The 275,333-nt window shown below is 54.5% G+C and overlaps 9 protein-coding genes and 1 long non-coding RNA gene across 16 annotated transcripts in view; 7 read left to right on the top strand and 3 right to left on the bottom strand.

Moving 5' to 3' along the window:
* Positions 1–798, bottom strand: part of KAT7 (lysine acetyltransferase 7) — an 11,892-nt gene extending 11,094 nt beyond the window's left edge. For both annotated transcript variants that reach the window (XR_014185893.1, XM_082070913.1), the window contains exon 1: positions 1–798. This exon is cut by the window's left edge and continues 273 nt beyond it. The gene's annotated coding sequence lies outside the window, so the exon portion shown is untranslated.
* A 2,252-nt stretch (positions 799–3,050) lies between these two features.
* On the top strand, positions 3,051–10,142 carry FAM117A (family with sequence similarity 117 member A). Its single transcript, XM_082070915.1, has 8 exons — positions 3,051–3,199; positions 5,342–5,508; positions 7,201–7,290; positions 7,436–7,549; positions 7,769–7,903; positions 8,266–8,458; positions 8,568–8,688; positions 9,267–10,142. The coding sequence occupies exons 1-8, from the start codon at positions 3,121–3,123 to the stop codon at positions 9,595–9,597; spliced, it is 1,230 nt and encodes a 409-aa protein (XP_081927041.1). The 5' UTR covers positions 3,051–3,120; the 3' UTR covers positions 9,598–10,142.
* Positions 10,143–10,465: 323 nt separating this feature from the next.
* Positions 10,466–14,623, top strand: EFCAB3 (EF-hand calcium binding domain 3). Of its 3 annotated transcripts, none has more exons than XM_082070876.1 (7): positions 10,466–11,754; positions 11,935–12,008; positions 12,476–12,619; positions 12,761–12,847; positions 12,936–13,099; positions 13,387–13,509; positions 14,212–14,623. In XM_082070876.1, the coding sequence occupies exons 1-7, from the start codon at positions 11,708–11,710 to the stop codon at positions 14,479–14,481; spliced, it is 909 nt and encodes a 302-aa protein (XP_081927002.1). In that variant the 5' UTR covers positions 10,466–11,707; the 3' UTR covers positions 14,482–14,623. The 3 variants fall into 3 exon arrangements, with proteins under 3 accessions (XP_081927002.1, XP_081927001.1, XP_081927000.1); XM_082070875.1 differs by having other exon boundaries at positions 10,466–10,877; positions 11,655–12,008; positions 14,212–14,620; XM_082070874.1 differs by having other exon boundaries at positions 10,466–12,008; positions 14,212–14,620.
* METTL2A (methyltransferase 2A, tRNA N3-cytidine) lies at positions 14,607–24,822 on the top strand. Its single transcript, XM_082070873.1, has 9 exons — positions 14,607–14,754; positions 16,348–16,439; positions 18,588–18,949; positions 19,686–19,735; positions 20,212–20,272; positions 21,414–21,553; positions 22,374–22,480; positions 22,694–22,759; positions 24,335–24,822. Exons 1-9 carry the CDS (start codon positions 14,666–14,668, stop codon positions 24,484–24,486), a joined length of 1,119 nt encoding a protein of 372 aa, XP_081926999.1. The 5' UTR covers positions 14,607–14,665; the 3' UTR covers positions 24,487–24,822.
* A 2,356-nt stretch (positions 24,823–27,178) lies between these two features.
* TLK2 (tousled like kinase 2) lies at positions 27,179–59,202 on the top strand. Of its 2 annotated transcripts, none has more exons than XM_082071215.1 (22): positions 27,179–27,840; positions 29,739–29,824; positions 36,108–36,179; positions 38,667–38,736; positions 40,071–40,114; positions 40,813–40,908; positions 42,596–42,763; positions 43,329–43,424; positions 44,233–44,325; positions 44,820–44,930; positions 46,347–46,483; positions 47,722–47,874; positions 49,067–49,133; positions 50,876–50,973; positions 51,314–51,395; positions 51,777–51,868; positions 52,502–52,591; positions 53,077–53,246; positions 54,697–54,835; positions 55,891–56,002; positions 56,263–56,370; positions 56,730–59,202. In XM_082071215.1, exons 2-22 carry the CDS (start codon positions 29,744–29,746, stop codon positions 56,901–56,903), a joined length of 2,253 nt encoding a protein of 750 aa, XP_081927341.1. In that variant the 5' UTR covers positions 27,179–27,840; positions 29,739–29,743; the 3' UTR covers positions 56,904–59,202. The 2 variants fall into 2 exon arrangements, with proteins under 2 accessions (XP_081927341.1, XP_081927340.1); XM_082071214.1 differs by having other exon boundaries at positions 29,736–29,824.
* Positions 59,203–66,782: 7,580 nt separating this feature from the next.
* On the top strand, positions 66,783–90,519 carry MRC2 (mannose receptor C-type 2). The gene is made up of 30 exons (XM_082070737.1): positions 66,783–66,947; positions 74,602–75,000; positions 75,502–75,675; positions 75,972–76,136; positions 76,272–76,385; positions 77,083–77,226; positions 77,757–77,945; positions 78,990–79,144; positions 79,578–79,685; positions 81,116–81,231; positions 81,553–81,701; positions 81,821–82,038; positions 82,883–83,025; positions 83,395–83,497; positions 83,597–83,735; positions 84,198–84,233; positions 84,544–84,704; positions 85,297–85,364; positions 85,587–85,687; positions 85,780–85,925; positions 86,190–86,304; positions 86,389–86,552; positions 87,131–87,239; positions 87,538–87,776; positions 87,861–88,029; positions 88,222–88,371; positions 88,620–88,739; positions 89,174–89,353; positions 89,632–89,658; positions 90,285–90,519. Exons 1-30 carry the CDS (start codon positions 66,845–66,847, stop codon positions 90,503–90,505), a joined length of 4,425 nt encoding a protein of 1,474 aa, XP_081926863.1. The 5' UTR covers positions 66,783–66,844; the 3' UTR covers positions 90,506–90,519.
* Positions 90,520–95,300: 4,781 nt separating this feature from the next.
* Positions 95,301–102,075, bottom strand: LOC309449239. 2 transcript variants are annotated; one of them, XR_014185920.1, is made up of 4 exons: positions 101,796–102,075; positions 97,957–98,105; positions 96,690–96,749; positions 95,301–95,446 (listed from the first exon to the last, which is right to left on the bottom strand). It is a non-coding gene; the product is annotated as an uncharacterized lncRNA (long non-coding RNA). The 2 variants fall into 2 exon arrangements; XR_014185921.1 differs by lacking the exon at positions 101,796–102,075 and adding an exon at positions 100,631–100,996.
* Positions 102,076–125,720: 23,645 nt separating this feature from the next.
* TANC2 (tetratricopeptide repeat, ankyrin repeat and coiled-coil containing 2) lies at positions 125,721–246,249 on the top strand. 2 transcript variants are annotated; one of them, XM_082070866.1, is made up of 29 exons: positions 125,721–125,845; positions 139,387–139,449; positions 144,182–144,280; positions 161,299–161,370; positions 164,221–164,400; positions 175,409–175,519; positions 187,438–187,586; positions 192,371–192,533; positions 198,239–198,502; positions 199,566–199,691; positions 202,849–203,130; positions 204,706–204,839; positions 209,887–210,118; positions 210,737–210,903; positions 212,729–213,336; positions 218,821–218,929; positions 220,571–220,693; positions 221,344–221,580; positions 222,251–222,436; positions 223,245–223,338; positions 227,547–227,680; positions 228,445–228,568; positions 232,481–232,656; positions 233,286–233,418; positions 233,962–233,991; positions 234,878–234,969; positions 236,372–236,518; positions 237,964–238,064; positions 239,321–246,249. In XM_082070866.1, exons 3-29 carry the CDS (start codon positions 144,214–144,216, stop codon positions 241,260–241,262), a joined length of 6,183 nt encoding a protein of 2,060 aa, XP_081926992.1. In that variant the 5' UTR covers positions 125,721–125,845; positions 139,387–139,449; positions 144,182–144,213; the 3' UTR covers positions 241,263–246,249. The 2 variants fall into 2 exon arrangements, with proteins under 2 accessions (XP_081926992.1, XP_081926993.1); XM_082070867.1 differs by lacking the exon at positions 233,962–233,991.
* A 527-nt stretch (positions 246,250–246,776) lies between these two features.
* CYB561 (cytochrome b561) lies at positions 246,777–248,833 on the bottom strand. Its single transcript, XM_082071118.1, has 5 exons — positions 248,605–248,833; positions 248,315–248,413; positions 248,118–248,221; positions 247,889–248,046; positions 246,777–247,412 (listed from the first exon to the last, which is right to left on the bottom strand). Exons 1-5 carry the CDS (start codon positions 248,804–248,806, stop codon positions 247,214–247,216), a joined length of 762 nt encoding a protein of 253 aa, XP_081927244.1. The 5' UTR covers positions 248,807–248,833; the 3' UTR covers positions 246,777–247,213.
* An 8,590-nt stretch (positions 248,834–257,423) lies between these two features.
* Positions 257,424–274,518, top strand: ACE (angiotensin I converting enzyme). Its single transcript, XM_082071021.1, has 25 exons — positions 257,424–257,698; positions 260,944–261,111; positions 262,375–262,462; positions 262,838–262,981; positions 263,219–263,410; positions 263,568–263,665; positions 263,865–264,037; positions 264,317–264,540; positions 266,000–266,144; positions 266,444–266,542; positions 266,773–266,895; positions 267,377–267,588; positions 268,112–268,248; positions 268,541–268,699; positions 269,102–269,189; positions 269,393–269,536; positions 269,766–269,957; positions 270,279–270,376; positions 270,645–270,817; positions 271,262–271,485; positions 271,686–271,830; positions 272,026–272,124; positions 272,537–272,659; positions 273,219–273,406; positions 273,687–274,518. Exons 1-25 carry the CDS (start codon positions 257,489–257,491, stop codon positions 273,872–273,874), a joined length of 3,834 nt encoding a protein of 1,277 aa, XP_081927147.1. The 5' UTR covers positions 257,424–257,488; the 3' UTR covers positions 273,875–274,518.
* Positions 274,519–275,333: the final 815 nt, after the last annotated feature.

The following is a 275,333-nucleotide window of genomic DNA, read 5'->3' as shown; positions in this document are numbered from 1 at the left end:
TCTTGGAGTCGGGCTGGGATCCCGGCGGCGCCGCCGACGGTGAAGCTGCCGGCGGCCATCTTGGGTCCGGGCGTGAAGTCGGCGGGTTCCCGGGGAGCGGAGCGGGTGTTGTCTCCAGGGCGCCATGTTGGGTTCGGGCAGCCTCGGCCCTCCCGCCGCGGCCATTTTGGGGCCGGGCAGCGGCGGGTGGCGGGGCGGTCTGCGGAAGCGCTGTCGCCCTCCGCCGCTCGCTCCGCTCGGGGGTCGGTTCTCCCGAGCCCGGCGGTCGCCGGGTGTCGCAGCCGCCGGAGCTGTTGGGCTGTCAGGTGCGATGTGTCCCTAGAGTCAGGGCGGTAACGCCGTGAGCAGCCGGGTCCTGCGTTACGTAACGACCTGCGGAAAAAATGCCCGTGTTTGATGAAACACGTTTTCCTTCCAAATGCAGTTATCTCTAGGGACTGTGCAATTCCCAGGGCCCCGTTCCCAGCCCTCGCGCTGTTTGCACTGCCAGCATGACCAGGCTGGAGCAGCTTGGCTGCCCTGCTGGGTGATCTGTTCATCAACTGCAGTTTTATTTATCTTGCTGCTCTTTGGAGCTTTTCATCTCAAAACACTGGAGTGCAGAAACTGCCCAGCAGCGAAGCGCAGCCGTCGCTGGGATCGAGTGGGAGGCAGACAGGCAGGCATTCCACCGCGCAGCCCAGAGCCAGAGGAATTCTGCTCAAGGACAATGAGGAAAGCTTAGCTTGTGTGCTGAGTGACCCTTTGATCTTCCGTTCATGTGCAGCTTATCAGGACTAAATCTAAGCTCTGTCTCCCTCCTACCCATAGCAAACAGCCAGAAACATAATCTCATTTAGGACTCGAGCGCTGGACCAGAACGATGGGGCTGCAGTGGCAACTGTTCCGCCTTACGTGTGTCCTGTGCGCCTGTCACCTGCTCGGGTGACGCTGACACGAAGCCGCGAGCGCTGGGCGCTGGGCTGGTCTCGGGGGGCCCGGCCGGTCGCACTCCGGCGTTCTCCTGCCTCGGGGTGCGGAGGAACCGGCTGCGTGTTCCCGGCCGGGCCAGAGCCCGCGGGTGCGCCCGGGGGCCGCGCGGCGTTTGCTGGTCGCGAAGGGCCGAGCGGCTCCGCGGGGCAGATGCTCCGGCACCGGGCAGGGCGACGAGCTGCATCCAGAGCTGCAGCCTCGGGCAGCTCTAAACGATGGTGCTGCTGCTGCTGCTGTGCAGAACATCTTTAGGAACCTTCATTTCAGGGAGAGGACTGTGCTGCAGAGGCTGCAGTGCGGCCTGCAGGAATGCGGGAGCTTTGGTTTTCTATCGCTTCACTCTGCAGTGTGTGCACACGGACCGGACTGGCTGATAATGAGCGGCTGATGGGAGCTGGAGTGGCTGGAGCCAGTTTGATGGGTGACAGCTGGTGCTCTCTTGCCTCTTCCTACATTAGAAAGCAAAATGTGGTGATTTAAACCTTGAGAAAAGTATGTGGTGTGGTGCTTAGCCTAGTTACGCTGAACCACTCCATTTCTGTTTCAGTATCCCGGGCTGTATTTACAGCATGAGATGGGGTGAGAACGACCAGCAGCGCAGCTGTGTGGCCTCCGTGCTCAAACAGCAGCACCGAGGAGTGAATGCAGTTAGTTTGTTCCAGCTGTGGCTATTGGGTTCGAATCGCAGCGCCCTAAAATGGCAGCGTGGCAGAGAAACTGAAAGGTGAATTTGAATTTCTAGGTGAGGACGACTGACCCCATAAGGTTCCTAGAAAAGCTGAGCTATCAGTCTGAAAAAAAAGATTACGGTCAAGACTCCTTTATTTGGCATTTAAAGCTGTTTTTCATAGCAGTTTCGTGTTCTTTTGAACACCTGTACTGTGGTAGTTCCCTCTCCATTTTTCTTACACGTCCTGCTTCTTTGCCAATAGCTACTGAGCACCTCGGGACAGAAATACCGTCAGAAGCGTCTCCGACTCGCAGGACGCCGGGTGGCTGCTGCTGTTCTGGAACGTTCCCTGCGATCGTTGTGCGTGTGCGGCGGCGGCTCCGCTTATCAGCGGCCTCGCAGCGCCGGTGCGTGAGGAGATCGGGACGCGGGGCGCGCCGGGGGCTCCGCGTTCGCCGAGCTGTCACGGGCAGGGCCGGGGCTGCGTCCCCGGGCCCCGGCGGCACGTCCTGTCCCTGCGGCCGCTGCGGCCCCAGCGCTGCTCCCCCCGCGGGTTCTCCGCTTCCCCATCTGCTGCCCGATAAGCGCTCACACGAGCAGCTGCCCCGCGATACGGCGCGACGGCAGCGCTGCGGGACCGCGATAGCCAGGAACAGCTGTGCTGCTGCACCGGGGCCGCCGCCGCCGCTCCGGGGCGCTGGCACCCGGCCCGCGGCCGCGCCACCTCCCGCCTTCCCTCCCTTATCGGCTCCGGCCGCGGCTCCGGCGCTGCGGGGCCGGGCGGGTCAGCGCACCCTCCGCGGGGCCGGCGCACGGGGAGCCTGCGTGCGGGGACAGCGAGAGCGCGGCCGGCGCCAGCGAGCGCGCTCTGGGCCAGAACGAGGAACGGGCTGCGGGTGGCGATCGGGTTCAAACGGGAGGCGTGGCCTGAGGTGCGGCCGGCGGAGGGCGGGGACGGGCCCTCCCGGCTCGGCGCCGCTCTGCGGCCTGCGGGGCCGGTGCTGCCGGGCCCGGGCCCCTCGCAGCCGCCGCCATCGCGGCCGGAGGCGGGACACAAACACTGCCGGGCCGCTCTGATTCGTCTGTGCGCGGAAGGGGCGTGGCCTCAGGAGAGGCTTGCGATTGGTCCTCCCGCAGGGGGGTGGATTTTACATCTCTGTCTCTTGTTGCGATTGGTTGCGCCACCGCTGCGGAGAGGGAGAGAGGGCGGGGCTTGAGTCTCTTCCCTCTTTGATTGGCTCTGGCGGGAGGGATGATGCCTATTACGGGTGAGAAGTTTTCTTATTGGCTACCGTTGTAGCACGTGCGGGGAAGGAGCTTGTAGAGCGTCCTGATTGGATGCGGTTAAGGAGGGCGGGTCGTTTGGCCGCGGACAGCCAATGACCGTAGGGCTCCTCTCGCCGGCCCCGACCCCGGAGCGCTGATAAGCGGCGCTGGCGGCGCCGGGCGGTCAGTGCGGCGGGCGGTGCGGGCCGGGGATGGCGCGGGGGCCGCAGCCGCTGCGCGCCACCGTCCCGTTCCAGCTGCAGCAGCGCCGCGGAGACGGGGGCCGGGCAGGTAACGGGAGGAGCCGGGCACCGCCGGTGTGCGGCCTCGGGGGACCCTGCGTGTCCTCCGCACCGGGGGCGGTGCTGGGGCCCCGAACCGGCACCGTGAGCCGCTCCGCCGGTTCCAGCGGCACCTCCCGGGGCCGAACCGCGCTCAGCGGGGCGTGCGCCTCTGCGCCCCGGGCCCGGGAGGCTTCTCGCTGCTGCTGCGGGGGTGGAAGTGGAAGAGAACGAGACCCGGGGCAGCGGGGGGAGCGGCCGGGCGGCCCCGCTGCGCCCGGCGTGCGGTGCTGTCGGAAACCGCGCGTTCTCTGCTCCGTGCGGCTCCTCTGGCTCGGTAAACAGGCGACAACTTGAGCCGCACTCATGGCCGTTTGTCCCTAACTGCGCTGCTGAGATTTCTTCAGGAATGCTTTTTTCAGTATAACTTTTTTGGGACCCAATTCTAGTGTTTGGCTTTTCTCGATATACATGTTGCTTCTGGCTGCGTGCGGCGCTGCTTTTGGCCGCTGGGTTCTTGCTTGGCTCTTCGTTATCTCCTGAAGTACCGAAATAGCAATGAAACGCTTTCTGGGTCGGATGCGAGATCGATCGATCGGTTTTGTGCCAGCCAGGGCGGTTCGTGCGGCGGGTCCCTCGGTGTCCGTGCAGCCCCCGCTGCTCCCGCCGCCGAACCGCCCTGCGGAGGGTGAGCCCGTCCGAGCGATAATTAACAATTAACGGCCCCTCCTGGGGCCCCGCGCTCCCTGCTCGGGCGGGGCTGGTGTTGAGCAGAGGAGCTATTGAAAGGCTTTTTGTTCAGTTTCCACTTGAAACAAGCTAAGGAAATGAATTCTGCTGGGCTCAGCTCTCTCCTCCCCGGGCTGCGCTGGAGCGGGTGCAGCCGCTCCCAATGGGGCGGTTCCTCGGCGGGTTCAGCTGTCAGCGATGGAGCAGCTGGGGAGCCGGCTGCCTGAGCTGCGGTTGCTCCCCGGTTGTGCTGCAGCTCCGAGCACACGAACCAGAGCTGCTGCTCCTCGTTTCTTCTGGCTCTGCCTCGCTCTGCAGGACCTTCAGTGTTTTCTCTTGATCACCATAATTTCCTCTGCAGTTTTGGAGGAGTCTGAATTTCCAGCCTGGCTCGGGCTGTTCCCTGTGTGTGTGGGAGCTGCAGTTAAATGGGCAGTTTAACCCGAACCTGGAGTGCTGGCGATCAGAATCCAGCTCTTGTGCTGGTCCCCCGTGGGTGCTCAGCCACTGCTCCCTCCGCTCTGCGCGGCCGCCCTGGCTGCGGGTCTGTGTGCGGCGATGGGGGCTGATCTGCAGCCGCTCTGGTCACGGAGGATCCGCTGAGCCCGGGGCAGCTGCCGCAGCCCAGCCCTGGCACTGAAATATCCTCAAAGTGCAGTGAGTTCTGCTTGTGCAAAGCCGGGTGTTGAAATCCCGTGTGGACGCGGCTCCGGCGCTACCCCCGCAGGTCAAGGTGATGATGATGCTGAAGTTCTTCAGATTGCTTTATCATTTGAAAAACAAACTTTGAAAGAATTAAGGTAGAGGTGAAGAGTTCAGCTGCTCCTCAGCTGGTGTTGGGCTGCGGGCCGGAGCCTGTTGGAGGGAGCTGCCGTTTGGCCGCGTCCAGGAAAACCAGCTCGAGCCGCCCGTGCCAGCTGCGCGACCCCCTCCGCGGTGTCCGCAGGTGCTGCGTCCCGGGCGCTCTCCGGGTCCTGCGGAGCTCCGAGGCTCCGGGTCGCCGTGCTGGGCTCGGGTGTCTGCGGGAGTGGTGGGTGCCGGGCTGTGCAGTGTGAGCAGCGGCTGGGACCGCAGGCTCTGCCTCCCCGCGGCTGCAGCGATTGCAGCGCTCCGGGGGTTGCGTTTCTGGGTTGGTGTTTCAGAGAGCTGTGAAATCCCATCCTGAGTTCCCCCTCGGTTACGGATCTCTAAGGGCAGGTGGCTGGTGGTTTTGGGAGGTGTGGGGCACCTCCCTGGCACAGGCCTGAGGACGAGGGGCTCGGTGGCCGGAGCTCCTGCTGTTTCAGTGCTGGTTCAGTGTGGTTAATGCACCACCTGCGGTGCCCGTTTTGGGGAGGGAGGCGGGAATGTCGTACCCAAAGCACTGGAGAAGAGCCGGGGTTCTTGGCTTTGGAAATCTAATTTTCTTTCTCTTCCCGTGCAGCCAGCGTCCCGTGTGCCGCGGCCGCGGAGCGGAGCCGGCGAGCGCCGCAGCCCCGCGTGCGCCGCACGCCCTCGCTGGACACCGTGCTGGGCTCCTACCTGCTGGGACAGTGGCCGCGGGACCCCGAGGGAGCGGCCGCCTCGCGCGTGAGCCACAAAGCCACCCAGGTACCGACCCGCGAGCGGGACGGGGCGGGGGGACGGCGGAGCGTCCCGCCCGCCCGGCTGCGGCTGCCTGCGGCACGTCCCGCCCGGCTGCGGCTGCCGGCAGCTTTTCTCCCCCTTTTGCTTCCCAGCTTCAAGTGATTCCGCTTTGGTGCAGGGTCGGAGTTTCCCTGGCCCCGTCTGGTGGCCTCTGCCTTTCTGCTCCACTGTTGGCTCTGTGCTGCTTCTTTTCCCGGGGCGGGAAAACGGCCTCTGGAGCTGCGCAGCCGGAGCTCGGGGCGTTATCTCGCTCTGCAAAGGGGTTTTTTCTGTCCTTTTTCTGAGGAAGTGGTTTTGCCACAGTTGGTACAAAAGGTCCTGTAACTTCCTTCTGCCTCGACAGGCTGCCCGGAGAGCAGGGGCGCGCGCGTGCTCTTCACCTTCGGGCCGTCCTATTGCAAAGAGCCTCTGTGCTCCACCTCAGGCCGCGGTTTCGGTGAGCAGCGGTGCAGAGCCCCCGCCGGTCCCCAGCAGCCCAGGCCCTGTCTGGGGCTCCATCACGTTCCCACAGCTGCAGTTCAGTTCCCACAGCCCTGCACGGGCCCAACGTGGGACGGGCTGCGGGTCCCCGGGACCTTCGCCCCCCTCAGCCCCTTGTGTGCGACCTGCTGGGATAGAGTGACACGATGTTTTGGGGTGACGGCCAAATAACGACGTTTGAGCTGTTTGGGAGAGAGGGTCTGGGGCAGCACAGGAGCTCGGCTGTGCCGGGGCCGCGGCGCTGGGCTGCGCCGGGGTGAGCGGCAGCTCGGGGCTCAGCGGGAATCGGGGCGAACCGGGCGCTGTGAACGGGCAGAGCAGCCGCTGTGCTGCCCGTGGGTACCGCGGGATGGACACCCGGACACACGGACACCCGGACACACGGACACCCGGACAGGCGGCTGTGGCTGCGGGGAGTGCGGCTCATGGGGTGAGGGGTTTCACCGGGGCTGCGAGGGCAGGAGAGGGTGGATCCCTGTCTGGAGATCCCCTGCACCCGGGCAGCAGGGACCCCTGGGTCACTCGCTCCTGTGCCTTACGGAGACTTTAAAGCCCGTTTGTGGTGCTGGAGCGAGTCAAGGGCGCCGAGCTCAGGGAAGGAAGTTCCCACCCTTCGATCAGAGCAGCAGCGCGTTCCGATTCCCAGCGATGCCGGAGCGTCGCGCTGCTGGGGCAGCGGCCGTGGGAGGCGGCACCGGGGCCGCTTTTCTGGCGGAGTCGGCTGGGACACGGGCGGCCGCGCCGCGGCAGCCGCGCTGGGTTTGGTGCTGATGGGGGTTTCCTCTCGGTGACGCTGCTCCGAGCAGCCGGTCCCCGCGCCCGGCGGCGCCGTCGCGGCCGCGGTTGATTCTCCGGAGCTGTGGCTCAGCGCGCTTTGCCCTGCCAGGTGGTTGTGGTTGAACCACAGACCCTGGGCAGGTCTCTCACCGTGCTGGTCTGTGAGGTCCAGTTTCCTGACGGGCGTGAATCTGGCCAAAATGGCTTTGTTTGGGCAAATGTAAATAGGTGGCTGTCTCGTAACGCGTGTCACTGGGCGTCGTGTTAACGGGGGGACGCGGGAACAGGCCGGAACGGGCAGCGAATGGGCAGCGGTCGATCACGTATCCTTGGGGCTCTGCCAGAGTCTCCAGGCGGTAAATGTTTGATTATCCTCAGCCGTGTTTCTCGTCACTTCAGACTCCGGTGTCCTGGCACAACGCGGCAGCGGGGAAAGCCGGCGCTCACCAGCGCTCCGCGTCCTGGGGCAGCGCCGATCGCCGCCGGGAGGTAACGCGGCCCGGGGGGGGAACGCGGCCCGGGCGGGAGCTCCTGCGCGCCCGGGGGGTGGGGGGCGGGACCCGGGTTGGGGGGTGGGGGTGAGGACGCAGGTGGGGGGGCTCGGCCGGCCCTGTAGCTGCGGCTCGTGTGACAGATCGTCAGGCTGAAGCAGCAGCTCCAGCGGACGAAGCTGAATGGCAGAAGCGGCAAAGAGAAGGAGAGGAGCTCCCCGCTGCTGGGCGACCACGCTGTCCGCGCGTCGCTCCGGGTGCGTGCACGTCCTGCTGTCCGTGTGTCCTCGGGGCGCAGGGCGAGCTCCTCTGGGTCCCCCCGTTCTCAACCTCTGCCCCATGTCCCTGTGCGCAGCGACTTCACTCGACTCCGGGAGGCTCTGCAAGGCCTGGGCTGAGCCCGGAGAGCTGCGGGACAGGGCATGACGGCCGGGTGCACATGGATATAACGAGTTATTGGTCCTGGGTCATTGCAGGACTCTCCTTCGGGCTTCCTTTGTCCATCTCCCGTTGTGAGGCTCAGCCCCTGCCTGCACCGGAGCCTGGAGGGGCTGAACCAGGAGCTGGAGGAGGCGTTTGTGAAGGAACAGGGGGATGAAGAGCTCCTGCGGGTAAGTGAGGGTCACAACGTTGTCCCAAATCCCCTGGGGGTCCTGGAGATCTGCTCCTCTGAAGCCTGGATCTGTCTCTTGGCCGTGGGAATGGTCTCTGCGTTGAGTTTTTCGTTTGTTCTGGGCATGTAAATGTCTAAATTGGGTCAAGTGGCCACTGAGTTCCCTCCCTGGAACGTGCTGTGCTGTGGGAGCTCAGCCGGCCGTGCTGCGGGACGGGGACGCGGTGACACTGACCTGTCCCGGCTGTGTCCGTGGGCTCCTCGCGGGGCGGGCGGGGGCACGGCCGCACACCGCTGCTGTCGCACACGGCCCCTGCGGACGGGGCTTTTTGCTCCACTCAGACTTTGCTTCCTCCCCAGATTTTGGATGTTCCAGACGGACACCGGGCGCCTGCACCTGCCCAGGGCGGCTCTGGAGCCGCGTCCCTGGCGCTGGATCCCGGCAGCGGCAGCAGCCTGTCCCTGTCCCCATCCCCCTCTGCGCCGCTGCGCCCGGCGGCTGCGGAACCCTCCCCTGCGGCGGACGAGGGGCCGCGGGCCCCCAAGGACAAAGGTAAACGCTGCAGGCGGGGGGCGAAGGGGCCGGTGCTGCAAACCCCGCGGGGCGGCGGCTGTTGGATTCTTTTAAAACTTTCTCAATGTGTCGTTTCTCTCCCCGCCAGACGAGGGCGGCTCTTCACCAGTCCCGGCCTTTGCTGCTTCTCCCCGGCCCAACCACAGCTACGTGTTCAAACGGGAACCCCCCGAGGGATGCGAGAGGGTTCGGGCCTTCGAAGAAGCTTTGTAAGTAAAGGAGCCGTTGGCAGCAGAGAACTCGTGTGAGGTTGGTCCTGGGTGGGGGCAGCTGAGCTGCTGGTGCCACAGGAGTCCCCACTGTCCCCAGGATCAGAGTCCACCCGTCCCCCACCGCAGCACTGCCCCATGTCCTGAGAACCTCATGTCCGTCTGTCCAGCCCTCCAGGGATGGTGACTCCAGCACTGCCCTGGGCAGCCTGTTCAATGCCCCACAGCCCTTTGGGGAAGAAATTGTTCCCACATCCAACCTCAACCTCCCCTGGCGCAACTTGAGGCCGTTTCCTCTGCTCCTGGCGCTTGTTCCCGGGGAGCAGAGCCCGACCCCCCTGGCTCCAAGCTCCTTTCAGGCAGTTCAGAGATCAGAAGGTCTCCCCTCAGCTCCTGTTCTCCAGCTGAGCCCCCCAGGTCCCTCAGCCGCTCCATCACACTTGTGCTCCTGTGGATCCATGTTGTTTCAAGACAAACCAGCCTCCCGTGCCGCTCTGTCTGGTCGCGGGGCTGTCGGGGTGTTTTCCCCGCGGTGCCCGGGAGCGTCAGCTCCTCACGGTGTCCCCGTGTCCCCGCAGCTCCCCCAGCCCTGAGCAGCCGTTCCAGCCGTCCTGCCCGGACAAGAACAAAGTGCACTTCAACCCCACGGGCTCTGCCTTCTGCCCCGTCAGCCTGGAGCAGCCGCTCTTCCCCAGCGTTGGGCTCCTCCTCTGCAGGGGGCTCCGGCCCCCCAGCGCGGGCTCCTTCCCATCCTGCCCGGCCCCAGCGCCCAGCCCCTTCCTCGGTGCGTGGGAGGACGCAGCGGCCGACGGCTCCAGCGAGGCGTCCGCATCTCCCGCCCTGAGTTACGGACCCTGGAAGCGCGGGCAGCGCGAGGAGAGCGGCTTCCACAGCTCCCTCGTGGTGTGAAGCCGCTGGGAACGCGGGCGGCAGCGCCGGCTCCTCTGCCGGCCCGGGGAGCCTTAGTGCCGCGGAGGTGGGATGTGGCGGCCCTGGACTGACACTGAGGGTGATGAAGCTGAAGCACAAGGTGCCGCGGGCTCCTCGCTGTGGGACGGGCTCGTTTCTCCGCGCCTCCCCCGTTGGAAGCTCTTTCCTGTGTGGTTGTTGGGTGCACTCATGCTGGGAAGGAGGCTGAGCGGGGGGTTTGGGGGCCCGCGCTGCCCTCGCGGGCTGGGGGGCCGGGGCCGCGCTGTGTCTGCGCTGCAGCGGCTCCCGGTCCTGCAGGAGCTGGGGGGGCCAGGCTGGTGCAGGTTGTGCTGCGGGAGCTCCGGGGGGTTCGGGGCTCCAGCCCCTCATTCTGTGAGCGGGACCGGGGGCTCCGGCACCGCACGCAATGGGGAAGCGGGTTCGACTTCGCGCTGCTGTGGAGGCTCTGGCGCGTGGAGAAGCCGATTCTGTTGTATCTGATGTAGAAACTCTATTTTTTTCCAAAGACGCTATTTTTGCAGCCATTCGGAGTTTGTGTTTTGTGTCTCGGCGCCGAGCGGGAGCGCGGGAGGGGCCGCGCGGGCTGTGCGGGGAGGAGGCGCGGGGAGCCGGGGGCAGCTCCGCGGGCTCCGGGAGGAGCCGGGTTGCGGTGCGCGGTCCGGGGGGTCGCGGCCGCTCCGCACCCGGGTGCGGGTGCTCGGCTTCCTGCTCCGCACCGCCGTGCGGGTGCTCGGCTTCCTGCCCTGCCCGTGGCGCGGCCGCGTGTCCGCGGTTCTTCAGCTGGCTGCGCTCGCCGCATCCCGCCCTGCCCGGGGAGGGATTTCATTGCAGTATCGAGTTTCCCGTCTCGTTTCGAGGCCGGTGTGTGTAGGAGCCGCCTCCTCTCGCTCTGCGCCCCCTCCCGGCGGTGCCCGGGCTCGTCCCCTCCCTGCGTGCAGCACAGATCAGTTTCACAATGTGCTGAAAAGATTTTAAATCCTTTGGAGGATGAAGCTGGAGAAAGGCAGAAGCTGTTACTAAACTGCTCCTGTTTGTATATAACCAATCTCCCTCCGTGTCCGGGCTGTAGGAGGCAGTAGCACCTTGCTGGCGTGTTTGGGATGGTGCTTAGAACACCCCTGTTCAGAAGGAAATCAATGCTCAGAGGGGCTTTTTTATTTTCATAGAGGACAAAGCCAATGTCAGCAGTGAGGGCTCCATCCCGGCCACCCCTCAGATCCATTCAAACCCAGAGAAGCTGAAAGAGGCAAAAGTAAATGGTGAGTGAATCACAGAAAACCCGGTGAGAAGGAGCCTCTGGAGGCCTCCAAAGCAGCCTCTAGATCGGCTTGGTCGAGGGTTTGTCCAGCCAAGTCTTGGGCACCTCCCTGGGGACCTGGACGTCTGGACGTGGCCCGAAGCGCCTTGCCCGTGTCCCACGGGCGCTGGGACAGCAGGAACAGAGCCTGGGTCTTCAGCCGCCCCGCACCACGGAACCCTCGTGCTGGGTCGCAGTGCCGCATCACAGTGGTGTGACCTCGTGTCCACCAGCCAGACCAGGCTCTGGATTAGCAGATGGAGGCGAGTACGTGTAAGGGAGAGCTCGGCTCGGTGTTAATTATCCCCTGGGACTAGTCAGGCTTTGGCTACCATGAGCCACTGTGTTCAAAGGGCAGAGAAAGGAAAGCCAGTGTGTCCACGAAGTGTCACCTCTGTGGGTGGCAGTTTGTCTCAGATCCACTGAGGAGGGCAGAGGAAGTGGAGTAAATGACCCTCCACACTCACTGCAGGTGGGACAGGCGATCAGGGGCTCGAGTGGCAGGAAAGGATTTGAATGAGCCCCAGGGAAGATGCGGGAGCAGAGGACGCTGGAGGGTGCAGGATTTCCATTGCTGCCCAAGAACAGGGGGAGGCAGCGAGTTAATGCTGCCGCAGCACAAAATGGGGACAAGTGTCACTGCAGGGTCCTTCCAGCTCTCCTGGTGATGGCAGCAGCTGCGAGTCCTGCCTGGAAGGGAGCGTGTGAGACTTCCACTTATTTTTCTTTCCACATCCAGAAGTTGCTCCTTCTCCTGGCTGTGCTCCCAAAACCAGCGAGACACCAAAGCCGATGCCAAGGAAGAGGGTGACAACCCCCCCACCAAAGGAGGCAGCCAGGTGGGCGCGGGGGGGAACGCGGGGGCGTGGCGCTGCTGCTGCCCCGGCCTGTCTCCCTGCGGCCGGGAGGACGAGGTCCGGGAGCAGGAGCTGCAGTGCGGCTGGTCTGTCCGTGAGAGCCTCTCCGCTGTCTGTCTGTCTGTCTGTTCATCTCTGTTCGTGCCTCTGTGTGTGTGGCAGGGACACTCCACCCGCCCCTCAGCAGAGAACGGAGTGCGAAGCAGCACAGAATATGCCAAGGGAACAAGAGGAAGGTAACGTCACCTTGTCGTGGGATTCTCCCCCAGAAGGCGTGTTGCCGGCGTGGCCAGGAGTGGTTTCACATTTAGGCTGGCCCTGCAGCATCCCACGGTCCTCTGAGACATAACCAGGAGTGCATGAAGGAAGGGACAATCCTGTCCTAAAGATTTGGGGAACCAGTGATTGAAGGAAGCATCAACACTCTCTTTGACAGCGATAACCGAAGCTCCTGAGCGCAGAGCTAGAACTAAACCAACCACCTCACATTAAACATGGGCTCATCCCTCTCTGCCCCGATTCCCAGCTCCCCTGCACTGTGTAGCTGCTTGGAGGTCAATGTTTTGCTGCACAGTGAGGAACAACCTGCCCAAATCCCAGCCCCAAATCCCTCGTGGTTATAACTCATTGTTTCCAACTGAACATAACACAGGTAACGCCTCCCTCTGTCCTGTTTAACCCACTGTCCTGCCCCTGCCTGCAGCATTCGACGGTGCTTTCGACTTATTCTCTGAAGACATGAATGACAATATCAGCCTTTACAGCACGGAGACCATCGCTGTGCGGCCGGAGATTAGATCAGGCAGCCCAGAGACGTATGACGAGCTGGGGTGGCCAGACACCGACGGTGAGTGCTCCGGAGGCTCGTTCCAAGCTGATGTCTGGGTGCGCAAAGCGATCTTCCTCACGTGCCTTCCCCAAGGCGAGCACCAAGCTCCACAGCCGAGTTACACGTGAGAAGCTTTAACAGCGTTTCTGCTCCCCTCAGATTTTGGCAGCAGGACGGACGGCGGCTGCTGCTGCGGCTGCTGCTGCGGGGGCACGAGGAATTCAGGACTTAGCTCGTCCTTCCCTGGTGAGGAGGCAAACCGAGCGACGGGAGCAGCTGGCTGGCGGTTGCACAGCTGGTGACTCCAGTTCCTATTTCCCTTGGCCCTGTGCAGGCAGCCCTCGTGCCCAGACACCCGTCTTCCCTATGGGTTCTAAAAAACAGGCGACACCACCGGCAAAGCCAAAAAAAGGCTTGCAGAATGTGGTGAGGCAGAGGGATGAGCCAACCGCTTCGTTTGAGAGCCACTGCTGCTGCGGGACAACCTGGGTGCAGGAGGTGAGCGGGACAAGTGACGCTTCAGCCGTGGAACAGGAATGAAGGAGTTTTTTAAGAGGGTGGTGAGAGCCTGGCCCAGGTTGGCCAGAGAGGGGGTGGATGAACCATCCCTGAGACATCCCAGGCCAGGCTGGACGGGCTCTGAGCACCCTGAGCTGGTGACGATGTCCCTGTCATGGCAAGGGGGGCACTGGGGGGCTGGGAAGGTCCCTTCCTACCCATTCTATGATTCTATGATCGAAGGAGGTGTGGGAACAAGCCTAAAAACTGATCCTCTGTTTAATCAGGCACCTGCTCCCAAGCCTCCCATTCACTGCAAAAAGCAGGGGAGCTCCGCTGGTGTCAGCACTGTGGGCTCAAGCACATCACGCCACCTGGCAGCAGAGAGCCCGGGCAGGGCGCGGGAGCAAGTGAGTGTGAAACACGGGGGCACGTGTCACACTTTGTTGTGTGGGGACGGCAATTAGAGCAGAACTAAGTGTGGCTGGTCACTGGGGTCACCCATACATTAACTGTCTCACGAATGCTTTAACTAGACACAGGTGCTAAAGAGCAATTTGGTTATAAGTACAAGGAAAAATTAAACTAGAGGTATAATAATAGCCTAGTTGTTTATTACTGTTAATCATCAGCATGAATTGGTTATAACCAGCCGGGGAACTGCGGGAGAGAGTCCAGCGCAGGGCAACAAAGATGCTGGAGGGAGTGGAGCATCTCCCGTGTGAGGAAAGGCTGAGGGAGCTGGGGCTCTGGAGCTGGAGAAGAGGAGACTGAGGGGGGACTCATTCATGTTCACAGATATCTAAAGGGTGAGTGTCAGGAGGATGGAGCCAGGCTCTTCTGGTGACAACCAGTGACAGGACAAGGGGCAATGGGTGCAAACTGGAACACAGGAGGTTCCACTGAAATTTGAGAAGAAACTTGTTGGGGGTGAGGGTGGCAGAGCCTGGCCCAGGCTGCCCAGGGGCTGTGGAGTCTCCTTCTCTGCAGACATTCCAACCCCTGGACACCTTCCTGTGTCACCTCAGCTGGGTGTTCCTGCTCCGGGGGGACTGCACTGGGTGAGCTCTCCGGGTCCCTCACCCCTGCCGCTCGGGGCTCTGTCTCCCCAGGCCCTGCAGGCGGCTCTGCGGCGCAGACACGGCCTGGCCCAGGGCCAGCGCCTGGCCCTGCTGCAGCTCTGGCAGCGGCTCGGCGGGCAGCCCGGCAGCGAGGGCTTCCACCGCACCTTCTGCACCTACTCGTGGTCGTGGAACGCCGGCCGGGAGCTGGTGACGGTCGCTGACCTGCGCAGGCTGGACCGGGAGCTGCGCCAGGGGCGGCGGCCTGCAGGGAGCGAGCGGGGATGGACGGCAGGATGGACAGCGCCCTCACGCTGCTGAATGAGACGCGAAATAAAAGCGAGGAAAAGCGTTTTTATCGCGTGCTGCCCGCTTCCCGCCGTACACCGCCACCCCCGTGAGGGAGCGGCTTCCCGCCACCGCCCCCACGTGGCCGCCCAGCCCCGCCCTCTCCCGGGTCGCAGCGTTAGGTAGCGCTTCCGCTTCCGGCGGCGCTCGGCCCAACATGGCGGCGCCCAGGGAGGCTCCGGAGCGGCGGCTCTTCGGGAGGCGCTTCCTCACCGACCCCGCCCGCCTCTTCCAGCACAACGCCTGGTGAGGGCGGCCGCCGCCCCCCGGTGTCCCCTCCGCGTCCCCTCCGCGTCCCCGGCCCTTTGCTGCCCACCGCGGAGCGGCCCCGGGAGCCGGCCGAGGCGCTGCTGGCCTGCGGTGCCTCTCCAGGCCCGGCCGCGGGGGTCGGGCTGGGGTGACCGAAGCTTTGCGGGGGCTCGTCCTCTCCGCCCTGGCCTGGCGGTGGTTTGGGGCTTCTCGGGGGCCCGGCTGCAGACACCGGGGCGCGGCGGGGCGGGGGCAGGCGGTGCCTGGAGGGCTCGGAGCGGGGGTCCCTGCCCGGCTCGGGGGGCTCCTGCCTGGCTTGGGGTGCTCATCGGGGGTCCTGAGCCTTCCTTGGCGAAGTCTGGAGGGGGTGAATGAGTCTTATGGGCTTCCTCAGGTTCCCTCAATCTTTCCGAGAAATGTGTTGCTTTGCTTTGTAGCTTCATGGCTATAGTTAATAAAGTTAAATGGTTTGCTCTCCGGAATCTATAAGCTCTATCTGTGCACGTTAGTGACTAATGTAGACGCTGGGCAAAGACGGTTTCCCCCGTGATCTGCCACGGGGCGGCACGGTGCCAGGCGTTGGCTTGGGGCCGCAGGGCTTTGCTTGGAGAAGGCTGTTGTTTTAAGATACGTTAAGCCCTCAGGTTTGCTGGGAACTGAAGGCATTTTGCGTTTTTCAAGTAAAGATGTCCCTTGTGGTCTCCGGCTGGCAGACCCTTTTAAGAGTTGGGTAGGTTTAATTTGTAATAAAGTAACATGTGCATGTAGCAGCTTGTGGTTCATTTTGGGACTGTATCAAAGGCGTGTTCTGAAGTGCATCCTCAGTAGCGCTTCCCTGCAGAAACTCCTAGTAATCTAGTTTTTCACACAAATGTCAAGTCTTTGTTTTGTGAGTTAATATCAAAAGACTGATTCCTCCTGAGGCCAAAATAGTGCTTCTTGATCCTTGTAGTCTGCTTTTCATTCACTTGTTTTAATGAAAAAAGGTCAAGTGAGTCACTTTAATGACTACACACTGTGTATGCACATTTGAGTTATTAATAGGGTCTTAATGCATTAAAGCTTCCTGGGTATTTTTGTCATAATTAAATTGAATATTAAAATAACACTTTACCTCCCAAATAACCCTAATGCTTTTTTTTGTTTGAACTTGAGAAAGAAAATGTGGTTTTCTAAGACAGCTAAATCAAATGGCCGGGTCAAAGCAAGCAAGCGCCTGCCTGTCCGTCACCCGAGAGGGAACAAGTGCTTTTCGCTGTGTGAGAACAGCGGTTCCTCTGCAAGGAGCCGTTTTTACCGAGTTCCCTCACAGTTTTTAGAAAAATGATTTATTTCCTCTCCGCTTGGCTGAGCGTCAAGTAGGGAAAGGATTAGGGGGCAGGTTTGGTGTCTCTTGGGCTCCCAGTTACATCTTTTGTACAAGTGCAATTCGTTCAGAATCAGGAGCCGTAGGTGCTGGCGGCTGGTGTCCCGCTGCGCAGCTGGAGGTGGTGCCGAGCTCCACAGCCGCTGGGTTGGAACTGTTCTCTTCTCTCCCTGTCTTTGCTCTGCCGTTGTCAGCTGAGTAGTTCTTCTTGTTTTTTACAACAGGGATAACGTGGAGTGGTCAGAAGAGCAGGAAGCCAGTGCCAGGAGTAAAGTTCAAGAGAACAGCTCACAGCTCTTGCCACAAGATAAACAAGGTACTTTTGGATACTGTTGTAATGTTGGGTCTTAAATTGTTCATACAACAGTGGAACAGTCTGGTGAAAGCTGTATACACATGTTCGTTTATTCCTCCCTTCCCCCGTCTCCCAAATCATTCAAAGTATGTTACCTAGTGATTGATAATGAAAAACGGCGCAAGAGCAAGCTTTCTGTTCTTAATTTGCCTCCCTGTGACTTTCCCACAGTCTAGAGACTCATCCTCCAGGAACAGAAATGGTCTTGGCTGGGAGGAGTCACCTTGGGTTGAGCTTCTTTGTTCTTGTTGTGTTTCTTTAAAAACTCGTTAGTGTTCCTTGTCAATGAACTTCTTTCAGTGTAGAGCAACAGCCTCATTTAATCTTATTTTCTCTGCCTGTTTTTGCTCTCTAAAGCTTCAGTTCTAACAGGCAATCTTTTGTTGCTTGCATGCTGCGGAGCTGTCCCTAATTCAAGCTCAGTTTTAAGAGGGTCTAATGAAGTCGTGTCCATATCTGTCTCTGTAGTTAACAAACAGCATGATAATGATTAAATCAGAAGCGAAGAAAAATTGTTCTATCTTAATTGAAGTGTTTATTATCAGAGCGGCAGGATAGGGATCCTGAAGCTTTTATTTCCTCAAACTTGGCTTAAAGGATATTTATCCATCCAAAATACAAAGTTTACCTGAATCAAGCTAAAGCTGCACGGCTCTATGGTCAGTAAGACAGTGGAAGCTGTTCTGAGTTGGTTAGTAACGTGTCTTCACTCCACACCTGTTAGAGATTATCCAGTCCCTCAAATGATGCCGAACTGGCTTCCCGCTCCTTGGTGTGATAAGAAACTCGTTTGATGATGATCTTGTACCAAGCCGAGCTCTAGGATGCATCTGTGCCTTTTGTTAATTTGAACAAATTAAACGGAGTGTGTCGTCTTTAAGGAGATTCCGATCGCTATTGGAGCTATTGAGAACTGCCCATATAGCTTCCAGTTGTGTTCACAATAGCAAATTTAATTATACCAAAGAGCATCCCTCCTAATTTCTTGGATTCCCAGAAGTATCCAGCAGTTTCTATTGTGGTACCCATTGTGTGGAGTTCATTTTAAAATCTGGTTAACATTAAAGGATGCTGCCTGTCATGCTTTGAGAACCTATATACAGCTAGGAAATTGTGGAGCAATTTACTGTTGGAGCAGTTTGTCAGGTCTCCGTGATGGATTTCCCAGACCGAACAATGGGGAGCGGGCACACTTGGACGGCGCTGTTCAGGGGAAGCTGTGGAGACAATGGGGTGGCTGAGCGGGGGAAGGCAGCCCAGCCAAATGTGCCTGAAGGGTCTGGTATTTTGAGAATGGGGACTGTCCAAGCAGGAGAACAAAGGCAGGGTATTGGTCATTATGGCTGCATTCTTCTCGGGATTTCTCGGGGCTGTCAGAATTTGTTCTGAAGGAGTTTTTTGGGTATGTCGAAGATGTGTCTGCTGGCTGGGAACAGAGAAGGATGTGGAGGAGTTTAGGGGGTTGCCTCTGAGGCTCCATAATCAGCCATTCGGGGGCTCCTTGGCGCGCTCTCTTTCGGTATTTACTCTTGCTTGCCCCTCTGCGGTGTGACGGGGGGTGCGGGCTTGGCTGCGGGGGTGTCCCCGCACAGACAGACAGGACGGTCAGGAGCGCCTGTCGCAAAAGTCTCTGGAGGAGTCTGGCTCAGGTGCCCGTGTCCGCCTGAGCTAATACCGCTAAACGGGATCGCAAAGCAAGTATTTAGTGGACTTTGTGGAATAAGTTGTGTAGGAAGTCAGACTGAAAAATAAATATGGTCATTTTTTGCTTTGAATCTGTTTCTTGCATGATCTTTTTCAGCCAGCGCTTGATTTCTTCCATTTCAAAGAGGCCTTTTCTGTTCCCAGCTTCCTTTAGATCCCGCCAGGAGACAGACAGCTCCCTCTTCTATCTCTTTTCCCCTTTTTAGCCCTAACACAGTGAGTGTGAGGAGGCAGGCTGAGTATTTGTGTGGCACAGCATAATGTAATACAGGTGATTTTCAATCAGTAACCTTACTTGTTAAAGCAAATTGCTGAATAGGTGTCTGCAGGGATCCCCGACCCTCTGAACTGATGAAACCCTGAGACCTCATTTGAGTGCTGGTGTCATTTTTCTTGTGTTTGCAGAGGACTATGAGGTGAACGCAAAGAAGTACTGGGATGACTTTTATAAGATCCACGAAAATGGCTTCTTCAAGGACAGGCACTGGCTGTTCACCGAATTCCCTGAGCTGGCTCCTAACAGGAACCCGAGTCAAAATGGGGATTGTGTGCGTGAATTTAGTAACCAAGAAGAATCCAACCACGAAGGGCTGGGAAGCTGTGAAAATGGACATTGTTCGTTGGAAACCAGGGCAGAGAATCAGCTAAACCTGACCAAAAGCACACCTAAGGTCTGCGCAGAGGAGCCGGCTGCGCAGGACCATGATGAGCTGAATCACAGCGACGGAGGTTACCCAGGGTCGTCTGCGGCTTATCGAATATTAGAGGTAATAGTTGTAGGACAGAGTCACACGTCACACAGTCCCTTGCATCAGTGTTAGGGTGACTGGGACACAAAACATAGAATTGGAAACAGCACATTATTGCCTTAAATCAGTAAAATTCAAAGAGCAGCTTAACACTGGGTGAAATCTGTTGGGATTCTCTTGGTTCAGACTGTGAATTGGCAGAGCACATGGGCCATGAGAAGTTTCCGAGTTTAAAATACCAACCGTTACAATCAGATGTTGAGATAAACATTTAAAACTCATCTTTTGAAGAAGCTGATTCTTTCACTTGTCGGCATAAAGATTTCCCTTGTAAATTATGCTTCGCGTGTTTGCACTGACTCTTGTTTGCCTTGGGAGATGTGAAACAAACAATGAAACCAAGAATCTAAAGATGCCGTTTGGTGTGTTCCTGGTGGCCGTGTAATAGTGGAGAATCTCAGATCAATACGGGGTTCGTCCCCACAACACTCTGTAGGACTTTTAAACATTGGGCTCCTGCCCGCTGGTGACAGCCTCTGCCGTTTCCCACAAGCGCCTATCTGCAGCCCTGCTCCTCGGAGCTGAGCATGTTCACATCTTGCAGCGAGATTTGCAAACGGTCGCTGCTGTACTCCCTCGTTACTTGTGAGTTGCTCTTTGTTCCATGGTTGTAGGGAGATGATTTGAAATTAGCTGCGTGGGACATGCTGAAGAAATGATTTTCACTGCGCGTACTTCTGCTTTCTTTGCCCAGGTTGGCTGTGGTGCTGGAAATACAGTCTTCCCAATTTTACAAACCAATAAGTAAGTACTTCTCAGCGGGTTTTTACCTGCACGATACACCAGCCTCTGAAAGATGTTTGGAAGAGTGTTGCCTGTGTTCTTAGTTGAGACAATCTCAGAGAAAGGCCGGATGCAAACGGTACATTTGCCATCCGCAAGTTCACATGATTGTGTTTCGAGCTTGGAAATGTTTGGTCTCAGAACACAACCACCATAATGTGAGTTTACATGTCTCGTTCTGAAAGCGTTTTCTTCCGGGTCTTAGCACCGCTCCTTTTCCAGAAGGAAAAGTAAACAGGCAGCTCCATATGAGAATAACCGAGGGATAAAGGAGCAACATGTTGCACCGGCTTTTGCACAGCACGTTGCTGATAGATACAGACTGAAGCCCAGGATTTCTGGCTCCCAGTTCTGTGCTCTGTGTGTTTGAAGCCGCTTCTGTAATTCTGATGAGGCACCTTTATATAAATGATGATAGTTTCTTTTATTTATTTCAGTGACCCGGGACTTTTTGTCTATTGCTGTGATTTTTCTACAACAGCCGTGGATCTCGTCCAGGTAAACTCACTGGTGATTCCAAAGATAGAAGCACATGGTGCCAATTGCACATTGACACAAAACTGTCACAGCTGCCACCAGCTGTCTAGCAGTGCTGGCGGCTTTCTGGATTTAGCCAGCCCTGATGCTGACCCCTGTCTTGGTAGATCAGGAAAACCAGCTGTCCAAATTGTAGAAATGAGGGAAGTTGGAGTTCTCAAAATGTCAGGTTGGCAGCAGACAGGTCAGCTGCGTTTCCTTTCCCCTGTGGCTGGCAGCTCTTGGCCAAATCCAGCGCTCCTTTAGTTGAGCAACTGCTGAACCCTGAAAACATTCGGGCTATTTTTTAACAGGAACCGAGGCTGGGTTGGGTTTGCGTGTGCGTTGCTGCCCCTGCAGCTCGGGGGGTGCTCTCGTCCTGCACAGACAGCTGAGCAGAGGGGCTGCTGTCTGTGGAGCTGGAGGCTGGAATTCAGCCAAAGGACAAACGCTGCTAATGCATTTCAGGTCAGAACAGAGAACAGTTAAAATATGAAATGTAATGACTCAATGAGGCGAGATGGGGAGCACAGCAGCGGAGACAGGATGCCGTTCCATCCTCTAACCTGACGCAAGCACTGTTTGCGGAGGCTCCTGCCATCTGTAGCAGCAGCTTTAGAATAACACACAGCTTCTGTTACAAGTCTCAGTGTTTGCAAGAGCACAAGTTCAGGCAGCCAGGTTTGGGGTTGAGGGAGTAGTCTGTGTGTAGTTCAAATGAATATTGATTTCAGTGATACAGAGAGGGGCCTGACACACTTTTGTAAAGATTTCCTGCTTAAGAGTGTAAATCCCTCACTTTCTACCACTGTTAGTGGAAAATGTGACCTCAAAACTTCAATAATCCCCCAATCCAGTTGGGATTTTTGGCCGTGCTGATTGCCTGAATGTAACAAGTCCAAAACTCTCGGTAAATCTCCCGTGTGTACTCACTTTTTACATTTCACCCCGTTCCTCATCAGACAAGGGAACCCACCTGACCCCGTCGGCCTTAATCCAGTGAGGCCAAAACACTTCTGAACACACCACTTTATGATGTGAAAGATAAAATGCTCCCGTGTCCAGATAAGACTGAGATCAAGGTCTGCTGCTAATGCTCTGATTTCTCTCCCCTTAAACACAGAACAATGCAGAATTCGATTCTTCTCGCTGCTTTGCGTTTGTCCACGACCTGTGCAGTGACCAAAGTCCGTTCCCGATGCCGGATGAGAGTCTCGACATTGTTATTCTTGTCTTTGTCCTCTCAGCAATTCTCCCAGAGAAGTAAGTTTTAATAATTCCCGCCTGATGTCAGAAGGTAGTGCATCCAGAACTGGGGTTCTTTAATAGCAGATCCCTCCATATCAGGAAAGGTTAAAGTTTGTTCTGTGTCTGGTCCAGTTTTCCATTAAGCTTCTGAAAATGAAATGTGCAGGTGTTTTCTGTTGTCACAAATTCTGGTGCAGGACAGGGGGACTTGGGGGTGCTGAGTGGTTACAGGTGGCGTCTTGCTGCGCTCACAGTTGCGCCTCCATTCTGAACCCAGCACACTGGGAACTCAGCACCCGTTTGTGTAAAATGTGCTACTAGGTTGTGAGGCTCAAAGACGAGATTAATTTAACGTATGGAGGCGGCAAGAAGGGAGGGGACAGGGTCAGAAAACGGTTGAGAAAAGTGCTGTGACCTTAGTGTGACAGTGTGTTACAACCTGCACTAGTCGCTCTTTCCTGTTCCCTTTGGTTTTATTTCACAGCATTTTTCAAGTTCACTTATTACTTGTTTTACAGAAACCAGTGGAGATACTGTTGTAATTAGTGAGAGAGAGCAGTTAATCGCTGCTGTGGCAGGCTGGGTTCTCATTGTAGAAAAAAACCCCAAACAAACCAACAAACAAACTCTACAAACACCAGCACTGAGTGTGAGAAACGAGGCAGCCAAACAAGCCACCTGTGTCTGAGAGAGCTCAGAGAAGTGCTGTCTTTTGGTAGCTTTTATATCAAGTTGAAACATATATAAAATGTATACCTTCTTTTAGGAAAACAGGCCAAGGAAACAAGCATTGTTTCGCAGAGCGATGAGTACCTCTGGTTTGTTTTTCCCTCAGGATGCAGTGCGTCGTTAACAGGCTGAGTCGCCTTCTGAAACCAGGAGGAATGGTGTTGTTACGGGATTACGGCCGCTACGATCTGGCCCAGCTTCGCTTTAAGAAAGGTATTTGCTTTTCCCTTGGGTAGTCTTGCCAGATCACTAACAGATGATGATTCTCTGGAGTTACCGGCTCCCTCATTTAGGAGGCAGCTCATTAATTCCCCTCAAGCATGGCCTGTGCCAGGAGAAGCGCATCTTGTCTTTACGTGCCGTTGGACGGCAGTTGTTGATTTTTACATGATAGCTGGTAACTGTTTAAATGCCTCTTGCCCTTAGGTCAATGTCTGTCTGATAACTTCTATGTGAGAGGTGATGGCACCAGAGTCTACTTCTTCACACAAGGTAGGAGGCTGGAAAACATCCTCTGACTCTCCTCACCTCTTTTTGTCTCTCTGCCCTCGAGTTTCACCACCAGCTCTTTCCAGCCTTTCTTGGAGCAGTGTGAAATGTGAAGTACCTGGGCTTGTCACTTGCTGATGCAAACATGGCGGGGTGAATCCCTTTTCACAGAATCAGAAAATGGTTTGTGTTGAAGGACCTTCCCAGCTCCCCCAGTGGCCCCCCTGCCATGACAGGGACATCGTCACCAGCTCAGGGCGCTCAGAGCCCCGTCCAGCCTGGCCTGGGATGTCTCAGGGATGGTTCATCCACCCCCTCTCTGGCCAACCTGGGCCAGGCTCTCACCACCCACATTGTAAAAATTTCTTTCCTCATGTCTGGCCTGAATCTTTTCTCCTTCGGTTTAGAACTATTACCCAGCTTTTAGAGAAAACCAGTGTGTTTGGTACACTGGGAGGGGTGGGATTGGAGGAGCTCTCCTTGAATCTCTTTGCCTGCGGAGGATGGAGCGAGGTGGACACCACCTGAAGGAACTTCTCTAGACTTTAGCATTCTCCTGCGAGGAGATAAGAGGGGTGTGGTTGAGCGTCGAGCTGAGGCAGCCTCTCCAGTTCTGCTGCTGCTTGGTGTTCGGCAGGGCTTGTATCCTCCCTGCCGATCCCCAGCTGCACCTCCAGCCGCTGCCCCGCGGACCCCTCTGCGTGGCCGGTTTCAGAGCAGCGGCACAACTGCAGCCACCTCTTCCCTTCCCCACTGCACAAGTCTTGTTTGTCACAACAAAATGAATGTTCCGTGCGTGTTTGGCAAACGCTCCGTAATGGCGAGCATCTGATAAAAGAGCACAAGCTGGGACCTGTTAGCCCTTTTCTGCAGAAACTCCGTAAAATCACGTGCTGCCGGGCCGCAGCTCAACAAGCGCTGTGCTGCGCAGCAGGGCTGGCTCTGGTTTGCCCACGGCCAGTGCGCCGGGGCGCTGGGGCTCTGGTTTCCTTGCTCAGGAATTCCTGCCGGTGCCGCAGCCTCCGGGGCTCTTGGTGCTTTGGTTGGGCCCCAGCAGGGTGTGCTTTCCTAAAGGATTTTTTTTCCCCCCCAACTTAACCTCAATGGATCCCATTCCCCTCCAGCCCATACAGCGTGGATCTTACTGCCACCATTTAAAAGCGTAGGCCTGATCCCCTTCTTTGCTCTTGCGGGCTCTGAAATTCCTCTGGGGGCGGCAGGGAAGAAATGGATATGTCCCTACTCGTCAGAAGATGCTCCCTTAATTGGTTACTAGAGGCGATACCCATGTCTGAAACTCCTGCTGTTTTCTCTTTGTCGAGTCTCTGTAATTCTAGTTCTCCAAGTAATTCTTTGCTTCCTTGGTAATAGAAGGTAAACTCAAGGGAAACTAGAGAAACTGTGATCTTAATCCCCCATAGCACAGTAATTAAATCCTGTCTGATGTTTGCACTTCCCTGCCAAGCGAGACCGTGAGCTTCCTCTGCTCCATCGTCCAACACAGTCTGTCCCTCGGTGTGAGCGGTGCCAGGCGGGTGCAAGCCGTGGTGTCCTCCATCTCCTCCTCTCTGCTTCCAGATGAGTTAGATGAGCTCTTCACAACAGCTGGGCTGCAGAAAATCCAGAATCTGGTTGATCGGCGATTGCAGGTGAACCGTGGGAAACAAATGACGATGTATCGAGTATGGATCCAGTGCAAATACCGCAAGCCCACCGCCCCTCAGCTCTGAGGAGCCGGGACACGCTTTTTAGGTTGGAGCCTCTTCGTGACCGCGTGCAGCGTCTCCTGCTGGCGAGATGTGGTTCCACCGGGGCCAGCGCACACAGGACCTCAGTGCCTTTCCGGTGCCTAGCGTTACTTCAAGTGAGTTTTGCTAAGGACAAATGCTCTAAAAGGAGACCAAGCCGTAATTTAGGTGTCTTGCTACTGGTCTGAGGTTTTTAAAATTATTTATGGTTTTAGTGACTTAAGAAATGGTCATGTTGTCCTACAGCAGCCAAGCAAGTTGAGTAGTGTGTCGCTCATACTCCGGATTTCCACATGAAACAGGAGAGCTTCGACCTTACCTCGTGTTGTGTGCTCTTGTCTGGGGAACAAAAACCACAGAACTGGTAAATCTGTTCTTTGCAACTGGTCGCTAGGCCTCGTGGATTCCCTCGCCAGCTTATCTCGTGCAGCTCTCTTCGGGTTTGTGCACATCCACACGTTAAAATACTCCGACCCAGCGCGTGAACTGAGAGCACACTCGTTTCTCTGGGCCAGCTTCCCCATGGCGCCTCGTGCTGTGGTGTTGGTGTCTGATCCCTGCGCGGCTCCCGTTAAAGGTGGGGGTGTTGGCAGGGGCAGCGGGGCCGGGACAGCCGGGGGTGCGAGACATCAGTCCCTCTTTTGGGTTTAACAGCTCCCGGATCTTCTCATCCCTCCACCCAAAACCAGACAGATGCACAAATGAAGTTTATACCACGCTGATCAACGTCAACTGCCAGTGGTGCTCAGTAGCGCTGCCCTGAATGGCTGCGAGTGGTTTACCCGACGGAATATTTACTCTGCGAGTTTTTTCTTTAAAAAACAAAACAACAGAACACACACAAGCACTATTTATTTATTTCTTTATTTCACAAACTCCTGCCGCTGGTTGTGCTGAGATGTGGCTGGCGCAGCGGGAGCTGGGACTGGAGCAGCTCTCTGCTGAAAATAAAGAATTAAAGCCCAGATGAAAGCACAGGAAACAGCTTGGAGAGCACGCGAGCTCTTCGAAAGCCGTTTGCAGCACCGAGTTAGCAAATAATGCCGAGCTCCGAGTATGATAAATTAACAATTTTAAAATGACACAACTTTCCCCCCGTTCCCCGTCGCCTTGCGTGAGGTTTGTTCCGCCGGCTCTTCCCGCACCAGCGCTTTTTGCCGAGCTGGTGGGTCCCCGTTCGCTCGTCAATCGCCCGGCGCTGGGAGCACGGAGGTGACGGGCGCCCCCGCCGTTCCCTGCCGTTCCATTCCCGAGCTCCGGGAACCTCCATCCGCTCCCCTCGCTGCTCCGCGCCTGCCTCCCCTCGCTGCTCCGCGCCTGCCTCCCCGCGCTGAGCCGCGCCTGCCTCCCCTCGCTGAGCCGCGCCTGCCTCCCCGCGCTGCTCCGCGCCTGCCTCCCCTCGCTGAGCCGCGCCTGCCTCCCCTCGCTGAGCCGCGCCTGCCTCCCCTCGCTTGAGCCGCGCCTGCCTCCCCTCGCTGAGCCGCGCCTGCCTCCCCTCGCTGCTCCGCGCCTGCCTCCCCTCGCTGAGCCGCGCCTGCCTCCCCTCGCTGAGCCGCGCCTGCCTCCCCTCGCTGAGCCGCGCCTGCCTCCCCTCGCTGAGCCGCGCCTGCCTCCCCTCGCTGAGCCGCGCCTGCCTCCCCTCGCTGAGCCGCGCCTGCCTCCCCTCGCTGCTCCGCGCCTGCCTCCCCTCGCTGAGCCGCGCCTGCCTCCCCTCGCTGAGCCGCGCCTGCCTCCCCTCGCTGAGCCGCGCCTGCCTCCCCTCGCTGAGCCGCGCCTGCCTCCCCTCGCTGCTCCGCGCCTGCCTCCCCTCGCTGAGCCGCGCCTGCCTCCCCTCGGGCAGGCCCGGCCGCTTCCTTCCCCAGCAGACACCCGTATTTTCAGCGCCCCCCCGCCTGTTGGCTCTGCAGAAAGCCGATCCAGCGCCGCTCTGCCTCTGCCCCCGCCGCCGGGCGGAGGGCGAACGAACCGCGATGCGATCGCTCGTTCGGCAGCCAGGATGAGCTTTTGTTTTTATTATTTTAATTGTTTTTTGTTTGCTTTTTTGTGAGACACCTGGGGGTGTCATGGGGTCCCCAGGGAGGGCAGCGATGTGATTTGGGGGGGTGTGGGGTGCCCTCGCCCTCAGGGGAGATGAGGGTTTGGGATTGAGGCTCTGGAAGATGGAGACTGGAGAGGGGGTGAAGAATTGGGGGGGTGCAAGGACACCGTGGGAAGGGGGGTCAGGTCAACCTCTGTTCCCCTGAGGGTTTAAATGCCCCTGGGTCTGCCCTGGCCCCGCCTTGTCCTTGTGGCCCCCGCTGACCTGTCCACACCCCAGACCCCCATGGGCATCCTGACCCCCATGGTCCATCCTGACCCTCTGCCCCCCCCAAATCTCCTGTGTCCCCCGGGCCTGTTCTGACCCCCAGATGTGTCCACACCCTAGACCCCCGTGGTCCATCCTGACCCTCTGCCCCCCCCAATCTCCTGTCCCCCCAGGCCTGCCCTGACCCCCAGGGCCTCCTGACCCCACCTCGTACCTGCTGTCCCCCCACCCCAGCCCCTCCCTCCGCCCCTCCGCGCAGGCCCCGCCCCTCCCGAGGCCACGCCCCCCGCTGACCTGCCCCCCCTTCCCCCGCGCTGACCTGCCCTCCCCGCCCCTCCCGCCGCCGTGCAAATCTCGCGAGACTCCGCGCGCTTTCACTAGTGTGTGTTGCACCAATCGATCCGGGCCGGGCCGGGCCCAGCGCCGCGGGGAGGGGGCGAGACCGGCCCGCACCTGCCCCGCCGCCGCCCCCCGCGCCGCCAGCCCCGGGGCCCCGCAGCCCGTGCCCCCACCCTCCCCCGCACTCGCGCTCCCCACCTGCCCAGGCGTCGCCGCCGCCCGCCGAGCCCTCCCTCGGGCCTTTGTCCTGCCGCGAGGCCTTGCGGCTGCCGCCGGCCTGCGCGCACCCCGGCCGGGCGAGGTTTCTTACGCGAGGCCGGGGATCCGCGGCCTAGCCATCCTTTCTCATCCTCTTCCCCGCCCCGGAGCCGGGCGAGGAGCGAGCCCCCACCTTCCACCCGCCACCCCCCTCCGCCCGCTGCTGCCGCCCCCTCCCCTCCGCCCTTCGCCGCGTGGAGCCCGGTGCCCGCAGCGGCCGTGCGTGGCTCACGAGAGGCCGCGGAGCCGCCCCCGGCCTCCCCCTCCCGCCCGTGCCGCCGCTGCCGCCGCCGCAGCAGGTTCCCTCCCTCCTCCTCCTCCTCCTCCTGCTCCTGCCCCCGGCGGCGGCGGGATCCGAGCGGTGCCCCGGGAGCGCCCGGCCCGGGCGGGAGGGGAGCGGAGCGGCGGGGCGGCGGCAGGAGGAGCAGCGCCAGGTGAGAGAGAGAGAACCCCCGGGGCGGCGGGGGAAGCGCGGGGACCCCCCTCGCCTCCCTGCTGGGCGCCGGGCCCGGGGCCGCCCCGGGGCGGCGGGGCCGTGGGGGGTGCGGGGAGCCGGGCAGCTCCCTGGGCCGCGGGGGAGCCGGGGGGGGGGCGGAGGCTCCTCAACGCTCCCCCGGGCCGGGCCGGGGTCACGGCGGAAGGGCCCGAGGCCTGTGCCCGGGTTGCGGAGCGGGGCCTGGGCCGCGGGGCTGCTCGCCGGGCAGGAGCGGCGCAGGCTCCGCGGGCGGGGGGCGGCGGGGCGGCCCGGCCGGGCAGCGCGGAGGCCGCGGGGGGAGGTTGGAGGGGGTGGGCACGGCCTGTGAATCCCCGGCCTAGGAGTTGAGGCGGTGCTGCCGGGTGCCGGGCGGAGGAGGAGGAGGAGGCCGAGGCGGTGCAGCTGGCGGCGGGCACGGCTGCTCACTCACCGCCGTACTCTCAAACGCGTGCCTCTGTTCCATCGGGAGGGAGGGAGGGGTGCTGAAGTCACCCGGAGGAGCGGGGAAGGGCAGCGCTGGGACGGCAGCCCCTGCGGGATGGAGGGGCCGGGCAGGCCCGGGGCGCGGGGGGAGGCTCCGGAGCCGTGGCCGCACCCGGCCCGGGGTCCCGTTCCTCGGTGCTCGCCCCGTGTCCCGCCCCGGGAGAGCCCTGGGAGCCCCGGCACATCCTCCGGCCATGCCTTGGCTGTCACTCGGTGCCCAGATTTCCTGTTCTGAGAACCGGGCTGGGAGCTTTGTGGGGCTCTAAAAGCCCGTAGTAGAACCAGGGTCCCCTGCTAACCGCATTTAGGATCCCATTAGTTTTTGAGGCATGTTGCTGCTCTGGGAGAGCGGTGGTAAATGCCCCCAGATGGATTCACTCTGCCCTCTCTAACTCAGATCTGCAGCCTTTGGAGGAAACGGCAGGGACAAAATGGACAGTTCATAAAAGGAACAATTGTGTGCTGCCTGTTCTAGAGGGCACTTGCTGCCCTTCAGGAACTTTCCTCGTCGCATATGCTCATATGCTCTTTATACAGCAAATCTTTATCTTCTGCCTCCTTTTTTTTTTTCTGCCTTAGTCCAGAAAATGAAACTGGAACAGACATTTCTGGAGATGAACTTGATTGGCGCAGTTAGGAAGATGCGATTCACAGTTATGATGAACATTGAAATCTGTCCCATTTTTTCGCAGTTCAGTATTCGAATTGTGTATTTCCCGATTTTTAACCTGTTTGCACAGCTGTGCTGGTTGGTGCTGTTTTAACCCTTCAGTAACAGCATCCGTTGTGTTGGAGTGCCAGGAGGTGCCCAGGGCCTCCAGTTTACAGAAGCAGCCGTTGAACTGGGTGTATCTGATGCTTTACTCTGCAAAGTAAAAGGTTTAAACAAGCATTATTTTCTTCTTATGTTCTTCTAATCTCCCTCTGCGCTTGGAAGAACCAGCGCTGTTGTCAGTGAAATCGGGAGTTCAGGCAGATCTGGTATGTCCAGGATTGGCCAAAAGTGAATTATGGGGTAAAAAATACTGCTTTTTTTCTTTTCGTAGTGGTGCAGCGTGGATGAAAAGCTCTGAAGCTTTTAGCTGTAAGAGTCTGGCCCCATGTTTTCCTTAGAACAGAGCATCCAGTGAGAGACTGTGACATAATTGGTTTCTTGGATCTAGAGATCGTGAAATGGCTCGTGCAACAGATAGAAGAGGAAACTCCAGCAGGGCGATGGTTTAAATACAGTAACATGGTGGCAAAGTCATGTTATTATTGCATGGTAATCTTGCAAGAACATGCTTACGCTGCAGAACAGGCACTTTGGAGTCTCAGAATGTGACATCTCTCTCCTTCGCTTTGCATAATCCCGGTGTTGTTGTCCCCCAGCAGCAGAAATGATGGAAGAACTGCACAGCCTGGACCCGCGCCGGCAGGAGCTGCTGGAGGCCCGGTTCACCGGGGTCGGCGTCGCCAAGGTGAGCGGGGTCCTGCGGGCGGGCACCGCGGCGCGCGCCCGCGCTGCGCCGGCCGCGCCTTCCTGCCTGCACAGCACAATGTTTTGTATCGATAGTTGTGGTTTTTTGAGCGCTAATTTGCTTGAAGTGTGTTTAAGAGGAATGCAAATGGGATCTCTCCAAGCAGATGTTTTGCTTTGCAGAAGATTTTGGGTTCTAATTACATTCTTAGGGAGTTGCTCCATCCTAAGGCAGCTTGTGCACCCCAAAAAAACCCATAACCACTTTGACTTTGGAAACGGGAATCTCATCAACTCTCCTTTCTCAGAGTGTGCATTTGGGAACTGAATTTAGGCACTTGTTGGATACAGTTTCAAGTTCACTGTGCTTGATACATGTAACCAGACTCAATATATTCAGGAATTTGTTCAGTTCTTTGTGGGTGCAAGATGCTAAAATTGTCTGCTGGGTCCCATAGAACACACACACCAAGAAAAGAGCATTCGAAGGTAAGCTCCCCTGTATCTGTGCTCCTCAACCTGCTGGTAAAACCCCGTCTTTGTCCTCACGTACAACTTTGTAACTGCTCAGTCGCCGCCTTTCTTGAGGCAGCAGCTCGAATCGTAACGTCGTGTGGTTGCTCACATCAAGCTCTTACTGCTCCAGATGGTTTTGGTACTGTTAATGGCTGTTCTCAGAGCAAGAAATGGTGGTGGACTCATCTTAAAGCAGGTCAGTGATGAGGAGTTCACTCTGGAGGAAGACACTGAGTTTTGGACACCATCAGGGTGGATGGTAGAACAGTGTATCATTGCTGGGTAGTTTTCAGAAACCTCGTAGAATCATTTTGGGAAGAAACTGTCAGGGCACTTCTCTGTTCTCTGACGAAACTTTGTAGGTGCTGCGTTTCTTAGAAGAGTTCAAAGCGAATCAGAACTTGGAAAAGGGTTTCATTTGAGGTTCTCCTCTTCTTTCTGATCTGCACTTCACTCAGGACTCAAGGCCAAGTCTTGGAAGGGAGCATAAGTGAAATATTCAGCTGTAAGGTGGTGCAGTAAGGAGGATTAACACTACAAGCTGTTAATGGGTAACAATTCCAGTTACCAAAGGAAGATTCTGGGGTTTTTCGATCTTTTTCCCCCACTTTTCAGACTTTTTTCTAATCTTAAGGCCTCTAGTGGCGTCAAAGTTCATGCTACATAATGTATTTACAATCTTGCAAATCTTGTTTTATACAACATTACAACTTTTTATGTACTTTTTATCTGTTTCTCGCCTTTCCCCCCATGTGGGTCACTTTAACATCTTCAGCTGTACCAGCACAGATAAGGCCAAACACCTTTCCAGACCAGCTGAGACTTGGAAGCACAGGCACCATCGTCGCTTTACAAAGTGCCAACATGCTCAGTGCTCACAAAGAATGTGAGAAACTATTCCTTTTACAGGAATGACCTTTAAAGATACCAGAAAGCAAGTCTGAATTATGTTTTCAGTATGTTTGCGGCAGAAAGTACAGGCACCTTCTCTGTAGGGTGAATATTGAAAACTCATTTTCCTTCCTATCCAAGTAGAAAAGCCTCGTTTCTCGGAGCAAAGCTCTTCTGCTACTGGGTTTCAGTTCTACCTGCTGTTCTGCAGCACAGCGGTTCCTTTGTATGGGTCAGTAAACCGAAGTGCGTTACGGTGTTTGTTTCGTTGCATACTTGCTCATGTGCAGTAAGTCAGCCAGCCCTTGGTGCGAACTAGCATGACTCTGCTGTGTCGCAGCACATCTCGGTTGCAATATTAATCCCAGCTGCTGCCTTCCCTCCCAGGCTGGTGCTCCACATGCCCTCCCTGCCCGCAGGTCTCCGTGCGCCGTGCTCCGCGCTGGCTCGGTCGCTCGCCGTCTGAAAGGGAACACTTGGGAAGCTGTGACAGGACTGGTGTGGCTCAGCAGGACCGTGCAGCGCCAGGCCGAGGGCAGGCTGCGCGGGGCTGGTGCCACCTAGCGGGGCCGGGCCTGCGGTCCTCCGGGGATGGAAGCTTTTCTGCTGCTGTTTATTGCATAAAAGGAAGAAATGTCATCTTGGGTGCTCTGCTATTGGGTGAAGGCGCAGCGGTTGCGCCTGAGCTTCCTGCCGGCCGCGGGCCGGCCCCGTCGCTTCGTGTCTTTGGGCAGGTTTCTGTCATGTTTAAAAATACAGGGTGTATTTTGGACCCGCAGAAAACTCGTGCGCTAATTTACATCCTAAGCACAACTGCAGCTTTAGAGCCCGTTTCCCTGCGTGTTTGCAAGTGAAGAACAACTGTACGTGTCTCTGAGAAATGAATGAGACTGAGCTCATCTAGAATACGTTTTTAGGCTGGAAACTAGAAAAAGAGAGGCTCCTCGCCATCGGAGTGCTGGGATTCTGGAAGAGCTTTGCAGTAGCCGTAGGAGAGGCCAGCAATCCTGAGCTCGTTGGAAGCAGCCGTGCGCTGCACCTCCCGCGGTAGCTGTCGGCGCCGACGGCGACCGGGCCCTTCGCAGCCCAAACCTCTCAGAATTCTCTCGCAAGTCTGTGATGAATTATCTCGCTTAATGGCTGGAGAAGATATTTCTCTAGAAGCTCGGCATTAATACATGGAATCAAATTATGAGCAAGGAATGTTTCTAGGCAACTGTTACACTCGTGTGGTTCATCCAGGTCACTAGATAGCTTCAAAAAGCCAGCGACGCTTTAGATGTCTGTTCTCGCCATATGGTGAAGTGCCATTTTTCCCCAAATTCACAAAGCAAATCCTCGAATTAACACACGACTATCTGACACCGACCAGTATTGCTGCTTATTTAGCTCCCGTTCATGTTTACTTGCGAGGGGAAATGTGAGCGTGTTCACTTGGGGCGTTATTCTGACTTATCTCAGACGTGTTCCCTGGGTCAGGAGGCACAGAAAACAAGATGCAGTTTGTTTCTCTGGATAACATTGTGGAATTTGGTCTGGTTTTATTTTCTGCCTCCCTTCCTCTATCTGGGTGCTCACTTGGAGATACCAGGCGGGTATTTGTGTCATTTCCACAGAGTTTTCTGGATAAGAATTGAAGTAGGTAGTTGTGGTGTCTGTACGTGGCTCACCAGGCGGCCCATGGCAGCAGCACACGTGTCTTCTGCACCTTTGGTCTTTTCAAGACCTTCAGGCTAAGTTGTGTGCATCCCTGTAGCTGAACTGCGAAGGCTGGAGCGTTTCTTCGGGGTGACGTTCTCCACGTGCTGTGGGAATCTTGCAGACCCAGAGGGCTGTGCCGGAATTGAAGGTTGTTTGCCTTGGTGGTAGCCAGTGCTCCCTTTCCTCCGTCTTGGAGGCAGCGTAAACAGGGAAGTAAAAATAACCTGAAGAGTGTCACTTTTGCTGCAGAACATCTGCCTCCAAAAATAGAATAGAGCAGCGTTTACTTGTATTATTTTGGTTTCTACCCTTTCTCTGTCCTTCTGGCAGTCTGATCGGTTCAGTGGCGGCTGGGTGTGTGGTCTGCTGAGCAGCACCTTGAGCAGCAGTGATTCCGAGCTGGGGTTGGTGTGTGGGGCGGGCGGGGGGCAGCGGTGCCGCGCGGCCGTGGGCCTCCCAGTGCCCGCGCCTCCCCAACACCGAGTTATGGCAGTTTCCAAACTCCGAATTGAATCTATCAGCCACCACAGAACGTGCCAGGACTTTGTGCCAGATACTTGAACATTGCTTGGATGCTTCTGTGTGCAACATCACTTATTTCAAGTGTGTTGTCTGGCTACCAGCGCCCAGAAGTGTCTGTCGGATCTCGGTTCTGTTTCGGCCCTGAACTGAGGGTTGGGGTGAACTGCACGACCCTTCTGCCCAGGTTGCCATCGGTAAAATGGAAATACTGGTTTTTCGCCCTGGGAGAACTCTTGAGGCTCAGTGGACGCCAAGCAGATGCTGTTGTCCACCTGCTGACCCGCCTGGTACAGCGGAGGTTGCCTGGGAGCACCTGAGGGTGGATTCGCTTCCCACGGCAAACAGATGAAGGTGGTTCGGCGCCTTCTTTCTTGGCTATAATACGGAGTTTTTCTAAAAGCTCAATTAAGAAGCAGGCTGTAATTTTCACACTTATGCGATGCTTGAAATAAGAAGATATTAATTAAACCTCTCTTACACAGTAGCTCTGGACCAGAGTAACTGGCATTCAAGCATTTCAGTTTGGTGTAAGCCCGCATGGAGTCAGCACTAACTTAGTGGAAATAAGGATTGGCTGTTTCCCTTTGAAATCTCCTGATTTAGTGTAGAACCCAGAAGAACCCGGGTTACCTTGGCTTGAGAATGACGCACGTCTCCGCCGTTGATAGCAGGGGGATTTTGCCGTGCACGTTGCTGCGAGTGCACGTTGAGACTCCAGCTGGGCAGCAGGAGTTCTGGAGCTCCGTCAGCACGAGGGGTCGGAGCACAGAACGGAAACCGCCCAACGTACGAGTTGCGGATGGGCCTGAGGAGTCACTTTTGGGAGACTGGAGAGGCCGAGGACGCGCACGAGTCTCACGAGGTGTGAAGAGGAGGCGGCTGAGGGCGCTCTGAGGCAGATTAGCTTTGCTGTGCAAGATCAATGGGAGCTGTTATTGGGCTGTTTCTATTGAAGCTCCAGCCATTGTGCCGCACTTGCGGCCTTCGCAGGGCTCTTGCAAAGGGAGGAATGACTAACCAGCTCGGGTGAGTGGACAGGTTTTGAGTTCCTGCCTTAGAGCAGGAGGCTCGAAAGCGCCTGCTATGGTTGCATCCGCGTCTCGACACGGAGGTCGTGCTGCGCGCAGGCAGCTCACGGACTCGGAAGCAGCGCTTGAGGGGTGAATCACAGGGAAAAGAGCATGCCGGCTTATCTCAGAAATTCCTTGCGGAGGAGGAAGTGTGTGCTGCTCTTGTGCTTGTCCTCCGGGTAAACACTCCAGACACCATTAGCTTGGTTCAGATGACCCACGTGGTTGGGATGTTTGCGGAGCCCCATCACTGGTTCTCTGTACAGGGTGCAGGGGGCTGTGGGTGGTACCAGGGGAGCGCAGTGTCATCCCAAAGCAGCCTGTGCTAGAAAAGCCAGGTGCCAGTGCAGGTGACTCTTCGGGAACCAAGCTCGTTAGCCCTTCCTGTGTGAAACTATCGCGTGTTGGTTATTCCCTGTTCCTGCTTCCCCAGCAATATTCTGGGGTTAATGTTCTGTGCCATGCTGGGGTTTTTTTCCAAAATTCAGCTTCTGCTAAGCATATAACGAGAATTGGCTTTGCTGAGGTTGATTGGTGGGCAGTGGGTACTGCAAAAATAAGAATGCTAAAATAGAATGAATCTTTGGGAAGAGATGCTGGCAGGTTATTAATGGAGAAATAGCTTTATCGTGTCATTCTTCCTGGTAATACATTGCATCAGTAATTGTGAATCCTGTTTCTGTATCTTTGCCGCATTTGTCTAGATCTCTGAAGCTGGGTCTGTGGGAGGATGCTCTGGAGCACGGGGCTAAAACACAGGGACTTCGTGTGATTCACTTTTCTGTCCTTTTCAAACCTGTTTTGATACAGGTTTTTAGAAGGAGTTTTCAGAAGTGCTTGGGTAGGTGAAAACGCAGCCGCGTGTCCGGCGGAGCCCGTGGAGACGCAGGCGGGCTCGCGTGGGTACCGGGGTGCGTCCAGCCTCTGAGCTGGTGCTTCAGCCTGGTTGGAGCCGCGGCTCTGGTGGCAGCTCAGCCCGGGGCCCGTGGAACAGCCCCGTGGGAAAGATGGTCTTACGGGTGCTGATTGGTAACACAACTTCCACTCGTTCCCTTTCTTAGTGTTAAAAAAAGCATAAAAATGAGGCATTTAAAGCAAAGCCAGCGGTACTGCCAGCATCCGATAGCAGTCATCGCTGCCTCGCCACATGGAAGATGCCTCGGAATCTTTAGCCTGGGGTCAGGCAGATGCTCGCCCGAAGAGCCGAGCTCGGAGCTGCTGCTGCTCAACACATCACAAGCTTTGTTTCTCAGACCAGTTGTCTTCGACTGTTACACGTGCTGCGGTGGCTGTTCGGTGGACGTGGTTAAACAGGGCAGTTCGGGTATACATCGATGCAGGAATCTCATGGGTATAGTGAGAAGACGCTCTCCAGCGGGCAGTCCAGCTTTTATCTCGCTCCAAACCTCTTGTGAACGTTGTCGTGCCCCATCGCGTGCTCCGGGTGTGCCCCGCGTTGCTGCCGTACCCGCGGGACGCAGAGCAGCGTCGTTAGCCCGGAGGTGCCGTGTTTGATAGGACGTTTGATAGGACGTGCCTTGGATGGAAGTTGTTTCTGACGGTCTTTTGCTCCTTTTTCACTAGGGTCCGTTAAATAGCGAGTCTTCCAACCAGAGCTTGTGCAGCGTGGGCTCCCTGAGTGATAAGGAATTGGAGGTAAGCGGGCGCAAATCCTTGTGGGGATTGGGTTGAAGGTGGATTGAACCCAAAACACGGGAGGAATTGTGTGAGAGTGGGCGACTGTTCTTTGGGGTGTGAAAGGGACTAGTGCAGGTACTTAGTCTGGATTGTAACCTACAGTCTTTGGACTGTGCTGCGACACAGTCCTTGAAGCTTCTCACAACCCAAAAAGCACAGCGTTCTTAAGCTCAGCTTATGGCATAGTTTTCAGCTGTGCTGGGGTTTGTTTGCTGCTTTTGGCCGAATAAAAGCCCGAGAGCACTGATGGAAAAGTTTGCCTTCGCTATCAAGTATGTGAATTGTGGAGTTGTGTGCCCAGCGGAGCGTTTTCACGGGTTGCTCTGCGGAAGCGTGGGGAGGTGAAAATTAGTGCTTTATCCCTCTTTAATCTCACTGCCTTAGGATTAACTATTTCAAAATGCGTACTACAGCAGCAAAATTCATTGTAGAGTTACATTTTTACTGTAAAATTCCACATTAAGAAAGGAAAATCTCAAATTTAAAGGTGTTTTCTTATGCATTTAAAGAACTCCATGTGGTTATCGGGAAAGTTTTAGATCACATTTCCCTCTATTATATGGCACTAGTGATATGAGGTGTTTGGTGAAAGTGTTCAGAGAACGCCATACCTCAAACTCCATCCAAGTAAGTATAATTAATAGTGGAAAACTGAGTATTTGTTATTTTACTTGGGATTTTTTTATGGACTTCCGTGGAGTGGTTTAAATTGTCCAAGCTGACACAATCAAATGCACCATTCCTGGCCTTTTTTCCAGCCTGTAACAGATAACGCTGTGTGTGATTTTTGTTATGTAAGTCCTTGAATGGTAAAACAATGTCCACTGGCTCTGGTTAATGTGCCGGCGGTTGCGCGGGGGCAGTGGCGGTTGCGTGGGGGCGGTTGCGGAGCCGGTGGCGGTTGTGCAGGGGTGGTTGTGCGGGGGTGGTGGCGGTTGCGGAGCCGGTGGCGGTTGTGCAGGGGTGGTTGTGCGGGGGTGGTGGCGGTTGCGGAGCCGGTGGCGGTTGCGCGGGGGCTGCGGCGGAGCCGGTGGTGGTACAGTCACACCAACGCTGTTCACGACTCGCAGCGAGGAGGCTGTTCCGCTGTTAACAGACAGGGGCTGGGGCAGCAATTCTCTAGGTAGTTACGGGGTTTTCAGTCCGTCCGTTTTAAAAGCACTTTGCAGACACGGCGGCCTCTGTTGTCTCCACATCCCCTCCATCCTTTGGCCAAACAACAGCGTGCCGGTGAGTGCCCAGCTGGCGACACGGACTGTAGATGTCCCGTGTGTTTAGATGCTGGTGGTGTTAGCTTTATCCTTTTCACCCTGTTAAAGGAGTTAGACTGATCTCTGTGCTTACTGTGGGCAAGTCTCTTGGCAGAGATCTTTAAACAGGGTACTTTGGACTTTGGTTTCCAAAGAGCATGAAACTTGGGTTTACCACAGAGCTGGCCGCAGCTTTCCCGTCCCTGGGTGTGCTTGCGCGCTGTGGTTTGCCTCCTGCCCCCAGGCTATGGTTCAGTGCTGTCTACTGTGATGGTAAAGCATATAGGTCAGAAATGATTTGGATCCCTTTGGGATAAGAGATGTTTTAACAGTGATGTTGCTGATGGAAATGACAAGGTGTGTTTCTCTCCAGCAGCCTCAGCGAGCTGCTTCCAGCACAGCGTTTCTTCAAGTTTTCAGCAGGTTTGGCCACACAAGTGACCCTGGAGATGGGGAAGGGACCATGGAGGGTCTCCTCCACCCTCCCGTGTCGCCACTGACACTTGTGGAGCCTTCAGGGCTCCCAGCTGTGCTCTGTATTGAACCTGTGCCTGAATATATCGCTGCTGAGCTGCCTCTCAGGCCTCTGGTTGCTCAGAGAAGTGGCAGATGCTCCTTGACTTGAACGAAGAGCGAGGTCCAGGAGGGCTCCGCGTGTACGCCGCGTTCTGGCCGCCGTCCTGCGTGTGCCGCGTTCGCGAGGCTGCGCTTGTGCAGCCGCAGACAGGAGGGTTCCTGCAGCCATCTGCAAAGCAGCATTCGCTGCAGGCAAAATCAGTTGTCCTGGTAGACTGTGAGTAGCCACTGGATTGCAAATCTGGATGTGTGTTTGCCAGCCTCTTGTTATGGCTGCTCTTGTGCTGTGATACCATGCAGTGGTTTACACAGGTTTTTGTAAGTGTTCGGACTTGTTGTGCTAGGCGTGCGAGGTGACGGGGCAGCACGGGACGGCTTGCTGCAGCTGAAACTACAGACATAACCTAATTCCTAACCTAATTCTTCCTTTTGCAGCACATATATTAGGAGGTAGTAGCTATTTAAAAGCAGTTGTTACTTTAAGTAGCAGCAGTAGCAACAAATGCACCAGAGAAATGAAATGGCCACTGGGGATATAGAGTAGATTACTATGTTTCGGTATTTTCTTTAAATGTTGGAATAACTGCAGAAATGTTAATTTGGAAGTATTGTTTGGCAGACTCCTGAGAAGAAGCAGAATGACCAGCGGAACAGGAAAAGGAAAGCGGAAGCGTACGAGAGCAGCCAAGGTAACTGGTCCTCCCGCCCGCCGCAGGACTCGCCACCGCTTGGTAGCTCGTGCACGTTTGCACAGTCAGTGTCCTAGGAAACCAACGGCTCCTCTAGGGCTGTGTCAGGCAGCTCCTTATAGACTGCTCCATGATTTTACTCTCTTTCTCGGAGTCTTGTTATCTTTATTGGCAGGAAACTACTCATCTACAGCTTATTCGCACAAACTGTTGCATTTTCATGGCACAGGCTGCCCAAAAGGCTTACTGCGGCTTCTCAGAAGGGGCACTTTGGTCCCGTGTCACACGTATACAGCAGCCAGGCTTCCAAACACAGGCTGTGCTGTCTCCCTTGCTGTTTGAGATGTGTGCCTGCCTGCTTACCGAGCTCAGCGCGGCGAGTGGAGAGCAGGCCGTGCCGCGGCGTGGAGAGCAGGCCGTGCCGCGGCGTGGAGAGCAGGCCGTGCCGCGGCGTGGAGAGCAGGCCGTGCCGCGGCGTGGAGAGCAGGCCGTGCCGCGGCAAGTGGAGAGCAGGCCGTGCCGCGGCAAGTGGAGAGCAGGCCGTGCCGCGGCAAGTGGAGAGCAGGCCGTGCCGCGGCAAGTGGAGAGCAGGCCGTGCCGCGGCAAGTGGAGAGCAGGCCGTGCCGCGGCAAGTGGAGAGCAGGCCGTGCCGCGGCGTGGAGAGCAGGCTGTGCCGCGGCGTGGAGAGCAGGCTGTGCCGCGGCATAGAGCGCCAGGGCTGTCCCAGGCATAGAGCGCCAGGGCTGTCCCAGGCACTGAGAACCCAGCGCGGCCAGGGGCGGGTTTGCCAGCACATGGCCACGGGGCAGATTTCTTTTGCTCTTCGACAGGAAAGTAACGAGGATTGTGTTGCCAGAACTGCTTTGATAATATAAGAAGAGAAAAGGGCTAAGTTTTAATGAGCTGGTGTTAAGCCACCACTAATTATCTGTCTAACTCTTATAGGAATGCTTGTGAGAGATCTAATGTGCAGTAATTTACCTGAAGGTGGAGGAGTAAAAATACCCTTTGCTCTGTCCTTATCTTGAAGGAAATTTTGGAGAACTTACGCAACGTTCGATGGTGTTTAGTGGTTTTTAAGTACTTTAGCAAGTGCAAATGGTGTTTGATTGGATTTGACATGTTTGGAATTGGGAGTTAATTGAATTTTCGGCTGTAAACCCTCCCAGCAGCAGCAGAGCTGTAACCCCGGGGCAGTCGTTTGTTGTGCAGCAGCTCGTGCTGTGGTAGGTGTTGCATCCTCCTCCAGGGAAAAGTGTCAGGAGACAGGAGTAGAACAACTTCTGGTCTGAAAAATACCAGCTCTTATCTTCATCCTTTGTTTCCCTTTTCAGGAAAAGGCACTCCTAGAGGACATAAAATTAGCGATTATTTTGAGGTAAGCATCTTTGCATTGTCTGAGAAAGCTGCTTGAATCACATTATGCAAAACCTGCAGATAGTCTGTATCGTGACATCTGTTCCCAATCCATCACTGGAGTCATTGATGGTGTTAACCCAGTGTGCTCAAACCTGATCAGGTAGAGGACAGGAGGTTTTTGGCAGTAGGTTTTAAAATGAACATTTCTTTGAACAGTTGATAAAGCATTTTTTCTAAAGAGCAGCCGCGTAAGTACAGGTTTGGGGTGGTTTCTGTTGGAACGGGGATCTCAGATGGGGATATCTGCCTGTGCAAACCCATTTGGGTACAGGTCGGTGCATGGCAGAACCCGCCTGCAGAGCCCTGCTGATTGCAGTGAGAAAAGGCCCCACACAGGAGACAGAGACCCCTCCCCAAAACTACGATGGGCATTCTGAAAATCAATGGGATTTTTATTGCCTGGTTTCTGGAATTTTTCCATGCCTGCACAATCCAGAGCTCTAGCTTTTCTCTTACGTTTGTTCCCTATTTTACTGAGTAACTCAGAGTCAGAAATCGAGTGCTTATTAACACACATTTCTTTCCTGCCTAAAGTTTTTTTAGGTGCAGGAACATGCAGATAAGTCCCTAGAGCCTATAAGGCTTCGTTTTTAGGATGAATACGTTTCCTCCGTCTCTATTAAATCTGCTAACGTAGCGTTTCTGTTGCGTTGCCAGTTTGCTGGGGGAAGCGGCCCAGGCACCAGTCCCGGCCGGAGCGTGCCGCCCGTCGCCCGCTCGTCACCGCAGCATTCCCTGTCCAACCCCCTGCCGGTGAGTCGCGCTGGGGGCCGGGCCGCGGCACCGGGGGGGCAGCGGTAACGGAAGGTTCTGAACGGGAAGGAAGGGGCTCGTGGTGAGCGATCGGGCGTATTCTCTCTCTTTTACATCTGAGACTGGGTTCTGGCAGCAAAGCCAGAGGTTTAGGACGCTGTAACAGCGACTAGTCCAGTGTAACTGATACGAATATCTGAGCTTAAAGCGTGGAAGATCAATATTTTCAGCAGGCTGTGTGGTTACAGATAGTTCACTGTGCTTAATACAACGTGGAGCTGACATCTTAATTATCTTCCGTTCCGTCGTAGCTCCTGAATTTCTCCATTGAGCCTGCAGTGTGTTGTGTGTTTGTACAGCACTAGTGCGATGATACTCTCGTCTTGATTAGACCCCTTGGCTATATGCAGAACTTGCACGCCATAATTACATTGGAAGGGTCTTTTACTTCTTATGTGCATGGGACTTGTAAGGAGCAATAGCAAAAGCTTGCAAAGAAATGCGTATACATGCACATCTGTTGTTGGTTTTTTGTTACATAATTCCATTTTGCTGTCACAGCAATTCTGCGAGATCTGAATGTGAAGAAATAACCGGTGTTTTTAAGCCATTTTAGCACAGAGCACCTGAAGACATTTATTTCAACTAACAAAGCAATATTCGTGGCTGTGGTATCTTTCAGAATGAGACAAACCTCCTCTAAAGCTGTGAGTCTATATCGTAGTGGAGACTTTCTGCAATCAGAACTTGTAGAGCAATAGTAATGGCTTCAGGACGTTCCTCCTTGTCTTCACATCCCTGGACTGCTGCAAATGGAGGAGTTTGCCTGGTTGATGAGGACTGGGTTAGGGAGCAGTCGGGCAGTCTGGACACCATAAACCCATGGGTCCGGATGGGATGCACCCGCGGGTGCTGAGGGAGCTGGCTGAGGCCATTGCTGGACCGCTCTCCATCATCTTTGCCGAGTCTTGGGAAACGGGAGCGGTGCCTGAGGACTGGAGGACAGCAAATGGCACTGCAGGCTTCAAAAAGGGCAGGAAGGAGGACCCGGGGAGCTCTAGACCGGTCACCCTCACCTCCATCCCTGGGAAAGTGGTGCAGGAGAAGGGAGCTGACCTTCGAGAGATACAGTGCATCTTGGAAAGAACTTGGAAACGCATTAGTGCCTGTCTTGCAGATAATGACAGAAATGAGCCTACCGTGACGTCCGGGTCCTGGACATGGTTAGGTTGCTAGCATTTAACAGTTCTGACTCGGGTTATTTCACCAGAATAATGAATGTGTTGTGGCATTGGCTGTTCTAAAATGAGTCCTGAAAAACATCGAGTAGTATCATATTGAAAGCATTGACCAAAATCAAAATGCACTAAGAATTTTTGGATCTACAACCTATTTTGCCCCACTGGCACGTGTATTCGCACAGGAGGGGGTGTGTTAACTGACGAGGAATTCTGTGCTGTGTGCTCATTTGTTACCTTTTGGTTTTAACTGATAACCTCATTTACTTTTTGGTGTCTGCCATTGGGACGGTCGCTGCAGGAGAGGAGCCCTGTGTGAGCGCTCAGGTCCTCGGCGCGCTGCCTGCCCGCTCCTGGGCTGCTGCTCCGCTCACAGCAGTGGGGGCAGAGTCCGAGAATTGCTTGTTTTCCTGCAAAAGCTGATGGTATTGTGTTTGCCTGCGTTGCAGCGGCGAGGGGAGCAGCCGCTGTACGGGGTGGACGGCAGCGCGGCCAAGGAGCCGCAGGAGGAGCACTCTGCGCTGCCGACGCTGATGTCGGTGATGCTGGCGAAGCAGCGGCTGGAGAGCGAGCAGCTGGCGCAGCGGGGAGGCGGCCTCTGCTTTACGTTTGTCTCGGTGAGCAGCTCGGAGCAGGTCTGCATCCCAAGGGGTGTTTCTGGGTAAGGGATGGGGAGTTTGAAGCTTTTCTGCTCCAAGCCGGTGGTTCAGGTGCAGCCTGGTTTATTGGTGCCCGAGTCTACCACTTCTGGTAAGTTCATCTTCCTTGTGAAGGTTTCCAGGTCCCAGGCTTTGCTTATTTATTGAAATTACGTGTGTTTTTAGTTAATGGCTCGAAATCTTATGTAGGTCAGAATAATAGCATCTAATCTGATACATGCAAAGAAGCAAAAGAATGAAGTATATTCTTGCTGTGAGAAATGTTTGTTTTGGCCTCGCTTAATCTCAGCTGACATGAGTTATATTAGGCTTTTAAAAGCTTTGTCTCTTAGCGGGTTGGGACAGGCTTCTTGAAAGAAACTGACTGTCTTTGTTTGGATAAAATAAATCTCTTAGGGTAACCTTAAACCCTGACACGGCAGTGCGGTGCCAGGCCAGGCTGCACTCCCGTAGGAAGGTACCTGCACGAGCACTAGTGATGGTGCTGCGGAGCGTTTAACGACGCACTCGCTTTCTTTTGCAGGCCCAGCAGGGCAGCCCATCTTCTACCGGATCAGGGAACACCGAGCATTCCTGCACTTCCCAAAAACAGATTTCCACCCAGCACAAGCAGTCACAGGTATAGCTCACTAGATGATACATCTCTTGGATATGAGACTGAAGCTCGATGCAGCTTGTCTTCCACACCAGATGCCACTTGTAGTAGACGCAATGTTTCCAGTGAAAAGAGCCAGTAGACCCAACTCAGTGTGCACCTGCTGATTGGGGTGAATCACTCTGAACTCTGCTCCTTATCCTGCAAAGGATGCTTTTCCATTGCTGCTACTGGAGCTTGCCTAGTCTGTTATTGTGGCTTTTCTGTGTCAATACTGGGGACAGCCCTTCAGCTGCGTGCAAAGTGCTCAGGAGAGAAGCACCTCGTAGCTCTGTTCCTGTTCTGTTGTGCCCGAACGTTCTCCTCTCTGTAAGTGAAGGTGAAGGGAGCGTGGTTGGTAGTGGTGAGCGCCTCTGCTCACGGCTGGGCCGTGGCTGTGTCCCCGGCCCAGCCGCAGCTCTGCGGAGCACACCGCGCTCTGCGGAGCACACCACGCCGTACCCTGCCCTGTCGAGGCGGAACGAGCCGAGTTCCTGACAGCGCTTCTCAGCAGCTTCACTGGCCCGAAGTCAAGAAGAGGAGCAGCTCTCCTGCCTGTGCTGCTGCCTCTTTGCTGCCCTTTAAATTGCTGAGATTCTTCTTGTGGCTTTATGGCAAGATTTACTGGGAACGTTCTTCCCCAGGCTGCTGCGATACAGGGGGTCTGTTGTCCTTAGACCTGCCTGTCGGAGCAGAGGGGGCTGCGCCCGCTGTGCCGTTGTGTGCTGACTGTCTGAAACATCATCTGCTTTTCTTAAATGTGCTTTAGAGTGACTTTTTTTTTTCCCTACAGTCTGACCTCACAATGGAAAAAATATCTGCACTAGAAACCAGCAAGAACTCTGACCTGGAGAAGAAGGAGGGGAGGATAGATGATCTACTAAGAGTGAGTATAGAGAGCGAGACAGCTTTTCAAAAAGCCGCTGTTTCAAGGTACCTGGCATGCAGGTGCCAGCGGGGCTGCGGAGCAGGGCTTGTGTGCTGCTCGTGGAACCAAGCAAATCCCGTCAGCCCTTCCTTGCAAGGTAACTGTATTATTTTGAGGCTTGGTAACTGTGGCAAGGTCATAAATGTTTAAAAAAGTAAAAATTAAAAAAATTCTTAGTGCTTATGTTAAGGAGTTAAGGTACAAAGAGACTTATATGTAAACCGGGGTGGTGGCACATCCCTGTTCTAGAGGGTTATTAAGATGTGAGTGGGTTAAAAACTGAAGAGCTTGGCTGGGATGTTTTGACAGAAGAACCTCGTTGTTTTCTGATCCCGCTGCTTTGTTTGCTTTAATCCCATGCCCAGAGCCTGCTGGAGAAACTGCTTCCTGGGTGACGCTCAGATTGGCTCTGGGGCATTGAAAGTCAGAGGCTTTTCTTGTTTGACTTCCAGGCCAACTGCGATTTGAGACGGCAGATAGATGAACAGCAGAAGATGCTGGAGAAGTACAAGGAGCGGTTGAACAGATGTGTAACGATGAGCAAGAAGCTTCTTATAGAAAAGGTGAGCTGGAGACTTCCACAGCTCTGCAGTCGCAGTTCACGTCTTTGGAAACTCCTCTGGCTTTCGAGCAGCACAAACTTGCTCCAATTGCTGTGGTGATAGAAGGCAACTGGAATTCTGTCTTGAATTATTTCCCTGCAAATACGAACGTAACGCTATGACCGAAATGGTTCAGAATGTTTTGTTTTGGTTACTTTTCCCAGTTTCAGAGTGATCTCCCTGGCTTAAGTGAAATAGAGCTGTAAATGCAGCCAGCGTTCCTTGGTTTGGAAACCCGTACACCTGAGGCGTGACGTTGTCCAGCTCCTGCAATACACGGGCAGGATCCCATTGTGCAGAGACATTGCCAGATACGCTCTGTGACGTGGGCAAGCCACTTAGACTGCTTTTCTTTCTAATGGCAAAGTTGGAGACAGTTGCTTTGCCTAATACACGTTAAAGACACTGGGGAGGGTGCCAGGCTGCTGTTTACCAGCGTCCAGGCTGCTTCAGTGCTGAGACATTTCCAGATTTCCTGATGTTAAACGATGTGGGGGGTTAATTGCTCTTTCACCTGCTGGCCAGTTACACCTATTGTGTGTGGGCACTGGGTGGGTGGAACAGCAGGGTGCTGGCCGGTACGCGCTGTCTGGTTGGGTTGGTTTTGTCACAGGGCGGACTGTTCTTGGCTGGGTGGGTCTGTAGCTCTGGCCGGGTGTTGGTACACCTGGCGTTCAGGTGGCTCTGGCCGGGTGTTGGTACACCTGGCGTTCAGGTGGCTCTGGCCGGGTGTTGGTACACCTGGCGTTCAGGTGGCTCTGCAGCTCAGCTGGGAGCTTGGCCGGTCCGTCTTCAATCCCGACTGAAGCTTTGCTGCTCCCATCTCCGGCCTTGGGAGTTTCCTCTCACCAGAAACACTGCAGTGGGCACCACCACCAGTTTTTGTGCGTGTTGGTGACCGTATTGAGACTGTGTCACTTCTCGGAGTTGTGCAAGTCTGGGACTGAGCTGGCTGATCACTGTATCTCAGTCTTAACAGCGATTGAAGGCGCATTTTCTTCTCTCCAGACCTCCGGTTTGAGTGAATAACGGCCTGATAGAGCCATATCTGAGTCTAGCTCAGCTCCTGATACAAAGGGACACTTTTAATCCTACTGCTAGACTGACTTCAGCTGATGATAAAATGGGTGTGAGCTGCCCAAGTAGTAAAGGGGAAGGAAAGGTGAGGCTGAAATGTCAGAAAGGAGGCAAACAAATGCCTGTCAGACCAGTGTGAAGCGCCAGCAGTCATTTGATCAATGACTTTCAGCTGGCTTTCAGATAAGCAGCATGAAACAATGAACAGTGGTAAGAATTGGTAGCGATTTAGAAGACAGCACAGCTCTTAGCTGCTAATTTATGGCGCAGATTTTAACACGGGTGTTGTGTTGTTTGCAGTCGAAACAGGAGAAGATGGCCTGCAGAGACAAGAGCATGCAGGACCGCTTGAGGCTGGGCCACTTCACCACGGTGCGGCACGGGGCGTCCTTCACCGAGCAGTGGACAGACGGCTATGCCTTCCAGAACCTCATCAAGTGAGGACACAGTTGTCTTGAGCTGCAGAGGCAGGAAAATTCAGCAGTTGTGTGATGTCTTGCATGTCAAAATGTGAGAATGGTGTGAGTGATGCATGAAAGGATCAGATAGAAACCTCCCTGCTGACAATGGGGAGCGGTTCCGCATTGACGTGAGAAATGTTGCCACTTGAACCTCCGGAGACGTGCAGCGGGATGGCGTTGTTTGGTTTGGCCCGCGCTGGGACGCGGCCGGCGCCCCGCTGGGTGTTCTCGGGGCACCCACCTGGTGCGCAGGCTGGGGGTGCAGGGGCGGCCAAATCCTCACGTGGATCTGGAGCCCATCAGTTTGCATAGTTGTGTATAGTAGTCAAGGAAGGCTAATTAGCTCCTTTTTTCAAACTAGAAAGTAGGGAAGCTTGAAAGAGAAAATCCATACTATTTAACTTTGTTTGCCTCCTGTAACAGTGATCAAAGGGGCTGCAGGAACCTGGAAATGGAGATCAAGAGACCCTTTTATGCAGGATGTTAATGGAAATAGCCAGTAAATTCCCACCTGGCCTAGACCTTTAAGCAGGACTTGGCAAATTAATTGCATTAGAGAGAGCTGTGTGTGATCCTTGAAAATCATATCACTGCTCTGTGGTCTGACAGGGAGGTACAGATGGACTTTCTAATTCTTCCCTAGTTTGTGCTGTAAGACATGGAAGAAAGTGCTTTTATCACTGGAAAATGTTTTAAGATAAACTCTTTATCTCGGAGGATTGTTTTCTTGGTGAAATGGGGAACGGTGTTGGTTTTGTTTCAGAGAGCTAGGGACAGTTTAGCTGTCCATTGGGGTACAGAGATCCCTTCTCAGCAGCGCCAGGCTCAGGAGCAGCTCTGACGGGAAGGGCTGCGATTCTGGGCAGAGCCCGCTGGGAAAGCGCGTGCGGCGGTGGTGACCGAGCGTGGATCGCGGGGCTCCCGGGAGCTCGGCAGCTCCTCGGTTTGGATATCCTCTGTATGAATAGAACCTTTCACTTAGGGAAGGTTCCTGTGGGTCAGAAAAGAATCCGCTTTTATGTAAAAATACCTTGAAAAGAATCTGAGTTGTAATGTTTGGCACACTGCCCTTTTCTGTGCAAAAATATTGTGTTACTAATCTTACAAGAACAACTGATTTGAAATTCATTCTCTGGTCAAGAACAGGCACTGGAGACAAATGAGTATGTACTGTTAGTTATCTGCTTCATGGTTTCCTACTCTCTTCCTCCCAGACAACAGGAAAGGATAAACTCCCAGCGGGAAGAAATAGAAAGGCAACGAAAAATGCTTGCGAAACGGAAGCCACCCGCCATGGGACAGACCCCGCCGGCCAGCAACGAGCAGAAGCAGCGCAAGAACAAGACCAACGGAGCGGAAAATGAAACGTAGGTTCCGTGGCCCTGGTGGCGCTTTGCAGAGCTGCGCAACACGCCTCCTGGGAATGGGATGGCGCCCTGGGCTCCGGGCTTCGCTCCGCGCAGACGGACTGCGGAGCCGGCCGGGCGCGCGGCGGCGGCGCTGCGGTTCTGAGCCGTTCTGGAGTGGAACAGGGATCATTGCTGAGCCCAGGCTTTGCATGAGCTTCACTTCTTTTGCATGCGGTACCTTATTCAGCATTTCTGTTGCATCGAGTTTGTCTTTTTCTTAAGCATTACAACTTCAGAATTGATTTTTTTTTTTTTTTTTAAGGAAAAACAAATTGTCCCCATTGAGAAGCCTTTATTTCCATGCACTTTCTGTTGAGGCGGGTGAAATGTGGCATTCAGGGCTCTCAGCAGCCAGGGTGACAAAGAAGTGGACACCCAAATTCCTTATTTGCTTTGTGGTTCTGCTTTGGTGTGCAGTTGTTGCTGTGCCTGACAAAGGAGAGGAGGGTCCGTGATGCAAGTTTAAACGTGCGCTCTCCTGAAACCGGATTCTAGTTTGGGAAGGAGAAAAATACTTTCATTCAGTGAGATGAATCTGCTGGGGCTTTTTGGAGTTTGTCAGGGCAGTTTGGGCAACCTTAGAACCTTCAGCCGCGCTGGCGGTGATGGATTTCAAACGTGTTTCCGTGCCACAGGGCAGCATTGTCTCGGAGCCCCCTTGCGTTTCGGAACGCTTGCTGCGAACAGGCAGCTGTTTCGGGCAGCGCTTGCCTGGTGGCGCTCGTTACGTCTCGTGCATAATGAGCAGGCGGTTGGTGTTTAGCCCTGGATTTCGTTTGTGCGCAGGGATATGTGGAAGCTTGTTGCTGGTTTATTCAGTTGTCTTTTTATTCCTCATGCAGCAACACCAACCAAAGACAGACACGTGTGGGGCGGCCTTGTGGATGAGCTGGGTCTGGTTAAAACTCGGGCTGTCGCTGCAGGAGGGTGGAGGGGTGGGAGTTAACGTACCTCTGTATGGAATTTATGGTACCGCCTGTGTTTTGTGTGCATCTTGAATTTGCAATAAGCAGTTCCTTATGGTCAGGATTCTTTCAAAGGGAGCTTGGCTTGTGAGTTTTGCAAAAAAAGGCAAGCCCAAAAAACTAAGTTGCAGAGCACTCTATCGCATGCATTGAAACTGAACGCATCTGATCTGTCTCCTGTGCAGGTTAACGTTAGCAGAGTACCACGAACAGGAGGAAATCTTCAAACTCCGACTAGGTCACCTTAAAAAGGTAAGAACTAAGTGCAGAAAAGACCTTTAGGTGGGTTTTTGATTCAGTGTTCCATGAACAAAAGCATTTCTGTTTAGAGGTCGCTACTGTTGGTTTGATAATTGAGAGGATTTTGTTGCTTGAAAGGGATGGCCAGGATTTGGTGGTCATTTCTTCCAAGGCAGCGGCATTCAGGAAGGATGTTCTTTGCTTCAATAAATAGAATTCTGTGTCCTTATCGTCAGGATTTCATGCAGTTTTCCACTGTTTTGATGCATGGACTCCTTGTGGGTCCGTTCCAGCTCAGAACGTTCTGTGGATGAGGCGCGGTGACCTGCCTGGTGCTGGGCTCTGTGCGTGTCTGACGGGGGGGACAAGGAATGGACCAAGGGAGGAAAACTCCAAGGGAACAACGAAAATCGCAACTGTCACCCACTTTCCCATTTCTTTGCAGTGTCGAGTAACCAGCGTTACCAGTAACATCTCTTGGCATTTTGGAAACTAGTACTGTTTAGGTAGTTGTAACGCACATTTGTTTTTGAATAACTGGGCTTCAGTAGGAACTGTACCTGCAGGGTAGTTTTATTTAGATAATCATAGAATCACAGGATGGTTTGGGTTGGAGGGACCTTAAAGCTCCCCCAGTGCCCCCCCTGCCATGACAGGAACATCGTCACCAGCTCAGGGTGCTCAGAGCCCGTCCAGCCTGGCCTGGGATGTCTCAGGGATGGTTCATCCACCACCTCTCTGGCCAACCTGGGCCAGGCTCTCACCACCCTCAGGAGAAACGATTTCGTCCTTCTATCTAGTCTAAATCTACCGTCTTTTATTTTAAAACTACCCTCCTTTGTGATACGATGATGTGGGCAGGACACTCAAGCCGTGCTTGCTCGAAGCTTCCGCATTGCTTGAGTGGATTAATTGCGGGTCCGTCCGTGCTGGCATCCAGTGTGCCAGCCTGGAACACAGGAATGCGCTTGGAAACAAACCTTGACGGAAAATGAAGTAATGCTTTGGAATCACGGCATTGTCTGAGGCTGTGCTTATCCTTCTCCGCTTTTGGAAACCGGCTCATTCTTTGCGCCTAAAAATAGAACAAGTTGAGAAGGGGAGGGATAGAGTCACAAGACTAATGGGCAGCTATGTCCCTTGAGTCATATATACTAAATAATAATGCTCAAGGTGCACATTTTAATTGAGGTTTGCAACCCCGTCCACAGCGATGTGAATTTTAGTGTCATGTTTGAGGGCACGAGAACTTGTAGCTCTATAGAAAGTACTTGAAAAGCTCCACGTGGCGCTGGGTTGCCCTGAGCGGTTCCAGCGCTCACCGCTGACAGGAGCGCACGTTGTCCTCCCGCGTTCTCCGTCCTCTCCCAGCGCTGCCCGTCGCTATGGGGCATCACGACGTCCCTGTTCCTTCCGAGCGCGGCCCCTCGGCCCCGCAGGCTCTGAGCTCCTGCAAGAGCAGCCACATGGCGCTTAATCGGGAGGAGCAGGACCAGAGCAGCAGCACTTCTCAATGGCAGAAAATGATAAGATGAGAAGGTGTGAAGATACGTCTGCTCCTGTCTGGGTGGAGGTGTCAGCAAAACCGCCCCGTTTTTATTGCTGTCACCTCCCACTTGACTCGTAGTTGACTGTGGCCACCCCTTTAATCTCCCAGCTTCTTTGCAGGTGCAGTTCCGTTCGTGTTTCCGTCCATCGGGCCGAAGTGCGAACTGCACCCTTAGAGTGACGCGTTTCCTTTGCTTTGGGCGCAGGAGGAAGCGGAGATCCAGGCGGAGCTGGAGCGGCTAGAGAGGGTCAGGAACCTACACATCAGGGAACTGAAAAGGATACACAATGAAGATAATTCACAGTGAGTACATGCGATTCGGGGACAAGAAGGTGTAACATCCCTTTATTCCCTTCATCAAGGGAAACCCGTAATCTTTTTTAAGCTGGTGTTACAACTGAATATGTCAATTAACCATGGGGATGGCACGGTGATACAGCTTGAAGTTAATGAGAGACAAAAGCTTCCAGGTGCATCAACGCACCATTGTTTAGTTTTTATCAGTGATCAAATAATATTATATCTAGCAGTTGTTAACGCAGTTTTAGTATTTTTCTGTCTCAATATAAAAATGTTGTTTCTAAGCTGTAATTTATTGTACATTATGTCTACCAGTGTTCTTAAATCACGTCTTTCTCACCAGATTTAAAGACCATCCAACGCTAAATGATAGATATTTGTTGCTACATCTCCTGGGTAGAGGCGGCTTCAGTGAAGTATACAAGGTAAATTTGAAGTGGCAATCTGGTGTAGCCTGGGTCTGCAGTGAAATGCTGCAGTAAGCAGAACTTTACACGTGTTTTCTCAGTGGGGTGTGTGCTTGTGGACAGAGGGAGGACGAAGCGCATGGTGCATCTGGCTTGCATTAGGCAGCAGGCCTGAGATTTGGCAAGGTCAGATCAAAGCGCAGAGTATTCTGTTGTTTTCAGAGCTGCTCGCTTTCATCAGTAAAACTGAATTCCATCAGAATGCAGGGTTGCTCTTCACTCGGTGTGTCGTAGTCCCGGTTTGCTGGGCGGGGATATCGGTTCGTTACAGCTTGTCTGCTTTTGCAATATTAACTCGAAGTTGTGATTCCTACTGACTTTCAGCTCTTCTCTCTGCAGGCATTTGATTTAACAGAACAGAGATACGTAGCTGTGAAAATACACCAGTTAAATAAAAACTGGAGAGATGAGAAGAAAGAAAACTATCACAAGTAAGTGAGGCTGTAAAGCAGGCAGCCGTGTTCCCAAACTCCTTTGCTTATCCAGGGTCTTCGTTTTCCTGGAGTGCTTAATCCTTTCACAGACTGTTGGGACCACGCCTGCGTGGTGGCCTGGGGGAGGCGCAGGAGGCCTTTGGGTGCTGGTGACGCTCGCTCCGCGGTGCCGCGGGTTCGGTGAGCTCTGCAGGTGGCCGCCAGGCCTCCTCGACACAGAGACAGGGCTGGGGTCCGAACTGCCCGCGGGTCACGGGGACGCACTGGGCCGGTGTGAACCCTGCAGGTCGGGCTGCTGAGCTTCACGGGATTTTTCTAGAACTTGCTGATTTTTGTATTCAGCTATTTTGGATCCCCGAACAGTTTATGATGAGGTTATTCTGTTTTGGCAAGCAGCACCGATAATCAAGATCAGTTATTCTGTAGTATCGCCAGCGTTTGAGGTGCGCTCATTCTGTGGTTTTCAGGAGCTGTTCTGGGCAGTTCCTCGGTTGTTTTCCTTTTCTTACCCTGTCTGAACAATGTTCCGGGATCGATTGGAGTGGGGCTGATGTGTGCTGTGTGTTCACTATCTGCAGAACTTAACATTAATCACTTGTATGACTAATGCTCAGACTTTCCTATTTTCAGACACGCGTGTAGGGAGTACAGAATTCACAAAGAACTGGATCATCCTCGAATAGTTAAGCTATATGACTACTTTTCGTTGGATACTGACTCGTAAGTTATGTCGCTATGTCCTTGACTTGCTTTGACCATTCACTACCTGTATTTGGTCTCTTAGAACGTTGCAGGACAGTGCAGAGAACGTGCACACCAGCGTCACAGACCGTACCGCAGAGACGTCTGCGGTGCGTTCAATGTACGGTGGTTTTCTAGAGACAGCAGCTCACAAACCAGTGTGCTGTATTATGCCAGATGTGCTGCTTTACTGGTAGATCCTGCTTTGCTGGCCTGGCAGATGCCCCAGCTGATGCAGCTTTCCAGTGCTGGGTCTGGCGCTTCCTGGGGCATCTCCGACTCTTGTACTGTTGAGTATTGGGGGCTGTGCTCATGGTAGCTTGTTTTTAGAAAGGGATTAACAGGCTGCAGGACTCTTAATTGAATATATTGACTGAATAGGTAAATCTTACAGCCAAGCAATAAAAATGTGTTCCGATTTCTATCAGGTGCCTTCATGATAACAAGTGCTGTTTTGCCCTCAGGTTTTGTACAGTGTTAGAATACTGTGAGGGAAACGATCTGGACTTCTACCTGAAACAGCACAAGCTCATGTCGGAGAAAGAGGCGCGATCCATTATCATGCAGATTGTGAACGCTTTAAAATACTTAAACGAAATCAAACCTCCCATCATACACTATGACCTTAAACCAGGTATGCCGTGCTGCTGGCCGATGGGCGCCAGGCCGCCGCGTAAGGGGAACGGGTGCTGAGTGACGCGGGGAGGTTGGTCTCGGTCAGACGGCAAAAGGAGACGGGGCTGTCGGGGAAGCGCATCTGCAACAAGAGAAAAGAATAAAACGCATAGAACGTGCTGTGGAAAGGGCATCGTCTCCCAGAATTGCCACACGAAACAAGGAAGGGACATTCCAGAAAAAGTAGCTCCTTGTTCAGGACGAGCCCTTGAACCTCTGAGCATGTTTGGTTTCTTAATGTCCTGCTTGTATTCTGCTGGTGAGAGCTGCTGTTGTTGCTTCATAAAGGTTCCGTTAATTACTGGAGTGTTTCATGTTCCCGTTCCCCTGGCTTGTTCTTTCTGTAATCGTCCGCCTGCAAATTCGGTGGCACAACTTGGAGTGTTTAGTTTCCCGTGTGGTGCGGCAGCTCCCAGAGCTGAGGACGCGCGGCTGGTTTGCTCAGGTCTGCCTTTGAGTTCTGTGGCATCTCCCGGGTAGAAAGTCCCCTCCGAGTGCCGCTGCAGTTCTCCCGTTATCCCTGGGCAGGGACGCGAGGGCAGAAGTGGCAGTGCTCCCTTTGGTACAGAAGTGGAAGAAGTGCTGCCTCTTGGCTACGGAGCCTTTTTTTGTCCTAGGCCAGTAAAAGCGGGCAGTTATCCCTGGCTGTGTCCCTGGACTGGTGGCACTTCATCAGCATTGTGAAACCGCTGTGTGATGTGGTTTGTTGCATCAGCCCGAGGAATCTGTACAGGAGATGGTGCTGTTGCTCTAGTGACCCCGCTCCTTCCGCCTGCTCTGGCTGCCCGAGCACGCAGCACAGCTCTGCCCACGGCCTGCTGGAGCCGTGATTCGTGCGCTGCCATCACGCACGATTCTGCTGCCTTCTTGTAGGCTTTGCAAGAACAGTGAGGATCTGACTTCTTGATCCTTGCTGGATTTGTAAGAGACTCTTGCCTAAGCAATAATTGTCCTTTTTGAGCTTAGAAAGCCACTGGGGAGCGTTGCCAGGAAGGAGAGAGTTTCTGGCTTGTTGAGAGGCCAGGGCAAGTCAGGACTTCTGGGCAGAATGAGTCATGACTCTGTGAGTGCTTCTTCATCCTCCGTTTTGACCTGCCCTCCCAACAGGACCCTGGGAGGGGTCAGAACTGCGCGGCATCAGGCTCGTTTGGCCAATACGACTCAGAACGTGGAGGCTCCAAGTAATTTCAGGCCACTGGGTCACTGAAGGATGGGCAGATCAGTTCTCGCACTGGAGTTGTCTCTGGCGCTCAGAGTATTGAGTATTGAGCACGCACCCCGGGGTGCTGCAGCTCCTGTGGGCTCCTTGTGTTCTCATGCAGGCTGCCAGAGTTCAATGCCATTTTATTCTTGGTTTGTTTTTCATGCTAGATATGCATCCTAAGGGGCTGTTTCCTTCCTCTCTGTAGGTAACATTCTTCTAGTCAATGGTACTGCGTGTGGAGAGATAAAAATCACCGATTTTGGACTTTCCAAAATCATGGATGATGACAGCTACAACTCTGTGGACGGCATGGAGCTGACATCGCAGGGGGCTGGTACTTACTGGTAAGTGTCGCCCGGGGCACTCGCAAGTTACACATCAAAACCGGTTTGTAAACAGCTTTGGATCTCTGTCAGCTCTGCGTGTGCTGCCATTGTGTGTGACAGCTTGAGACACCGAGGCTCGAGACCCCAGGAATTGCTCCTGTTGTCACAGGGCTCCTTTGAGGCTGGCAGCTTCTTACTTTTCGGTGGCTTAGTGTTGATACATTTGAAAACCAAGGGGCCTGGTGAAAAACCGCACGTGCTGCTGAGACAGCGAGCTCTGGAGCGGAGCTCGGCTGCTGTTGCAGTCTGTGATGGTGCTGTCTGACGGTTTAAGCAAGGAGGAGGAAAATACTATGTCTATCTGGAAATTCAGGTACATGAGGGCAATGGAAAGAGAATTCCAGTGAAATGAGGAGGTGAAAATCCATCATTAGCTCTTACAGAAAATCTCACAGCGCTGTCTGTAGCCGGAGCTTCACTTCGAGGGTCACGTGAAAGATGTTTTCAGCAATGTTGCATGTTCAGTGCCCAGTGCTGTGGCTGCGGCCGGTGCCGCCGAGCGCGGTTCTGCGCTGTTAGCCAGGCTGCAGCGCGGCGCTGTGAGAGCAGCTGTGCAGGAACGTTTGCTGAGGCCTCTGCCTTGTACAGCTTTGTTCTGTTCCTAAAAACGAAACTAAGTGTGGTTTGAGCGAGGCTGAGTGTCTCTAACTAGGACGTGGCATCCGGGGTTGCATTTCTAGAAATGTCTTTTGGCTGCGTGTTTCTATTGTGGAATTGTTGGCCGAGCCCTTTTAACAACAAATTCCAGTTCTGAAGATAAAAGAAAATGGGATGATTGTATGTGCTCTGGTGCAAATAAACCGGCTGACAGCCCGGAGCCCGAGCGCCTGCAGAGCCGGGGTCACCGCTCCTGGACGGAGATCAGGGCTGGAACACGCACGGGAGTGAAACTGGGTCCTTCAAGTCTCAAGTCAATACCTGATCACAGCAGCTTTTTCCTTCATTTCTGAAGAAAAAGACTGAAAGTATTTCGAGATGCTGCTCATAACCTAATGTCACTTCTTTCCAACCAGGTATTTGCCACCAGAATGTTTTGTGGTTGGGAAAGAACCTCCAAAGATTTCAAACAAAGTTGATGTGTGGTCGGTGGGAGTCATCTTCTATCAGTGTCTCTATGGCAGGAAGGTAAGAAGGCATTTGACTCCTTTCCTAGCAGTGATTCCCAAACCGGAGACACCCCAGACACGTTCCGTCCCTTTAATTCAGTGTGAGCGTGGGAGCAGCGCGTCCTGCTCGTCTGGCTGGAGTCTGCAGCACCTTCACGGCATTCGTGGGCTTCTTGCCTGGAAAAATGCTGATGTCAAGTGACGATAAACAGCAGCCTTGCGCGATTGTTTTGAGGCCCATCACCAACCTTTAACAAGTGTCTTCTGTTTTTTTGGTAGCCCTTCGGTCACAACCAGTCACAGCAAGATATCCTGCAGGAGAACACAATTCTGAAAGCTACCGAGGTGCAGTTCCCTCCAAAGCCAGTAGTCACGCCGGAAGCGAAGGTAAATCTTGCGGCGAGGTCGATGGCGCCGTGTGTGCGGATCCGCGATCGCCACCGGCGCTTCTGTGCGCTCTGTGTCCCCGGAGCCCGCGGGGCTGTGTGTTTAACCCGGTCTGCAGAGCGGCCGCTGGCTCTGTGCTGTACCCGTCAGATGAGGACTGGGCGGCGCAGCGTTCGTGCCGCGCTCAGCCTTTCTCCTGATAACACAGGCTCCGCTGCGCGAGCTGGGCTGTCTGGGCACGGGGAAGGAGTTTCAGGGTTGTCAGATTGGCTCCGCTCCCAACGGTTTCTCGGTCAAATAAACTCTCTTGTTTCTGTCTGGCTACTAACTCTGGTCTTGCCTTTGTGGGGCCTGTGCAGGCGTTCATCAGGCGCTGCTTGGCGTACCGAAAGGAGGACCGGATAGACGTCCAGCAGCTGGCCTGCGACCCCTACTTGCTGCCTCACATCCGCAAATCCGTCTCCACGAGCAGCCCAGCTGGAGCTGCGATCGCGTCGACCTCTGGCTCCTCCAATAACAGCTCTTCAAACTGAGACTCGGGAGCAGGCCAAAAACTGCTTGAGAAACGGGCGAAAAAGACAGACTTTCAGAAACAGCGTTGGAACAGAGGAATCCGCAAGGGTCTCAAACCTGTACCAGGTGCTTTTTTTTCTCTTGCTTTTTTCCATCCATAGAGCATGACAACATCAACTCTCATCAAGAAAACCTTGGGCATCTAGGCCAAGCCACGTGGATAGGAGATGGCTTGAGGTTTAATGACCACAAACGGTGGCTGCTCTGAGCAAGGAGGGGAAACTCAAGAAAATACAAAAAGACATGGTTCCATGTACTGTGAACTTGTGAACATGCAGCCTTGGGGAATCCAGGACGCCGTGTGTGCTTCATATGAAGAATGTGGACTCTGGAAAAAGACTGGGCTAGTCCAGTGTTGATATTTAAACATTGTTCTTTTTCTTTTAATAAAGTTTAGGTAACATCTCCTGAAAAGCTCGAAGCACCAACGTTCAGCTGGGGATGATATATGACTCTTTGCCCTTTGGAGGGGAAAAAAAGTTGATCCTGCCTGTTCATGGCACTAGAGTTAGTGTTTTACCCCTAATTAATTTCAGTTTTTTAAAAATAACAATTTTTTGGAAGAAAAGCAGTTTTCTGGTCTCAAAGTGAAACCCATATTAGCAGGTTTGCCGCAGTGTTGTTCTGCGACGGCGCAGCCTTCGGCTCCCTCGCTGGGGGCGGCTCGCGGCCCAGGCCGCCACAGGTTCCGGCTGCTGCTTCACGGCTCTCACAACGGTTGCCCCTCTTTAACTGACGTGGAGTGCTGTTCTTTTTGAAGACGCCCTGGAACACGTTCCCGCCCTGCTCCGGTGAGCGCGGTGGTCCCGGCGGGAAGGGTCGCGGCGCGGCCGGTGCCAGGTGTGCCCGTCTCCCGCAGCACCGCACCCATCTCGGTACAAAGTGCGAGGCTGAAGACTCTTCTCACGCGAGGTGACCCCGCAGCAAAGCCTCCTCCCTCCCTTAGTGCTTTCCTTTTGAAACCCGCTGCCTTCCCTAACTTGTGCTGCGCTCGCAAATGGGGGGCAAGGAGATACTGTTCTAGAAGGGAGCAGACACCCTAATTATTGCTTTTGTCTCCTGTCTGTAATCCCGGAGGGTTCTCACCCCTCAGCTGGGAGACGCAAACCTCCTGTCCCCCTCTGCCCTGTTTTCTCCCCGCGCTGAAGGAAAAAGGAGCACACAAAAAGCACAGCACTCGAACATGTGGCAGCCAGGTTGCAGCGCTGCTGCCATGTGGCGGGAGTTCAGAGCCAGGAAATGTTTAAAGCTGCAGCGTTGGAGAGCAGGGCTTGTCTGGGAGCAGCTCCTGTGGTGCACCATTGCAGTTTAGGGGGTGTTTAAAACCAGGTTCCCCGGTGCAGGCTCCCTGCCCGCTGCCCCGGGCCCCGCGGTGCGTGTCGGCCCCTGCGGCGCCGCCGGGAGCGGCCGCAGCCGCGCGGGGCTGTTGGGGACACTCGGTGTCCCAGTGGCCTTTCCGGGGCAGGGGGTGTTCTCACCGCGCTCGGGGGCGGCTCCGCTCGGCTGCCGCGCTGCGAACCGGCGCTGCCAGGGCTGCGTTGAACCTGCTCGGGACCTTGTGGTTGACTGAAAAAAATGGAGAGTCTGTCGACATTAAGTAACGGGCCTGGGAACGGGAGAGCTCTGCCCCTGTGATTTTTATTGCTATTTTTGTAGTGACTCTCGGGCTTTTCACTGGACGTGCTGGCTTGCAGCTGCATTAAGGTGGCCTCTCAGCTGTCGTGTGTTAACCGAAGAAAAGCTCCATCTTTCCATCCCCAGCGTGGTTCCTGGGCCCTTTCCATCCCGCGGCTCGGCTCTGCTCCACAAGTTACCTGTTGGCGAGCGGCGCCTCCACGGGTCCGTTCGGCCTCCGTCTTCAAACAGGGCTGACGCTCCATCCCGCTCGCTGGCCCTGGCGGTTCGGTGTCTGTCCGCATCGGGGACAATTCTAGAAGGGTTTTCCTGCCCGGTCCCGTTGTTTCTCGGCCATACAGTGTGTGCTCTCTGTGGGTGTGATTCGTTTTGTGTCAGATGCATTTCTTCCTGCTGTGCGACACCCATGTAGGGGCCGACGGCGGCGAAGAACCTGCTAGAATTCCGGCTGCGACGCCGTCCTCGTTAATACGGGTTTCACTTCCAGTAACAGACCCTATTGCCACACTGTTCCTTTACTTAAAGAAAAGTGTATGAAGAATTTGTAACTTAAAGCAGGCCAGACTGTTTTGGCTCTACCCAACAGATGAGACATGGATATTAAAATAAGTTTTAAGAAACTGATTTGCTTGGCTCTTACTGTTCTGCTCTTGGTAGCACCGGCACGAGCTCCAGTACGGTGGCTGCGCGGAGGTGACGCGGGGTGTAGGACGGAGGGTGGTTGTGCCATGCGGGGTGTAGGACGGAGGGTGGTTGTGCAACGCGGGGTGTAGGACGGAGGGTGGTTGTGCCACGCGGGGTGTAGGACGGAGGGTGGTTGTGCCACGCGGGGTGAAGGACGGAGGGTGGTTGTGCCATGCGGGGTGTAGGACGGAGGGTGGTTGTGCCACGCGGGGTGTAGGACGGAGGGTGGTTGTGCCACGCGGGGTGTAGGACGGAGGGTGGTTGTGCCATGCGGGGTGTAGGACGGAGGGTGGTTGTGCCATGCGGGGTGAAGGACGGAGGGTGGTTGTGCCATGCGGGGTGTAGGACGGAGGGTGGTTGTGCCATGCGGGGTGAAGGACGGAGGGTGGTTGTGCCATGCGGGGTGTAGGACGGAGGGTGGTTGTGCCACGCGGGGTGAAGGACGGAGGGTGGTTGTGTTCGGCTGTGAGATCTCGCTGTTGGAGGTGGGAATCACTCAAATTTACCATGTTTTAATTACTGGCATCAGTTTTGTTCTGGAACATGGGGACAGACGCCCGAGGTGGGTTCGTCCCTCGGTTCCCGTTGAGCAGCAGCTGCCCTGAGCCGCTCTCTGGGGCTGGGACGTAAATCCGGCCTTTGTGGTGTCTGTCGGTGGGAATCGCGCCGAGCTGGGTGTCCTGGCTGGCTGTGCCGAGCCGGCGGCCACGGCCGCGGGACACGACGCGCCGGTCTCGGTCACCGGGAATGACCGCGCTGTGCGGTGACGAGGACTCGGCTCCTTTAATTCCTTACGGCCGAGTCTTTGTCAGCTTTAAAAAATACAAAAGAAACTGGAACAAGACCTTGGCAGCCCAAGACGTGGAGTCTGTTTATATCTGCACTAATAACCAGGGAGCACCGGCTCACCCGCCGGCGTCCCCCACCCGCTCCGCGGGGTGTCCCCAGCGTCCCCACCACGCGAGGGGCCGCGTGTGTCCCCCAGAGCTGCTGGGGACCCGCGTTCCTCCGCAAACCTGACGTCACCCTCGCTTGCACTTGAACTTGAGTCAGCGTTCAGCTGAGCGCGGGTGAAACCGAACACCGAGCGGCTCCGGCTCCCTGCCGGCTGCTGCAGTTGATTATTTCTTGGCCCCCTGTGCCAGTTTTGATGATGCGGCACCGATCTTGGGCAGGGGGAGGCGGCGGCGTTTCAGCAGCGAATGCGCGACCGTCCCGCAGGAGCCGGTTCCCGCGTGTGCCGCGTGCCCGTGTGTGCCGCGTGCCCGCGTGTGCCGTGTACCTGTGTGTGCCGTGTGCCCGTGTGCGCCGTGTACCCGTGTGCGCCGCATGCCCGGGACCCCGGCAGAGGCAGAGTTGCACGCAGCTGGGTGCCAGCAGGGATGAGGTTGCGCAGGGGCCGGACGCTTCACCTCCGGCGTTAGCGGTCAAGAGTCCCGCTAGGGAAGGAGCTTCCTCTGCCAAATGGGCCAGTCCCGGGTGTTTTGTGACCTGGCGAACCCTCAACACCAGGTTTGTGCCACTGCCGGTGTCTCCTGGGGGATGTTTTCGGGGTGCTGTGTGAGCCTGGCTCAAGCAGTCTTGACTTAAACCCCCCCATTCCCAGCACGAAGGGAAGAGATCTGCAGCACGTGGAAGTGGGACCTGGCGCATCCCTGACCCCCACCCCCCTGGAGCTGCCTTTTTAGCCAAATTCCACTGGATCCTTGCACTGATACTCTGAATTCCCACCGCTGCGTGTGGCTGCGCCCGCGGTCTGCGCTTCGCCCTGTGCCCGGCGCTGCCCTTGGGGACAAGCGGGTGGCCCCCGGCCATCGCCCTGGGTGGGGGCGAGAGGCCAAGCAAACGCGGAGCCGCCCGGCCTCCCCTTGCGCGTTCACAGCCCGGAGCAGGCGTCTTGGCCACAAGGACGCTATTGTCTGTGTGGGAGCCGGGGCTGAGGCTGAGACGCGCTCTCGTTTCATGCATTAACTGCACGGGAATTGGCAAGAGCCGCGGGCTGCCCGCGCCGCACGCTCCTCGTGGCTCCCAGCCCTGCGCCGGGCCCGGGAGGGGCTGTCAGAGCCGTTCTCCCTCTGTCCCTTGGCTGCAGCTCGTTGTTCCTGTTGCTTTGTCGCTCCTCATTTCCAAACGCCAACCGGCTGCTGGGTCAGCGCGGGGGGGACTCGGTGCTTCGAGCTGCTCCAGTAAAGCCTGAAACCAGAGGTTGGCCACCGTCTGCCCCAGCAGCGTCGGGTGAGCGTCACCGGCCCGCAGGCGCGGAGCTGCTCGCCCATCCGGCGCTGTTTGGGCTGCAGGGGCTGCAATGGCCCAGCTGGAGCTGGAAAGGCCTGAGATGGAGGGAAAAATGCTGCAGGGAGCAGTGGGTGAGGATGGAGAACTGGATCTCGCATCCCCGCTCCAGCAGCCCCGGGGAACGCGGGCAGCGGGTTTACAAGGTGCTTGGCTCTGGTTTGCATCTGTGGGAGGAAAAACACGGGCTCTGCTCAGCGCCGTCCTCCCTTGGCCGTGCGGGAGCCACGAGCGCGGGCTGGCGGGGCCGCGGGACACGAGCGGCCGCGTCGCCACCTCCTCGCTGTCGGCTCTGGCCCAAAACCGCTTTGTTCAGCATCTGCTCATCCCAGCTCCCGCTAATCCCAAAGACCCGCCCGCTCGCACCCAGACCCGGGAGAGCGGCTGGGGTGGATGCCACAGCCCCTCCAGGCCAGTGGGACCAGCAGGGGGATGGAGGGGCCGTGCCCGTGGCTGAGAGGTGAGGCCGTGGCAGAGCTGAGAAGCGAAGCATCGGGGCTGCGCTGCTGCTCGAGCGCCGCGGGACACGGGGGGATCGCGCTCCCCGCTCTGGACGATGCCGTTCGGGATGTGCTGTCCCTCCATCGTGCTCCAGCCCCTTCCCGCCCCGCTCTGCAGCCCCGCTCCGCTCGTTCGCTCCTGACTCATGCAGAGAAAGTGTTGGGGTTTTAGTTTGTTTTAAAGACAGTTTTTTTGCGAATGGCTGGAATGCATTTCTCCCCCTTTCCGGAGCCTGCGGGGGGGAGGCGGGGGGCTCGGCAGCGGCTCGCCCCCGCGGCGGAAGGGCCGGGATCTCGGCGCTGGCCCTCCCGGGGCTGGAGCGCCCTGGAATTCCTCGTGGCAGCTTTGAGCGAGCACATCTGCTTTTAATAAATTATTTGCAGCTTGAACTCGCCTGACTTTCAGGGGCTGCACCAGAGAGAGAAGCAAAGAGCCCGAGAGCCTCAGCGCTGGGCAGCCACAGAGGGACCCCGCTTGCAGTGCTGGGAGGATTTGGGGTGTCCCCAGCAGCTGCCAAAGCCCCATCTGCTCCTGGCCAGAGGGGACGGGACGGTCAGTTGGGAGGCAGGGAAATAGCTCTTCATTTTGGCCAGGATCCTTCTACCCGCAGCTGGTGCTGAGCAGAGCTCAGGCTGATCTTAAATTATGTTTCTGCACTCAGGCGACAAACACAGGGAGTAAACTGCCTCCCCGACCCCCCAGCTCGGGGGAGCCCCAACCACCGATGCTGAGACCCCCCGCTTTCCTTGGGGAAACCAAACCCGGGAGCATCAGCATCGCCCCATGGGCACCCACACGCTGGAGCCACGGAGGAGCTGAGCCCTGTCCATGGAGGGGAGGGTGCCGACGCACACTGGTGCTCCGGGAACAAGGCCCCTGCTGTACCCCATGTGGGTCCCCCCGTGATGTGTCGTGCCCCGTATCCCATTGGTGGGGCTGTGGCCACCCCCGCTGCAGAGCCTGGCAGAGGCGTGTGGGGGAACCCGAATCCATCGCTGGGCGGGGGGTGGCCCTGGCCGTCCCGCCTGTCTCCGGCACAGGGAGAGCGACGTGGCCTCCCCGCCGCGGCGCGGGGGAGCGCGGCGGCAGACGCCAGCACGGCCTCTTCCCTCAGCAGTGACCTCAGCGCCGCGGCGCCTGCCAGGTGGGTGTTGATCTTGGCCCGGCCCGTGCGGTTGGGGGCCAGGATGAGGCCGAGGCGGCGCGGGCGCAGCGCGGAGCTCGCGGCGGGGCCTGGCAGGTGCTGCTGCGCCCCGGCTGCCATGGCTGAAGCGACGTCCGTGGCAGCGGCAGCCCCTGGACAGCCGCTGCGTGCCGACGGGCTTTGCTCTGCAGCGCTGGAACCCCCGGTGCTGCCGAGAGCGACGGGACGAGGGGACACCCTTGGAAGAGCAGGATGTGCAGCCCCCCTGGTTGGATACAGAATCAATCACAGGATGGTTTGGGTTGGAGGGACCTTCCCAGCCCCCCAGTGCCCCCCTGCCATGAGCAGGGACATCCTCACCAGCTCAGGGTGCTCAGAGCCCCGTCCAGCCTGGCCTGGGATGTCTCAGGGATGGTTCATCCACCACCTCTCTGGGAACCTGGGCCAGGCTCTCACCACCCTCAGGGCAACAATTCCTGCCTCATGTCCAGCCTGAATCTCCCTCCTTTAGTTTAAAACCATCGCCCCTTGTCCCATATGGTACCTCCATGTCCTCCCCAGGCTCTAAGACAGACCCCTCGGACGTGCCGCTGCTCAGACGTGGCTGACGGGTTGGTGCGGGTCCTTCCTCCAGAGCACGTCCACGCAGGCCTGTGCTGCAGACACCGCTCTTGTGGTCCACAGCTCCCCAGATCCCGTCCTCTAACCCCTCTGGCATGAACCAACACCAAACGTGCCCCGTGTCAGCCCCAAACTCAGTAACTTGCAGGGTGTCACCCCAATGGCTGGGTCCATCACTGGTGACATTTGTTTTCCAGCCTGCAGGAAGCCGAGCGTCCCCCGCTCACCCGTTTCCGAACGCGTCGGGTGAGCCCCGGCCGAGCCCGTTGCTCCGTCCCTGGCCCGGTGCACGGAGCTCTCCGCAGAGGACGCCGGCGGCGCCGTCACCTCCCTGCGCGCGGCCGCGTCCCCTCGCCTGGGTCACCTCCCTGCGCGCGGCCGCGTCCCCTCGCCTGGGTCACCTCCCTGCGCGCGGCCGCGTCCCCTCGTCTGGCAGCAGCTCGGCAGGGCCAGGGAGGTCAGACAGCTTGGAAACGTCCCAGGGGACGGGAAAAATGCGCTTCCTCCCAATCCGCTGCAAGAGCAACTCAATTGGTGCTAAACCGGGTTAGGGGGAGTGTAGGCGAGGAGCTGTTGGCCTGCGTTGGGGGAATTAGTTATTAGGAAGTGCTAATTATCTTCTCATCACAAGTAGTGTTGAGGCCTCCGAGACATGGGATGAACCCGACCAGGAGGCAGCGATGCTCCGCGGGATGCAAACCCTTTCGTGTCCCCCCTTTGGACGGGATTTGCCTCCTGGGACAGGGATGTCAGGTTTGTCCAGGATGGGTAAAGGGACGAGTTCACGGGGTGCCGCAGCTCCAGCACGTCCAGCTGCTGACGCCCCAGCGCGGATTCCAGGTGTTAGGGATGGAGATGAGGGTGTGGGCAGCTCCCTGGTCTCCTGGCGCTGTCACACCCGCTCCCTGCAGGCGAGCGTGTTCTCCCCGCGCCGCCTCGATTAACACGTAAACCCCGGCTTAGGAAAAGTCCAACAGCCCCGATGCTGATGTGCTTAATTGGGCCCCCTCTGCAGGGTTCGCATCCCCAAAGCCTGGCCTGGCACCGGCCGCAGGTCCTTCCTGCCTCTCTCTGGGAAACAACGGACTCATTTATTTTCACAAGAACAGCCAAGCCCCACGTGGCTGGCTCAACCGCGTCGCCCGCGTCGCGGGCCGGATCCTGCTCCCCGCTCCAGGGAGCACTGCCGTCGCCTTGGCCTCATTAAAAGCATCGTAGGGTCTGCGTGTCGAGGTCTGACCTGCGTCCCCTTGTGCTGCACAAATCCCTGCAGAGCTCGAGGTGAAGCTCCCGCATCCTCAGGGATGCTCCCACGGGTTGGGCGCCGCAGCCACAAACCTTTCTGCACCGATGCATCCAAATCTTTTCCTTGTGCCACGTTGCCACTCCGTGGGCAATGCCAGGAGAGAAGCTGGACCATTTCAGACGGGTCTGAGCGCAATGCTCCAGTGCAGAGGCAGCACAGTGGGCACCAGCCTGCACAGCTCCCGTGGGGCTTTCCAGCAGAACCACGAGCAAAAAAGGCTCCATGTACCCAGCGAGGTCCCACTGCACTCCCAGTATTCCCCCCTCCCCTCTCAGAGCTCTCTCGGTTGGCTCGGAGCTGCAGACCCGCTCTCCGGCAGCCGATGCGCAGGTGAGCCGGGGCCCAGCTGCTCGGCGGCCGTTTTCTCTTCCCAGGTTTCAGGAATTTGAGGCTGAATCCCCCCGGTGCTCGTCTGACCTGTTGCAGCTGCGCTGCGTTGGTGCTGATGGTTTCTAAGGTGCAAATGGTTTTTAGTACAGAAGAAAACCCTTCTGAGCAGGAATCAGGTGTCTGTGTGCGCATCCTTACACAGAAACACACAGCCCCACAGCCACGGAAAGTTCGGGAAATCTGATTTCCAGTGTTTTGTATGTTTTCCTTCTTTGCGTGTCTTTTGGGGCCCTGGGCAGCCCTGCCTACAGGTGAGGTGTAAAAAAAAGTCAATACAATATTTTAAAGTTTTAAAAGACCTTTTGCATTCAGCTCTTGTATATGGGATATATCCGTAAGAGCACACTGTCCGCTCCTCAGCAGAGCTCGGGGAAGCCGGGGTGCTGCACCCCTGCAGCTGGAGGGATGAGGCCGCTCCCTGAGCAGGGTGGAAGGTGCGACGAGCTGCGTCCGACCTCAGCATCTCCCATGCAGGTGAGACGGGGCTGCGCGGCTCGATGCCGCAGGGACGGACGGAGGAGGGTTCAGCTGGCTTGGCTCGGCAATTTGGGATGAAATGACCCCTCGAACACGCAGAGGTACAACCCAAAATGTGCAGCGATGGGCGGTACCAGCCGCGGTTCCTCTGGCTGCCGGTGGTGCCTCCCACGCCGGTCCCGGGCAGGGGAAGGTGGACACGGCGAGACCCAGAGTGGGGCTGGTGGCACCGTGGGCATCTCCCACGCACCGCCGGGGGCACCTGGGGTGCAGGGGGTGCTGCGTGTCCCCTGCTCGGGGGCCCGCCCTGCCGGGGGTGCAGGGATGTACTGGCTGCCAACACCCCCAGGCCCCCATCACCCCCAGACCCCCATCACCCCGAGCCCCGCCGAGCAGCGAGACCGAGAGCCCGCGCCGCCCCGCTCCCCGCGCCGCCCCGCTCCCCGCGCCGCCCCGCTCCCCCCGCCGCCCCGCTCCCCCCGCTCCCCCCGCCGCCCCGCTCCCCGCGCCGCCCCGCTCCCCGCGCCGCCCCGCTCCCCCCGCCGCCCCGCTCCCCGCGCCGCCCCGCTCCCCGCTCCCCCCGCCGCCCCGCTCCCCCCGCCGCCGTTTCGGGCCGGGCAGCGCGGCTCCGCTGACGCGGTGTCTGCGGCCGGCGCACACGCTTCGCTTTTTTGTTTCTTTAATTTACTTTATAAACTTTTTTCCTCCTTTCCCCTTTCCCCTCCCTCTCCTCACCGTCCCTGCTCCTCCTCCTCCCCCCCCGGCTCCCTCCTCCCCGCCCGCCCCCTCCGCCGTCCCCCGGCCCCGGAGCAGCGAGGCCCCGAGCGGAGCGGAGCGGGGCAGCGCCGGGCATGGGGCGCGGTTCGGCGGGACCGCGGCCCCTCCGCGCCCCCCTGCGCACCCCCCTCTGCTGCCTCCTCGGCCTCCAGCTGCTGCTCGGCGCTGCGCATCCAGGTGGGATCCCCATCCTCCGGGCCCCGCTTTCCTCTGACACCCCCCTTCTTCTGAGCCCCCTCCCTCCAGGACCCCCCCTCCCCGCCCGCTTCCCGCTTTTAATTCTTTCTGGGGGGAGGGGGGTGCAAGCAGCCCGGGAGGTGAGGGAGCCCCCCCAGCCCGGCTCCGCGGGGCGCTGCCCGGGAGGGTGGGGGCACCGCCGCGCTCTGGCTCGGTTCACAGCGCTCCGGTTTGTTTCCTCCCAGGATGTTTTATTTGTTTCCATCGCGGTTTGTTTCACTCCATCCTCCGCCGCTCGCCGTTCGTTCCGCCGCCGTTTGTTTTCACCCCGTTTCGCCGCCTTTTCTCTCGCTCTGATTTTTTTTAGTTCAACTCCCCGCGCCGCCCGGCCACGCAGCGTCTGGCCGCCCGGCGGAAACGCGCCCGCGGCCGCGGGGGGGCCGGGGGGCGCCGGCCCGCACTGCCCCGCAGCCGCGCTCCGGCCTTTTGTCTCCCCAGAGACAGCGGCGGAGGGGAGGTCGGGAACGGGCCGAAGTGTTTTGTTGGTTTCCTCCCCGTCCCATCCTTGAACGCCCCCCCCCGCAACCGCCGTGTTGATCCCGCGGGGTCGGGACTCGAGTAGGTATTTGCAGACTTGGTGGTGGTTGGTTTTTTGGCTTTTTTGTTTGGTAACTTCTCACTATAAAGTCACCGGGTTGTATTATTTTTGTTTAAACCTTCTGAAGACACCGTGTGCCGGACGCCCGAGGCTCCTCGGAGCAGCCCTGGAACTGCTGCTTGAGACACGTTTTGCCCCAGGACAGTCGAGCACAGAAGCAAGGAACTGCTTTTACTGCTTCCTTGGATTCACTCGGCCCTATTGAGAAAACATTATTTTGTTTAAAAAAGAGCAAAATCGGCTACTCTTGCCTGAACAATAACAACCCTTGGCCTATTTTATTAGGGTACGTTCAGCAAATCCAAAGCAGATTTGGCAGTAGCAGCATGGGAGGGCACCATTCCCCCTGCTTCCCTCTCCCCCCAGTCCCACAGCCCCAGGACTGAGCGTCGCCGCGGTTGCCGGCGCTTTGCGGTGCCATCGGTGCCGTTGGGTGACGGTTCCGTGCCAGGCGAGGGGTCCGGCCCCGGAGTGGAGGGGCAAGGCTGGGAGAAACCCCTTGTCTAAGAAGCAGAAAAAGGAGGCGATGGGGAAGGGGACCCCACAGCCGGGGTGTCCAGGTGGGCGGTGCTGGAGTTTGCCGCTGGTTGGAAACATCTCAGCTGAACCCGCAACATTCCGCAGCCGAATTCCCGTTAAACCTCCCCATAATTTCCTTGAGGGCCGTGCATTCCTCCTCTTGCGGGTCTTAAGGGGGGTATGTGACTTCGGCGGGGCTCAGCTACCTGTAAGTACCGATTCCGGCTGTTTTGCCCTGAAGAATGTTGATGGGATCCAGGTCTGGCGCGTCCCCCTCGCTCGAGGACAGAGGCACCTCTGTCCCGGCGGTTTGCGGCGGCAGCCGACCCTGCGCCGGGGCGGGCGAGGAACAAGGCGGCTTTGAGCCGCCTCCAGCCCGCGGTGCTGAGCCGCTCCCGCTGAGCGTCCCGCTGCCCAGGGGCTGCAAACACTCTCAGCTCTTCCTCCTCCATCCTCAATTTTTCACTGTTGTCCCCAGCACGGAGAGTGGACGCGATGGCACCAAAGAAGGTGCCACATCTGAGGTCCCCCGGTGCCGGGCTGGCTTTGCAGCTGGGAAAGGCTCCTCGCTGGGATTTCGGGGTTGGGGTGGGTTAGTCCCTTGAGCGAGCGCTGTTTGCAAGGATGCTCCTGTGGGGCCCGGCGGGCTGGCCTGGCGGACGGCGTTGCTTTCCCTGGGGAGCCAACGCTTCCTCGAGGGGCTCGTGCCAAATCTCTGCAGCATTGCGCAAACACCCACGTGTCCGCCTTGGGGAAACTGAGGCAGCAGCTCCCGTCCCGCCGCGGCCTGCGGGCGGGGTGACGGCCCCGTGTCAGCGCAGGGACGTGGCCCTGCTGGTGTTTCGGATCAGCTTCTCCACCCGCCGGTACCCGACACCGGGACCCGCGGGCAGGAGCTGCCGCCTCGGCTTCGCGCCGAGGGGAGGTGGCGAATGGGACCTGGGGAAGAATTTACAGCCTGTTAAACAAACAGCAGCCTTTGCGTGAAGCTCCCTCCCCGTTTTCCTCTTTGCAATGGAAACAGCTTGTTGCACAGCAAACGCAGCTCCGAGAAGTTATAACTCGACCTTCTTTGGATGATTTGGGAGCGGGAGGTGGGAGCAGAGGTGTCGGCTTCGCTGCTGAAGGCCCAGCGGCTCCGCGCCGGGCAGGGAGTGGGGACACAGGAGCTCGCGGCCCCGGCGGCCGGACGGGGACAGGGACGGCGGGGACAGGGACGGCGGGGACAGGGACGGCGGGGACAGGGACGGCGGGGAAAGGGACGGCCGCTTGCGCAAGAATGGCGAGAATGAGAAGCAGAAGAGATTTGGCCTGCAGCGCAGAGCTGCCCCCGTCCCGCAGAGCCCAGCGCGCTGTGCTGGCCCTGCAGCGTTCCCGTGGGAAGGCGCTGGTGCAGGAGAAGGTGCTTTCAGGCATGAGGTGATGGTTAAAGCCGCGGTGCAGGTTTCTCTCTCCCACTTGATTTCTGGCTGGATTTTGCACCTTTCCCGGCAGGGCAGGCGCACGCCGCTGCCTTCCCTCTCCCAACAGGTTTTCCAGGGAGAACGTTTTACCCTTGACTCAAAGCAAATGGCTGCCGAGCTGGTGCGATTGCGGAGCGCTCAGCCGTCCTTTCCAGCTGATGAACCCGCAGGGGAGGCTGTGGCTGCGGCGCCCACGTCGGTGGCTCTGCCGGGACCCGGCGCCGCTCCCGGTGCATCGCACCCCACTCGGATCCGTCCATCCCGCCCAGCGGCTTCCTCACGGTGTCGTTTAAGCGATTTGTAAGAGCTCGTTCTTCACGTGCGGCCGAGGAGCAGGGTTTAATTAATTAGAACTGTGCCAAGACTGCGGAGCATCGACATTTTTCTCATTCTTGAGATTGCTCGGAGCCCAAAAGAGACCCACACAGATGCTCCTTTTCTTAAAGGACCCATCTTTAATTAATTAAGGATTAGAAAATGATTAGTGGATCAACTTGCAGATTCTTGGGAGCACTCTTTAGCCCGGAGCAAAGGTTTGGCTGTTTGCAGGGGACACGGGACGTTTTTCAAGCGCGATGGTCCCTGTGTCCCCATCCCGGTGAGAGCTCAGACCTGCCCTGCACCTTGTGCTGTTGCAGCAGGGACACAAATGTGACTTTCTGTGTAAAAGAACACGTTTGCAGGATGGTACTGAGACCGGGGAAGGGGGGATCAGGCGCTCTCCTCTGCTTGCATCCAGACACGGTGACTTCGGGCTGTCGGAACAGCCCCATTGACCCGGCCTTGCCCTTGAGGGCTGAGCGTGAGACGAGCGAAAGCACCCGCTGAGAAAAGCGTCGTGTTAAACATCATTTTTATTAAAAGATAAAACGCCGTGGGACACTGGGGGCTGATCCTTGGTGTGCAGATGTGCTCGGTCTTGGTGAGGAAGGGGGATCCCCTGTCCTGAGCTACCGATGGTGCCACTTAGTGTGTTAATAGTGGGGTCAGAGCCTGGAGCAGATCTGGAGGAAATCCGGGGAAATTTCCCTCCTTCCACCGGTTTCGGGAGGACGCTGGGGCTCCCGTCCCTCGTCCCCGTCACAGCCGTGTGCCAGCCCCTCGAGCTGCCCGGGGACGAGCGTCCCCCGCGGAAACGTTTCTTTCTCTGCATCCTGGGCAGAATGGACTTTAACGTCGGCAGAGAGGCTGCAGAGCGGTGTGTGGAGCCCACCGGAGCCTTCCCGCGGCAGCAGACAGCGCTCGGGCGCCAGGCAGCCTTCGTGTCAGGCCAGGCGAGGAGCTCGTCTCCTGCAGCTCCCACCGTATAAGCAACAGCTTCTTTTTGCGCTGCTAGGTGAGCCAAGAGGAGTTTCTGGGCTCCGAGTGCAGGTCCTGATGCTTCACAGCCCCAACCGTGTCATCAGGAGCTTTGCTTTCTTCCCTGTGACAAGAGATCTGCTCCTTATTCCCTGAGGTTGACTTAAAGCAAAAAACCAGCGATCGCCTCCTTTTATTGTGGCGCTTGGCCTGGAGCGGCAGAGCTGCCTGTGGGTGAGTCGGAGCCCCGGGGACGCGCGGGGCCGGGTGACCCCGCGGGACCTCGCGCAGCGTCGCTCTTTTGGTGCAAACCGCTGATTTGGGAGCATCGGGAGGTGTGTGCGCGGGTCGGCGTCTGCCACCCGCTCTCCGCAGCCGTGCCGGTGACCTGCCCCGAGCCAGCAGCTCCCGCGTGCCCCGAGGATGCTCCTGCCGTCTGCGTTTCCTTCCCTTTTGTTTTTATGTAATCTGAAGTTCCTCTTTCAGTGGTCGCACAGAGTTTATCGGTGCCCGGCAGCAGCTCGGGGAGGCAGAGCAGCGGTGCTGCGGCTGCTGGCGTGCCCGTGCTCGGTGGCAGCAGCGATGCTGCCGGAGCTCCCGCGGGCACAACCGCTGCTCCTCTTATCAGCGCTTCCCTGTCCCAGCCCTTGGAGGGACTCACAGGCTCCTTCCTCGGGCCAGAATTTTCTGTTCTCACGAAGGTGTTTGTTAACAGGGGTGGTTTCTCTCCACGGGGGGCTCCCCCGGGTCTCGGATGGAACCCGTTTGCTGCCGACGGCTGCGCCATGCTGGGCTTTGAGGATTTGCTGCCTTTGCAGGGTGGTTTGGAGCAAACCAGCTCCCCCATTGTTTTCTGCAGCACAGAAACCTTAAGAATGGGCTCATTCCCATTTGGGTGACAAATGCAACGGGGCAGGGGGACATTTGTCCCCCTATTCCCCCTGCTTTGAGCACAGGGGCCATGGGCTGAGCTGCCCACGGGGTGCGGGGCAGCCCGGAACCCTTAGCCTATAATTTCCCACCTCCAGTCCTTCTCTTTTTAGAGTAAAGTGATATTTTGTGCTTTTCCGGCCCCCGGCCGGCTGCTGTCAGCGTTGCCCAGGGCAGCACAGCCCGGTACGGCGCTGAGCGCCCAACACCCAGTCCTGGCCCTGGCTCCAGGCTCTTCCCACGTGCTGGTAACTTTTTCTTGCAGCGCCAGGCTGGCAGATGAGCCGAGCGGGGCGTCCCGGTGCTGAGCCCTGCTGCGAGAGCCACCGCGCTGCTCGGTGCAGCAGCTTGTTGTGTATCTGCTGAAAAAGGGACAGCGTCTGGCTCCCGTGGCATCAGCCGGTGACCCAGGGAGGTCTCATCCTGTCCCAGTGCTGGTACTGGGGTCCAGCGGGTCATGGCGCTGGGGCTGCATCACCCCAGAGCTGCTTGCAGTCCCCATCCCCGGTGCTGCTGGCGGGTTATTCCACCGTCGCTGGATGCGGGAAGGGGAGAGCGACGGGCTGGGTGGCGCTGTGGCTGATGCCAGAATGACGAGGGCGGTTTTTGGGAGGGAGGAGCTGCTCTCCTGATGTCCAGCTCAGGACCAAGCCAGCTCCAGCTGGGGAAACACCGGCACTGGTGTCAGGGACCTGAGCCTCAGGCAGCCAGAATCAGCCCCGCCTGAATTTTTGCTTATTTTTTCCACTTCCCATGATCTGAAAAATATTTGCTGAGAAATTAAGCATTTCTTGCTCTAATCGCTGCCTTTCTCTGTCGTGTGCGCAGTCCGCTCCCCGGAGCAGACCATGCAAACAGGCTTCACTTTTTATCTGAGGTCATGGCTGATGTCATCCCAGCTGCGGAATGGGCCTTTTCCATCACTCTTTGGAGCCCGGTCGACGCTGAAGCTCTGAAACGCAATGGGGTGTCTGTCTTCCTCCATTTCTTTCTTCCTTGCAGAGCCGAGTCAGGGAAGTTTGCTGAGCTGGGACATTTGTTGCTCGACTGTGCCGGGGCCGCCTGGAACGACCGAGCTGGGCAGGGTGAGGTTGGGGAATAGGAAATGAAAACCTTTCCAGCCCGAAAAATCCACACAAAACCAAAACAAACCCAGGCTAAATACAGCAGAGCCCACGAGTTCACTTGGACTCGTGGTGGAGGAAGAATGGGTCCCTTTTCAAACAAGCAAAAGGAAACCTTGCCGGAGGTCCTGTTGTCGGTGTAAGCTGTGGGCAGCTTTTTTGCTGGGGTGTTGGGGCAAGAAGTGGCGGCTTTTTAGCTCGGAAAGGTGCTCCTGAAGAAAATAAAGTGTCTTTAGAAGTGACACGTCAGCTGGAGCAACATGTCCCAGTGTAACGGCCTGGCTTTACGGTTTAGACAGGTTTTGAGATGGATTCGCGCCCTGGGGTGGCCGTGGGTGGTGCTGGGGTTGTGGGACGCGGCGGGGTTGGGCTCAGCCCGTGTCCCGTGCGCGGCTGCGCTGGCGCCGTGTCTGCTGCAGCGCTGGCGCCATGTCCGCTGCAGCGCTGGCGCCGTGTCCGCTGCAGCGCTTCCCCTCGCTCCGCTCCCCGCGCCGGGGCTGCATTTCGGAGGGTCCCGGCGCGACGTTCCGCGTCAGCTGGGGCGCCGCAGCGGGTCCGCGGCCGTGCGGGCGCGTTGTCCATTGCGCCAGGTTCACGCGATGAGAGACCTTCCCCCAGAGCTCTTGTTCACTCTGCAGTTCTTTAGCAGGTCCCCAAATACACATAAAATGAGGAATGCCTCTGTTCCCTGCCGGTTTTGCTGGTTGTCTCCGCCCGGAGCAGATGGCCGGTGCTGAAGCTGTTGGCGTGGGCTCCGCCGGCACCGCCGTGGGGCTCGCTGCGATCCCTGGTGATGCTGCAGCCAGGTGCTGCTGCTGGGAACTCAATTTTAAATGGGTCTGACGATGCTCCCAGGGCAGCCAAGCTCTTTGCCCCAGCTCTGGTGCCCAAAAGCCACTTGCTGATGCTTCACAGGGATGTCAGGAGGCTTCCGCCGGCTCTGGGTGCGGACACCCATCCACAGAATTCATCCAGCTCTGGGTCCTCAGCACAGGACACACGTGGACCTGCTGCAGAGGGGCCAGAGGAGCCACAGGAATGACCGAGGCTGGAACAGCTCTGCTGGGGACAGGCTGAGAGAGCTGGGCTGTTCAGCTGAGAAGAGAAGCTCCGGGGAGACCTTAGTGCGGCCTTTCTGGACTTAAAAGGGGCCGAGAAGAAAGATGGGGACAGACTTTTGAGCAGGGCCTGTTGCCACAGGACAAGAGGGAGATTGAGGCTGGACATGAGGAAGGAATTGTTGCCCTGAGGGTGGTGAGAGCCTGGCCCAGGTACCCAGAGAGTATGAACCCAGAGAGTATGGATGAACCATCCCTGAGACACCCCAGGCCAGGCTGGACGGGCTCTGAGCACCCTGAGCTGGTGACGATGTCCCTGCTCATGGCAGGGGGGAGCTGGGGAGCTGGGGAGGTCCCTCCAACCCAAACCATCCTGTGATTCTATGACCACTCTGCCTGGACAGACATCAGGGCAAACCCTGGGGTTATCTCTGCAGAGGTGCAGAGTCCCTGGTGTGCTGGGTGCTGTGCACAAGGCTGCACCCCAAAACTTGCTGTGCATGGAAAGGGAGCCTGATGTTCAGGCAAGGCTGGGGGGGAATGCATGGTACAGCGCCAAATCCTCAGTGACGCTTTAACCCTTTCCCTCTGTTTTTTCCCCAGACTCTAAAGTCTTCCTCATCTACAACACGGGCCTGCAGGGCTGCCTGGAGACGAAGGACTCACTGGTGCGACTGGCCAAGGGCTGCAACACCAGCACCCCGGCCCAGCAGTGGAAATGGGTCTCACGAAATCGCCTCTTCAACGTGGGGGCCATGCAGTGCCTGGGGGTGTCGTGGCATGGGGCCAACGCCACGGCGGGGCTGCACCCCTTGGCCACCTACGAGTGCGACCGCGAGTCCGTCAACATGCGCTGGAGCTGCCGCAGCCTCGGGGAGCAGCTCTCCCAGCACCTCGGCGCCCGCCCGGGCAATTCCTCCCTGGACAGGGGGGACCAGGCGCGTGGCTCGCAGTGGCGGACGTACGGCACCGAGGAGGACCTGTGCTCCGTGCCGTACTCGGGTAATGCCTCGCTGGGCGTTAGTATTATCCCATTACCCAAACCAGCCCTGAAATGCGAGCTGAGGCTGCGGTGCTGCAGTAGTTGGGTCTCAGAATCACGGAGTGGTTTGGGTTGAAGGGACCCCTGTAGATCCCCAGCCCTGCTCACGCAGGGTCACAGAGCAGATCACACAGGATCCCGGGCGGTTTGAATGTCCCAGAGAAGGAGACTCCACACCCGCTCTGGGCAGCCTGGGCCAGGCTCTGGCACCGCAAAGGGAAGAAGTTTCTCCTCGTGTTCAGATGGAGCCTCCTGTGTTTCAGTCTGTGCCCGTTGCCCCTCACCCTGGCGCTGGGCACCACTGAACAGAGTCTGGTCCATCCTCTGCCACCCACCCTGACATATTGATCCTATTGATCAGATCCCTCTCAGCTTCTCTTCTCCAGCGGAGCAGCCCCATCTCTCTCAGCCTTTCCTCCCCAGAGGACACAGCTCCAGCCAGGGCTGCTCTTTTCCCGCAGAGATCTACACCATCCAGGGCAACTCCCACGGGAAGCCCTGCACCATCCCCTTCAAGTACGATAACCAGTGGTTTCACGAGTGCACCAGCACGGGGCGGGAGGACGGTCACCTCTGGTGTGCCACCACCCAGGACTACGGCAAGGACGAGCGCTGGGGCTTCTGCCCCATAAAGAGTAAGTCGGGGTGGCTGAATCCCATGGGGAAAAGCAGGAGCTCTGTGTCCAGCCCTCCTGGCCCTGCCTCTCCCCTTCCGTCCTGAATTGTCTGCTGTGCTAGGCATGTGGCATTGGGTCTTCATCATGCAAAGTAATGAAACAAATAGGTTTTGATTGGTGTGGGAGCAGGGAGAGCTGCACCCTGCCCTTGCTCCGTGTCCTGCTGTGCTGGTCCAGCACGATTTATTGGGCTTTGCTGGGTTATTGGGGTGTTCTGGGGCTGCGCTGCGTGCTCACCCTCCTCGTCCCTGCAGGCAACGACTGCGAGACCTTCTGGGACAAGGACCATCTCACCAACAGCTGCTACCAGTTCAACTTCCAGTCGACGCTGTCGTGGCGGGAGGCCTGGAACAGCTGCGAGCAGCAAGGGGCCAACCTGCTGAGCATCACCGAGATCCACGAGCAGACCTACATCAACGGTGAGACGGCGCAGCCGGGCCGGGTCCCCGTTCCGCCCGCCTCGGCAGGGCTGGTGGCTGGTTTGGGGATGGTGACAGGCTGGGGGTTGGGTAGGGAGCAGGGGGACTGATCCTGCCCCTCTGGTGCTGTCCCAGGGCTGCTGACGGGGTACAGCTCCACGCTCTGGATTGGGCTCAACGACCTGGACATCAACGGCGGCTGGCAGTGGTCAGACAACTCCCCCCTCAAGTACCTCAACTGGGAGAGCGGTGAGATGAGTGGGTCACGGAGGTGATGGGGGACTGGGGAACAGCCTGTGACCACCGGCAGGGGAGGTGGCCTGGGCTGCCACAGGGTGTCCCCTCGCTGCCTGGGACAGAGAGCCTCATGGAGCTGTGGAGCGGCCTGGGACATCTGTGGAGCTGGAGTGGGGACGCCGGGTGCTGGAAGGGGAATTGTCCCTCTGCAAAGCCTCAGTGGCCCTGTGGGTAACCTGGGTTGAGCTTCCTTGTTTGGAGGGTCGCTGTGTCCCAGCTCGGTGGCTGAGGAGCGGTCCCCAACCACAGGCACCCATCTGTAAGCCCGGGGAGCTCAGGGGGCACGTGCACCCATTGTGAGGATTGCTCTGGTTACGCCCGGTGCTGTCACGCAGAGTTGCTCATGGGGACAGTGATGCCCTCAGAGGAGGTTTGGGGACAGGTGGGAGCAGGTTGGGTCTGGTACTGTGACCCCCCAACTGCCATTGACGTTTTTAGGTAAAACAGTGATGCTCCAGGTTCTTGTGCGTTGAGGCACAATAAACAATCCTGGGCATGCAGGGCTGGGTCTTCATCATGCAAAATTACAACACAAATAGGTTTTGAGCGGGTGGGAGCAGGGAGAGCTGCTCCCTCGCTCCGTGCCCTGGCAGCGTGGGCAGCTCTGCCCCAGCTCCGCAGCAGCGTGTCCCCCCGTCCCGCCTTCCAGACCAGCCCGACAACCCCAGCGAGGAGAACTGCGGGGTGATCCGCACCGAGTCATCGGGGGGGTGGCAGAACCGCGACTGCGGCATCGCCCTCCCCTACGTCTGCAAGAAGAAGCCCAACGCCACCTCCGACCCCTTCCTGACCGGTGAGCGGGGTGAGCAGCATGGGGGGCGGGCGTCCCTGTTCCCCGCCGGGCGTGCTCCCATCCCAGCACGCCCAGGGGATGCTGAGGGTGCTTGTGCTCCCATCCCAGCACGCCCAGGGGATGCTGAGGGTGCTCGTGGTGTCCCCAGCTCGTGCGGAGCAGTGGTTGAGCTCCCCGGGGTTGCCCGGATCTGGAAAAGGTCCTGCACAAAGGGCATCCATCCCCTGAGAAGCGCTTGGTGCAGTCGCAGGTTGGGCGGTGGGGTGGAATCAGAGGAGCAGGAGGTCCCGTGGTCCCCAGCGGGGTCAGTCTGCTCTGCTATGGCTCCTCTGCAGAAAAGAGGGATTTTGTTCTGTCTCCGGGCCTGTAAAGCCACCACTGCCCACACCTTGCACGTTAGATTTTGGCCGTAGCCTTCCCACCGTTGCTTTGGCTTGGTCTGCCGAGCGTCCCGTGGGACCGCGGTCCCCTCCGTGCCAAGGGGGGGCTGGCGAGCAGGACAGGAGCCCTCAGCTGCCGTGTCCCGCCAGACTCGTGGTCGGAGGTGAGGGTGGACTGCGAGCCCAGCTGGCAGCCCTTCCAGTCCAACTGCTACCGGCTGGTGGGAGAGAAGAAGAGTTGGCAGGAGGCAAAGAAGACCTGTCTGCGGAGCGGGGGGGATCTGGTCAGCATCCACACCCTCTCCGAGCTGGAGTTCGTCACCAAGCAGGTCAAGCAAGGTAAGCAAGAGCCAGCTGTGCCCACAGCACCCTTCCCGTCCCGTTTTGGGGTCTGCAGAGAGGCTGTTTCTGTGCAATGGAGGCTGCGAAGCTGAGTTGATTCATGTGAAGGGAGTGGAGAGCCCAGGCTGGGGGATGGTGTGTTGCTTGGAGGAGCCTTTGCCTGGGGCGCATCGTCCATCCAGCAGATGGAAAAGCTGTTCCCGGGAGCCCGCGGGGCTGAGGAAGGAGCGCACAGCTGCAGGGGGATGGCGCTGGTCCCGCCTGGTCAGCGTACACAAAGAGAGTCCTGCTGGGCTCGCTGGAGGAGGCTGCGCCTCCTGCTGCTGCATCTGCCGGGGCAGAGAGTCCCTGCTGCAGGTGACGTGAGGGGGCAGCACCTGCACGCGGCGTCCCAGGGCTCTTTCTCCAGTTCTGGCTCACCCGGGTGTAGCTGGGCTGACGTTTCCCACGTTGGGATGTGCCGGAGCTGGGAGAGAACTGGGGAAGCTCTTCAGCCCAGGCAATCACACGGTGGTGCAGGGAGCACCCGTGGCACCGTCCTGGCCCCCGCTTGTGCCGCCCTCCTCGCAGTCACCCTTGGGTCGGGTTTTGCTGCTCCCATGCAAATGCAGCCCTTCCGGCCAAATTATGGACTCCCGCGAGCCTGCAGCCCGTCCCTGCTCTGCAGGGGAAGAGTCTGCAGCAAAACTTCCCGAGGGGACACGAGGGAACCCAGATGGCGGTGGGACCAGGGAGGGCTGGGGCTGAAGGGAGTTCATACTGAGGAAGGGAGGGGGGACATCCCGGCGCTCCCAGTCGGGGATGGGAGGGAATGGTTGAAAACCAGTAGCTCACTGGAGCTGAGCCTGTGGGCCCAAACTCACCGTCTGCTGCTGCCGGCACCTTTGTGAACACTGCTGGGAAGTGTCTGGGGTCCGAGGCTGAGCCCTGCAGTGGTTATTGTGCAGAGCTGTGGTCCCTTCATGGGGGATCATGTCATGGGGAGGGTTCTGCAAGATTTCAGCCAGGCAGAGGGAATTTCACCCTGCCCTGTCTCAGCAGACGTGGAGGAGCTCTGGATTGGCCTCAACGACCTCAAGCTGCAGATGAACTTCGAGTGGTCGGATGGGACGCCCGTCAGGTTCACGTACTGGCACCCCTTCGAGCCCAACAACTTCCGCGACAGCCTGGAGGACTGTGTGACCATCTGGGGACCGGTGAGAGCCCAGGGCTCATCCTGCACCCCCCAGGGTGCTGCAGCACCTGGGACAGGCTGCCCGGAGAGGTGGTGGATGAACCATCCCTGAGACATCCCAGGCCAGGCTGGACGGGCTCTGAGCACCCTGAGCTGGTGACGATGTCCCTGCTCATGGCAGGGGGGGCAATGGGGAGCTGGGAAGGTCCTTCAACCCAAACTGTTCTATGATTATGTGAGCCCCATGGCTGAAGAAGGGACACCTCGGGGAGCATCTCCGGTTTGGTTGAGCATGGCTCATCCTGGCTGTTGGGATGCGTGGGATGCAGCACAACATCCTTGGGGATTTAATGTAGGGAAGGAAAGTCTGTGGACCCAAGGTGGGGATGGATGGGCTGGGACATTCCCCAGGCTGTCAGATGAGGCTCAATCCTGCTTTTCTCCCCACTGTGCAGGAAGGGAGGTGGAATGACAGCCCGTGCAACCAGACCCTGCCCTCCATCTGCAAAAAGCCAGGTCGGGTGAGCCAGGAGAAGGAGGAGGATGACCACGGGTGCCGGAAGGTGAGGGGACCCGGGCGGGCGCTGGCTCTGGCTGCTCCACAGCTCTGCCTGACGCTCGGGGCTTTGGAGTCACACGGGATCTCTCCACAAAACCATTTCCGGGAGCCCCAGCGAGCAGCACCGGCGGAGCATCACGGGGCTTCTGACCCCTCGCTCCTTCGGTTGCATGAGGCTGCGGGAGGAAATGGGGACAAACCCCGTCTGCATGGCCCAAGCTCCCGCCTTGGGCTGGCTGGGCTGCCGGCAGGGATGTTTGTTATTTGTTGCCTCCCTGGCCGGTGTTTGTGCCCGAAGCCGCAGCGAAGCCGCTCGGTGCGGAGCGCGGCGGGACGGAGGCGGCGCCGGCCCCGCGAGCGCAGCTGCGTTCTCTGGGCAGGGTTCTGGGGACACGGCTGCCCAGCCGGCGGGTTCTCCGCCGGGCCGTGCTCTGCCCCGGTTTCCCCGCCGTCGAGCCGGGCTGAGCCCGCCCTGTTCCCACGCTCGCCGGGAAGCCGTTTTTGTGCCTCTTTGCAAAGTCGGCCAGCCTGGCATCGCCGCCGCCCCTGAACGTCTCCCGGCGTTTCAGAGCGAGCCAGGATTGCTCGTGTTCGGACTGGCAAGCAGCCCCTCGGGACCACCCCCAGAGGGGCTGCTGGGCTCCTCAGGTTCTTACCCCATCCCAGCAGAGACACTGGGCCAGATCTGGGGGCTGCCGGCTGCAGAAGCCCCTGTCAGCAGGTGCTGGGCACGAAGCGCTCGGTGGCAATGTGCCGCTGCCACCCATCTGTCTGCGTGTCCCCACGGTCCCTCCTGCCTCTCCAGCCACAGTCTTGCCCTGGCCCATGGTGCCCAGCAGAGAGATGCACCCGCTGCGAAACAAACTGGGAGTGATAAATGAACCGAGAAAAGGCCTTTTCCCATCCTTCCTCCCTTTCACCCCTCCCACCCCATCTTGCTCTTCCATCACATGCTTGCCCCTCTCGTGGATGTGTCCCCGTGTCCCTCTCTGTGCCACCAGCACCGGGGCCGCCCCGCTGCCTGCTCCGGCAGAAAACTGCCGCTATTGTGTGTCCGGGCCCGGAGAGGCTCCAACATCAACAAGGCGGGGGATTAAAGCAGCCTGCGGTGGGATCACTCTGGATTCGGCCCCGCGGTGTATAGAGGAGGATTGTGTGTCCCCCCATGTCCCGCTGGGGCTGGACGCCGGCAGGGACAGACATTTCCCCAGCTTTGAAGCCGCCTGGTGTTTGTTTTCCTTGCAGCCCTGTCCTCTGGGGCCGGGGGCTTGGTAGAGCTCAAAGCTGAGCAGGGTCAGGCTGGGGGCTGGAGACCTGCCGGGGGAGCGGAGGTGGTGGCAGGGGACATGGGACATGGGACGTTGCCATCACCCCCCGGGTTTGCTCCCGTCCTGCGGGGGGAGCGGAGGCAGACGCCCCTGTCACCCGTCCCAGGGCTGGAAGTGGCACAGCCCGTCCTGCTTCTGGCTGGGCGAGGACCGCGTCCCCTACAGCGACGCCCGCAAGACGTGCTCCGACTACGGCTCCACGCTGGTCACCATCACCAACAGGTCAGTGCCGCGCCGGTGCAGTCGGTTTGCCCCAAAATGAGCCCCCGCAAGGTGGGGTGTGACCCGCCAGCTGGGCTTTGCACACAAGGGCTGGAGCATCGTGGGCTGCTTGGCATGGAATCTTTGTAGAATCAGAGAATGGTTGGGGTTGAAGGGACCTTCCCAGCTCTCCCAGTGCCACCCCTGCGGTGCCACCCAGAGCTGTTCCAGCCTCGGGTCATTCCCGGGGCTCCTCTGGCCCCCTGCAGCAGGTCCGTGTGTGTCCTGTGCTGAGGACGCAGAGCTGGACCGGCACATCGCCCGCTCTCGCCATCCCGGCAGGTTCGAGCAGGCGTACGTCAGCAGCCTCATCTATGGCTGGGACGGGGAGTATTTTTGGACGGCGCTGCAGGACATCAACGAGACGGGCGCTTTCCGCTGGCTGAGCGGCGACGAGGTGATGTACACCCACTGGAACCGCGACCAGCCCGGTAAGGGGGGGCCGTGGGTGGGATGGGGACGTCCCCTCCGCGCAGGGCGGGCGCTGGCTCTGCCACCCGCCGCGGTCCGGCCCTAAGGCTGCTGTCCCCCGCTCCCGCGAGCGCTCCAGGTTACAACAAGGGCGGGTGCGTGGCCCTGGCCACCGGCAGCTCCATGGGGCTGTGGGAGGTGAAGAACTGCAGCACCTTCAAGGCCAAGTACATCTGCCGGCAGAACCTGGGCACCCCGGTGAACCCCGAGCTGCCCGGGCTGATCCCCACGCCCAGCCCGAGCGCCGCCTGCCCCCCGGGCTGGAGCTCCGACCCCAAGCTCCGGCACTGCTACAAGGTGAGGGCTGCCTGGGGGGGGTCCTGTGCCTCCCCACTGGTGCGGGGGGGGTTGAAGGTGTTGTCCCAAAAACCTGGTGTGCATACAAATGAGAGATTTTTATTTACAGAGACGAGATATTTATTTACAGAGCTGCGCGAGTCTGGCTGCTGGAATAACGCCAGCACACCAGCAAGAAGAGTAAAAGGCATGAGACTAAATCTGATTACTGCTCATGGCAGTCCTAGGGAGCCAGTTGGTTACACTTTTGCATATCGCATTACATAGTCCTTTTAGCGTATAATGAACAACATTCAGCTAAAGGACACTTTGTCCAACAGTTAGATGTGTTAGAGCAAGACTCAATTGTGCGGCTTCAAAGTGTCTAAAGCCGCAAGGTCAGTAGTGTCTGTAGTTCGCGATGAGGTGCTTTGCAAGTCACTCTTATCTTTGTTTTCTGAGCAGACCGACATAAAGCTGAAGGGATTTGCACATCTTTGGGTTTATACGTCGGGCTGGGTGGCGGCAGCGCGGGGCGGGCGGGCGGGGGGCCGATGCGCTGCCCGTCTCCGGCGCTGAGCCCGGGGGGCCGATGCGCTGCCCGTCTCCGGCGCTGAGCCCGGGGGGCCGATGCGCTGCCCGTCTCCGGCGCTGAGCCCGGGGGGCCGATGCGCTGCCCGTCTCCGGCGCTGAGCCCAGGGGGCCGATGCGCTGCCCGTCTCCGGCGCTGAGCCCGGGGGGCCGATGCGCTGCCCGTCTCCGGCGCTGAGCCCGGGGGGCCGATGCGCTGCCCGTCTCCGGCGCTGAGCCCGGGGGGCCGATGCGCTGCCCGTCTCCCGCGCTGAGCCCGCTCCTCCCTGCCCAGGTGTTCAGCTCCGAGAAGCTGCAGGAGAAGAAGCCGTGGGTGGCGGCGCAGGAGTTCTGCCGGGAGCTGGGCGCCCAGCTGCTCAGCCTGGGCAGCTACGAGGAGGAGCATTTCGTCGCCAACACCCTCAATAAGATTTTTGGGTGAGTGGCTGGCGGTGCTGGTGTGTGTCCCGCTGCCCGAGGGTGCTTGGAACACGCCTGCGCCCCTTCCCTTGCTCCAGCACTTGTGTTTGGGGCATGGACGTGGCTCTCTGAGCACGGACTTACATGCAGAAGGTGCATGAGTTGGGGTGGCTACAATGAGAAGCACAGGAAATTCAGTGTGATTTGGGGATGGAGCTTGATTTAAAAGTGGTTCAGCCCTGAGCCGATGTGCCTGGTATTGGAGCTGCTGTCCTTGGGTGTTGTGGGGACAGCAGGCTCTGAAAAACAGAACCCACCCGATTATAAATATGTATTTCTATACAAATAGAAAAGCTGCTGTTTTGGTGGGGGATGTGTTCTGCACAGGGAGTCGGAGCCGGAGCTCCATGAGCAGCACTGGTTCTGGATCGGCCTGAACCGGCGGGACCCCGCGGGCGACCGGAGCTGGAAGTGGAGCGACGGGCTGGGGGTGAGTCGGAGGGGCTTCCGGCAAGATTTGGGGTGCAGGGCGGGCCCGATCCGGTGCTGCTGGAAGTGCCCAACACCGCCTGTCTCTCTCGACCCCCAGTTTTTCTACCACAACTTTGACCGCAGTAACTACGACGACGACGACATCCGGCCGTGCGCGGTGCTGGACCTGGCCTCCCTGCAGTGGATGCCCATGCAGTGCGAAGCCCAGCTGGACTGGATCTGCAAACTGCCCAAAGGTGCCCGGCAAAGAGACCCCCAAACGCTCAGCTTTGAATAACCTGGCACGGGACGGGCTGTGGGTGGTGGAGCGGGTGCAGGGGGACCCGCTGTCGCCTCCCTTCCCAAGGTTGTGCTTTTATAGAATACCAGGTCAGAAGGGACCCCGAGGATCATCTGGTCCAACTTGTCTTGGCAAAAGCCCAGTCTAGGCAAGCTGGCCCAGCTGCATCTTAAAAGTGTCCAGTGGTAGGGAATCCATCACTTCCCTGGGGAGATTATTCCAATGAAATTAATCGTGAAAAATTTCCTTATGGGAAGATGAGTCCTAATTCAGGGGTTGGGGGAGGTGGGGGAGGTGCTGCCCATCTTGGGGGGATTCAGGAGGGCATCTCGCCCTTGGAGCCCATGTGGTTTCCAGGCGAGCGCCAGCAGAGCGGCCGGCCCTGCGTCCCCTGACCCTCTCCTTGCCCTTTCGCCAGGTGCTGACGTGAAGGAGCCAGAGATCACCACCCAAGGTGCGTTGGCCACGGTGTGGATCATCCTCTCCCGGCGTCTGTCACCTGTCACACGCATGAGCAAGGCACTGTCCTGCAGGGTGTCCCTGCAGTGCCACCGAGGAGGATGGGTCCTGTGTAGGGTTTAACAGCCCAGGTGTCCTCCTGCCCCTTGCTGCAGGGACTGGGCAGCGTCAGCACCCTCAGATGTGGGAGAGGGGCAAAAGCAAAGCAGCCCAACCCGTGGGGACCTGAGGGACAGAGTGGCAGATGCTGGTGGCTGCAGCGGGGGGTGGCACAGCCCTGGCGTGACACCGGTCCCTGCCTGCAGGTAGCAAAGAGTGGGTGAAGTACCAGGAGGCCGAGTACAAGTTCTTCGAGCACCACTCGACGTGGGTGCAGGCGCAGCGCATCTGCACCTGGTTCCAGGCGCACCTGGCGTCGGTGCACGGCGAGGCCGAGCTGCGCTTCCTGGGGCAGAACCTGCAGAAGGTACCGGGGGACGGACCTGCCCCGGCTGCTCCTTCCATCCTTTGCTGAGGGGACATTACCTGGGGACAACTGGCCTTTCTGTACTTAAAAGAGGCTGATAAGAAAGATGGGGACAGACTTTTGAGCAGGGCCTGTTGTGACAGGACAAGGGGTGATGGTTTAAACTAAAGGAGGGAGATTCAGGCCGGACATGAGGAAGGAATTGTTGCCCAGGGCATGGTGAGAGCCTGGCCCAGGTTCCCAGAGAGGTGGTGGATGAACCATCCCTGAGACATCCCAGGCCAGGCTGGACGGGGCTCTGAGCACCCTGAGCTGGTGACGATGTCCCTGTCATGGCAGGGGGAACTGAGGGAGCTTTAAGGTCCCTCCAACCCACACCATTCCATGATTCCATGATGATTCTAACTGGGCTCTCCTGGGATCGAGATGGGGGTGGTGGCAGCTCCCATGCCTGGGTGTGGGTTTGGGGCTCAGAAGGGTGATGCTTTTTGCTGCGGTGCGAGCTGGGGGGGCTGCGGTGCCCACAGTGGCCGTGGCTGTCCCCAAGGACACCCGGTCCCGCGGGGCACTGACATGTCCCTCCGCCGGGCAGTTCTCCAGGGGCCAGGAGCAGCACTGGTGGATCGGGCTGCACACCTACGAGAACGACGGGAGGTTCAAGTAAGTCGGACACAGAGTCACCGCGTCCCTGTGTGTCCCTGTGCCACTGTCCCCAGCTCTCAGAGCACTGTGGCTCAGCACCTACATCTTGGGTCTCATTCTGGGGTGCTGCGATGGAGGTCTCTCACCCAAGAGAGGGCAGCGGTGCTCCCAGTTAGGGCGTAACTGGCCCCGTTTGCCATGTCGCTGCCCGGACCCTTGCTCCACCGGTGCCTTTCGCAGGTGGTCCGACGGGTCCCTCCTCAACTTCGTCTCCTGGGCGCCGGGCAAGCCCCGGCCCATCTCCAAGGACAAGAAGTGCGTGTACATGACGGCCAGCAGAGGTGAGGGGCTGGACCCGGCCATGCTGGGGGGCTGAGACGCCCCGACCCCACGGTGACATGGGGGGTCACGCCTGGCCTGTCCCTCCCCGCAGAGGACTGGGGGGACCAGAAGTGCCTGACGGCGCTGCCCTACATCTGCAAGCGGAGCAACGGGACGGCCGCCAGGCCTTCGCCCCCGCCGCTGCCCGCGCCCGTGAGCGGGGGCTGTCCCCGCGGGTGGGTCCCCTTCCTCAGCAAGGTACGGCAGGACAGGGAGGGGACGGTCCCCTCCTGACACCCCAGGGTTCTGGGGGGTGCATGTATAGGGATTGCTGGGAGGGCTGTGCTGTGGGGTGGGGGTGCGGGAGGGGTTGGGGGGTACGTGGGCCTGAGGCTGCAAAGGGGAGAAGCACCCTTGGGGTAGAATGGGGCTGCAGAGGGTGGGTGACTGGGGAAGGTGTGGGGCTCGGGCTGGGGGGGCTGGTTGCACCCCCTGGACCATCCCTTGCTCCCACCCATGCAGTGTTTCAGCTTCAATGGCCACGACAAAGCTGAGATAGTGAAGTGGCCTGAGGCGAAGCAGGCATGCGAGAGCCAGGGTGCTGTCCTGGCCACCATCGCCAGCCCCCTGGAGCAGGGTATGTCCCCCCCGTCCCCACCAACCCCTCTGGCTAGGGACCTGCCAGGGCTGGCGACCTCAGCACCTCGCCCATCCCTTGCAGCTTTCATCACGTCCATGCTGCCCAACATCTCCTTCGACCTCTGGATCGGGCTCCACGATGCGCAGGGGGAGTTCCGCTGGGTGGAGGGCGAGCCGCTGCGGCACACGAGCTGGGCGCCCGGGGAGCCCTCGGGCTGCGGCGCCCCCGGCCCCCGCGACAAACCGGTGAGTGGCACCCCCCCGTAGCCTCCCCCAGCGCCGTGTCCCGCTATGAGGATCGTAGGATCATGAGTCATTTAGGTTGGAAAAGCTCCTCAAGCTTGAGTCCAACCATTATCCCCACCCCAGCACTGCCCCATGTCCTGAGAACCTCATGTCCGTCTGTCCAACCCTCCAGGGCTGGTGACTCCAGCACTGCCCTGGGCAGCCTGTTCAATGCCCCACAGCCCTTTGGGGAAGAAATTGTTCCCAGATCCAACCTCAACCTCCCCTGGCGCAACTTGAGGCCGTTTCCTCTGCTCCTGGCGCTTGTTCCTGGGGAGCAGAGCCCGACCCCCCTGGCTCCAAGCTCCTTTCAGGCAGTTCAGAGATCAGAAGGTCTCCTGTTCTCCAGCTGAACCCCCAGGTCCCTCAGCTGCTCCCATCACATTTGTGCTCCAGCCCCTTCCCCAGAGTGCCAGGGGCATCTCCGAATGCAGAGCAGGATGTGGCCCTATGAGGTGGGGGTCCTTGGGGTGGGGGTGTCCGTGGGGTTGGGATGACGATGCTGAGGGCTGTGGTGACCTTGTGTCTTGGCTGTGCAGACCAACTGTGTGGTGGTGTGGCACGGCTCGCCCCCCCTTTTCACGGGGCGCTGGGACGACCGGAGCTGCCTGGAGGAGAAGCACGGCTACATCTGCCAGCGGAGCATGGGTACGGGGGACACAGCGGGGACAGCCCCAGTCTCTGCTCACTGGGGACCTGTCACCACCGCCCTGCTGCCCCATGCTGTGGTGGGGCTGTGGCCGGGGAGCTCGGGGTGATGAGTGCACCTTGGAGGGTCAGTCCTGGGGACATGGCCGCTCCACCCTCCCTGGTTGCACCGCAGTGTCCCCAGGTGCCCCATGTACACCCAGGGACACCTCACCTGGGGGGGGTGGATGAAGGGGTGAGCCCCTGGGATGCAGGAGTGTCCTCCGTGCCCTCTGACCATGTCTCTTTGCTCCCCCAGACCCGTCCCTGAGCCCCACGCGGACGCCGTACCCCCCCTCGCCCACCGGCACCCTCTTTTACCACAACAGCACTTACCGCATCCTGCAGAAACCCCTCAGGTGGCACGAGGCCCTGCTGCTCTGCGAGACCCTCAACGCCACCCTGGCCACCATCCCCGACCCCTACAGCCAGGCGTTCCTCACCCAGGCCGTCAGCAGCCTGCGGGCTCCGCTCTGGATCGGCTTGGCCAACGACGAGGTGAGGGAGGGGGACAGGCAGCCAAGGTGGGGGTCCCCAGGGGTCACGGCAGCCCCCCAGCTTCTCCTCGCCTTGGTTCTGCAGGGAGGCCGGAGCTACTCGTGGCTGACGGAGGAGAACGTGTTCTACACCAACTGGCAGGACGGGGAGCCCCAGCAGGTCGCCGGCTGCTCCTACATGGACGCGGACGGGAGCTGGCGCACGGCCGGCTGCGACACCAAGCTGCAGGGCGGCATCTGCCAGCTGCGAGCAGGTGCCTGTCGGGGGAAATGGGGGGACACGGGGTGGACCGGGTTGGGGAGCAACAAGGATTGGAGATAGCACCCCACCGGGGACGTTGTGCACCTCTGTGTGCATCCCTCCCGGGCTGGGTGCTCCAATATGCTGTGGGACCCCCACGCCCTGTGCCCCCCCCAGCACCCCCAATGCACCGTGTGCCCCCCAGGTGCCGCCCGCCCGCACAAGTGGAGCTACAGCGGCAGCTGTCCCAAATCGCTGGAGGACTCGTCCTGGATCCCTTTCCGGGATCACTGCTACACCTTCCACATGGAGATCACCCTGGGGCAGAAGGACGCCATGAGGAGGTGCCAGAAAGGTATGGGGGGCTGTGGTGGCAGAGGGGGGTGACATTCCCAGGATGGGGTCCCCAGGATGCCTGTGGGTACAGCAGAGCACGCATGTCCCTGTGCCCATGTCCAGCGGTCATCTCCTGTTATGTGTTGGAGTTCCCCAACTACTACATGGTTCGTGGGTGGTTCCTCAGCTTTGTCCTCTTGGGCACTGCTGCTCTTTAGCTCCGTCCTGCGAGCTCTGGGCTCTTCCCTGATGCTCTTTCCTCCGCAGTTGGTGGCACGGTGTTGTCCATCCAGGATGAGATGGAGAACGTCTTCGTGTGGGAGCACCTCCAGGCGTACGAGGGCCCGTCCAAGGGCGCCTGGCTGGGCATGAGCTTCAACCCCAAAGGTACAAAGAGAGGAACAAGGTTTTACCCCCTTGGGCAACACCATAAATTCCCAGCAGGTCTGCGGTGGTGGCAGCAGCGTGGGGCTTATGCCATGGTGTGACCAGGAGCCTCAGGCCGTGCTGGATGTGTCATATGTGTCCTCCTCTGGCTTGGTGGGGTGGGAGTGACGGTATTCACACCCAGAGCGTCCTCCAAGGCACTGGGGCCTGTAGGATCAGGAAGGTGCCCTGCAGCGCCTGGTCCTCTCCACCTCCCCATGTCCCCATCACACCCGCTCATGGCCCCATCACACCCGCTCATGGCCCCATCACACCCACTCATGGACCCATCACACCTTCTTGTCACCTCATCGCACCTTCCTGTGCTTTCAGAAGTGGGGCAGAGCTGGGGTGTCCCCTTCAGCCTCTCCAGACCTAATTCTTCCATTTCCCAGGTGGCACCTTGGTGTGGCACGACAACACTGCCGTCAACTACTCCAACTGGGGCCAGCACGACACGGGGCCCAGCATGCTCAGCCAGAACAGCTGCTACTGGATCCAGAGCAGCAACGGCGTGTGGCGCCTGGGCTCCTGCACCAACGTCACCATGGGGGTCATCTGCAAGATCCCCCGAGGTAGGGTGCCTGTGGTGCCTGGGTTGATGTGGGGTGAGCTGGTGGTCCGTGCAGGCGGCATCGGCCACTTGTGTTGGGCAGTTCAGGTGTAAGGGGGTTGTAGGGGCCGGTGTTGGGGTCTGCAGGTCCCCACTGGGCTCAGCAGTGCTCGGGTGGGCTGCGCCTGCCTCGGAGGCCGGGTCAGCGCCTCAGTGGCCGGGTCAGCACCGTGGTGCCGGCGCTGGGAAGAGGGGAGGGTGCTGTGGCTGCGCGCTCACCTGTCTGTGTTGCTGTTGCAGTGGAGGAGAGCAGCTTTTCCAGGGCAGGTGAGTGGCATCGTCAGCCTGGGCACAGCACTGGGACTGGGAACTGGCGCTGGGGGAGCGTGGTTTAGCCCAGCTGTATCAATAACCAGGGAAATGGTGTTTGCGGGTGGGAAATCCCATCCGCGGGTGGCTTTGGCCCTGGGTTTGGACTCCCCGGCAGCAGGAACCACCTGTCCATGGAGTGTGTCTGGCCAGTGTTTTGCTGGGCTGTCTTGCCCTTGCCCACACTGCCTGGCCACATCTGCTGGTGGGATCCCAAAGATCCAGCCCAGGCAGCTGCCAGATGTTCACGCACATCAGGAGCAACCCAAAGAGGCTGCCTGGCCCCCGGAGCTCTGCCACGGGCAGGATGTCCCCAAAACACCAAAGCAGCCTCCAGTCCTGTCCTGCTCTGACCCATCCAAAAGACTCAGACATCAGGTTCTTAGGAACATGGGGCAGCGCCAGCGCTGGGTTAACAGTTGGACTCGATGATCTTGAGGGTCTCTTCCAACTAAAACGATTCTATGATCCTGCCCAAGAGCCCCCATCCGGCTGGACACCCACCAGCCCAAGCCCCTCTTTGCAGGATAAGATGCTGGGAGACATCAGGCTGCCTTTCCACCGGCCTTTCCCCCTCCCCGCAGCTCTGCCGGAGAACACGACGGCCATCGCGGTGGTGGTGCTGTCGACGCTGGCGCTGTGCGCCATGCTGGGCATCGCCGTCTACCTGTACAAGCGTCGGCGGAGCGCGGAGCGAGGAGCCTTCGAGAGCGCCCGCTACAGCCGCACCACCTCCAACCCCAGCGAATCCGCCGAGAAGAACATCCTGGTGTCGGACATGGAGATGAACGAGCAGCAGGACTAACGGCAGGGGGGACGCTGGGGACGGGGACCTGGGGAGGGGGGAGGACGGGGAGCATCACACGCGCTATCCCCACGGGGCAGGGGGGACCAGGACCGGTGCGGCGGGGCAGAGAGAGGGGCTGGGGTCGGGGCTGGGGTCGAGCGGAGGGAGCTGGGGTTCCTCCTGCCCCATGGGTCTCTGTCGCCATCTCCGGGCTCGTCCCCGGCTGCCGGGAGTTCTCCTGCAGCAGCCGTGGAGGCGGTTTCAGGGCTAAAAAGTTTTGAGGAAAGTTGCTCCCACTGGTTCAAGAGCTTTATGGCAGTGTGAACAGGCTCCACAACACCTTCCCCTTGGGTGGTGGGTGTGCAGGGCCCCACGACGGGCTTGTTCCCCCCAGGAGCCGAGCTGGTGGCCAAGAAGACATCGTCCTGGGCAAGAGGTCTCAAAGCCGATCTACCTCCTCTCCACACAGCAGCGAGGGCCCTGCCAGCCCCCAGTCCCCACCAGCTCTCGCCCTCCTTGGCATCGTCCCCCACCTCCGGCAGAAAGCAGCGGAGCTGCCGTCGCAGCGACCGAGCACGGTTCCCCCCCAGCAGCAGCGTTGGGACCCCCTCTCCTCCCTGGCGCATCCCCAGGGCTGCACCCAGCCCCGGCGGGGCTGCGCTGCTCCCCGCTTTCCGGTACTTTGGTGTGCGCGTCCCCCAAATAACTGCACGTGATGGCACTGGAGCAAACTGCTGGCCAGGCCCCTCTCTGGCGGGAGCCCCCCGGGCACCCCGGCTCCACCGGAGGAGCTCGGTGCCACAGCACGAGGTGCTGCCCGGGCCACCATCTGTCCCTTGCCGGGCAGGGACAGCGGGGCTGGGGTCACTCGCTGCTGGGTGCTGCATTCGGGCCAGGAGGACGAGCATCAGGGCTGTAGGGTGGGGAGCGATTTGGAAGCTTTGGTGGTTACTTTGAAAGTTTGGTGGTTCTTGTTTTGATTTGTTCTGTTTTTTAAGGAAACGATAGCTTTTTTTGCTATACTGTATTGAGTGCGTGCTGAATATATACGTTCTTTCACACAGCTAGCTGGGGTGTTTCTGGTTGCTGTTGTACGTGTAGAGGAGGAGGAAGGCAGCGCAGGGCTAAGCCTGGCTTTAGACCTGTGCAGGAAGGAGCGGGGCGCCCAAGGCGGAGCTTTTCTCCTGCATCCCGGTGCTGGGGTGACAGAGGATGCCTGGAGACAGCAAGAGACATTCGGGCCCCAAGGGGGGTTCCCTGCTGGGAATGGGACCCAAAGAGCCCCCGAGACCTCTGAAGTGGGGTGGCACAGCCCCTACAAGGGACATTGCGTTTAGTCCTCTGCCTCCGAGGCTCGAGTTGGGTTTTTATTTTCATTGTGACGACGAGAACTAGCTAATTTTTGTTACTCTCTCCTTTTTGACGCCTGCGTGGATTTTAAAATCTGTTGATTTCACTTAAGCTGGACATTAAGTGTTTAAGAAACTGTTGGGGGGTGGGACGAGGGAACACGGGATCGTTGGGGTTTTGTTTTCTTCTTGGCAATGTCCAAAAGCCACCACGACGTTTCAGGGTGAGCGAGAATCTGGAGCACACAGAGCTGCCCCGGCTCCGTTTCTCTCTCTTTGGCTGTCTCTGTATTTTCTTTCCTGAGGTCCTTTCTGGTGTGGAGCTGTTGGTTTTGTCCAGGGGCCCGTGGCTTTCCCAGCGTGGCTGTTGGATCCTGAAAAGCCGAGCGTGGATTCCTCCTCATCCCCAGCACGTGTTGATGTGCCGAGCTGGGGAGGCGCCGGCATCGCTGGTTGGAATAGCGGGAGGGACGCTGAGCCGGACGGGGGTGGAGGTGCTGGACTAACCCCTCCTGGCTGAGCTGAGCTCTTAGGAAGTCCTAAAAAATCAAGGTGGAGGTTCGGACGGGTGGGAAGGAGCGGGGGAAGAGCGGTGCTGGGGTGGGGGCGCAGGGGAACGGTGGGGTTTGTTGGGAGACGCGGGGGGTACGGCCGGGATGGGCGAGTGAACAGCAGGTGCTGGGTGTAGGAGGAGATTCCGTCGCCGTGCGGGAGGGATGGCGCCCGGCGTTCACACAGCCCTCCAGCGCTTCGGTTCACAACGCTTCCGTTCTTAGTTTTGTTTGATTTTCTTCTCAGTTAATTTGTTCTCTTGTCTCCTTCGCTCTCGAGAAGAGAGATCTGTACAATCTAAGGGAAATTTTGTACGCGAAGAGTTTCGTCAGCTGTCGGCAGCAATCAGGATTACGGGAAAAACGCATATATGGTTAAGTGGTATTTCCTATCACCATTAGAATAATGTGAAGAATTGCTTACAAGGACCCTGTCTTTATATATATATATATATATATATAAAATATATATATATAGTTTTGCATTTTTTTACTCTCTGTGGTTTGTAAGATCCTTTTAGAAGCTTGGAAATAAAATTTCCTTCCCCAACTATTTTCTTGCTTTTTTTTTTTTTGTCCCTTTTATTGGGAAACACGGGTCCTGTCCTTCCCGTGTCCTGTGTTCGATGACACCTGCTCAGGGCTCCCACACTGGTGTGACTGGAGAGGTGGGATCTCACCGGCCTTTCCCGCGGGTTTGCCGGGACCGTTGAGTTTTGCCGTTATTTGGTGAAGAGCCGCGCGGGCGCTTGGAGCAGCAGCTCTCAGGACGTGTCTGAAGGTCCAGATGATTTTTCTCTTTCATTTTGCACCCCAGAGGTGAGAGGAGCTGGCGGGGGAGGCAGCGGGGGCTGCTGCGTTTAATCGCAAACAGCAGTGGAAATAAGGGTGAGCAAACCCGCAGTGCAGGGGGAACGACGCCGGACTCGTCCCCGTTCTGGAGCTGAAACGCTCCCAGGGTGACCCGACCTGAATTCATGTACATGGTTTTTCTTCAAAGGACACTGGGTGAAGCTCGCACTGCTCATTTTAAACTGAAGCGCAGAATGGGCTTGATTGGTTTTTTTCTTATTTAATTTAAAATAAATACAGCCTTTGGAGAAAAATAGTAGTTTGGAGTAACCAAAGGCGCTTTCTCACGGAGATGAGGAGGCTCCGTCTTTCATCCGCTCTTCTGAGCTCGAGCTGAGCACACCCACTGAAGGAGTCATTAGAGAGTTCCACGAGGTTTGGTTCAGGCTGGGTTCATCTGGAGAACATGAAATAACCTGGGTCTGAACTGGGTCAGATGAATGCTGACCTAAAGGGTCCTTTTCTCTTGAATAAAAACCAGAAGGTTGGGGAAGCGGCATCTACGTCGCATCTGATGTGAAATGAGCAGAATCCTGCTCTAAGAGGCCAATCCCTTCGATTTTTGCCTGCGCTGTTAGATCACCACTCAGACCCAACACAGCGAAGGGGAGAATTCAGTGTTAAATACTCGGGAAGAAAGGAAACGCTGTAGTGTATCGAAGGTGGGGCTCCTCCGAGCCGCAGGACCCGTTTGCCGCGTACGGACCGGGACCCGTGGACGTCGCCCTTTTGAAGCAAATGGCAGCTGGCAGCTGTTTTCCTTGCGCCCCATGGTGAAAACCGCTACTCTGAAAAGAACCAGTTTGTGCAAAACGAGCGACCACAAGCTCTTTGTTTCCTCATTCCCAGAATCCAGGCCTAAGTCTGACTCAGAAGTTATTAATCTTGGCTGGCTAAGGAAGGAATGCAATGTTCTGTGAGTATGGCGGCTGCTTAGTAAGGAATTTTGTTTAGGGATAACGAGAAATATGCCACATACTCTTCACTCAGGCTGGTTATTGCTTATAGTGTCATGTATAGCTCACGTTTAATGATTTATCTTCTAATTGATGCAGTTAGGATGTCGTTTTCAAGGAGCAGCTTGGAGCGTGCTGAGCACAGCCACGTGTGCGGCTCAGGTTTCCAGGGCTGGACAATAACCAGCACAGTGTTAGCAGCAGCACAGGGGATATTAAGTGCCTTAAAACTTGCAAAATTATACTCTCTCATCACACACAGTAAAAATAATCGTAATTTATCGAGTGATAGATTTCATGTGGAATTGAGAAGTTAGGAAATGTGTTAACCAGACAAGAATTCGTAAGGTTCATGCACAAATCTGAGCGTAGCTTAAAAGCATTTATACAGCAAATTTGCACTGATTAATCCTTTTTTTTTTTTCTGAGATACAAATACTCCAGATTTCTTGCTGTACAGTACAAGGAACCCTTCAGGCTCCTTCGTGTCTTTGCTTCCAAACAACAGCGGTATTTTCTAGTTGCTTTACATGGATCCAACTCGCTGTCTTTGTCAGCGTTCAAGTCAAGATCTGCGTAACTGGTTTTCTTCTGCCTTCATTCTCCCTTCTAAAATAAAAGGAAACCCCCTCTTTGTTGAGGCCATGCTAGTTGTTAAAGAAAAAGAACATTAAATAAAGGATCTTCACTCAAAGTTCATCCCACTCAAGCTGAAGGCGACGCACTTGATGGTGTAGTGTCGTGTAGAAATGCGCTTTGGGCCTTTAAGCTGTGCTTAGGACAACGTCTCCTTGTAAGCTCAAGCTCTAATCAGGAGAAACCTCAGAAGCAAAAGAATGTCAGTATTATATGTGACTCAAAACACACAGTAAAGGAACCACAGGCATCCCCGCAGCTTGTGATTTTAAAGGTTAAAGAAGGTCAGTGAAAAGCCCAACTTAGCAGCCAACTGTTTCCAATTAGGTGAGGCAGTTTTAGGACATCATCAATGGAAATGCCATGTTTGATTTCACCACTAGTTACCTTGACCTGTGGTCTCTTAAAATAATTAGCAGTCAGTGTTTGGACTTGGAGAGACATCAGTAGGACTACAAAAAGGGCTATGTGACATAAACACACTTGCTTTGGCTTTAATTAAAGTAGGAGAAAAATAGGGGTGTAAAAAACAATGGAAAGGGTACTCGAGATCATGGCTTCTTGATGGAATTCACATGTTACGAGAGTTTTATCTGGTTTCCTCAGAGTCAGGATCTGTAAACGAAGAAAGACGTGTGTTTTAGAATACTTTTCTTCATCAACAAGAAAAATACTAACTGAACTAAACGAGGTTATATGTTTGCTTTCTCTTAAACTTGGAAAGAGAGATCAATCAGTGAATAATTAGTTTGATTGCCAATTATCTGCACTACAGCCCATTCCCAGAGGCACCTGTGCAGTCCCTGCCTGTGTGACCATGCGCCAGCGCCCTCGATGTTCAGGAGGCACTGCTGGTGTGACGTGGCCTCCGGGTGCGCGCCGCTCCGGCTCCTGGGGGAAGCACAGCGACGGGGGCCAGCGTCACCTCTCATTGCGCAGAACACCTGCTGCGCCCTGCGGAAAGCACTCGGCTCACCAGTGCCTCAGCATCTCTTTTGCCTAAAAAGCGAGGATTTTGTAATTCTTCCAGCGCTGTTGTTAAGTTTTAATACATGGAAAACCTTTTCAAGTCACTCGTTGCAAATAATGCAAAAAACGTGAAGTCCTGCTTTCTCACATTCCCTCAGTGACTTACTGGTACCTTATTTATTGAAAGTACAGCTGAAAAATGCAGTTTTCTCGTTTGATGGGATTGTCAAATCCACAGTATTTGAATTATTTAAGTTTTAAATATTATAAAAGTAAATCTAGTCTGTTCACTAAGGTACCCGGCAGGTGTGTTTTGTCTGGAAATGAACTCCTGGCATAGGGGAGCTGATGTGAAATGCAGAAAGGGTGCAGCAAGGTCTCTTTAGACGCGACCCTGGATGACTGACCAATGAAAATGGATGATTCGAAGCACGATTTTACATTCTAAGGAAACAAATTGCTATCCTTCAACGCTTGAGCCAATTCAGCTCTGTGCATCGGCTCTCCGGCCATGTGCTTTAGCAGAAAAGGCACAAACCCTGCTGGGGATGAGGAATTTCTCAGTGCTGGAGCCACCAGGCCGGTGGGCAAAGCCCAGTTGTAATTAGCCAAGCAGTTAACTAGGTGTCACTGCAGCCCCAGCTGAGAGCGCTCGGCCCTGGCAAGAACCCATGGAAGCGGAAACCAGGCCAACCAAGCAGCGAAACTCGCCCCAGCTGAAAGGTTTGCTCTGAGAATACGAGCTGTGTTATAAACAGAAGGCCTCGAGGCTTCCTTGGGAATGAAATAACTTGTTTGGCATTTTGCATTGTTCCCAGGCATTACAATTTTAAATCCTGTTTATATGTGGGATTTTTCCTGTAAGCGGCATGTTGGGATTCAGGAAAACCTTTCTCTAGCAGCAGCATCGGGGTTTCCAGCCTCGTCACCAGCTCCTGGGTAAGCGGATCTGCAAGACAACAAATAACCCGTCATTCACTGGGCAATGTCTATTTAAAATATGCATTCTCATTTTTCTGTTCACTAATCCTGGACAATGAATGGTAATAGGACATAGAAGGTGAAGGGAAAGTGGCTGGTTTGGCCAAAAAGGCAATTTCACATCTCTGGAGAGTATTAACATGCAAAGGTTAATAAATGATTTACTGGAGAAAGTTTTCTTACCCTTTTATTTCCATTTTATTTCTACCCTTGAGAGAAATACAAGTCCTTGCTATTGGTTGTGGGAGCAGAGTCTGCTCTGTAACGCAGTTCAGCAACAGGGAGTTAATCTCTTCTTAGCCAATAATCACTGTCTACACAACTTATCTAAATATAAGGTTTACTTTGCTTAAATACCCACTACAAAATCGGAGTTGGGACAAAGAAGAATATCTTTGTAATGGAAAATGGATAAAATATCTCAGCACTGCAGCTTAACCTGGAGGTCGAAGCCAAGGTTGTGGCTGGAAACTGTGGAGGAGTTGTAGTAAAATTACACAGCAAAGAGCAAACATAAGCGGAGTTACTCTCAGAACTGAATTTACCAGGCAACAGCAAGTAAATGTTAATAAGCAAACAGGTTCAAATAAGCATCTTAACTCCCTTTAAAAATTGTTCTTATTCATTCGGTTAAAACTGAACTATTTGCACAAGGTAGATATTGCTATAAGCTCAGAAGTACTGTGAGACAGACGATGACTTTATTGATCACGACTAACGGTCGCGTTCAGGAAAAAGCTGCGATAGGACGTCGAAAGGGTGCAAAAAAAAAGGCGGCACAGACCAGAACTTTGTGTTGAAGAACAGAGACGGGTTTCAGGCTGCTAAGACGTATTTTTTAATCAGCAGTAACAGCACCTCTTTAAAATTCCCGTCTGGGATGTTTCACTCAGGTAAGAAAAATTACAATTGGGGATTTTTTTAAAAACATGTTCTTTTTGAAGCAGTTTCCCACAAGTCCCAACATCCTTGTGAGCTCAGCAGGGGCGGCCACCTAAAACCAATGGCTTAATTAATATTGTTCTAGATCCTGAACCCTGAAACGCCAGCACAAATGCAGGAAGCTTTGATGTACAGATGCTCTTTGACATCACAGGGACGTGAGTAAGCGCTCCAATTTCTGGCCCACAGAATCCAAGATTATTTTGCAAGTAAAAGCAAAAGCAGCTTCTTACCGTTTGTGATGGCATCTTAAAAAAGAATCCAGTTTATTGCCCTGTTTTACATATGGCTTTGCAAGATGAAGAGACGCAAGAACACGGCATCTTGACTCAACGTGTGTGGCCGTTTCAGCTGAAGGTCTTGAGGCTCTTGATGGTGGTACCTGGAGTGTGACAAAGCCCCTGTTGTCCCCTTGACCTTAGGAGCGACACTGAGGGGGCGGACAGGGTTTTCTTTCTCAAAGCCCAAAGGTCTCGTATAGCCCGAGGCTCACGTGTTTTGCTTGTTGTTCCCCATGCAAACTGTGCTAACGCGGACCTGCGTGGGAGGGAAGGTCACACACGCGAGCGGCCCAACAGCAGAAGAGCGCTGATGGGGAACGTTTGGAAAAAAACAGGATTAAACACTTGTTAATTGTCCATCGGCGACACGACACGTTCCACCTCTGCGGGACTGCTCATTTATTCTTCCTGCCGTGATCTATTTACATCAAGTGGGCTGGTTCGGCTATCGGAACGCACACATACTTCAAAAATGAATGTACACGGTTCCGTAGCAAAATATTTGAATGATTAAGTAATGAATGATTGTGAAAAGCTTGGCGGAACTTCTCCCGTGGGGCTCTGTTGTAATTCGGTATTCTCTCTGAAGTGTTGGGTTGAAAGCCGTTTCTCTTTCATGTTTGCCTGTCGCTGATAGACTTCTTTATGAGAGTTTTTACCGAGGCCATCTGCAACCCCTGCCTGCTGCGGTGCCGCATCAGTTGCCACTAAAGCTGCTCCTGAAGGTTTCAGGAAAATGATGGCAACTAAAATTTTTCAGCATTTCGCTCTATTTATCCTGCTTGCAGTAAATGTCCCGCACCCGATGAGCTCGGCTGGTGTTACAGGAGAGGGAGCTGGGCTAATTTAGAGCACATTTGACCATGTAATGCGGGGCCATAACAGATAATTGAGGTTGCTCAGAAACGAGACTCATTCTAGCTGTAATTTTGTCCTTCTGCACCACGCCAGGGACCTCCCCACAAGAGTGGATTCCAGACCTAATTCCCTCACTTGGTACACAATTTGGTATCTCAAACCTGGCCTCAAATTTTCAGAACTTGAACATTTTGCTTGTGGGTTTGTCCATGATTTTTTACTGGGGTTGTCTAAACCAAGCAGAGATTAACCCCCTTCTTATGCCTGATTTTTGGAAGCGCTGAACTCTTCGCTGCAGAATGGCAAATGAAAAGCTTGTTTAAATGATTTATTATAATGTATAGTCCAAATGGGAGGCGGCCTGTGGAAATGGCAGGTCCTGGCGCACCGCAGACAGGTGCTTTATGTGCTCCATCTGAAAGTATCATTTTACTTTTTGTTTTCTCATCTGGACTGATGATTTGTGAGGAGAAAACTGCTGCTTAGTTCCTTGGTTTGGGGTTTCTTCTTGAGTTGTTTTGTCTTGTTTTTAATGATGTTCAGCCACAAATACCCACTAATTGTAAGGGTAAACATATCATAACCACAACAATAGGAGAAAAAGAATGATTCTTATCACTCTGTCAGTATTATTTTAGACTGGACATTTCAAAATGGCAAGACTAGAAAGGAATCACAAGAATGCAGCATTTCGTAGCCTGGGTTCTAATTAAAAGCCCTCCCAACCTCCAGACAGTCGAGACTAAAAAAATCACTATTCCTACAGTTTCAAGATGACTAATGAAAGACTTCGGACAAGCCACAAGCAGCTACTGGATCAGCTGATGTGACCTTTTTTAGATCAGCTCAACTACAATCATAATGCTCCAGTGAAAAGATGCTCTGTGGATTTAAAACCATCAAAAATGTCATTCCAGAGAGCTTTGCAAGGTGGAGAACGCGGGCCCAGCTTCATGTAGAGGTTGCCTGACAATTAACTGGAAAGTTTTATCTGCAGCTTTGCAATTCATAACAAGCTGAGACAAGGGAGATGTGTTTTAATTTGACATGTCCGCGGCTCTGACCCACTGGCTCGGTCACAAACCACAGCATCACAAATGCGTTATTCTAACTCTTCCCGTCTGCACGCCTGAAATGAGCGGAATAATGAAGTATCTCTCAAGATGATGGAAATAATATTTACCTACAGCCAAGGAAACCTTTCACAGGGGTTGAGATGCTCACCATAGGGAGGAGTGCTTGCAAAAGGCCCTCGTCAAACCCCACATTTTCACCTTTAATTAAGATTCCCTAAAGCGTTGCTGCCAAAATTGTTGAAAGGAGTCAGGGACTAGTTAACACCAACCAGAGAAGCTGGTAGGGATGTGTCTGTACTCACTTAAATTAGCACTGTTGAAAAAAGTCATTACAGTTCTCGTTCCTCAATCATTCCAGGGTGCATTTTCCAGGTATATAATGCTATACAATCCCCAAAGAATAGGCTCCTAACACTTGCAGCTTCAGATCAACACAACTCAGATTTTATGTTCAGCGTATCATCTGTTCAGCCATGGAACCGAGCAAGATTTACGCTGGCACTAACCCTTCAGTACATGATTCGCTAAACTTATTCTAAGGACTATTCACCTTGGTTTTGACTACCAAAAACTGGCTAAAGAGGGGGTGGCCCAGGCTGGGCTGATACAGCGTAAGTACTGACAGACCAACTCATCTTTCCCCATGTCTGGTTAATCTTCCCACTTCAGATGATTAAGGTCAGACTGATTACCTGATTATTTTTCTTGAGGCAGATTATTGTGGGGAAGCTTTATTTTTTCCTGAGGAGCAGGGTGTTCTCTCTGATGGATACTGCCTTGCTGGCTCCCATTCTCTAATTTGTGCCCATGATGCACATTTTCTGAAGGACTGAAATGCTTAAGCCTGATAACATCCAGAGCTTCAACAGAAGGCTGTGAGTAAAAGGCGCTGTCTTGGGGTTTATGCACAGGGGAACAAAGAAACTTTTGTTCACCTCAGCTTTACTGAACTGGGAGCCACACTGGCCATCACCTGTCCTGCTGCCAAGTTCCTGCAGAGGTTCCTCCTCGTTAATCACGCCGTTTAATCACAGCCATCTGTCCCAGCAGCCAGAGCTGGGGCAGCCCGGGGGCTGGGAGGACACGGCACCCGGGGCGGCACCTGGAGCGGGGCGGGGAGGACACGGCACCCGGGGCGGCACCTGGAGCGGGGCGGGGGGAAGGGGCGGCACCTGGAGCGGGGCTGGGGAGGACACGGCACCCGGGGCGGCACCTGGAGCGGGGCGAGGGGAAGGGGCGGCACCTGGAGCGGGGCTGGGAGGACACGGCACCCGGGGCGGCCAGGGGGAGCGGGGCGGGGGGCGAGGGGAAGGGGCGGCACCCGGAGCGGGGCTGGGAGGACACGGCACCCGGGGCGGCACCTGGAGCGGGGCGGGGAGGACACGGCACCCGGAGCGGGGCTGGGAGGACACGGCACCCGGGGCGGCACCTGGAGCGGGGCGGGGAGGACACGGCACCCGGGGCGGCACCTGGAGCGGGGCGGGGAGGACACGGCACCCGGGGCGGCCAGGGGGAGCGGGGCGGGGGGCGAGGGGAAGGGGCGGCACCCGGAGCGGGGCTGGGAGGACACGGCACCCGGGGCGGCCAGGGGGAGCGGGGCGGGGGGCGAGGGGAAGGGGCGGCACCCGGAGCGGCGCGGAGGGAGCAGCGCGGCCCCCGCGGGCTGCGGGCCGGAGGGTGAGCTGGCCGTGCTGTGGAGGCCATTCCCGGCGGGAACACACGCCGGGGGGTGGGCGAGGGAAGGAGGGAGGGAGTGGACGCTGCGGCCGCCCCTGAGGAGACGGGCAGGGCGGGCTCCGCGCTGAGGGAGGCGCCGGCCCGGGGGGGTGAAGGGAACCGGGACCGGTGTCCGCTCACCTGGCGGGGCGGGGGCAGGTCCTTCGGGAGCGGGACGGCGTCTGCTTGTTGCCGCGGTAACCGGGCCCGCGGATCCTCGCCGCCAGCATGGCCGCTCGGGGCGGGGCGGCGTGCGGGAGAGCGGCGGGCTGTGACCCGGGAGCTCCGCGGCCTGGCGCCCGGGCTCTCAGCGCGGGGCGGCCGCGGCCTGGCCCTCCCTCAGGCCTCGGGGAGGGCCCCTCAGGTGCCCCAGCAGCGCCGGCCCCGCGGCGGCGGCCGGGCCGCTCCCGAGGCCGCTCCCCGCGGCGGCGGTGGCCGGGCCGCTCCCCGCGGCGGCGGTGGCCGGGCCGCTCCCCGGGGCGGCGGTGGCCGGGCCGCTCCCCGGGGCGGCGGTGGCCGGGCCGCTCCCCAGGCGGTGGCCGGGCCGCTCCCGCGGCTGTGCTGCGGGATTCCAGCCCCGCCCGCCCCGGGGTGAGCAGCTGCGGGGAGCCGGGGCCTGGCCCCTCCAACCCTCTGTCATAAATCATAAAATTCATGAAATAGTTTGGGTTGGAAGGGACCGGCAAAGGCCATCTTGTCCAACCGCCAATAAACACTGTCAGAGTGTTTGAAAAAGAACCTGTGATTTACAGGAGAACATGTAGCAGATTCCAAGGCCTGGCAGCTCACCGTTGTTGGATTTACCTCTGGTGGTGTCTGCTTATCTCAGTGGCCATTCTGTGTCTCCAGGTAGAAAAGTTTTTTTTTGTCTTGTAAACCAATACTTAAATTGCTGATGGAAGTTTTTGCATCCTATATTCTTCTGCTGTCTTGACCTTCTCCCTTTCCTTGTTCTCCCTCTGATGCCTTTCATCTCAGCGTTACCATTCTGGCAGCCCCGTGCCATAGGCAGGCATGGCTTCAGAAGGCTTTTGGATGTGCTTTGGGGTGCCGTGGGGTGTCCACAGCGGTTCCTGGAGGGAAAAGCCAAGTCACTGCTGTGGGAGCCACCTTGGTGGCGTTCCGTGACGTTTCTGTGAGAAATCCCGTGGATGTGGGATGTGTTTACACAGGAGCAGAAGGTGCACGGGGAGGTTTCTGCTCTCGCTTCAGAGACCGCATGTGGGGTTCTTTTGTTTGTTTTCAGAGGGTGCTTCCAGAAGACTAACCACAGAGCTGCTGTGTTGTTTAATTCAGAAGGAAGGCGTGATCCGGACATACCTTTTGTTTGTTTGCGTTCTGCCTTGTTCACCTTCCAGAGGAACACACACTCGGGGCAGCGTCAGGCTCGTGGGTTGGTACCAGGCACAGAACTCCCCATGTTCCTAAACTCAGGTGCATCTTATTTTGCTGTAGAGCAAGGAGTTTCATTAATACTTAGGTATATTCAAATTATAGCGACACAGCACTGCAGTGCTCCTGTACACACCGTGGCACATACATCAGCCACTGCTCCACGACTCCATCTGGCACATACCAACGTTTTGTGGGTTTGTCCTGCTAACAAGGGCCAAAAGAACAAAAGGGCAAAGTAAATACTAGCAAAGAACTGTTATATTTAAAGCCTTTACTTTGCCCTTCGTTCACCTCCACTGTTCTTCATGTTGTCAGGTTTCCAGGCTCAGTGGTATCTCTTAATTTGGAATTTCCTTCTTTGTTGAGGTCAGTCCATGAGGCTTATTTTAATGAATTTTTTTTTTTTTTTAGTGTTCATGTAATTTACCGCAACCAGGGAAAAATAATTTTAAAACACGGAAAAATACTAATTTGGCATAGAGGAAATATTGCCCAGGAGCGTCAGGTTTCGGAGGAACAGAAATGTCCTCCTTGTGTCATTGTAGCCATGGCCATTTCCTTCACTTACTGCCATCGTTATTCTGGTTTTGGTGCCAGCACTGAATGTGTGTTCATGAAATATAGGGAAATAAAGCGCTCATTGCCCTGGGGAAGTTACAGATACAACCTCAGAAGGTTCTCCAACTGCTTTGATAACATAACATAACCTAAATAAGAGGTGTAACCTTGTTTGGCGTTCCTGCCAATCCCATGTGACATGTAGTAATGTGCTTAAGTCCCCAAATACTGTTGTAAATCTGGCCCATAATCTAGAGCGCACAAGCAGCGGGGTCTGGGAGCAACATCTGCTCGGTGTTCGCTCCAGCGACCTCGCAGTGCGTTATCGTGCTCAGTAAGGGCCCCCCCTCCTTTCCACTGAAATCAAAGGGGTTCGGAACAATTCGGGTGACCACAAACTCAATTCCGTCATGGATGTAGAATCGACTATTCAACCATTTGTTTGGCTTTTTTTTTTTCTTACTTGAATTTTTAGGTGTTTTTGATTCTTCTTTTCTGATCTTGCCTTCCCTTTCTGTTTGTATTATTCCAGGAGCGAGTTTTCATTGCCGACCATCCTGCTAATGCAGCAGTTGTACTGGGCAAATGGCAAAGGCAAAGAAGTAGCAGATGAAAGCCAACTGCTGTTACCCATATGATTTAAAGTTGCTTTTCCTTTATATAAACAACATGCCTGAGGTCGCTCTTTCAGCTTGCCTTATCCCACCCATGAATCTCTGGATTTACATGTCAGTCTGTGTTCTGCACTATGTCTTTTGTGTGTGATTCATTACATTTTAGCATCATAAAGGGAATCTCTAGCGTGCAACACACACAAGTCGGAGATACCGTTATCAAACCGCTGTCCTGCAGTGCACGTTGTCAGGAATATGCCCTGAGAGGAAGCTTTGGCTTCCCTAAGATGCTTTAGAATTCCTGTGTGGCAAAATCTCTCCAGCATGCCCTGAGTGCGCAGTTATCAGACGATTTTTCAAAGCCCGGGTTTCTTCTTTGTGCGCTTTTTATTTTGGGAGTAAACAGTGCAAAATCGCGCTCAGGGCTGTGAAAATGGGGAGGTGTCAGCCTCATCGGTCCCTTTGGAGTGATGTGTATTTAAAATGGCACATCGGGATAATGGTTATGAGATTCATGACCTTGTTTGCAAGGGTGTCCTAAACCAACAGTCAGCAGTGCCTCACGCACAGTTGCAAATTTTGATTGTAAAGCTTTATCAAAACAGTATAAAATCTTCATACCAGCGACAAACCTCACCCGACTCACTGAAGAGTCTCACTTGAATTCAGGTTATTTCTGAAGTTGAATAGTCTGTTACCTTGTTCAAAATTAGTGTGACCACGACAGGAACTGGAATGAAGCGGAGGACAGTGGTGTTGGGGAAATCCAGAGTATTGTGGTATTTCTGTTCGTGCTTTTTGCAGGTCCCCCCACTGCCTAAGGGGAATCTCTTAAGATCTGCATCTTCACATGAAGATGTGGGCTTTTCTTTTTCACCATCTGGGAATGGATATATTCTTAGAGGATGGTGACTCGTTTATTGTGTTCTAGAGCGGGATTCTCTTGCGTGAAACCTGAAGTGCAAATATAAATGAGAATAGATGGAGTTCAGAAACGCTGGCGATGAATACAAATTGAACAGCAGCACTTCATCACAGGACATTTTAAAGTCAGGTCCTGCTGGCTGAAAACAAAACTACATCTTGTTATTTTAATTGTACTAAGCTTAAAATTCAGAAGAAAGCAAAGAAGGAGCAAGAATAAGTGGATTTTAAAACGTAGTTAATTATAATACAAGGCATGATGTTTAGAAGTAGAAGAAATAAATTTATTTCATCTGTATCTCAAAGTAATTTAAATGGATCAAAGTTTGATCTGCTGAATTTTATCCCAAGAGTTTTTGTTCATTGTGATGAATAAACTAATGAAATGCCGTGTAATTAAGATATGGAAGTAGTTCCGTGGAGAACAGAAGAATGAATGTGTTGAAGAAGGGATCCTGCACGAGTAGAGGACGGGTCCGTCGGCTGCTGCTGTGAACTGCTTTTGCCAGAATCAAGAACGGCAGGTGAACGAGAGGACTTTTTAGCACTGTGGGATCTCTGCTCTCTGGAACTGTTGGTGGATTCACCACTGGACGTAACCAGGACAGAAACCCACCATCAAAACTGAAGTTGTCAGCAAGAGCCTTTATTTGTCAGCTCTGTGTCCCATAACGAGATAAAAGTCAGTTGACCGAGTTGGATCGTGACTCTGGTATTGCAGGATTGAAGCAAGGAAGGCTTTGGGGTTTTGCTAATTAAAGCCAAAAAGCTTATATGCTTCAATTTGAGTGAGTTCCAGTTGGCAGGTCTGAAGCGCGCAGCTGGAGCAGCTCCAGCTCTGCTGGGCTCCTGTGCAGGGGCTGCTCGTTGCCTCCGCTCCCAAACTATTTTTTACCGGGCAAAGCACATAATTTGGTGCTGTTTGTTACAAGCTGTATTTTACTTTGGAAGCCGCAACAATCCCTTGTCCTCTGAGGAACGCGGAGTTGCGGTTGTGCCCTTTTGATGGGGTTTTCTGTTTTCGCCTTTGTTCTGGGGTTTGCTGCGCAGGTTAACATCTGTCTTGTGAGGACGGGCGCGTCGTGGGGCGGCCCCAAGCGCCAGACAGTGTATTTGTGGAGGAATCCGGTTCAGACCTTCAGTCTGTCCTCTGGTTAAATAAAGAACAGCCATGGTCAGTCCTCTGTAAGTAGCTGTTGGGGCTGGGGAACTGAAATGCAGGGCTGTGGCCACTCCTGCCATCCTGGCGTGTCCTTGTCAGGGTCAGATGTGCAGCAGAACCTGTTCAAAGGCTGTTTTGAGCTCTGCGCCGCTTCCAATGGTGAAAGTCATCAATGCACGGAAATGCTGCTGCGTAGGGCCAGGACTGTATTGCCTGGTGGGTATAGCGAGGCCACGTTATAAATGTTGATGGTGCAAGCCCAAAGTGAACTCCCCCCTCCCTGAGTCCTCATGGTAAAAACTACGTATTCACATGGTATATTTGACTGGCCTTGTTACCCTGTTCTGATTGCTGGCAGATGCTGTACAGCTAATGGTGTCATTCCTGTTACTACATCAGTTGTTAAGTGGGCCAGAAAACAGCCTTTAAGATTAAAGTTTAATCAGTCCAAGTATTTTGAGAGCGAGCAAGTATAGACTTTATTCTTCTTGAGAATTACCGGCTACTTTTTGCAATCCCTGGCAGAGATCGAATGTTCTGTCAGAAAATGTCTCCAGTGAGAAACAGCAGGCAAAGAATATTTTCTGTGGGATGGCATGAGCAACCTTGTGCTTTAAAGCTGGTGTATTAATTGCTTGTTAATGGGCAGCTTTTGGCAGAATTTCTTTTTGGTATGGCCTCAAGAATTTTAATGGTGCATCAGTCAGTGAGTGCAGAAAATATACTTTGAAAACAATAAACAGGATATTGAGTGGTTGTGTCAGTTTGTGACACCGGCTGAATCAGTCATGTTCTGGTTTGGGTCAGTTATAAGCCCTGTATTAACATCTTTAAGAGCTGAAAGATGCATTGTGTTCTTCTGACTCCAATGTAATAGGTTGTTCTGGCTCTTTTCCACCCCTGCCTTATTGTTTTCCGCAAGATTATAAGGAGAGGCAAACGGAAACTTTCAAACCCCTGTGGATTTCAAGGAGTTAATTTTCTGTGTCTTGGTCTGAAAGTGATTCCCAAACTGTTTTCAAGCTCACTGAACATTTTGTATACGATGTTTTCACAAGCCGAGAGGCTGTTACAGGCTGGAGTCATATAGGTACGCTAGTGCGTATATGAGAATGTGCACAAAATGTCCTTTTGTTTGGAGAAACCCCACAACAGTCAATTTATCCTGTACACAGGAAAAAAGCTTTTCTGTCCCCGCCTGTTCTGGCGGTGTCACCTCCTCTGGTGTCCTGGCCACCTCGCTGGAGAGGAGGACGGGGAGTTCTCAATTGCTTGCCCGGGCTTTAAATTCTGTCTGGCAAACCGATGCACGTTTTGGCAACCTGGGCACTCAGAGGTGCGAGCACAGAGCAAGTTCTCCCTTCCCCGCTGCGGCACGTTCCCGTTCCGGCTTGCCGAGCAGCGTTCCCACAGAAACGCCACGAGTAGAAGGAAGGAGCAACTGGTTCTTCATTGTCCTCACCTCCTGTAGCTTTGCACCTTGTTGCTTCTGTTCCCAAGAAGGAGGTGCTGCAACAGTAATTCTATGGGACGGGTGTTGTAACACAGGGATTGGCAAACTTGCCTGGGGAAAAGGTCCAGACTCTGTTCTAAATTAGATGCTAAATGTGTTGGGAGAAACTTAGAGACCTCATTTTTCAGAGAGGGAAGACAGCATCAGTCGCTTTCCGGGTGGTGTGTTGGTTTTCGTGACAAGCGGGGTGTCCCGTTGCTGTGACACTTACAGACGGGGCTGCTGCCCCTCACGGCTGCTGCTCTTGGGGGCTGCAGCCTCAGGTCCTGCTCTGTCGCGCAGGGTCTATCTCGTGATGCCTTTTGTGTCCGTGCCAACAACCGCTAATCCTTTTTCTCCCCCATTAGAGCACATACCTTCATAGTATGTGATCGGTAGAAAAATATTGTAGAGCCTTTAGGATTGCTGTATGCTAATACAAAGTGATACTAGCAAGAAACGGGAGAGTTAAACTTCTTAACAGATCCTGCTTTTCACCTTTAAATACACACCTTATTGTATAAACATAAGTGCTGTACCCACAGCATGACTGCAGCCTTAATTCTGCTGTGTCTTTGTCCTTCTGCACACAGTTCCTGCTGGATTGTGTTTTCCTGGCATGCTCAGCGCAGGAACAAGCTGTTGTAGGATCACAATTGAACAGAGGTTTTTATGCGGAGCGCAGATGAGAGAAGGTTAAACATCTTCAGGCAGCAAAGGTGACGCTGTAGCCAAGGTCTTCATCTGCTGCAGGGACATCGCTCCACGCGGGGAGGATTGCAGGTACGGTCATCAATTGTGGAGGTATCGCACTCGCTCCGGAGAGGAGCACCACCAGGTTAGGGAAGGTGCCCCGTCAGCCTCGCTTTTGCACGGGAGGCCTCCATTAATCAAATCTGCCTCCGTAGCACACAAGGTTTTATGCAGAATGTGGAAAAATACCTGAAAAAAAGCCCTTAGCCGTCTAGCTTTGCAGAATAAATCTACTTGTTGCATTGTATCTGTTGAGGATCTTTCTCTCTGTCTAGTTTTAGTGCTTGGGAGATGTTCTTAAGTAGTGAAGATTATGACAGCTGAGGGTAAATTGTAGTTCAACCCTAATCCCTGCAGTTCCCTTTGAAAGCTACACAGAAAGGAGACAAAACCACATGCAGAATATGAAAGTTTGAAACTAATCCTGTATGACAGATGCATAAATTATGATGTCTGTGCTACTGTTTTTATTTTGAAATAACAGTTTTGTAGCACAGCTGTAAACTCCAGATTCACTATTGGGTATCTCTAATGCAAAATGAAAAGCAAAATGTCTCCCAACCGTGCCAGAGTTCACTTCACTTGGGCACATCCTTTGTTTAAATATCTCGTGTTGCTTTGTTCACCAGGTTCTGGTTCTTGATCCATTCCAACCAAGCGCCCTCTCCCTCGCTACCTTCCCAGCTCCTTGAGCTTCCTCAGGCCTCCAGGCCCCGCACTGTTCATCATCCTCCTCTCCCTTTCTCCCTCCCTTCTCACAGTTGCTGGCTTGGTGTTCTTCCCTTTGTTCTAAACCATTTGTGTGTTTGGAATAGCTGTCCAGGCAGAGTTCACAAAGACCTTTTCTTTCTAAAAATGGTTCTTAAGACTAAACCTATTTCTAGGCACTTTTCAACTCAAAATGCCAAACGTCATCCTATGTTTGGTATTGATTTGTGTGCTCCTTTGGCGCCGTTAGACTGTACGTTTTTGGAGCCGACTCGTATTTGTACAGTACGTTTTACCCAGTGCACATTGCTCTGCTCATCCAAAGCTCTGTATAAATAATGGAAACGCACAGGGCTTGCTGGCACAAGTCGGTAGCGCTGCGTTTCCTGGGGCTCTGCTTCCGAGCTCTGCTTTGTTCCTGGGAGCTCCGCTTCGTTCTCTGCGTTGTTGTGCAAGTATTTCACATGGAGCTTTGCAGGAGCTGCAGCGCTGAGGCTCGTCCCTCCCGCGTTCGGTAAGAACACAGACCTGTGTTACCACCACAACGTGCCCAATGCAGAAAAGCTTCGACAGGTTCCTTTCCGCTCCCATCCCTTCCTCAAATGCAGGAACAAAATAACTGAGCACCCTGCAGAGAGCATGGGATGGAGAATCATTGTCCTGAAAGCATCCGGAGCTGTGGGGACGGGGTCGCCCTTCACAGCTGGTCGTGGCCGGTAGGAACGTGCGTGAAGCAGCTTCCAGGAAACACTCGCTTCATGCGGCTGTAGTTGTAACTTTAGGATATAAAGCAAATTTGGGTAAAAAAAGGAAAAGCGTGCTCTGATTAAAGAACCCATTTGCCATACAGTGTCTCGAGGCACGGTCAGCAGCCACGGCCCTCCGGGAGGTTTGCCAAGTGGAGTTATTTTTGCATTGCAAAGTGCCTTCAGATAATTTTTCTGAAGGGTGCTATATAAATAAAAGAACTGCCTGATTGATTTAAAGTGAATCTCTTGAATTTTGGCTCCCCCTTCTACAAATTACATGTGTCTAAATTTCTCTGCTTCAAAAATTAAACCAGATAGATCATGGGTGGAATGAGATTAATTTTATTACACACAATAGTTCATTAGTGAAGTAGGAGTAATTTCATGTATTTATGCATAGCCTGCCCAGCGTTTTTTTCACTGCAGCTCTTTCAGATGTAAATAAAAATATAATGCTCATTGAATTGCTTATTAGACAGCACAGAGCAGGAGAAAGCGTGTATGGTATTGTGCTGTAGGTTACATTTCCAAATTCATAGGGACCATCAGGCCGAAATTAGAATCATAGAATTGTTTTGGTTAGAAAAGACCTTTAAGATCATGGAGTCCAACCATTCCCCAGCCCTGTCGCTGCCCCCTGTCCTGAGAACCTCATGTCCGTCTGTCCAGCCCTCCAGGGCTGGTGACTCCAGCACTGCCCTGGGCAGCCTGTTCAATGCCCCACAGCCCTTTGGGGAAGAAATTGTTCCCAGATCCAACCTCAACCTCCCCTGGCGCAACTTGAGGCCGTTTCCTCTGCTCCTGGCGCTTGTTCCCGGGGAGATGAGACCAACACCCTCCAAGCTGCAGCCTCCCTTTAGCTGGCACTGGAGACCAAAGCCACGGCAGAGGGCTGACGTTTTGGCCAGAATAACGGCAGCGGGCAGAGCTGGAAGGGTTGCACCCCAGATCACGGTTCTGCCGGGCGCTGACGAAGGGTTTGCACCTGCCCTGGGAATGCAGACGCTTGAGCTCAGCTCCGGAAGCCCCAGGAGTTCAAACAGGGGCTGAGGCTTTGCAGCCACCGTTGTGACCCTGTCCGTGTACCAATATCTAAAGGGTGAGTGTCAGGAGGATGGAGCCAGGCTCTTCTCGGTGACAACCAGTGACAGGACCAGGGGCAATGGGTGCAAACTGGAACACAGGAGGTTCCACTTAAATGTGAGAAGAAACTTGTTGGGGTGAGGGTGGCAGAGCCTGGCCCAGGCTGCCCAGGGGGCTGTGGAGTCTCCTTCTGTGCAGACATTCCAACCCCTGGACACCTTCCTGTGTAACCTCAGCTGGGTGTTCCTGCTCCATGGGGGATTGCACTGGATGAGCTTTCCAGGGCCCTTCAACCCCTGACATCCTGGGATTCTGTGACTTCCAGGGTTAAAACCAGAATATTGTTGGTGTGACGGAGGCAGCGTTTGGCACCGAGCGCTGCAGCACGTTCGGGGCTGCTCACCAAAGATTCTCCCTGTTTGAACCGCACAATGCGCCCACATCTGTTTTTCTCGAGTAGGTACCATGTGTGAATACGCTCTTTTATTTTTTTTGACGCCACCAGTATTTTTGTAGCCCGGTTTATTCCTACATACAGGAGAGCAGCTGGATGAGACGAGCAGCCCTGGTAATGTCAGTCCTGAGTCAGTCAGCAGGATCGGTGTTGTGAGGCTGTTCTTGCTCCCAAGTGGCTGATCACAGGAGCTGCAGAGATTGCTGCTGCTGGAGCCGAATTCTCGCTCATCATGCGGTAACATCATGTTGCAACACAATTAGAGGAGCTGTTCCTAATCCTGGTGCCTTGGCTATTATTTTCCAGTCTCTGTCTACTCGGTAATAAATCCGTGTCCTCTTGAAAGACACGCAAATGGTGATGATGAAATTGTATATTTTCAGCTAATTACAGCACCAACCTGTGCAGCTGTGTCTGGTTTAGTGCAGTTCTCATTCTTTTCTGCTCGGAGTTGTTAAGACTGTGCAAGGTGACTTTACAAAGCACTGTGCTGAGCCCATCAAACTGACGCTGGGCCACAGAAGAAATTAATCTGTATGTTCAGATGTCATTACCGGTCCTGCTAAGCCCTTTGGCCTCACTTGGGCACTTTTACAGAGCCTTTATAAAACTGATTCTTTCCCTTAAAAAAGATTTGTGTATTTTTACTTAAGGAATAAAGTGGACATTATCTTCCTAAAAGGTACAGCTAGGGAATGGTTAAGTCTGTTAGTATCCCTAGGTGGGAATTAGGGAACAAGAATGGATGCTTTGTAAGGAATTACTGGTTATTATTGCAGACTTCTGAAAAACAGAGATGAAATTAACAGTTGTGTGTCATTTCATTACTGCTTTGGCAGTCTGCTTTCTATTTCTTAAGGGTAAGATGGTTGCTAGGGCTTTGTAGTGAATAACCTTTTTGTGTTCAGCTCAAGGCGAGTATAATTATTTTGTAATTTTAGTTCATGGGGCTGTTTTAGACATTTTCAGGACAAAAAAGAACTCGGCTTCTCTTACCCTCGTACTCAGTTGCATGTCGCAGCAACAGGAAAAGCAGCTGTGTCTGTCCTCATGGCTTGCGCTGGGTGTTCGCCCGAGGATCTGGCTCCCGCCAGCGAGGTGAGTGTGGGCTTGACCTTGTTACGAGCCGGTACCGACTGACTTTGGGGAGTGAAGGTCCCTGTCGAGGTGTCTGTAATAACGGCAGAGATGAGGTGGTGGACGGGAGCTGCTGGAAGCAAACGAGTTACCAGTGAAGTTAAAGCTGACACCCTGCAGACCCACAGAACTCTGTGGCTTCAAGGGGAAGACTTCTAGGAGTCAGCCAGCTTACTCTTCCATGTGGTTGTGGTGAACTTCTTCCTCATCAGTTCGCTTTTTCAGGACGTGACAGGTTTCTAGTGCGGCAGCCTGATAGAGCTGTGTGACAGCTGCAGCGGGGCGGCAGGACGGCATCTGAGGCTCTGTCAGATCAGAAGCGCGTGTCTCACATAGGGGTGTCTCCATCCGAGCTGCTTATCCTGCATTGCTCAGTATTCCTGGAGAGCAAGTTGATGGTCAGTCACCCAAAGGTGCGACTTGGCCTGTCGGACTGGAAGTCGTGGCCAGCTAAACCGCGCATGGAGCTCGTGACTCCGGGAGCTGACATGGCACAGGCCTGGGGGTCCTGCAGGGACACTGGGGGTCCTGCAGGGACACTGGGGGTCCTGCAGGGACACTGGGGTCTGCAGCATCGCTGCCGAACCCCCCTTTTCTCATCGCCCACCCCACTGGCACACGTTCCCCCGGCCGCTGCGCGGCAGCTCGGGTCTATGGGATCCAGTCCTTTGCTTTCCGCTCTGTAGCGCGGTGCACGAGCAGTTACGTGGCTGCTGTGCGTTGGACCTTATTTCCTGATGAAGTGCTTGCAAGCCAGTGCTGCAGTCATTATCTTTTGGTTTTATTTTATTTTTCCTTGCTCGTGGCTTTGCTACATGTGCAAAGTCTCGAGCGATGTGAATGCCAACAGAAAAACCCCGTAAGTTAGCCTTGCTGGGAGCTATTTGGAATGACGGACTCCGTGTATTTATGGGTTGGGAAGTGTTTAAAATGAGAGGAAACATGTTCTTGCTGAAGGTGTGTCTCTAACTTGGGATCCATCACTTGTGTGCGTTGCTGTAGCAACGCTGCGCTGGCATGGGAGTTCCTTTTATGGCTGATTTCCGAGCGGGCCTGGCTGGAGCTGCCAGCCTGTGTTACCAAGCAACCCCATCCTATGCTCCGGTAACTAAGAAATGCAGCCGGTGCTTTTTAATCTCACCCATGATTTTGATCCTATGCTCATCCTGCCAACTTTTGTATTTTGGTGTGAAGTAATTCCTATGGAGCGCTGCAGAAAGATCCCCGTTCCGTGGGGGTTTTGTCTGCCCCTCTGCTCGCCCTCACTTGGACGGTCAATGTGGGGAGATTCATAGGAAGGCAAAGACAACAGTCCATTTATTAAAAAACCAAAAAGTTCTAATCAACACGTGATGCTGAAGAGTAAAGTGATGCCATCTGCACCGTGTGAAGGAGACGCAGCCGTAGCTTCCCAGGTTTGCAGCTGATCAGATGCCGTGCTCCAGGACGAGCCTCCCGAAACGCAGGCGCTTAAACGCTTCTTGGAAGTTTCTTCTCGTTCCTGCTCCACTACTGGTTTTATCTTCCCTGGACTTTGATAACGAGCTGCCTTGGAGAGGAGGATGTGAGTTAGTAAAGCTTGGGAAATCAATACGAAGACGGATGATGAAATTAAAATGTAAAGTTGTGTTAAATATGTATATGGTAGTCACGTCCTACCTGAGGTTGCCTGGCAGGTCCCCCGATGGACAAGCAGATACATCGTCTGTGTTGCCAAGAACAGTCACTGCGGTGGGAACAAGAGCAAATAGCTTAGGGAAGAGCAGTTTAGAGGAGAGGTGGTTTAGGAACTTCACGCAGACAACCCCTCCTGTTTGAGCTGATAGAGCGATGTAGATGTTTGAAGTGAACTGTAATGATGTTGTTGTACCATGCCTGCTGGGGGGAGCTGTGTGAGCCCTTTTCAAGGGCAAACCCCATCCTAACCTTGGCTCTAGAATTCATCCGTCCCAAACCCTGAGATTAATTTGTGCGCATACTACTTGAAACAGATGCAAACGTTATTTTAGCTTGCAGGTTTTTTCTTTGGTTTGGTGGGGTTTTTTAACAGCGTGTAAGAATTCACTTGGATGCAGCAAGACAGGTTCCCAGATGATTTAATTTGGCATCGCTCTGCTGTCCTGAAATGGGCAGCACTAACTTGTTACACCAACTGTAGATGTGGCCCTTCATTTCTTGTATCAGTTTGCTTTTAAATAACAGTCACACCTGCCCACAGTGATATTTAACATTACTCAATCCTTGTAGAAATGACAAAGTTAATATCAACACTAAATTGACTGTGATTAGTCACATATGTCGGCATTAACAAATGATGACACTTGAAAATGCCCCGTGTGCTTTTCTTTTGAGTTTTGTGCTGTGCGTTTACCATTCCCCAGAAATGCTCATCGGGGGAAGTGATTTTACATCCTGCCTATTGAGCAAATAGATAGTGAAAGCTGGTATTTGTTGTTTAGAGAGAATAGATTTGAACACTTTGGGAGTAACTGATCATCCCTGTTTTAGTGCGGTGCGATGTCCCGGCCCCGCTGAACCAGGGCGGGTTCTGCGGCCTCGCGTGTCGTGTGGTTTCAGGCCGGCGTGCTGCCAGCTGGAACGGCTCCTTTTCAGCTGAGGAAAAAAAGAGAGAACCAGGACAAATCTTTATCTGCTGTTTTGTCGAAGGATTCCTGTTCTCAGACACGAAGAAGTCGGTGTAAGACAAACACGCGAGCAGCTACTGTCTGTGTGAGCTCCTTCTGCTGCTCGGGATGCAAGGAGAGGCAGCAAACCAAGCCGTGTGACTCACTGTTTTCCAAGGATCTGCTCCCTCTGCAGATATTTACAGGTTGGCTTTAGGAAAAACCTACAGTTTACAGACTGCCCACTGCATTTCCATTTGTATTGCAGGGTCATGTTATTACTGCATAATTCATCCTATAAATGCAGAACCCATGCGATTAACGCTCGATTAAGGAAAAATGCAGGAGCTGCTCTTCTGCTCTGGTGTCTTGTACCATCAATCTTTAGGATAATGCAGCGATACAACCTGCATCTCTGGATTTTCTTCAACCCCGCTGCTCCGTTGAGACCGGAAGGTGTTGACGTCCCCTCCCGTAAATCTTCTCTTTTCCATTCTAGAGACGTGGCTGTTGGTCTTGAAGAGCTCCAGAGTCGTCTTGGAGCGGGAACACGACATTTTGTACCGAAATAGCCTAAAAACAGCCACAGGGTCGTCCTGTTGCTCTGAAAAGTAACGCGTCAAACATTTAACACCTGGTAAGTGCTGCAAGTGTTACTTACCAAACCGAAAGCTATTTTCATTTGGAAAGGGTTCCAAGGCTTGACAGTGTTTGCCACACGTTCCTGCCGTCCTCCAGCTGGGAAGTTTGGAAAATAGCGGTGAAGCGTGTGGCTGTGTCGGGAGGGAAAGCCGCAAGGGGCCGGAAAGGTGTTGGAACAATCCTTTTCCAAGTGCATTGGAAATCAAAGGCAATCTTATTTTTCTAATAAAAATCTCTTTGTCAGAAATGTCTGACCTCTTCAGATCCTCTTACCGATAACGAAGCGCGGGGGAGAGAAGAATTTGTTTTTCCTATTTCTTCCAAACACCAAACCAAACTGGTATAGGAAATGACATGAAAACAATGAAAATGGTGTTAGAATTGCAAAGCCAAGGATTTAAACGGTAGGAAGGGAGGGAATTGAGGCTCTAATTTGATTATGCCTGAGCTGCCTTTGCCACGGGCCCCATTTTCTTTTACATCACCTGTTAGATGGTTGTTAACGCCGAGGCAAAGGATGGATAGAACACAGGAACGTTACTGCTTTAGAAACACTCGACGTTGATGGCACAAGAATAAGTAACTGCACCAAGCAGGGGGAACAGGCACCGGACTCGTGTTTTCCAGCTGTTCTCTCTTCATTATACCTTGAACTTGTTTCCTGCGGTTGTGTGTTTACGGAGCTGTCAGGAGCCCCAGCGGTGGACCCGCGATGTTTCCAATGGACCCGCGATGTTTCCGATGGACCCGCGATGTTTCCGATGGACCCGCAATGTTTCCGATGGACCCGCAGTGTTTCCGATGGACCCGCGATGTTTCCAATGGACCCGCGGCAGACGCAGCAAAATCACCGGGTGAAGAGCCTTTTGGCTTGGTCCTGAATAGATTTGTCCCGAACACTTAGCAAAACCATAGCGTCTGGAGGCCTGTTGGAAGCACGGAGAAAGAGGAGGATCTTTGCACGGGAGGAAAACGGAGCTAAAAGGCAAAAATCTCTTCAGATCGTCGGCTCCGTCCCGACAGCTCAGCAACGCTCGTCTGCGTCTCTTCCAAAAACCACAGCTTTCAGTCCCCCTGCTGCCGATGAGGTTAATAGGTGGCTCATGGTAACGGCTCTGAGATATTCCCTGACGTGTTAGTGTTTGTTTGCTAAATAGAGAGAAAAACAAAAGGGGAATGCTGCTAAAATGATCCCTCGTGTTCTGAACAAGCGCAGACGGCGCTGGGAGCTCTGGTTTGCTGGCTGGTTGGAGCTTCAGGAGTGGTTAATTTGCCCCACTCTCACCTATAGGTGCCACTGCCGTGAATTAAACAAACTATAGGAAACGGCAACAGCGACTGAATAAACAAGCTGTGTTGAAATAGCGTTGGCTGGATAAATGACGGGTTTAATGGCATCCACTGGAGAGTGGTTTTGTCAATACCAGTAATACCCCAGTGTTGTAAATAAGGAGGGTCTGGGACTAGAGGATCAGCAGCTGTCAGGTTATGGATTTTTCCCGTGTTGAAAGGGAACAAAAGCACCGGTATCGATGCAGGATGGTTAAATCGCGGTTTGCGTGGGACGGGGCGCGGGTCCCATGGTGGCAAAGGCAGAAGCTGCTGTTCCTGCCCCGGGAAAATCACCTGGTTTTTATGGCCCGTCGTAAACGTGTGTTCGAGAACTTTGGAGGAATGTCCCTGCTTCTCGAAGCTTGCCCGTAGGGAAAGAAATTAGCATTTATTTTATTTCGCCATTATTAAGCCTATTCGTAGGATGGCCATTCAAGTACCCCAACCTGGTATACGGTCGATGCTCTGAAAGCTAATTAACGAAGTAACTAGAGCAAACCCACTATTAGCTATGCAGGGAAGGTAACGCTGACAGAAACCAACAACAGGGGCGAACAATTAAGCAGATGGACAGTTCTGCAAATGACTCTGGGATTTACAGTGGGAAATGTCTTCAGAAGGCAAGGGAGCTTTGCAATTTATTTGCGCGGAGCCCGGATTTCACCTTGAGCCTTTGAGGCCAACAGGGACCGTGGATATATCTAGTGCAACGTACCCGGGATGCAAAACCCCCAGAGAAAAGAATTCATAGGATGCAAAAGTAGGAAAATTGGGCTCTGATTAGGGTTATGCAACCTTTTTTATTGTGGGTTTTTTTCCTTCCTGTATGAAGGTCATAATGAGGACGTACCAAGATGGATGGATGATGGCAGAGCGGTGGACGTGATCTCCCTCGACTTGAGTGAGGCATTGACACCATCTGCACAGCGTCCTCACAGCTGAACTGAGGGAGTGCGGCTGGATGAGCGGGGAGTGAGGTGACTGCGAACTGGCTGAAGGGAAGAAGCCAGAGAGTCGTGGTCAATGGGCAGAGTCAGTTGAGGCCTGGATCCAGTGCAGAGCCTCAGGGGGCAGTGCTGGGGCTGGTATTGTTCAATATATTCGTCAATGATTTGGATGAGGGAATAGAGTGACTGTCAGCAAGTTTGCTGATGACACCAAGCTGGGAGCAGTGGTGACACTGGAAGCTGTGCTGCCATCAGAGACCTGGACAGGCTGGAGAGCTGGGCGGGGAAAAGTGTAATGAACCTGGATAAGCTGTGAGAAAGGTTAATTTGAACATCATCATTCTCTTCTGTACCGTGATACAAATGGTTTTTAAAGCTTCGGTGCTTATTTTAGGATCACCAAGACGCAGCTCTCTTTATTGGCCCACAAAAAAAGTAAAAATAGATGGATGGGGATTGTGCAGATGTATGTGAATAATTCTTGGCAAAACCTGTTATATATTCCTCAAACGCTAAACCTTAAGGCATTTCAGTCTTTCTCTCATTTCCAGTTACACGTTTTGCTGCACCTAATACTTTTTTATATGAGATCATTCTCAAATATTGCAGTTTGTAAACGGTTTTCCTGGTGCTGGGTGTTTTTTTTCTTTGTCCTAAAGCATCTTGAGCGCTATAAATATTATTTATATAGCTGAACATCAAATGGATTACTGGAATTAACGATTTCTGTGTCCTCGGTCGTTTGCTGCTGTCGTGCCGCCTCCTCCCGCTGTTTGAGGAGCGTTTTCCCCTTTAACCGGCTGGGCCGCTCTCCTGGTCACACGCAGGTTCCGGAGCTGAGACTTGCAGCGTGTTTGAACGCGGCCAAGAAGGAGCTTTAATGGTTCTCCTGGACGTGGTTCAAAAACCACTCCCGCTGAGTGCGCTGGGCGCTGTGCAAGGCCCAAAACCCATTTCCAGGGAGGTATAAGGTAACGGGCGATAATTTGGATACTGGAGGCCTGTGTTAAGAATGCTTTTGGAAGGTGACATTAAAACTTCAAGGCGTATCTTTTTGGCATACAAAATAACGTATCTAAATCTTAAACTTCCTGGGTCAGTCCTGTTCTGTGTTAGTTCGGGTCCAGCACGTCCTGCGCCCTGCCTGGGGGGCTCCAGGAGTTCGGGTACCCGGCTCTTCGCTCAGATAGTCCCTTCCCCAAGGGGTGAGAATTATCCGCCTTATGCTCAGAAGAGTAATAATGGAAAAACTCTTTCAAACTCCAGCACAATCTGGCCCTGAGCATCTCCCAGCTACAAGGAGCCGTTCTCTCTGTTCTGTGCTTCGTTCCTTACATGTGGCCTTTCTCGGCCGCACAAGTCGTGCCGTAACCTCCACTGTTCTTGCCGCCCCTCTGCTCAGAGTTATCCCGTGACTTACTGAAGAGACTTGGTGGAAGAGCAGCCAGGAGCTGTATGTTCCATTGCACGGGTGCCAGGGTGGGGGCAGAGTGCCGAGAGCAGCACCAAGGGCCCGCAGCTGACCAGATGTTTGCTGTACTTTTCCTTGCTGTGCTTTGCTTGAGTAATCAGGACAATTCTCTGTTAAGCATAAAAGTAAATGATTAGAATAAAGATGTGCTGAGCTACTTGACAAGACTTGAGTACAGGGTACAGGATCTGTGGGTGTTTGGCACAGCCCCAGCACTGCAGATATTTTAGCTCTTGCTTATTTTTGATTCTGTTCAAATATGACTTACCTTAAGAAAATTAACTGCAAAGTATCTGATGTTACACAACAGATACTCATAATGGAAAAAACGGCATGACAAAGCTACAGGCACAAGTGGTAGAGCTTAAGTGGTTTTTTCTGGGCCTCAACTCATTCTGGAGCACTTGGGCAATAATTAGTTGCATACAGAGTGGTTTGTTTTATCAAATCACCCTCTTCCAGAGAAGAAACCCCCAGAAAAGCTTCAGCTTTGGTTCTGCTCACTGCAAATCCTTTGTGGATTTCAAAAGCAAGCAGGATGGGATGCTGAGGAAAGCAGTGCTGTTCCTGGAGGGATTTACACACGGAAATCCTTCCTGGGGACAGAGCAGCAGAGCACCCCGGTACATCCATTCCAGTTCGGTACCCAGCCCCCAAGCTCCCTTTTCCCAGGATCCCTGCACGACGACACAGTGATGGAGAAACTGGATTCCGCTAGTTTTGCATCCTAAAGGGATACGTTTACTTGAGGGGAAGGACTCTCTCTTGCTTCTGGCTAGAACAGTGTTGCAAGGGACTGAAAGCTGCGGCAGAGCGCCCTTCCCGTCCTGCCCATCCAGGATGCGTTTAATTGCAGATACTGCGGAGATATTCCCGGGGTCCTTTGCCAGGAGCGTGCACACAGCGAGGCCAGTGGTGGCAGAACAACCTGTAGCTCTCCATCCGTTTCCAAGTGTCGTTCTCGGCTGCAGGTGTCGCATCTGGAGCAAGAGGAAGAAACGACTCCGGTGTGTGGGCTGTACCAGTGCAAAACCAAGAGGTGAGGCAGGGCTGGGGTAATAACTGCCAGCAGGCAGCTGGATCCGCTGGGGCGAGGACACCGTTAAACAGGAATTGCAGCGTCAAAGCAGCATCTTTCACCTGGTAAATTCAACTCGTCTACAGTGTCGTTTGTCCCGAAGATTTGGATTCCTGTGCCACACCACAGCGCTGTCGTCTCTAGCAGAGGGATCTGTCCCTAAACCGCCGCATCCCCAGGGTGTGGAACAACAGCAGCTCCACGGCACAGCACAGCAGTTCACGAGGGCGTAGGGAAAAGGCTCCAGTACAAGCGAGCAGTTGGGAAGGGCTGTGGGAAGGGGGTGCAGACAGAACACAGCGTAACGGGCCGAGCAGGCTGCGTCCTGATCGCGTTCTCGCCCTTGAGATACGCGATTCTGAAGAAGAAATGGCCAATAGGTGTTAGCAGTACCGGGGTGAGCACAGAAGCTGTGCAGATCTCTCCAGCTCTCCCCGGGGAGCTGTCAGTGCGCTGGTGGGCACAGGAACGCTGGGGAACAGTGGAAGTGAGGAAAAGGGAAGACCCGCACCCCCTTTCAGAACAAGAAGAACCGAGGGCAGCCCACACGTGGCCCGGAGGCAGCGGCTTTGCTGCTGGTGGAAGCCAAAATCTTCCTCCAGTACACACCTACTTAACAATACCAGTTGGGTTAATTAAGAGGAGGTTACATTTTGGTTCATATGCCTTTGGAAAAGTGGAATAAACAACAATCTTTATTCCCTTGGGAGAAAAATGAAAAAGTGCAAATTCTGCCAGCTGGTTTGTAGCGTGAGAGCGCTTTACATGGCGTATTTTCACAGCTGTCTTATCAGTTTCCTAAACTGAATCAGGGTGGAGCAAACAGCTCAGGAATGTCATGAAAAGAGGACTCGGAGCTTTGCTGTGGTTCGTGATAATGCTGCCCTCTTGGATAGTGGATTGGAGTTGGAAGGTGCTGCTCCAGATAGGAATAACGCTTTAAAAATATTCCCACACAGAATCCAGCAGCTCTCGTGCCTGGAGCCTGCACGACACGTCCTCGGCCCCTCGATGGCGCCGCGACGAGCGACTTTCGGACAGGAGGCATTTCCACATCTCCTGCCGGAGCCACTTCTGCAGGACGCGGCCGTTTCTGCCTCTGTGACTCATTTCGGGGGAGCTGAGGGATCTCGAAGCTTCGCAGACCTGGGTGCTTGTTAGAAACCGGCGGAGCTCATCGGCTCCAGCTGAACCAGGCGCTGGGCGTCGGGTCTTTCCCTGCTGGAGACAGAGGGGAAACCCAGACTGGGTTCAGTGGGTTCAGTATCGCAAACTAAAAACCAGAACTACGGGGAGGGAAGCGTTTCAGTGCTGTTACATCTAAAGAAAGTTACCAGGCTGTTTCCCCTTTATCAGTGTTGCTGTTTGGTTAATGAAATCACCGCTCAGACCAGCACTCGTACAGCGCTTTGCATTTTGGTGCAGGGAAGCAGTAAACCCAAAAATCGATGTGATTTACTGCGTGAGTTGCACAGGAGGCACGTTCTGGAGAGCCTGGGGTGTTCTGGTGCACGACAAAGGGCTGTGCAGCAGGTTCACTAACATCATTTATTCCGTCACTGCGGAGAGTCGCAGCGTATTTGACAGAAAGAAAAGCTTCTTCCTTTCGTAGAAATGACTATGGCTGAAACTCTTTAAAATACAGCATATTAAATCAACTTTGATATCGAACTTCTGACAGTTTCACTTTTAAGTAGCCTTACATATTTTGTTGGCTTGTAAAATACTTATCGCTGGTTTAGAACTGGTATTTTTCGGAGGATTTCCCGAATCTCGTTGTGAAGGGGAGCAGCGTTATCTTCCTGAGATACCACAGGCATCCGCTGCAAGTTCTTTCAGTGGCCTGCGAACCCATGCGCAAAATAACGTGTATGATTTACATCAACTTTATAGTGTCCCGAGTTAAATGCCTTAATGATGAAATTCACGATCATGTATTTCAGAACTCCCCAGGCCACCCGAATAGATCTGCCCTTCATTAGTTACTGAGGGGTGGCAGAGCCTGTGTTCTCTTAGACTGCTCAAGTGTGAAGAAAATGAGTATCTCGCATTTGCAGGATTACGCTGGGATATTTTCTCCACAGGCATATACTTCTTAGATAACAAATATTGTAAGCAATGTTTATTTTTTATATGGTCACGCTTATTAGAACCATCTAGGAGATGATCTGATGGTATATATGATTTAAAAGACGGAATGTTTTTGTATCTTCCTGTAGGGATTCTGGCTGTTTAAGAGACAACATCTTCTTTATTACAGCCAATTTTTTTTCGCTGCTGTTGTGCAAACTTTGTGTCGGTTTGCGGTCCAAACATAAAGAGTTGGTGGAGGTTTTACATGAATGTTTTGGCTCCCTAGTTCACCAGAGATGTGGTTATAGTGCTAAGGGGCGAGATGTAACAAGTGTGGATATGACACCACGGTCAGGAACGAGAACCCTCCCCTCACCCTTGGCTCATCTGCGAAGACTTTAAATGCGGTTTGGTGATTTATTTATACTGAAGAATCACAGATGGTTTGGGCTGAAGGGACCGTAAAGCTCCCCAGTGCCCCCCCTGCCATGACAGGGACATCGTCACCAGCTCAGGGTGCTCAGAGCCTGGCCTGGGGTGTCTCAGGGATGGTTCAGCCACCACCTCTCTGGGCAATAAATGATGATATTTAGGCCCTGTGGCTCCTCCCGATCGTTATCTCATTCCCTTTGAGTTCTCAGCTCTTCACTGGAAGCACCAGATCCCCCTTCTCTTCCACAAACATGTCTTGAGATCAGTTTTCTTAGGAATGACACGAGTACATATATAACGTGGTTGACATCAGTGCTGAGAATATTTCCTTGTAGGCGGAACTATTATTCCTCCCTGGCGCTGTCACTGTGCGCAGTTGGTGATTTGCTATGCTAATGAGTCGCTGAAGGAAAAAGGGGAATTATTCTGGCCGTGTATTCCCCTCTAGTTTATGCGGTTTAAAAGGGCTAAAGGGCAACAGAAGACGAGCAATTACATAAAGCACTTGTGCTGGGAGAAATGAAACAGACAGGAGGCGACAGATTTAGATGAAAATATTTCTGGAATATTTCCCCCCTGTGGCTTTATTATTATTATTTTTTTTAAAGTGCTTGTTGCATTGTTGGATGTGATGCCATTCCTATGAAACCTGAGGATTCAGGGATGGCTGCTATAGATTTTATATATATATATATATATATATATGACATATATCCACTCAGTCTGATCCCAGCTTAATTCCAGAAACTTGGAGCATCTTTATCAGCACTGCTCACAAACACATGAACAACCCAAACAGAGCTGCCTCCAGTTTTGATTATCCCTTCCCAGGTACGATTCTTTCTGCTGCCATGTGTTTTTGTACAGGCAGTTTGGTGACTCACAGCTGGAATTGCCCTGTTGCTCCACGTCTCTGGTCGTTACCGCGGCACCGTGGGCAGGGGTGACGGAAAGCTCGGAGCCGGCCCGGTTAGATCAGGCGAGTAACGTGCACCCAGGTGTAACGAGGTGTCCATCCCAAGGGAGTGTAGGTACTTTTAATTAATTTAATTAAAGGGAACATTTTGTACTGGACTAAAAAGATTATTTTGTTGACTAAGACCTAAATATTAGTTTTCTTAAAGGGGAATAACCAGATAAAAATTCCAGTTTTGTTTACCACATACTTTTTTTGTGCAAAATTAATGTTTTAGCGTGATGATAAAACCAAATTCCTGCCACTACTGTATTTCATTCGCAGTGGCCAATTAAGCAATGCCACTATGCTGATTGAATTGCTAGTTGCAGTGTGTATCTTAAGCTCTTTAGGTAAATTGAAATGTTTATATTAGCTTGAACCCATAATGCAGCTTTTCCTGTGTTTCCAGCTGGTTTTCAACTCTGATCTCTGGGGGAGGATGAGTAAAACGCTTTGGTTTTCAGGTGTTATTCCCAGAAGTCTCCTGGTTTGTTTCCCAGGAGCCCGGTGTGTTCGCAGCAGATGCGCCCGCACGGGCGGGGGGGGCCGGGCGGCGACCGCGGCCCCGCCGCCTCGTTCCTGGCGCGGCCAAACCCCCGGCCCAGCGGCACCTGCAGGAACGCGCTCCGCAGCCGCACGCGCTTCTCAGGTGCCGGAGCCACTCAGGGCTGCTCCCCGCGGCCGCCCGCGATGGCCTCCCTCCCTCCCTCCCGTTCGGCGACCGCGAGCGCCCCGCGGGCGGGCCCGGCTCCCGGCTCCCGCCGCCCCTCCGCGCGCAGCCCCGCGGGCGGGCCCGGCGCCGCCCCAGCGCTCCCCCCAGGAGGGCGCCGCCCGCGCCGCCTCAGCGCTTGCCCCCCCCCCCCCCGAGGCCCCGCCCGCCTCCCGCTAAAGTTTCTCCCGCTGGGCGGGCGCGGGCGCTGCGCGGGCTCTCCGGCGCCCTCCCGCTCGGGGTGTATCGCGGGCGGCCATCGCGGGGGCGATGGAGCCGCATCCCAGGTGCGAACGAGGCGGGGGAGGGCGCGGAGGAGCCGCCCGGCAGCGCCCCGCCCTTCCCCACGAGACCTCCCCGAGCGCGGGCGGCGAGGGGTGCTTAATTTGCATAACCACGCCCCCTCCGCATGAATACCCAATCAGCCCCGCCCTTCCCGGCCGGCTCACCTCCGAGCGCGGGGGGAGCCCAGGGGCACGCGCGCCCGCCGCTTCCTTTCCCCCTCCCACCCGGGGGGCGAGCGCCGCTCGCGCCGTTCCCGCCCCGCCCGCTCCCTTCCCCCCTCCGCGCGGCGCAGCGCGCGCGCCCGTGAGGCGGCGGCGGCGGCGGGAGCGCGCTCCGGAGCGAGCAGAGCGGAGCGGAGCGGGGGGCAGAGGCGCCGCGGCCGCCGCTCCCCGGGGGAGGCCGCGGAGGGCGGGCGGCAGGGCAGGGAGCGGCCGGCGGAGGGAAGGAAGGAGGGCGCTGCGGCAGCGAGGGAGCAGCGGCGCCGACGAGGAGGGGGCGAGACCGCCCCCCCCCCGCCTCCCGTTCGGGCGCGCGCTCCCGGCGATGTGGTGAGAGGGAGGCGCCCGCGGCCGGTGCGTCTGCGAGGGGCCGCCGGAGCCCCGCCGCGCCAGGTAAGGGCTCCGCGGCGCGGGGGGGGGGGTGTGTGTGTGCCCGTGTCCCCGCCGCGCCAGGTAAGGGCTCCGCGGCGCGGGGGGGTGTGTGTGTGTGCCCGTGTCCCCGCCGCCCCCCGCCGCCACACAGACGGGAGGGGAGGGGGGAGCCGTGGGGGGCGCCGCCCCGCGACATGTCGGCGGGAGCGGTGTCTGGGTGGATCCGCGCGGTGCCGCACGCGGGGGGGGCGGGCCGGGCCCGCATCGCCCGGGGGGGCGCGGATCCCGCCGCCGCGTCCGTGACCCCGGGCGGGGCGGGGGCGCGCGGGGCTCGGCCACGGTCACTAAACTTGCGGGGCTGCGGGGCGAGCGCGGGCGGCGCGGAGGTGGGGCCGGGGCGGGCGGCGGTGCAGGTAGTTTCAAAAATTCCCTGTTTTTCAATGAGAAATCAGGTATTTTTAAGAAAGCAGCGTTGCAGGTATTTTCAAAATTCCCGTCTTTTCACTGAGAAATCAGGTATTTTTCAGAGAGCAGCACGCAGGCTTTAAAGGTGAGTGAATATTTCGGGTGCAAATCACGTGCTGCAGCATTCAGATCCATCCCTTTGGACGCTAAAAAAGGCGTTTTTCTGGCAGAACGGCCCCGTGTTCCCAGGGGCTGTGCTGCAGGTGGGGACACGTGAGGCAAACACCTCCCGGGGTGCTGGGGAAACGGGGGTTAAACAGCCTCGTTATTCCTCCATAGGGTGAGTAAGGAGTGTGCAGTCTAATGACACACGGGAGCTTTCTGTTACAGGCGTGGGTTGGTTGTTGGGGGCTAAAATGTAAAAAAGACATGAGAGATGATGAGGCAGACAGGCTCCTCTCAGATGCGTGTTTTGCAAGGAAAAGACATTTTCATCCTCATCTGCGTCGGGAAGTTCAGGAGCATATGGTAGACGGTAAACTGGTTTAGAGAGGATGATGCATCAATATGGATTTTAGGCTTTTATACAGGTGAAAATAGCGGGAGGAAAATGAAGTATCTGGAGAAATTAAATAAATGATGAAGGTTAATTAGCGTGCTGGGGAGTGTAGCATAGCTACAGTGTACTGAATGGAGTTAAATTAATCTTGAATTGGGAGAAGAAGAAGAAGAAATACAGCAAACGTGCCATGGAGAACAACAACAACATGGCCATGAAGCCCTGGCTGCAGCATTGCTCAGGTTGGAGCTTGGAATGGTTCCTTCAAAGTGCTAGAGCTTGGGTGTGTCTGGTTTTTCTTATTTAACCCTCAAAACTTAAAACGCCAAAACATCCATTGCTAATGTATGAATTGAAAAGAAAAGGTAGTGAAATAAGTGCCTTTTGGTGAGAACATACTGACCAGAGACGCCTTATATCTGGGATACTTTGTGTAGAGGTGTGCTCATCTAGAAAATGTGTGATGAGCATGCAGTCCAATCGTGAAAATGCAATATATTGCAACTTGCCATAGTCAAAATCCCTTTTTATTTGGCTCTGTGAACAAACTATAGGGGGAAAATGCCCAGTAGAATATGGTAAGCCGCCTGGGGTCTGTGGCCATTGTGACGCTGGGGCTTCTAAAAAAATGAACAAATTACTTAGAGTTCCATTGCCTTTTTTTGTAGTAACTCTCGCTAAATGCATCGTTAATGCAAAAGGCTGTGTGCTCTGAAATTGCCACCGATTCCCGTGGGGGGAGCGAAGTGCAGGACGCGTCCTGCTCGGGCTGGCCTCTGCTCCTGGAATGTCGAAGCGACTCGCGTGCAGATTTAGTCTCGTAACTACAGTGTGGATTGCTGCTTATATATTCAGTGTGGCTGGATGACTAATGTAGTTTTATAAAATAAGCTACTTATCAATATCGATTGCATTGTAGCAATTCCTGTCTTTTCTAGAGGTGGATCAGCCGAGGGGCCAGTAATGCCTGTAATTTCCCGTTGTGAAATGTTAAAAAAAATCTTTTGCTTTAAAAAATCCTTCACAAAAAGTCCTGATTTCTTGTCGTCTTGATGTCCAAAGCTGCGGGTACACACAGCGATTCTTTAAACTTCTGAGTGTGGGTTTTCTTCAGAGCAGAATGAGAGGACGAGACGACTTCCTTGGACATCCAGACAGGCAGGTGGCTCTGGGGGTCGTTTCCTGATGAGGTTAAGCTGATTTTAAGAATTGGTGTAAAATCAGTGACCTCTTGTCCTTTCTCTCCCACTCTCTCTTGTACCGAGTGAAAGGCTTGAGCGGTAATTTCAGGTTGGCTTGTGCTTTGTTTCTGGTATAATGAAGATGTGCCAACCCCCAGGGATGTTTTTCAGCATCCGTAGAAGGTGCAGAAGCTGCGTGGTCGTGCAGGACCCGCTGACGTTGCTGGTGAGGTCTGTGGGAGGTTCCCATGGTCTCCAGTGAGAGCAGCGCTGAGCCTGCTCCTTGTTTCCAATGATAATCTGAAGCCTTCATCTTGAAATAACATGTTCATTTTAACTTTGAGGTAGATTGTATGCCTGTTGCATTCACTGGAGATAAATCAGTGTTTAAAGCTCACTGCATCTGCAAGTATTTGCAGCCACGGAGTGAGCTACATCATTCATCTCTGGTGTGTTTGCCAACTGGATTTTATGAGCTTTAAGAAATAAATTCTAGTTACGTTACTTAGCCCCATAAAATAACGGGACTGGAATAATTCTAAAGTACACTTGCTTGGTTTGCGTTCGTTTAAAAAGTAATTAGTTTAAAAACAAACCCTACATTAATTATAGAAGATAGTAGCTTGCGTTGTGTACTTAATATTAAGAAGGGATAAACAGGGAATTTACAGCCCAGTCTTGAAATTGTCCCACGTGAAGCTGCCCCGTCTGATAGAGTTTGAGGTTCTGGTTAAGTAACCCGGGACAGAAGGGTCCAGTTTAATGATGAGGGTGGTGGACAAATTGGAGAGGAATGAAGTTGCTGTCCTAGCGTGGAGTTGGCCGGGCAGTTCTGACGGGGGAGCAGGAGTCGCTCTAGTTGGTTTTGAATAAGAGTGCCGTGTGTTTTGGTGGAACTGTGGCCTTTCTGATCTTCAGGAAGAGGAATCTTTGAATAGCCCACAGAGCTCCCTGAACAGTCTGGGTCTCTTCCCAGGCCGCATTTATTATCTATCTTTCCAAAATGTGTCAAATAAGCTAATTTATGCTGTGATGTGAGAAACTCCATCTTGAAAAATGCCCTTTAAGAGAACATAATTAGTAATGTTATGTAAAAAGTGTAGTATGCTTTTTTGACTCACGTTTGGTTTTGTGCCACGTTGCGTGATTGTTTGATTTCAAAGGAATCATTACTTATTCATGGTGTTTATAAAATACATGTAATAATTGGTTTTGTATGTGTTCTGTGTAAAGGAAACCTCGGTTGAAGTTAGTGGGTTCCTTTTCTTGCTAGGAGTGGAGGGCTTGCTAAAAATGGTGCTTTTTCAAATTCAAAATGTGAGGGGTTTTATTATTATTTCCCTCCCACCAAACCACTGCTTGGCGAAGGTGAGAGTCGTCCAGCTCTCCCCCAGGAGTGACCTCAGGCCGCAGTCCTGAAGAGCCGACCTGGCGCAGCGGGCGCTCCAGGAACGCCAGCCGGTGAGCTCACCTCGCCCTTCCGTCCGGACGAGTCTCCGCACGCCGCTGCCGCCAGCGGGGCCGCGCTGCCGCGGAGCGAGGAGCGGTGCTGAGTGAGGAGCGGTGCTGTGCTCTGCTGGGCCTGCGCTGCCGCGGAGCGAGGAGCGGTGCTGAGCGAGGAGCGGTGCTGTGCTCGGCCCGCGCTGCCGCGGAGCGAGGAGTGGTGCTGTGCTGGGCCCCGCGCTGCCGCGGAGCGAGGAGCGGTGCTGTGCTCTGCTGGGCCTGCGCTGCCGCGGAGCGAGGAGCGGTGCTGTGCTGGGCCCCGCGCTGCTGTGGAGCGGTGCTGAGCGAGGAGCGGTGCTGTACGAGGAGCGCGGAGCGGTGCTGTGCGCGGAGCGGTGCTGTGCGCGGAGCGGTGCTGTGCGCGGAGCGGTGCTGAGCGAGGGGCGAGGAGCGGTGCTGTACGAGGAGCGCGGAGCGGTGCTGTGCGCGGAGCGGTGCTGTGCGTGGAGCGAGGAGCGGTGCTGAGCGAGGGGCGAGGAGCGGTGCTGTACGAGGAGCGCGGAGCGGTGCTGAGCGCGGAGCGGTGCTGTACGAGGAGCGCGGAGCGGTGCTGAGCGCGGAGCGGTGCTGTGCGCGGAGTGGTGCTGAGCGAGGGGCGAGGAGCGGTGCTGTACGAGGAGCGCGGAGCGGTGCTGTGCGCGGAGCGGTGCTGTGCGTGGAGCGAGGAGCGGTGCTGAGCGAGGGGCGAGGAGCGGTGCTGTACGAGGAGCGCGGAGCGGTGCTGAGCGCGGAGGTGCTGTGCGCGGAGTGGTGCTGAGCGAGGGGCGAGGAGCGGTGCTGTGCTCTGCTGGGCCCGCGCTGCCGCAGAGCGGTGCTGAGCGCGGAGCGGTGCTGAGCGCGGAGCGGTGCTGTGCTCTGCTGGGCCCGCGCTGCCGCGGAGCGGTGCTGAGCGCGGAGCGGTGCTGAGCGCGGAGCGGTGCTGTGCGAGGAGCGCGGAGCGGTGCTGAGCGCGGAGCGGTGCTGTGCGCGGAGTGGTGCTGAGCGAGGGGCGAGGAGCGGTGCTGTGCTCTGCTGGGCCCGCGCTGCCGCAGAGCGGTGCTGAGCGCGGAGCGGTGCTGAGCGCGGAGCGGTGCTGTGCTCTGCTGGGCCCGCGCTGCCGCGGAGCGGTGCTGAGCGCGGAGCGGTGCTGTGCTCTGCTGGGCCCGCGCTGCCGCGTGTGCTCTGCTGCACCGGCACAGCTAACGAAGAGGAGATGAATCACGCGTGTTGACATTTCAGCTGTTACCAGTATTTGTTATTTATTTGTCCTTTATGAGAAGAACATATTGGTGAGCGCAGGAATATCTTCCAGAGCGCACTGATGGCTCTGGTGCTGCGAAGGCTGGAGCTGCTGGTGATTTTTCTGGTTGGCTGGGGAGTGATTTGTTGTTGAGATATTTCATAATCATCGCTTCGAAGTCTTGGAGCAACTGGTTGCTCGTGAGTTTTTTGCTTGTACTAAAAAGAATAAAATAAGCAGAATATATCCCAAGGGGAGGTCTGTATGAAATGTCCTTTCACCACAAGCGGTTCCAGTCATGTTGCCCCATTTCACATAAGTTACTGAAAAGTCACCTGATTAGTGTTTCTGAGCTCGTTATGCTGATCAAAGCAGAGAAGGCTCAAAGCTGAGCTTGTTCCTGTGCTGAGCTGGAAGCAGATGCAAATAACAAATTAAGTTCCTGTGTTATCCAGGCCTTTCCTTGTTCTGCGCTGAGAAGGTATTTCTTAGATAGTGGTGTGCTCTGAATGTCGCTGAGCAGATAATTGGGATGGGCTTAGGCAGGCTGCTGGGTCACAGCGCTGCAGAAGGAAAGCTTCAGCACCCGGGAGATTATCGGACAAACAGATAAACAACTTTCTATCCTTCAGAGGTTTGATGGAATAGAATATGGAAGGGTTCCTAGAGATCAAAACCAAAGTAAAATGTAGTGGTGATGGATTTTTAGAAATGCATGATGCTTGGGGCAAAGAGCCAAAAGGAAATGTGTTGAACTTTTAGGGGAGTTTTAAAACAGAGCCAGTGGAGGGGTGCACATGCTGAGTGGATACGGTGGTTTGAATGACCCAAATTAATGTTTGTGCTTGTGGATTTTGTTGCCTTGCTCCAGGCTTGCAGGCTGCAGAACGGCCTATTAGAGAATGACCTGTTAGAGAGCAGCGTAGGGGAAAGGGGCCTGGGGACAGCAGGTGACCATGAGCCAGCACTGGGCCCTTGTGGCCAGGAAGCCAATGGGACCTGGGGTGGGTTAGAAGGGGGTGGTCAGTAGGTCAGAGAGGTTCTCCTGCCCCTCTGCTCTGCCCTGGGGAGACCACACCTGGAATCTTGTGTCCAGCTGTGGCCCCTCAGTTCCAGCAGGACAGGGAACTGCTGGAGAGAGTCCAGCGCAGCCACCAAGATGCTGGAGGGAGTGAAGCATCTCCCGTGTGAGGAAAGGCTGAGGGAGCTGGGGCTCTGGAGCTGGACAAGGGGAGACTGAGGGGGGACTCATTCATCTCCCGTGTGAGGAAAGGCTGAGGCCCAGGCTGCCCAGGGGGCTGTGGAGTCTCCTTCTGTGCAGACATTCCAACCCCTGGACACCTTCCTGTGTAACCTCAGCTGGGTGTTCCTGCTCCATGGGGGATTGCACTGGATGAGCTTTCCAGGGCCCTCCAACCCCTGACATCCTGGGATTCTTCACGTGACTTTATTTTTAAGGATATTTGCAAAATTATATGGATGTCAGGCAGTTGTTCTGTGCATATAGCTGTATGTTGCTTAATCTGTTACTTTCTGTAGTTGCTTAAGTTAGGGTGCTTATTATCTCTTCTAGCAGCTTTTGCACTTCTAAGTAATCTTAGTTTAATAGCCAATTTATATTTTATGAAGGGAGAAATCTCCCATTTGATAATTTAATGAGGATTTTCTCCTCATATTCAAATAATTCTTTCCTATTTAATTTTCAATGTAAGATTTAATTAGAAGACCCCAACTCAATTTTCTGCTGTTTCACGCCGTTATGAGATACTGAGTTTCACATTTAGAACATGAAATGTTTGCTTGAGATCTTAGTGAGCAGCTTCCCATTGGCACCGACCTTTGCGTAACACGTGTGTCAAGGCATCCTTTACTTTTTTTGCCGTTAGGAATGGGGATTTAGTGTCACAGGCACCATTAAAGAAAGGAATATTGTTCTTTGAAGGCTTAAGCTGTAATGGAGCTCCATAAGCCCACCCGCTCTTTCCTCAGACTGGTAATATTATCTGTGTCTCGATTAAAAACTAAGCTAAAGCGAAGGCGCTGGTGGCAGCAGGCGGTGCTGCGCCGCCTCCGCGGCAGAGGTGGAACCGCCATCTGGCGCTGTGTGGGTAGCGCTTACCCAAAAAGTAATCACAGTGGGAGTTCGTGCCAGTTACAAGTTGTGATCGCAAGCCAACTGGTGTCCTTCTAAATCCGCGTACGTTTCCAGAGACCAGGAGATGCAAGTGTTCGTTTTTGCGAACCTGAGGAGTATTTCAGGCGCAGGGTCTGTGCGGAGCCTTTGGTTGCTGGTGTTTGGAGAAGGTGTGAGGGGAGCGAGTCGGGGACCCCGGGCTGCGGTGCCTGCGGGACCATCCTCTGGGCACTAGAGAAGTGGGAATGATGTATTTTTTGAAGTGATGTAAGCCCCCGCTTGCATGGTTGGAACTGAGGAATCGTGTTAGAAGAGTGAACAATGAAGTGGTCTATTGACTTGAATTTGACTTGGCCAAATGGCAACTGAAATATTTTGGTTCTCCCTCCTTTGGCACTACCAACTGATGTTAAACAAATCGCCGCTACCTGCCGTGGGATGAGAAGAACCTGGCAGCTGGGTGAACAATTCTCTGTATTGCTTTTAGGAGCACGTTTGATATGGTGGCCTGTGGTGTTTTAGTCTGCAAAGTTAGGCGCAGCATCGCTGGCGCTGCTGTAACGTGGGTGCAGAACGGGTGAGCGAGTTGCTTAGTAACCTGGGTGACAGAACTGAGCGTGTACTCGCGAAACCTGTGGATGCCGTCGGCTTTCGAGGCCCTGCAGGGATGGGAAGAAAGGGTCAGATTCAAAAAGATGCTGAAAAATTTGCAACGTAAAGTATGAACAAATTAATTTCTCAGTGTTTATTCTGAATAAAAAGAATGGTCAATAGTATAAATACAGGAAAGCAGGAACAGTGCAGTTTGGAGCATGCAAAACTGTAAATATCCACAGTGAGAATGAACCCCCCTATTTGTTTAGTTCTGTTTACCGAGCTGTTTCTATTCAGAAGTCTGGTTTCGCAGAATCCCAGAATGTCAGGGTTGGGAGGGACCTGGAGCAATACATAAAATAATGCTCTCTCGCTTCCCCCCAGACTGTTCTCGCAGAGGAAACAATCATTTTGGTTTCACATGGCTTGTGTACGGTGACTGTTGTAAGAAACAAACCCCAGCTCTCCTTGACGCTAAGGCTGACAGAACTACGGCTGCAAAGTATTCATTCCCGACTGTCAGGGCTGGTTTTGTTGGTGGGATTTCCCAAACCTGGCCTAAATTTTCAAATGGTTTCGGTTTTCTGAATATTTTCATATGTTGTGACACCAGCATAAAATGGAAAACTGAGCTGAAAATCGTTGACTTGTATGTTTTCTTCTTCCCGATGTGCATGGTTTGCAATAAGAATAAATGCTGTAGCCTTTTCGAGCTCTGCAAGGCGCAGGGTCTGGCTCCAGCACTTCGGTGTATGCCATAATAAATGTGTCCAGACCAAGCTTGGACGAGTTTAAAAAATAAGCCCATGTAACATCTCTAATGTTATATGTGAAGTAATCTTGGACACATCTTCATTGTGTTTGGGGAGAAAAAGCTGTTATTTTGATGATGTACGTGCCTGTATACATGAAGGCAAACAAGGTTGTCAGGTTTTCTGAGTGCCTGTGGAGGAAGGGAAGTTCAGTCTCACTCTGAATTACTGCAGATAATTCAAAGGAACTACGTCATTGTTCTGGAGGAGGAGTGGGTTCTGTGTGTTTTCAGATGCTCTGTAACACATCATTAAAATGTAACTGCGAGGAGCTGGACAGAGAGCTCTGGTGAAATCCCGAGTTCCCTTCCCGTGTGCCCGCTCTGTGTCGGGGCTGCTGCGGCTGGAACGCGTCTGCCAATGGGAGTTGGTCTGATGCTTTTTTGGATAAAACACAAATAGGAAATGATTATTAACAGTATAAATAGTAAAATTAAATTTATGATCTTCTTCCAAATAAGAAACCACTTTAAATATTCATCACTTTGTTTACGTGTTTGATGTGCCTAGTTTGATGGCAAGATTCAGTATTTATAGTTGGCTGCTTTTTAGATGAAGAGGTGTCCAGGTTTCATATTGTATTATCTGTGTAACTGTGAATCCAGTGTTTTCCTTTAGGAAATGGCTTTTATCCGTCTGCAGTTTGCTAGTGGGGTTTTACTAAATTACATGTAGAAATATTGTAGGCAAAGCCATGAAACACTCAGGACGTATTGTAAGAAAGCTAGAGAGAGAACCTGATATTTTGTCAAATGTGTTCAGTTTGTTTTTTCACTAGGTTGTGTTGACTTCTGGTATAGATATCAGATGGTGAGCTTTTGCATGTTACTCACTACAGGAACATCAGGTTGGTTTTCCTTCCTTTATTTGTGCTGTTCCTCTTCCTCCTCCCTCCCCCTCCTCATCCTGCTGTTGTTTCATCTGTGCAGCGTTGTTTAATTGGAGTATTGGGCCAGCAGTTGCTCTGTGGTCCCTCCCGTGTCCGTGAGACGCGCTGGTTTTCAGCCAGGACTCGGTAGGGTCTGCGTCACGGCCACCGCTGATGTACTTTCTGTTCACACGGTGACTCTGTGAGATCTCCTGGATTGAAACCTTTGGTACGAAATGAAGCCCCTCGCCTTTCCATGCTTAAGTGATTTTAATGGTGCTTCTCATTAGTAATGGGAAGGGTTTAAGTAAATTAGCGCACACAAAAGCACTCCTTCCCATTTCTCTTTTCCATTGACGTGGAAATCTTCACAGAATCCCAGTGTCAGGGGTTGAAGGGCCCTGGAAAGCTCATCCAGCGCAATCCCCCCATGGAGCAGGAACACCCAGCTGAGGTTACACAGGAAGGTGTCCAGGCGGGTTGGAATGTCTGCACAGAAGGAGACTCCACAACCCCCTGGGCAGCCTGGGCCAGGCTCTGCCACCCCTCACCCCAACAAGTTTCTTCTCAAATCCAAGTGGAACCTCCTCAGTTCTGTAACTCTTCAAATCTGCGTTTTCAGGGTGGAATCAGAAAGCTCGGAGCTGTTGGCTAACAAGAGCAGGATGAAGCAGAGCTTGTGTGTACAGCGTGGAATTCTTCTGCAGTGTGCTATATGCTGCGGTTTCAAGTGTGCTTATACAATGGCTTTATTTATAACTGCTTGTAGTTTAAACACGTCGTCTTAAGTAGTCAGGCCTATTTTAAATATTACTTTCATACTTAATAAAAGATAAAAGGTGTATAAATGTGCATATACATGTGTTCCCTTGTTGGAAGGCTTGAAGAAGTGACTTAAAGCGGAATATCCACTTCAGCAAAGTCACAGTTTTCCTGCACAAATATAGTTAGCCAGCTACCAAAAACAATTAAAGCCCAGTGAAACAAGCTGTCAGTGAAATCCCCCTTTCATGGCTGTATTTCACTCAACATTTAACGTATCGTCTGTAGTGTGGGCAGATTTTTTTGTTCGGTTCGTACTGAAGTCCCTGTTAAACTTTGAGCCGCGCTGGCAGTGCTGGAGCAGGCCTGGGATGTTCACAGCTGCTGCTGTGCCCGCTGGCTTTTCAGTGCCAGGAGATCGGTGGGCCATTGGGTCTCCTCTTCAGTTATTTGCTGACATCTATTAAAATGTCAGTTAATTACAGTAAGTCTCCCAACCTTGAATTAGTCTGGAAGGAAAATGTTTTTCTTGGTGTATACTTAATGTAACCCATCATTTTATGGTCACGTTGGCGTGTGTGTTATGAGCGCGGTACCCAAAGCAGCCAGTTAATAAATAATGACCGATCTGGAGATAGAGCAGGGAGGGTGGACAAACAGGCTGTATTGAATGTTAATAAACACGTTATGGTGATTAGTGTCTGAAGGCATTAGAAAGGCGAGGGCTTTGTAGCACTAGTCATTAGAACAACCAAACAGAAATCACTGCGCTAGTCGATAAGTTGGGAATTTTGATAAACGTTATTAAGTTGTTGAAAAAAGGGGATGCTCCACTAACAGCGTGGAACTATTTCCCATTGTTAGTATGGAACTGTTTGTGAAGCAGGAAATAAGATGGAAACTGTGTACAGTTCTCCTAGAAAAGCAGGAGTCTGAGTGGCGAGGGTGGCCCGGTGGGGGTGTCGTCTGGATCTGACGTGCGGGTGCTGGACGTCCGGTGCTGTGGGCTGTTTTGTTTTTTAAGCCGTATGGGGTGAGCAGGGAACTCTTAAAGCACGTGAAGGCATGGACAGTTTTCTCTTGGGTTTTTCCCCATGCTTCCATTGGTGTTTGGCCACTTTCCCATAGTTATTTAGAGTGGTGATCACGAAGAAACTGTTGCCAATTTAGAATATGGTAGAGTGGCTGCTTGCTTAATACTGTTGAAAATCAGCCAAGACGCAGCTAATTATGGACCGAAGTGTGATGCTGTATGGTTTTATTTGTGGAATTCTTGATTTATCAATGGTATACGTTCCTATGTAATGAACTCTGTAAGTACAGTAATTATATATGGGAACAGATGATTCAAATCTTAATTAGAGAATAAGAAGTTGAGAAGACAAACTCTTTATCAAGATGGAAACATGAGACTTGTTTTCCGGATTAGTCCCTAATAAAGTTAGGTCAGTTGTATTTACGTTACCATAATGTAAAGAACATTGCCATTTTCCCAGTGTTTGATTTGTCAGCTGACAGGCGTCATTAAAACACACATTTTGCTTACAAATGAATTTATGTGAGTTAGAACTGGAATCGAGACGATTTTTTTGTCACTATGTATTTTGTTTCCCTCGTACGTATGTGCGAAGAATTGAAACTGTGATCTTTATTTTATTTTAGAATAGCATCCAGGCTTACTCAATTGATCAGATGAATACCAGCTGGTGCGACTGACAGCCAAAACTAGAAAATAACCTCACTTAGTGATGGAAATCCCTATTCATGAGACCATTTCAGAGCCTCTCTCCTTTCCAGCAGGACTGGTTGAGCAGCATGTTCTGATCACTGGTGTAGAGGATGGTTTGCGAAGACAGATGGTCACTGTGTTTAATGTCTGTGTGTTAATATTCTGTTGATAAAAGTATGAGTAAGTTGTTAATTTCTCTGGGAAAATATAATTAAACTGTTGAGATCAGGGTACATGTGACCTATACTACGTTTGGTTTAGAGGCGTCAAATTCAATTAGATTTGCAAAATTGGTGTGAATTTTTACCTGTTTGCTTAGGTTATGGGGAAAAAAACCATTGCATTGGCTGCTTGAGGACGAATAGAAAACTACTCTTACATTTCACCCTGTTAACTGTGGTAGGCAAGGCTGCTTGAGGGTAAAGGCGCCCAAGACAGCTGGTCAGTGTTCAGGGGCTGTTTCTGGCGGCACAAGATCAGAGCATCCCGACACGTGGGCAGTCAAGGAAGGAGCCAGGAGAGCTGCTGGTTCAACAGGAGCTGCTGGGGATGCTCAAGTGGAAGAGGAGAGTTTCTAGATCCTGGAAGGAGGGGCTGGCCACTTGGGAGAATATCAGCCTGTTGTCAGAGGGTGTAGGAGGCAACTAGGAAAGCTAAGGCCTCCTTAGAATTGAACCTGGTGAGAGGGGTCAAGGACAACAGGAAGAGCTTTTTCCAATGCGTGGCAGATCAAACTAACAGCAGAGGCAACGTAGACACTGATGAACGAGGTGGGTGCCCTGGTGACAGAAGATACAGAGAAGGCAGAGTTTCCCACGTCTTGGGAAACCGGAGAGGTGCCTGAGAACTGGAGGAAGGCACGTGTCCCTCCAGGCTTCAAAAAGGGCAGGAAGGAGGACCCGGGGAGCTCTAGACCGGTCACCCTCACCTCCACCCCTGGGAAACTGATGGAACCACTTCTCCTTGGTGCCATCTCAAGGCGTATCGGGGAGAAGAGGGTCATTAGGGGCAGTCATTAGAGAGCAGGGTAGGGGAAAGGGACCTGGGGACAGCAGGTGACCATGAGCCAGCACTGGGCCCTTGTGGCCAGGAAGCCAATGGGACCTGGGGTGGGTTAGAAGGGGGTGGTCAGCGGGTCAGAGAGGTTCTCCTGCCCCTCTGCTCTGCCCTGGGGAGACCACACCTGGAATATTGTGTCCAGTTGTGGCCCCTCAGTTCCAGCAGGACAGGGAACTGCTGCAGAGAGTCCAGCACAAATACACACACACGCGGGTACTAAAATCAGCGCTCTGGTCTTTTTCGATAAGTACCAAGATGTTTCTTGTGGCTCTTTGATGAACTTTTTATAAGTACATGATGACAGAGCAAAGGGCCAAGGACTGAACTCTTGATTGAGTGTTGGATCCCTTCATGGGAGTTGCGTTTGTGTAAGGACTGAGTTTAAAAAAAACCCCAAACACTAAGGGGACTTTCAGGATTTTTGGTAGGCTGCAGGAAAAGCCTTGGAAGTACTGTATTACTTTTTAAACAGTATCGAAGGCAAGTGGTATCTCCTGTTTGAAAAGTGGTGAGAGGGAAGACTCAAGTGACCAGCATTCGTATTGATTAGCAGAGATGTAAAAGCACGAGCGTTAACTTCGTGGTGGTGCTGGAGAGCGGGCTGTGGTGGCCCGTGCAGTAGTGCTCTAGGAAGGGACGAGTCCATTCCTGGGGGGGCGGGCTGTGGTTCCGTGCCGCGGGAGACCCCCGCCGGGCCGAGGGCATGCTGCTAATGCTCTGTGTTTAATGTCTTTCAGGACTGTCAGTGGATGGAGGAAGACACTTTTTACTAGAGATTTAACTTGCCTAAAGATATCAAGGTAGGAGAATTTTTTTCAACGGTCCCGTATATTCTTAATTGTTTAAAAGTTGCTCTGGGTTGTTTCTTTCTTAATCTGTGATCGCCTGGAGTTGCAACGTGGCTCATGGATCTTCCTGTGTCAGTTTTACCAGTTTTTAACCTGATTGTTTCAGTATTTAGGGGAAAGGTGTAACAGCTTTCACTGTGTGTTAGTGTTTGATCGGTCTGTATCTTTTCCTGCTGGAGGTGGTCAGCACAGAAATCTTCTGTGTTCTGAGAAGATCTCCAGGGCTTGTCAGTGGCTCGAGCTTCAGTTCCATAGTGCATGTCCTTGAGACTCAAGCAGGTGTGCAGCTGCTCGGTCATTTAAAAAGCAAGAAAATAATTCCAGTTCCCTTCAGTCTCTTGAAGTAGTCAAGTGCTGCAACGTCTCCTGCCACTTCATACATTGCCTGGTTTTTTGTTTTCAGTTTCCGTCATGCCACTGTATCTTCAACATGAAGTTAAGATCGAAAAGAGCCCCAAATAGAACATGCAATGTGTAGCTGGTGTTTATTTGAGTGACGGATTTTTGGCTGCTCCATGTCGTAGCTAAAAATTGAAATGCAAGCGGTTCCCGATGGGGAATCTTGCTGCTCTTCAATCATCTGGTGGTTTGGGGCAGAATCAGGATTGTTGGTCCTGGCAGAACGAGGCTTGTTGATTCCAGCTCTAGAAAGTGCCCTGGAATTCCTTCCAAGGCGCAGTTTAACTAGGCTCAACTTTGGTAGAACAGTGCCCCGTGTTGTTTCAGGCTTTAATACCTATTTCGAATGGTGGTTGGTGGAGGGCAGCGACCAATAATATTTACAACCAAAGCAGTGATTTTCAGTGTTATGGGCAAAGCAGAAGACACTGAGAGCGCTGCAGCGGAGCGGACGGACGGGAGGTGATCGTGTCGCTGACTTTGCCTCGCTTGTCAGTTTTCTCGGAGGCTGTATAATTGACATTGTATGTGGAGAACATGGGTGTCCCTTGTGGATTCAGTCTGTACCATTAATCTAGAATTAGAAACCAGGTTACGCAAAACGATCAAGCCCTGTTCAAAATTAAGTTTCCTTAATTTCAAGGTCACCACATTTTCACATGCAAGAGAGAAGTTGTGAGTTCTGGTGAGTGATGGCATTCTTACTCTCGTGTTTCTGATCTCATTTTAAAGAGTTAGTTAGTATTTCTGGTGTTAAATCCCATTTGGGAGAAGATGTGAAGATCTGTCTGTCCATCCCCTTCACATCCAGCCCCCCATCAAAGTGATTCAAGTTCAGGCTTTCATGAGCAAATGTAAAATGATGAATTTTTGTTCACATTCAGTTGTGCTAAAGCCTATTGGTTTAGAGAACTTTGTCTAATAAACTCTTAATTGCTTAAAAACCTGTAATGGGTAGGGTTTAGCCCTTTTAATTCCTTTTTTGTTTTCCTTTTTTCCAAATAATCCTATAAGTTGTTGGCATTTTTACGAGATTACAACAATGCTCTTTTCATTCCGAAAGTTCCTAGAAATATTTAATCCTGAAATTCTGCTCCTGTGTTTTTAAATGTGTGTGAACCAAGCTTATAAATATACGATTGCTTTGACTTCAGAGTTATTTTAATCGGTTATTCGCGCTGCTGTTGTGAGTCGGGGTTTAATGCATTTGATCGCTGTGCAGTGTGTGGGGTTTGTGACAATTCCCAGGTACCACGTGCGGCCTCTGGGTTCCCGTGAACGTCGGAGCGTTTCTTAAATGTGCTTTTCTGGGCTACTAATCCCTGTCATGAGGTTGTCGTTCAAAACCTCCTCTTGAATTTCAAGGCAATTTAAAATAAGAGTGTAGGTTAAACTTTGAATAATTTATTTGTGGAGCATGGGAAGTTTCAGTCTAGCAGCTGTTACAAGCAAACGTGGAACAGATTTTTGTGTACGATCTATATTATACATGGAGTAATTGCTTGAAAGCCGAGAGCAGTGTAGGAGAAAGGGACCTGGGGGTCCTGGGGACAGCAGGGTGACCATGAGCCAGCACTGGGCCCTTGTGGCCAGGAAGCCAGCGGTACCTGGGGTGGGTTAGAAGGGGGTGGTCAGTAGGTCAGAGAGGTTCTCCTGCCCCTCTGCTCTGCCCTGGGGAGACCACACCTGGAATCTTGTGTCCAGCTGTGGCCCCTCAGCTCCAGCAGGACAGGGAACTGCTGGAGAGAGTCCAGCGCAGGGCAACAAAGATGCTGAAGGGAGTGGAGCATCTCCCGGGTGAGGAAAGGCTGAGGGAGCTGGGGCTCTGGAGCTGGACAAGAGGAGACTGAGGGGGGACTCATTCATCTCCATGTGAGGAAAGGCTGAGGCCCAGGCTGCCCAGGGGGCTGTGGAGTCTCCTTCTGTGCAGACATTCCAACCCCTGGACACCTTCCTGTGTAACCTCAGCTGGGTGTTCCTGCTCCATGGGGGATTGCACTGGATGAGCTTTCCAGGGCCCTTCAACCCCTGACATCCTGGGATTCTGTGATTCTTCTTTCCGTCATTCCCATTGAAGATTAAGGGAATGTAGAACAGAATGTCCTGAGTTTGACCCACCAGGATCTTCAGGTCCAGTTTTTTTAAGTTATCCGTTTCAGCTTGGTGCGGGTCCGTTAGGGTGGGGACAGGAGCTCCGGGCCGCGGTACCTGCCTGTGGATAGAGCCGTCCCCGTTGCTCCGTCCTCCTCGGCCGCGCTCCCAGCGGTGCTTTGCTGGGTGAGACGCGGCTGTTCTTCAGGCTCCACGCGGCAGTGTGAATCATTATTAATCCCTTCTGATTTTTCCATATTACCATCCCAGAGCAGAAGGAAACTGCCTCTTCTTGTTCTGCCTGTCTCGGGAAGGTGTTGCTAGGTGGTGGGTATGGTACATTTTTCTTTCTTACATAAACTTTAAGGAAAAAATTAACTTCATTGTGGCTGTGACGCTTGGCTTAACGCGAGAACCACTCGAGCCTGCTTTTTCTAAAAAAGACATAGATGGATCCGTCAAATGTCCATATTGTGTTATCAGCATAGTGCTCAGAGTTGTAGGAGGAAGAGCCGAGTCCCGTTCAGGCTCGGGCAGCTCTGACAGTGGCAGGAGGTGTTTACTGCAGCCTGTTGTCCTGCTCAAAGCCCAGATAAATACACTGGGATCAGTGGGATGTTGCAGGGATTATAATATTATCATGTTCCAAAATAAATAACACTTTGAGTTTGCTTGTCTCCTCTTTACATTTAATGTCAACTTCATATTTTCTCCTTCTGATGCTGCGAAGAGTGTTGTGTATGGAATTTATTAATAACAGATTGCAAGAGAGGAAGGAAATGTAAACCCAGAAGTTTTCTTTCTATGCTGTGAACTGGAACGTAACAGCTGCGTAAAGAAACTAAACGAACAGGATTCAAAGTGGAGACAACAGTGTTTGTGCTCAGGTGGGATTTGGCTTTCACAGCCGTGTAGCGGTCGGATGCTTCGGAGGGGCCTGAGCTTGGTTTGGGGGCCCTGGGAGTAAACCTGAGTAATACCTCGTGCTGTCACGTCGCTGTGCAAGGGCACAGGGAGATGCCAGATGACGTTCAGGAGATTCAGAAACGCAAAGGAAATGCCGGGGCTGTATGTTCAATGTTCATGCATACGTGCAGGCAAACATACCCACATCTGCTAGCGCAGTGTCCCAAGCGAGCGGGCGCTCCTGGACGTGGGGAGAGGCTGCAGCGAGGCTCGGCGTGCGTTTGCTCGGGTTGGAACCTGGCTGCTCTTGGTTTGCTGCCTTGCAGCGTCAGTATCTCTCACTGAGTAAGTCTTGTTAGAAGGATTTTGGCTTTAAATATACATATAAAGCTTTTTGAACAGGGTTTTATTGCATTAATATACTCGAAGGTGTTAGATAACTATGAGCAAACTCAAAATCACATTTACTGAGCATCCTCCAGGAAGAATCTACTATTATTGCAGGAAAAGAAATCATGCTGTATTTCTAGAAGATGAATGCATTGCCGTGTAACTATGCAGTATTACGTGTACAATAGAAGGAAGTTTGTGGTTGTTTGTATGTCCTGATCAAAGACTCTCTTCGTTTGGTCTGGTGAGGAGCTGCTTTGGTTGGTGCTGTTTGATGGTTCACCTGCTTTAATGCAGGATGTTCCCCAGAACGAGCTGTCGCTGTGTCTGCTGAACCAGCTCATTCTTTTATCTCCAGCAGCGCAGAGACAACTTCTGCTTTTTTCCCTGGGACGTATAGAATGAAGAAAAATACATGGATAATGTCTCATTGTGCTTTTTGCATCAGTTAATGTTGGGGCTTTCCTAACGGTTCGTTCAGCTCACAGAGCTGACGGCCAGCCCGCGGGGGAGCGCAGGACGAGCCTCCTGCGCTCGGGAGGCTCCTGGCAGCAGATCCCGTGTTCCTGAGCAGCGCCTCCGATGGCTCGGGAGCCAGGGCCTGCTGAGCCCTGTCTGTCCCGGCTCGGGGGATGGTGATTTGGATAAACCATTTGACGAAATAGGTAGGTCTTGCTGGAAGCGCTGAAATGGTGCTGTCCTGGCACAACGGAAAGAAACAGAACAGTAGGTTTTCTGTGGATCTCCATTGCTTTTCTTAGAAAACATATTGGCAAAGCAGTTTTTCATCATTCTGAGCATTTATCTCGTTTTTAGCACTTTCTCGCTGTTTGTCTGTATCGTTCTTCCGTTGACTAAACCAGAGTTGATGGTTTTCTGTCTTGTTTTGCGCCCGCAGGTTTGGGGTGCGCGCGGTGGAGCAGCAGCACCATGTTTCGGAACAGTCTCAAGATGCTTCTTACGGGAGGGAAGTCAAACCGCAAAAACAGGTCCAGTGGTAAGTAACCGCAGCTCCTCATGCATGTGTTTGATGGACGGTTTTTGAAGGGATTCCTTTAATGTGTGTTTTGGTCTTACCGCGTCTTTCTTCTGTTTAATGAGGAGATGTACTCAGCTGATGCTGTAGATTCAAAACATCAGCGTAGGTCGTTTTCATGTTGTGCTGTGATCTAATATTGAAAAAGATATGTATATTTATTTAAAAATTTATGTAAACCATAGTCTGTTTTTATCGGGAGATAAGATGTAAGGAAAAACAAATAATAGTAATACATAATCCTATAGAAAAAGAACATCAAAGGTCATGTTTCAATTAAGATTAAGAAAATACTTTTTTTTAAATTTTGAAAATGACCGTGATGACTTGTGGCAACGTGGAGAAGTTTCTCCTCATATTTAAGTGGAACCTCTTGTGTTCCAGTTTGAACCCACTGCCCCTTGTCCTGTCACTGGTTGTCACCAGAAGAGCCTGGCTCCATCCTCCTGACACTCCCCCTTTCCATATTGACCCCCATGAATGAGTCCCCCCTCAGTGTCCTCTTGTCCAGCTCCAGAGCCCCAGCTCCCTCAGCCTTTCCTCACACGGGAGATGCTCCACTCCCTGCAGCATCTTGGTGGCTGCGCTGGACTCTCTCCAGCAGTTCCCTGTCCTGCTGGAACTGAGGGGCCACAACTGGACACAATATTCCAGGTGTTGTCTCCCCAGGGCAGAGCAGAGGGGCAGGAGAACCTCTCTGACCTACTGACCACCCCCTTCTAACCCACCCCAGGTACCATTGGCTTCCTGGCCACAAGGGCCCAGTGCTGGCTCATGGTCACCCTGCTGTCCCCAGGACCCCCAGCTCCCTTTCCCCTACGCTGCTCTCTAATAGGTCATTCCCCAACGTACACTGGACCCTGGGGCTGTTCCTACCCAGACACAAGACTCTGCACTTGCCCTTGTTCTGTTTCATAAGTGGGTTTTTTCGTGGGGAACCCAAGCGAGTGCACTGGCCTTTGAAATTCCCGTCCTTTGCTGTTTCTTCCCATTTGCGGTCACCTGGTGAGCACACGGTCGGGCAGCCAGGCTGACAGTCCCTGCACGGTGTGATGTGCTTTGGGTAATTCTCTGTGATTAAAAGACGCTGCTAGTGGCAACAGAAAAACGCTTTCTTATCATTCCTCCTTCGCAAAGTGCTGAGCAACTTGACTGCCGAACCGTGGGTAACGCTTGTTTGGGCCCGGCCTGGGTGGGTGTTCTCGCTGGTCTGTCTGTGGTGTTGTGTTCCGGAGCACACACGATGTTCAGAGAAGAGCACGGCATCCCGTGCGTGTGGATGCGCAGTTCCACACTGACGCCCGTTAAAATAAACGAACGTCTGCTGCGGCATCAGATGGTGTGATCTCCCGTGGTTAATTCGGTGTGTGTGCTTTCAGGACTCTGCTGATAGGATTTGTACAACTCTGGGCATGTGCATTGTGCACATTATTTAATCTCTTGTCTTAACACAAATTCTCTTGTGACTCGGGGGCACTCAGGATATTTTACAGCAGTGCCTGGAGGACGCATTAGGACTGCAACAGGATCTTGATTAGCTTGTATTTTTTCTGTCATAAATGGATATTCCACAAAGCTACCAGACAACGGTGGCTTTAACGCTGAAATGCGATCTGAATATAGCCAAATATTACCTTTGTTTTCCTATTCTAAATTAATTTACAGAGATATGCCGGCATGTACTTTTTCTGAATCATAAGTGTGTATCCAGGCCTAGATTTACTTAGGATCTGTTTGTTTCAAGTGTCAGCAGACTCTGCTTTCCCGCCTGGTTTTAGTTTCTGGGCTAATTCAGCCTTTCCAGGGCAGTTCTGTTCCCTGAACCCAGAGACCATCAGGTGCTTCACTGCCTTTGTCTGGTTTATCAAGGATCTGTCTCTGTTTATCTGCAGTTTGCTTGTATTAAACCCTCATTGCTTTGGGGTGTGTTTCATTAGTTTCCATCAGATCGGTGCGCTCCCGTATTCGTTCCAGTGTCGCGCTAGTGCACTGAGCCTGTGTAATGGGTCCAGTATTTCCACCTGTTATAGTGATCCTGGTTTCTTTTCCAAGCAGATGCGCTATTTCCTTCTCACATTATCGCATTGAATTAATACCCCTGTAAGGGTCCGTGTTCCCTTCAGAACCCGGAAAATTCAGCTGCAAAGCTGCGCGTTTTATTTGGGCTTAGGTGTCTCTTCACTTCACTTAGGTGTGAATCCAGGAGTTTTGTGCCTTTTATTTCTGGCGGAGACCGAGGTGGATTATTGACGTACTCTTGTCTTTTCTTTGCGTGTTGGGTTTATCTGGAGCAGCCCCAGGGCCGCGCCGCTGGCTCCCGGCTGGCAGTACCTCGCTTGTTCACCCAGCACACACCATTTCTGTCCCGCTTTCCGCCCGTCATTCATCGCAGTTTTGGTGTAGTCGTACCTCGCTTGTTCACCCAGCACACACCATTTCTGTCCCGCTTTCCGCCCGTCATTCTTCGCAGTTTTGGTGTAGTCGTACCTCGCTTGTTCACCCAGCACACACCATTTCTGTCCCGCTTTCCGCCTGTCATTCATCGCAGCTTTGGTGTCGGGTTTTCAAACCTCTTCTGCTTTCCTGGTTCACGTGAGAGCCCATTACTCCGAACTTCCAGTGTATTTATAGGGCTCTTTGGAACCTCCCACTTCATATTTTAATTCCAGGACTAAAAGGACCCCTGTCAAATGCCCTTCACTTTTGATTCCTGCCTTTCCAGGATAAAGGCATTTCTGCGAAGGTCTCGTCACGGCTTGGGCAGAACTCCATGTAGCTTCTTCTCTATCTGATCTCTTTTGGGAGTCTCAGCCTGATTTTCACTCCAGAAGAGTTTGAGAGGGTCACCAATGCTCTTTGCGTTTGTGACAGGAGCCGCCGAGCGGGGCGACGCAGCGGCGGGCCCTGGGGGCCAGGAGAGCTTCATTGCAGGAGGCATTAGAGCGAGATCCTAGAGACCTGCCAGACTCACAGGACGTTTTGTGGTGCTGAATGTATCCGCGTGCTTGAACTGTTCCATCCAAACAGGTTTTCTCATCTTTAATCTTAAATTTTAGGGATCCTGTTTTTCCACTTACCTTGTACTGTTCTCTTCAATACATCAAATCGTTGGAAAGGCAGGCCCTGTGTTTCAGGTGTATTTACTGTTTTGATACAGGTTCAGTTCTTAGTTCCTGCTTTTTCATTAAAGTAGCTTGTATCAGAGCTTGAAATCTTGAATGGCAGAATCTACAGACTCAGTGCATCTCAAACCCTCGTTTTTCCTCGCTCAGCCCATTTTGTTGTTCAGATGTATTCCTACGTGCTGGTTTGTATCCAAGGTTTGTCTCTAGGTCAGCGAGCCCATTCTCAAGTTCTTCTCTATCAGCTTTAATCCTCCTCAAACCTTCCCCTTCATTAGCGATTCTACAGATCTGATTGCTGAGATTAATTCACCGGAGCCCCTTCTAATAGCGGGGGCTGATTCTCCTGCTCCGCTCTAATGCTGCTCCCATTAGGCAGCCGTGTCCCCTTCTGCCGTCCTCGTGTGTTGCTCCGAGCTCTTAAACCTCCGGAGTTTCTTTTAGAGAAAAGAAAAAGCCCTTTTAGAGCCGTCCTTCGTGTGGCGTCCGTCCTGCAGACGAGGAGTCGATTTTCGAGGTGCAGAAGGGTCGGGGAGTGGTGGTGTCTGGGGCTGTGCCGGTTGTGCCGTGTCCCCGCCCAGCGCTGCCCTGGGCAGCTCCACTGCCACGGTGGCATCGCCGCCTCTTCTCACCCCCAGCTGCTCCAGAATCGCCCCCTCCGCCGCACAGGGCGCAGATGTGCCTTGTGGGTTCGGTGCGATGGTGCCGGGGAGCGCAGGATGGGATGGGGTGGGGTGGGATTCCCTGTGCTGCGTCAGCGCTGGTTTTGCGCAGGAGTGAGCGAGACGGGAAGGCAGGAGGGGCTGGTGGGGACGGCTGGGGCTGGGGAGGCTGCTCGTGGTCCTTACTGGAGAAGGAAGGTGGGGGGCTGGGAGAAAAGAGGGAGCGTGACGTCGGAGTGTCTTTGCTCCTTGTGTTCCGCTGCCAGCAGCTGCAGCGGAGCTGCACGGGGAATGCTGCGAGGAGCTCCAGAAACACGAGGAGAGGCTGGGAGAACTGCGCTTGTTCAGCCCGGCGGACAGGAGGCGAGGGGAGAGCTGTCCCCGGTTCCGGTGTTTAAAGGTGGAGACTTGTTTGTTCAAGGAGTGCTGTGGAAAATGGGGCGGTGGGGACAGGTTGCTGTGGGTGCTGTGGGGCTCGGCGCTGTCGCTCCAGTGGGGATGATGCAGCCTGTCGCTGCGCTGTGCTCCCCGAGCCGGCAGAGGGAGCGGCTGTTTCCGACAGCTCAGCGAACCGGGGCTGAAATGCGCCTTGGTGCTGCGCGGAGAAGGGACGGTTCCCTGTGCCACATAACCCTGTGCCTCAAAAAATAAGGAAAACAAAAAGCCTGTTTCTGTGATGTCTTAAGAAGTCCTGTCTGTGCCAGGAGAAAACCCCGCTCGTCCTTGTGCCCGAAGTGCCGGGGGCGATGCTGACGGCGCGTCTTGCCGTAGGACTTGAGCTGATAGATGGATCGTGACGGGTGTTGATTTTCCTCACTGTGCTTTGTACAAGCTGCCGCCACAGTAGGACCTTCATTTCAGTTCAGGCTTCTAAGCATGGCAGTCACAGAAACAGACGTACTCGTGCAGGAAAAGAGCTCTTTGGAAATGCTGCAGCTGCGTTGTGGTCCCTGGCCACGTGGGGCGATTTTTGGGGTGTTTTTCGTGACCAGTAAGCACTGTGGGTTGTTAATGCAGGATATCTAACAGGCAGGGACCGTCTGCGTTTGAGGTGCGTGTATTACCACGCGCAGCCCCTGCAGCGTCCGCTCTGCGCTCCAGAGGAATCATTGCCCTGGAAATGCCGCGGAGGAGCGGGAAAAGGAACAAGGCAACTTCGGGAAGGATTTTGAAGTATTTTAGCATCTCCCTCAGTAAACAGAATTAAACCCCAATTCATGCTCTGCTTGATGAACAACCTTCCCCGATGAGAGAGGAGCGTGTGATAAATGGACGGACTTAAGTACGTTTATGAGTTGCCAAAGCTTCTTAAGCCAAACTGCTATTTTGGCTTCATTAATTAGAGCGTTTCCATATTGCAGGCGGCCCCGGGTTTCCCCCAGACAGATGGTTTGCTCCGTAGGAGATCCAGCAACGCGAAACACCAAATGCGCTCTGCGCTGATTGAAGTTTCACTTACGTTTCTACATTGAGCGAGTTTGCAGCTCTTTTCCCTTATAAAACATGAAAAATTAGAGCTTACGTGTTAAACCATGGGGGTGGCGAAGGGGAAGGGCGGAAAGGGAGATGTGCAATAATGCGCTCGAAATGGTTTTGTATGGCAAGGTTTACTGGCGGTTTATTTGAAGGTTTTGTTTGGAGGAGTCGCGGGGCTGTGGGCAGGAGCCGTGGCTGCGCTGCTGTTGATTTGCAGGTAGAACATGGATCATTATGGCAGTCAATGTGAAGCAAACCTGCCAGCTCCTCATCCTTCCTCCTCCACCTTCTGTTTGTCGGTTTGGCTTTGTGTGTATGAACAGGGAGTCCAACCGAGATGTGCAGAGTCCTGGGAATGGACGCTTCCTATGTTATTGATGAGCGTGAGACACCGGTTACTTTGCGTTGTGAATAACGAGGCTTTAGGTTAGTACAGAATCCCAGAGCGTTGGAGGGACCTGGAAAGCTCGTCCCAATAAAATACACCGTGATGCCATTGCAGCCTGAGGGAAGCAGTGGGGATTGTGGCGGGGTCCCGAGGACACGGACGTGAGGGCTGAGACAAACCCGGCTTTTGTGTTCTACTTGTCTACTTATATATCTTAAACTTAACATTAAGACATTGCTGTGAAACTTATGGAGAACAAGGAAAACCAGAATTCTGTTGTACAGCTTTGGTAGGTCTGTTCTTACATTGGATTATTACCAGTGAGAGAGCTGTTTGTGTTACGGATACACACATTTCAAAGAGGATTTGTTGTGTGTTGTGCCTCGACTAATATAATATTGTATTTAAGGAGTTTGTTTTATTTATAAATGGGTGATTACATGCTTTAACATTTGAAGTTACGATACTGGAGTATAATCACCTATGTATTCGTTCAGGTCTGTTCTGTGTGGTTCATTTATCCCGCATACCTGTTCCCCACCCCTTATTTATTGCTGTGTGAACTGCAGCTCAGGGAAGAAAACCCCGTGTTTGAATTGAATAACGCTCGGTAGTGTGTGTTTCTTGGTTCAATTAAGTGTTTTCAATAAGAACAGAGTCATCATTGCTTCCTCTCGATGCCTAAATCATCATATTTTTCAGATGCCGCTTACTCGGCTTAAAATTAGAATCATGCAGCAGATCTATAGGTGCTAAAAATAGTTTCCAGTAGTAGCAAGAGTAGGTCGGGAGGTGTATCCCCCCTTCGTTAGAAATCTGCCTTCCCTTAGTCATCTCTTCTGTTCCACATCTCAGCTCTGTAACCAGAGGAAGGGGAGTTGTTTCCATGACCAAGTGCAGCAGCAGTGAGTTGATCTGGGTTCCCTCTGAGGGAATGGGAACAGCAAGGCAGTTTTGTTTTATTGAAGAACTAACATGAAGTTTAATAATAATAATAATGGTTTCCGTTAGACATCTCCTTCCGATCGGTAAATCTCCCGGTTTCTTCTTATCTGAAAACAGCCTGGAATTTCTCATCTTAGTTCCTAGCGGCGTGGTGGCCCGAGCGCCGCGCGCTCTGCGGGGCCGCGTTGTACCGGACGTGTTAGCGGGGCCACACGGGCAGGACAAACACAAATGGCTCCAGATCTTCCAGGATTAAAAAAAAAAGAAGTTTGAAGAGAAATGATCTTGCTCAATGAAATCCAGCAATAGACTTGGGAAGTCAGGTAACGGTCCCGCCCGCGCAAGCGCGTTTCCCGTGATGAAAATCGGCTCCGTGCGGCTCCCGAGCTGCTGTTTGAGCTCGGGGGGCCGATGGGAGGCTGAGCCAGCTGGGGCTGGGGCTGCGGCTGCAGACGGGCTGCTGGGACGCGTGAGCGCGGGGAGACTGCAGCTGAAGAGCTGGCTGCAATTAACTTAGTTCTATTGAATAGAAATTAAGCAAAATACAATGATTTTGACTGGTTGTTGGGCAGCTGTTATTGGGATGGAAGAAAGGGAAGCAGACTTAATTTAAGTAAATTTACAAACAAGCTGCAGTTACTACTGCAAACGAGAAGTTCTGCTCTTCCGAAATGGATCCTGGCCGTGGCTCCGGCGGAGCGGGTGCGGAATAACGGCACGGTGACAGAGCACAGGGCAGAGCTGAGCCTGGAGCTGCGCCTTCGGTGCTTTAACTGCCCTGGGCTCCTTTTCCCGTTGGGACAGTTGCTCCTGGCGGGGCCCACGGGTTTGTGTCACCCGGCTGCTCCGTCCTGTGCCCTGAAGGACAATTCCCCCCCACTTGAACGTGACGAGCTGGGTTTATGATGGAAATCTTCATTATTCTGTGTTTCTGTGATGATTATGGCTTCATGAGACTATTATCAAAGGATGTGTTGGGTGCTAGTGAAGGGTTGTAATGAGGATTATAGAGCTGTAGAATCATTTTGGTTGGAAAAGACCTTTAAGATCATGGAGTCCAACCGGTCCCCACCCCAGCACTGCCCCATGTCCTGAGAACCTCATGTCCGCCTGTCCAGCCCTCCAGGGCTGGTGACTCCAGCACTGCCCTGGGCAGCCTGTTCAATGCCCCACAGCCCTTTGGGGAAGAAATTGTTCCCAGATCCAACCTCAACCTCCCCTGGCGCAACTTGAGGCCGTTTCCTCACTTCTGATCTTTGCTAAGACTTAATTTTTAGAGCGAATCTTAACGTATGATTGTGTTTGATAACAGACCAAACAAAAATGCAGTGAGGTGGTCATGACAAAAATAAATCAATGAACTCGGTAGAACTTATACATATTTTATTTGCCCTCCAGCAAAAACCTGCTTGCGTCAGTTGGGTATTTTTTCCCAATAGCTTCGAGTCTTGCAACCATCTTTTCACTTAAGAACAGCAGTGGTCCCAAATAATGAAAATGATGAAAAGGAGTAAATCCCTGATCGATCCCCTAGTATTATAATACTGAAGTTCTTAAAATTCAAGTACATATTCCACTAGCAGGCAAGTCTGGCTCTTTTCTCGCAGCACAGATGTCTGTGCATAGCAGAGTTATGATCTGTGGTGGTCAGTGATTTAATTCTGTTTGAGCGCAGAGTTTTGCCGCTATTTGTGTAGGTTCTCTTGCGCGTACGCTGGGTAGCACAGAGCTTTTGGTGTTTTGCGAGTTAATCAAAGCGTAGCCTAAGCTTGGAGGTGTTTGCAGAGCAAGGCCGGCTCTGTGCTGTCTGCAGGCGTGGCGCTGACACCCGGGTTATCCCCGACGGGCTGGAAGGTGCGTCAGCACCCGTTAGACCCGTTAGTGCACACACACCTGCCCGTGCTCCTGCTCTTGGTCAGGGGGTGGCACACGGGGGCATCATGGGAACCGAACCGTCTCCTTTGAGCTCAGCAGCTTTCCTGGGGTACAGATGCGTGGTTTCTGATGGAGCGCGGCTGCTGCCCGAGGCCGATGGCGACTCGGGTGCATTGCAGGCTGTTTTCTTCCTATTGCTTCCATGCCTTTGTGAAATCCTTTGTTTCTTTCTGCTGTATAGATTTACCTTTGGAACGTGTTTCCGTATTGATTTGATCCATAAAAAGATGAGGGGGAATGGCAGTTGTCCAGGAAAGCTCTGTCTGCTTTAGTGCCTTTTAAGTCCGTTTTGTCGCAGCTTCAGTAGTGTGAAGTTTTCCTTTTTCCCCAAAGCTGAAGGGAAAAGGTGAGGGTGTGTATCCCAGGATCCCAGGGGGACGGGGCTGGAGGGACCGGGAAGGCTCATCCAGTCCCGTCCCCGGCGCAGGAGCAGCGGATGAGCGCTGCTGGTGCTGCTCCTCCTGCCCCACCAGGATGATCTGCTGCTGCTTCGCTATCCCCCATCTCCCCGTTGAGCCCCTTTTCTCCTGTCCCTAACTAAATTCAGCTTTGTCCATGCTTAAGCCAGACCCTGCGGGGTCATCTCCTGGGCCTTCCTGGATTGTAACATTAACAGGAATCTCATTTTAAGAGAGAAATAATTCTCAAGTAGAAAACCAGCAATATGTGTCTATATATATACACATACACGTGCCTGTATATATATCTATATTAAAGTTATCACTCAGTTGCCTGAGGAAGGACAGAAGCTGTCTAATCCTGAGGTGCTGCTTGCAGGCCTGGAGGCTCCTGTGCTTCCGAGGGGCTTCAGAATCGCCTCCCAAACCCCAAATATGTATTTGCATGAGCTTTGCAGCCCTCTGGGAAAACAGAGCACAGGGTTTCCTGATGTTTCTATTACAATGCACAAAGCACTTGAGTTATTCCGCATTCTTTCTTTTAAAGAAGCTGGATCTGCCAAAGCCTGAAAAGAATTAGATAATCAGGTGAATTTGTACCTGTCCGTAAAACGAAATACTTTGACATACGACTTGGTCATTATGTATTCAGGTTAAGTTTCCCTCCTTCCGACTTGTGCCACATCTGTGCTGGAAACCTGTCAGGTTTCGTACTGCTGGGTCCCGCCTGGTTCCACGTTCTGACCAGGGAGGCTCACCGTGCATGAGCCGTCCCGAGGCACTTCAGGTGCTCCCTGCCCGGGCAGCTCCCCGGAGCTCGCGCAGGCACCGGCCCGCCTGGGCCTTTCTGGGGCAGGAGAGAGAACTGGGACAGCTGGCTTTCTATTTTCTGACTGTTCTCCCTGCGCCGGCGCTCGCTGGGGTGGGAGCGGGGCCGGGCGGCAGGGCTGCTCTCCTGCTCCTCCTCAAGGACGGTTCTGTGCGTTCCCAGTCTGCTTGCTCGTTGAGATTGTCCAGTGAGCCACACTCGTATCACGCAGCATCCTCTACCCCGGATCTGTAGGTCACTGTAGGACAGGCTGTGCTGTTAGCAATTCTTCAGTGTTTTTCATCTGCATCTCTGAACAAATAGTATCTTTTTTAAGCCTGAACTTTAACGGGTGTAAATTCTGCTCATCTCACGTGTTTGTGTAATACACTGCGTGCATCTTGCTGCATTCTGTGAGTTTTCGACAATTAATCTGTCTGGTGTTTAATAGCTGCCTGCTCCAGGAAGCCACCACGAGAACTTAGTCATAATTCATTTAATCAGCACAACAGCTGTTTCACTGCAAACTTTCATTAATAAACTTCAAAGTTCGTCTACATAAATAGAATAATTTTAGCGCTAACAGGTTTCTCCATAATTTTCTGTATAGCAGTAATTTTTAAAGTGTCATTATTTTACATAATGTAATGCTATGCAAAACTTGGCCTCATTAAATTAAATGCTCAACAGTCTCAGTTTTAAATTGCCAAGCAAAGCAAAGATAAGTGTAAACAGTTTTGTTTAGCACATAATTTACACTTCATCCAGGTAGTGGGGCAGCAAGGGGGAGACAGAGCGGCTGATTAAGGGGTGATAACGAAGGCAGATGAGCTGAATATAGAGTCAGCGCTGGGCTGGGCACAGGCAAGATTAGAAACAGGAGAGCAGGAGAACCGCTCTGACCCACTGACCCCCCTTCCCACCCACCCCAGGTCCCATTGGCTTCCTGGCCACAAGGGCCCAGTGCTGGCTCGTGGTCACCTGCTGTCCCCAGGCCCCCAGCTCCCTTTCCCCTGCGCTGCTCTCCAACAGCTCATTCCCAGCTCACACTGGAACCCGGGGCTGTTCCTGTGGGGATGCTGTGAGACTGTGTCCGGTGCCGTACTCGATTCAAGGCAGATCACGTCCACTGCTCTGCCATTTTATTAATTCCTAGGGAAAGAGCCTGGATGGCATTTGCCTTCCAGTGGGTTCAGCCAAGGCCCAGATGGGACTGTAAATGTGTCCGTTATGGGTTGGTGTTCTTTCGGAGCCTTTTCCTGGGCAGTAGGGCTTTGAATCGTGCTGATGCCTCTGTTGCTGTGCTCCGTGTCGGCGCTGCAGCAGCTGCCATCCCGGTAACCTCGGTGCAGCTCAGGCACTCGTACCAGTTTCTCAGCTAATTTTAGTGCAGACGGCCACTGAGCTGCTCTAAAAATGTTATTTGAACTTTACATTAGAGGAACGCGCACCAATGCAAAGACAAAACTTGCCCTACAAAATAGGTAACTCTTGTAACCGTTAAGAAGAACATATGTTGTCTGTAGTGTTAATTGTTTTCAGTTAATTACATTTTAACATATTCAGTCAATTGGAATAATTAGTATATCTGTCAATGCTTTTTATTTGAAGCTGAAAATGCTTGTGGTTCCTAAAGGTCCCAGACAGTCGTATTACACAAGTGGTTTAGAGTTAGAGATGGGGAGCGAAGGCGCCTCGAGCCGGTGGGACGGGGGGAACTGGGGGGTCGCTCGTCGCCGGCCCCTCTCACCAGCCACCCAGACCCCACACAACAACGGCGTTTCCCTCCTGCTCTTCCAAGAAAGAGAAATTCGGGGGAGCAGAATCTCCAGGTGTCCAGGCTGGGGCGGACGTCGCCCCGTGTGCTGTGGCCGCTCATCACCGGGGCGTCGCGCTCCGTTAACCGCGACCTGCGGCCGCTCATGGCCTGGGTGTCGGCTCCGTTAACCGCGACCTGCGGCCGCTCATCGCCGGGGCGTGGGGCTCCGTTAACAGTGACCTGCGGCCGCTCATCGCCTGGGTGTCGGCTCCGTTAACAGCGACCTGCGGCCGCTCATGGCCTGCGCGTGGGGCTCCGTTAACCGCGACCTGCGGCCGTTCATCGCCTGGGTGTCGGCTCCGTTACCCGGCGACCTGCGGCCACTCATGGCCTGCGCATGGCGCTCCGTTAACCGCGACCTGCGGCCGCTCATCGCTGGAGCGTCACGCTCCGTTAACCGCGACCTGCGGCCGCTCATGGCCTGCGCGTGGGGCTCCGTTAACCGCGACCTGCGGCCGCTCATCGCCGGGGCGTCGCGCTCCGTTAACCGCGACCTGCGGCCGCTCATGGCCTGCGCGTGGGGCTCCGTTAACAGCGACCTGCGGCCGCTCATCGCCTGGGTGTCGGCTCCGTTAACAGCGACCTGCGGCCGCTCATGGCCTGCGCATGGTGCTCCGTTAACAGCGACCTGCGGCCGCTCATCGCCTGGGTGTCGGCTCCGTTACCCGGCGACCTGCGGCCGCTCCTCGGAGCACCGCGGGAGTTCGGACTGAGTGCAGAATGGTGCGGTCATGATGTTTTGCTCTGAGATAGCGAAGCGGATACTTGGTCTGAAATAAATCTCTTCTCGTTGACTGTGTTTCCATCTTGCGTATGAGGATACATTTTAAGTTGCTTCCAAAGCTATTAAGAAAATACCATTTTAAATATTTGCTTGCAGATAGTGAGAAAAAACATATTTAATCCAATCAGTATTACATCCCATTAGTAATCCTATTTATTGTCTTGTCTTGTAAAATAGACAATACTTACATTGAATCCCTGCGGGTGAAGTTATTTGTGCCTTTGATCAGCCTTCCCCCGCGGGTCCTTTAGCGAGTGGAGGGGACTCCACCGGTCGTATCCGTGTTTGTGTTTCCCCACAGCGGCGCCTGGAGAGCCGGGCGCTGCCCGTTGTGCTGCGGCCGGGGCTGCAGCCGCGGCTCTGCCCGCTCGGCACTCGTGGACAGCGGTGCAGAAAAACAGCGACAAGCTGATGCACGCAGATTGCCGCACATCAGCACCTTGGCGACTCGGTGCCAGCAAACACGCCATTCAGCTGATTGCTGCCTGCGCTGCCCCATTAACTTTTATGTAGTTTCCAAAAAGCCCAGCTTTACATTTATATAATTGATTAAAATAATGAACAAGTGAGGCTACTTCTGTCCCTTTTAGCAACCAGGTGAAAGATTATTCATCAGAACGGTTTTAAGGACAAGTACTGAGGACTTGAACAGTACATCTAGACAGAATTCCTCAGCTAAAACGCGCTGAACTTGGACGGCTCCCGTGGCTGAGTGTTCAGAAGCACTGATGAGACTGAGCCCCAGCCTCCCTGACCGCGAGCGGAACTTGGAGGTTCGGAACAAGCCCCGTTCTTTTGGAAATGTACTCCCTTACAAACTAAGTAATCGGGAAGAATCTTTGATTCGAGCCGCTCTCAGCGCCAGACTCCTCGTCCCCTCCCCTGTTGCTCCTTTGGGTCGGTTTTGCCTCTGTGCGGCTGGGCTGGCACGTGTCCCTCGAGTCCCCGGGGACCTCGGGATCGCTGCGCCAGCGCTGGCGGCTCCCGGCTGAGCCGCGGCGGGCAGCGGGGCCGGGGCGGCGGAGCCCTCAGCCCCGGGACCCCGCTCCGGCAGCTCCCGCCCCCGGGGGCCGGGCTGGATGGATGGATTCTGCGCTCAGCCGGGAGCCGCGTCGCGGAGCTGGGCTGGGCTCAGGCGCTTCTCAGCTGCTGCGCTGGCTTTGTGTGAGTCTTTCGCCTTTTCCAAATGCCGTTTTGATGCGATGCGGGTTTAAAGTGTTGGTTTAGAAGCTGTTCGTGCTCTGCCAGCCGCCGTTAGAGCAGCGGCACATCCAATGCAGTGGGTTCTTGCAGCAGATTTCCCAGCATGCGTAAAGCAGCTGACCCACCCTTTTATTTTTCTGCCTTAAAAATTGCTTTGTCAGATGCAGGAGCCGGGGAGGCGTTCAGTCGCGTTGTGTGTTTTAGATGCTGTTTTAATTAAACAGAGGCACATCGGGCTGCTGGTGCTTTTTAATGTAAAACTTGTCGGTGCTGCGATGCGAGCACCTGGGGGTGCCGGGGCCGCCGCGGTCTTTGCCGACAGCCCATCCTGGTGCTGCAGACGCGTCTTGCTCGGGTTTGCAGACCCACCTATGAATTGCGGAGCGGCGGATTTGTTTGGTAGCATTGCTGGAGCCCCTGGGATTTTCCTCCGCCGTCCGGAGAACACGGCTCTGTGCACCGCAGAGGATTTGTCGTGTCATTGCTCTTACATGGAGAACGGGTGCAAGGGAGAGGAGGGGACCACGAGAAGCAGGCGTTTCTCAACCTGCTTGTAGTAGGAAAGATTGTTTGCTGAAGCTGTTATTAAACATGATTGTGTGGAGATCACCTAATCCCTTTGTAATTGAGAGAAAGAATCAATAGCTGCTGCTGTTTGCTGGGTGCTCGTCAGCTCAGCCCCGTTCGGACAGCCCGCTGTGCTTTCTGAGCCCGTGTCCGTCTGACGTCCCGTTTGAGGGATGGTCCGTGCTGATGCGACAGCGTCTTTCTGAATTGAAATGACGCCTAAATCTTCATGGACTTCCTTAACATTGAAATATTTAGAAATTAAAAAAAACGCTAAAGTTTTCCTCCCTCTCATTGCTAAACAGAAGAAAATCCCGATTACCGAGCCCGTACTTTACCGTGTCATTCACTTCCCTCTGGCATTTGCAAAAAAATAACTGTTTTCTGGTTCTTGTGGTGACTTCTGTAGAAGCTCCTTAACCGAGTTTATCTGTCCCGCTCTTTAGTTAAATGATATCGGTTTTTCTAGCCATGATTTCACAGCTGGTTTACTTTGGGTGACGTCTCTTCGATGTCGCATCGAGGCTTTGTCAATGACTGGGGGTTTCACCGCGGTGACAATCGTTACAGCGACCGAGCCAATTGCGCTTCATGGGTGATACAGTCTGCAAACTACTGTCCAAATAGGTCATGCCTGTACATAACAGAGACCGCTGTCGTGAGGCCTAACAACTGCCCAATAGTCATAAACGCTGGAATAACGTGTTGGAACGGCGGAGTCCGACGGGCACGCAGGGTGAACGCTGTCGATACTGAAAATCTGAGCGCTCAGAAGTTCAAAACCTGAGAATGAATGTTCCCTTAGTAACTGTAATTTGCCCCTTTTTTGCATGTATATTAAGATAACCCTTTAATTATGGGTGGTATTGTTCCCTAGTAACCTTGCTCCTCCACTGCAGGGAAAGGAGTGTGCTCAAAATTGTGACTGATAGCAGAGAGGAAAAGAATGAAATAGCTCAGTGGTTCAGCCGTGGGCTGTTCCATCCTGCGCTCCTCCGCCTTTGCACCGCGCGTCGCAAATCCCAGCCCTTCCCTCCAGTGGGCTGTTGGTGACGCGGTGACCCCGTGGGTTTGCCCGTGGTGCGCGCACACACGCACACACACACACACACACACACGCGCACACACACACGCACACACACACACACACACATTTCTGCGCCGCTGTGAGCCTGAGCGGCTGTGCTCGCCCGCAGAATGTTCCTCTTCACAAGCCACGGGATGGTTGGGGAGTCCCCGTGAGGATCTGCCGTGTTGTCCCCAAGGTGCCGCCTTTGCCTGCGCCAAACGCGGCAGCCACGGGCGAGCGCGGCGGCGTCCCCACGGAGCCGCGACCCGGCCGGGCGGCGCGGGGCTCCTCCCCTTCCCCGCCCTCCTCAGCGCCTTCGGGAAGTTAATTTATTGGCATCTTTCTCTCCCCATCTATATATATTGTGTAACTTGCAAAAAGTACTTGAGAACTCTCTCCCAGCCGCTGAAGCCGGTGCAGCGGTTCCGTTCCCCAACCGAACGGCTTTGGCGATGAGCTCCCCCAGTTTGCGTCCCCCCTTTGCACCCTCCCCGTTTGCATCCCCCGTGGAGCGTTCGAGGGCCAGCGGGTCTGCCGGCCATCAGCTTTACGGCCTTGTCTAATACTTGTTCTCAAAGCACCAGCTGGTACGGAACAGGGAGTTTCTCCATTGCTGTCGCTGGCTTTGGGGTGCTCGGCTCTGCCTGCAGCTGTTGGATGAGCAGGAAAAATGCAAAGGTGACAGAAAACAGCATTTCTGGCTCCATCCGAGGTGCCTGGATGTTGATTCGGGGCAAGCGAGGGCTGGAAAGCCAACGGGAGAGGGACCAAACCCTCTTATCCTGGGCTCATCCTGCTTTTGGGGGTGGGAACGCACTGGAGTTTTCAGTCTCTGTATCAGTTGTGCCGTTGTGCTCTAACTCACAACTCACCTTTCAAACCAGACCAACAGATGGGACTCCACGTAACACGAGTTGATAAATTGAGTTATTTGATGGCGTAACGGGCCCGCCCAACAAGCAGCTTTGGGGATATATAGATATAGATAGGAACATATCAGAGCGCAGCTGCTTTTAGTGTAATCAGAAAGTAGAAATGCTAAAATCAGCTATAGAGTTTTTAAACAGCTATTTAAGAATTCAGTTATTTCAGGGCTATTTCTAAAGGTTAAAAGCCTCCCTTCGCCCTCCATGAGGAGTAACAACCTCTGGAGTGCATCCTGCACTGGAGATGCTGGGTTTGCTGTTTCCCAGGCTGCAGAGCTCGCGGCTCGTGCTCAAGCGTCTCTATTGATGTGAGATCTATTGTTTCTAATCTGGTCAGAGGATCGATGAGGACCAGCATGTAATTAATTGCATGATATTGCACACAATGTCCCACTCCACGTTACCCAGATAGATTTGGTATTTGTGAGCTGGAGCTGCTTTCCTGAACAGTTTCAAGAGGATGTAACGAGAGTGGTTTTGTTCTTCCCAGCCTTCTGACTTTTGTGGATGACAGTTTTAAAGGGAGACAATTTCAAAAAAAATATATATATATATATATATTTTTTAAGCTGGATCACTTTTATATGCTTAGTATTTGTAATATTTTGATATAACAGTCCAAAGTGAAGGCACTAATTGAAGATGCTCAGTTTGCTTACTGCTTCATTCTGTTGCCTGTGGGGTCAGTAGGAGAAGTTAACAGCCCATTTACATCCCGAGGAGCACCCGGATTCATTGCGAAGGCGGCGGCGCTTTGCCCAGTCTCGCTCTGCGTGGGGACCTCGTGCTCTGCGGGTGATGGGGCTCAAGGAGCAGCTGCACCTGCCTGACGTGTCCACTGTGATGTTCTACTTGTGCTGTTTTGGTTCTCGTGCAGATGGAGGGAGCGAGGAGCCGCCAGACCGAAGACAGGCAAGTGTAGACGCCCGTCAGAGCCGATCTGGGCAAGGTAAACCTGAGTCTTGTTCTGCCTCGGTGACTCGTTTTCATCTGTTCACCTTTTTATATCAACATTTTGTGTTTTTTCATTAGACTCTGTCCCAGTCAGCAGGTTGTCCTTCCCCCAGGGCAGGATCACAGAATCCTTTTGGTTGGAAAAGCCCCTCAAGATCATGGAGTCCAACTGTTCCCCCACCCCTATCACTGCCCCCTGTCCTGAGAACCTCATGTCCGTCTGTCCCGCCCTCCAGGGCTGGTGACTCCAGCACTGCCCTGGGCAGCCTGTTCAATGCCCCACAGCCCTTTGGGGAAGAAATTGTTCCCACATCCAACCTCAACCTCCCCTGGCGCAACTTGAGGCCGTTTCCTCTGCTCCTGGCGCTTGTTCCTGGGGAGCAGAGCCCGACCCCCCTGGCTCCAAGCTCCTTTCAGGCAGTTCAGAGATCAGAAGGTCTCCCCTCAGCTCCTGTTCTCCAGCTGAACCCCCCAGGTCCCTCAGCCGCTCCCATCACACTTGTGCTCCAGCCCCTCACCAGCTCCGTTCCCTTCTCTCCACTCGCTCTAGCACCTCCGTGTCCTTATGATGAGCGCCCAAAACTGAACACAGAGGGGACCTGCGCTTTCCTGCGGCTCAATGACCACTTGCCACATCTTTGCTTTGTTTTGGTTCACCCTGCAAGAACAGGGCAAAAGGTCCTTTGAAAAGAGTAGTAAAAATAGGTTTTTTCGAACTCCTTTCTTGAATATCCATAATCACAGTACCTTGGTGGGTAGGACCCCCACCGGAGCCATGCGCGGGGAGTCTAGATCTGCACGGGCTGTGTGTCCTTGGAAGTAGCTGGAAGTTGTGAGCCTCTCCTGTTTGCGAGGGCTGGGCCGCGCTGGTGCTCTCGGCTCCGGAGACCCCGGTTCGGGACGCACGGCTCCGGGAGGCGCTGTGTGCCGTGACTTATTTTCGCTTTCAGATTGCAGCGATAATTTGCCTTTCATTTAGGCTCGAGTCTGTTGTTGCCATGGTGTCCTAATGACTTATTATGGAGACATTTTTCTCTAGAGCATTGTTCTTTTTTGGCACTATTCCAGGCAAAATTACTGCAAGCGATTGAAGCCTGGGATCGGAATTAGGGAGATCAGAATTGAGGGTTAAAACCCTGTGAAACATCAACAGCTGAAACTGCTCTGTTAACGTGGGGCATTTTTATTATTATTTTTATTTTAAATTTTCTTCTATTAAAATGGAAGCGTTAGCACAAAGTTAGGAAGGAAGAGGGAGTTTCTGCCTGCGCACCCCATGACAGCTCGCGCACAAGTGGCGCTTCTGTGCTCGGGGAGCGCAGAATGAATGGTGCTTTCTGCAGCCGCCGTAGCGGGATAAAGTTGCCGTTGTGCCGTTCCCGGGAGCCGGAGCCTCGCCCGCGTTCGTGCGATGGCCCCGCCGTGCTCCGTCCTTCCCTCGGGCTCTGTCGCTGCTTTGGGGTCAGCAGAGGCAGCGGCTCCAGTAGGAGACCCAGACGCTCATTCCTCCCAGGTTGCAGTTCAGCCTGTTTACCCAGCGGCTCACTGCTGGGGCAAAGCCCTGATTCCGGGCTGAGGACATGGGCTTTCTCTGCCCAAATATTAACTGGCCAAGGAATGACCAACCTCTGTGTTTCTGCCTCAGTGGGTACGACTCGAGGAATTGCAGTCGCTGTTACAGCAAGAATTTTCAGCACGGGAGGGGGAAACGGGTTAAAAAATACTTCAGACTTCTGGAGAAACAAGCTTCTGCGCTAAATATTTCCATTTGTGTCAATGGATGCAGCCGTAGACACAGGCTTTCCACAGTGCCTTGGGAAACGGGAGCGGTGCCCGAGGACTGGAGGACAGCAAATGGCACTGCAGGCTTCAAAAAGGGCAGGAAGGAGGACCCGGGGAGCTCTAGACCGGTCACCCTCACCTCCATCCCTGGGAAAGTGGTGGAACGACTTCTCCTTGGTGCCATCTCAAGGCGTATCGGGGAGAAGAGGGTCATTAGGGGCAGTCAGCATGGCTTCACCAAGGGGAAGTCGTGCTTGACAAACCTCAGTGACTGTTATGAGGACATAACAAGATGGATGGATGATGGCAGAGCGGTGGACGTGATCTACCTCGACTTGAGTGAGGCATTGACACCGTCTGCACAGCATCCTCACAGCTGAACTGAGGGAGTGCGGCTGGATGAGCGGGGAGTGAGGTGACTGCGAACTGGCTGAAGGGAAGAAGCCAGAGAGTCGTGGTCAATGGGCAGAGTCCAGCTGAGGCCTGGACCCAGTGCAGAGCCTCAGGGGCAGTGCTGGGGCCTGTAGTGCAGAGTCTTGCATCTGGGCAGGAACAGCCCCAGGTTCCAGTGTAAGTTGGGGAATGACCTATTAGAGAGCAGCGTAGGGGAAAGGGAGCTGGGGGTCCTGGGGACAGCAGGGTGACCATGAGCCAGCACTGGGCCCTTGTGGCCAGAAGCCAATGGGACCTGGGGTGTGTTGGAAGGGGGTGGTCAGTAGGTCAGAGAGGTTCTCCTGCTCATCAGCTCATCATTTGGGCAGGAACACCCAGCTGAGGTTACACAGGAAGGCGTCCACGATCGAAACGTGCAAACAAGGATAATTGCTTTGCCTGAATTACATTTAAAGGTGGCGACTCCAGGATTCTGAACGTCAAAAATATCAGAATAACGTCTTTGTGGTTGTGCTGCTCATAATCTGAAGAGGTATCTACCCTGGGATGATGTCCCAGGGATGGAACTTTGTCAAGGGAAACAGGAGAACGTCCCTGCAGCGAGCGGGAATGGTCACCCGGGAGATGCCCTCGGATCCTAACCTGCTCCTTTGATTTTCTCTCCCGCCAGGCACCTCCACAGAGAACGACTGTGCTTTTGAACCAGACTACGCAATCCCGCCACTCCCAGTGACCGAAGGTATGCAGCACATTCGGATTATGGAGGGCATGTCCCGCTCCCTTCCATCCTCCCCCTTACTCACACATCAGTCTATCAGTGTTCGGCTCCAACCTGTGAAGAAGTTAACTGGTAAGGACTTTAAATAAAGTTCAGTGGGGCTTTTAAGGTCCATTGGTGCAAAAATCTGTAAGAAAACGCTTTGAACGAGCTTCTGTATGCGAGTCACCGTTTGTTTGTTATAGCAGCTACTTCAGGCCAAACCAGGGGCGGATTGGATTTCACGCGGACGGAGAAATCTCTCTGTTCTGCAAAGGATCTCTCTGCTTTACAAATATCCTCTAGTTTTGGAGGAGTTTTGAGCAGAGTGTGTTTCAGTTCCACTTTGCATTGTGGTTTCTGCACAGTGGAAGTGTTACAGTGATTTTAAAGAACATTACGCTAAAATTCTGAATGTTGAGAGAATACGTCAGGAAAAATCACAAACTTGTACAGCAAACTGATTTGTGTTTTTCACAGTTCGTGCCTATTTTAAAACTGTTTTATTTATCTACCGGGATTGTGGTTTGATCACCTTTAAAGTAGTTGCATTTTCAGAAGCACTGGGAGTCGAACATTTCAGAGCCTGACACGGTATTTCTGCTGGTGACAGCTCTGAGAAACCCGCTTCGTGCCTCCAATCGGACGCCTCTCCGTGCCCATCTTTAAAAACGATGAGCCGCCTTTGCGCTGAGAGAAACCCTCAACAAGAATTTGTACTTGATCTAAACCGCTCTGTAGCTTTGCTTTTCCTTGCCCTCTGGTGAAAGGAGAAATTGAAAAGGAGAGGAGGGAAAACCCCGAACGCCGGCAGGACCGCGGTGCTCTGAGCCCGGGGGCCGCGGGAGCTCGGGGTGCCGGGGAATCAGGCAGATAAAGGAGTGAAAGGACATGAAGACAGTTGTAAAGTTCCGGTGCCGTACGCAGCTGTTCAGCGAGTGTCCCGTCACTACCAGCTGCTGAAGTTCTGCCTCAAAGTGCGCAAACCTAGCGCAGCGTTTCGGTGGAAAGGAGAGGAGCTGTGCAGTTCAGAGCCGGTTCTTCAGGAGGCTCGTGATGGGACCCTTGGAGGGATTCGGGGGATTTAGTGTGTTTTGTGGAACGCTTTCCTCCTCTCAAGTGTCCTTCAGTTTGCAGGACGGTGCAGCTGGACGCTCAGCCCTCCCGTCTGTTTGTCCATCGGCATTTCCTTCACTTCTGTAGAACGGCGTATTGTGCTTTACCAGCGTAGCTGCTGAAACAACTGCAAGATTCAGTGGCGGATTGCAAAAGCACTTCCAAAATGCACCCCGTTTCAGCCTAGCGTCTTCAGACCGTTGTCCTTTTGACTCCAGCTGTCAGCGCTTCCCTGCAGCGGCCCCGGGCGCACGGCGCTCGCTGTGCTCTGCACATGGGCTTTGGTTTCCCGGTGCCACCGCAGAGGCTGGTGGGGAACCCACAACCTTCCTGCCGCCGGAGGAAGACAAAACACATCGAGGCTATTTGAGCCGCTCCCAGCGTGTCTGCACTTGTTTGATTTCTTGTGTAAGGCAGAGCCGGTTCGATCCTGCTCTTCCTGAGTGTTCCCACGTGATCCTCACGCTCGTCCAGTTTCCTCTTCCTTCTATTATATTTTTGAGTTACTTGCAGGGACTTTCTTTGTTTCATGTGGCTTCCTTAGTAGAGACCAGTAATATTAACCACATCCATAGACCTTTTTCCAGTTAGGAAAGGATTGAAAGCATCATGTTTTACAAATAGTTTAGACCTTTGTAGTATCTTTGTCTCATTCATTACCCTTCCATCCCCTTCTCTTGACTATAATAATCCTTTGTGTTCATGTGCTCTCATGTAGCTCTGACATTACATTCACGTATCTGCGTGAACACTTCATGACTCTCTGAAACACCAGTGGAGGGTCCGAGCTGGACCCCATGGAAGGGCAGGTTTTCTTGTACCACCAGGGCTCCGTTTCTCTGCCGCCTTCCCGCCTGCTCAGCGCGTCCGCTGACCACAAACCCTCCTCCCGTCCTCACATCACAGCAGCTTGGCTCAGCAGATGAAGCTCCATGGATTCGTTATTATCTTTTTCTGGGTGGAACAGCCCAGATTCTGTTTGGCTTCAAATCTGAAAGCTTGTGTTGGCTTTGGCTGGTTGAGTGTCCCGCTCGTTCATCCACAGACCCGATGTTGGAGTCCCGGTGGCGGCGTTTGCGGGTAGGAAACCAGAGAAAGGGATGGTGATTCGGACAGACTTCAGGGGTTTGGGCAGCTGTTACTACACAAAACTGAGAGAAGAAACGTGTAGGCTCCTGCTTTCGTTTGGAGGTTCATTTTGGGGCTGCACACAAGAAGCTGTTGGAAGTCGATTGGGAAGATGACAACGTCTTGTACGTGTACACTTCTCCTTCTGTCTGAAAGATCCCCTTCTGAATGGGGTGGTTCTATGACTGGACCCGGTGCAGTACTGCGTGACAACGCGTGACAACGCGTGACAACGCGTGACAACACGTGACAACACGTGACAACACGTGACAACACGTGACAACGCGTGACAACACGTGACAACGCGTGTCAACACGTGCTCGTGTTGTGCGCGTACGTGACTCTATGACTCCAGTGGAGCTCCTGATCTACTAAGGATTCCAAGTGTGTTTTGGTGCGTTGGTGGATTAGCGTGATTCTCGAAGTTATTAGTTTAATTTACTGTTGATACTGTAACAGGAAGGTGTTTATTTTCCATCCTCCTGCCGTCATTACAGGAATTTGTTTGCTTTCATTAAGGTACCGTGTGAGGAGCTGGGAGGGTCGTGTTTGCCGCTCTCTGGTATTCGCAGTGTTCAGCACGTTTCTTCAACTGCTCCGTATCATCCATCTCATTTATTACTAATCTGCGGGGTTTCCAAAGCAGAAAGGTCCCCAGCAGCAGAGGTGTTGAGTGACTGACCAACGACCATAGCAGCAAATAGAAAGACTTCTGTTTTCTGCCAGTTAGTAAAGGCCTTTCTCATTTTTATTCCTTAGTAAACCAGCATGATCTGTAAAATAAAGAAAATTTGGACTTAATCTTAGGTCCATGAAGCCAAGTTTATGGCCTTGCACTGTATCTTGATGCATCAGGGGGTGTCGCGTTAATTTAGGGTTTAACTTCGCCCTTAAAAAAGGAAAATAAACCTGCATGGTGCAGAGAAACTTGCCAGTTGAGAAGCGATGCTGTCTACGTATTCACCTGTTTCTAGGATGATTGTTAAAAGTTTTTCACCTGGTTATTTGTAAACGAGTCATCTTGTCACCCCGGAACGTTAAAACATCCACTTTTGGTGAAGGCCGCGGGGATGCGGTACGCGGTGCGTTACGGTTCTTCCCAGAGTCACTGGTGTTGGTGTTTCTGTGACGCGGCCGGAATCGGAGGCTGGTGAGCGTTGGGTGTGCGGCGATGGGCGCTCTGGCCAGTCTGGTGACTGGGACAAACCGAGGCCACGTGGCTGTGCCGGAGCAGTGAAGCAGCGCAGGTGACGGCCCTGGCTCTCCCGCCGCTGCAGAGCGCTGGTGACGGGGCTGGGGACGTTGGAGATCGCTCTGTTCACACCTCACTTGATGCTGTTTAACGTTTTTGTTTAGAACAACAGTGGCATTTTTAGCAAGTATAATGTGAAAAATAAGGAAAAAGCCCCTTCTGCCAGCCCAGGGTGAGCGTGTACGAGACACCGTTTTGGTCTTTATCCGGAATGAAATTAGCACGTAATAGCTGGCGTGCTTCCTGCGCAAAGAGAGCAGCGGTTCCAGACCCGGGGGTCAGATGCTCTGCTCTATATCCAAGTTATCATTGCTGACCCAAAGCCGTGGCCGCAATGGAAACAATGCCGCTCCATCCCATTCCTCCATTCAGGAACGCATCGTGGGTGCTTACGGAGATGAATGTATCTAAGTGCTTTCCTGAATCGGTGCCAAAACCAGTGCCCGGTGTTGTATTAGGTTAAAATATGAGCTATTGGGCTGACAGACTCAGCTTTATTCCATCCCTGTTTGCACAAAGCCCAGCGCTGACTCCTCCTCAGGAAAGATGGTTCATTTCCATACTGTACATTTACATGCAGGGGATGATTTTATTCATCCCCACACTTGGCCATCTCTCTGCTTCTCTGTCGAACGCCGACTGCAAGCGTTGGGATCCTCTCGGAGAGAGCACGCGTGTGCGTGTGTGTGTGTGCGTGTGTGTGTGCGTGTGTGTGTGCGTGTGTGTGTGTGTGCGTGTGTGTGTGCGTGTGTGTGTGTGCGTGTGTGCGTGTGTGTGCCTGTGCGTGTGTGTGCGTGTGCGTGTGTGTGTGCGTGTGTGTGTGTGTGCCTGTGCGTGTGTGTGCGTGTGTGTGCGTGTGTGTGCGTGTGTGTGCGTGTGCCCGTGTGCGGGGGCGGGAGGGGAGGAAATCCCCAGGGCAGTGAAGTTTTCCTGGGAGCGGCCTGGCTCTCTGGGTTTGGATTCTCAAAGGCTTCGTCCCTCCTCTGTCCAGCATGGATTAGGTGCTTCGTTATCTTTGAAGACATAGACCTGAGGAATCGGTTTCATTGCGAATCCGCCTCTTTGGGAACATCCCTCCCTTGCACTTTGGGAATGGGGAGTTTTCTCTAAGGGTAAAACTCACAGAATGTGAGGAGGAATGTTCCTGGGTGCACCAGGCAATTAACAGCATCCCTTTCTTAACGAAAACGTGTGATTGTTAACTAGACCCTTCAGAGACGCAGAGAGCAGTGCTGGGATGGAGACTCCTTCTTCCCACCATTGTCAACGTCCTTGAGGTCCGGCCGGGCTGGGGCCACCCACGGGCCACCCGTGTCCTTTGTAGCGCTGGAAAATGGGAGATCTGGGTGTTGTCGTCACCCAGTCCCTCTGTGTCCTCCTTGGGAATAGCCAGAAGGATCGTTTTTTGCTTCCTTCTCCATTTGGTTGAATATTAATGATGCTAATTGTAATTGTGGGCTGACAGCTGAGATGGCTCTACTTGAAAACTCTCCTTGTCTCTTGTTTAGTGGTGGCAGGCTCAGATTAATAATTGCGGCCCTCGGGGACCACTTCCTCTCCCCAAACTAACGCGCTGTCTCCCCAGTGTGACCGCGGGAGCTGAGGCGCCTGCTCAGGTGTGTCCTGCTGGGAGAACCTGGCCGGCGCGTTTGTTCCAATAAACACGGTGCTAAACGGAAAGCGTTTCTGAAAGTTTAAACCTTGGTTGCTGAGCAGTGACGTCTGAACTACGGGTGTTGTGTCGGCTTTTGGTGGAATAGAAATAGCTGCAATAGAGATGGATCGTCTCTTTGAGCACGTGTGTTAGTGGAAAGCATCTGATGACCACGCAAAATAATGGGTTTTCTTCCCTTCTGTGTTCGCTTGGAATACAAACCTCGTTCTTGTGGTTCTGGGTACGGGAGGGCTGTGATTTATCGGGGGGGCTCCGGGGGCCCTGGCAGCCTCTGCTCTCCGTGGACTCGGGGCCGTTTCGTGTCTCCGGTGGGCGGGGGCTCTGCCGCGCGGGCTCTCGGCCGCCTGGTGGTGCTGCGGTTCGGTTCCTCTGGGCCCGTTCTCCCTGCGCCGAGCCGCGGCTCCGCCGGAGCCCTCGCTGCCACAGCTCGGGTCCTCGTTAGCGTCCTGCTGTCTTCCTTACTTAATAATTCCAGTTATTTCAATGCCAGTTCTTTGAAGCCGCTGCAGATCACGTCGTTTCGTTGCGTTTTCGACCAACGCACGCGTCTCTTGGGAGAGATGCGATTGTGCGAGTGGCCATTTCTGCCGACCGCTTCAGTCCGAACAATGGAACCGGTACCCAGAGCAGGGATGCTGCAGCTTTAACGCATCCGAGGGCTCGCAGCCTTTTAGTATAAATTGTTCCCAGAATCCATGTCACAACTCCTTATATGGCGCTGCTTTTTTTCTCTCCGTTGCCATGACAACAGCAGCACTGCACCATTCATCAGCTCCGGTCCTGGGCTGCATTGCGAGCCCTTCGCCTTACTCCGAAATGCTCCGGAGAGCATCACCGAGCCATTCACCCCGCTGTACTGCGCCATGATTTGCCTCTTCTTTCAGCACTCCGCTCTAACAAAAGAGCAAATTAAACTGCGCCATAGAAAAGAAACTATAAAGATACTTGGTTTTCCCCCCAAGGGAGGTGTATAGTCTGCATTCGCTGCAAGGGAAAAGCTCTTTAATGCCGAGAGGCGTAAGGAAGAGAGCGAGCTCTGTGTCTGTGGTTCTGCAGTCGCCTCCCATCGTGCTCCCCGGGGCGCGGGAGCGATGCTGCTCGGGCGCCGCAGGTACCGCTGGGAGACGCTGGTTGCGCTTCGGGAGCCGAGCTTGACATCAGCAGCGGGAGGTGTCACCTGTAACATCATCCTGGCGCGCTGACGTGGACCCGGAGCAGCATCGTGGGGCAGCGGTCCCTGGGAATTAAGAGCCTCGCTGCCTTCTCTGCGCGATCGCACGCTGCCGGGCAGGGAAATGAAACAAAGCTCTGTGAGTATTCGGACAATGGTCTTGCGTGGGCTGTGGTTTCCGTGGTGCTGAGGCGGCCTGCCTTAACTCTGCAGCAAATCGAGGAGAAGAAGGATCCTGCTGCTGGTGTTTTCCGGGAAGCCATTAGGAGGGTTTAGTGTCGGGAAGGCTTGTGCTGCCGGGGTTATGTTTCCTTTGCTTGTTGTTGCGATACTTTTACATAATCTGAGTTTGTCACCTGTGCAGGATTTCACAGGCAAAATGTAAAATGAAGGAGCAATGCAAAATGCCACCACTTCAGCATCGCTAAAATACGAAAGAGCTACTGGGGGCTGCATTGAAAAATTCTATAGATACCAAAGAGTGGTTTGCTTTTAAATTTTGAGAACAATGAGATTGAGAAGAGGTTTTTCTCTGTATTGCAAAATGCCCACGGGTTGGATTTGAGTGGGTTATAACATCGCTGTGTGCTGGGGGAGACGTGTTTGCTTCTCACTAAGAGAGGGAGATTTTTAGTCCAACAGCACTAGGAAAAATACAAGGTATAGCATGAGGAGAAGCCACTGGCGTGCCCTGTGCTCGTGGCGCGCCTGAGCTCTGAGGGTTGCTGTGCTTAGAATTGGTGTCGGGATGGACTTTCGCCCCTTTTAGGGCTCTTCACGTGCTCCTGTTGCCGCGCGCGTCCATCTCGTGTCTCCGGTGCTGGAGCCGCCGTCCCGTCGGCTCCGCGTGGGTCCGGGTCGCCGTCCGTGGGGAGCAGGGCCGACTCCAGGCCGCTCTGCGTCGGAGCCGCGCGCCGGGACAGGGCCCGAGGTCTGTCCCGAGCGCCGTTCCGTTCAGGGCTCTGTGGGGTGCTCGATGTGTTGTTCCTGGGCGTCATTAATGTTCCATTTAATTTCCCCGACGCGTTGCGATCTGTGGCTGTCAGAGGTTTGACCAGGAGAAACTGCTGGAGGAGGATCCTCTTCCATTTACAAAGATGGATGATGAATCTGTATTTTTTTCCTGTTGTGTCAGTTCTTACTATTAATTTTGGGAATAACTTCATCCATTATTTTTGGACTTGTTTTGACAATATATTCAAATGGGAACCAACTAGGCTTGCAGAAATAAACCAGGAGGGTGAATGTGCCTGTGTGCCTTCCCACACAGGACATTTATCTTTATTAAACAAACAACTCTGTAGGTGAAATTGGTAAATTTCCCACTTAATTTTTTTTGGAACTCCAAAACTCTCTGTGAAATTTGTGTAGATAACTAGTAGGTCTGTTGGTAACTTTCTGAACTAAACCAAATCGTGTCTTAGGGACGCGGGTCAGTGCTGGAGCTGGGTCGTGGTTGGACTCGATGATCCTGAGGGTCTCGTCCAACCGAAATGATTCTGTGATTCGTTGGACACCTGTAAACTTGTGACATTTCTGCGTTAATTTAAGAACAGTTTGGGTGCAGCTTTTATTTTTTAAATGGGGGGAAAGAAGGAACCGGCTTTTGAGGGTCACTAACCAGTGTTAACACGGGTTTTCCCAACAAGATGACGCCTGTTCTGCCTGTTTAGACACTCAGCTGCCTTCGGTGCTGGCACAGCGGAGGTTCGGAGCTGTGCAGAGTCCCCGGGCGCTCCGTGCCGCTGGTTGGGTCGCCCTGGCACAGCCTCCGCACTTCGCTGTGCCCCGGGGTTTCAGCTTGTGCACGCTGATCTGCTCGGGCGTGCTGAGGGGGGGGAGGCGCTAAGAGCTTTTCATTTCAGACGCTTGAACAAATGGAGAACCCCAGAGGTTCGTGTTTGCTGCAGAAAACGTTAAAAAGGCGAACAAAACAGGCCCAAACCTCCGTGGTTTTCAGAAATGTAGAGCTAGAAGCCTGTCCTTATCTCACACCGGTGCTGCACAAAATGGAGCATCTGTCACGGTGACACTTGTGGCGTGTCTGGGCGCAGCCACGAGGTTTCGGAGCAGCAGGTGGTGTGGGCAGCCCCTGCGGCGCCAGCGGGGGGCGGCGCTCTGCCCGGCGTCCCCGGAGCACGCGCTGCCTTCCCGGCGCCCCGGGAACCGGCCCCATGGCGCGGGGCTGCGTGTTGGGCAAGAAGAGCTCTCGCCTCCACCGAGGCTGCTTGTGCTCTAGTCCTTTCCTACTTCGGTAACGAGACAACCGGGTTTGGAAACTCATTGCTCTGTCCTGCGATCACGCTGGGTTTTTGGGTTGGGTTTCTCATCCGAGGACTGACCGTTGCTTCTGCAAAGTTTCATTTGGGATGCGATCTGCGCCTGCTTCTCTCTAATCATGTATATGAAGCCTCCATCATTATTATCATAAAGTTTGGAGCGATGCCGCTTATTAGAAGTTCCCGCAGCCCGTGTACGGTGTTCTGATGGGGTCGTGTGTTGCAGAGCCACGTGTTGGTTTTCATCACAGATGCTGCAGGGAGTGGAGCATCTCCCGTGTGAGGAAAGGCTGAGGGAGCTGGGGCTCTGGAGCTGGACAAGAGGAGACTGAGGGGGGACTCATTCATGGGGATCAATATGGAGGATGGAGCCAGGCTCTTCTGGTGACAACCAGGGACAGGACAAGGGGCAATGGGTGCAAACTGGAACACAGGAGGTTCCACTGAAATTTGAGAAGAAACTTGTTGGGGTGAGGGTGGCAGAGCCTGGCCCAGGCTGCCCAGGGGGTTGTGGAGTCTCCTTCTCTGCAGACATTCCAACCCCTGGACACCTTCCTGTGGAACCTCAGCTGGGTGTTCCTGCTCCATGGGGGGATTGCACTGGGTGAGCTTTCCAGGGCCCTCCAACCCCTGACACTCTGGGGTTCTGTGATTATTTTCCAATTAGCATGTCCAGTTTCCTATTTAACGTGTATATGACTACAGAGAATGATTTCTGAGTGAATTGAAACAGCCCCTTAAACTTTGGCTTTTGTTAAAGTTTTGCAGCTTCATTTCATGAGAAAAAAGACTCAACAGCAGAGCAGTTTGTGTTCTGTGGCTCTTCCTGGGCCCGCGCGGAATTATTCTTCTCAACAGTTTTTATGCCATAGTAGTAATTTCTCAATATTTACTCATTTTCATTACATCAATATCTGGCACAGGATCGTTACTGTGAATAATTTTTTCAGTGGTCTTGGCCCATTTGCAAGCTGAGGGTGCTTGTGTGGGCATGTGTAGGGGTTTTTGGGGGGGTTTCTGCACAGGTCGTGTGTATTAACATCGGGTTGTGTGTATTAACATCGGGTTGTGTCTGAGTTGAGCTGCACGTGAAGGGGGTTCGGGGTCCATTATCTCCCTTATCGCCTCTTGCTGGCTCACGTTACACCGGCCTCTATAGATTCCAGAGGGGACCGCGCTGTAAATACATCCAGTGTTCATCCAGGATCTTCTTATGCAAAACTGTAGCCTGGCACCTTCATTCCCTCATCAGATCAGCTCTGGTTCTTTGCCTAAATCCAGCCTCACAAGGGCTTTCCATTGGCAAACCCCCCTCAACCTTTCTCTCTGTTTTCCCCGCCCCCCTTTAGAAGTCGCCGGGGTTCGTGTCCCGGCTGAGCTCGTTGTTCGTGGTCTTTCCGGTTCCTCATCCGCAGCCCTGGTCCCTCTGGCGGCTCCGGGCACCGCGCTCGGGCGCTGCCCCCAGGCCGTCGCTTCACCTGTTGAGCTTCTATCGCGGGAGACGCGTGGGAACAACCGTCCTTCCATCTTTGCTCTCACACCCCGGATTTAATTTACAGGACAGGGAGCTATAAATATAAATTATGTAAATGGAGGCTGTTACGCTGCGGATGAAACACGCTGACCCGCGACAGCGGCTTTTCAAATTAGCCTTTCACTGGAACGGGCACGCGAGCTGAACTTGGAAATGTAATATAATAATCTCTCCGTATAACGTATTCACTAGTCCTATTTCTCTGGTCTGGCACGAATATCTGGTGAAAAACTTTGATGAATAAAAGTGTTTTAGTGATTGTTTGATGGCAAACAACTGCTGCACGATACTTCGTGGCTGTTAGAATTCCGGCTGCTAAACCCCATGGAAAATCCTGTTTCCAGCACCGGGAGTCAACGCTGCGTGTTACGACAGTTTTACCTTTTCCCTCTTTATTTAAGCCTCTGGAATCTTTGTGGGCTTTGCAGGATAAGAGCGGGGTGCTGGTGCCTTGTCTTGGGCAGCTCTGCTCCGATCTCTCCTGTTCAGCACCAGATCTGTTGGGTCAGACGTTGGGAATGGTTTGAAATTGAGCTTTGCCGTTCAAAGGAAACAATTACCGAATGCAGAATTTGTGTGTTCCGTTTAGATATTTATAGTTAAGTATCTTAACACCAATGGGCTCTGCATGTCTCTGTGATCTTCGCTTTTCTGTGTTCACTGAATCCAGGCCCATTTGCTTCCTATAAAAAATTTATTTAATAAAGTAGAAAAACAAGGAAGCGTTTAAGAGTATCAGGAATGTGCCTCAGTGCTCGTGCACTTGAAAGTAAGACTGTTCGCTTTGGAGCTCTAACAAGAGCCATCTCCTTTGTAAAGAATGCAGATAAGTTTTTTCTCCGGGGTAACCTGATATGAGTCTGACAGTGTCGTTTCGTTAAGTGCTTCCATCTGCTGCGGCTCCTGCCCGTGCTCATGACCCCGCTCTCTCTCCCCTTCTCCGCAGCCCCTCTGAGGAAAGCGAAGTTTGTGGAGAGCCCCCGCATCCCCGAGGCCGAGCTGGGCTCCCCGACGCTGCCCGCGGCGCCGCAGCTGGACGTGGACGCGTTCTGCCCCGGTGAGTGCTGCGGCGCGGCCGCCCCGCTCCGGGACCGCGCCTTTGTCTCGGCTCCAGCGGAGCCTCCAGCGAGCTTCAGTGACTGGGACTGTTAGTTCTAATCGTGCGTGTGTTACTGCAGTTGTGTGTGTGTTCCGGACCGGCCTCGTGCTGCTCTCCCCTCCGAGTAGTTTAGAGAAGATGAAAACGAGCCCCTAAACATACTGCTTGAACTTTAATTGTTCATCCTGAAAGGCTGGAATGAAGCCGTATTTCAGAAATATCAACTAGCACAAAACTAGAGGATCTTGTTTACCCGCATCCAAGAATATATGTATATTTTCTGAATTAACAATAGCTTCGAATTTGTAGTAATTGTTCTGAAAAGTAAACATCTTGCCTTGCTGAAACATCAATAGGAGTGGGTCCTGTCCCTCCCTGGCTTAACCCCGTGTGTGTGGATTGCTCGGGCTGTGGGTAAATCCCTCATGCGATGTGTGAACATCCTTCAGTCTCTATAGACCCGCATCCCCCCAGCTCCGCATCCTTTCCCTATTCTTCCAAACCCAGATGTGCCGACCCGGGGCTGTGGGACCTGCGGCCGGGGCGGCGGGACCTGCGGGAGCTGCGGGACCTGCAGCCGGGACCTGCGGCCGGGGCGGCGGGAGCTGCGGGAGCTGTGGGACCTGCAGCCGGGACCTGCGGCCGGGGCGGCGGGAGCTGCGGGAGCTGTGGGACCTGCAGCCGGGACCTGCGGCCGGGGCGGCGGGAGCTGCGGGACCTGCAGCCGGGACCTGCGGCCGGGGCGGCGGGAGCTGCGGGACCTGCAGCCGGGACCTGCGGCGGGAGCTGCGGGACCTGCAGCCGGGACCTGCGGCCGGGGCGGCGGGAGCTGCGGGGCCTGCAGCCGGGACCTGCGGCGGGAGCTGCGGGACCTGCAGCCGGGACCTGCGGCCGGGGTGGCGGGAGCTGCGGGAGCTGCGGGACCTGCAGCCGGGACCTGCGGCCAGGGTGGCGGGAGCTCGGGACCTGCAGCCGGGACCTGCGGCCGGGGCGGCGGGAGCTCGGGACCTGCAGCCGGGACCTGCGGCCGGGGCGGCGGGAGCTTGGGACCTGCAGCCGGCGCCGCCTGGAAGCAGCAGCGTTTCAGTGCTTTTTTCGCTAAATTCTGCAGCTTTTCTCCCTGGGCTTTCCCTGGTTTATGAATCAAAGGGCCTTGTGTTCTGCGTGGGTCTTGCACGGGGTAAAAGGATGTCAAGTGTTTTGAAGTGACGTGTAAATAAGTGACGTCTTCCTCTTAAATGCACGGCTACCTTTGGAAAGGTCGTATTCATAACTGATCCTCTGAGATCAGGGGGTTGTTTCTGTACATGGTGAGCTCGTAGGGCACTTGCAATTGGAGGAATTGATTGAATGTTGTCCAGGTTTTGAATGTGGGCTTTTCTTTAGCGTGTTGTGTTTGAAAGAGGAGTTGTCTCAGAGAAGGTGAAGCCAACGGGCAGTGCCCGTGCCTGGAAGCGCCTCCGAGGCCGCGGGTGCTGTGCACAGCGCTCCTTCTTTCTCAGCCATCAGGAATTACAATTCTGCTGTTGCAGCCCTTTCTTCTTCTCACTAAATAGCTTCTCCTGTCATGTTTGTAATTGTTAATAATTATAAACTTCTTATGACTGCATCCACAGAGAATTAGAATTGAATTGTAAATTGGGCTTAAAAGCAGCAGTTCCTCGTTGCGGTGTCCCGTGCGGCGTGTGGAAGGGCGGCCGTGCCGGCCAGGGCTGCGCTCGGACAGCGGGATCCACAGCACGCTGCAGTTCATCCTCGTTGCGGTGTCCCGTGCGGCGTGTGGAAGGGCGGCCGTGCCGGCCAGGGCTGCGCTCGGACAGCGGGATCCACAGCACGCTGCAGCTTATTCTCTTATTTGCGTTCTGCTTTCCTTCTCCTGCTGGTAGCGGAGGCATGAGAGAGGAGAAGCGGAGCTTCCTCCTGCCTCGAAGCGGCATTGGAGAGACATGAAGAATTGTTGAGGAAGGGAATAAAGGTTCTTTACTCCAAGTGGAGTAAAGGTAGAAGCTTCAGCTCTGGGGTCTCAGGTTGATGAACCGTGGGTGCCAGGGCAGCTCCACCTGCCTGGATTGATGGCTTTGCTGTGAAAACGGTGATAACACGGGGGTTTTGCTGAGCTGAAGGAGCTCAGGAGATGAGACGCTGGAGAAGGCTGGTGGTGGAGAGGGACCCTTGTGTGAAGAATCACAGGACGGCCGTGTTGGAAGGGACCTCTGGAGACCATCTGGTCCAGAAGAAAAGATCTGGACAGCCCATAGGGACCCACGGGCTTTGAGCCTGGGTGTGACACCCATCTCCTGGTGGTGGACGAAGAGGATCCGGGTCCCGCTCCAGGCTGCGGCAGCTCCTGCAGGCGCTGCAGGCGGTTTTCCAAGGCAGTGCAGCTCCTTTCCTCGCTCTTAGGCTTGTTGTGACCCTCTTGTAAGCGTGCGCGTCCTGCGGAGGATGGTGACACGCAGCGGAGGATCCCCGGTGTCTCCGGGAATGATGATACGAGCTGAAAGAATTACAAATAAGGCTGAAGCTATATTAGAGCCTTGCAATAGAGTGGAGGTGGAGCGGTTTGTAAAGCGATCCCATACAAGTAATATAATTAATTATACACTTAAACACAGTTTAAAACACTAAATAGCAATGAGGAGAGAGCATTATCTGCTCTGCCTATAGAAATGATTATTTCAGTTTGAGGTGCCTGGAGATGAAGTTTCGCTCAACCACGTGTTCCAAGGCTCCGGGCAGCGCTGAGCGCGCTCGGGACGGGGCTCCTGAGCACCCAGCTCCGTACCGCGGGGACGTCTCGCCGGGTGAGCCCACGCGACACTGAGCGGGCGGAAAGGAGAGACGGGTGAGCGGTTTGAGGGAAGTTCTGGTAGGAAGAGCACAGTAAAGCTTTGGGATTGATAGGTATTTTTTAAACCATTGTTTGTTTTGCTAAAAAGGCCGTTCCATTCTGTGAGATGAATCTGTTTAAGAGAAAGCAGAAATTGGCCCGTGTTTTGTAGTTGTTGCGTCTAAGATGCTGACAACGATGTTGTTTGTGACTTTGAGAAAGCCCTTTCTGTCCGAGTTCCATTTCTGTGGAAGGTTTTGTGGCTGCAGTGGCCGTTGCGAGTTGATCACGTTTGCCCTTGTGCGTGTGCCAGGGGGGTTGATCAGGTTTGCCCTTGTGCGTGTGCCAGGGAGGTTGATCAGGTTTGCCCTTGCGGTGCGTGTGGCAGGGGGGTTGATCAGGTTTGCCCTTGCGGTGCGTGTGCCAGGGGGGTTGATAAGGTTTGCCCTTGTGTGTGTGGCAGGGGGGTTGATCAGGTTTGCCCTTGTGCGTGTGCCAGGGAGGTTGATCAGGTTTGCCCTTGTGCGTGTGCCAGGGGGGTTGATCAGGTTTGCCCTTGCGGTGCGTGTGCCAGGGGGGTTGATCAGGTTTGCCCTTGCGGTGCGTGTGCCAGGGAGGTTGATCAGGTTCTGCCCTTGTGCGTGTGCCAGGGGGGTTGATCAGGTTTGCCCTTGCGGTGCGTGTGCCAGGGAGGTTGATCAGGTTTGCCCTTGTGCGTGTGCCAGGGGGGTTGATCAGGTTTGCCCTTGAGGTGCGTGTGCCAGGGGGGTTGATCAGGTTTGCCCTTGTGCGTGTGCCAGGGGGGTTGATCAGGTTTGCCCTTGTGCGTGTGCCAGGGGGGTTGATCAGGTTTGCCCTTGCGGTGCGTGTGCCAGGGGGGTTGATCAGGTTTGCCCTTGTGCGTGTGCCAGGGGGGTTGATCAGGTTTGCCCTTGTGCGTGTGCCAGGGGGGTTGATCACGTTTGCCCTTGTGCGTGTGCCAGGGGGGTTGATCAGGTTTGCCCTTGTGTGTGTGCCAGGGGGGTTGATCAGGTTTGCCCTTGTGCGTGTGGCAGGGAGGTTGATCAGGTTTGCCCTTGTGTGTGTGCCAGGGGGGTTGATCAGGTTTGCCCTTGCGGTGCGTGTGCCAGGGGGGTTGATCAGGTTTGCCCTTGCGGTGCGTGTGCCAGGGAGGTTGATCAGGTTTGCCCTTGTGCGTGTGCCAGGGGGGTTGATCAGGTTTGCCCTTGCGGTGCGTGTGCCAGGGAGGTTGATCAGGTTTGCCCTTGCGGTGCGTGTGCCAGGGGAGTTGATCAGGTTTGCCCTTGCGGTGTGTGTGCCAGGGAGGTTGATCAGGTTTGCCCTTGCGGTGTGTGTGCCAGGGGAGTTGATCAGGTTTGCCCTTGTGCGTGTGCCAGGGGAGTTGATCAGGTTTGCCCTTGCGGTGTGTGTGCCAGGGGGGTTGATCAGGTTTGCCCTTGCGGTGTGTGTGCCAGGGAGGTTGATCAGGTTTGCCCTTGCGGTGTGTGTGCCAGGGAGGTTGATCAGGTTTGCCCTTGCGGTGCGTGTGCCAGGGAGGTTGATAAGGTTTGCCCTTGCGGTGCGTGTGCCAGGGGGGTTGATAAGGTTTTGCCCTTGCGGTGCGTGTGCCAGGGCAGTTATCGCGCGTTCCTTGACGTGGCGGTGGCTTCACAACGAAATTCTCAAAGGGGCTGGATCCATCCTCCCCTGTCCCTTTTCCTGCAGATGCTGGTTGGTGGAGACATTTGCATCTTCCTTCTTGTCAGCCTTTGTAGGACAGCGGGACAACCTGGGATAGAGTCGTAGAATCATTTTGGTTGGAACAGACCCTGAGGATCATCGAGTCCAACCAGAACCCAACTGAGACGCCATGGCCATGATCGCTGTTCTGGTGCGATAACGTGGAAGAGCAGGAGTTGACCTTCAGACCTCTGCTCTCCGGCTGTTAAACGTGTTCTGTAATGTTCTGGGGATGCACAGTTTAATGTGTGATCTGTATTTCTCCAAGTCCGTCACAGCTCACTCCTCGGGCCCGGCGACGCTGCGCGTGTAGCGAGGCCTGTCCCGGCTTCTGGGTTCCGCTCAGTTCTGTGTCACCAGAGCGTCTTTCTCTGAACCGCTTTTCACTTGTAGCGTGGTAGCTGAAACATATTTTGACTGTGAGTGCTCAGGAGACCTCCTGGCAGCAGCCTGAGATGGATGGCGCTTTCAGGTGATCGCCTTTTGTCTTAGACCAGCGTATGCAGTTGCATTTTGCGTGATTTGTGACCTCGTCGTTCCGTTTCAAAGGCTAAGTGCGTTATGACGTTATCTTTAATTTGATTAAATTCTTCTTCAGAAATGTTGGGGCACAAATCTGAAGTGTCTGGTCAGGGGATGCTGCTCGTTCTGCGTTAGGCTGGCAGGCGTCTGTTTCCACCCCTAATCGAGTTTGGTGCCCCTGTGGACGGCCGTACCGTCACAGCATCCTTTACGTTCAGCTGATCGCTCCTTTTCCTTGTTCTTTGGTTAGAGAATCGTTGAGCTTGACATGTGCTCGCTGCCGCTTCTTTCTTCTCGTCATGTACAACATGTATTTTTCATTTTACACAAACCACACGCTTCACTTAAACACAACAAAACATTCCTCAGGTGTTAAAAACGCCCTTTGACGGGGAATGCGCGGAACAGCATCGCACTCTGAGTTTTCAGGGTGAAAATATAGGCAATGAGCCAAAAACAACCCCACAAAACCCCGGCCGAGTTCAGCCAGCAGGACCCTGTCCAGCCTCCGTCACGCGGACGGGGTGAACGGGGAGGGAGGCAGAGGAGCAATCAGACCGGCCGCGGCCTGACGGACGCTCTGACTGCAGGATCTTGTGGCGTTGTCAAGCCCACTGACCTGAAGGGAATGGGAAATCGTTGTGACCGGCCCTAATTGCAGACGAGTCATGGCAGTCGGTACGTTGGTTGCTATGGAAGCGATTGACTTGCTCCCGCTTCTCTTGGTCAGTGCTGGTTCCTTCTGCTCTATCGAGGGGTGGAAACAGCTTTGGAATGAATTCCTGCGTCAGCTGTCCAAACTTAACCCTTGAAAGTAAAACAAGAAAACCTGCACCGTAATCTGAAATTCTGCTTCCGTGAGGGTGTTCTTAGACTTTGGGAAGTGTCTCTCTGGTTGGGATTGGCCACAAACCACTTGCCGTTAGGTGTAGTTGGGTTTGCTGCAAACTGCAGGTGTCTGGATTTACAGTTTAGTGTTTATTGAACCTTTCTGTCAAACGGGAGGTGCTCGGGAGAAGAACTGAAGATAGCGGGAATTCCACGTGCCTTAACTGCTGAGTCATTTCAGATCACGTCGTGTTCCTGAAGTTCCCTGATGTGATCTATTAGCGAGCAACTTCCCTTTACAACCCACGTTGGAGTTTTGTCCATCGACTTGGGGGAGCGGGGAAGGAGGGAAGAGGCTTCAAATGATCCAAATTCTGCTGCTGTGGAAAACTGCCCAACTTGAAAGTGTTTTTGTTGCTGCCAAGACACATGGCCCAGATGGGCCCTGGAGCGCAGTTCACGTCAGATCTTGAGCAGCAGAACTTCCCACAGTTCAGCACCTTTGGCTGCTCATCCGTGTCATCAGCAAACTTGCTGATAGTCCCTCTATTCGCTCGTCCAGATCATTGATGAATATATTGAACAATCCCGGCCCCAGCACTGCCCCCTGAGGCTCTGCACTGGGTCCAGGCCTCAGCTGACTCTGCCCATTGCCCACGACTCTCTGGCTTCTTCCCTTCAGCCAGTTCGCAGTCACCTCACTCCCCGCTCATCCAGCCGCACTCCCTCAGTTCAGCTGTGAGGATGCTGTGCAGACGGTGTCAATGCCTCACTCAAGCCCAGGGAGATCACGTCCACCGCTCTGCCATCATCCATCCATCCTGTTCCATCAGTTTCCCAGGGATGGAGGTGAGGGTGACCGGTCTAGAGTTCCCCAGGTCCTCCTTCCTGCCCTTTTTGAAGCCTGCAGTGCCATTTGCTGTCCTCCAGTCCTCAGGCACCTCTCCCGTTTCCCAAGACTCGGCAAAGATGATGGAGAGCGGTCCAGCAGTGACCTCAGCCAGCTCCCTCAGCACCCGCGGGTGCATCCCATCCGGACCCATGGATTTATGGTGTCCAGTCCTCATCAACCAGGCAAACTCCTCCACTGTCCTGCCCTCCTCTGGGGCCTAATGGATCCGTAAAACAAAATTACCCATTAGGGATGGGACACAGACACGGCTCATAATGAAATATGAGTCACCGTATCATTCCCCAGACTCACTGGACTGGGGACAGATAACTTAGAATTTCAGTCTAAAGCAAATTCAGTTCTGGCTTAGATAACAGGACATTGATTGATCTCTAGCCTAACGTATTTTGCGAAGGTACAAAGTATCCTGTCTCAGACCAAGAAATCATTCATCTGGAGAAGCTGCCCTGCAGGTAACAGGTAACAAATCTGTCTCCGTGCTCGCCTTCTGCTTAACTTCTTTTGGACTATTTATTATCCTGGGTCATCAAAGGCATCTGCTGCCAGAGTCGTCCTGCCCAATTCTTCAGCCGTTTCTCCAGCTCCAGGGTCTGGATTTACTGCTGACAGAAGAGGTGAAATGTGCCTTTTGAACTCCCAGCGGTGCGTTTGGCGCTGAACACACTGGTGTGTCTCCATGTCTTCATGAGGGAGCTCCGCTCTGCGCTTGCACCTTACAGTTATAAATTGGAGCCCAAACCAAGTCACTGTCCCCAGAGCTTAATTTCTTTGGGAGAAAAGACCCTTCGATAACTCCGCTTTGGGGAGGACGTGACCCATCCAATTAGTCTGGAAATCATTTCAGCTGTTGCTCATCGGGTGGTAATTCTTCAGTCTTCCACCTCAGTCCTGGAGCTATTGATTTCTGTAGGGGTTCTTTAGGCTCAGTTTAATCTGAGGTTAGTCTTTGCCTTAGGTTTATGCCTGTCCTAAGTGGAAATACCGGGATGCTGAGGCAAGAAGAGACCAAATGATGGTCGCCGGGGTCTTTGCCGTGATTGTGCCCATTTGCCTTCCCTTTTCCTTCTGGCGCAGCTGTTCATTCCCCAATCCGTTGCAGTCTAGAGGAGGGCTCAGTCACTCCGCTTACTTTTTTCCTGTAATATTTTGAGATACTATGATTTTGTTTGGACTCTTTAGGGAGACAAACCCTCAATACTCATTCCACCAGCTCGAACAGCAGACAGAGAGGCAGTTGCGTCTGTAGAAAACCGCTCCGTTTTCTTCTAAGCCCGGTTTCCGTGTCTTAACGCATACGTGAGGCCAATGGATGCTTTGTTTTCCCTTTTTTGTCCTGTGCAAAAAGCACTGGAACTTCAGTGATGCTATGGAGAGCTCCTCATAGGTGAAAATATGCGAGCACGCCATTGCTCCTGCTCCCCATCAGTTGCCTTGACTTCCTCGGCCTCCTCGCACCGCAGCACAAGCGCCTCTTTATTCTCACCCAGCCCGAGCGTCGCTCCCTCGCTGTCATTTGGTTTGACCATCGGTATTTGCTCCCCCCGTCCTGCCTGTGCCGTTCTGGTGGGCAGCGCGGCTGCCCGTGGCCGCTGAAGAAAGGAGGTGGGTTTGCTCGTAACCTCCTGCAACACAGTCCGTTTATACGGCGGAATTTGCGACATTTATGTCACTAGTTCTTTGACCTCCTAATCGCTTGAAAAGTCATTACTGTGGGTCCAAACACGACAACTCTGTCCGGCTGCCGGGGTGGCCAGAAAGCCTGGAAAGTTCTCCATTATATGCCTGGTCGCTTCCAGAATCGCCTGCAGCAGTTGTACGGAAGGCCGTGTGAGTACTGGGGGTGCTGGAGTTCCCGCTCAATACCGCGTTACCCGTGGATATTTCAGTTCGCGGTTGCATTAAGATCACACCCGGTCCTTTTGCACCTGGTGGTGTGAACACGCTGTCTCAGCTTCACGGGATTCTTTTATATATATGAATTCATTTATGACATGGAATCATGCAGTAATGGAATTTATGTCATTAGAAATAAGCAGTTCACTGAGCGTGCCTGTGCTCTGCGGGCTTATCTGCGATGGGAGTCCTTGGACTGGTGCAAACATCCGCTCAGTCTCTTCTGCTTTCGAAACGCCAACTCCGGGTTTGGACATTGAGCACAGCAAACTCCAGCGCGCTGGGATCGCTGGGATCCGCTGGTGCGTGTGCAGAGCCGGGCGGTTTGGCGCTGCTTGCTGGTGTGTTTCATGTATCTGACTGTAGTTTGAGCTGCTGTGGTTGGTTGCAGCCGTAATGTCGAGATACCCAAACGTATCTCGGGCGGGTTCTTGCATCAGCTCTGTGCTCGGGGTTCCCGGTGGGCCGGGGGTGCCGAACGCGCTGGCGTGTGTGGAAGATTCGGCAGCGGCAGCAGCTGGATAGGGGGAAAAGTGAAAATGTGTGCCCTTTCATTGAACTCAGAAAATATGGGATCTTCCTGCCAGCTTTGGAAGGCAAGTTACAGCTTCTGTCCGTAATGCCCTTTCACACGCATCCCGGAGCCGCTCTGTCTCGTTTGACACTTGATTAAATGACTGCGCTTTCTTCTAGAGACCTAAAACCAAGCGAGGGAATAGTCCAGCGCAATAGCGTTAGGCTGCAGTTATCTGTCCTTTGAAAGCTCGTTATAATAAAAGAATTGATAGTTCTGTGCTAAATGCGATGTTCCTGGAGCTGTCGGTACCTTGGCCGTGAGCAGCATCTCGCAGGTGAATCAGGGCTGTTGGCACATCCAACAGTTATTATCCTCTTTATCTTCGATGCTCCTACAGAGTGACCTGCGATGAGCCCATAATTGTATTTACTCTACAGGTGAGAAACACCTTTGTGGCTCTTGGAGATGCCTGAGGGGAAGTTTAAGGGCGAGGTTAAGCCTCCAAGGGGCAGGTTGTTCCGCTTGATTTAGGAGCAGTTCCTAATGCTGAACCGAATGCTTAATAAACTTTAAAGAGTTATTAACGGAGCCGTATCTTAGATATGGGTATCTAGCATCAATTCTGAAAGTCTACTTTTAAAAAAATAGCCTCGGAAATAAGTGTCTATATAGTTTTCATGTAACTAAAGGTGTCTGCTCCGGATCTGACTCCCGGAGCCAGTAGGTGCCCCCAGGTTGACCGTGGATGGTCAGCAGCTCAGAAAATGGGGCCATCCATCTAAATTTGTGTCTGTCTTAAGTCTGTCCTGTTCACACCAGCGTTGTCTCCCGCAGCACGAGAGGGTGCAGTGACTTAGACGGCTCTGTCAGCAGAGCGTACGATGGTTTCCTGGCGGCAGTGCCGGTGAGGGCGCCCGCAGCCCGTCCCGGCGCTGATGCTGCTCGCGGGTGCGGACGCGGTTGTGTGTGAGGTGCTTGGGGGTTTTTCATTTGCAGTAGTACAGGTGAGACACCAAGAAATCGCTCTGAGCTTCCGTGAGACGTACATCCGGAGTTTCAGTGGGAATTTCTGGAAGCAGCTGCTCTTTACGTATCCCAGATTTTGTGATTTGTGCCTTTCGGTTACAGTGATCAGAAAACAATATTGAAGGGAACCTGTTTTGGCTGTGGCTTCGGGCTGAGTGCTGGAGCACCCCGAGCCAGCACAGCGCTGGGGGATGGAGATCGGCTCCTTTCCAGATTGTACATTATCAGATGAATAATTAACTCTGGTCTAATTTCAAATCCTAATTAGTCTCCGACAACTGCATGAAACACAGTGTTGCTTCAGCATAACGCGGAAAGAACTTGACCTTCAGGCTTTAATAGTCCTGCTGAGCAGGGAAGAACTTGACTTTCAGAACCCCACTCGCCTTCGTGATGCTGAGTCAAAACCTCCACAAATCTTTGTTATAAAATTCAGAAGATAGGGAAACACGGGGACCCACGTGTGGCCTTTTCCAGGGTGCGCTTCTATCCTGTTTCCCTGAAAATAAGACCCCGAAAATAAGCCCTAGCATGATTTTTCAGGATTTTTGAGGGTTCTCGAAACATAAGCCCTACTCCAAAAATAGTACATTTCATTTAAAAATTCAATTTAAATAGTGTCCAGGCAGCTATACATGTAAAGAAGTAAGCATCTTTTGGAGCAAAAATTGTATAAGACCCTGTCTTATTTTTGGGGCCACGGGCTGCGTCACCGTGAGCGCGGCCGGAGCAGCAGTGGCGGTGGAAGGTGCTCGTGGCTCTGGTGCCCCGTGCGCTGCCATTGACCCGCTGGGCAGCGCGGGCGGCTGCTCCGCGTCCCGGTGCTGAGCGCAGGTGCCCCTCGGCTCCTCTGCAGATACGGTAACTCGAGGGTGGTTTCTGTGCGAGGGGAGAGAGCGAGCGCTCCCTCTGCTTTGGCCTGGAGATATGTGCTGGTTGCCGCTGGTTCTGCTGCTGCGGGTGTGTTTGCATCCATGGGAGGTGCAGAGAATATAACAAGCAATGAGAAGAGAAATGACAGCCGGGGGTAGTTGTATGTGGTTGTTGTAACTCTTTTGTACCTTTTCTTTATAATCATAGTCCTCATTAAGTGCAGTGTCATAACTGTAAATCTTAGCAACCCTTTTCAAGACCATTTTTGCTTGTCTTCCATGTCTCCATCACAGCGAAGCGTTCAGCACTGGCTCTTTATTAGTTATGGATTCGAGCAGCTCTTCAGCTGAGGGGTCTGTCTCGAAATCAAACATAGTACCACACCACAGTTAGGAGGGGACAGTCGAGGGCATCTCCTCTCTTTGGGATCGCATGATGAGTTAGAAGAACTGTACTGATAACATACACCAGGATCTGGACAATATAATTTAGTATTTTAATTTTTTTTAACTTCTTAATAATTCGTTACATTCATAACTGCTTTTATGACCCATATTGACAGCTGGAGCGATGCACGACTTCAAATGAATGACCAGCAAGCAACATTAAACTAGAATAACACGAATAACCTGAAAGCCAGAGCATGGCAGCGGTGTTGTGTTGGTCCAAATCGCTGAGCAGTAGCCAAGGTGAACGGCTCCTGTCTGAATGTGTTTTCCTTCTGTGCTGTGCAGGTGACGCTGAGCAGGAGCTGGGGCCCCCGCCCTCCGTCGATGAGGCAGCGAATACACTCATGACTCGCCTGGGCTTCCTCCTGGGAGAGAAAGTCACGGAGGTTCAGCCAGGGCCGCAGTTCAGCATGGAGGTGCAGGACGAGAACCAGGTACCGCCCCAAAACCCTCCGACAGCCACAACCGCGCGGTCATCATCCACACACCGCGGGAGTTCAGTGAGACAGAACAAGGGCAAGTGCAGAGTCTTGTGTCTGGGCAGGAACAGCCCCAGGTTCCAGTGTACGTTGGGGAATGACCTATTAGAGAGCAGCGTAGGGGAAAGGGACCTGGGGGTCCTGGGGACAGCAGGGTGACCATGAGCCAGCACTGGGCCCTTGTGGCCAGGAAGCCAATGGTACCTGGGGTGGGTTAGAAGGGGGTGGTCAGTAGGTCAGAGAGGTTCTCCTGCCCCTCTGCTCTGCCCTGGGGAGACCACACCTGGAATCTCGTGTCCAGTTGTGGCCCCTCAGTTCCAGCAGGACAGGGAACTGCTGGAGAGAGTCCAGCGCAGCCACCAAGATGCTGCAGGGAGTGGAGCATCTCCCGTGTGAGGAAAGGCTGAGGGAGCTGGGGCTCTGGAGCTGGACAAGAGGACACTGAGGGGGGACTCATTCCTGGGGATCAATATGGAAAGGGGGAGTGTCAGGAGGATGGAGCCAGGCTCTTCTGGGTGACAACCAGTGACAGGACAAGGGGCAGTGGGTTCAAACTGGAACACAAGAGGTTCCACTGAAATTTGAGAAGAAACTTGTTCCTGGTGAGGGTGGCAGAGCCTGGCCCAGGCTGCCCAGGGGGTTGTGGAGTCTCCTTCTCTGCAGACATTCCAACCCCTGGACACCTTCCTGTGTAACCTCAGCTGGGTGTTCCTGCTCCATGGGGGGATTGCACTGGATGAGCTTTCCAGGGCCCTTCAACCCCTGACACTCTGGGATTCTGTGTGAGAGAGCGGTTATTTGCTAATTATACGGCAGCCAAGTGTCTCATAACAGCAAAATGATTGTTATGAGGTAGAAGGTTGTATCTCCTCGTTAAGCGGTGAATCATCGTTAGAGCGCAGCAGGACGTGGTTCGGGATCAGCTGCCGCCCCGTGAAACAGCTTCTGTTGGTTTTGCGCTGCTGCGAGTGTTGTCGGGAGTGGGCAGCGCTTCTAATCAGATTATAGTGACCAAAATAATCTGTGCTTGATGGCATCATCCGTGCAATATTTCCAAAGTGCCGTGTTACATAAAGGCTCAGGGTTTCTCCGGGAGGGGGAGGTGAGTACTAATAGCCTGATTTTACACATAGTCACAGTTTTAGCTCCTGTTTGTCGAACAAGGTGATTTCACGCCTGAGAACAGATGTGGAAAGCAGCTCATATAACCTTGATTGTGCTGGAGTTTGTCACATCCCCTCCGGTGGTCTGAGAGGCAAAAGTGCAAAAAGCTCAGGGACATGATGTAGATTTTCTGCGACCTGCCTGAATTTCTTCCTCCTTCCCTCAAACTGGCCAATGCACCCACTTCCCAAACGAAACTGGGAGGCACTTGGTTTGTTTTGGTTTTGCTTGACAGATGGACAGCCCAGGAGAGCAGGAAGCTCAGAACCCGCCTGTCATTGTCTCCTCTTCACGGAGCCATCGTGTGACTCAGCACGAGTCACCGGGCGCTCAGCGCAGATAGTTCAGAGGAGCTGACCTAAGGTCCCGAATTCCTCAAACACAGAGCAGCTCCGCTGGGACAGGCTGGGCTGGGCTGGGCTGCAGGGAGGAGCTCCGGGGGGACCTTAGCGCACCTTTCCAGCCTTGAAAGAGAGATGGGACCGAGTTTTGGGCAGGGCCTGGTGGAACGGGACAAGCACTGAGCCAAGGGGGTTGTCATCTGCCACATGGCCTGAAGTAGAGAGCCAAGAATTGAGGTTTTGTAAAGTTTTTGCCTTTAACACATTCATTAAGCTTTTAAAGCTTTCATTCAAGTTTTTAGCTGAGTTGTGGTGGATTTGAAACGTACCTTAGTATATACATTGTGCTAGAAAATGGGCTTTTAACAGCCACCTGTTTGAACTGAGTGCTTCAAAGCCAAGCAGAGCTGCCTGCTATAAATGGTTCCTTTTGTTGTTGCCTTTTGACAAAAATTAAAATCCCATCTTTTCTCCAAAGCAAAAGATGTCTTTGGAGAATAAATAAAAGAAAAATCTAAAGAGAAACAGCAGAGAGTTGTCCTCTAAAATAGATGGATATCTTGGGCCCTGTGCTAATTTCTGCATGAGAAGGTTTTCGGTGGCCTTTGAATGCTGTTCACGCGCTGGCGAAGATAAAGAGCGGCCACTTCCTCAATTACCCAGTTAATTTTTGTCTGTCTTTGTGAGCAGCCCGTGCTGCCAGCGCCTGCCGGAGCCGCGGAGCCTCCGCGGAGCCTCATCCCGCTCAGAGCTCAGCCCGGAGCCGCAGAGCCTCTGCAGCACCTCATCCCGCTCAGAGCTCAGCCCGGGGCCGCGGAGCCTCCGCGGAGCCTCATCCCGCTCAGAGCTCAGCCCGGGGCCGCGGAGCCTCCGCGGAGCCTCGTCCCGCTCAGAGCTCAGCCCGGGGCCGCGGAGCCTCCATGGCACCTCATCCCGCTCAGAGCTCAGCCCGGAGCCGCAGAGCCTCCATGGCACCTCGTCCCGCTCAGAGCTCAGCCCGGAGCCGCGGAGCCTCCGCGGAGCCTCATCCCGCTCAGAGCTCAGCCCGGGGCCTCGGAGCCTCCGTGGCACCTCATCCCGCTCAGAGCTCAGCCCGGAGCCGCAGAGCCTCCGTGGAGCCTCATCCCGCTCAGAGCTCAGCCCGGGGCCTCGGAGCCTCTGCGGAGCCTCATCCCGCTCAGAGCTCAGCCCGGAGCCGCCGTGCCCAGGGCTTGTTTCCAGGGTCTCCCCATGGGGAGAACGGGGGGGCTCTGGACGGCCTGACGACTCCCATTGGGAAGGACTTCTTGCTTCTGCCTCATAGAAAATCTGGAGAGGAGCACGGTCATCAAGACCTGGACAGGCCGGAGAGCTGGGCAGGGAAAAATGGAATGAAATAGAACAAGGGCAAGTGTAGAGTCTTGAATCTGGGCAGGAACAGCCCCAGGTTCCAGTGTAAGTTGGGGAATGACCTATTAGAGAGCAGCGTAGGGGAAAGAGACCTGGGGGTCCTGGGGACAGCAGGGTGAGCATGAGCCAGCACTGGGCCCTTGTGGCCAGGAAGCCAATGGCACCTGGGGTGGGTGAGAAGGGGGGTCAGTGGGTCAGAGCGGTTCTCGTGTGGCTCTCCAGCCCCAGCAGACAGTGCAGGGCTGTCACTGCCCTGGATGCTGTTTGAGCGTCTCTTGTCCAGGCCGAACGCACCTTTTCCATCAGCTTCTCCTCCTCCAGCCATCGCGGTGTCTCCGGTGCTGGAGCTGGAGCGGAGCTGGGAGTGCAGTGTTTCCACTGAAACTGCCCGTGCTGCCTTGGGCCCGTTGCCTTTCACTCAGCCGCCTTGTTTTGAATATGTCAAAGGACATATTCTCTAATCCAGATTGCTGTGGAGTTGCGTGTTCTGTGGGCTGTCTCCTTAATCACTCTTTCCGGAACGAGAGATCGCGAAGAACAAATCCTTTTTCTCCTCCGTTTGGGAAACCAGTTTCTAGCTGTCGCGGCTGCCGAGGAGCACAAAGGACAATGGGCTGTGGCAGAGCAGCTTCGTCTCTCAGAGCTCAGAGAAAATGTGGCGCATGAAACAGCAGCGCTGATAATACAGAACGGTCTGTCAGTGGAAAGTTATATTTAAACCTTGCACAGAGGAACATTTTTCTATATCAATACACAAATAAAACATGTCAATCAATGCCGGGTGATACACCGTGTTATTAGTAATTCCCCATTGCAAGTAGCTTGTTCTTAAGGAGCCGCATTGATAACGCTGCAAATAAAGAACTTACAAGAAGATCACTTTTGGCATTTAATGAAACAATGGTGTTATTGGCTGGAGAGGATGAGTGTGCCGCTCTTGCACTGAATTTTACCTCTGTAATTAATTAAAGACGCCGGTATGGAAGCAGAGGTGTGGGGCGCAGGGGGGGCTCCCATTTGCTCCAGCACCGGGATGGTTATGCTCGAGTCAGGGTTTTACAAGCCCCCTTGGGTTACCTTGGACAAATTAGATCTTTGTCCAGTAGCTACACATGGGATCTGCCTTCTAATGTAGGAACCAGTGAATCTTCACGTGTTCTACTTACAGAACTCTGTCCCGGGCAGTTTTTTTCAGCTTAAGAAAAAGAATTCGATGTCAAACGTGTTGTAATTGGGTGGGGAAAGCACATCAGGGTGGGGAAAGCACATCGGGGTGGGGAAGGGCTGTCTCGTATCTAGATAAGGGTTTGGAGCTTCCTCTTTGCGAGGGTGTAAAACCGCTGTTGTTTTCCTTGAGTGGAGGAAACATTTACAGCGCCAGATAGAAAACTGCAGCCCGCGGAGGTTCCTGAGCAGACAGACCCAGAGCTCTCGGGAGGATTTTGGGATCCGATGCCTTTGCCGTAGGTGAAGGTGAGGTCGCTCACCACCTGGACATCTCTGCTCCAACAGAGGCACCGAGTTCACATCACTGCATCCAAATCTCTGCTTATTTGTGCTTTTTTGAAAGTTTTCAGTTTAACATTATTTGAATTCATAAGAAAGTATGGAATCAGGCTTTCAGTAAATACCACTTTAGTTGTATTTTCCGTTTCCTATTTATCGTGGAAGCTGGAATCGGTAAGGAACGAGGCAGCAGACAGCCCCGGTTCCTCGCGTTATCCGCAGGGTGCACGGCCGCTTCCGCTTCCAACGCCGAGTGGCTCTGGGCGTCCCAGGCGCAGCGAGCCCCCCGGCTCCAGAGGCGCGTTTCCCGCGGTGAGCGCTGTCGTTGGTGTTTTGCAGAGCTCGGCCGTGACGCAGCGCATCAGCCCCTGCTCCACGCTGACCAGCAGCACGGCCTCGCCGCCCGCCAGCAGCCCCTGCTCCACGCTGCCGCCCGCCGCCGCCGGCGGCGCCGTCACCAGCCCCACCTCCACGCTGGAGAGCAGGGACAGCGGCATCATCGGTGAGCTCCTGCTCCTTCTCCTCCTTCCTTCTCCTCCTTCCTTCTCCTCCTTCCTCCTCCTTCCTTCTCCTCCTTCCTCCTCCTTCCTTCTCCTCCTTCCTTCTCCTTCTCCTCCTTCCTTCTCCTTCTCCTCCTTCCTTCTCCTCCTTCCTTCTCCTCCTTCCTTCTCCTCCTTCCTTCTCCTCCTTCCTTCTCCTTCTCCTCCTTCCTTCTCCTTCTCCTCCTTCCTTCTCCTTCTCCTCCTTCCTTCTCCTTCTCCTTCTCCTCCTTCCTTCTCCTCCTTCCTTCTCCTTCTTCCTTCTCCTCCTCGCTCATCATCAAATGCATTGGTTTAATGAATCTTATTTTAGATTGTATACACGTGTTTGCTAACTAACGGGATGGTTTTGTGTTATTCACGTTAATAGTGCGGTGACCAAGGTGAATTGGATCCCTCCATAGAATCATAGGATCATTTGGGTTGGAAAAGACCAATCTAAAACACCTTTTAGATTGGATATTAGGAAAAAATTCCTCCTGGGAAGGGCTGTGGGGCATTGAACAGGCTGCCCGGGGCAGTGCTGGAGTCACCAGCCCTGGAGGGCTGGACAGACGGACATGAGGTTCTCAGGACAGGGGGCAGGGACAGGGGCAGGTTATGGTTGGACTCCACGAGCTTGAGAGGCTCTTCCAACTGAAATGGTTTCTCCTCCTTCTTTCTTCTTCTTTTTCTCCTCTCTTCTCTTTCTTCTCTCTGTTCTCTCTCTTCTCTCTCTCTTCTTCTCTCTCTTCATCCTTGAGTCCAACCATCAACCCAACACAGCCAAGTCCCTAAAGAACCATCTTCCATTTGTCACAGGTAAAACAATGTTTTGAGCAGCTTCGTGTGATACCTCAAAAGAGTAACTCTTGGAGATTTGTCAGAACTACTCACATACTTTAATTCTATTTTTATGTGTAGAAAAAGAGTAAACATTTCCCTCGGTATTTTAAGTTTCCTGAGTCATGGTCCCTCCTGCTGCTCCCTAATAAGTGATTGGAATTATTGGCTCATTAGCTCCAAGAAGGTGTATTTTTAGAATAGGCAGCTCCAATGCCTTTGTTGTTCATCTTGACAGACTGATGGATGTGGGAGGGCCTCTGGATCCCCCGTCATCCTGAGCTGCAGCGGTCGCCACCTCCAGCTCCGCAACGGCCAATCGCTCCTCAGGTTCATGTTTTAAAACCACAGAGCCTTGGACACGTGTCCCAGAGGTTAATGTGCTATTTGTACAATATTTGACAATTACCAAAGGACAGAAAACAGTTAATCAAGGTGGGAAGTTGATCCTTCATGCATAATTGCTTTCTCCATATGTTCTTGCTTAGCATATAGTGGTTTTATACGTGTGAAGCTCATTTTACGTATCGATATTGCTAAACACAGCGTTCATTTGTCGAAGTTAAATCAGAGTGTGGCTCTTTAGACTCCGAATTAACTGCATGAGGAGCTTCAGTGCATTGAGGTGCACAGAGCCGGGGCTTTGATGTTCTAGTCTGGATGTAAAGCCCAAATTTTAACTGTAGCTTTTTTATTTTTGCCTTGTCCTCTCGGAGCTATTCCTGTCCCCTTGTGCCACCTCTTATGTAAGTTCAATTAGCAGAGAGCAGGCGTGTCGGGTCCCTAATCTGCCCAGCACAAGGACTGTTTCGTGCTTGCTGATCACTTTGGTAAATGCATCACTCGTTGAGAAATCGTAGATCCTCTGCGGTAAAGGGAAGCTCAGCCTGCGAAAAACAGCACAAGGTCCAGCTCTTCAAATTCAGACACTTTTCTGCGTAAAAGAAAAAGAAATGGGGAAGAGGAGAGAGGAGTTGAACCGGGGAGACGGAGCAGGTCAGACACTGAATCCTCGGGCTGTAAACCAGCGGCTGCTGGAAACCCCGACCCGGCTCCAGCCTCTGAAGAGCTTCCAGGGTTTGTTTGGCTCTGACTGTGTAAAATCAGCCAACTGTTCGTGTTCAAAAGCCGCTGCTGCAGGGCGGCCGGGCAGGGAGCCCCGCGCTGCGGGGAGCTCGCGCTCCGCGGCCCGCCAGGAACCGCCCGGGTTTGCTGATGGATGCAGCGGGATGCAAGAAAACGTCCAGCGATCTGTCGTACGCAAACCTGCAAAATAAACCGGAAAATGGGGTTTTGCTGGTTTCCCAGAGTGCTCGTGGTGTCCGAGCAGCACTTGGCCGTTTAGCAGCAGCGTCCCCAGGGTATCGAGGGCACGGTGGTTGGGACGAGCTCTGATACCCGATGGACCAGTCGCCTTCCCTTCGTTTTGTGGACTTTTCCCATGAAGAGCAAGGGGACCTGGGGATCCCCGGCCTGTGCCTTTTGTCATATTCTGCTTTTTGCCCTTTTTTTACTCGGAGCTTTTATCAAGTTGCTGCTTTCTCCAGATTCATGTGTTTGTGGGTTAAAAATAGGTTGGTTAATAAATTCCTCTAGAGCAAAGTAGATGCTGCTGACAGTAAAACAAGATCCATTTGTTTGCACGTTGAACTGCTCTGGGAAGGGAACAAAGAGCCGCTCCAAAGGCACAGCGAGATAAATTTAACTCTGCTTAAATATTTTTGTGATCTTGCAGCTAAAGCATTTGAATTCTGACATCCTCATCAGTATTACCAACTGCTCCGTGAATAATGAATCAGATCTTGAAGAATTACAGATCTTTTCTTTTCAAATCCAGCCAGCTTCCATTTGGCCTCATTGCCCACAGGAGAAGCTCCATGAGCAGTGTGTAATATTGGTGAACAACGAGCTTTTGTTCCCTAATGCATCTGCGTATTGCGGGTGGTGGGAGTGAGGGCTTGGGGGTGAAAAAGGAGATGATGTACAAGGCCTGTAAGTCCTGACACACCAGTTTGAGGCATCGAGGGTTGGATTCTACCCCAAATCTGGCTGTTAAATACTGGATAGATAATGCGTCAGCTACAGGTGTTTGTTACGTTACCGGGGGGAAAAGGAGGAAAAAGAGTGTTTAAAGGCAAAGGACGCGGCACAGAACCAGCGTTAGACCCGAACTGTGGAATTCGCTTTGGTCTGTGATCCAGCCCGGTAGGTGGAAAACAAATGAAGTGAAAAATGGAAAGAATAGAGTGCAGAGACCCGTCAGAAGAGCTGGAGGAGAACCCGGTGCTGCCAGCTCCCCGGTGTTGTTCTGGGTGCTGTGATAAGTGACGCTTTGTTGAAGTTTTGAGCTGTCGATGGCATGAGATTAGATGGGCTCTCAGCTTTTATTTTGGGAGCAGCGAGATTTTAACCTTCCAGGTTACAAAAAGCTTCACAGTGATCCCAGCTTGCCCAGAAACTCAATATCGAGTACACAAATAACTGCCCCGTGCACACCCCCACACCTGCCTTCTTCTGCTTTTTAATTTAAATCTGGTCATTTTCAATCCCGTTTCAGGACCGATGGAGTTGGTGCGTGCCCGCGGCTGCCGCCTTCCCAGGCACCTTTGCCTTCGCGTTTTCCACCCGCCAAACTTTTCCTTTGGCCGCCGGGCTCCCCGGGCCACACGGTTGTATTGGGTGGCTCCTTCGGCTGAGCCCATGAAAGGCTTGTGTAGACCGGGGTAGAAAACGTGGTTTGCTCCGTGCCGACCCGTGCGCGTTAGCTGGGCCGTCTCTATGCGACAGCGCAAGTCGTGTTGTCGGGTGTTGCTGGGGACGAGTGACACGAGGTCAAATTGCAGTTTGCACCAGTGTTTTTAGTACCTAATTTCAAATCAGCTTTGCTGCCGTTATATCTTTAAAGCAACCAGATCATATTTCCTACTCGAGGCATTCATGGTTACGTGTAATTAACGCTACAGCTGGTGGTCTGTATGAAACGATGACCAGAGAAGAGCGCTTTGTCCTCTGGAGGGTGAGCGCGGAGGGCGATGTGTCCAGGCCGATCTGTGCCCCGGGAGGCCGGGCCGCTGACGGTCCCAGCGCCAAGGCCCCGTGTTGCGGAGCCGCAGGGCCGGGGGCCGTGCCGCAGCGCTGCTGGGATCTCGCGGGAGGACAGGCCGGTGACGGTCCCAGCGCCAAGGCCCCGTGTTGCGGAGCCGCAGGGCCGGGCGGCCGTGCCGCAGCACCGGTGAGATCTCGCGGCACATCCTCGCGGAACCCGCAGGGGCTTTATTACCCTGGTTTTATTTGTTAATGCGTTTTCCAGCACGCAGAGGTTGTAGATGCCTCAAATTCCATCTGTGTTCCTATCAAACAGCGTGAGACTGTGCCAGCTGAGACTGGAGATAGATATATATTTATAAATATATGCATACATCTATATTTATATGCATATGGCATTAGCACAGTGCTATAGAGAACCTCAGATGTTGCTGCGCGACGCTCAGGTTTCCACGCGTAACGTCCCTGGCTGTCCCCGTCTCCGTTCCCTGCAGCAATGTCCGTGTCCCCGCGCGGCAGCGACGCCCCCGCTGTCCGTCTGTCCGACACGCCGTGCTCGGTGAGCGGGGCCGTCCTGCGTTGCCGTTGCACCGGGGCCGCGCTGTCTGCCTGGTAGCGGCGGAAGGAGCTTCACGCAGCCGCACGTTCTCTCCGGCCTCTCTGGACCCCAGCTCGACGTGCCCCATCATCCGTGGAGACGCGGGGCTCAAAGATCTGCCTTCAGGCAGAAATTCCTGCTCTTTGATGGGCTGGAGGTCAGCAGTTCATCTTGCCCGAATTTAGACCAAGAATTTAGAGTGTTAGAGTGTTTAGAGTGTTAAGAGGTTGCATTTTTTCAAGCGTTTGGTTGATTTGGTGTCCTCAGGTTTAAAAATCGTAGAAATATAGGATGGTTTGGGGCGTAAGGGACTTTTAAAGATCATCAAGTTCCAACCTCCATGTTCTGCTACAAGGTTCTGTTGCCATCTCTTTTTTTTTAATTCCCCTTCTTTTTCCTTCTTTCTCATCCCTGAGTTTGGGCCCTGCGGGTTTGACACCGGGATGAGCTGGTGTGGGCGCTGGGACCTTCTCCCAGTGCCTCAGAGCTCCCGTTATGCCTTGAACGAGCACGTGGAGATGAAAGGGAAGTCGGAGCCCGAGGGAGTTCCAGCCGGGGGGAGCTGCCTTGGGGTCCAGAGGGAAAACTCCAGCGGGGAGATGTTGCCGGAGTGATCAGCGTAGTGTTGTCGTTCCCCAGTGGGAAAGTCAATATAGCAACGATCCCCATCCGTGAAATGAAGTAACATAAGGGAAATGTGTGGATTACAGCAAAAGCTTCGTAAAAACCTGTTGTCAGTGTGACGGGGTGTTGGGTTCGGGCTCTGGTCCCGCTAATCCGGGTTGTTCCCATCAGGTGGGGGTTTCGGTGTCAGACCCTTCAGGGTCATCGACCGCAAACGTCCCCGAAGGGCGGTAACGACCACGCGGATGAACACCAGGAGCAGCCCTGCTAACGGCTTTTCTGCCTCATTTCCGCTCTTTCTGGAATTGTGTGTTCAAACACAATGCTGCACATAATTTTTAATACTCTTTATAATTACAAATGGCTTTTAACAATATGAGCCAAAACATTGTAGCCTAAGTGTTCTTTAGAAGTAGGAAGCAGAGACAGTATCATTAAACTAAATTCCATAGTCTCTGATTTATAGGAACGTGGAAAACGTGATGAGCAGCGTTTTGGCTGTGGCTCCGCGCAGCGCAGCAGCCCGTGTGCGAACCGTTCCTGCCCCTTACTCACCTTGTTTATCATTCCTTCCTTCAGCCACTCTGACCAGCTACTCAGAAAACGTGGAACGCGCCAAATACGGAGGGGAGAGCGGCAAAGACCTCGGGTCGGGAGGAAACCTGAAGCCTTGGCAGTCCCAGAAGTCCAGCATGGACTCGTGTCTGTACCGCGTGGACGAGAACATGACGGCGTCGACCTACAGCCTCAACAAGATCCCGGAGCGGAACCTGGAGGGCGTCCTGTCCCAGTCCGTGCAGTCCATCCCTCTCTACCTGATGCCGCGGCCAAACTCCGTGGCAGGTAAGAAATAAAGAACCATAGGGTTTGCCTTTGGGGCAGATGAAGGTTAAAGGCCAGCGCGGAACCTGCACCTCACGGCCCTTTTCATCTTCTCGTTATCTGAAGGGAGATCTCCTTTCTGCAGTCCTCATCACTAAGCGTGACAAGAATGTGGCTTTTCCTTTGACTTACTGCTTCTCAATGGAAAATTGCTGTGGGGAGAGGTGGTTCTGATGTCTCCTGGTTATTTCAGCAATACGCACCATAATTCATTTGATGTGCTTCAGCGCTTTTCGTGCTGATCATCGGAATGTGTTTGGTGTTGGAGCGAGCGCTCAGGGTTTGGAGCGGACACACATTTCGTAGCAGAGTTTGCATTTCGTGTGTACAGTGAGGGGCGCATTCCATTCCCATTACCCGTGAAACGAAACCTGAAGTCTTGTGTCATTTAGACCACACACATGGTTTATAAGGTCGGATTGAATGTTAACAGGGAATTAAAATGGCCCTATGTAATACTAGCTCCTCTCTTCTCTTGGAGAATATAGAAGAGCAGCGAATATAGTATTATTTATTAACTGTAAATTCTTGACCCATTAGCAAAGTGTGTTGTTGGAGGTGAGTGCAGGGGTCACATAAACGCCTAGAAATTCTGTATTTTTGAGACTGCAGATGCTTCAGGTAAAAACCCCCAAACTTAGAGAGATGCAGCAAAACATTTACCCGTTTCACAGCCAAGAATTAACGTCAGCCCCACAGGAAGTCTTTGAAGAAGTCATTTAATTAATTAGTTCGATTTAAAATAAAAATCTTGTTATGGTAATTGACCAAAAAACTGAAGAATAATAAGCGGTATGGGTTACAGAGCACTCAGCAGCTGAATATTGAGCCGTGCAATTTCCATTATCGAAGAGTTATCAGAAGAGCGGAGCTGGGGATCTGCAAAGACTTATTTTAAGTGTTCTGTTTATAATTGGGCAGTTTATTTCCCGCGCGATGGGGTTACAGCTCCGTGTGTCTTGCCTGACCCAAGGCGGGCGAGGCGCGGGAGGGCGTGTGACGCGGCGTTTGCTCTGTCCCGCAGCCACCAGCTCGGCGCACCTGGAGGACCTGGCGTTCCTGGACGAGCAGCGGCACGCGCCCCTGCGCACGTCGCTGCGGATGCCGCGGCAGAGCGCGCCCGGCGCCCGCGCCCAGCAGGACCTGCGAGGTACGCGCCGCGGACACGGGGGGGGACCACACCGATCCCGTGCGCACGGAACCATAGAGTGTCCTGAGCTGGAGGGACCCGCACGGATCGTGGAGCCCAACTCCTCTCCCTGGGGGACACCCCACAGCTCACCCCGTGTGTCTGGGGACGGTGTCCAGTCCCTTCTTGAGCACTGTGGGGTTGGGGCTGTGACACCTCCCTGGGCCGTCTCCTTGTGTTCAGCTTGCCCTGAGCTGCTGGGCTGGGCTCTGTGCGACTGAGCCTCTACCTCCACCCCTGTGTCACATCAGGACATTCCTGCAAAAGGTCCCCAAATCCCCCTCCACAATCGCTCCCCTGCCAGCCTCTGTCCCTCTGAGCGCCGCAGGGCTATGACTTTGGTAGTTCCTGAAAGAAATGAGCAAGTTCTGACAGGCAGGTATGTTTTTCCTCTATTTTTGGACAGAAGGGAGGGATCGCAGCCCGTTGCGCCGTGTGTGCGTACCAGCGGGGGAGCCGCCGCGTCCCTCTGCGGGCGCTCACAGTGCCGGGTTCAGGCGGCCCTTGCACTGCTGAAGGCCTTTGAGAGGGGAGATTTTTGTGGTTCTTCCTGGTGAATTCCACAGAGAAAAGACCTCAGCAATGGGAAGAGGAGCCAGGGCTGACATTTCAGTGTTTTGTTGACTTCCAGGCAGCTCCAGCTTGATTCACCCCTTCCAGCCCACCCTTCCCCTCCCACCCCTCTGTAATCTGAGCATGGCCGACAAAACTCAGTTGGGATTTTTCTGGTTGTCGCTGTACCATGGGACCAGTTTGTCCTCCCCTGTCCATAGGGAAAGGGGATTCTATGGGCTGTACCATGGGACTGGTTTGTCCTCCCCTGTCCGTAGGGAAAGGGGATTCTATGGGCTGTACCATGGGACCGGTTTGTCCTCCCCTGTCCGTAGGGAAAGGGGATTCTATGGGCTCTACATTAAACTCTTCTTTCCTCTGGGATGTTTTTGCGCAAGTTCCCGCTGTCCTCAGGTGTGAGATCAGAGCGGAACGTCGGTCCCTCGCTCGGCGCCACAGTCACGGTCCCACCAGCCACGCGACCCCAGTGAAGAGCAGAAGCGGTTGTGCGCGTTGCCCGCGGGCTGTGTGGGGTCACGCGGCTGCGGGGCCGTTACAAAAGCGCGTGAGCAGGCAGAAGTGAGGAACGCAGCGCTTGACAGGCACCGTTTCCATATGTTGGAAGGGAGCAGCCTGCCAAGGCTTCGGCGTTTGCAGCGATTGCATCCAAAACATTAAATTTATTGTAGGAACAGGATCCAATTGTTTTCCAGACACGCTTTAAAAAAACGTGTAGCACTCCATATTTTCTTTCTCCATTTGTTCTTTTTCCTGTTTTTTTGGTGGAGTTGCACGAGAACAGCAGCAGCGTTGCAGCGCGGTGCAATTTGCTTCTGATGCTGTTGAGGTCCGCGCTGCTTTTAAAAAGAGGGAGAAGGAGATGGTGTGAAAAACTCTAACAACCACTATTTGGAAATATTTTCATTTCATTGAATATGTGAGGGTTTGGTTTTTTTTCCCAAATTATTACATGTTCCAGATATTATTGTGAAATTGCATCAATCTGGGCTGTTATACTCACCAGCGATTTGTTCCAACTGCAAATGCTAAACGTGGATTTAACTTCAGTATCTCTAGTGTTGGCGCTGGGCTGAAATAGTGAAACAATTCCCGGCCCTGTACTGGGGGGATGAGTCACAGCGCCCCGATTTATCCCCAGCATTTGGGAATCCCAGTGCAGAGGAGCTGAATGGGAGACTGTCCCTGCTCCTTTTCAGTATCGAATCATAGAACGTCCTGCCCCAGGATCACAGAACCACAGAATCCCAGAATGTCAGGGGTTGAAGGGCCCTAGAAAGCTCATCCAGTGCAATCCCCCCTGGAGCAGGAACACCCAGCTGAGGTTCCACAGGAAGGTGTCCAGGGGGTTGGAATGTCTGCACAGAAGGAGACTCCACAGCCCCCTGGGCAGCCTGGGCCAGGCTCTGCCACCCTCACCCCAACAAGTTTCTTCTCAAATTGAAGTGGAACCAAGATGTGTCAGGGGAGGGTCAGTTGGTGTCTCCATCCCCCTGAGTCAGCTCTGGCTGGAAGGATGAAGCTCTAAAGGTCAAGGTTTGCGGCTCGAACGCGCAGTGACTCACCTCGCTGAGTGGGCATCCCCTGCTGTCGCTGTGGCCACCTTCTGAAAGTTTTTAATTAAGAAACCATTTTGGCAATAAAGTGGGAGGATCCAGCAACTGTCTCTGCCAACACAAAGCGCTGCCATCACTTCATTTTTTCAGATTCCTATGTCTCATCTCCCAGTTACAGCTCTCGGAGGCAGAGCGCACCGTGTGAGTTGGTCTTTCCAATGGCATCTTTGCACCGGATCTGTGCACGGTTGATACTCTTTATTTTAGGTGTGTGTTCCCTAGATAGCTTGTGCCAAATGGGAAGAATGGCAAAGACCTTCTCCCTCCGCCCCCAAATGTTCCTGAGAAAGTTTCGAGGCTGGTTTGGGTTTAGCTGTACATTTTATTATAACCTAATGCATACAGAAAAAGGGCAAATGAATGTGATCGGTGTCCGTGTTTCTAGATGCAAACCGCATACACGGTCTGTTGCGAGGTATTTCCTGCACTCCTCGTTAACGTCGTGTTTCCTGCAACACCAGTTTTCCTCGTGAAGAGAGAAGATGTTTCAGCTGCCGTACAGGAGCATCCTGTCTGCGCCCTGATTTCAGTCGTGTGCTGTGAAATAGCTTCGCTCGGGTTGATTTAGCACTTCGGGGGGCTGAGATTCTTTTCCATCCCCATTGTACCGACCAGGTGAAGAGATGTGTATCTATATATTGAACGGCCATACAATACAGTGCCGCAGGGTGAATCGATCTGCCTGGGGCACGGCCTTTAATTACAATGACTTTAAGCAAGAAAATTCATTTCTTCAGCTTCCCTTTCCTCAGCTGTAAACTCCCTTTTTCTATAAAACTCTCGGTGGAAAACGCTGTGGCTGAGCCGGATGCTTTTAACAGCAAACCTTTGGCTAATAAAGAGATCGGTACCTTTTCCACCTTTTGCGTTGTAAGCAGCCATTTCCAAAGTGTCTGTTGGCGTTGACGTCCTTACCCCGTGTTTCTTTGCAGTGCGCTTCGCACCCTACAGACCCCCCGACATCTCCCTGAAGCCGCTGCTGTTCGAGGTGCCCAGCATCACCACCGAGTCGGTGTTCGTGGGCCGGGACTGGGTGTTCCACGAGATCGACGCGCAGCTGCAGAGCCCCAACGCCAGCGTCAACCGCGGCGTGGTCATCGTGGGCAACATCGGCTTCGGCAAGACGGCCATCATCTCCAGGCTGGTGGCGCTGAGCTGCCACGGCCCGCGCATGCGGCAGATCGCCTCCGACAGCCCGCACGCCTCCCCCAAACGTGAGTACGCGGCCCGAACGGCAGAGCCCTCCAGCAACTGCACTGGGAGTTTGTCTGAAACGAGCCGGTGCTCCTCACACCCAAGAAATGAGCGTTGTTGCCAAGCGAAGGAAGCACCTGTCGGCAATATTTACACTGCTCCTGTTCCAAATCGGCTTTTTGAGGAGTCAAAATTGTCTGTCTGGTATTTCTCTGACTTAAAAACATTATGGATTCTGTCTCATTGGAAAGACTCCAATTTTAATTGCCAATATTCTATTATTACAAACCCACGCTGGTGCATTCTCCTTCCCATACGGTTTATTTATCTCGCTTTATCACAATGTAAGTGTTCAGGGTGGGTCACAAGCCCGTGTCGGCTCCGCACCCGCGATTGTGCTGCTTGTCGTGGTCTCATCCAGTTCACGTCACTCTGCGCTGACGTGTGCAGGTGGGGATGACAAACATGTTTAAATCACTCAGCTCCCAGTGAGTGAATAAGGCAGGACTGAAGATACTGGGTTAGGCACCTAAAGGTACCTTTGAGGATCTAGGTCACCGTATCTCAGTGAAGTTGTTTTTGAATCTGTTTACTGGAACCCGGTGCTCTGAGCCACGTTGAAATCTCTGAAATGTCACCGAGTGTTGGCCCGTTGAATGGTGGCGCTTGTCAGAGCTAAATGAACAACATGTGCTGAAAGGCAGAGCTTGTTTCTGCGTTAACGCAGCGCTGCCGTGCACCGCGCGTCCCCGCCTGCTCGGGGATCCCGACATCAGAGGGACATCTGTGCGTCCCCGGCTGGGACATTTCCAATGAGAATCGTCCTGCGTCTCCCACGCCCAGAGGACAAAGCCCCTTGGTCACACCGAGCACACACTTTAATTCACACTCCAGTTTGTCCATGAAGTTCAAAGCTGAATGATTCCTCAGTGTTAGTTATTGGGGGATCAATCAGTTAATTTGACTTTATTTCCTGAAGGGATCACTAGTCCCGGTCTAGCTATAGAAGATAATAATTAGTCTGCAAATTTCTTTGATTCTTTCTTTTTCACATGCTGAAAAAATAATCTGTTATGCTTAGTAAAATCTGTGTTTAATAATAAATGGTGATCAGGTGATGCGACTGTACTGCAGCAGTTGTGTTCTCAGCAATAGTGAGCTGGTGTAATTACAGCCTCGTACTCTTAATTCCTGTCTCAGCTTCACGTTGCGCCAGGGGAGGTTGAGGTTGGATGTGGGAACAATTTCTTCCCCAAAGGGCTGTGGGGCATTGGACAGGCTGCCCAGGGCAGTGCTGGAGCCACCAGCCCTGCAGGGGTTGAAAAGGCGTCCAGACGAGGCTCTCAGGGCCGTGGGGCAGTGCTGGAGTGGGGTTCTGGTTGGTCCTGAGGGTCTCTTCCAACCAAAATGATTCCATGAGGGCGCCTCTGGCTGGGCGCGCTGACAGCCTCTTGCTGCCCAAAATCAAACCAGAATATTCATGCAAAGTATTTTAACAGCCACGAGTGACCTGCTAGAAAACACCAGCTGCTAGGCTGTGATATTATCATCATGCCGGACCTGTCGCAGTTCATAACGCTGTGTTTTTGGGACAGATGTGGATGCGAACCGGGAGCTGCCCTTGGCCCAGCCGCCCCCTGCCCACGCGGCCATCGCCAGCGGGAGCTGCCCGGGGACGCCCGAGCTGCGGCGGCGCCAGGAGGAGGCCATGCGGAGACTGGCCTCGCAGGTACGGGGGGGCCGCCCCGGGACGCGTTCTGCTCTGGGGACAGTTGGGTTTGTTGGGCAGTGTCCTGCCCTCGCTGGGCTGGGAAACGCGCCTTCGCTTACCGGGAGAGAAAGGCTTCTGGAATGAGTTTTACTACCGTAGGAAAGTTATTTCTGCAAAATGAATTCCCATTACATCAAATACACTGGTCTGCTCTGAGAGTTTAGCACACTGGATCGTGTTATGACTTAGTTGCTAGAATAATTGCCCTCCAGATATTACGGCTTGATTTTCTCCTGTTCCACATGCAGTTTTTGAGAGGAATGCAGCGGCCAGGTCTGGTTCTGTTCAGGACGCATTACTCATCGTATTCCTTGCAAATCTTAAGCATTACAGACTACCAGAAGGGCCAGAGAAGTGTGCTGTCCCTGCTTAAAATACCTCATCTAGCTCATCTTTCTTCCCCTGAGTGCTTAAGTGATCCTGCTGGGTACGGAATTGATAATGGATACGGGTTTAGCTTCAGTTTCCTCCTGAAGAAGGGAAGGGATGTGACTCTTCAAACAACCTGTCACATCCAGCGCGGGGATCACGCTCTGAAGCTTTTCTGCATCTCTGATCACTGGAGGAGAGAGCAGGAAACAATCTTTACAGCCAAAAATAACAGGAGGTTGTTGTCCCTGGGCTGCAGACTCCGTTAGGAAGGGGGTTTAGAGCCCTGCTCGTCCACAGCAGCGGGATTACAGATATTCAGTGCGATTGGTAATCTCCCAATAAATCTGGACTATGCAGGCGGATTCCAGAAATAACCGTCGCCGGCTTCCAAACGTGAAAGTTCAGGAAAAGATCGACGCCGGGGCTGATGCGCTGAGCTCCGAGCGCTCGGGATCTCCCAGAGAGCTGCCGCAGCACGTGGAGCTTCTCAAGAGCTTCGGAGCGGCGAGCAGAGCGTTCCTGGCCGGTCGGAGCAGCAGCGACGCGGTCGGTGCCGCGATGGAGACCGGGGTCTGCTCCCAGCTCTGCCGCTGGGATCCTGGGACACCGGGATCTCGTCAGCCTGTCCAAACAAAAGTGATCTGAGCAGATAATGGTGCTTTGGTAGCCGAGGCTGGGAACACAGAACGAGGTGTAATTGGTTTTCTCAATTCGGGAGAGCGCGGTTGTCGTCCAGGTAGCGCTGCGGTTGAGATAAAGCACCCGCTTTAACCCTGATTCAAACTTCATCTCCTACCGCAAAGGAAGAAGTTTTGGAAAGCATAGGAGATATTTTTGGTGTGATTTTCTTAAATGAAGCTTTTTGAGCTCCACGTTCCTGCTGCCAATTCTCCATCATAAGCAGCTCTGGTTTTATTGCATCAAGCGCCTCCTCCAGAACTGCTGTGCGGTGCCGCCAGCAGTGAGTTTGACGGATTATCGAGCCTCAGGAAGGGAAATCAAGGCAAATAAACTGTTTTAGGATGTTTGTGGAATGGCCGGGTGGAAGCTGTGTGCCCGGTGCCCTCTGAGGAGGCTCCGGGTGGCACCGCTCAGCGTCGGCGCTGAGCAACACGCGCTGTCGGCAGAGATTGATCTGCTTCCCAAGAGCCGTGCCGGGCGGTGTCCTGCGCGGTAAAACAAACACCGGCCGTTCCGCCCCAGCCGGGGGTTTGGAGTCTCCGAGTGACACTGGGACTAAAGGATTACTGACCCGGCAACAGATTGAAAATCCATTAGAACAGCGGCGTGGAGCTCTTCGTTGCGCGCGATCGCCTCGCTCGGGAACTCGATCACACGCGCCTGACCTGCCGTTGGGACACCGTGAGAATCCGGCGTTCGCGGGAGGCGTGGAAGGTGCTGAGCTCTTCAGCGCAGCAAAGGCACCGAGTGGCTGGGGAGGCAATAGTAAAAGTAGCTGGTTAAATAACGTAGCTGCCTGGTCTGGGTGTCAGATGCTGCAACAGGAGCTCCTGGGGACAGTTTAGGAAAACCCTCATAGAGATGAGCCGGAGGCTCTGTGGAGTCGAGTCTAAACCAGAAAAGATTAAAAAAGGGACTGTCCTTTGGTGCAAGGAGAAGGGAGAGGAGGGCAGCGCGTTCTGTAGCTGTGGAACAGCAAAAGCTGATGCTCCGCTTCAAACGGGTCGCGTTCAGCTGGCTGAAGAAAATAGAACCCAAGGAAGTGCAGGAAAGACTGACCCGTAGGTTTGTCTGCTTGGAAAAGTGTTTGTTGGATGTGTGTGTTTGACAGTTGCATTAAGCGTAGAGTCAGAATTGCAGTCGGGAGGAAAGTGTTGACAGTGATGGACAACCACAGTTACCGGGGGTATTTTAGGAGCTCCGTGAAACAGATGTGAGGAGCCGAGAAAGCTGTGCGCAGATGTTCCAGATGTTTCCTCTGCTTACTCCAAGCAGGATGTTCTCAGGTTGTGCCGTGGCCGTTGCGCTGGAGAAACGCAGATCGTTATGAAAGCGGATTAATAATACGCTAACGAGCTTCTGGGTTGGCGCAGGCTCCAGAACGCGGGTGGGCAGCGTCGCGCTCACCCACTCCCTTCCCTCTGCAAATGTCACTTACCCGAGACGCAGCGTGTGGCGCTGGTGACAGGAATGAAGGGGGAACAGTTGCTTTTCCTCCTCTGGATTATTCAGAGCTGCCCTTTGCTGCCTGCGTTTCTCACGCAGCAGGTTCTGGGGGGCAAGGGTTGCTTTTAGCTCTCGTTGTCAGAGATGAACAGATAATTAATTTTAGAAATAAGTCACTGAAGACTGCAAGAGCTAAACTCAGCGTTCCCCTGCTGGAAAAGAGCATTATTTTGTTGTATTTTTAGGGAGCAGTTTGGAGTCCTCCATGGTTTCTAGTGCAGTGTTCATCAGCAAACTGGTGGAGAAGAGAAATGCTGAGAAATGAGGCAATTTAGAAAAACGGTGTCGGGTGTGCTGTTTGTCCTCAAAAACCGGGCCAGGCAAACCGTGTCCGGCTGGTGCCTCCTCTGGAGCCGGGGCTGCGGCCGGCGGTGAAGCCGCGGTGGCGGTGGGGACGCGTGTCGGAGCGGCTCTCAGCGCTCGGCGCTCAGCGCTCAGCACCGCTCCTGCGGGGGCTCTGCAGCTCTTCCCCACCCCGGTGCCGCAGCATGGGGTAGAGACACTTGCAAGGAGAAGAAGAGCGGTTGTCTTGCCAGATCTGGCAGGCTCTCAAAAGCCATGACTAAAACTCCTCGTGTTGCAGCACCCATCTTGACACTTGCAAATAAAACATAAGCATTTCTGGCAGAGCTGCTCAGTTAGTCTTTTGTTTTAAGGCAGATGCATGCATTATGGAAAGAGGTTTGCAGGGTTGCTGTATTTACTCGAGCCTGCCCTCCGACATGGAGCAGGCTGCCGGTTTTCCTGCAGTGCCCGAGTCGAGCTTAGACTTGGCTCTTTAGTACGATGGACGCACATCAGCTTTCCTGGTACACAGAGCTTCGTGTGGACCCGTCCAGTGCTTTCAGTGCCTCTAAACACATTGCCCGGTGTCACAGAAAAGGTGAAACGGGAAACAGAGAAGCTGTGAATATGACCAGTAGGTTTGCAAACCTAAGATCCATGAGAAGCTGCGCTCCACACCTGTCCCGTGTTGCGCTGTGCTTTTCTGCCTTTGCACTGTTTAATCTGTTTTCCGTTGAAATGTTTCTTGACTTTGCTTCCCCTGGCCGGGGAGGTGAGCGACCGCGTGTCCGTCCGCGCGGCGCCGCTTTTCTGTCCAAATGGTGCCGGGCAGTGTCTGATTTGTGCTGATGCGTCTCAGATGGAGGATACTTCAGAATCACAGAATTATTTGGGTTGGAAAAGACCCTTCAGATAATCAAGCCCAAGCGTAAACCCGACGCTGCCGAGCCCACCGCTGAACCGTGTCCCCGAGCGCCATGTCTGCACGTCTTCTGAACCCCTCCAGGGACGGCGGCTCAGCTCCACCTCTGAGGAGTAAATTAGAGGCTTTCCCACCAACTCGAGCCCGTGTTGGACAATACCGACCCGCAAATACGTGTCCCGGCGACCTTTGCTGTGCGGAGGTACCGCAGCTCCGAGGAAGACGCCTGAACTCTGTCCCCTCCGCTCCGGGTCACCTTCCCCACTTACCCCGAGGGCTTTATCCTTCACTCACAGATTTTTAATGGAATGGCCGCACCGTTTTAAACAACCCATTGAACAGCTCTATTCTTCGGGTTTCTGGATGCCGCGTGGCAGCAGCACTTAAACAAATGGACGCAGCGTCTGCACTAATGGGTCGTACCCGCGCGGAGCAGCTGCTGGAGGAGCTGGGCGTCCATGGCATTAGCCCAGGGCTGGCGGCTTCAGAGCCTCTTCTCCCCGCGCTCCCAGCTCGTTGCTGCTGCCGGCGTTTAAAAGAAGGGAGCGCCCCACCTTCCCGGAGGCGGAGGGACTCGGCACCTCCGCTCCCCACTGCCCCGCGGCACTAATGCGTTTCAGAGGCCATTTACGGGCCTGCTCGGCCGTGCCAAAGTAACGAACGGTCCCAGTAAACTGGGTCACCGTGTCCACGCGCGGTCACGTGCGATGGATAAAACGCAGCAGCGCTGAGCTCCATTTTAGTAATTGCATTGATGTTCTGGATGAGGAGCAGGATCACAGTGGAGGGGGAGTGTATATTAAGCCCTGTTGGTGGGAATCTGTCTGCAGCTGCTGCCTTGGTAGAGCTCTGTGACATCTGAAAAAACGAAGAACAAACCAGTTCAAGGAAACAATCACAAGTTATTACTGACGCCAAGTCCTTGAACAGAGCTCAGAGCACAGTCCTCTCGCTCCCGATGTGTCAGATACTGTCAGTGTCCGTCTCTGCGAGCAGCTACAGCTTAATTCCATTTATTCCTCAAGTGGCAGGTCCAGTCATTTTTCAGGATCAGTGCCTGTTCTTACCAACTGATTCGTCTGGATTCTTGTCATGGGTAGTTAACACTCGCTGCTCCTAAAGACTTCATCTGCCACAGCACATCAGCCTCCCCAAACCAAACGCGCTGCTTCTGACAACCCGCCCGGCTCGTGTCTGATGCGGATGCGTTATTTGGCATTGTTTTCTCCCCTGTCCTAGGTCGTGGCCTATCACTACTGCCAGGCCGACAACGCCTACACCTGCCTGGTGCCCGAGTTCGTGCACAACGTGGCCGCGCTGCTCTGCCGCTCGCCCCAGTTCGTCGCCTACCGGGAGCAGCTGCTGCGGGAGCCGCATCTGCAGAGCATGTTGAGCCTGCGCTCCTGCGTGCAGGACCCCATGGCCTCCTTCCGCAGGGGCGTCCTGGAGCCCCTGGAGAACCTGCACAAAGGTAGCGGAACGGCGCTCCCCGGGCTCACACACACCTGGGGTCACAGAACCCCAGAGTGTCAGGGGTTGGAGGGCCCTGGAAAGCTCATCCAGTGCAATCCCCCCATGGAGCAGGAACACCCAGCTGAGGTTACACAGGAAGGTGTCCAGGGGGTTGGAATGTCTGCACAGAAGGAGACTCCACAACCCCCTGGGCAGCCTGGGCCAGGCTCTGCCACCCTCACCATGAAGAAGTTTCTTCTCAAATTTAAGTGGAACCTCCTGTGTTCCAGTTTGCACCCATTGCCCCTTGTCCTGTCACTGGTTGTCACCAGAAGAGCCTGGCTCCATCCTCCTGACACTCCCCCTTTCCATATTGATCCCCAGGAATGAGTCCCCGCTCAGTCTCCTCTTGTCCAGCTCCAGAGCCCCAGCTCCCTCAGCCTTTCCTCACACGGGAGATGCTCCACTCCCTCCAGCATCTTGGTGGCTGCGCTGGACTCTCTGCAGCAGTTCCCTGTCCTGCTGGAACTGAGGGGCCACAACTGGACACAAGATTCCAGGTGTGGTCTCCCCATGGCAGAGCAGAGGGGCGCATGTCTGGCCTTTCACATCAATGCTTTTTGTTGTTCTCTTTCAGAGAGGAAGATCCCTGATGAAGATTTCATCATACTAATTGATGGTTTAAATGAGGCTGAATTTCACAAACCGGATTACGGAGACACCATAGTATCATTCCTGAGCAAAATGATCGGAAAATTCCCTTCCTGGCTGAAGCTGGTGGTGACAGTCAGGACAAGTCTACAGGTGAGACCGAGAATTGTCACGAGTTGTGTCATTGTCCTGATGGGCTTTGATAAAGGTCTTAGTGGACATCTGGATTTGCTTAAGACCCTTTAATTCAGCTTATCCTTTTGGCGTTTTTGTACTTGGCTTTACCTTCGTGTCTCCAGACTCAGTCTACGTTGTTGAAAGGATCTCATCCAGCATTGCTTCTTCACGTCAGTAAATGTTCATCAGCAAATCGCTTTGTTCAGTTGAGTGACACGGCTCACGTGCCCAAGCGTTGGGATGCTGGTGTACTGGGGCATGTCCTGCTGTCTGTCAGCCTGTGCGGCTCAAGAACGTCCTCTCCTCCCTGCAGAATGGTGAAGGGGTGCACATCTTCACACCCCAAAGCCTGAAGGTGTTGTTGCTTCGCTCTGGAGGAGTCAGTGTCAGGCCAAGACATTATTCAGCTCAATGAAAAATATCCCAAGCAAGTGCTGAAGCTCTAAGCTCAGTGTTGTTTGGGTAATTCTTAAGTGTTTTCATTCTAGTTCGCAGCTGGGCAGGCTTTTGCCTCCAGCCTTCGCTACTCAGCTTGGCATAAGGGTTAAGCTGACCTTAGTTTGCTGGCTCAAGTGCTCGTCTAATGGAGTGAGCTGGGGAGCAAGCACAGTGACCCAGTTCGGGCAGATCTGCTCTCTCAGCTGTTTCCCAGCAGAAATGGTTGATTTGCAGCATCACTGGTGGGAACGTTTGGTCTGAGCGTCGGAGCCCGAGGAGACAGACGTCAGGAGGATGAGGCGCATTCGGGAGCCGGCTCAGGGCCGCTCTGTTTCCCATTTTTTCATCATTACCCGTTTCTTTGAGTAGCACAGGGCTGCGCAGTTCATTTCTACCGACCTCCATGAGCATGTTCCTGGGGGTTTGCTGATGTTCACTGAGATGCAGGGGTTGATTTGCTGTGGTCCTGGCAGGGACCTGGTTCCAGCTCCAGGGGGAACAGCAGCACAGGCTGTGCTGCGCTTCTTGTTTCGCTCAGTAATGGAGTAGATTAAACATCATTTGGAAGAAATCTTTTTGCAATCGTAGGTAAATGGAGTCCCTATGACTTGAATTCCTCATTTAATTAGGGCTTTTGCAGCCCTGCAGCCTTCACTGCAAGCTCGAGGTTCACACTGTGCTCACCCTCTTGATTTCATTGGGAGTTGATGGATTCTGCACTTGTCTCGCCCAGCTCCGTTGCATCATTTCTCCTCATTCTGCAGCGACTGAGAGCAAGAATTCCCTTGGAAGGGCCTTTGATCTTTGGTTTATGTTGCATAAGCATCATCAGTGAGGATGAGAGCATCCTGGTTTCACTGTCCTGCAGCAGATAGGTGTATTGATGTTGCACTGGAAGGTATTTGCTGTTACCTGTCCTGCATGTCCCCGTTGAGAGCCGCTGTGTGACCCCACAGCACGCTCCACGTGGCTTCAGCAGAACGTCCTTTAGCCTCGGATCCGTCATCTGTTTGTCCCCAGGTGATCCCCAGTGCCAGCGGCAGGGACGGCGTGTCCGTACGTGGTTGGGATGGGTGGGAGTGACGAGGCCGCTGCTCCGGGTGGATTTTCCAGCCCTTTCCATGGATGCCGTATGAGGAACCGTGCCCTTCATTGTTATTACAGTCACGTTTCACATGCAATCTGCTCGATTATAGATGAGGTTGTGAGGTCCTGAGGGCACAAGCTGCCATCTCGTTTGCTTGTCCTGATGGAAAAGGGCTTAAAGGAGTCTCAAAGGTGCTATTGCAACATGAGTTACGTTTACTTAATGAATAATAAACACTGCCAGCATGAGTATCTGTGGTTTTTTCTTTCTTTGTAGGAAATAATTAAGCTGTTGCCCTTCCACCGGATATTTTTGGACAGACTGGAAGAGAACGAAGCCATAGACCAGGACCTGCAGGCGTACATCCTCCACCGGATACACAGCAGCTCGGAGATCCAGAACAACATCTCGCTGAACGGCAAGATGGACAACACGACCTTCGGCAAGCTCAGCTCTCACCTCAAGACCTTGAGCCAAGGCTCCTACCTGTACCTGAAACTCACCTTTGATCTCATAGAGAAGGGATATCTAGTACTGAAAAGCTCCAGCTACAAAGTAGTGCCAGTGTCTCTGTCGGAAGTTTACCTGTTGCAGTGCAATATGAAGTTCCCAACGCAGTCTTCCTTTGATCGGGTTATGCCTCTCTTGAATGTGGCAGTGGCATCTCTGCACCCTTTAACAGACGAACATATTTTTCAGGCCATTAATGCAGGTAACATTGAGGGCACTTTGGAGTGGGAGGACTTTCAGCAGAGGATGGAGAACCTTTCTATGTTTCTTATCAAACGTAGAGACATGACGCGAATGTTTGTTCACCCCTCTTTCCGAGAGTGGCTTATTTGGAGAGAAGAAGGTGAAAAGACCAAGTTTCTCTGTGATCCCAGGTAAGCAAACGCGCCGAGAAATCAGAGTTTACAAACGTATGTCTCGTACTGGGATCTGAATCGTTTTGTTTGACGAAGTTACGCACGGATGCGTCGTGACCTGACTTTGTGCTGCCTGTGCTGTCGATCCCTACACCTGTACCGGTCCCGTTAGGTCTGCGTGCGGTTCTTGGAAATAACCGATCCCACGAGCTGTTCCTCGGAAGGTCCCGTGCTGGCGTTCCGGCAGATCGGTCCTGCCCGCTCCGCCTGGAGTCGGGACCGTCCTCCTTTCTCCTCTGCGTGAAGCGGGGATCAGGACATGAGGGATGGACAGTGCGGATGCGTCTCTTGCAGTTGGCTTCTTTCTGAGGGTGCGCTCCTCGTGGTGCTACTAAATGTCTTTTTGAAAGCAAAGGAAGGGACAGAATCGGGCTCTAGCAGTTTTGGGCTGTACATGCATCCGTAATCTGTGTCCTGACAGCAGCCGAGTTCCTGGCTTAGCTCACAGGGAACAGAATTTAATCACAGTTAGACTTATACTCTCTAAACCCAGTGATCACTATGAACGTTATCTCTGTTTCTGCTGCAGAGTGGAGACAGACGCTGTGTCTGTAATTCTGGTGGTTTATCCCTGTAAGCTCTGCCTGCCCTTTTCTTAAAATGTGGTTATAAAGAAGCGGGAAGCGCGCGGCTCCAGGGCCGTGCCAGCGCCTCCCCCGGGCTCCGCGCTCGGCCCGGAGAAAACACGATGGTACCTGCTGGAACCACGGAACCACCTGGCAGGTGAAAGCAGCTGGAGCTGTTCGCCGTGTCGGAGTAATTTACCACTTTAAATTTTGTGGTAAACAGGCTCTGGTAGAAAAATACTATATAGCTCCTCCCAACGGGCATCTTCTCTGTTTCAGTCGGTTCTGCACGATGGTGGTATCGAGCGAACCCTCGTACAGTGTCTCACAGCAGCAGGTGTCTTTGTATCAATCAATGGCAGTTATTTAATATCCTTCCTCGGAGTCGTTAAGTGCTTGTCGCTGCGTAAGGCGTTTCCAGCCCTGAGCCTCAGCTGCTGTGCTCCTCAGGATCCTCCTGCCCGGCTCGGGGGGAAGAGCTGACATTGAGCCGTTGAGCTCAGAGCGTGGTGAACCTCGGCGACAATTGAGATAAGTAACGATTTTCCCTTTTATTCCTTGTACAAGCAGCACAGCCGCCTCTGCCCCGGCTCTCAGGGGTTGCCTGGGACAATTTGCCCACCCCTGGTTTATTCGCAGCAAGTTTGATTCTTTCTCCTCGCTTGGGAATGGAGACTCGGCCGCTGTGTGGGCCATTCCCAAGCGCGTCGTCCAGCGCTGCAGAAATGCGCCGTTAACGAGAAGCGTGTTGACCTTGCCACGGCGATACGTCAAGAGTCAAGTTGCTGAGGCTGCTGCTTTTCCCCGGGAGAAGAGCCTTGAAGTGAAATGTGGTTTTGTGAAGCTGCTTTTAATTGACGTACCCTGACAGACGGCCCAGGTGTGAGCACCTCGTGGAGGAGATCAGGATAATGGGCCTTGTGTCCGCAGCACTGCAGGGTCATCTCCCTCGTTTCGTTAAGGAGAGCGAGTTCCATATTCTCGGAAGCAGCGAAAGGAACAACACGATGTCCAGAAATTATCCCATTTTTCTATGCTTTTAAAATAGGCAGCAACTCCCCATCCTCCAGGCTGAGATGTTCTCTGAGCGTCCCCTGTGCGTTGCTGTCCAAAGCAAAGGGCAGCGGGCACCGAAGGGCGACGCTGTCGCTGCGGGGAACCCCCGGCATCCACCGTTATTTAATAACCGGCCTCCAAAACAATCCGTTGTCAGCGCGTTTAAACAGCGTTGCAGTGGTGACTTTCCAGCCTGCCAGTGCAGCGCCATTAACCAAGCGTCTAGTTGACAAATAACATGAAATATTGTAGGGAACGACTCAATCCTTGGTGACTGGTACATGGAAAAGATGGTTATTATTCTACGTTCACTTGTGTTTCTTAACCTAAACGCTGCTGCAATGCTGGGCGGTTTTCTGCCTTGATTTAATCAGAAACTTCCACGCAGTTCTTTTCTGTGCTTTATCATGCTAACAGAATGTTTTACCCCTGCGCTGCTGCGGAAGGACCGGCGAGCGGTAAAGGAGCTGTAGGCAGATACGGACCCCAGAGTGAAATCACTCCGTCCAGATTGAAGTATCAACATCTGAGTTCCGTGTCTGGACTTGCTGTGTAGTCAGAGGAGAGAAGTAAGAATGATTCATTTCATCGTGAGCTAAAAGGCTACAGCAGGTCAGACGAAGCGGCTGCTCCGGCTGATTTGTGACGGGCTCGCCAGGAGCCGTCTCCAGTATTGACAAGTAAAACTGGAAGAGATTGATTCTGCCCAGGCTGCTCTTCTGACCAACACTCGGGGTTTGACGTACATTCGTGGAGTCTGTTTTCTTGTACAGGCAGTAAGAAGGTCCCCTCTGTGCCATTGCACGCGCGTCACTGTCTTAATCCGGACTTTGGCTTCTCGTGGTGGCCCCGGCCCACCCCGCGCTGTGTGTGCGGCGGCGTGTCCCCAGTTGTCACCACAACCTCTGGAGCAGGATAGAAACAGGTTTCGTGTCTGCACTGCCCAGGGAACTTCGCAGCGTCCGTGGGACCTGAGCAAAATGAAGCCTTTAGATCTTCACCTCTGGCTTGGATTCAGCTCCTGTAGGTGCTCTCAATCCACATCTGTGTTCCTCGGGCAGTCACTCTGATCTCCTGGAATAGAAGCACAGGATGGTTTGGGTTGGAGGGACCTCCCCAGCTCCCCAGTGCCCCCCCTGCCATGAGCAGGGACATCGTCACCAGCTCAGGGTGCTCAGTCCCCGTCCAGCCTGGCCTGGGGTGTCTCAGGGACGGTTCATCCACCCCCTCTCAGGGCAGCCGAGGCTGAGGACGCCTCCTGTCTGACATCCCTCCGGTAGCACGTCCTCGGGCCGCTCTGCCCCGGAGCCGTGTCGGGCGCCCTGCGTGGCCCGCGGCCGATGGGACGCGGCGCTGGGGCTGATCCACGTTGCCATGGTTTCCCGCAGAGCTGGCTCTTAATACAATATAATACAATGCCGTGGAGGTCTTTTACATTCTCCTTTTCCTCCCGGGAGGCATGCTGCACGCGGAGAGCTTTCCTACACAAAATTAATGTTTTTATGTATTACCCAACAAAAGGAGGGAGTGTATACATTAGAAAAAAATAAGGGCTTTTTGCATTTTGGTGGAACGCTTGATCTGATTGACAAATAACAATCCCCAGTCAAAAGATACTTAATTTAGAAAGTTTGCAAGAAAAGGAGCCGGTGCAAATGGTATTTATAGAAATCAGGGATACAACAAACAGCTTTAAATGGGGTTGGGTCCTTACATGGTGCATCAGCTTCTCACACGTGATCCGGTTCGCTCCTCCGTGTGTAGGTCACTTGGTCATTATGGCACATGGGTTCGTTGACTTTCGTTTTCTTTGGTATTACAAAATTCCGAAATGCTCTTAAAATAAACTGTTATTAGCTGAAATTCCAAAGTGTTCACCAAGACTCGGGCTGTGTCTTAAGTGTTTTCTCTGCATTCGCATGGGATGGATTTTACTCAGCGAAGCGAAGGTGCTGTTAGAATTCAAGGTGAGGCAAAACAATGGGTCTTGGATTTCATTGAATCCCCTAAAGACTCGGGCAGAAGATTAAAACCACCGTGTTGCAGCGGGGCTGGGATCACCACATTGTCCCGGGCGCGGGGCAGCGCCGGCTCTCAAGGGGCCGCGGGGACCTGAGCGCGGCCGCTCCGTTATTCCCCGGGCTCCGCTCAAACAAATCCCTGTATTGCAGTGCCAGAGGAGGGCTGGCAGCGCTTGGGCCGGACCCTGCCCAGCCCAGCCCAGCCCCACCCAACCCAACCCAGCCCAGCCCAACCCCACCCAACCCAACCCAGCCCAACCCAACCCAGCCCCACCCAACCCAACCCAGCCCAACCCAACCCAACCCAACCCAACCCAGCCCCACCCAGCCCAGCCTCACCCAGCCCAACCCAGCCCCACCCAGCCCAACCCAGCCCCACCCAACCCAACCCAGCCCCACCCAACCCAACCCAACCCAGCCCCACCCAACCCAACCCAGCCCCACCCAACCCAACCCAACCCAACCCAGCCCCACCCAACCCAGCCCAACCCAACCCCACCCAACCCAACCCAACCCAACCCAGCCCCACCCAACCCAGCCCCACCCAACCCAGCCCCACCCAACCCAACCCCACCCAACCCAACCCAACCCAACCCCACCCAGCCCAACCCAACCCCACCCCACCCAACCCAACCCAGCCCAACCCAACCCCACCCAACCCAACCCAGCCCAACCCAACCCAACCCAACCCCACCCCCGCCTGCGCCCGACCAGCCCCTCGGTGTTACCCCGTTTATCTGGGGACAGGACTCAGGCTCCCCGGGTGGGGAGCTGCGGAACCCCTTGTCTGCTGTCAGATTTCACTTGCCATTTCGCCACACAAAAGCACTTTTCTGCTTTACCAAAGGAGCGAATAACGTTCCCTGTCCTTAAAAGCCCTTTTGAAGCCGCGGTTGAGATCATATTTGATTTCCTTTGGCTGGAAGGGGTTTGATTGCGTTCGTGTGCAGTCACATTTGTATTGCGTTCCAGAGATGAAGTGGGTTAAAGGGGCTCTCTGAGGGTGCCCGGCCTTTAAAAAGAATATCCATTTGTTGGAAAAAACAGGAATTTTGCCAGATATTTGCCGATCGCATCCCGAAACGGTTTGCAGTGCGTCACATCGTTGTACCGTGTGCGTTTTGTGCGGAGAACCAGCTTCTCGCGTCTGGGAGGCCCCGGCCGTGCCGAACTCCTGGTGTTAAACATGAACTCTGTATGTTTAAAAATGCTGGTAAAAATCATCATTAACGAAGGAAGTTGTTGTCTCTTTTATTATGTTTTGCCTTAACGAGGGCTCGATGTGTCACTTACTTAATGTGCTTTGATTGCCAGCCCGGTAGCATCTTTATTATTGGAAAAGCTGGAGAGGGTATTCAGGCGGAGTTTTGTGTGGCAATGAAGCTCCTTGCTCTGCGGGACGCGCCGGGGCTGCAGGACGCCCGTGTCGTTCAAAGGGAGTTTTTTCGAAGCGTGGCTGTTTCAAATACCCGTTTGTGGTGGCGCGGGGCTGGTGACGCTCCCCGAGCGCGGCTCTGCCGCAGAGCGGCTGTGGAGCGGCGCTGCGGCTCCGTGCAGCTGCGCCGCTGCCGGCCCCAGAGCCACTGTGGCCATAGTCAATGTGCTGGTTTAGTTCTGCTGTCCTTCAGTGTTGAGTGCTTTGAGCTGCTGGTGATCACTGATAATAAAGGATGCAGCTGGTTGGTGCTTTACAAGTGAGAATTATTCCAGGACAAGGAGTAGGAGCAAAAGTCGTTGTCAAAAAGCTGTTTTGTTGGCGTAAGCAGCGAATACTGACGTATTCTTTGTTCTGCTTTTAGGAGTGGCCACACGTTACTTGCCTTCTGGTTTTCCCGTCAAGAAGGAAAACTAAACCGCCAGCAGACCATTGAGCTGGGCCATCACATCCTCAAAGCACATATCTTTAAGGTAACGAAAATGAAGGTGAAGTGAAGCTGTCAGCGTTTGGTGAGCAGTGCGATGGCTGCGATGGGGCGGAGGGGGCGCCGGGAAGTGCCGGTGCCGTGGGAGAGATCCCGCGGTTAACCGGCCGCAGACCCTCAGTTACAGATAACGTCCGTACAGCCTGGACAGGAGAAACAGGGCAGCTTTGTTTCAGCAGCTGAGTGATAATGGTGCTCAGTGTATTTGTTCTGTAAAGGATAAATGTCATCTTTTATGTCTTGCACTGATATCTAAGTATAGATGTTCTGATACGGTGGCTGAGATTTTTATAGCGCAGGTGGTGATCTTGAGATGGCTGTTCCCAAAGTGCGTTCTCTGTCCCTCGCTCCCGATGGGGACTCAAACAGCTTATTTCTGGGTTTGATGGTATTGTAACTATTTTAAAATTATTTTAACCGTTTATTATAAAATTGTTTTCCATTTGTCCAATTATACTGTACTAGGCTGACTGAAATTCAACACTGACCTCTAATGCCCTGTGCTGTGTTATGCTGAAAGCAGCATTTAATGGTGGCTGAAATTCCTGAGCCCTTTTCTCCGCCTCTGAACACCAGCAGATACTTTTCTGTATTTAGCTCCCTGAATTCTGAAGGAAACAAGCGCCTGGAGTTGTTATTTATAAGAGCTTGTCTAATCTGCTGCTTCTTTTTATGGTAAAACCATCTCAAGTGACAAACGTGTTGGCGGCTGGTGCGGCGCATCAGAACGTCCTCCACACGGAGGGGCTGGGGCTGCAGGTTCAGCCGATGGGCCCTGCACACGGTCCTTTAGAGGAGAGAAATCCCGTGTGCTGCTATTTGCTCCCCGTGCCCGTGTCGGTCTGTTGTACAGAGATCTGCCCAACTCAGATGGGATCCTGCTGCTTTGCACCCGCAGCAGCGACCACGCGAGGGACCAGCAACGGGGGTTTGCGTATCGAGAGAGGATTCGAGATAACCGTAGGATTTCCATGGAAACTGCGGATTTTATGGGCAATCGATAGAACAGCGACATGGAGGGTGCCCCCACAGCACGGGCGAAGCTCCGCGCTGCGCTTGCAAACCGTTCCCCTCGCCCTTGAGCTCCCGTCTGATGGCTCTAGATAAATTATAAATATAAACAGAATAGCTATTATATCGCTAGGAGCGGGGAAACTTGCTCAACAGTTCTGTGCTCTGCCCATGAGTGTTGCTGGAGAAGATGTCAGACGTTCTATACGTTATGTACGTCCTGCTGGTGGACCTGGCTGGGAAGGGTCTGGTCCGAGGCGCAGGAATCCCGCTCCAGGCTGTGGTTGAGATTTCCTTCACTCATCTTGCTGGGAGCAGATGTTGTCATCTGCTTTGACTGTGTGATTAATAAGGCGACTTTGTGAAGCAGTTCTGCCAAAATAACACGTGCTTTATTAAAACATGTGAAAAGCGGCGTGCCGTGCTCCTCGGCGCGGCGTTTGCTGGCGGTGCCGAATGGCGGCAGGTTGCTCACGGTTTGATCCTGCCTTTCCTAGAGCCTGAGACCGGCTACAGAACCTTTGCAAGTTATTTATGCGAGTTTATTAATTGCAAAGGTCGCATGTGGCAAATTGTATTGGTAAGCTTGCATCTAAGCCACCTTTTCATTCTGCAGGGGCTGAGTAAAAAGGTGGGGGTATCGTCCTCCATCCTGCAAGGCCTCTGGATCTCCTACAGCACCGAAGGGCTCTCGATGGCTTTGGCGTCTCTGAGGAATCTCTACACCCCGAACATAAAGGTACCGGGGGGCAGGGCTGGGCGGTTCAGCCCTTGCATGAGCGGCTCCAGCGCCGGGCGGTGATGGGGATGGGCGTCTGCAGGCCCTGCCCGTGCCCGCCGCCCACCGCGCTGGGAGAAACCGCCGGTCCATTGGCATTTTATCACCACCTGGGTGACCCCTCAGCTCTTCGCATTGACCAGGGATCTCCCTTTAATTGCATCTACTGAGTGGTGAACTTGGGCCTGTGCAAATTGTAGTTTTCCTTCCCAAACATGTGGGGTTCGACAGCTCCATCGAGGGCTCAGGCACTGACTCGGTGGTGCCAAGCACCACAGCACGTGCTGGTTCAGGCACTTTGTGCCCATTTGCGTTGCCTCAGATGAACGTGTTGGCGTAAGTGACTTACCTGTGCGGCAGGAGGGGTTTCGGGCGGTGATACAGGTTTCGGGTTGTTCCTCGGCCGGAAGGATGCTTCCCCAGCTCCTTCCCATGCGGGGAATGCCTGACATGGAACGTGTATTGGGGGAGTGTTTTTACTGGGCATGTTATGTCCGTCCGTGTTTGCTTGGGTGTGTGCAGAGGGCTCTGGTTTAAATTCTCTTGTTGCCCTGACAATAAACCAACGTCTCTCCATAAAGCTCAGCTCACAGGAGCTCTCCTCCCTGCAGGTCAGTCGCTTGCTGATTTTAGGAGGCGCAAACGTGAATTATCGGACCGAAGTTCTGAACAACGCCCCCATTTTGTGTGTCCAGTCCCACCTGGGTTACGCCGAGATGGTGGCTTTGCTCTTGGAGTTTGGGGCCAACGTCGACGCCGCTTCCGAAAGCGGCCTCACCCCCCTGGGCTACGCGGCCGCGGCCGGGTTCCTCAGCATCGTCGTGCTGCTCTGCAAGAAACGGGCCAAGGTAACGCGGCCACAGCCTCTGAAAGCTGCTTGAAATAGCAAAGGGTGTTCTGGAGAGTCCTTGAGCCTCGGGAGGTTCGAATGGCAGCGTCGCTCTTGCAGCGCGGAGCGATCTTTAAATATCTCCCCGAGACACGTTTTCCAAAATCTTCCATCAGACTCGTCCTAGAAAAATACCCTTTGTTTAGCTTTGCGGTGAGCGTTTGGAGCTTTAATTGTACATAATGAGTCCAGTTTAAATATTTTGTTGAAGAAGAAAATTGTGCTGATTTTTGAAGTGGAGCCTCCTGGAAGCAATTTGTGGTTTCTCTATATGTTTAGCTTCAGTTGGGAAGGCAAAATCTGGGTTTGTATAGCTCTGGTGTGGAAGTCGGGATGACTGAAGCGTCGCTCAGATCTTGCCGTGTTGTCTGTAATAATGTGAGGACAGTGTGAAGGGAAAATAGAATTGTGCTTCTCTTGGGATGTTTTGGGAGAGTTTGGTGACTCTGATATTGATTGGTAAGAAACAGCATTCCCTGCCTGAGAACAGGAATGTATGACCTACAGAATGCTCATGGAAGGGATATTTGACCAGAAGACATGCTCGTTTTGCACACGTGGCATTATTTTGAAAGCGGGGCTGGAAACTGAAGAAACGAAGGTGTGATTTGGTGTTGTGTCTCCCCCAGGTGGATCACCTGGACAAGAACGGGCAGTGCGCGCTGGTGCACGCCGCGCTGCGCGGCCACCTGGAGGTGGTGAAGTTCCTGATCCAGTGCGACTGGAGCGTGGCCGGGCAGCAGCAGGGCGTCTTCAAGAAGAGCCACGCCATCCAGCAGGCGCTCATCGCCGCCGCCAGCATGGGCTACACCGAGGTACGGGCTACACCGAGGTACGGGCTACACCGAGGTACGGCCTTCTGGGCACCACCGGCTGCCAAACAAGGGCTGGCGACGTGTCCCAGCCAAAACACTGACCAGAGAGCGTCTTGGAGGTGGAATCGGTGCCTCTGTGCTGCTCTCGCTCTCTTTCCCATCCCACTGTGGGGTTCACAGATCTCTTGGCCAACCCCGTGGTGTGGGAAGGTGTCCGGGAGAGGGAGCGAAACAAGCTGGGCGGTTGAGGTTGGATATTGGGAGAAGGTGGGGAGGTCTCACAGCCCCAAGCCCGATGATTCTCAAGAAGCATTTGAACAATGTCCTCAGACACATGGTGTGAATTTTGGGGTTGTCCTGTGCAGGGACAGGAGTTGGACTTGATGATCCTGGTGGGTCAGCTCAGGACATGCTGTGATTCTGAGCCTCGAAGTTGTTGGAATAAAGCAGGGACGGGTAAGCAGCGTGTTCTTACAGCTCCTCCAGCGCTCTTAGGGGAGTGTGAGACCACAGAGGTTTGGGCTGCGTGTTGAGGAGAGAGAAGAGATTAACACCCTGCTCCTATAAAGATTTGTGATGTGGAAATGATGTAGGTGTTCCTACTGAGAAGCAGTCTTGGAGGATTTTTGCACCGGTTGGTTTCTCTGCTAAATTTTGCTCCTCACATTTGCTTGAGTTTAGATTTTGCTTTTGTTAAGCGTAATCCATGAACACATAAGTGATGTGCTGAGATCAGAGCAGCTAATTAAATAAAGCTGGGAAATTCTTAGTAGCTGAGTGACTGTGAGTCGAACCGATTTTGTTGTAGATTGTCTCCTACCTGCTCGATCTTCCAGAAAAAGACGAAGAGGAGGTGGAGCGAGCACAGATCAACAGCTTCGACAGCCTCTGGGGAGAGACAGGTGATTTCCGTAGATACCGTAGCTGCTTCTTGCGTGTTTCTATTTGTATTCCTGGGCTCTGCGCCCCCCGGCGCACCCTGGTCCCTGGCATAGTTGGATGGGGGGAGAAGGATCGGTTCCTCTGATGATTCCCAGTGATTTACAGGTGCCCGGGTGGAGCTTGTGCTCGGCTTAAATAACACAGGGAAGTCTGGCTTTTGGAAATCCCGAGCTGCTGCTCAGGAGCGTGCAGACACGCGGCAGCTCCGACCATCGGCCACTGATTTCTCTGGAACATCTCTCTTAATATTTGGCATATTTATCAAAAGCTTTTCCCTGTTTCTCTCTCCTCTTCCTCATTATGTGCTATTGAATTGTCCATTGATTTTCTGAAAACTTATTATTATTTAGCACCTGGGAATTTAGCAAATGTCCTTTTGTGCAAGACCTTACTTTGATACCGATGGGTATAACACGGAAGCCCTGCTTTCCTAACCTCCACTAAAGGAAAAACAGCAGTTCATCCCTTCCACTTCACACCCGGCAATCTTCTCCATTTCTTGAGATATTCAAACTTGGAGCTGTTGGTTTTTAGCTCCAGTGACCTCATAAATTGATCCACTGCCTTTGGTACTCAACTTGCATCTCCGGTCATGTTCCTTCAGGTTGATACACCAAGGTGATGTTGTGTCTGGGTACCGGAGCACTGGTGTTGATCTGTCAGCTTTGTTTAAAATGACGCGATCCAGGGTGCGACAGCGCGCGGCTCCGGCCAGCGCTGGTTAGAACAGGGAGGAAATAGCAATCACAGCTCCGTTCGGAGCTGGTTTGTGCACTGTACCTTGGAAAATGCAGCCGTGTTAGAGCCGTATCATGAATGGAGTCTGTCAGAAAGTGTCGCCCTGAGCTCTGAGGGACAAAGACGGGGGATGAGATGTCCCAGCGGGTGGTCGTGCTGCTCCGGGGCCCTCAGGGCACTGGGGACAGAGCTCCCGCACCCAGCGGACGGGACAGCAGCAGGGGCGTTGCGCCATTGTTAGCAGAACTAAGGGCAACATATACAGATAAGCGCTTTAGAAGTGCCCCTAGGGTAGAGCAGGAAAAAGAAATTGGATATGGAATTAATCCAGTGAAATGAGTGAGCGTTGGTAAGGGGACCATGGCTTTGCTGCCGGTGAGCTCATGGTGACCAGGCCAGAAACAGCTCATCCAAAATCTTCTCTGGGGTTGGGGTCCTGAGCACCATCTCATAAACAGGACGGTGATCCAGATACCTTCACACCTTGATCCAAAGACACTGAGATGTCTCCCTGCAAAGCAACCTCATGGGCAGCATCAGACACCGCATCAGCAATGTCAGTTCAGCTAGTCCTGGCTTGTCTGGGTGAGCCTGGCAAAGCCTGGTATAAAGCTGCTCCTGCACTGCCTTGCACATCGTTTTATTATTATTTCTCAAAAGCAAACAGCGAGTTTAGAAAAGTTTGAAGAGAAATGCTGGTGTCCACCTAAAAATAGCAATCTGCTCTAAACATGCGAACCATATCTCGTCTGGTTTTGCTGCCTGCTGCTCGTGTGCTGCATCCCGTGCGGAGCAGAGCAGGGCCGGCTGCCTGGCTGGTGATACCAGCCCCACAGGCAGCGCCGAGTGACATCAGGAGCCGAGGAACTGCTGACAGCGCACTGCAGAGCTCCAGATGGAACGTTCCCCCGGGACAAGGCAGATAGCAAAACCAGCACTAAACTATCTGAGTCACTCGCAATAACCCCAGCAGAGCTGGAGGTACAAGAGCGACTCCAGCAAACCGCGGTTGTCTCGCTGCCAGGCTGTGAAACAGATACACGTGCTGCATAGGAGCAGTTTAATGATCCCTTCTGCAGATAAAGTTGTTTTTTCTCCCTAAGAAAGCAGAGGCGCTCTGCACCAGCAGGGGCAGGATGCGCTGCTGCGGGTCCCTGGCGCTGGGGCCGTGGCTGCTCTGACGGCGCTCGCCGATGGGGACACGTCCACACCTGAAACTCAGCTCAGGTCTTGTTTGAACCGTGTTTTGAGAAGTGCAGCAGCTGCTTTATGGCGTTCGTGCCAGGACTTTGTTCTCGTGGCGCTACGTCCCGATGGAAAAGCTGCAGAGCGTGTTGCTGGTTTCAAGCGCAGGGTCCTGGTCGCTGCTCCTTGCTGGACTCGTCTCGTTCACACGGGAGCTCTCTGCCAGACAGTACAACTCCCAACAAAACCATTTCCATTGCTCTCGTCTCCTCTCATCGCCTTTCCTTGGCTTTTCCAGTCTCTTTCCACACGCAGGCTCAGCTGTACCTTGTGTTGTGGGGTTTTTTGGAGACCAATGGCTGTTGCAAGACACATCGGTGATGTCAGAAACAGCTTGCTAAGTCCATCTAGGGAGCACTAAAAGGCTTAAATAAGCAGGACTGAGCTCCTTGTGCCCCTCAGAGGTTTCTCCATTTCTGAGGACAGATGCTTAATTATCTGTGTGAAATACCAGACGAGCTCGGGCAGGTTTCTCTCGGCATCGGGCAGCAAATCCAGGTCCGGCCGCTCAGTAGCACCGAAGCTTTTGAGCTTCCCGTGAGCCGGAGCTGCAAAGGACGGGTCGGGCTGCGTACCCGCTCGCTCTGACCCCGGAGCGAACAGCAAGGACACGTCGGGCCGGGGGGAGAAGGGCCCCGCATGGGTCAGGCCATCCTGCCCAAAGAACGTTCCGTGGCGAACATCAAACCCCTCTGCGATGTACCGTCTGCCATTGTTGCGAACACCAGTCATTTTGACGTGGAACGTCTCAAATTAACCTGCAACGTTTCAAGTGCAGGCAGGTTCAGAAATAGAACCCCAAAGCCCCGCATACCGATCCCTCTGCCCTGCACATTACACACAGTCCTCCTTCTATATTTGTAGCTTACGTTTAAAACCCACATGGATCCGATTATAGATTTTGCAGTATGTTCTGCTCGTGGCAGCGAGCTGGTTTTCCTTTTAACTCTTGGTGTCTCAACCCCGAGAGGAGAAAACTCAACCACCCTGTGGAACAGAATCGAGCATTAATTAAATCCCCCGACGTTAGCAGCGCTGCAGTTGGAAACCCATCAACACCTCGTAATCAGCCGTCCCACAGAAATGTGCTTCGAAGGAGCGAACAGCTCCGTCAGCTGGAGTGGACGCCCACCTGCGGCGGCTCCCGCGAGGGGCGGCGGAGCCAGCGCAGCTCGGGGCTCGGAACGTTGGGGAGGGCGGAACCAAACCGTCTAAAATTAACACCACAGAGGAGTCAGGGGCAGGTCCTGTTCTCAGACTGAGTGTGTCTTTTCTAACCCAACCCTACTTCCCAATGAATAGAGCATGTTTTGTCAGGGGAGAGCTGGCAGGATTAGTTCTACCCACCTGTAATATTGTGAGCACCTGTAAAGAAGAGACAGTTCTGGTTTTGCACAAAGACCTTTGCTGGTGGGACCAGTCCTGCCCAGAATTGGCTTTTTTTTTGAGAACAGGTTGGCATATTCGTACCATTCCTGCTCTCCAATTGTTTCCCTGCTTTCAAAGATCTAAAGTGGGATATTAAAACTGCTCTGTCCGGTACCGCTGCTCCGTGCTGGCTCAGACAGAACAGCCACGAACGTCGCTGATCTGCAGTGGCTGGCAGTGACGCGGCAGCGGCCCCAGCTCGGTCCCTCTCACGGTCAGGATCATGGAGTGAGTCGAGGCTAAGGGCACAGAAGGTCTTGCTGAGCAGGCACTACCCGCAGGTCTGTGTTTTCCCCGGCCATCATCTTTGTGGCTTTGCCGTGGGGAAATGGTGAAGGTTTCACACGACAAGACCCTGCGTTTCTTTGCAGCGACACCTTGATCCTCGGTCACACGCACCTGTAGATCATTTGATGCTCATTGTGCTTCTCCTCCAGTTTCACCGCAGCTGAAAAGAATAAAAGCTGCTTGTCCCAATCAGCCTCTTTCCATATTGTTGTGAGGTGGACGAGGTGACCTGCGATGTAAACTAAAACAACGAGTAAGCGCTAGAGCTGCGCTGCTCCAACCCTTTCTTCACCATTGTGGGAAACGTTGGGCATTTTGGGTTCTGTTGCTTTGTTCCCCAGCAGCAGGATGGGATGGGATGGGATGAGATGAGATGATGAGATGAGATGATGAGATGAGATGGATGAGGAGCGCAGGCTCCGCGCGGAACGCAGCGCGCTCTCTCGCTGACGGTTCTCTCCCCCCGCAGCTCTGACGGCGGCGGCCGGGCGCGGGAAGCTGGAGGTGTGCCGGCTGCTGCTGGAGCAGGGGGCGGCCGTGGCGCAGCCCAACCGCCGCGGCGTCGTCCCGCTCTTCAGCGCCGTCAGACAGGGACACTGGCAGGTGAGCGGGGCCTCGTGCCACCGGGGTGGCCTGGGGAGCAGGGTCAGGTCATCCCTTCCATCTTGGAGAAATACGGGTAGAGAAGACAAACCCCAACGCTTCTCAGAGTGAGAAGATGCGGTCTTGGTGCTTCAGACACCCCGAGCTCCTGCTGGCTGCAGTATTATTTCACGTTTTGGGAAGCAAAGGGGATGATGCTCTGGACTTGAAAGGTGAAGGGGCTGGAGCACAAGTGTGATGGAGCGGCTGAGGGACCTGGGGGGTTCAGCTGGAGAACAGGAGCTGAGGGGAGACCTTCTGATCTCTGAACTGCCTGAAAGGAGCTTGGAGCCAGGGGGGGTCGGGCTCTGCTCCCCAGGAACAAGCGCCAGGAGCAGAGGAAACGGCCTCAAGTTGCGCCAGGGGAGGTTGAGGTTGGATGTGGGAACAATTTCTTCCCCAAAGGGCTGTGGGGCATTGAACAGGCTGCCCAGGGCAGTGCTGGAGTCACCATCCCTGGAGGGCTGGACAGACGGACATGAGGTTCTCAGGACACGGGGCAGGGACAGGGCTGGGGAACGGTTGGACTCCATGATCTTAAAGGTCTTTTCCAACCAAAACAATTCTATGATTTGGTGCCCTGGTCATGCAGCAGCAACCCCAGAGGGCACCGAGCCTTGGGGGGTGAGGTGTCAAGAGGTGGGGGCCGCTCTGCTCTCCCCTGGCTCTGGTTTCCTCCCGGCCGGGTCTCTCCGTACAACGTGTCCTGGCTTTGTGCGTTGCAGATCGTGGATCTGTTGCTGACGCACGGCGCTGACGTGAACATGGCGGACAAGCAGGGCCGCACGCCGCTGATGATGGCAGCGTCCGAGGGCCACCTGGGCACCGTGGACTTCCTGCTCGCACAAGGTGAGAGCGCAGGCTTGGGAGGGTGCTGGAGACCAGCAGGATCCCACCACACTGTCCCCTGTTTGTCGTGTCGGGGTGAGGACTCTGATCCCACTGCTGCGAGATGTTCTCAGCACTTCTTGGAGGACAAGACTAGAATAGTCGTAGATTTAATCTTGGCTAGCCATTTTATTGTCTGTGTTTAGTGCTCAGGCATTTTATTGTCTGTGTTTGGTGCTCACAGCCTCAAACCCACACATTTATGTCAGAAAATCAAACGCTTCCCAGGTGCTTTGAGCCCTGAGTCAAGGAAATGCCCTTGAACCACGCTCAGAGCTTTCCCCTTAGACCACAGTCAGCCAGCGCTGCGATTGAGCCGTGGACGTCGCTGTGGAACAGGCGGGTGAGACTCAACCATAGGCTGCAGTTTGGGACATTTTAACACTTCAGCGCTGGTATTGTTGCCCACGTTTTTGACGCCAACATCAGCCGGGGGGTGAGGCCTTGACACACGCCAAGTTTTGAGTGTGTTTGTTGCCAACCAAAGGGGATTGTTCTGAAGATACGCCGCTCGCCAGCCTTGCACTCGCTGATCCGCTTCGCTCGGTGCTCTCGGTGTCTGATAACTCTCCTTCCCTACTCAGTCCACACTTTGGTTTTACTCATTCCTGATGTACGTGTTTGAGGTGAGTCAGAGCAGCACGCTGCCCTCAGCCTGTGTGAACACCATTAGTGCTTATTGCTGTGCTTCTTTAGAGACCTTTTCTTGGACAAATAGCCAATGTTTGTTTGGGTAATTTTCAAATTTACTTTTGCTAGAAATAGTGTTTAATTCTTGTATTGTTATTGGCATTTTTATTTCAGGTCAGATCCCTCTCTGGGAAGGGGCATGTTCTTCGTGTCCTAAGTGGCTGTGTCTGAGCTCTCAGCCAAACGGGAGACACTTGAATATTTTACTGAGTAGCTGCAATAATATTCTTCACTGTAGAATTGCCAGGCTTGCAGGCCAAGGTTTCTCTCTGTCTGTCTGTCTGTCCCGAGCCGCAGGCCAGTGGGATCCGTGCTCCTCAGTGCCGTAACCTGCGCAGGGATGTGACAAAGGTCACTCCGAGGCACGAGTTTCTTATGAATTCATTCAGTTAATTATTTTCTGATGTCCTGGTTTTGGTTTTATTTCATTTACAAATTAACACTCTCTCTGTTTAAGTTGTGATGTGGCCCCTTTTGCAGCTTCACCGAATCTGTGTAAAAGGCTTAAAATAAGTGGTTGTTTGTGCCAGACTGAGCGCTGTGCGTGTGGGTTCGGTGGGGGTGCAGGCAGCTCGCCCGCCCCCGGCCGGGGGTCTCCAGGAGAACACGAGAAGCTCCCCCGGCCCCTTGGACACCGACAGCCCGAGAAGCCAAAATATGAAATTCTTTTTTGCTTTAAAAGGTCCTTTTTTTTTTCTAAATAGAATAATAAACTCCACTAAATATGCAATAACACATGGTCCTGAAAAGTCAGCTCAAGCCTGAGCAGAGCACAGTGATATATGGTGTGTTTTAATTAAAATGGCTTTAACAATCCTGTTCAATATTTCATTAAAATCAAAGTGTGTGACTCATAAGGCATAAGCATTAATTAGTGCGTTGCAAGGCACATCTCATTCGACTGTACTTGATTAACACAGTCAGCGTTTGTAAACACTTTTTATTAGCAGAGTTGCAGTCATCGATCAGTCTGAAATGAGATTTTTAGAGTTACGGCCGCTCTGGCTCCACACCCAGCAGGGGCGGACGGTGAGTTAAACCGTCCTGGTGGCAGCTCCGCCAGATCTGGTGCTCACAGGGATGGTGTCGCACAGAGCAGGATGATCCTCCGTGCTCACTCCGGTCGGGGAGAGCCTGAGTCCTGTTTTCCTGCAAAAACTCAGCCCCTGGGTGTTTTTCTGCCTTGGGGTGGATGTGCGCGGTGCTGCTGCTTCATCCTCCGTGCAGAAAGGACCCGACCGTCCTGGCCACTCCCTGCAGCTTTTTGATGCTCCAGTCGTCAGTTGTTTCTTCTCTTCTCCTGGCTCGTTGTTGCTCACCTGCTGGATGACGTATTCAGTCATCAACTCTTGCATTGAGCCAGTTAGTTTTTTAAGGAAGGAGCAAGCTGGGCTTACCCAGGCAGACCTGCCGCGGGGATCAGTTCCTTGAGGTCACCCTAAGCCACTTGCCCTCAAAACCATCAGTTCATTTCGTGTCCAACCGCCTTAATGCCAAGTCAGATCCCCGAAGGAGCCGGAGGTGCCGTCGGAGCCAGGTGAGGTTCTGGGACCCGCGGCGGCGCTGAGAGCTCAGCGCTTTGCAGGGGCCTCGTCCACCCACCTCGGAGCAGCGTTTGGGCGCTTCTGGAGAACCGTCTGCACGCTTAGACCTTCAGCTTGTGTCGCCGCGGTGACACCCTGGAGCCCGTCCATGTCACCCTGCGGCGCGGCGCGTCCCTGCCACCAGACTGCGGAGAATGGGAAGGCTGGGGGCTGATGTGGGTTTCCAGCTCTTCCTGTAGGAGCTTCGTTGCCAGCACTGCAAGAGTCAGAGGGAAAAACACAAGAGAAGGCTTTGAAAATTCAATTGCAAGCAAGTAGCTGGTACAAATAAGAAGGAATGAGATGAGGCTTTATCCTGAGTTGGCCTTGGTCGGGTGAGGATCATCTGGAGGGCGTTCACAGAGCTTCCGAAGGGCTCCTGGGGCCATGTGGGTGGCGCGGGGGGAGAGGAGAGCTTGGGAGTTTGGTGTCACCCTTCGCTTCCACCTTGGAGCTGCCCTGCAGCCAGGGTCCCACCGCGGCACGCCGGGCCGTCCTCCGTCACCTCCCTCGCTGCCGCTCGGTGCCGCGGTTCTGAGACGAGCAGCCGAGAGCTCCGGTGGAGACACCTGAACGTGGCTCGAGCGAACGTTGATGTGTTGTGCTGCCCCGCAAACACAAAGCTGTGCAAGCTCAAGGCCCGTCCGTTCGCCATCATTTGTGCGATATGTCCTAATATGTCCGGCTGGGAAATCCAAGAAATCCACGTTACTCCCTGGTTTGTTGAGTTTCTGGAGCCAGTGAAGATCTCACGCCGGTTGGTTTAGAGTTTACCTGCAGGAGGAAGATCCCGCAGGTCGCTGCGATTCCTGGGGGGAGCGGAGCCGGTCCGGCCTCTCCCACGAGCCGGAGAGACAAATCCGTGGCCACAGGAGTTGTTCTTCGTGCCACGACGAGGGGCGTTCGCTTAGTGCTGCTGTTTGGCTCTGGTGTGCGCAGCCATATGCCGAACGAAGCAGCCCTGGCCCGTTGGTATGGCAGCGCAATTTCTTCATCCAAGAAAATGTCAAGTCGCTCTCTCGTAGGCTTGCATTGGCACTGGTTTATCCCACAACGTCGTGTTTATATTGGGTAAAGTTCAGGAGGAACACTGCTGGAAATGGTGTCGATTTGGGTAAAGAGGAGGGGAGCCAAGAGGGGAAAATATGTGCTTGTTTAGAAGAGCTGAGCTGAATTGACTGAGTTCCCCTTGGTATGCCGTGACCTGCTGAGGCAGCAGAATGATCCTCATCTCTGACTCACACAGGCTGGATTGGTTTAATTTAAAACAAAAAAAGAAACAGTTAAAAAGCGAGATGGGTGTCTGGGTGAGGACGTCGGGTCCGCCCGCTGCTCGCAGGCTGTCGGCCAGGAGAGCCCGCGGAGCCGGGTGCCAAAGCGTTTACAGCCGGTGTGAGTGCGCTCGTTTGCCACAGCTCCTGCCCGGGCATTTGAAGTTGCTGTGGAGGGCGGGATTCATGGGGCAGAACTGTTAATAAAGTAACTAATAATTATGTACGTGGCTGTCTGAAAATAAGCTGTCAGCACTAAGCGGATGGTTTGTTGTGTCGTAGTGTTCAACAACAGGAGCTCCCGAGTGAACGGACGCTTGTTGTTTCAGGTGCCTCCATTTCCCTGATGGACAAGGAGGGTTTGACGGCCCTCAGCTGGGCTTGTCTGAAGGGCCATCTGTCCGTGGTGCGCTCCTTGGTGGAGAACGGCGCCGCGACCGACCACGCGGACAAGAACGGGCGCACCCCGCTGGACCTGGCGGCTTTTTACGGCGACGCCGAGGTGGTGAGTGGCCTGTGATGCACACACGAGGAAACTGGCAGTTGGTGTAGAGCCTTAAAATCCTAGAATCACAAAATGGTTTGGGTTGGAGGGACCTTCCCAGCCCCCCAGTGCCCCCCTGCCATGACAGGGACATCTGCACCAGCTCAGGGTGCTCAGAGCCCGTCCAGCCTGGCCTGGGGTGTCTCAGGGATGGTTCAGCCACCACCTCTCTGGGAACCTGGGCCAGGCTCTCACCACCCTCAGGGCAACAATTCCTTCCTCATGTCCAGCCTGAATCTCCCTCCTTTAGTTTCAAACCATCACCCATTTTCCTATCGCAACAGGCCCTGCTCAAAAGTCTGTCCCCATCTTTCTGCCCCTTTTAAGTCCTGGAAGGCCACAATAAGGTCTCCCCAGAGCTTCTCTTCTCCAGCTGGAACACCCCAAACAATAGTACAGTTCAGCTTGATGCAGTGACAAGTGTATAGACTCCCAGCCCTCTATACGTGCAGGAGCTTCCATAGAGGACAACACATGAGACTGCAGAACCCTCAGGCCCTCTAGAGCTGGTTTTAGCCCAACCTGCTGCTTGTTCATCACCCAGAGGTCTTGCCCAGGAGCAGAACTGACTGTCGGGCTTCTCCTTGCAGGTTCAGTTTCTGGTGGACCATGGAGCCATGATTGAGCACGTTGACTACAGCGGGATGCGCCCCCTGGACAGGGCGGTGGGCTGCCGCAACACCTCGGTCGTCGTCACCCTCCTGAAGAAAGGAGCCAAGATAGGTAGGGACAAGGGGACACCGCTGGGGGCTCGGTGCTCAGGCAGGACTTGGAGCCGTGGGGTTGGCTTCCCAAAAAACACCAGCGTAACACAGAGGCAGCCCCAGCTGCTTCGTACCCCGAACGCAGCCGGCGGGTCACGCCTGCCTTGTTCTCTTTAGTAAAACGGGGAATAGATATATATATATTTTCCTATTACTTAGCAAAGTTAATCAATAAACAACTGTTTCTTTGGCAAGGTCTTTCCTCTGGTAATGCTTTTTCTATCTTTACTAGTCTGAGTCGACAAAGCATACTCTGTCCATGCATTGCTGTGAGCTGCCGCATCCCCGCGCTCTGTGTACGCTCCCAGAGCTCAGTGTCACCCGCACCGCGCGCACAGCCGCTCACGTTACGTTTTCCCGTGGAGAGGGAGTTTGCTGGTGCATTGGCTTCTTCGCTGCCTGCCTCTCACAGCTGCTTTTTCCTTTCTTGTTTTTTTTCTCACCTTCATCCATTTTTTCCCCCCTCTCTCCTACAACTTTTTGTTTTCTCCTTTCTTTGAAGGTTGTCAGACGTTACCGAGTCGCCCACGAGGTATATCTCATTGCTGTCAGCATCAGCTTCGATCTGATAGCTTTGTCAGCCTTGCTTTTCCTGTTTGGTTCAGCCTGCATGCGTCCCCAACACCTCTAATCTTTTAATTTACCTCACCTTCAAATAATTTTTTTAATGACTGTTGCAGAGAATAACTTGAACTCAAAAACTAACCGCCTTCCCCCAAAATGTACTGAATCTACTGATAGAATATCGCTGACTTATTCTTCACCCACACTAATGAGTTGTCCCCAGATTTTTGCCACCCCTTCCCTCCCAGTATTAGACCTTGAGGTGACAGCTGGTTGTGCGCGGGGGTCCCCGTGTCCCCAGCCTGGAGCCGCCGGCACCAGCAGCGCTCGGACACGACCTTCGCTCTGCGGTATTGTCCACCCTCAGTGGATTTTCTACTCTAGTATTTCCCATCTCGTGAGGTTGGAAATCACAATCCCCTTCGACACCGAGCGCCTGCCGACAGTCGAATCGCACATTTGCACCTCTAGAGATGTTAATTTAGAAACACTTTTATGTAACCACTCCGATTTTTTCCTTTTGAACCCGTTTTATTCCTGGCCACGCTGTTTCCCCCAGGCCGGTTCCACAACCGGCACTGCCCTCTTGTGGAAACAGCTCCGTCATCTCCCAGCCATCGCGGCGGTGGTAATTAGGATTAGCCTTAATGACCGCAAAGGCACATGTGGATGACGTTAATTTAAGTGCGAGAGGAGTTGCCAGCTCAGTCGTTTGGAGCGCTCTGCCCTTCGACCGTGCCAAGTTGTTCTCTCCAGCAGAAATTCCCACCCCAGGATAATTTTTTCCACCCAGCTTCCTCCCACCCTCGCATCGGATTGAGTTCTTTACCCATCATGCATCCTGTACACTGCAGGTCCAGCCACATGGGCGATGGCCACCTCCAAGCCAGACATCATGATCATCCTCTTGAGCAAGCTGATGGAGGAGGGAGACATGTTCTATAAGGTGAGAAGAGTGGGGTTTGGGGGAACAAAATTGAACAGATGCAGCTTGCGGCAGAACTTTGTGTGAGGTTTTCTTGCTCCGTAATCCGCGGCAAGAAAAAGCTGCTGCTCACGGGCTCCTCGTGTCGCACAGTGCTTGGTTTTGGTTAGCGGGGTTGGGGAGGGGGATTGATTGCCCAAATCTGTAACGAAGCTGAAGCAAAGCCAGATCTCTCTGCATTCTGGATGGGAGCCAGCACTTCATTTCCTCTCTGAAAACACCAGAACCCAAGTGTTTTGCAGAGGTTTGGAGTGCTGGTGTCACCGCGTCAGCTCCGGCGACGTTGTCAGCGTTACAAGGCAGCGAGATGGTGTATCCCAGTATCCCAGAGCAGCTCGTGAAGAGGCTCTGCGGGGCACACAGGCTGTCGGGACACAGAGGGCTCTGCGTGTCCTTTAGCCCATGGCAGACGTTCCACCGTTAGACTTTGTCTTTTTTGCTCCATGTTTTATTTTAAGCCGGTCTTTAAAACCTGGAGATTTGCACACACGCACGAAACGTGCAAGTACAACAGTGATTCACTGCTAAGCTCCGAGGGTGAAGCAGAAAATATGCAAAGCTGGCGTTGTAACCAAAGTTATCTCCCAGAGATTGGTGAGAGCTGAGGAACCCGAGTCTAAACGGTGTTAAAGCTCAGCGCTGGCAGCTGCCGGATCTACGTCTGGGTCGCCGCGAGCTGCACGTGTCCCAGATCCCGCTTTGCCCTCTTTCTCTCACCCTGGCTGCCCTGGCCGCCCCCTCCAGGGGCAAATCAGCCCATCCCAGAAATAGGTGCCCAAATTAACAGAGGTGAGTCACCCTTTGAAGGTGACTGTTGCGTCCCAGTAACTATTAAAGGAACCCGGTTGATGAGTTTAGATGTAGACACCTAATTTTTAGACATTTGAAGGCCAGGGAGATGAATTGCAGCGTGTTGGTCCAATTTCAGAGCCACACCAGCACCATCATATTTATTTGCTGTTGCAGAGGCTTCTCCAAGGCCTGAGAATTCCACCCAAGTCCCACACTTCATATTCTTTATGCTCGCAGGTGCTTAATGAGCTTTGGGTGTGGGCTGTTCTCCAGAATTGGGTTCCTGATCACCCAGCTCAAAAGCCCATCCGTCCAGAGACCAGATGGAGTTGTATCGAGCTAACACAATTTCTTCTGTGGTTCCCACTCAACTTGCACAAGGCATCTCCATTTCCAGATTAAATGTTCCCTTGGTCCAATGTTCTGGCTTTCCTTTCTAGAAGAGGGCTAAGTGGTGAATACGAAATAGTGAACACTGTTCACCTTCACCACCCAGAGCGCTCCTGGCGCTGGTGAGTTCTCTGTGGTGACGTTACCCAAGCGTGTTTTGTGACACGTTCTCCTCTATTAGAAAGGTAAAGTGAAGGAGGCTGCCCAGCGCTACCAGTACGCTCTGAAAAAGTTCCCCAGGGAAGGCTTTGGAGAAGACCTGAAAACGTTCCGTGAGCTGAAGGTCTCGCTGCTGCTCAACCTCTCCCGATGTCGAAGGAAAATGAACGTAAGTGTCCCCACTCTTCGTGGCCTTAAGCTTTGTGTCCATACAGAGACGTGTCCATCCTGAGACGGCGATTTGACCTCTGGGATCTCCCCCCATGTAACCCGGTTGTCCTTCACAGAGCACTGACATTTTCTAATTCCAAAAGGAGTAATGATTTAATATGCATTTCTGATGATTAAAAATTCATTGCTATGTTTATAGCTTTTTGAATTTTTTATGACTCTTTTGGTGATGCTCCGAATTGGGGGCGGAGGCACTTTGCAGATTTCTGGGGCAGCGGTGGGGGAGGAGCCAGGAGATGTGCTCCTTGGAATAGTAATGAATCCAAACGAAGGAGCATATGCTCGGGGGGCCAGCGCTTCCCCAGGGCCGTGACTCATCCCCACACCCCCACACCCCCTCCTCCCGAGCTGCCACAGCCCTGTCGCTCTCCCGCAGCATCTCCGAGCGGCTCCTGCGGCGAGAACCAGCGGAGCGCCGCCTGCCCCTCGCGCTGCGTGCGGGGACGTTCACCTCTATAGAGCACAGGGAAACCTCCGCCCAGGCCAGGAGCCGGCGCGGATTGCGCGGGAGGGGGGGGGGGGTTTGGTGACAGCTGCGTTTCTGTGAGCTGTGAGGGTGACAGATGACAATCTTAATGCTGGTGAACAAACACAGCTTGTGGAAAAAGTGTGAACCTTCTCTTTTAAACAAGCCAACTTGTGGCTAAGCCTAAAGGACAAGATTTTCAGTTTACTGTTAACTGGGGAATCCCAGGTTTTGTGGTAGAAAATTCCAGGGTGTTTTAATTGCTCCTGCAAGTTTTTGCATCTGTAGATGAGGCGGCAGAAGGTCCCCACCTCTTGAGCGCACTCCTAGTTTAGTCTCCTAGACAATATCTCTTCAGTAGCTGCTCCTGGAGGGGCAGTGGCATGGGCGGCGCTGCTGGGAGACCTTTGCGACTCCTGTTCTTATCTCCCGAGGCATCGCGGTCCCTTCACGTGCAGTGTCGTTCAGCCCCTTCGCAGCACGTCAGGGTGTTGCGGGGTGGGAAGCGGAGGGCGTGGGAAAGGTTTCCCAGCACTTTCCACCGTGGAAAAAACCCTTGGTGAGGTTACATTCCAGCCTCCACAAGAGCAGATGTTTCCTCAAGACTGCGGGTTGCTGGGGAGGGATCGCCCGCACTTGTTGGGACACAATGGATGGACGGAGCCAGTGGCTCGCTGGTCTCCGTGAGTGTTGACAGCATCGGGCGTTACAAGAGGGCTTGGAGGCTTTGGACGTTCCGTCGTAGCTTCCTGGCTGTAAATTACATCAAATCCATGTGAAACATTCCAGTATTGTGCAGTTTTCTGAGTTTACATGCAAAAAAAGTCCATATTAAGCTTGCTTCCTTCCCCTAACTGTATATATTTTTATTTCTATATCTGTTCAATTACTTACCTGCACATCTGTTGTAATGACAGGATTTTGGAATGGCGGAGGAATTTGCTACTAAAGCCCTGGAGCTGAAACCGAAATCTTACGAAGCTTATTATGCAAGAGCAAGGGCCAAGCGCAGCAGCAGGTGAGGAGACAGAGCTGGGAAGGGCTTGTCTGTTCAGCTCACCAGCGCTGGCGTTCGCCAGGCCAGAGCTGTCCCCGTGGGACAGAAATGCCAAAGGAACATTAATTAATTGCTTCACAGACCTCTCAAATCCCCAAGCAACACCCCTCACTCATTTGCTAGTTTCTGGAGGAGCTGAATGCGGATGTTTCAAGAGCCTCATCTTAGTTGCAATTTGAACATCTCGCCACCCCAGGGCTGGGTATTCCTTTTAAAAATACACTTTAGTTTCAAGCACAGCTGGGACTTGAAGCAAAATATGACTCGTGGAAGCCCTGTGGCCTGTGTTACGCGGGAGGGCAGACTCGTTGGTCGCAGTGATCTCTTCTGGCCGTCAGATGGATGGGTCTGTCCCGCGTGTGTCTGCGAGGCAGACGCAGCTGATGAGCCGTGCGGGGGTGCCGGCCGGGGAGCTCCAGTGGAGCCTGGAGGATTCCCCTGGTAACCTCTCCAAAGGCTAAAAGATTCCGTTCAAAACCGATCCTAAATGAGCAGGAGGGCTCTGCGCTGGAGTCCTGCGCTCAGGGGTCGGGTGCGCTGTCATCTTGGGTTTAAATGACACCAAGATGACACAGCGGGCTCCTGGTGCCGCGCTGCCTGGTCCACCACGTCTTGGCGTGGGAGGTGAAGCCGTGACCTTCTGTTGTGCGGACGGGTCCTGCTGGCTGACCACGCTGACCCAGCGCCTTTCCTTCCATGGTTTTCCTCCCCATTGTTTCCAAAATACTCGTAAGGAAGCGTAAGGAGCGGGTTCCTTTGCAGATGGTATCAGCCTCCCCATGTACAAGCGTCCATTTCTGCCCAGGTCTCTCCAGCAGACGCCGTCACCGCTTTGGTGTTTCTGCTCTCGTTTCCCGGTCTGTGCCCAGCAGCAGCACCCTGAGCTCAGCACAAGCCGGGGAACAGGAGTTTTTCGGCCCTCCGCCTGGTTTCGAATGGCGAAACCTTAGGCCGGTGTTGGGAGGTACTGGGGACCTTTTCTCTGCAGTCATCCCCCCAAGGTGACAATCACGTTCAAACAGATGTCCCTGTAAATGACAGCCCCTGCCCCAAACCCCCCAAGGGAGGCACATAAGACAGAGTTTGAGAGATGCAGCAATCACAGACACCCCCCTCGGTAGCACAGACGAGCCGCTTAACCCTCGGGAGCCTCTGGGAGCGGCTCCGTTCTCATCCAGAGTAACTCCAGTTCTCGTTTCTGTCCCTTTGTCGAGCAGGCAGTTTTCCGCAGCCCTGGAGGACCTGAACGAGGCCATCAAGCTGTGTCCCAACAACCGGGAGATCCAGCGGCTGCTGCTGCGGGTGGAGGAGGAGTGCAGGCAGGTGCAGCCGCAGCCGCCGCCGCTCCCGCCGGAGCCCGAGCCCGAGGCCCAGCACGAAGAGCTCTATTCCGTGCAGGACATCTTCGAGGAGGAATACCTTGAGCAGGATGTAGAGAACATTTCCATTGGCTTGCAGACCGAGTCCAGGCCGAACCAAGGGCTGCCCATCATCCAGAGCCCGCCCCCGTCCCCAGCTCACAGGGACTCAGCCTATATTTCTGGCTCACCCCTTGGCTCTCATCAGGTCTTCGATTTCAGGTCCAACAGCTCCATGGGTTCGCCGACCAGACAAGGGTACCAGTCCACGTCTCCTGCTCTGTCTCCGACGCACCAAAACTCACATTACAGGCCCAGTCCTCCGCACACGTCCCCTGCTCACCAGGGCTCCTCTTACCGCTTCAGCCCGCCTCCCGTCGGAAGCCAAGGGAAGGAATATCAAAGCCCACCACCTTCCCCTCTTCGCAGAGCTCCTCAGTATCGCGCCAGCCCCCCAGCAGAAAGCATGAGCGTTTACAGGTCCCAGTCTGGTTCCCCGGTTCGTTATCAGCAAGAACCAAGCGGGGTCAGCCCGCTCCCCGGTAGACCGAAGTCTCCGTTGTCCAAGATGACGCAAAGGTCCTTCCAGATGCCGCAGCTCCCCGTGGCCGTGCCGCAGCAGGGCCTGAGGCTGCAGCCGGCCAAGGCGCAGATCGTGAGGAGCAACCAGCCCAGCTCGGCCGTCCATTCCAGCACCGTCATCCCCACCGGCGCCTACAGCCAGGTCGCCCACTCCATGGCCAGCAAGTACCAGTCGGCGTCAGGGGAAATGGGGGTCAGCCAGAGCAGGTTGGTCTACCAGGGCTCCATCGGCGGGATCGTAGGGGACAGCAGACCCGTGCAGCACGTTCAGGCCAGCCTGAGCGCCGGAGCCATCTGTCAGCACGGAGGGTTGGCTAAGGAAGACCTTCCGCAGAGACCGTCCTCGGCGTACAGGGGCGGGATGCGCTACAGCCAGACCCCTCAGATCGGGCGCAGCCAGTCCGCGTCCTACTACCCCGTGTGTCACTCCAAGCTTGACCTGGAGCGCTCTTCCCTCCCCGCCAGCCAGCTGGGCTCTCCAGACGTGTCCCATCTCATCAGAAGGCCCATCACGGTGAACCCCAGCGAAATCAAGCCTCACCCGCCGACTCCGAGGCCCCTGCTCCACTCTCAGAGCGTCGGCCTGCGCTTCTCTCCCTCCAGCAATAGCATCTCCTCCACCTCCAACCTGACCCCCAATTTCCGCCCTTCCGCTTCGATTCAGCAAATGGAGATTCCTCTCAAGCCGGCTTACGACAGAGCGTGCGATGAGCTTTCCCCGGTGTCCCCCACGCAGGGCGGTTACCCCAGCGAGCCGGCGCGTTCCCGGACCACGCCGTTCATGGGCATCATCGACAAAACGGCTCGGACTCAGCAGTACCCCCACCTCCATCAGCAGAACCGCACCTGGGCTGTGTCCTCAGTGGACTCTGTCATTAGTCCGACGTCTCCTGGCAGTCTCCCCCAGCCCGAATCATTTAGCCCACCTTCTTCAATCAGCAACATTGCCTTTTATAACAAAACCAACAATGCACAGAATGGCCATTTGCTAGAGGACGACTATTACAGCCCCCATGGGATGCTGGCCAACGGGTCCCGGGGAGACCTCCTGGAGAGAGTCACCCAAGCCTCCTCGTATCCCGACGTCAAGGTGGCGAGGACGCTGCCGGTGGCGCAGGCCTACCAGGACAACCTCTACAGGCAGCTCTCCAGGGACTCCAGGCAAGGGCAGACGTCCCCAATCAAACCAAAGAGACCATTTGTGGAGTCTAATGTGTAAAAGACGCTTGTTGGAGTGAGACCCCCATCATGTTTTCAGCACACACTTCCAAGCTTGATTTCCATGCATATTAGTATGATTATGATTATTTTGATTTCTCTTCGGTAGCTCCATGCCCGAGTTTCTCCGGCGCGTGGTGTGGTGGTCAGACAGCCGTGCACGTGCTCCAGCTTCCGCTCCCCAGCTGACCGTGAAGCCGACAGCAGCCAAACCAGTTTGTCTGCCCCATTCCAGCTGAGTTCCCAGTTGGGATAACTTAGCACGCGGTGCGGGGTGGTCCAGAAATATCCCCACGCAGCGGGAGGTAACCAGCTCTTTTTTTTGAGAGACAATCGCGTTTGATTTAAATTGCTTTCTTGTGTCTCGGTGAGTTTTTACTGGATTCTGATGGGAATTGGGAGCGGAGCAGGGGTCGCAGGAGCCTTTCCCAAGGCTGCACCCGCAGGTCCTTTGGCTTCTTGCCCCAAAGGAGCAAATAACCCGCAGTGAGCAAGGGCACGACGTGTTAATACCGAGTAGCTATGCACAAAACCCATCCCGCCTCATCTGCTTTGGAGCACTTGAATCCAAATTGGATTTCGTTGTTATTTACTCGCATCACTGGCCAGACGGGGTGGGGATCACTGGATGCTTTGCTGCTCTTTGGGCTCCCTGCCGTCCCCCCGCCGCCGCTTTGCTCCGGGGCGTTTCATGAGCATTGAGATTGAAGTTGGCCCTTTGTTTGTGTTTTAATGGAGGGAACTGGCCAGAGAGCTCTTGCTCTTGTTGGATTGCAGCAGCTTCTTTGCACCGTTAAGGCGGCTGCACCTCGCGCACAGCACCAGGTTGGCACCGGGTTGGCACTGGGACCCTTTACCATTTGCGCTTTATTTCGTGGGGTATTTCACTTGCAATGGGAAAAAAGATCAGACTTAGAAAATGGTGTTCAAGGAGGAAAATGGCGGGTTTTAGGGTGCTTTTTTTACAATGACGATGCGTAATGCGGGACGATGGTTCCCGAGACAGGAGGGTCCCCAGCGCCCCAGCCCTTCCCTGGGATCTGTGTCCGAAACCCTTGGCAAGCGGTGCCTGCCCCGGCCCCTGAAAGGCAGAGACCACATTGTGCTTTTAAGGACCTGTAGTTAAAAGAGAGTTATTTATAATTTATTTATGTGATCTATTTCAGGACGTTTTGGGGGGGGTGGTTTTTTTCTATGTTTTTTTAGACGGAGGTCACGTCACGACAGCCTGAAAAGCAGAGGACACTTCCACTTTTTTTTAGTAGGATTTTCAGTAATTTTTCGGTTATTCTCTGAGCTTTTTTTGGAGGGGTGTTACAGGTTCCTGTGTTACTGGGGGGTTTGTGATGGGCGTTCGGTGGATGATCTGGGGGCAGAACAACCACCCCGTGTCTTGTTCTAGAGCCCAGCACAGCGCTGCTGCGGCCGCCGAAGCTCACGCACAGCAGCTCTGGAGCCGCGTGGGGGAGCGGGACCTGCCGCTGTTTCCAAAGGGCTGAGCCAACAGTCAAGACGTCTCACCCCAATCGTGTGTCCGGCGCCACGTCGGGGCGCTGCGCCCGCTCCACCAGCGCAGGGCCTGGCCCGGAGCTCTTGGGCAAACCCCGGCTTCGGTGGGGCTTCATTTGGAACCTGTCTGGTGGTGGGCACGTCTCGTTGCTGCTCCGGTGCCTCGTTTGCTCAGGCTGGGCCGCGCGTACCTCGGGACGATGGTTTGTGTCTCATAGACACGTCGAGAGCGTTCGGGGCTTTTCTTGATGGAGTTTGGCGAGTTCTGGGGCTCTTTGGGGCTGTTTGGTGTTTGTCCGGGCAGTGTTTGCACTGAGCTTGGTGGTTTCGTTCTCGAGGTGCAGCCCAGTGCTCTTTGCTTATTACAGGGCTCTGGAAATGTTGGGGGCACTGGGGGCCCCTCGGTAGGACGGATCTCAGCTCCGTGCACCGTTTCTCTCCTCTCAAAGGGGGCGCGATGGCTTTTTTTCTTCCCCTCTTTTTTGAAGCAGCGTGTTCTGCGTTACGGGGAAGCACCGACTCCACGCGGCGCAGCCGCAGCCGCACGCGGGTCTGGAGCAGCAGCAGCGTCTTCGCTCCGCGTTTCCCATCCCCAGCTCCCCCGAGCGAGCGGCTCCCGGCCCCGAGCTGCTTAAAGAAAGGAGAAAGGAGCCAAACTCCAAGTCCAGCCCCATTTCCCGCGGCCATGAGCCGCTTCGCTGCGCTGAGATGCCAACGGGGCGCTCGTCCCGAAACCCCCCGTGTGTGGTTTTTGGGTTTGTGATGTTTTAATGGGAAGAAGCGGGCAGCTCACGCTTTCAGCACCGACACCAAGCCGAAAGGCCTGAACACCTGCAGGTTTTTTTCACGATACGACGTGTTCACATTATTTCACGGGATTCTTGCACTAATGGTTTTCCATCCGTTCTCTCTGTAAATGGTGCACTTTACTGTTTGGATTTGTTACTATGAGAAATACTGGATATTTAAGCGTGAGTAGTGTCTTCATTAGAAAATAGCAGAACAGCTCTTGTCTCTTAGTGTATTTTTCAAAAAGAAAAGAGAAAAGAAAGGAAGCAATGAATCATCACATTTATAGCACAAGAACTGACTCTTGTATATAAGCATCAGCAGATTGAGTAATTTTTAAATACAGAATCCTTTGCGGTGGTTTTAAAGCGCTTCCCCAGCAGTTGTGCGGCGGCCCTGGGGGCGAGGGGCGCCCCTCTCCCGGAAATCCCTGTGTCACACCCGTGTCTGGGCGCCGCGCTCGGATCCGCGTGGTCGGGGAGCAGCGCCGGCTCCGTGTCGCGCGTGGCTGCCGTGCCCGTGGCTCCGATCGCACCGTGTCCCGTCGCCTCTGTCACCCAGGTCTCCATCTGCCCAGCCCAGAGCCGCAGACACGGTGCTGTCTGTCCGTGCTGTGTATTTAATTACTCTTTAAGTAATGAAGATGCGGATGATGCTCGTGGCCGGTGCTCCGTCCCCTCCGCGCTGCAGCGGCCCCGCTCACCACCCCCTGTCTTGCAGGTTGGATTTTTCAGGTGCACCAAGTTCTCGATGATGTTGAGACCTCTGGGTTTGGCTCTGGGGGCGCGTTGGTGGGTGATGCTGAAGCCCAGCCCTGGATTTAGTTTAACTGACCTGCCCCCCGGACTGCGGGTGTTCACCACACACCCGAATCTCTGGCAGCTGCAGGTGAGGACCCGCCGGCTCCTGCTTTGTCCCCAGCCTGGGGGACGCTCACCCCGCCACGTCCCCACCGGTGGCTTTGCAAACAGCCGTCGGCGCTGAGCGCAGGGAGGGTCTGACCGGATGGATCCCGGGGATCCGTCTCCAAAGCGCCGCGCAGCCTGAGCCGCCCCCTCCGCGCGGCTGGTGGCGACGGCGCCGCCCGCGCCCGTCCCCCAGAACCCACGGCATCTGTCCATCTGTCTGTCTGTCTCCTGCCAGGCGTCTGCCCGCAGGTGGGTCCATCCACGCACTGAACTTTTTGGGTTTTGTTTGCTTGTTTGTTTTTCTTTAACCCGGCCATAACTAAACCCCCTTGGCAGCGTGAGCGTGTGTGCGTGCGACCAACACCCGAGCCATACTTGGATTAGGTCCGGAGCCGGGGAGGCCACTAAATTCGGAGCGGTTCAGTCCCCTCGTACAAAGGTTTCTGTGCATTCAGGGTTACCAGGAGAAGTTTAGCTCCAACCGAAGTGCCAGCTCCGCCTTATCTCGAGCAAAGCCGGCGTGCCTGCCCGTCCCCGCCCGCCGAGCCGGGCCTGGCCGAGCTGGCCTGAGCTCCGGGGGGTTGGACTCGGCTTTTGGGAGTTGCCGAGAACGGCGCCGGGATGGACGGTGTCACCCGAGGGCTCGGGACGAGGCGCCGCTGGGAGCCCTGCGGATCAACGCCGGCGGCTCCGCGTCTGCTGGGGCGCGTTGGACACAAAGCACAATGGTCCAAAGCTGAAATCCGCGTGGTGTTTTTCCCTCAGATTTGTGTGAATAATTGCTGGATTTTCATTCAATCAAACTCTTTTTTCTAATACAAACCACTAAGGGCTCAATTCTTTAGCAAGATGCGTTCGTGTCCAACTCCTGACTGTACAGCTGGATCTCACTGCAACCGTTAGAGACCTACCCGAGAGAAACCGCGGCTGGCGCGACTGTCACCGGGGAGCAGCGGACACCGCACCCCGCCGGATCCTCTCCCGCTTTCTGCTGTCACGGCACCGGGGAGTCGGCAGCCGCGTCCCGGCTGATGGGATCGCATCCTGTAGCCGCCAAAACCAGAGGGGCTGCTTTACCGAAAGACTTTGTCCCTTCTGGGTGATGCTGTCGGGGCTGCGGGTCGGGTGGTGCTGGTGGGGGAGCTGGGGGTCACTTCTGCCTCGCTGTGCACTGATCACCGGACACCCGAGCAGCACCGTGTGCTCCGTGCGGTTCATCCTGTTGCTCCGGCGCTCACCCCGCGGCTCGCGTGGACTCTGCCGCTGCTGCCGCTGCTTTCCCGTCGCGTTCCGCGTCCGTCTCCTCCCGTCTCCGCATCCCAGAGGACCCGAGGGCGGTGCGAACAGGTGCAGTAACACACCCCTCGCGCTTTGTGCGATTCCCTGGTTGCCATCCTCCGAGACACTTGCTGGGAAGATCTTTAAGACACTTAAATTTTCCTTTAGCTTTTCTATAACTCCGATGTAAAGGACTTTCTCTGTACAGTATATTATTCAATGCATGTTCTGTTCTCTCTACTGATATATGGAACACCACACAGTCGTGATGCCGCGCAGCGGGGGGAGCAGCCCCTGCCGCTATAAGGAAAGAAGAAAACATATTTTTCCTTTGCTGTATTTGCTTGAGCAGAGTTTTCTTGTCTGTACATGTGAGCTGTGAGATAGATGTGAAAAGTTCAAAAGAATGCATTCCCCCCACCCCTCCAATGTATACAGATTGTAATCTGTACAATGAAAACTGTATGTATGAAAAAATGTACTTATTTATAAATGGTTAACACTTGGAAAGGGCGTCTGGCCTCGTGTTCTTCCCACATCCCCAAAGCAAAGGGGCAGGAGTGAAATGGGGGGAGCAGGATCAGGCTGTTTTGCGGATGAAATGGTGCAAAGCGCCGCTGCAGCTCCCAAGAGCCGGAGCGTGTTGGCTGCGTCCCTGCCCGGCCCTGGGCGCAGGACATGGGGCTTGTGGTGAGAAAACCAGCAAGATTGGGCAAACAAACCCAGTTTGGGCTGGAGCCTTTGCTGGGAGCTGCGCTTGCTCTGCAGCGCGGACACCCGGAGCTTCAGCCGGGCCGTGAGGAGGAGGGGAAGAGCTGCTCGTGGCAGCAGGTCCCCCAAACCTCCACAGCGCATCCGGGGACCCTGGAGCTGTCCCTGGCGCAGCCCCAGGTGCTCAGCACGGGGCCCAGAGGGGACGGTCCCAGCCCAGCCCCCCCCCGTCCCCGGTCCCAGCTGCCCCCGTGCGTGGGAGCTCGGGGGTGCCCCAAAACCATGAGCTGGGGGAGCCGAGACAGGACGGGGCTGGTTGCAAACATTTATTAGGTTGGGAGCAATGGCCGAGCAGACAACACATTGGGACACAACATCGTGCACACAGAGACACTGAACCTGCACAGACACCAGGTCGCTCCCTTTGGGGGAGCAGCCCCCACACTCTGGGCTTTGGCCACTTGCAGAGGGGAACTCTGGGCTCCCACCCCCCGGTCCTGTGGAGGAGCCCCGTCCTTTGTCCCCCGGTGCCGCTGGGGCTGCGGCTCCGCTGTCCCCACGGGGCTGGGACAGGCGCGGGGGCACCGGGGGCAGAGCTGAGGAGGATGAAGGCCGAGCGCGGCTGAACCCACAGGCAGTGTTACACCAACAAGCGCGTCCTTCCCCAGCTGTCCTTGTCACCCTGGGCCGGGCAGAGCCCCAGGACACCAGGGACGCCCCACAGACACCGTCTGGTGGGGACAGGGAGCTGGGGACATCACTGGCCACCACCCCCAGGGCTCTCGCCTTCCGTCAGCGTCTTGAAGTCCATGGACAGGGCCATCTCCTCGGCCAGCGGCGGGCGCCTCCAGTCGTCCCGTGTCAGCACGTAGGCCACCACCAGCCCGAAGGCCACCAGCAGCACCCCCAACGTGTTGGCCAAGACGCCCTCGGGCACAAAGTGGCTGTAGGAGTCCCTGTGGGGACGGGGGGGATGCTCAAGCCTCGGGGTGCGGGTGCCCTGTCCCTCACCCTGGGAACGTCCCATTCCCCTAAATCAGAGGAAGAGGAGGGTGACCAGGTGGTGGTGACAGCAAACTGAGGGCCCTGCCAGATGTGCTCCCCCAGCCAAGGAGAGGTGGCGGCTGGGGGCACCCCAATGTGCATCTGGGGCCACCACTGCATCCCCCAGTTGTGAGGGGGACATGAGCATCCTGGGGGGGCTCTGAAAACACCTGAAACATGCCTCCCCTCCCCAAAGACAAACTGCTGCAGATCCAGCCCTCACTAAACAGCACCTGCGCAGTGACTCAGCAGCAGCAGCAGCAAAGGCCCCAGGGGGAGATTTAGTAGCCACGGAGCCAGCGCGGGGGCCAGACTCTGCCCCATGGGACTGGAACAGCCCTTTGCTGGGGGTCGGGGAGGCTGGGGGGGGCTCAGCTCAGTCACCCACTTGATGTTGAAGAGGAGCGTCTCGGTGATGCCCAGCAGGCAGGCGGCGATGGAGAGGGCGAAGAGGGCGATGCCGAAGAAGACGTGCTGGGGTTTGTACCGGCTGCGCAGCGAGAAGGACGCCCGGGGGAGCAGGAAGAAACCGCAGCCCAGGAGCCACTGTGGGGGGCCACAGGGATGTCTCGAGGTGCTGGGGGTCCCACTCTCCCCAGGGGGTCCCCAGCCCTCACCTGCAGGAGGTAGAGCACGAAGGCGGCCATCCCGCACCAGCTGTGCAGGCTGTACATGTCGGGGATGCTCTTGGTGCGGTGGGACTCGAAGACGGCGACGATGCCTGCGGAGAGGAGCCCGTCAGCACCGGGGACACGTCCAGCCCCGTGTCACCACCGGGGACACATCCAGCCCCGTGTCCCCGGTCCCAGCTCACCGATGAGGGCGATGAGCAGCGCCAGCCCGTGGAGCAGGGCGTGCAGAGCCTTGGTGGAGCGCTTGGCTTCGTGCCTGAACACCCGGTAAACCAGGAGAGCTGCCAGAGAGGGGGCAGATGAGCACCCATGGGGGTACCCCAGCTCCCCCACATGGGTGGGAGGTGACTGGAGCATCTTCTCCGTCTCATTTGTCACCATTTTTGTCCCCGTTACTCCCTGCCTGGCTGCAGCACCGGGGGCTTTGAAGGCTGCAGCCGAGGCAGGACGCTCGTCCCACGGCCCCGCTCACCGTCACCTTGGAGGAAAACCATGCCCAGCACCATGCAGAGGGGGTGCACGTTGAACTGGAGGGGGCTGTGCCAGGCCACGCCGCCCCGGTAGCGGCCCAGCCAGGCGCCCGTGGTGGCCAAGAGCGTCAGGCCCAGCAGCTGCGACACGGCCACGTAGGCCGAGAGCCCCGCGGGGCTGGCGGGCGGCGGAGCCCCGTCCATGCCGGCCTGTGGGGACAGAGAGGAGGGGGCGGCGGAGCCGCGGGGGGCCCCGTGTGGCAGGGGGGGTCCGGGGTCCCTTGGCGGGGTCCCGGTGCCGCTGCTCCGCCCTCACCTGCCACGGAGCCGGATGCTTCCTGGTGCTGCCGGGGCCACCGCGTCACCCGCACCGGAGGTGGCTCCCGGCACGCCCGGCCCCGCGCTCCTGTCCCTGCCCGCCTGCCTGCGCTGGCCTAACCCTGCCTGCGCTGGCCTAACCCTGCCTGCTGCAGCCCCACAGCCACGCCACCAACATCCCTCCGTCCCTGCCCTCCCATCCCCATCCTTCCACCCCTCCATCCCTGTCCCTCTGTCCACAACCCTCCCACTCCATCCCTGTCCCTCCATCCCCATCCCCTGTCCCACCCTCATTCCCTCCCCAGCTCACCCACCCCCCAATCCCCACAACAACCCCCCAAACTAGAGGACAAGAGAGGCTGCTCAGGAACCTCCCCTAACAAAAGTGATGGCCCTGGGGACACAGGGCGAGCAAATCCCCACGCTATGGGGGTCAGATACGCTGTGTCACCCATCTGTGATGCAGCCACACTGGAGAGCTGCCCCACGGTCCCCACAACCCACCTGTGCCCGTGTCGCGCTTTGTCCTGGGTTACTCCCCGAGACTCCTCGCCGGACCAGGGCTCAGAGCTGCCTCGGCCACCTCTCCTGCCTCCCTGTCAGGTACCCGGTACCAGCGTCCCACCGCTGCTCCAGCCCCAGCGCGGCTGCCTCTGGGGAGGAGCAGACGGACCCACGGTGCTGCCAGGGCTGGGGAGGGACAAGGCGGGAGAAGGTGCATTAAGACCACGCACACACTTTATTCCCAGCCACCTTTATTGGATCAGCTGGATAAGTGGGTTAAGGGAATTGGTTTATCCCATTAGGTTGGACTGCAAAGGCCACCTGCCCGCGCCAGCCTCGCCGCCCGGGGCCATGGGATGCTCTGCGGGGACAGGGATGGGGACCAGGCAAGGGGGGAGTTGCAGACAGAGGTACAGTCTCCTCCCTGCATCACAACAGCCCCCCCAAACCCTCACCACTGCCACTGGGGGGCCCAGATGGGTGCCCACCCATCCCCATCCCATCCCCTGCATCCTCCCACCAGAGGCAGACGCCTGGACTTGCTGGTACCACCACAAGGGGCCAACCTGGTTCCCAGCCGCACTGGGGATGGAGGGGCAGGGATCAAACCCCCGACCACGGGAACTGGTGCCTGTTGGAACCGGGCTCTGCAATTTTCCCATTAGCCCTAAAACTGGCCCGTCCGCAGCTGCGGGTCCCCCCCGCGCAGCCCCCCGCCCTCCAGCCCTACCTGCGGTGCTGCGCCGCGCCGGCCCGGCGGTGACAGCGCTGAGCAGGGAGGGGACAGGGCCACCGTTGGCAAGGCAACCGAGCGATGGCAAAGCGGGGGGGCTGCACCCCCAGCACCGCTGCAGGCGGAGGGAGCCACTGCAGGCAGGGGAGGGGGAAAGGGGGCTGCAAACCTGGGGGGACATCCCCACAGAGAGGGGGGTCTGTGTGTGGTGGGGACGGTCCCCAAGGGGGTGAGTCCCTGGCAGTGTGTGTGACCCCCCAGCTATGCCAGACCACACACCTTGCAACATCCCAGATCAGGACAGGACCCACCCCCCCGCCCCGTCCCCACAACCCCACCCTCACTGCATCAAGCCCTGGGCTCTCTCACGTGTTTTAATGTTAATTTGGGCGGTGCTAACGAGGGCCCTCTGCTATCTGCCTTAATTGTGTCCCGCTAATTCCCTGCAGCTGTGTGATCTGCCTGACCTGGGTCCTGCTAATTGCCTGCAGCACTGGGGGGGTGTGTTGTGCCACCACCTGCCCCACCCGCCGCGGGGGCCCCTCCAGCACCGCCGGCCGCATCCTGCACCCCTTTGTGAGATGGTTCCGAGGGAGAAGAGCCCGGAGGGGGAGATGGGGTGATGGGGAGAGATAAGGGGTCCCCTCAAGGGGTTCCGTCCCGGCTCCTCCTGTGGGTGCGATGCTGCGCACCGGGGCGAGCGGCACCCCCGGACCGCCCCCCCCGCCATCCGCCGTGTGTGAGTCTGTGTCCGTGTGTCTGTGTCCGTGTGTCGGGGTGTGCGCTGCTGTCTCCGGTGCCACTAGGTGTCACCAGGAACCCGCGCTGCCCAGCCCCCGGGGGTGCGACCTGGAGCATCCGCGGCTCCGGGTCACCCGTGGCCGGCCCCGGTGGGGTGGGATCGGCAGCACCCGTGGGGCTGGATCCCCAAAGTGACCCTGAGGTCACCCCTGGGGGCGAGTGCGCCCTCACACCTGGACCCTGGCGGGTCTGGAGCACCCGTGGGAGCAGCAGCATCCCTGGAGCTGGTGGGATCTGCAGGAGCTCAGGTGGGACCCCCTCTGGCTGCTCTGTTCCCCCAGCCCTTGCTCCGGCGGGGCTGCTGTCACCAGCTCAGACCCCCCAAAGCTCCCCCAGAGACCCTGCCGATCCCCAACATCCCCAGCACCATCACCCTGCCGATCCCCAACATCCCCAGCACCATCACCCTGCCCATCTCCTCCAACATCCCCAGCACCATCACCCCCCAACCAGGACTTGTGCTGCATGTCACGAACCGCAGAGGCAGCACAACCTCCCCAACACCACAACGTGATTCGGCGGAGCCGAAATCCCCGTTCAGCCCCAGGGCCCCACGGGCACCTGTCGCACCAAGAGCAAAGTCCAGGCCCAGGAAAGAGTCCCGGGGCCACCGCCCCGCTCTTTGCCCACAGGGGACAACCCCAGGGACGGCGCAGCTGCTGCCCCCTCCCAGCCTGCGGTCGGGCCTTATCGCCTTGGCGGCTCTTGGAAAATGGTTCACCAGAGTTAATCAAAGAAGCCATAAAAGCCACCATAAAAGTGCAAACCTTGAGCTGCTGGGCTGTGCCCCGGCAGAGCGGGGGGAGGATTTTCCAGCTGAGACCCTTGGAAAAGCCTCAGTGGGGATGGAATTTGGGGGGTTCATCCTTTAGGATGCTTGTCAGGACAGAAAGCTTTGTCCTCTGCTGAGAGCAGCACTGCCGTAATACAACACGAAACAGCTTTATGAATGTTTATAACCACATCCAGCCAAAACGCCTTGACTTTCAGCAGCAGCAAAGACAGAAGACCTCGGCATTATGTGATTCAATGGACACGGCTGCTTGTTCTGTCCCCACAGTGGGGTCCCTGCACCCACTACCGTGAGCAAGAGGACTCACTGACAGCTGATCTGGGGACAAATAAGCCCCTTAACACTGGCCAGCACGCTCCTCTTCCCCGGGAACAGCGAGCCATTTGTAACCAGCTCTTTAATTAAAGACATTGCCAGAGGCAGAATGGCTTTATTAAATCTGCCTGAGCTTTCCCTGAGCTGGCTGTAATGAAATCCTCCCGCGTTGCCGGGACCGTGACGTGCCAGGCGCGTAGAAGAGCCAGTGCCGGCTGTCCCAGCATGGACCCGTGGGGCTGGGGGACAACCAGGGGTGTTCGGGGGTGCTCAGGGGTACTCAGGCGCATCAGGGACATTCAGAGACATTCAGGGATGCTCAGAGATGCTCAGGGACATTCAGGAATTCTCAAGGATGCTCAGGGATGCTCAAGGCTGCCACATCTTCCTGCAGCTCAGCGGTTGCTGCTCCAGCTCCCCGGTGATCAGCCAAGCCCGGCACCCTCTCCAGGTTTGTCCTGGGCTGCCAAGCACCAGCGGATCAATAGGAGCATTATCAACTGATAATTCATGGTAAAACCAGTAGTTCCCTCCCTCTGCCTGAGATTATCGAATTACCATTTTGCTGATCTAACCTCTTTCGGGTTGTTTTTTCCCCCCTTTCTTAACCCAAGTTTTTATTGCTAGGAAATGCTGATTTGCAAGATGCCTCCCCAAGGATGTCGAGGATGGTGTGGATGGCGAGGATGGTGAGGGTGGCGAGGATGGCGAGGATGTTGTGGATGGCGAGGATGGCGAGGATGGCGAGGGTGGCGAGGATGTTGTGGATGGCGAGGGTGGCGAGGATGGCGAGGATGTTGTGGGTGGCGAGGATGGCGAGGATGTTGTGGATGGCGAGGATGGCGAGGATGTTGTGGGTGGCGAGGGTGGCGAGGGTGGCGAGGATGTTGTGGATGGCGAGGGTGGCGAGGATGTTGTGGATGGCGAGGATGGCGAGGATGGCGAGGATGGTGAGGGTGGCGGTTCAGGAGCCCGGCGGCCTCGGGGAGCCAAGCTGCCACCTGAAACAGCCCCGGCCTCTGCAGGTCCCTGTGCAGCCCCAAACCTGGGCAAGATTAACATTTGATTTTCATTAAACATAAGGTTTTTAAAAGCCATTTTGGAAGGCTGCGCGGCCGCCAAGGGAGCAGCTCTGGGGTAGCTCAGGTTTAAGCACAAATTGTCCTGCTGGGTCGTGTTGGGGGGTTGGTCCCCAGTTCTCTGGGGTCCCACAAAGGCTGATCGATGGGTGATGCGCAGCTGGGATGGAGCGGGATGCTTCTCACATCAAGGATCGGTGCAGCTTGGCTGGAGAACACCCTGGTTCTCCTCCTGGCTCTAATCCCCTCTCCCCGTCCTCCTCCTCGCTGGGGACAGAGCTTTGCTGAGCCGCGCAGGCGATGTGATCAGTGCAGCCGCTTGCAAACACTTCATCTTTTTCTGGAGAGGCTGAAGGCACGTTTATGGCGATTTCTTTTTAATAGCAGCTTGGATAAACAGCCGCGGTACCCTGCACCGGGCGCGCAGCGGGTGATGAATGCGGTCACGCTCGCTCGCCGCGGGGCCGCGATTGCCTTTGGTTATTAAAGAAGATTTAAAAAAAAGAAAAGAAATAATGGACTTTGCCACGTTTTATTGGGCCGATGGGTGTGGAGGGAACACGTCGGCCTCTTCGCTCAGCCCGTGTTGGCGCCCAGCTGCTGAGCAAGGGGGAGGGATGAAGGATGGGGAAAGAAGGATGAAGAATGAGAGATGAAGGAGGAGGGATGAAGGATGAGGAAGGCAGGATGAAAGACGAAGGATGAGGGATGAAGGAGGAGGGATGATTTCTGGCCAGGCTTTTACTTCTTGCCCCGTGATGCTCGTGGCTGTGTGCCTGGCGCTGGGTTTATCTCCTGCGCTGTGGCCGGGGGTTCTCAGGGGTTGGTTCTCAGGGTCTTGCATTTATTTATGACCCTCCCAAGACACGGGCACCATGTAGAGGCCCTGAGCTGCTACCTGCCCTCGGGACGCAGCATTTTGAGGGCCGTGCAGTGCCATAGAGCATCCTCGGGCTGCTGGCACCGATCCCAGCCCGGGGGACAGAACCAGACACCCTATGGTGGAAACCACGTCTCCATCCCCTTCTCATCCAGCTCCTGCCCCGCTGAGCTGCCAACCCGGCTCACACGTGTCCCCTGCGCTGGGACCGGCCCCCCCATGGCCAGAAACCCTTGTCCTCGGGCAGGCACGTGCTGGGAGGCGTTTTTGCGGAGCAGGGTAAAAATCGTGCTGATAAGGAGCGTTTCTGCTGCGTTCAGCCCTGGGCAAGAGCCAAGTGATAAAGTGTTTCTGGTGATAAAGCAGCGATTGATCCTCTGGCGCTGGGAGTGAGCACTCTGTCCCCAAGCAGGGGACACACAAGACTTTAATCTATCTTTTATCCAGGGAAGCAGCCCCATAATATTGCCAAATACCCCCAACAGAGGTATTTTGCAGCCAGACAGCAGGATCCCTCTTGAGGTCCCTGTCCCCAAGCCCAGGTGACATCAAGGGGCTACACTGGCCACAGGACTTAGTCTCATGGTTCGTGATTGTTTTATTAGTCACAGGTTGAAATAAACCACCAAAAAATCCTTTTGCCTGGGATGTTTCACTTACTTTAAGAATCAGAAAACAAACCCTGTTTGTTTAGATGAAAAATTCGGATGGGAGATGGGGCTTTTCCCTCTCCCTCCCGGCAGCATCACCGCTGGGAAAGCAGCTTAGCAAATCATGCACTATGATAATTGATTGAATTCATCAGTAAATGAAGCAGGAGCCTTGAAATTCAGGGTTCAGAGAGGGAGGAAAAAAAGTCCCCATGCAGTGATTTGTACCAAGCAGCACAGGAGCCATCAGGAAAGGTAACACACCTGGTAAAAATAGTGGGTTTGAGGTTTAAATCAGGAGGGAATAATTTCTTTCCCTTCCAGAAGCTCCTTGGTTGCTCAAGCAGAGAGATGGATCAGATGGGAGTTTTGAAGCACTCTTGAAGGCTTTGGGAAATGAGATGGGGAGGCCAAAAGTGTGATTTATAATAAAAGAAAGGGAAAATGGGCTTGAGCATCCCCAACCAGAGGCTGTAGGGCTGGGATATACCCGGTACAATCCCCAAATGCCTGCTTTTTCATGTGGCCACCCCTGCTCACCCCTCCGATCAATACCTTACAGCTCCCCTGAGGAATATTTGCTGCCAGTATTTGGGGACAGCAGGGCTGCAGGCAGGGAGGTTTTGCAGCTGGGGCAGCTCGGGCTCCCTGGCAAGTGAGGCACCCCCGTGTCTGCGCCCCCGATAAGCTGCAGGGATGCGCTGGTCATCGCGCACGTGTCCGCGCACACGAGCTGCAGGGAGGGGGGGACAAGGTCCCTGTGCAGCTGGTGACAGCGACGCGAGCCCATGGGAAGCATCTCCCGGCCCAGGGACACCGCGTCTCACCCGGCGTCCCCTGAGCCCTCGTTCCCACGAGCCGTTCAGCATCCGTCTCCGTGGCAACACATTTTCCACATCCTCCGATACCTCCTGTCTGCGGCGCCAGCAGCCCCGGGGAACCCTGCGCTGGGCACGGATGGATTTGGGGCAGCACAGAGGCACCTCCAAGCTTGCAGGCATCTCACCTGCCTTCCTGGGCCACCAGCCACCCCATCTGCCAGCGCTCTGCCACGTAGGAGGATTTTCTGCCTCTTTCTCCAGGAAGGGACGTCGCGGAGCCGCGGGCATCCTTGGAGATGCGGCTGCCCAGAAAACCTCTTGCCCAACAAAGTCCCTCAGTATCATCCTTGGAAGATGCTCACGCGCAAAATGACAGAGACCTGCTCTTCCCCTGCGGGGTCACCCATCGGAAAAGCCTCATTTGCTGGGATTCCTGGATACCAGTGGGACTGCAGAGCCCGTTTCAGCCGCGCCACTCACCCGAGATCCCCAGCGGTGCTGGAGGTTGTGCCGTAAGGCCCCGGAGCCGGGAAAACCCCTCCCCGGCACAGCTGGGAACAGCGCTGGGGGCACAGGAAACCTCCATTCATCGGCGCTTGGTCACCAGCCAAGTTGGAGCCAAACCAACCAACTTTTTTCCAACTTCCCAGTAAAATGGAGTTTCCAGGGACCTGTGACGGGTGGAGAAAGTGATTGGCAAGTGGGGCTCAGGAGGATGGCGGCTTCGCCCCCAGCTCCGCAGTGTCTGGGCTCCCGGTGGTGCCGGTTCTGTTGTGCACCAGTACAGGCTGGGAGTTGGGGATGAAGGGTTTTTGGATGCCCACATCAGTAGGTGGTGGGGAAGCTGTGATTTTTGGAGGGAGGTTTAATAGACATCAGAGGGTCACAGGCTCCTAAATCCCTTTCTTTTTTATTTTGGAAATGGGTCTGCAAACACTGTAGAGTTCCCAGGCCTGGCAGGAGGACGTGTCCCTTGTCAAGGGGCCATGTTGTCCCCATGGGGTCACCCCACGGGGCTGTGGTGGTGCCCAAATGTGTTGCAGCACCCAGCGGGGCTGACATGTCAAGGGGTTTCCACCAGAATAAGTTGTCCCCTCTGTGACATGTGTCCACTGTGTCCCCATGGGGTGGTGGCCTCGATGAGGGGCGATGGGGTCAGCCAGCCCAAGGCCAGAGCTCAGCCTGGCACGGCTCCCGGGGCTGGGCCAGGCCGCGGGGCACAGGGATTTAGTTATATAAAAATAATTAAAAAAAACAAAGCAAAACAAACTATCAAGCCCACCAGCATGGGTCTGGTTTTCATTTTGCAGGAACTTTTTGTTACTCTTTTGCATCAGCCCAATTCCTCCAAGTCCAAAACACTTGGTGTGATGTGATGGGTTTCCCTCCACAGCCAGCAGAAATAATCCTTTTCTCCGAAAAATGAGGTTATGCCGGAGGTGGGTCACGTTGGCAAGAAGCAGCGGGAGATGGACCTTGGCTGCCCCCCAAGTCACTGCGCTCGCCCCCGTGCCCCGTGGCGGGTGGCGGGGACGCTGCCGAGGGACATCGCCGCGTGACACCGGCGTGGGGAAGGGACGTCCTGCCAAGAGCCGCGGTCCGGCCGAGCGGGTCCCCAGGAGGGTCTCAGACCCCGCAGGGACGGCGCTGCCTCCCACCCACCCCATCCTTCCTCCTCCTTTCTCTTTTTCCCACTTTCCCCTTGATTCCGCTCTGTGTCCCTCCCTCCCCGCTGGCCCAGCCTCGTCCTTCCCGGCGTGGCCAAGCACCAGAAGGACTTTGCACCCCAAGGCAGCGCTCGCTCCCCACTCCTTCCCGCAAGCCCGGGAGCTGCCGAGGAGAGCGAAAATGCTTTGGTGTTATCTGCGAGGGGAGGCAGGCTCGGTGGGCAGGGTTTGCGCGAAGCCTGCTGGCTTATAAGCAGCCAGCAGCGCAGGCAAAGCCGTCTCGCAAGGCACCAAACGGGTGTCCCCCCCGCGTTTTCCCGTCGCGATGTCCCCGGTGCTGGGGCTGCTGCTGGGGCTGAGCCTGGCGGGTGCCCTTGGCCCCGGGCTGGAGCCCCCCGAGTCCGCCCCCACCGAGGAGGGGGCTGTCCTGTTTGCCAGCGCCTACAACAGCACGGCCGAGCTCGTCCTCTTCGAGAGCGTCTCGGCCAGCTGGGATTACTACACCAACCTGACGGCCGAGAACGCTGCTCTGCAGGTGGGTGGTGGGACGGGGGCGATGCCGCCACGGGGGTGTCCCTGGCAGCGGGCACTGGGGCATGGTGGGGACACTTGGAGGTGTCCCCTTCCTCCTTGCAGGCTCCTTTAGCAGCAGCCAGGGTGGCAAATCAGGGCTGGGACGTGTAGTCCGGGAACAACAGGGTTTTGCATGAAATTTGCCCTCGGAGAGGCGCTGCCTGGAGCCGCAGCCCTGGTCCTGGAGCACAGTCTGGGTTATTTTTAGAGGTGGTTCCCTCCTCCCAGCACCTTCTACTTTCCTTCCCCCTCCTTTCCTGGATGGGGGTCAGGTGTCAAGTGTCCCTGTCCCTCTCCCTGCCCGGTGCCACCACGTCCCCGCGCTGTGCGGTGCCGGAGCCCCACTGCGTCCCAGCACTGGGGCTCTTGCTCTGGGGCAGACGCCAGGAGCCCAAAGTGTGCACAAGCAACAGGGTGGCATTGGGACCGAGGCTGCCACCCCCTGTCCCTGTGTCCCCACCCCAGTTTGGGAAATCAGGCTATGGGGGACTTGCCACGAGCCCAGAGCTCTGGTGGGGAGCGATGCTGCCCGCATCCCGCAGGCGTGTTTGCTGGGGGTTCTGTGTGTTTGGGCTGGGTTTTGTGGGCAGGGAGTTCAAGCAGCCCGGGGGGGCTGCAGGATGGTGTGGGCTGGGGAATCGCAGTCTCCGGACAAGCTGCAGAGTTCTTCCCGGCTCTCGTTGTGCCCAGGGAGCTGCTGGGTACCCGGTGCGGGGGCACAGCCGCGGTGCTGCGTGCAGCTGGGAGGTGTACCTGCCACCCCCTATAGCCTGAGGAGCACGGGTCAGTGAGTCCCACACATCACCCCTGCGCCCCACGGGCTGCCATACAGACCCAAACACCTCCGGATGCCACGGGGCTGCCCTGCGGCAGGAAGGAAACGTGTTTTCCTGCACCCAGGGGGAAGATCAGCGCCGGGGCTGACTGCTGCCAGCTTGGCACAACACCCCAGAGCACCCAAGTGCCCCTTCAGCCGTCTTTCGGCGAGCTGACGCGGTGTCTGGGCACACACCCAGAGGCTGCTGCAGATGTGGTGGTGGGACCAGGGACCCTGGGGCAGAGCAGCAGCATCCCGGCCACCCCAAGTCCAAGGTTAAGCCCCAAAAAGCACCTTGCATGGAGTTTTCCCGAGGGGTGTTTCCAGGCCAGCTCTCACCCTTTTCTGGGTTAATAAATGCCAGAGGATCAGGGCCAGGTGACAAGGCTCCCAAGCCATCCCAGGACACGGAGGGGACCTGTCCTGAGATCGTCCCAGCGATGGGGCAGTGGGGAGTAGTGCGGTGGGATGGGGAGAAAATGAGCCCTAAAGGGTTAACAGCCGGCCAGCACCACCCCAAGGCTGAATTGTGGGGACGTGGAGAAGTCCTGGGTCAGGCAAACCCCGCACAGGTCTGTGACACAGGAGGAGCTGAGCCAAGGACAACAGGGTGTGGGCTGCTCCAGGACCTGCCACCAAAGGTGGCCACAGGACAAAGTGACGGGGGGCAGGAGGCTGAAGGCAGCGGCCCCTGGTCACACAGGGACGGACAGAGGGATGGACAGGGAACTCAGCTGTGGGAGGGGGAGATGAAGCATCTCCTGCAAGCTGGGGCTGTGAGCAAGAGGCGCTTGGGGTTCAGGAGCTGCTCGTGGGTGCGGGATGTCTCTGGGCGCCCGGGGCAGCCCCAGTGCCCTGGGTCACATCCTGCTGCACCTTCCCTGTGCAACCAGGAGCAGGGAGGGACTGGGTGGGGTCCCTGAGCCTCCCAAAGGAGCACAGGCCCAGAGAGAGCTCCAGACTGGGGGGTGAAGGGCCAGGCTGGCGGGCACGGCCGTGGTGAGGGCATCTCGGGCAGCGCCACGGGCCCCGGCTCGCTCCGCCAGAGCTGTCAGGAGAGTTTAGGGCACGATCCGCCTGACCAAACACAGGCGCCTGTTCAAGGAGAAGACAAAACACAGCTGGACTCTGCTTCCTACAACCGCCCAGCTCCACGGCGACAGCTGGAAGGGGGTAACGACACCCCCCGTTTCGTGGGGTGATGCAGAAGCATCTTGCTCTAGTTCAGGGTGTCCGTGGGGCTGGCACATCCCATCACATTCATTGGTACCCCAGTGATGCTGTGGGTGCTGGGACATCCAACAGAGGTGGTGGGTGCAGCCAGGGTCACCCAGTACTTTTGGCATCTCCACCCCCATGACCCCCGCACGTGGGTGCTGTCCTGGGCAGCCCCCAACCCTGCCGCACCGTAACTCCCTTCCAGCCGAGGGAATGTGAAGATTAAAATAAAACAAACCAGGCTTGCTGGAGCCAGGCTAAAAATGCCATGAATATCAGCTAATGAGCTCCATAAATCACGCTGGGAGGGCACACGGGCAGTGAACAGGCGCTCTGCACCTTCTCACTCCATCTTGAGCCTTGTCCCTCTGGAAAGATCAGCGTTTCGCAAAAATACAGCTGACGCTGGCTGGGCTGGGATGTGACCCCCAGCAATGCACCCTGTCCCAAAATCATGGCCATCAGCTGCGGCTCCAGCTGCCTAAATAACCCCCCATGGTGCGGGCAGCTCCCGATCGCCCCACGGCCCTGGGAAGGGAGGTGGGGGTTGGCAGGAGATGGGTGACAGTGAGAGACCCAAAACTGGGGGCAAATGGGTGCCCCTCTGCACGGTGAGACCCAGACATGGCGCTCACAGGGCACAGGCTGCGGAGAGCCGGAGGAGACATGTCTCGAGCTGGCAAGGAGGTGTAGGAAGGAGAAAAGTGAATGTGACATCTTTGCAGTTTCCCTTTGGGCTTCTACAAAGGTGAGAAATAGCTGGAATAGGAATTAAATGAAGCTAGAATGCAGAGATCCTCCTGAAACTGAGGTTTGGAAGCTGCCAGAGCCAGCTCAGGAGCACCTGGACAACCTGCCCGTGTGGGGTGGACACCCTGTCCCCATATCCCCACCCCATCTGGGCCACAACACCCCGGAGCTGCTTCCAAAACATCTTCAGAGGCGCCTTGGCGGGTGCTCGGCGGGAGCGCCGCCCGCGAGCGGGGCTGCCACATCGGCTGGAGGGTCACGTCTCTGTCTATGAATGTCACGGGTCGTGGACAGCCCTGTCTGCCACCTCGCATCCTGTCCCCTCTGGCTCCTGCAAGCCCTGGTGGCTCCGAATTTGTCCCCCAAACCATCACCTGCGTGCTGACGTGTCCTGAGTCCCCGTGTCCCCTCTCACCGCGCAGGTCCAGGCATCACTGGAGGAGCAAAACTTCACGGAGCTGTGGGGGAAGAAAGCCAAGGAGCTCTATGGCAACATCTGGAGCAACTTCAGTGACCTGCAGCTGAGGAAAATCATCGGCTCTATCCAGACCCTGGGACCCTCCAACCTGCCCCTGGAGAAGAGAGAGCAGGTGGGTGAGGTGCTGGCCATGGCTGGGTGCTGCAAAGTTCCTTACAGGGATTTTTCCCAATAATCTGTTGCTGACCCATTGTCCCTCCATTGCATTTTGGGGGTGTCTCTCTCTGGCTTTTGCACAGGGAAGATGGTGATGGAGAGGGGAGATGGGGTGGTATATCCAGCTGGCCCCACCATCCAGCCCTAAGCTTATCTTGGAGCTATCCAAGTGGGAACCGGAGATTTCCTGCTTACACAGAGTGGCCTTGGGCGTCACCTGGAGAGAAGCCAGGCTGTGCCCATGGCTGGGGGCCAGCTGGCTCGACCCCATGGCCCGGGGCTCCTGAAAAGTGGGGCTGCTGCAGCCACCCCCGTTCCGAGCCGTCCCTGCCAGCCTGGGGATGTGCCTTGGTGACACAGCTCCGCACGAGGGACACCAGCACATCCTGAGCTTTCAGGACCATTTACCTAAATGTGACTTGATTTCAGTTTCTGTGCATGAAAAGATTGCCCAGGCTGAGGCTGATGGCCACTTGCCTCCACACAAGCGCAGGAACGTTGGCGCTGTCATCCCCCACGGCCTTCCCCACCGAAACCCCAGCAAAGCCGGGTGATACAATCCTTTCCGGAGAAACGTCGGCCCTGGTTCCTTCCAGGAAACCCATCCCTACCCTCTCCCACATAACACAGCATCACGTCTCCTCCCCGCACATCATCCACATTTCGCCTGTCCCCAGCAGCTCCATCCTGTCCCCATCCCCTCCAACCAGAGCGGAGGGATGGAAGCAGAGAGAGGGACGGAGCGGAGGAATTTCCTTCCCTGGGAATGGGCTCCCCGGGCAGGTTCCAGGAAACCTCCTGTTGCTATTGTTTGCTGTTGTTGAAGTTCACAGAAATAAATCCCCCTCCTCCTCCTGCTTTGCTTTTTTTTTTTAACCCACTTAGATAAACAGGCTGTGCCGCAGCCCCGCTGACAAAGAGCTTTATAAATAGCCCCGCTCTGGGACAGCACGAGCGCTCACGACACGCTGGAGGGGGGTTCGGCAAGCGGCTGTGTACGCCTTGTCTGTCCCCAAGAGCCTCTCTGCTCCCAGCGTGTGAAGGGTGCAAAAACCGTGGGTGATAACACGCTTATCTCACCAAAAACGTGCTGTGTAAACATAGCGATCCTCCTCCACATCCCTTCAGACACGCACTCCGGCGCTGGGAAGGCTGTAGATCCCTCCCGAAGGGCCATTCCCGTCACCTTCCAGCCCCAACGCCTTTTCCTTTCCTGCAGTACAACACCATCCTGAGCGACATGGACAAAATCTACTCCACGGCCAAGGTGTGCTTGTCCAATGGGACCTGCTGGGACCTGGAGCCAGGTATGGTCCTCGTCCCTCTGCTCCCCATGGCCATGGGTTTGTCCTGGTCCCCACCAGCAGGTTGGAGTTGGCAAATTGTACCCATGTTTATTAAAGTTGTTCTGAGGCAAGGATGGATATTCAGGTTTGGCATGAGGTTGGTGGCAACTCTGCAAAGATACTGCGGGATCATGGAATTACGGAACAGTTTAGGTTGAAGGGACGTTCCCAGCTCCCCTAGTGCCCCCCCTGCCATGAGCAGGGACATCTTCACCAGCTTAGGGTGCTCAGAGCCCCGTCCAGCCTGGCCTGGGATGTCTCCAGGGATGGTTCAGCCACCACCTCTCTGGGCAACCCCCTGTCCTGCCCCTCGCTCATGTCCTCCTTGTCCCTCAGACATCTCGGACATCATGGCCACCTCCCGCAGCTACAAGAAGCTGCTCTACGCCTGGGAGGGGTGGCACAACGCCGCAGGCAACCCGCTGCGAGCCAAGTACGAGGAGTTCGTGAAGCTGAGCAATGAGGCCTATCAGATGGACGGTATGGGCAGGATGGGGTGGTCAAGGATCAGGGGTGGTAAATGGGGTTGAGACAATGGGGTGGCCTGTTGCTCTCCCCAACTTGCATGCAGCAGGCACCCAACTTCTGTTTCCCAGTGCCAACAATTTGGGAAAGGGACAGAAATCCTACTGCTGTCCCCCAGTCCCAGCTCTTGGTGCTGGGTTGGGGGCAGCCCCTGAGGGTGGGAGCCAGGGGTCATCACAGCCTCCCTGGCAGGATTCGAGGACACGGGCAGCTATTGGCGCTCCTGGTACGACTCACCCACCTTCGAGGATGACCTGGAGCATCTCTACAACCAGCTGGAGCCGCTCTACCTCAACCTGCACGCCTTCGTGCGGAGGAAGCTGTACGAACGCTACGGCCCCAAATACATCAACCTGAAGGGTCCCATCCCTGCTCATCTCCTGGGTAAGAGGACAGACCACCCAGCCTGTGCCCAGGGATGCTGGTGGGGCCAAAGAATCACATGCAGGGCCATAGTGGGACAGGGCTGGCCCAATTCTTACAGTGTCTCTCTTCCTCCTGACCTACCACCAGCTCTTCTCCAGCTCTTTTATCTTCTCAGGCAACATGTGGGCTCAGCAGTGGAACAATATCTATGACCTGATGATCCCATACCCTGACAAGCCCAACCTCGATGTCACGAGCACCATGGTGCAGCAGGTGATGGGCTGAGGAACTCACTGGTGGCAGTTGGGGGGACAAAAACCAGGGTGTTAGCCAAATCTTGTTTGTAACCCTGACCCTATGGGAGTGGTTTCTCATACCTCATACCCCATGGTGCTGGGAGAGCATCAGAGGTGATGTCCAGCATGTGGACAGCCCCTTCCTCAGCCGTAACCTCCTGCCTGCTGCCCATCAGGGCTGGAACGCCACCCACATGTTCCGGGTCTCGGAGGAGTTCTTCACCTCCCTGGGGTTGCTGGAGATGCCCCCTGAGTTTTGGGAGAAGTCCATGCTGGAGAAGCCAACGGATGGGCGGGAGGTGGTTTGTCACGCCTCGGCCTGGGACTTCTACAACCGCAAGGACTTCAGGTGCGGGGGGGCATGTAGGGGCCCCAGGGCTACCGGGTGAGACCCTCCTCCATCCCCCTTGGGGGTCACCATTTTGGCCACTCCAAGCCTGGTTGTGTGGCCCAATCTGCCACCTTCTTGAGTAAGGTCTTAGGGCACCATGCTGTCCTGCTTTCCCCTCCACTGGGTCTTTCACTTCCCCATGGGGTGCTGCCACCCTCTCAGGGACCATGGAGGGTCCTTCCCAGGCAGCTGAGGTTCCTCACCCAGCTCAGATGATGCTCTGTTTTCACTTGTCAGGATCAAGCAGTGCACAACGGTGACCATGGAGCAGCTGTTCACGGTGCACCACGAGATGGGCCATGTCGAGTACTACCTGCAGTACAAGGACCAGCCGGTCTCCTTCCGCAGCGGGGCCAACCCTGGCTTCCACGAGGCCATCGGCGATGTCATGTCCCTGTCTGTCTCCACACCCAGCCACCTCCAGAAAATTGGTCTCCTCAGCAGTGCCACTGAGGACACAGGTATGGCCACTGCCCTGGGGAGCTGGGTGGCCTGGAGGGCTCAGGCACTGCCCATGGCACCAGGAAGGGTTTGGGACATGCAGAGAGGGCTACAGTCTGGTAACACAGCCCAGAGAAGACAAGACCCTGTGGCTGGTTGTGTGCCTTTCACCCATGCTTGGTTCCATGTACAAACCATTCTTGTTTCCATGGGTCCATGCACAACCTCTTCTTGGCTCCATGGGTTCATGTAGGATCCACCTTGTCTCCATGGGTCCACGCACAACCTGATCTTGGCTCCACGGATCCATGTAGGATCCTTCATGACTCCATCTTTTTCACCCCCAAGGGCAGGAGAGATGTTCTTCAGAGCTTGTCTGTGCCCTTTCCTTCTCCATCAGAGCCCCAGACTTGAAAACAGCAGCTTGGTGCCTGATCGGCTTTGACCTTTCAGGCGTTGTCCCCCTCCCTTGCCAAGAAACATCCACCCCAGGAGCTCCCGGTGCAGCTCTGTGGAGGTGGCACGAGGACAGGGAGCGGGTGACATGTCTGCCTGCCAGCCAGCACAGCGGAGGAGGACTTGTCACTGCAGGGCACTGCCCGGCTTGGCAAGAGTCTCTCCCCCTCGCAATGTCTCTCAGCCAACATGTCAAAGCAGACGGCAGCAGAGGAAAACAAGCGCTCGTAGACTCCTGCCGCAAGCGTCTGCTCTGCGGAGGAGGAACAGTCCCGGGATCCTCCTGCCTTGTCATTAAATATGTTTCATGACGGGGAAGCCGTGGCAGCAGCCAAGGGCTTTGGGCCGATGCTGCATAAACACCATGGAGCAGATGGTCCCGGCCTCAAGGCATCGCTACCAGACTAACCCATCTGGAGCTGTGGGGTCAGAGAAGGGTTGGCAGCACTGCCCTGAGGGACTGTTGGCTGCCATCACCATGATGGCATGGCTGCCAACCCTTCTCTGACCCCACAGCTCCAGATGGGTCTCCAGCAGGTTGTTTTCCAACCTTTCTTGCCCAGATCTCCTTGTGGTGAAGGAAAAAGCAGATGCCATTATCTCCTGTGCTTTCTATGATATGGTGGTGACTGTCCCAACGTTGACCCCAACTCTTGGTCCAAGCCAACAGAACCTTTGCAGTGGTGTGACAGCTGTGCACACCAAAGCCCCTTCACCTTGAGTCCCCCAGGGTGAATGTGTGAAGAAGGAACCATTAGACTTGTGCTCACTAGAGACCTTCTCACTCTGATAGCCAAAGGGACACCACAATTGTCACTCCTGTTGTCCCTACTCTGTAGAAGGGTGCGTGTTGCCCCAAGCAGGAACTGTATCTAGAAGAACCTCCTGTGCCCTGTTGAAATGTTGTCCCCATTTCTCATCCAGAAACCATCTGCTCACCTTCTTGCCCACAAAAAGTCTGGTGACCATAGTGCTGGCCAGCCAGATTTCTTCCCAACCTGGTTCAGGCTCTGTTTCATGCAGAGAGCAACATCAACTACCTGCTGAAGATGGCCTTGGAGAAGATCGCCTTCCTGCCCTTCGGCTACCTCATCGACCAGTGGCGCTGGAACGTGTTCAATGGCCGCACGCCCCCCAGCCGCTACAACTACGACTGGTGGTATCTGAGGTAGGGTCAGCGGGGGTGGATGGGGGTGTGGAAGCTGGGGGTGTGCGAGGAAGGAAGGCAGGAAAGAAGAAAGAGAGGAAAAAAGGGAAAAAGTAGCCATGGAGGTGGTTGGAGAATGATGGATAGATGGGGAGGTGGGATGGAGGGATAGATGGATGGATGAGTAGGTGGATGGAATGATGGATGAAAATACATGGAAGCACACTCTAATAGTGTAGATTTCTTCCCTTCCCATTCCCTGCCTTGGTTCATCTGCCTCTCTCTTTCCAGCTCACACTCTTGTTCTATGTTGTCTGCAGAACCAAATACCAGGGTATCTGCCCTCCAGTTTCGAGGAACGAAAGTAACTTTGACCCTGGAGCAAAGTACCACATCCCTGGGAACACCCCTTACATCAGGTAGAGGAGCTGCTGGCAAGGGGACGGGGTCTTGGGGAGCAGGTGGAGTTGGGGCTCAGCTCTATGGGCAAGGGAGTGGGATGCGCCACTCATGCTCAAGACACAGACTATCCAACACTTGGGACCACAAATAGTGGGGAGCGACATGTGGCCAGGTGCCTTCTCCCCACCCTAGGACTTTTCTGCTTCCCTCAGTCCCCAGCGCTTACCTTCATGGGCTTCCTCGGCAGGTACTTTGTGAGCTTCATCCTCCAGTTCCAGTTCCACAAGGCGCTGTGCCAGGCAGCCAACCACAGCGGCCCCCTGCACACCTGTGACATCTACACGTCCAAAGAAGCTGGAGACAAACTCAGGTGGGGACAGAGGAGGGTCGGGACAATCGCCACGGGCAGATGTGTGTGTGGAAGCTGATGGTGTGCAAAGGAACGAAAGAAGAAAGGAAGGAAGGAAAAGTGTCTGTGGAGATGGCTGGAAAAATAGCTTTGCAGATGGATGGATGGATGGATGGAAATACATGGAAGCACTGGGGTGGGGTGAGTGGTCCTCACCAGAGCACTGCTATTGTCCCTGTCATGAGCCCCCACCCAGACAAGAGGTCACTAAAGCACGTTTGGTTCCTGTTACCTCCCTGGGTGTGAACAACTGCATGAGTATGTCATGGGGAGCCCTCATTCCCATATGCAGGACAGATGAGGGGCTTCAGAGGCAGCTCCCAGCTTCATGTCCCACTCAGGAATAAATCTCCAACCCTTGTGATGCTGAGATACCATCACCACCTTTCTCCCATCCATCCCCTGGCCTCATGCTGGCTCTTGCTGTCCCACTCCTCTGCAGGGAGGTGTTGAAAGCTGGGTCTTCCAAGTCATGGCAGGAAATCCTCTTCAACCTCACCGGCACGGACAAGATGGATGCTGGGGCCCTCCTGGAATACTTCAGCCCTGTCACCCAGTGGCTTCAGGAGCAGAATAACAAGACCAATGAGGTGCTGGGCTGGCCTGAGTTCGACTGGCGTCCCCCTATCCCTGAAGGCTACCCCGAAGGCATCGGTAAGGCTGCAGCTCCATTCTGGCTCTGGGGACGGGCAGGAAGAGGTGTCCCAAGGGACATCACTAACCCTGAGGTGGGACAGTGTTGGGGGAGGTCTCTGCTGTGGGTGGTGGAGGTCACCATGCCAGCAAAGAGAAATAACCATCTCCACACGCTGTCCTGCAGGGTGCCATCAGCCACCCTCTTGACATACCATTGTCAGAAGCCATGGCCCTGTTGCTGCAGCGATGCCATCAGTCATGGTGTGACAGGTCGTCTGTTTTCAGCGGCATCCTTTCTGCCCAAGTGGGAGGGTCTAGGGCATGCAGCATGGCCCGCTGTCCCATCCCCTGTCCAATAGAGCACCCCAGCAGTGCCCCTCTGCCCCCATTTCTTGGCTCAACCCACTCCCCAGTTGTCATATCCTTCAATAGACCTGCAGTTCCAGGAAAAGCTCAGCTGTGGCTTCATGGGGTGGTGCTCTTGCAAAGAGAAGGACTCTGCTGACTCCCTTTCTCTTCCCCTGTTTATCTCCTCCTCTAGACAAAATAGCAGATGAAGCACAAGCTAAAGAGTTCTTGGCCGAGTACAACAGCACAGCTGAGGTGGTGTGGAACGCCTACACTGAGGCATCCTGGGCCTACAACACCAACATCACCGACTACAACAAAGAGATCATGGTATGGGAATGACCCTGGGGCTGTGTGGGGAGAAATGACAGCCAAGGCAGGCATCTGGTACATTTCAGATGAGCTCTGGAAACCAGGGCAGCCTCTGCCCTTGCCCTAGCCAAGGAGTAACCCCCTCACCTAGGAGGTGCCTCTTCCATGAAAACCCTCATCATGAGATACCCACAGGGGTGGCCACGGGGAGGTTGTCAGACATGGCATACCAGGTGGTGCTTCTAGTGATGGCCTGTGTCTCAGGGATCTCCCTGAAGTAACTCCTCTCTGTCCCCTCCTGCACTTGCAGCTGGAGAAGAACTTGGCCATGTCCAAGCACACCCTGGAGTATGGCATGAGGGCCAGGGAGTTCGACACCTCCGACTTCCAGGACCAAAGTGTCACACGCATCCTCAACAAGCTGAGTGTCATTGAGAGGGCAGCCCTGCCTGAGGATGAGCTGAAGGAGGTGAGCTGCAAGGGGACAGAGCCAGGGATGGGGTGTCCCTTGCCTCTGCCCTGTGTGGAGACACAGGCTTCTCCCAGCTTTTGGGAAATCACACCCCCTGTCCTTGAACAAGGTGAGAGTTTGGTAACTTCTACACGAAACCAAGATCCTTGTCTCCAGGGTTTTCCACTCCAAGGTTGCCTGTCCCAGGCTTCAGAGGGGCCTGGTTGCTTGGGTGGCAATGGCACTTTGCTTGCTGGCCCCAGTGCCTCCTGTATGGACATCACTTTGCCTCCATTTGGGGTCACACTTGGCCTTGGAAGGGACCAGAGGAAAACCCCTGGGGACATCTCAATAGGCTGTGACCTTCCCCAAGGGCAGGACCAAGGATAACCAGCTCATGTGGCCTGATTTTCTTTGCAGTACAACACCCTCCTCTCAGACATGGAGACCACATACAGCGTAGCCAAGGTCTGCAGAGAGAACAATATCTGTCACCCCCTGGATCCTGGTAAGATCTGTGAGGATGTCCAGCAAGTCACCTGCAACAGGCCCAGAAAGGAGGGATTTTTTAATAGGGACATGGAGAAAGGTCATGAAGGGGCCTTCCCACCTTCTCTGTGATGGCCCCTGAGCAACACGTTGGGTCTAGCACCATTACATCAGTCCAGCCCATCCAACAGCATCACTTTGGCTTCATTGCTCTCTCTTCAGACCTCACAGACATCATGGCCACCTCACGGGACTATGATGAGCTTCTCTTTGCCTGGAAGGGCTGGCGGGATGCTTCTGGGAAGAAGATCAAGAACAGCTACAAGCGATACGTAGAACTGAGCAACAAGGCAGCCGTGCTCAATGGTCAGTGCTCCACACCCCTAGAGACACACTATGGTCTTAACAACCTCTGAGCAGAGGATTGGGCTGATTGCCCAACTCAAGGCCAAAATATCGAGGGTGTGGAGGTCCCACCAACTCCCATAAGATCCACTGTCTCGTGGATGTGGAGGGACCTAGGGTGGCTGAGCAGCAAGACAGACTCTTGCCCAAGAAAGAGTGTCTAACAGCTTCTGTTCTTTCTCTGCCACAGGCTACGCAGACAACGGGGCCTATTGGAGATCCGTGTATGAGACCTCCACCTTCGAGGAAGATCTGGAGAGGTTGTACCTGCAGCTGCAGCCCCTGTACCTCAACCTGCATGCCTACGTACGCCGAGCCCTATACAAAAAGTATGGTGCAGAGCACATAAACCTCAAGGGTCCCATCCCTGCTCACCTGCTAGGTAAGGGCTTTGCTAGGCCCTCGAGCAGAACCGTGTCTCCCACCAGGCACAGCTGGCTCCAAGTCATGCCAAGAGTTGAGGTTGGTCTCTGTTCAGCTCTGGCCAAAGGGCCGAGGCCCCAGGAGAAGAGTCTGGAGAAGCCAGTCTGCCCCAGCATGACTTGACCGCTCCTGCATGGACAGGGTCCTGCTCATGTCACCCTTGTGCAGGCAGGGACCAGGCAGGGTGATCCTCTTCATGCAGGCGTCAGGAGTAACTGGTTGACTTTGCTCTTCTCTCCATCTCCCTCCTGCCATGCCATTGTCTTCCTGTCCTTCCCAGGCAACATGTGGGCCCAGTCATGGTCCAGCATTTTTGACCTGGTGATACCTTTCCCGGATGCCACCAAGGTGGATGCCACCCCAGCCATGAAACAACAGGTCAGTGCTTCTCCAGGTTGCTCAGGACACAGCACCCTTTGGTCATTGCCATCATCTGCATTGCCAAATGCTCCGGTGCTGCCAAAAGCCTCCATGGCTCATCTGTATTCTCTCCCCACCTGGATATTCCAAGGGCTGGATCCAGCTCTAGATGCCCCCAAAGATCTCCCCTGCCCAAAGGAACAAGGCTGGCACTGGCCTTCCATCCTTCCCCGCCCCAGCATCCCGCGTTGGCCCTCACCAGGTCCTCTGTCTGCTCTGTCCCCAGGGCTGGACACCCAGGATGATGTTTGAAGAGTCAGACCGTTTCTTTACCTCTCTGGGCCTCATCCCCATGCCGCAAGAGTTCTGGGACAAGTCCATGATCGAGAAGCCAGCAGATGGGCGGGAGGTGGTGTGTCACGCCTCAGCCTGGGACTTCTACAACCGCAAGGACTTCAGGTGCCCGTGGGGAGCAAGTGGTGGCCCCAGCTGACATGGTGCTGGGGCAGACAGCAGTGTCTTTGTAGCAAAAGGGCATGTGGCCCAATGTCACCACAATGTCTCTTGCCCTGTGGCTGTGGCAGCCCCACTATGGCATTGCCACTGGTACCCAAAATGCAAGTATTGCTGGCAGGAGATCTCATGGTGGAGGGAGGGCAATCAATGCTTTCCCTGCCATGAAGAATGGAAAAGCTGGTGAACAGGGACAGGGAACAGGCTAGGACAGCAGGAGATGCAGGAGGAAACAGAAACACTGATCCAACGAAAAAGGACCAGTCCAGCCTGACATCAGGGGACACAAGGAAAGAGAGGTCAAAGGGAAAAATAGCTCAAGGGGCTGTGGTTGTTCTTGGAGATTTGCACCCCAGCATTGCCCTCACTTCTCCTGTCCCGCATGTCCAGGATCAAGCAGTGCACCGTGGTGAACATGGATGACCTAATCACGGTGCACCATGAGATGGGTCACGTCCAGTACTTCCTGCAGTACATGGACCAGCCCATCTCATTCCGTGACGGAGCCAACCCTGGCTTCCATGAGGCCGTTGGGGATGTCATAGCCTTGTCTGTTTCTACCCCCAAACACCTGCACAGCATCAATCTGCTGGACCAAGTCATGGAAAACCAAGGTGAGCTGGCAGGGGAGCACCACACAAAGGTGAGGGGGCTGCTGGGGACAGCTGGAAATGCTGAGGGTCAGGATGGGCTGGGCAGGGTGGAAGGGATCAGGGACATAAACCTGATGGGGACACCCTGCCCTTGGGCAGAATGACCCATCTGGGGTGGAGAGGTGGGTACAGCCTTGCTCACACCCCCCCACCCTGTCCAGAAAGTGACATTAACTACCTGATGAGTGTCGCCCTGGACAAAATTGCCTTCCTGCCCTTTGGGTACCTCATGGACCAGTGGCGCTGGAAGGTGTTTGATGGACGGATCAAGGAGGATGAGTACAACCAGCAGTGGTGGAATCTCAGGTGTGCTTGAATTCAGACCCCACTTTGGTGCAAGGGCCATTGTCCCACTGTTTTCTCCCATGGTCCAGCTGGCCGTAATGGGACTCAATGGGATATCCAACCCCTCACTCCGTTCTCACACCCCTGCTGTGTCCCATCCCACCTCACCCCACCTTCTCCTCCCCATGCTGAGCTAACTCTCCCTCTCTGGCCCAGGATGAAGTACCAGGGCCTGTGCCCACCAACACCAAGGTCTGAAGATGACTTTGACCCCGGGGCAAAGTTTCACATCCCCGCCAACGTCCCCTACATCAGGTGAGCACACAGGGCTGGGGCAGGAGGAACACCGCGTGGACGCAGAAGCAGGATCTGCAGTTCAGATGTCAGCAAGGGCACCTTGTTTCACGGCTGGTGGGATACTGGGTTGTTCTGAGGGTGTCTGGCAGCTCCAGGGACCCCCGCAGAACCTCAGAGAGGAAGGATTTGGGTGAATTTCTCCCTGTCTGAGGAGGATGGGCTCATGCACCCAGGCAGCCATAAAACTCATGTTAAAGGAGAAAAGCCATCAGCAGGTTGGACTGAGTTGATTCAGGTGCAGCTCCAAAGCAGGTGGTGCTACTCCAGACTGAGAAGATACAACCAGGGGACAAGGGGGACCACATCATCCCTTGCACAGCCACAAGCAGAGTCAATTCCCATGTTCTCACCCCTCTCCACTCCCCACCAGGTACTTCGTCAGCTTCGTGATCCAGTTCCAGTTCCACCAGGCGCTCTGTGCGGCAGCTGGGCACACGGGTCCCCTGCACACGTGTGACATCTACCAGTCCAAGGAGGCTGGGAAGCTCTTGGGGTAGGTGTGTGGGCAAGATACATATGTCCCCAAATACCTTCAAGCCATCCCAGCAAGACAGGAGGTACCACGGCCCCTGGTCATGCATCCCCTCCCTACCCTGGTGTGGGATGCTCTGGTCCCCGGTTCTGGGGTGCAGGCAGGGGGGACCTCTTGGAAGGGGCACCTTGGGCTGGGTGCTGGGGCTGTGATTGCGAAAGCTGCCGCTAGATGGTAGCTGGAACCCTGGCAGGGGGAAGGCTCCCTCCCTCCTCCTCCTCCTCCTCCTCTGCAGCCCCCAGTTCCTTAGGGAAAACAACCCCCTTGCTTCAAGAAAAGCTCCTGCAAAATTAACCCTTTCACCCAAGAACTTCTCTGCATCAGGCTGGGTTCACTGAAGGGCTTTAAACCATGGAAACTCCCCCTTTACCCCAAGCAAAACTTCCCTCCCTGTGCTCTGGGGTCACCGACTGTACCCAGGGGTGCTGACATCAAAAGCCCCAAGCCCTGGGGAAAAGGGAAGGGCTGGTGGCCGAGAGGGTGACGGGGAACTCACTGGAGCCAATTTCTCCCTCCACAGGGAGGCCCTGAAGCTGGGTTTCAGCAAACCGTGGCCCGAAGCCATGGAGCTCATCACGGGGCAGCCCAACATGTCAGCTGATGCCCTGCTGAGCTACTTTGAGCCACTCACGACATGGCTGGTGGAGGAGAACGAGAAGAACGGGGAGGTCCTGGGCTGGCCTGAGTACAGCTGGACTCCTTACGCAGGTACAAAGAGCTCAGCCAGGCACAGCAGGTCCATGGTGGGGCTGATCTAAGCCCTCACCACGGCCAGGACGGGGCACGTGGGAGAGATGGAGCTGTCTTGATGCTCCTTGGCCACCCAAAAACCACAAGGTGTTTGGATGCTTCCCCCTGATTTCCCATGGAGCTGGGTCTAAAGGGGACACAGCACCCCAGAGACCAGCAAAGGGAGAGCTGGTGACCCAGCACATCCCAACCCAGAGCCACCGGTGCCAACCATGTCCCTTATTTCTCCATTTTCCAGCCCAAGCCGGCTCCGTCCGAACCGATTTCCTGGGCATGTCCCTGGCCAGCAATCAAGCCACGGCGGGCGGCTGGGTCCTGCTTGCCCTGGCACTCGTCTTCCTGATCACCACCATCTTCTTGGGCGTCAAGTTCTTCTTAGCCAGGAGAAAGGCCTTCAAGTCCAGCTCAGAAATGGAACTGAAATAAGGCAACAAGGGAGCATGGACAGGGTGCAAGCATGGGCATTGGGGCAGGCTGGCAGCGATGCCATGGGCACACTTGCCAACGAAGCCACGGGTTTCCACAGCCCAAGACTCCTCTCTCCAATCAGGTCAGACGTTTTTTTCTCCACTATGCAAGAGCCAAAGCAGAAAAGAGCTATTTATTTGTCAACGTCTGCATCTGAGGAAGAGAAATTCAGGCACCGGCGGGCACGGAGCCGTCACGGGCTGCCCCTGCACCAGGGCTGAGAGCTGCTCCAGCCTGGGCACCCACCAGCCATCTCCAACCTGTGGGCAGAGCCACAGGGACTCCAAGTGACAGAGGCAGTCTGGGGAGGGACGGAGCACACTCCAGCGCTGGTTTGCCCACTGCCGGGCTGCACGCTTGCATGGATGAAAAATAAACCCGTGTCTTGTCACCCCCAGAGCAGCAGCTCAGAACCTTCTTGCGGGTGGGCTCGGATCTCAATGGGATGGAGCTGCCACCCCAACCACAAGCCCCTGGGGACCAACCTGGCTTTGGGGTGACACAGCTGCAGGACCCAACCTCCCCCATCCTCACCACGATGGCTCAGCATGCCCATCGCCCCTAAACCGCAGCTCCCATTACAGCTGGCAGCTTGCGGAGCACATGCCTAAAGAAGGGGCTAAATTGGGGCCAGAAATCCCTAAAGTCCAGACTCAAATTGTTCAAAGCGCTGGAGGGTCACCAAGCCCAAGCTCAGACAGGGCTGGAGCTCGCGGCTGCTGTGGAATGACATTTATGTAAGAGCCGGGGGGGCTCAGAGGTCAGCGATCGCCTCCAGCTCCTGATTATCTTGGGATCAGCCACGCTTGAGGCTTTCCCCCCCTCCTCCTCCCCATCTTTCTTCTCCTTCGGTAAATAAAACTTCCTATTTGTTCTGCCGTGATTAGGTGCAAAACTAATCCCAGGCTGGGGATAATTGCAGCCTTACAGAGCTGGGATCTGCTGCAGCCCGGAGGAGCAGGGGAAATGAGGGGATCGGGGATCCACCAGTCCCCCTCCCATCCAATGACCTCTGCCCTTGCTCATGGGGAAACTGAGGCCCGGGAGAGAACCCTCGCAGCCGGGAGAGGCGCAGAAGGCAGGTGCCTGTCCACCCACGCTCTGGCTCTTGTTGGCTTTCAATCCTCCTCCCATGGCAGCACGGCCGCGGGGGGGCGAAACCCCGACCGCTCGTCTCCCCGCAGCCGCCCGCGCTCACCCCGCGCTCTTCCCATGGCCAAGCCCTGATGCGTCTGCTTTATATCCCGGCACACCGGGCACTGTCCGCTCCCCCCTCCCCGCAGCGCGGTGCTTGCACAGCACAGACCTGGCACGGTGAGAGCTGGGGCTGCAGCCAAGTGTATTTTCGGGCTGGGAAGCAGTGGTGCAGGTGTGCTCCATCCAGTTCAGCTCCTCACCGGGAAGTTTTGAGCCCCAC

The sequence above is a fragment of the Streptopelia decaocto genome (assembly GCF_964273445.1).
Source record: "Streptopelia decaocto genome assembly, chromosome: 22".
Taxonomy (NCBI): Eukaryota; Metazoa; Chordata; class Aves; order Columbiformes; family Columbidae; genus Streptopelia; species Streptopelia decaocto.
This window is presented reverse-complemented; position numbering and strand designations above follow the sequence as displayed.

What these genes read in the sequence shown, in the direction of transcription:
- ACE (XM_082071021.1), top strand. Translation starts at nt 257,489, where the DNA reads ATGTCCCCGGTGCTGGGGCTGCTGCTGGGGCTGAGCCTGGCGGGTGCC. An exon ending in CAAGGCAGCCGTGCTCAATG is followed by an intron (nt 269,537 to 269,765) that starts GTCAGTGCTCCA and finishes TCTCTGCCACAG; the next exon opens with GCTACGCAGACAACGGGGCC. An exon ending in CATCCCTGCTCACCTGCTAG is followed by an intron (nt 269,958 to 270,278) that starts GTAAGGGCTTTG and finishes TGTCCTTCCCAG; the next exon opens with GCAACATGTGGGCCCAGTCA.
- TLK2 (XM_082071215.1), top strand. Translation starts at nt 29,744, where the DNA reads ATGATGGAAGAACTGCACAGCCTGGACCCGCGCCGGCAGGAGCTGCTG. An exon ending in AAATTAGCGATTATTTTGAG is followed by an intron (nt 40,115 to 40,812) that starts GTAAGCATCTTT and finishes TTGCGTTGCCAG; the next exon opens with TTTGCTGGGGGAAGCGGCCC. An exon ending in AGTGTCTCTATGGCAGGAAG is followed by an intron (nt 56,003 to 56,262) that starts GTAAGAAGGCAT and finishes TTTTTTTGGTAG; the next exon opens with CCCTTCGGTCACAACCAGTC.
- MRC2 (XM_082070737.1), top strand. Translation starts at nt 66,845, where the DNA reads ATGGGGCGCGGTTCGGCGGGACCGCGGCCCCTCCGCGCCCCCCTGCGC. An exon ending in GTACCTCAACTGGGAGAGCG is followed by an intron (nt 76,386 to 77,082) that starts GTGAGATGAGTG and finishes CCCGCCTTCCAG; the next exon opens with ACCAGCCCGACAACCCCAGC. An exon ending in CATCTGCCAGCTGCGAGCAG is followed by an intron (nt 88,030 to 88,221) that starts GTGCCTGTCGGG and finishes TGTGCCCCCCAG; the next exon opens with GTGCCGCCCGCCCGCACAAG.
- METTL2A (XM_082070873.1), top strand. Translation starts at nt 14,666, where the DNA reads ATGGCGGCGCCCAGGGAGGCTCCGGAGCGGCGGCTCTTCGGGAGGCGC. An exon ending in CCAGCTTCGCTTTAAGAAAG is followed by an intron (nt 22,481 to 22,693) that starts GTATTTGCTTTT and finishes TCTTGCCCTTAG; the next exon opens with GTCAATGTCTGTCTGATAAC. An exon ending in AGTCTACTTCTTCACACAAG is followed by an intron (nt 22,760 to 24,334) that starts GTAGGAGGCTGG and finishes CTCTGCTTCCAG; the next exon opens with ATGAGTTAGATGAGCTCTTC.
- CYB561 (XM_082071118.1), bottom strand. Translation starts at nt 248,806, where the DNA reads ATGGACGGGGCTCCGCCGCCCGCCAGCCCCGCGGGGCTCTCGGCCTAC. An exon ending in TCGTGCTCTACCTCCTGCAG is followed by an intron (nt 248,047 to 248,117) that starts GTGAGGGCTGGG and finishes GGCCCCCCACAG; the next exon opens with TGGCTCCTGGGCTGCGGTTT. An exon ending in ACGCTCCTCTTCAACATCAA is followed by an intron (nt 247,413 to 247,888) that starts GTGGGTGACTGA and finishes CCGTCCCCACAG; the next exon opens with GGACTCCTACAGCCACTTTG.
- TANC2 (XM_082070866.1), top strand. Translation starts at nt 144,214, where the DNA reads ATGTTTCGGAACAGTCTCAAGATGCTTCTTACGGGAGGGAAGTCAAAC. An exon ending in TCAGAGCCGATCTGGGCAAG is followed by an intron (nt 161,371 to 164,220) that starts GTAAACCTGAGT and finishes CTCTCCCGCCAG; the next exon opens with GCACCTCCACAGAGAACGAC. An exon ending in GTTACCGAGTCGCCCACGAG is followed by an intron (nt 233,992 to 234,877) that starts GTATATCTCATT and finishes TGTACACTGCAG; the next exon opens with GTCCAGCCACATGGGCGATG.
- FAM117A (XM_082070915.1), top strand. Translation starts at nt 3,121, where the DNA reads ATGGCGCGGGGGCCGCAGCCGCTGCGCGCCACCGTCCCGTTCCAGCTG. An exon ending in CGGAGACGGGGGCCGGGCAG is followed by an intron (nt 3,200 to 5,341) that starts GTAACGGGAGGA and finishes CTTCCCGTGCAG; the next exon opens with CCAGCGTCCCGTGTGCCGCG. An exon ending in GGGATGAAGAGCTCCTGCGG is followed by an intron (nt 7,904 to 8,265) that starts GTAAGTGAGGGT and finishes CTTCCTCCCCAG; the next exon opens with ATTTTGGATGTTCCAGACGG.
- EFCAB3 (XM_082070875.1), top strand. Translation starts at nt 11,708, where the DNA reads ATGCCAAGGAAGAGGGTGACAACCCCCCCACCAAAGGAGGCAGCCAGG. An exon ending in GCCAAGGGAACAAGAGGAAG is followed by an intron (nt 12,009 to 12,475) that starts GTAACGTCACCT and finishes CCCTGCCTGCAG; the next exon opens with CATTCGACGGTGCTTTCGAC. An exon ending in ACTTAGCTCGTCCTTCCCTG is followed by an intron (nt 12,848 to 12,935) that starts GTGAGGAGGCAA and finishes GGCCCTGTGCAG; the next exon opens with GCAGCCCTCGTGCCCAGACA.